Source organism: Syngnathoides biaculeatus, chromosome 13 (assembly GCF_019802595.1).
Source record: "Syngnathoides biaculeatus isolate LvHL_M chromosome 13, ASM1980259v1, whole genome shotgun sequence".
In the NCBI taxonomy this organism is placed as follows: domain Eukaryota; kingdom Metazoa; phylum Chordata; class Actinopteri; order Syngnathiformes; family Syngnathidae; genus Syngnathoides; species Syngnathoides biaculeatus.
Window position 1 is genome coordinate 20,215,234 of NC_084652.1, and position 288,358 is coordinate 20,503,591.

Sequence of the window (288,358 nt, forward strand, 5' to 3'; positions counted from 1 at the left end):
AGCTGGATGAGTGAAATCACTGTACACTGGTGACCAGAATATGTAAAATAAAAGAAAAAAGTCAGTATTTTGTAAAGCAATATATGAATAAAATTCCATAAAGAACACAACTACACCAGTTCTACAACGAAAGTGAGAAAGAGAGAGAGTAAACCTTAATAAAAAAAATTGTGTGGGGGGGAGTTTTTCCCTAAAATTTGTTATTCACAGTTTACAGATTGTTTTGCAATTTGGTTTCCTATTTGCATTTTGCCAATGGCCCTACTTTACCTAGTAAATCTTTCAACAACTTAATTGACTGTGCTGTAGAGCAATTGGCAGCCCATTCATTATGTTGTCGTTAAGGCCTATGAATGAACACGAAGCATGTGCAGCTAGTATAAAAATGCCACAAATGTGTTATTGTATAGTAAAATTGTTGTGTTAAATATGTTTACATGTTCCACTATAATAATAATAATATATATATATATATATATATATATATATATATATATTTCTTCCATGGAAACTCACTTCAGCTCAATGGCAAATATGCAACAATTTCTCCCTGGAAAGAGGAAGTTGAGTTCATAAGCCAGTGGCGGTCAAAGCGCAGTGCCAACACTCTGATCTATTTGCAGACATAACAACAACAACAACAAAGATTTCACCTACAGAAAGACCAAAGGTCAACCTGCACACATTCTGGGAGGCCCAAGATAAACTGAAATTTCCATTCGTCATTATTAACTTTGCAGAAGGGTATGACATGCTCCATGCGAAACCAAGAGCATCAGAGCTTAACCTGGTAAGCACAAGCCAACATTACAAGGCCTAATGGCCCAGTTTATTAAACTTTTAACCATTAAATGTTTCTGGATTCATCAAGTTCAACAATACATGAATTTGATTCTTCAATACTGAATGATGAAAGTCCATTCAAATTGATGACAATTGAGGAAAAGGTATGTGAATCCAAGAGGAAATAATTACATTAAAACATACCAAAACTAAAACACAGGTATACCATCTAGCTATGAGAAAATCTCCATGCAGGGGGAAAAAATGCTGAACTACTCATGTGACCTCAGGTCAAATGTGAAAACAGTACATACAGTACAACATTTCAAATAAGGGAGAATCTAGGGTTGAAAGTATTGGTGTGCTTGGTCCCCTCTAGACAGAAATCCCATAACATGCATTTTGTGTCCTAAAGAGGAGACTGAAGTGAGAAAACAAACCGATTATTTTATAAGCCCTAAACTGTATTTACAACGTCACAGTCAAAATCTATTTGAAGTCTGTATGAACATTTGGCTAACTTAAAATAATGCAGTCATTGAAGCTGTAGATAAGAAGCAGATTTAAATACCTGCAAATAAAAGCTGGACTGTTGATCATCCATCCAGCCATTTTCTGAGCTATTTATCCTCACAAGTGTCACGGGAGTGCTGGAGCCAATCCCAGCTGTCAACGGGCAGGAGGCAGGGTACACCCTGAACTGGTTGCCAGCCAATCACAGGGCACATGGAGACAGACAACAGTTCCATGGAGACAGACAACAGTTCCATTCACAATCACACCTAGGGGCAATTTAGAGTGTCCAATTAATGTTGCATGTTTTGGGGATGTGGGAGGAAACCGGAGTGCCCGAAGAAAACCCACGCAGGCACAGGGAGAACATGCAAACTCCACACAGGCGGGGTTGGGATTCAAACCCCGGTTCTCAGAACTTTGTGGCCAACGCTTTATAGGTGACTTGTCTCATATTCCTCCACTGATCATGCATTCAAGACTTGTCACAGATAAAGTACAACCTGCTTGGATTGAACTGCAGGATTGTGCGGACCGTTTAAACTACCTCCAGCTGAGTGTGTTCTCCACTAATTGCCAGGAACTGAGAGTCCCACCTGATCTTAACTGTGAAAAGACAGAAAGTGACTCCACCAAAAACTGTAGAATGCTAATTCACAGAACTTTAAATGGCTAGAGGCCCAGTTCATTGTTTGTTATTATATGTCTGTGATTTTGACAAACTTAAATGTCATTGCAAAAGGTGGATGCACATTGCTTGTCATGCTTTAACATTATTTATAAATTAATATATATATATAACTACACACATTAACAGTGTTTCTCAAACGTTTTGGAGCCGAGGCAACACATTTACTTTTGAAAAGCATGCACTTTTTTACATTTTATCATGTGTGCTTGCTTCATAACTGGTAAATGGTGGTCACACCAGATGATGATTGGCTTTCTGCACCCCACACAGTAAATATACTTACATGAATATTTCCATACGATACATTAAGAAGATAATGACACTACTTAGTAGACTGAAGTAATATTTGCCATTTTTGGCTGAGGATAAAGAATATAAGCTTGTGAGTAATGGCATACAGTCTGTCTATACGTACTGCTGCATTATTTGTGTTCAAATAGGAATTTAATTATTGCACAAGTAGTCTATGGCGTTTTGCATTTTGTATAAGATAATCCAGTAGTCTTTTGCAAGACAAAGATTTGTGGTTTTGTTGACTGTACACTACATGTAATTGTCTTTGTTTGGTCAGTATAAACACACATTTTGTGTCATTAACAGTCACATTCACACATGTTGACAATTTCGCCTTCACTTAACTTAACCAGTTTTTTGGAATGTGGACAGAGGCAGGAGTATGAAACAGAAACAATACTGTAGAATATTGTTCCAAAATAAATCAAATGAATTTTTTTTCAAAATTATACAGTTCCAAAATATGGAAATGTTGCAAAAAAGGTGAGGGAGTCAGCCCATTATTTTGGGAACATTGAACAACATCAGAAAAAAGTATAAATATGTATATAAAAGGTTTGAGTAAGTTGGTGGGGGGAAAAATGCACAAAATCAGTCCTGCAATTGGTCTTTTGAGATATTGCAGTTCGTTACTCTTTTGCTCCTGTTCAGACAAAAACCAGTTTGGACCTTTTTCAACAATTGTGATCTGACTGGAGATACAATACACCTCTAATCGTTTATCTGACCAAAACAATCTCATTGAGAAGGAGAAGCGGAGTGAAACCACAATAGGTGTCTCTCTGTATGTAAAGAATACAGTAATGTATGTATGTGATTCACTCTCCTGCACATAATTTCATTTAATTTGTTTATTTTGAAATATTTTAGTTGTGCGGCACGGTGGATCAGCTGGAAAGTGTTGGGCTCACAGTTCTGCGGTTCCAGGTTCAATACCGGACGTGCCTATGTGGAGTTTGCATATTCTCCCCGTGCCTGTGAGTTTTCTCCGGGCACTCCGGTTTACTCCCACATTCCAAAAACATGCAACATCAATTGGACACTCTAAATTGCGATTAGGTGTGATTGTGAGTGCGGCTGTTTGTCTCTATGTGCCCTGCGATTCGCGATTGGAAACCAGTTCAGGGTGTACCCCGCCTCCTGCCCATTGACAGCTGGGATAAGCTCCAGCATTTCCCACAACCCTTGTGAGGACAAACGGCAAAGAAAATTGATTGATGGATATTTCAGTTACATCCAATAAAAAATTCAATAACTGCACAGAGAGCAGACGACAACTAATTATTGTATATTTTCAGAATTATTTCGTCTCAATACAATAGATCCACTATTAGCAGGTGACAGGGACAGTGTCAATTAAGTACCCTTAAAGTGATTCTAAGTGCCTATGTTAATGTTTTAATTCAGTGATTCTCAAATAGTAGTACAAGCAAGGGTGTGGCTTTTGATATGGAGGAAAAGAGCAGTCACCCAGGGCACCCCAGGTGACAACTGGACCTAAAATTTATAGCTGCCCCTCATATTTATGGACTGTTGTTGATTGGCAAAAATGTAATGTTAGCCAAATTGTCATCTTCACCCCTCACACTCCAGGCATGACTAATAGACATGTACTTAATCCAACTGTCATTTGTATGTGATGACTACTACTCAGTCTAGCGTCCAGTATCGCAACAACAGGACGGATGAAAGAGCCAGGATAACATCTCGATATTGAATCAGAAAACTGGACCACTAACAACTCACCATAAGCAACCATCCTGTTACAAACTCTATTATGCCTCAGATAAAAACAAACGTGGCAACGTGTGCTCTGTTAACAACAGATGATCTACAGACAAATCAGGTGTCATGATAGACAATTACAGTAAGCGCTGTTGGTCAAGTATGATTTTTTTTTTAATCTATCGAGGGAGTTTTTGTCCTGCCTGGTCATGCTGGCTGTTTACATACCACCGCGGGCCGACAAGACTACAAGCACGACTGCATGACATCATATAAACATAATACAGTGACTCGTTGTGTGTTGCACTGAGTGATTTTTTTTAAAAAAAACGGTAAGTAGAGTACATACATAGTTAAAGACTGTACTGCAGACAGTACTTGAAAAAAGTACTTGAAAAGATACATATTTTCAGATTTTTTTTTTTGCCACATTACATAAAACCATTACATGAGTTTTTCTGCAAATAAAAGAGAATGGGTTCCCTACCAAAAATCCACAAATGGGCAAATTTGTGAATATTGAACAACAAATACAGCACATGTGTGTCCACTGTAAAGCAGAATTTTGGAGTTGATGATTCCATAGAACTGTAAAGGTATTCTTCATAATATTAAGATTAAGGTTCCTACTAAAGTAATGACTGCTTCTATACAAACAAACTATGAGATGAGTTTATACATCCTCCAAAAAGAAGAGTAAACACATTGTTCCTGTAAATGTTTAGTTTATTAACATAGTTAGCCCATATCTTTATAAACACAGACCTGCTTGTTGCCCATGAGTGGCAAAATCTCACTTTAACATATAATGATACAGAACATCGCTATATAAACACACAGTCACACTGAAGGCGACTGTGAGTGATAAGACATCAGAGAGAATTTTTGGTAATTGCTCAGCAAAAGGAAGTGTATCCATAGCATTGCTGAGATGCCACTGGTCAGATGCCATAAAGCAATTACAACTCTGCAAAGGATCATGGGCATACGATCACAGGCTAAAAAAATGTAAATTAAAAAAACAGCCATGCTCCTTAAGAATGCTAAAATAAATATTTTCCCATTTTGCGCAATTTTCATTTTTTTTTCTTTGGCAATCCTCCTGAGAATGGTCTAACGGCTGATTTCCTATCATCAGAAATGTATGCAAATCAAAAAGCAATACATCACTCTCTCTCACTGCTACAACTCATTCAAACTGGTTAGAGCAAGGTCGCTGGAATGAGATTAACGAGATGATAAATGTTCAAACTATCTACCACCCTTGCATTCAAGGTGCGGACTGATTAGAGATGATTCACGCACGGGCAGACTTGTGCAACACCAACAAGTTACATTGCACTTTTTCCTTTAACATATCTTTATCATCCCCAAATCTAAAACAAACACATTTGAAAATGTTGTGCAAGTGATGACTCTCTGTTTTCTTTTCTTTTTTTTTGTGACTTTGGATGCAACTGGAAGAGCTATGCTCAAAATGATGAAAGCCAGATGGATAAATAAAATGGTTTCCATTGTAATTATAGTAGGTAATAGTAAGTAAAATAAATAAGAGGTCTTTAAATCAATCAGAGCAGATGCTGATTTTTCTTTCCTTTTTTATAATGAAAACAGTCAAGCGGATTTGAAATTCAATGTGTGTAAATCTCTTAAAATGCCTTGATAAAATTTGGCTGCTGACGTGCAAGACCAAGTAAAGATGGAAGACTCAGAGATGACTGAACACAAATTTCAAAGTAATAAAGCAAGAGTTTCTATTATCAATTACATGTAAAACACATAAAACAAAAAAAAAATGCCACATTCATTGACACCTGAAGCAATTTTCACAATAAATCCCAAATCATATCTATAATTATAATTCATTCAAAAATTCATATAATTGCTTTCAATTGGATTGTTTGTTTTTCAATCACTTTTTTATAGCCTGTTGGTGGGTTTCCATTTTTTGCCATAAAAATATCAAATTATTGTCTATGCAAATTCCATTAAACAAACCTATTTTAAAAGCAATAAAAAGTGAAGTCATGCTCATCATTGACAAATAAAGATCTATTGGACTTATAAGTGAACAGTGAATACACAGCCTTGAGTGCACGATGTTATGTGCTATGTGCACTTCTGTGGCTCACCGAGTTGTCTAATGGGCCTCACAGCAAGGGTAACAATAATGGTCCACCCCCCTCTGACAGACGTCCTGCCTACCATAAAATCACAATCATCTGAAGCCTTACAATCTCGGGAGGTCCAGCTCGAGTTACGCTCAGGTATTTAAGACGGGAATGTGCTGTAAATATATACATAGTAGAGGTTGAACAATGCGTGTTTAATTAAACCCACCAAGATGTGGCGGGATCTGGGCTGGGGTGCTATTAGTTCCCCCCATGGGGCTGCATAGTGGGCTAACAGCAGGACTGCACTACCTGGCCAACACCTTTTCCTCTGGCCTCCCGCTCACTTGAAAGAATTGAAAGAAGATGACATTGGCCAAGATAGATGCACATTTACATGTGCTAAAAGAAGGGAAATAAAGAACGGAAATATAACAGTTTTCTTTTCTTGAAGTTGTAAATTCAATATTTTCATTAGGAAAACATTTTAGTGGGGAATGATCTACTGACAATCAGTTCAGGGTGTAGGCATTTTCACGTAGACATTTCTAGAATTAGAATACATTTAGTTTAAACATCAGTCTGGCTTGACAATAGAAGGATTTAGTGATTCAAAATGAAACAAAATGTCAATAATGTGCATGTTTTCAGGTTGAAAAGAAATTGCGTTGCATGTTTTATACTGTACCTTTCATTCAAAGGTGCGGCAAATTGGCCTCACAGCAGGGGCTAAAATAGCTTCCCACCCCCTTTCCTGGGCTGCCTCCAACCATAAAATTGCGATCTTTATTTATGGATGGCCTACAGCTCAATTTACTAGTGTTTGGGGTAAAGAGACTCTAAAATTCTGAAAGAACAATGGCAATATGACAGGTAAATGAAGGAGCCATTCTACCCATCGTGCCAAAGTGAGGTCCATCTTATGAGTTGTGACTCATGACCGATCCTTTCTCCCAAGCTTCCAATACCCCAAACTCTCGCCTTTGTTTGTAGTTAGTCTACAGCAAATGTAGCAAAGCAAATCTTCCTCTCCACCATTTATCATCCATAAAGGGAATGTTAGACAGATCTTCAAACATCAAAAGATCAACAAAGCGCCGGGCCCAGACTTTGTGTCCCCATCCTGCCTCAAGGTCTCCGCAGACCGACCTGCTCCTGTCTTTGCAAAGATCTTCAATAGGTCTCTAGAACTGTGTGGAGTACCAGCCTGCTTCAAACACTCCACCGTTATACCGACGCCCAAAAAAGCAGCAGTCTCAGGTCTTAATGACTACAGGCCTGTTGCCTTGACATCTGTGATCCTGAAGTCCTTTGAACGTCTTGTGCTGGACCAATTCAAGAGCGTGAAAGGTCCCCAGCTGGACCCACTGCAGTTTGCCTATTGCGGTAACAGGTCTTTGGATGATGCCGTCAACATGGGTCTGCACTTCATTCTTGAACATCTTCTCAATCTACATGAACGACTGCACCTTGCGGCATCTGAGTGTTAAACTCCTGACGTTCACAGTTGACACCACGGTCATCAGTCTCATCAAAGACGGTGATGAGCCTGCGTATCGACAGGAAGTGGCGAGACTGGAGCTTTGGTGTGGTCAACACAACCTGGCATTGAACACTCTAAAGCCTGTGGAGATGATTGTGGACTTTAGGAGGGATCCTTCACCACAGCTGCCCCGACACTGTCCAACTGTCTTGTGTCAACCATCGAGACCTTCAAGTTTCATGGGAATTACACTCTCAGAGGACCTGAACTGGGGGACAAACATCAACTCCATCCTCAAAAAAGTCCAGCAAATGATTCTTCTTGCGGCTTCTGAGGAAGCACCACCTGTCACAAGAGCTGCTGAGACAGTTCTACACAGCGGTTATCCAGTCAGTACTATGTGCCTTCATCACAGTCTGGTTTGGGGCCGCCACAAAATAGGTCAAATTTAGACTCCAACGGACAATCAAAACCGCTGACCGGATTGTCGGCACCCCGCGTCCCACTATCAAGGACTTGCACGTAACGCGAACTAGGTCCAGAGCAGGCAGAATCCTTTCGGACCCTCCACATCCTGGGCACCAACTCTTCCAGCTCCTTCCGTCGGGAAAGCGCTACAGATCAATGAAAGTTAAAACTAGCAGGGATTCAAACATTTTTTTTCTCTGTGGCAATGGAGTCATAAAATTCTTGATAAGCGAACCTACTATTTTTCTGCCTTGTGCCATGTTAGGACACTCACTCACATCCTGCTGGTCCAATCAGCTATATATATATATATATATATATATATATATAATTTATATTTTGTAGACTGCACGATTCATTACTTTAAACTGCTCCATTTGCACAATTGACACTGTTAACACACTTATCTATGTTTTTACACACTTGGCCATTAAAGCTGATTCTGATTCTGATTTAGTCCTACCCATGTTTCAAACCTATTCAGCACTGTATTGTGATCTACCGTATCTATCGTAAGCCACAGTGAGATCCAACAAGACACACCTTTCCCGAGTCAGGATTCAACCTTATATTATTTAGCACTTTGATACGAACAGATTCTGCCCTGTGTTGAGTTTGGAAACCTGATTGAAATGTCAAAAAGTCCATTTAAGTTCAGGAAATTGGTGAGTTGATTAAAAATAATTTGCTCAACAATCTTGGCTATGAAAGGGAGATTTGAGATGGGTCTATAGCTTGGGATGCTACTGTAACTATTTACATTTGTGGTATTTGTACTTACAGTTGTGAGGCAAATAGGCCATATTATTTTATATTCAATCATAAAGCGCTATCTGAATTTGGTGAGCAACAATAAACTATTGTTGACCTACACCAAGGGCATTATGTGTTCATCATTGTTTTTTTTTAGTGCGATTACACAAAAACTACAAGGGGTAGGGCTTGGCTTTTTGTTTGTTTTTAAACTAAAATGTTCAAAATAAAATCTACTATTCTTACTTTTTGAACAACTATTTAAAGTTAGGATATGCCTGAATTTCACATCTGTGTTTGTACACGCAAGAAATCGATGGAAATTCACATTTGTGTGGTGTGTGTGGTACTTGCAGAGGCATGCCTTGGGTGAATGCGTTCATGTATTGTTGTGGGAATCCGCACTGCAGTTGCACCATCCATCGCTCACCTGTCGTCCTACCAGTATCCTGCAGTGGGAGAGGCCTCACAGTGTGGAATGCCTGTTGCCACTTAAGCACCATTACTACCTGCTGCTGTCCTATTCTCCCTGGCCTCTATTGCCTGGGGTTCGTATTGGATAAGAGCCGTAAAGCCTTGCGTTTCACGGGGCTGCTTTGAATGTAATTGGAGGGAGGCAGGCCCCTCATTCCGAAGACGGTTGGGGGCTACAATCACTGGCTAGCCCTAGCCTTTGGGCTGCCCCAGCAGGTACTTAAGAGGGTCTGAAGAGGGCACCACAGGGGACCATATCAAACACCCCTATAGTCTTGGGATAACAGCACATAACACTGCAGGAGTGGGAACACACTCAGTCAGAAACACCGTCTGTCAAGACTTGTTGGTGGGAGTAAAAAAACAAAAAAAACAGGGGACAAGGAAAAATGAGAAAGTTTCAGAAATGCACAGTACTTGTCAATATCTGTTCAATTAAAATATGCACAATTATTTGATTTCACTGTTGTGTCAAGATGTCAAAGAGAAAAGAGGAAATTGTAATATTTTTATTTTTCTTATAACTTGTAATAACTTTCTCATTGTATTTATTTGCTTTTATATTACAATGCACCTCTGCATTTATTTATTAAATGAAAGAACGTTGCAGTTGTGCTCAAATGTTTGACAAGGGCAGAATATGTAAGATGTGTACAATTTTTTTTGTTATGCTCTCATATTATTATATTAGTGGCATATAAAACAACTCTATTGTTTATCATGAGAGTTTGGGGGAAAATATATTACTGTATTCCCAAAAATATGCTATTGTGGCTACCCTAAACACATAATTCAATACGAGAAGAAAGAGCAATGGAGAACAAAAATATCATAAAAACAGTACAAAACAGAGTAACGACTGCAATAAAAATCTGCAATAACAGCAACATAATAGAGGATTACTGTATCTGTATTCTGTGATGATAAATTGCAAGGACTCGTTCTTCCAGGGCCTCCATGACATGTGCATCCCAGTTCTCAAATGATCTCAAGTGTAAAATGATAACTGTACAACCTGAGGTCAAACTTGTCGACCCTCCCGATCTCAGATAAGACGTGACTTATTTACATTTGCCGATGACAACACAAAGGCTCTGACTCAGGATGTTCAAGCGAACATGAGCAGTAATCTCTCATGTGGGGATCAAAGTGTGTAAAGAAGTGCTGAACAGAAAGGTAAGTAAGCAAGTGTCAGTAGGGCAGAGTCTTATCTTTGTTGATATAACAAAGTATGGCTTATTTGTGTCTGTGTGTGTGTGTGTGTGTGTGTGTGTGTGTGTGTGTGTGTGCATCCATTTGTATCACGTACTGGACAGTATAGACATGTAGATGGAAGAAATCCTGTCCAAATCTTTATGCATACGTATGCTGAAATGGTCATGTATCCCCACTGTGTATTTACTCTGGGTTAGTTCTTTCACCTGGAAGCCATTGTGACAGAGCAAAGCTGAGCTCAGCTATTCAACGGGTCATGTTGGGTTTGCACTAACAGACCGATGAAAGCCTGAATCATGTCACCCACATGCAGTCTGGGTTGAGTGGAGGGCACACAAGACTGGACCTCGTGCTGCTGCAGTCACAAGTTTTGGGATCAAATTCTCATTTCAATGAGCATTCGCCCTGCTGCCCTTACTATAGGACAAAGTGCTAGACCACGGGTGTCAAATTCTGGGCCCCGGGGCCAGATCCATCCTGCCACATGTGGACACATCTGGCCCAAAAAGGCAAATCATGCGTCAATTTCCATGATTCTTGTGAAAATCTGTACCAAAATATCAAATGGTCATATATCATAAATGATAATGTTAAGACATAATACACATTTTGAGTCACTAAACATGAACAATGATTGAAAAAGCCATTATCGTTGATTGACCATACATAAATTTCATTTATAAATATGATGTTGAAGGGGCGTTAAAGAATTTTATGCTTTCACAATCATAAAGGCCCATAGAGGGTAACCTTAACTGCGATGTGGCAAAAAATGAGTTTGGCACCAGTGCGCTACATGTACGGATTTACTAGAGACATCGTTTCCAGGCATTGTGTAAGTGCTACAAGATATACAATGAAAATGTTACTGCAGTTTTGACTTGACTTACAAATTTAATTCATTCTGTGACCAAGTTTATAACTAGATTTACTAGTCCCCGTTGAAATGACCATAATTGAAATGCAAGTATTTCCGTTGCATGCTACAAAAAAATCCCCACTATCTTTTGTCACGTGTGAAAAAAGACAGAAAACCAGTGTGTTGTATATAAACACAGTATAAGATAATGTAAGGAGATGAAGTGGTTGCACAAACTGTAATTTTTGTTCATTGAGATAAAGTGAGCAACCAGAACAACTCTTGCATTTTATGTATGATTTCAAGGGGTGTGGCCTAGTGAGATGCCAGGAACACAGGGGTACTATTCCAGCCACCGGAGGCTTTAAGCAGATATATTTTTATGCTTCAAACATATAGGGTTCAGCATAAGAAAGATTTGTGATACAGTGTATTTGATTTAGAGTTGAGCTGGGTGCAGTTTCAGCCTTCAAGAGGGGAAGAAAACAGGTTGATTTTGCGTATTTTTAAAGCCCAAATTAGATTCACTTTGTAATTTTTCCATCCAAATTTGAAAGTATTGTTCATAATGTTGTTCTCTGTGGTGTTAAACAAAAAAATTACTTTTTTTTTCCACTTCACAGGAACTTTAAGACTGTACATCAACCGGTGCCTTTTTAGACAGGCTGTGCAGTTATCGTGTTTGAGAATATTTTCCAAGTGACCGTGGTACTGGTACTTGTAAGGATCGAGCGGTCCAGAAAATGGATGGATGAAGGGTAATGCTGCCTAAAACAGGCTTATGTACAGTAATTTAAAGATCTGTGGACAATAAAAGAAATGTGCAGAAGCTCAACTTGATTATATACTACTGAATATATAAAGAGGTTGAGATTCTGCTTTAAAGAGGTTGAGATTCTGCTTCTTGAGTTTATCTATTTCTATAATTCCATTCACAAAGTTGCTTTGTCATAGATTGTAGATTCAGCACCCACAATTTAAACATCCATCCATTTTCTGAGCCGCTTATCCTCACGAGGGGCGCAGGAGTGCTGGAGCCTATCCCAGCTATCATCGGGCTGGAGGTGGGGTGCACCCTGAACTGGTTGCCAGCCAATCACAAGGCACATGGAGACAGACAACAGTCGCACTCACGATCACACCAAGGGGCATTTTAGAGTTTCCAATGAATCCATGTTTTTGGGATGTGGGAGGAAACTGGAGTGCCCGGAGAAAAGCCGCATAGACACAGGGCGGGACACAGAACATGCAAACTCCACCCAGGCGGGGCTGTGATTGAACCCAGGACATCAGAACTCCGAGGCCAACGCTCTAACCATTTCCTTCACCGTCCCGCCACAATTTAAACAATTTCAAGTATTTTTGTTCATTGTTACATAATTTGGACTACCAGCTCATAAAACCTTAAAAATCAGGAATTCAAAAAATGTGAATAAGGACCAAGATTCTAAGATATGGAGTTTACCTGTTCTCCCTGTGCTGGGTTTTCTCCGGGCACTCCGGTTTCCTCCCACATCTCAAAAACATGCATGTTAAGTTAATTGAAGACTCCAAATTGGCTGTAGATGTGAATGTATGTGTGAATCTCCCATCGGATTGGCTGTTAACCAGTTCAGGCTGCGCCCCGCCTCCTGCCTGAAAATAGCTGGGATGGGTTTCAGCCTTCCCACAACATTGTGAGGATAAGCGGATGGAAAATGGATGGATTTTCCTGGGTGGGAAAGAACAACATCAGACTCAATATTGATCATGAGCATACAAACAGGCTCAACGACTGCAAACATGCTTCACTGGACACACACTAATGGCGCACACCAACACTTACCCATCGTTGCAGGACTTGTTTGGGGCACTTTGGAATGCATTGTTGGGAACAAGTAACTTTGCCAGCAGTCCTCAAAAATTCACAGAATATATTTTTTACATCCACTATATGAGCATATCTTGTTCATCAACAAGTTCGTCATTTGCCATATTCCTGCAACATCCTGGACTGTTTAAATATACTTTTGATGTTTTTTTTGGGGGGGGGGGCAATTGGTGCTTTCTTTTAATTTTCAACTTACAGATATTCTATTTAGAGTCCCAACTCTGACTTAACACATGGTTACTATATAGCTGTTTGTAGGATGGGGTCACTCCCATATCCCTATATCAAAGCTATAAGCAGAACTGTAGAATAATAACTCGACACATCATTTGATCTTGTTTGTGTCCAAAAAAATTTTGGTCCACTTCAACAATGTGTACTGTACATCAGTGTGTCGCTTGAACAGGAACTCAAGCATTTTGTCTTCATCTGATCAGGTGAAAGATCTGATCCCTTGATTCAGGAGTAATCACAAGTTCCCATGCAGTCCAGTCTCCACTGTTCACCTCAACCGTGCATGTGGGAAGTGGAGGGAAAGCCCCCTGAAATTCCTACAGTCTGTGTGGCCTGAGAACCCCAAAAATAAGAGGTTCACAAATCATTCATGGTGTTTGTGTAGGATCAACTTTGAATATGTGTAAGATGTATGAAATGTCAAATTGATCAAAAGTTGTGATTTTACCTGAGTGTGTAACTTTTGCAGCTGTTGTACAATTTCACAATTATTTTTTTATTTGTATCAATGTACTAGAAATCTCCAAAAACATTATAATCTTTTCATGTTCTATTGAACTCTTATTTTATTTTTAATCCCATTGTAAAAAGAGATTTCTTTGAGATAAATACAGTTCTGACAAACCAGCGACTAACCACAAGTGGGTCCCCCTTAATAATCAGGGGACTAACTAATGGAGACTCAAATGAAGGAAGCAGACTGAAGTGGGTCCATAGCAGGACTGCTATGGCACTGGGTAAATGTGTTCTACGCTTTCCTTCATGAAGGAAATGCTACCCAAACCCCCCGGGACTATTAGCTCATAGCCCATTAGTAGTGGAAAATAAAAACTCAACCGTTCTCGCTGGCAAGTGTGTCATAAAAAAATGTTACCTGAAAAGTGTGTTTGTTGTTTTCTTGTTGATGCCTTCTAGTAAAAGTAGTTAGCACAAGGAAATGCAGCATGATATGAAACATTGAATATACTTCTGGGATATATCAACTCCATTATCTGTCAATGGAATGCATCAACATGTATAACAGATTGCACTAGCTGCCTTTTTAATTAATATCAACTTCTTGTTAATGCAAATATTTCATCAGCCAACATAAAAATCAAATGCATTTCAACCATGGTTATTCTGGCAGTTGAATGCAGCAGATATTATCTATCCCAATGGGACCATTGTACATCATTCTGTCAAATTGGTTTCTTAAAACTCAATACGTTCACAGCACTCTAGATGATAATCTTGTATAGCAGCGTTGAGATGTCATGGATGTGCAGCCAACAGATCTTCTGAAGGATGCTTTAAGCACGTTGTTGAGGTAATGCCACGAGGAATGTTGAAAATTTTGAAGGTAAGAGATTCCAACCAGGAATTAGAAGTGATGTATCTATTACTGAAAATTGGCCATCTACAACTGAAATCAATCATCTTGGAAAGACTTGACCGAGTCAACCTAAAAAACAATGTTGAATATTACAGAATTTCATAAATGCACAGCAATCTCTACTGTGTGATAATCTAAAGCCCAAGTGTCATTCCTATAAACATTCTTAAATAGATATTGTAATGAAAAATACATATAACATTATTCACTTCAATGTCCATACGAAAAAATAAATATGAGCGGAGAGCGTGTCATCCATGCGCAAAGATGCAGAAGTGTCATTTTACGATATCCAAGTGGTCGCCATATTGGCTGCGTCCTCCGTCCGTGTTTGTCACCCGGACATTCGCAAATGAAAGCGGTGCACCCTCACTATGGGAGACAAACGCGCCCCTTCTGACACGGAAGCTCTTTTCGAAAAGGAGAACACCACACAACTGAGTGAAGTTACAGGGGCAATATTACACTATTGTTTCGAGCCATATTCAGATGATATGCGATCACGGCCAAAACGCATTCCCGTCCGATCCACTTCCGCGGCGGAGATGAGCCATCGGGGCTCATTGCAGCCGGGTGGTGTGGCTTATGATGGAGCCGAGCCGTACTGCTTTAGGGGGATATTCACAGACGCCTCAATACTGAACAACACAGTCGACCCGGGGCTCACGCGGCTGAGTGACGAATTCTCGGCTGGGTTCTTCAGAGCCGCCCCCGTCCGACGCGCAGTTTTCGCAGAAGCAGTGACCGCCGAACGCGGTGCCTCAGCCGGTGTGGCTGATTTTCTGCGCCGTGGTGCCATATAATGGAGCTGAGCCGTTTTGCTTTTAGGGGTATGTTTAAAGCCGACGCAGCACTTGTTGAACACCGTCGAGCCGGGGCGCATTACTGCCTACATTTTATTTGGAACCCACGAAGCTCTCGTCCTCTGCACACGTGCAATCCATTTTTCACAATGAACCGGGTTTCTTGCAAACTTATGAAGGCTAAATCCATTCTCCCAAGTGTTCATGCAATGTCAAGCAATGCAATGAGCCGGCATTTTGGCTAACATGAAGGAACAACGAGCGACCTTCCCGGAGGCAAAACTAATGGAAACAAACAAGTCCACTAGGGGGTGCCTCTGTCCTGTACGTCTCTTCCTGCTTCTTCTCGAAAACAAATCCCTGAGAGGATTTTCATGGGGGGAGTTACAAAAAGCTGTATACGTCAAAATCATGTTTTGTGGGGAAAAAACACATGGGCCCATATTGGCTGACGTTTTTTTTTATGAATAACATACTAAAAATCATCCATTTCATGACAGGAGCCCTTTAAAAAGAAAGAGAGATATAGAGGGTTAAAGAAGTGCTACACAATTTGTTTGGCACCCTTCCTGTACTCTGCCTTTTAGGATTATGGATAAACACAAACACAGAGAAAAAAAATGCACACGCATGGCTTAAGGCACGTATTGTTCATTCCCTTGAGAAAACAACCACAAACTGACTCTGTAATGCGCAAAGGAAGCATTGGGTCTCACCGCCGACAAACTTCAAAGCGCCCAGATTGACTGCTAATTGGCTTTTAGAGATTTTCTATTTAGATGCCATTGCAGCAGTGGCACCACAGCAAAGTCTCAATCGGAAGCCCCAAGTAGAATCCACTTCCGTTTTTTTTTTTTTTTTTTGGCATTCCATTCTCCCTAGTCTCCATTATTACTCACTAACTTATCACACACACACTTGTTGCACACAGGCGTCTTCCACGGCTGTAAATTAGCGATTGGGAGAGCTGTTCTTTTGAGTGTCCTGTTCATCTGATTTTTTTAAATTATTCAGTCACCAAATCTTTCAATGATGCGCCATTCAATTCAAATGTCAGCCCTGTGGTTCACATTTACTCTGTGAATCGGTCACTCGCTGAGAAACTGTGTTTTCGCTGACAATCATATGTCGTCATTCTGAAGAGACCCTGGCTTTACTGTCAGCAGTTGATAGAGTGGGCCGTCCAGTGACTCACGGGTTGCCTGTTCAAATCCAGGCTGTCGGAATGTCAAAGTGTCCTTGGGCAAGACACCAAACCCTGACTTGCTCTTAATAAGCTTGGCGGTGCCTTGGATGGCAGCTCACCAAGTGGTTCTATTCAATATGTCCACTCAAACAATTTGTTGATTTGATTGAATCATTCATAAACAAAACAACAGCGAATTTTCTGCAATGAGAAATAAGTCCATGCATGCTTGACTGGCGGCATGGTGGTGCAGCTGCAGAGCATTGGCCTCAGAGTTCTGAGGACCAGGGTTATAATCCCAGCGCTTTGTTTACATGTTTTCCCTGTGCCTGCGTGGATTTTCCCTGGGTGCTCCGGTTTCCTCCCAAATCCCAAAAACATGCATTAATTGGGGACAGTAAATTGCCCCGAGGTGTGATTGTCAGCGTAGCTGTTGTTTGTCTCCATGTACCCTGTGATTGGGTGGCAACTAGTTAAGAGTGTATCCCGTCTCCTGCCCAATAAACAGCTGGGATAGGCTCCAGCACTCCTGTGACCCTTGTGAGGATAAGCGGCTCAGAAAATGGATGGATGGATGAACGAAGGATTACGATGAAAAACTTTCATGACCCTATTGCAAGAATCAATTGATCATTATCACCCACTGTAAAGGCCAAACCATTTAGCCATTATCTAATTCCAAACTCATTATGCTGCTCTCATAACAGAATTGGCAGATAAGGACAAGGGGACGTGATAAGTTAATGTCCAACTTTCTCATTCACACACACACACACACCACACACACACACACACACACACACACACACACACACACGCATGCACACGTGCACGCGCTGTGCAAGACATGAAGAGTCACTGTGCTTGGAAAAAACTAAACTTTCAAAACCATTTGCACTGGAACATTTTGACAACAAATCATGTTGTTTTGCCTTCTTTTATATGAAAATGTTTTTTTTTCAGCCTGAACACTTTTTTAGTGTGTTGTATCTAGGCTGCTCATAGAAATAAACATCTTATGACTAATATTTTTTTTAACAAAAATGTGACCTGCATATTCTAAGATATTAACATCTGGAAATGGCTGTATGCTTAAACTGTATTCCATTATAATCCTTACATTCCTACAATCCAAACAGCAAAACTTTAATTAACTTAACATCAGGTGGTCAGGGCGTACATTTTAATGCCCTTTTATATTGCACTATGTTACATGAATATTCTGCATATTTAGAATTGCGCAGTTTTCATTCACATTAATTAAAAAGCAACTTTCACATTTCCTGCACACACATGCACACACACATGAAGGACACATGCATCAGACAAATGAAATAGATACAGTCCGTAAAAACACATCGGGCTATTCCTGATTTAATACACTGAAATGCTTCGTTATTACTTTTTCTTAATATAGGGCCGAATATGTTTTGTAACTTAATATAACAATAAAAGGTTATTTAAACACCGGTTGCATGGTGCAACAACTGTATAGCATTGGCCTCAGTGTTCTGAGGACCAGGGTTCAGATCCCGGCCCCACCTGTATGGAGTTTGCATGTTCTCACCATTCCTGCATGGGTTTTCTCCAGGCAACCCCCCCCCCCAATATCCCCAAAATTTGCATGCAGTCATAATATAGCATTTCATAACCTGAAGAAAGCCAGATATTTTATGTCTGTTTTTCAAAACAGTGGGGTGAAAACCTATTGGTTGAACCAGTCAACTGGGTTTGTCAATGGGCCAATTTACCATTAACCAAGTTGCAAGAAACTTGACCAAAGAGTCCCTGCTCCTACTGCCTGCTGTGGAAGTGTCATTGGGCAAGAACCTGAATCCACATGTCGGCACTGTAAATGAGAAACTGCTCTCCACTGCCTTACCTGGTTAAACAAAAAATAGAAACACTGCTACAAATTACATCAATCATTACAGCATTTGATCAATAAATCCACTTTGGACAATGTCAAAAATGACCTGTGATACAGCTATTGTGTTGGATCTGATTACTTTGCAAAGGTGAACCTTGTTATTCACTTGCAAAATCTTATCTTAAAATCTTGAAATTCCCATGCATCATTCTCGTAAGAAAAACTGTATAACATAAAATTAAAACATTTAATTAGTTTGGACATGAATCAGGTCTTTTCAGACTTGATACCCACAACATGTATGTGCTGACTGCATCTGTCTGGGTCAGCGATGTAAGCCTTTCACTGGAATCTCTTCCTCTTGAAGCCCAAAGTAATTTCCTGTACCTCTCAAATGTCTCGTCTATTTTTTTTCACAGAATTCCAGGATGGCAAACCCAATATTGACACTCTGAAATAATTCAGCAGATCAAGAGCAGTGTTAACATAGATTACTGGCTACTGATATTTCCCTTTACATTTAAAAGTCATTAGTGGTACAATTCCCATTTTGTTAGGTTTTGGTTTGGATTTTTTTGTAGTTTGGGATTTGCTGCAGCAGAGCATCTGTTCACTCATGTATTGTTACTTAGATGCATATTTTGCAATGACCAGCCACCCTGTGTCTTCAATGAGCTCTTGACTTGTACTTGCATCTTTTGATATCATATGAAGATGTCATAACACTGTGTATTGAGTTGGCGCTCTCTCGTCTTTGTCTAGTTGGCGGCATTTGTGGTAATTATGTAATCTGTGTTTTTTGTGTTGTTAGTTTCTCATGGTATCGTTTGTATTTGAGGTTTTTGCTTTCATTCAGTTTTTATTCAGGGTTTGAATGTATTTGTTTTCCATTTAACTTTTATTTATCCAGGTAAAGCAATCGAGAACAAATTTTCATTTGGAATGCCGGTCTGGCTGAAGACACCAGAATAAAACTAAGCAAAATGAAATCAAATACAAATAAATGAAATAAAACCAAAGAAATACATATTCAACAAACTGTACAGTGTGCTATAGTTACGTATTTATATACTACATCTTATCACTGCATATGAACTAAATATTATTTTAAGGGCACACAGCAGAATTCAGCATTTTGGACCAAACATAACTTCACATAGCACTGGTGCAATACGACATCGAAACTAAACCTAGACAGAAAGAAAACGTAATAAATGGAATCAAATTCTCTCTTGGGCATGGTCATTCTGAGCCTCGCGAACCCCTGCTCCTGGGCGCAGTCTCCCCACCTGTGCCTTGTCTGTGCTAATTATCATTGCATATATACCTCGTGTCTCATGCTGTTTACTGCGCCCTGTAGTCTCATTCCAGCATTCCTTGTTTAACGTCACTGACCCATAGTAAGATTAGACCCTGGTTTGTTTTTCAACCTTGCTTTTTGCCTCACGTTTCCAATACTATTGCCTTTTCGGACTGCCTAACCGTGTACTGACCTCTGCCCAAAATGAAACCTCTCTTTTTTAACCGCCCTTGTTTTAGAGTTGTGCATTTGGGTCCTACCTCATGTCCTGCTCGTGACAGAACCCGATGCATGATGCGGTACAAGCACAGGGGACACGTCGTGCAGCTGGAGGTACAACTTGCTGCCCCCTGCCTTCTGCTTAAGGAACTATCGAAGTATCAGACTATGATTATGGGACAGGTGGCTTTATTTTGACAAAGTCTTCAATGTGATTCAGAAGAAAGAACTAGCCAGCTCAATTACCATGTCACCACATGCCACCTCTACTGCTGTATGCCCACCACTCTCTTGACCTGAAAGATTCTCTGGAGACTTTGGAATATTAAGCCATTCATTACACAGTGCAAATTCCATATCGAGCTGCAGGCAGCTACATTCCCTACCAAGAGGGTGAAGATAGCTTTCGTCACTTCCCAACTGAATGACCGGGCGGAGGCGTGGGTTACTGCCGAGTGGCACCATGACTCAGTCACAATGTCATTCATGGACATTGCGAAAACTACGGAGCAGGTTTTTCAGTATTCTAAACCAGAGCGTTAGTCTATAAGATCCTTAATCGCATTGTAGCAAGCCAAATGCTGTTTGTCAGATTACTTGATCAGATTTCACATCCAAGCGGCTGAGAGTCACTGGAACAACAGGGCTCTTCTCGATGCATTTTTTAAAGGACTATCCCATCTCCTCAAAGATCACTAAGTGACCTTGACATGCTCATCACCCTCACTGTCAAGATCGACAAAGGGTCGTGAGCTGGACAGGGATCGACGGAAGGATGCATCACAATGCGCTGAGAGATTGAGCCTCCATTAACAGCTGAACAAAAACAAAAAACCTGATGCTAGCTTTGTTCCACTGGCCACCACCACCACGGTTGAACCCATGCAACTAGGCAGGATCCATCTCTCCCCTGAGGTACATCAACGGCGGCTGAGAGAAGGACAGTGCTTCTACTGCAAGAAAATCGGTCGTTACGCGCCTGCAGCTGCCTCCTGCTCAAGTGGTGCTTGATCTCCAACTGCCACCTCCCGTTCCAGCGGTGCAATATTTGTGGCCACCACCTGGTCCTGATTCAATGGCGCAGGCCCAGCGGCTGCCCCACGATCTTGTTTAGGGGTCCTTGACCAGTGGCCACCACCTGCTGCTATTTGGGCGGTGCTTGACCGCCGGCTGCCGCCCTTCGCATTAACTCCGGCAGCACTCAAGTAATGGCCGCCACAACTTACTAAGGCGGCGCTCAACCAACATTGGCGTTTGACCAGTGGATGCCTTTTGGCCTTGTTGCCTGGCTCCTGATTTGCCTTTGAGATTGTCTTCACTCTTCTTCTTCTTCTTCATCTGACTGGATGGCCCCAGTAAGAATCTGGTGCTCGGATTCACGGCCGACCTCCTGAACTGCCCAGCCAAGCGCCTCAGTTTTGGTAGCCTGAACAGCTGCCGGACGGACCCTGGTGGGTGCAACCCACCATTTAACTTGTTAGCTGGCTCAATGTTTCCGAAAACATATCTTGTTTACCTCAGCCAATTTCACTTGACTGAAATTTGGAGCAGTGTAGGCTGAGGTTCACTGCGGAGGGATCATGTCAGACTTCTACATATCATTAAAGGCTTTTTTGCTTTATGTAATCATATTCCAAGTGATGCACAGAGGCAATTGGTTGTATTTTTTAACATCGTTAAAGACACACTTTAGTTTGCTGTCGCTGTTGGGCATAACACGTCGTTGTGCGTGTTCTTATTTGTTTTTCACCACTTTCTTCTTAGAGGTCAATAGACTGTAGGCATCAAAATTAAGAATGTTAATCATAGTTATTGTTACTGTTGGGCAAAAAGCAGTAAAATCCGCTGGTACAGTGAACTTGTGAAGTGAAAGCAAATTAAGTATTTGGATAACTATCCTATATGAAATTATCATATTCTTAGCTTTGGTGACAGTGAAAATATTTTGTTCATGGACTTGCCAGACAAGGGCTGTTGTAGTTGACAGTGGTCTTCCTACTCCAAAAATCGGGGCGTTTCGCTCTAGTGAAAGCTCATAAACAGATAAATTATGTCATTATGAAGTTGTTTTTTAACCTCCCACTGTTCTATTTTGTTTATTGTGGTGTGCTCTGGAGAAGAGGCAAGAATACAAAAAAAAGGCCAATCATTTCAATACTATACAGATGAAACACCACTGGATTTTTGCAATGACGAAAACATTTGTCATTTAATTAATCTCTTTGATTTTGCTCTAATAAAAGATAATGGGCCTAAATGTATATGTAACATGGCTCATTATAATTATGGTCTTAAAAATAGTAGGTATTGAAATGCCATTGTAATTGAATGAGGAATTAGCAAGAAAATCCCAAACCTGCAGTATCAATGACACTTGAAGAGGCCATCACCCAGGTAAATCAATAACATGTGTTTGGCTTTACTTTCAGGAATACATGTTCAATGACATCAACCACATTTTGGAAGTTTTTATTTATTTATTTTTTAACAGCAGGAAGAGGACTTCCAGACAAGAGTTAAAATATGTCTTGTGTCAAGAAACCTCTGGCATATCTCTTTGAATTTCCATACTATTGACATTCGTGGTTAATTAAATGCTCAGGTCATAAACATGGTGGTGCAAAAACAGAACCCAATATTCAGGATGACGTTTCCTGATCAAGATCATTACTGCCATTCACGTCAATCCAATGTATAAACTGGCACATCCTCCAGATGCAAACTCATGCTTCCTCATGTCAGCTATAATTGAATTGTAATTGAAAAATCCATTTCACAGGGACCACACCTAAGAAATTCAACCAACAACTCGCATTGGGGCTACAACGCTCAACTTAAATAAAATTTAATTCATCTTTGAAAGGATATAACAATGAATGTCGTCAACATAACAGAGGGCCCATCATCATCATCATCATCAAAGCAACTTAACATTAAAATCTTAATCGACGATATGATATTATACTTCTAAAAGCTCTTTCATCCAGCAAAACAAAAGCTATTGTTTGCCATAATGCCAATGTCTTTCCTACGCAGAGAGACGATACACGTGAAAGGTATGGCTACTAGTATCAAATACACAGTTAATCCTGCATGTCAAGCCCTCAGTCATTGGATCCTGTGAGGCAATCACTAAATCACACCACAATAGGCATGGACTAGGCTCATTCACACAGCCCACATGAAAAGCGACTCAGAGAAAGAGGGAAGTCTGACTTCCACAGCTCAGGCCAGACAGACAAAAGACTCAGGATCAGCTCAGCCTCAGGACAAAATCATATGACACTAGCACACAGGAAATCACCCAAATTGTCCATTGTCTGTCTGGGACAACATCAAAATGCATGCAGGCACAGTGATGCAGGGTGGGTGAGAGCTGAGCGATAGACAGGTGAGGTCAAGAAAGTGGTTGATGTGAAAAGGGATGGGAGGGTATTTTTAGGTGTGTTGTACTTCATATTGAAGTACAAGTTGATATTTTTCTTACTCAAATTTGTAGTGTCCTCAATTTCCATCGGTAGTGATAAAAATACCATGTGAATTGATATCAGTCGCTGTTTTCCATTATACAATCCGCCTGTGTGGAGTCAGTCCCAGTCAAAGTACTAACAAAAGCTGACACTGTTTAGCTTCTGAGACCAGAAGAAATCGGGTATTCTCAGGATACTGCGCAGGGAAGATGTAGTACTAAGAAGTAAATTGGACCACCCATGCATTGCTTTTTCTCATTGCCTTACACCCCTAAAGCATTGGTGGAGATGTCGCTGAGACTGCAGAGAGTGATCACTCACGGTGAATCCAGGACCCAGAGATCAAAATGTTGCTTCCACTCGCACCAGAAAAATGTCTTGAAGAAGACAACAAGACAACCATTTCACATGTAAGTCATTGAAATAAGCATACATGTGGAGTCAAGGGCATACCATGCCAAGATCTTCAACCACCCCCCACCCCCACCCTGAAACCACCGTCCACTCAGATGCGAAGGGTTCTCTTCCTCCATTTTAGCTCTTTTGAATATTTCACGTTGAAGAACATTTAATGTTGAATGACCTCCCTCCACATATTAAGAGTCCTAATTCACACTCGAGGTCACTTCTTAGACCTGGTCATCTCTGAGTGTTTAAATTCTATCAGTTCACATTACGGATATGGCCATTTTTGTATATTTTTTAAAAGACAGATTCTTCCAAAAAATCCTGAATAAGAAAGCTCCAGAATGCGTAACAGCTGACGAAAGCAATTAGTTATCCTGTTATTTCTATAAAAAAATCCATCATATTAAATACCAGCACAAATCAGCAAAATGATACAATGATACTACATCTGAAGCCACCCAGGAAAAACTCTATTACCATGTCAGAATTTCATAGAGTTGACCAAAATACTGGAGAGAAAACGGTTCAGCAGTTGAAACTATCAATGAGGTGTCGCGACTCAATACCATCTGACTTTTTCAAAACTATTGTGAAGTGAGTGCGATCTGATTTGCAGCAAATAATCAATCGCTCACTTCAGTCCAGTGAGTTTCCTAAAGCTCTTAAAGTAGCAGCTGTTAAGCCTCTTCTAAAAAACAACTGAGCGCTGGACTCTTTCATGTGAGCAAGCCTGTATACGCTACCCTTGGTTCAAATTTTGCACAACTTTAGTTTTGATTAGTATAGCTATGTAGATGACATACAGTTATATTTATCAGTGTCTCCAAAGGACGACAGTTCAATTGCGATCTAAAACAAAGAAATTACTGGATGAGTCGAAAATTTCTTTAAAAAAAAAACACAACAAAACTGAGATAAATGTTTCTGAAAATAAAGAAAAAAATGATTGCTGTTCTTAAATACCTGGGTGCACTATCTATAAAATCCAAAGACCAAGTCCAAAACCTTGGTCTTCTGATAGATTCTGACCTAACTTTCAACAGTCATATCAAATCAATCACTAAAACTGCCTTTTACAATTTGAATAACATATGTAGAGTGAAGGCTTGTATGTGTCAAGCAGACCAGGAAAACCTCAACCATATTTTTATCTTAAGTAGACTTGACTATTGTAATGGTCTTCTGACTGGACTCCACAAAATGACCATTAAACAGCTGCAGCTCATTCAGAATACTGCAGCTCATTCAGAATACTGCAGTTTGGGTTCTGAATATGTGAAAAAAATGCTAATAGAATACAAACCCAATCGAGCTCTGAGATCAACTGATTCAGGTCAAATACTGGAGCGCAGAGTCCAAAGCAAACATGGTGAAGCAGCTTTTGGCTATTATGCTGCACACAAATGGAATAAGTTGCCAACAGCGGTTACGTCAGCCCAAGTGTGAATGTTTATTAATCCAGGTTGAAAACTCATTTTTTTTCTCATGCTTTTTAGAATATTTCAACTTCTTGCTTTGTACCCTGGATTTAATTGAACTTTTATTTTTCATTTTTATACATAGTTTTTGTTGTGATTTTCCCCCATTTAATTTTTTTTTTATTTCTTTGCATTCAAATGTTTTTAATCATGTAAAGCACACTGTGTATCTTCTTCTTCTGTTCCTTTCGGCTTGTCCTGTTGGGAGTCACCACAGGGTGTCTTTTTCCATTTTAGCCCATCTTGTGCATCTTCCTCTCTAACACCCACTGTCCTCATGTCTTCCCTCACAAGATCCATCAACCTTTTTCTTTGGTCTTCCTCTCACTCTTTTGCCTGACAGTTCCATCCTCAGCGCCCCCTTTTACCAATATAATCACTCTCTCGCCTCAAGACATGTCCAAAGCATCGAAGTCGGCTCTCTCGAACCTTGTCTCCAAAACATCCAACTTTGGCTGTGCCTGTAATTAGCTCATTTCTATTCCTATTCAACCAGCTCACTCCAAGCAAGAACCTCAACATCTTCATTTCTGCCACCTCCAGTTCTGCTTCCTGATGTTTCTTCAGTGCCACCGTCTCAAATCTGTACATCATGGCCAGCCTCACCACTGTTTTATAAACTTTGCCCTTCATCCTAGCAGAGACTCTTCTGTAACAGAACACACCAGAGACCTTCCGCCAGCTGTTCCAACCTGCTTGGATCCGTTTCTTCACTTTTTTACCACACTCACCATTGCTCTGGATTGTTGACCCCAAGTATTTGAAGTCATCCACGCTCGCTATCTCTTTTCCCTGTAGCCTCACACTTCCCCCTCCACCCCTCACATTCATGTACACATATTCTTTTTTACTTCGGCTGATCTTCATTCCTCTCATTTCCAGTGCGTGCCTCCATCTTTCTAACTGTTCCTCCGCCTGCTCCCTGCTTTAATGGCAGATCACAATATCATCTGCAAACATCATAGTCCAAGGGGATTCCAGTCTAACCTCATCTGTCAGCCTATCCATTACGACAGCAAACACGAAGGGATCCGAGCTGATCCCTGATGCAGTCCCACTTCTAACCCTTCTAAATCCTCACGGTCATCATTGTAGTCTTCTTCTTTATGGTCCAATGTAGGCCTCGCTAGCAGTAGTGCGTAGCTAGCATTAGCTCATGTCCATTTGTCCAGCGTCCTCTAAATCCGCTAAGCACTTTGTGTATGAAATGCGCTATATGCATAAATTTGCTTTGCTCTACAGAGTAGATATATTCTTTTACGTGTGTGTGCCTTTGTGTGCATGACGTGGGCATATATGCATTCATTTTGGTGACGAATGCTTGCCGTTTTGTGACATTGAACAAAGATAAGGTTTTCAATTTCGTGAGCATTTAACAGGAGTCGCCAAAATGTCTCCATTGAAATCAAATACCTTTGATTTATTTCACCGCGACTTCCTGGCAACCCAGCTAGTCTTCCAGGAGATGTCACAAACAAGTCTCTGCAACCTGCAAAGACTCAAATCACCATCGGGTTGCTAACTAATCTCTGGGCAGTAAGATCGAGGTTTTAGCCAAAAGTGTACTTTGGGTTGCAAGATTCAAGACTATGTACAACATGTAAAGAGAAACAAATACATTCTCTGAATTGACTCAGAGTACAGACATAAAGGCTAAATAAGGATATAACTTATAATTAACCCAATTTTGTGTAGTTTAATTGCGCAAAAGTACAGGAACAGCTACATTTACAACAAACTAAAGTGAAGAACACTTAAACCTTATCTTGAAAGTTGTACACCAACCTTGTGACTTTTTAACAGTAGGGAACTTTTGCGTTCATTTTACGTTTCAGATTTTTGTTTTGGTGGTGCCTCCCTGCATCTTCAACAGGGTTGAAATCAGGAGATTAACCTTGGCAGTGTAAAACCATATACTTCTAAATCTGAATCTGGATCACTTCTTTTCCCTCATGAAATAATGATTTTGCAGTAGTCTCTCTTTCTCCCTCAAGGATGAATAATCTGAAAAGGTTTGCAGAAAATATGTTTCATAGACTTTTAAGTTAATTTTAATGATGCCATCATGTTGTTGATCAATGATGATAAGCTAAACCTTGATTACAAACCAACCATCAACATTCAGGGCAATTTATTGATTGAATTTTACACTATTGGGCAACAAAACACAACTGTTAGACATATTCCCATACTTTTCCTCAGATGGAAAATGGGTGGATTTGAGTTACAACTTCTAAGCTTTGTATTAATTCCATTATTGCAGCAACTAACGTTTTCCAAAACCTCATCAATTCCATTTTAGATGATATGTGTAACAAGTTCTGTTTTGTTGACTTATGGTAGACGACATTCTGATTTCCTTTCGCAATAATTGGGAGGACCAGTCACAAGTCTGCCTGTTGTTACATCACTCTGTCCAAACAGATTATTTGTGAAAGTGTGAGTTTAGCTCCACTTCTGTTCTCTTTCTGAGGTTCATTGTGGGGAAGGGTCAACTTCAAGCTGATCCAGCCAATAACCAGGCTGTGGTCGTTTGGAGCACTCCAACATCAAGGAAGCTGTTGCAGAGGTGTTTGCTTATTTCCATCGGTGATTTATTCACAACTTCAGCAGGAAGGCGAAACCTTTAAGTTTACTTCTCTCGAATAATATCTGGATGGACCTAAAAAGCCACGAAGGTGCTCGTATATTTGAAGTATCTGTTCAATGGGTTAGTTAGTTTGTCCTGGTGACTTCATCATTCCTGGGTGAAATACGCCCACAACAATTTGGTTTATGCTATCCTCCAATTTTTGTGCAAATTGCGATACACATGTTCTTGTTTTCACAATGACTTTCTGTCATCGTTGTGGTTCATTTTGTCTCACACCTGTGTGTTGTTTTATGTCATACAAGTCTGTGCAATTGTTCTACATTTAGTTGTCTGCGTTTTACTTCAGCTTTCCGCCATCAGCCAAGCATTATAGCAGTGGTTCTTCACCTTGTTGGATTTACATAACCCCGCCAGTTTCATCTGGAGTTAACAGATCCCTTTATAATTTACAAACTAAAATATTATTTTAAATTGGGATCACGGTGGAACAGCTGTAAAGCATTGGCCTGACAGTTCTGAGGTCCCAGGTTCAATCCAGGACCCACCTGTATGGATTTTGCATGTACTCCGTGTGCCTGCGTGTGTTTTGTCCGGGCACTTAAGTTTCCTCCCACATCCAAAAAACAGGAACTTTAATTGGACACACTCTAAATTGCCCCAAGGCGTGAGTGCGGCTGTTTTTCTCAATGTGCCCTGCGATTGGCTGAGAACTAATTCAAGATGTACACCGCCTCCTGCCCGTTGACAGCTGGGACAGGCTCCAGCACTCCCGTGACCCTTGTGAGAATAAATGGCTAAGAAAATGGATGGATGGATTACTTTAAATTCCAAGGGGGCAGGGTGGAGCTGCTGGCAAGCGTTGGCCTCACAGTTCTGAGGACCCGGGTTCAATCCCAGCCCTCCCTGTGTAGAGTTTACATGTTCTCCCGTGCCTGTGTGGGTTTTCTCCACAGACTCCGGTTTACTCCCACATCCCAAAAACATGCAACATTAATTGGACACTCTAAATTGCCCCTAGGTGTGATTGTGAATGTGTCTGTTTGTCTCTGTGCCCTGCGATTGGCGGCCAACCAGTTCATGGTGTACTCTGCCTCCTGCCCGATGACAGCTAGAATTGACTTCAGCACTCCTGTGACCCTTGTGAGGATAAGCGGCTAAGAAAATGGATGGATGGAGGGATGGATTTAAATTCCAAATGGATGGAAAATCGTTCTATACTATCTTGTCTGTGTGGATTTCATCATCCAGGTGATGCTCAAAATGAACCACACAACAGTTCCACACAAAAATAACTGAAACGGAAAATCACAAAACCTGAATTTCATGCAAAAATTAAAATTTACCAGAAGTGAAAGGGAATTTTGCTGTTGTGATTCCCCTTGTTAAGTGCCATTGTCATGGCAGAAAAATGAAAATCTTTTTTTTCTTTATCTTATTTCTACATCCCTCGAAAAGGTTTCTTAGGGATGAATACTTTCTTGGGGGAGCGCTTTCTTATTATTGGATGTGCTGTATGCGGTGGATTAGCTGGTAAAAGTGTTGGCCTCACAGTTCTGAGGTCCCGGGTTCAATCCTAGACCCGCCTGTGTGGAGTTTGCATGGTCTCCCCATACCTGCATGGGTTTTCTCATGCAAACTCCACACAGGCGGGGGTGGGATTCAAACCCCGGTCCTCAGAACTGTGAGGCCAACGCTTGGCAGCAGCTTCACCTTGCCCCCCTGGAATTAGTAATCCAGTAAGTAATCCATCCATCCATTTTCTTAGCCACTTATCCTCATAAGGGTCATGGGAGTGCTGGAGCCTGTCTCAGCTGTCAACGGGCAGGAGGCGGGGTACATCCTGAATTAGTTGTCAGGCAATCGCAGGGCACATTGAGACAAACAGCCGCACTCACGCCTTGGGGCAATTTAGAGTGTCCAATTAAAGTTCCATGTTTTTGGGATGTGGGAGGAAACTGGAGAACCCGGAGAAAACCCACGCAGACCCTGTACCTCAAAACTGTGAGGCTAACGCATTACAGCTGTTCCATTGTGCCGTGCCGTTAAATAATCATAGTTTAGAAAAGAACAAAGCATTTGAACTCAACTCAAGGCTCATGTGACATGCAGATATGTGATTGTTCAACATTTGTAATCTTCAATCTTCAATGTAGCACTGTATTACCAAAAACACAATAATTCATACGAGTCTCTTCATACGTGATAACTTCAACTTACAACCAAAGCAGTTAGGTCTAATATTTGCAAAGCAAACAACTTCAAGAAGAACTGAGGAGAATTAGTTCAAGTGTGTTTACACTGACATGTTCCTAGCTTCTGATTTTTAAATGTTACGTCTCCTATTTGGAAAAAGAAAAGAGCAAATGTCAGTTCATTTAAAGCCAAAGTGTCATCCCTAGAAACATTCTAAAATCGATATTATAATGAAAAAAAACATAACATTTTTCACTTCAATGTCCATACGAAAAAATAAATATGAGCGGAGAGCGCTTCATCCATGTGTTAAGTTGCAGAAGTTTCATTCTACGACATCCAAGTGGTTGCCATATTGGCTGCATCCTCCGTCCGTGTCGTCACCCGGTCATTCGCAAATGAAAACGCGGTGCACCCTAACTATGGAAGATAAACGCGCCCCTTCTGACACAGAAGCTCTTTTTGAAAAGGAGAACACCACACAACCGAGTGAAGTTACCGGGGCAATATTACACTATTGTTTCGAGCCATATTCAGATGATATGCGATCACGGCCAAACTGCATCCCCGTCCGATCCACTTCTGCGGTGGAGATGAGCCATCGCGGCTCATTGCAGCCGGGTGGTATGTCTTATGACGGAGCCAAGCCGTACTGCTTTAGGGGGGTCTTCATACACGCCGCAGTATGATGAACAACACAGTCAACCGGGGCGCTTTACTTTGCTCACGCGGCTGAGTAACACATTCTCGGCTAGATTCTTCAGAGCCACCCCTGTCCGCAAAGCCCGATGCGTAGCCTTCGCAGAAGCTGTGTCCGCCGAACGCGGTGCCTCAGCTGGTGTGGCTGATTTTCGGCGCTGTGGTGGCATATAATGGACCGGAGGCGTGCTGCTTTTAGAGGGTTGTTCACAGCAACCGCAGTAAGCGATGAACACTGTCGAGCCGGGGCGCATTACTGCGCACGAGGCTGAGTGAGACATTCTTGGCTGCGTTCTTCAGATTCACCGCCGTCCACGCAGCAGCCCGACACTGTCCGACGTGCACATCGACATATTTCATACGCGGATCTTTTGTTATGTCATGAGAGACCGATTACATGGTCCGCCCCAAACTATTATTTTTTTTTAGTAGCTGAATACACACCTACCTGTGATTTGGAACCCACAAAGCTCTCGTCCTCTGCACCTGTGCAATCCATTTTTCACAACGAACCGGGTCTCTTTCAAACTTATGAAGGGTAATTCCATTCTCCCGAGTGTTCAAGCAATGTCAAGCAATGGAATGAGCCGGCATTTTGGCTAATACGAAGGAACAACGAGCTACCTTCCTGGAGGTAAAACTAATGGAAACAAACGAGTCCACTTGGGGGCGCCGCTGTCCTTTACGTCACTTCCTGCTTCTTCTCGAAAACAAATCCCTCGAGAGGATTTTCATGGCAGGAGTTACAAAAAGCTGTATATGTCAAAATCATGTTTTGTGGGGAAAAAACATGGGCCCATATTGGCTGACGTTTTTTTATTAATATACTGAAAATCATCAATTTCATGACACTTGACCTTTAAATATCAATTATTTTTTTACCTCCAGGTGCAATACAGATAATATACAGTACTGTATATTATGCCACAAAAACACGCAGACCCACGCACAATAGTTGAAAATCTGTGATATAGAGATAATATAAAAATATTTTAAAATGGATTTACTCCTACAACACATATGACTTCACTCAGACCCAGATTCAAGTTTGGGAGAAAATGTGATGAACACAACCTGGGTTATTATTAGTCATCCTAGCACAATGAAAGCCTGTAATGTGTCTATGGAACTTATTCATGAATCTACCGAGGAGTCAAGTCAAGAGAAATGTGAATCCTAAATATTTACTATGGTGACCAATATGTGTGTACCATGATCATGGGAGGTGGAGTGTTGTGCAATAAAACTGGGGAGACTGGTGCGGATGAGGTGACATGGTCACAGGGTGGTGATGATCCATAACTGTCAACCTCCCCACCCCAACCCGCCATCACCACCACAACACCAAGGTTAACCAGCTCCCGAAAGCATGTGCAAATGTATGTATATATTGTATGCATGTATGTACCTAGGTGTAGGTGTATGTATTAAAAACCTGCGTGGGAGAAGACATTGCAGCAGAGAGTAGGCCGGAGTGCCAGAACATAGGGCCGCGTGTCCTCCTAAACCCAGCACATATAAAAATATTTTTAAAAGGACGATACAAATAACAAAAATACTGAAAGAAAGGGTGGTACAGGTGGTGTACAATTTAAAAACAATGACTATTAAAAAAAAAAAAAAGCAGGACAGTGTATACAGTACATGTTTTGCGGTAATCATAATCAGAATCATCTTTATCTTGCCAGATATATAAAAAACACAAGGAATTCGTCTCCGATAACTGGAGCTGTGTTAGTACGACAAATTTGAGACATAAAGACATTGCGAGAACTGTCACAGAGTAATAGAAGGTTGTTAGTAATCTGGGAATGACACACATTTTTTTTTTTGGATGATGGTGTTGAGCGCAGAGCTGAAGTGCGCGTAGGCCCCACACTGTCAAGTTGTTCTAGAATGAAGTGCAGTCCCATAAGGACTGCATCAATCGCAGACCTGTTTGCTCGGTAAGCAAATTGAAAGGGGTCCAGCAGGTGATCTGTGATCCTCTTGAGGTGGTCCACCATAAGGGGGTCATGACCACGGACATCAGAGCGACAAGCCAGTAGTCACTCAGACCCGAGATTGCAGGTTTCTTGACGACTGGGATGATCGTGGAGTGTCTGAAGCAGGATGGTACTTCGCACAGTTCCAGAGACCTGTTGAAGAGCTCTGTGAAGACAGGAGAGAACTGGTCCATGCAGATTTTGAGGCAGGATCGGGATACAAGGTCTGGGCACGACGCTTTTTTCATCCTTTTTTGTTTGAACATGCATCTTACATCCTGTTGATAGATGGTCAATACAGAATTGAGAGTTTATGGTGGATGGTGGTGCGGCCGGGTGGGTGTTGGATGTGGAAGTGTCCCTTTCAAATCTGGAGAACCTTTCTTTCCTTTACGGTAGAGTTCCAATACCTTACTGTGATGCAGTTGGGATGTGATCCACTGTGCTTCTGATGAAATTACTGAGCAGTTTTGTGAGGAATCGTTTTCCTCAAGAAGTAGAATATCTGTTGAGCTTCCCGATCATGTTCTGTGTTTTCTGGGTCTCTCCATCTGTATTCGGTGATTGGTGATGTGGGTACTGTGGAGTTTGAAGGTTTTCAGGAGCAGTGTTAGTTGTTATTTCCTCCTCCTTGGGCTTATAATCATCATGTTCGTCGTTCAAGCATTTGAAAATTGTTTACATAGCACCAGGACACCAGCATGAAGGCATTTGAAGTTATTAAAACACAAATTTGAAATCTTGCCTCAATGCATGTTCATATTCACTAGCGATCAAGAGAGGGGAGAGTATCATACGACATCACTTTGAGGCAAGGCTGGAGTGGGTCACATTTTCAGTTATGGAGTTTTGTGGCTGGTTTTGACAAAGATTTTTATTTTACTCTTATTTGTGTATCAATCTAAAGTAGCTTCCAATCCATCCAAGATTGACATTCATATTGTATTTCATTCAATTCAAAATTACTACTGAATATGCTCACAAGGTCACCATCAGTTAATTTGAACAAGTATCAGCACATAAATACAACTATCAGAACATAAATATTTAATAGCTGTACGGTATTATGTTGTGCGTATATGTCAACTTCTGTCCATCTTTGTGTAATGACCAAATGATTAAATGACCACTGAAAGATTTGTGCCATTGCATACACTTTGATGGAAATGTATCAAAAAGTAATGTGATATCTCAACAAGTAGTAATATGAGTATACCGAGTGCACAAGGATTCCCCTGGAGCTACATACTCCAAAACAATGGTGGTGGGCAACACACACACTGCAAACATGCAAGAAAAGTCACATTCTTGACCCTTAAGATGCAAGATGTCCATTCATTTCAAGCATTTAGGAGGGTTAGAGTACAATTTAGTTTTTAATCAAATACAACAGAGATCATTTTGGCTTTTATTCAAATCACATGTCCCAGATGGCTGTAAATATAATCACAATATATTATCTTTCAGAAGAACTAAAACCTAATTTCAGGGGAAATTTGAAAAGGCTCACAAACACTGCAAGGGATCAACTAAATATCAAAAGCTACCAATTATTTTAGAATGAAAAATGTGTAAACTAGATATTAATAAGTTAGTAAGCTAGTTAGAGTAGAAGTAATAAAATAAGAAATGTACAATTTCATATATTTCAGAATTTTATTCTTATAATGTGCCATCTAGCCCATTTTATGTTCTGTACGTTTCGTTTTTCTTTTATGATTAAATATTTGGTACTTGGCGGCACAGTGGAGCAGCTGGAAAGCGTTGGTCTCACAGTTCTGAGGTCCCGGGTTGGTGGGTTGTCCCGGTTGTGGAGTTTGCATGTTCTCCCCGCGCCTGCGTGGGTTTTCTCCAGGCACTCCGGTTTCCTCCCACATCCCAAAAACATGCAACATTAATCGGACACAAATTGCCTCGTCAGTGTGATTGGGAGTGCGGCTGTTTGTCCCGATGTGCCCTGCGATTGGCTGGCAATCAATTCTGGGTGTATCCCGACTCCTGCCCGTGGACAGATGGGATAGCCTCCAGCACTACCCACAACCCTTGTGAGGATAAGCAACAAAGAATATGGATGGATTGTTTGGTACTTTGTTTTATCCACGTGGCCCTGTAAAGAATTTTAGCACTACAGTATTGTCGAGGAAATGTTCTACATGAATGAATAAATTTGACTTTGACATGTAAAACAGTTAGCGCTGCATGGTTTTGACTTTGGTCTGTATTTTTGCCATTGAATGGTTAGTGACTGAGTATAGGTGCGGTTATATTTACAACATTTTAAATGTCATTGCATTGTTCTAATTATTGGATTGTTCTAATTATTCATTGCTGATCATCCACCAACATCAGTTGGACGCAATTGTTGGAGTGTACAATGATCAAATCTTTAAGTTTAGATGTTGACTGTGACATTAGAGAGTAAAAGAAAATGTACTGCATCTTCAAGAGAAGTTGGGGGGAATGCTTCTAATAATGAGATTGATTGGCAAATAGGCAAAAAATACAAAACCAATTTCTCAGAAGCTTTGGAAAGCTCCTTCTCTTGGTGGGTGTGTGCCCAATGTACACAAACACTATAACAGCAGCACTACACTAAGTACACTTAGTCTCAACAAACAAAGCATTGTTTAAACGTTTGTAAAAATCTTAACAAAAACCACCACACTTGACTCTTCCCATTTGACAAACGTCGACTTTAACGATGGGATTACCTCATGCCAAATACAGTACACAGTCAAGCATTACTGGATGATTTAGAAAGGTTATCTACAGGCAGGAGCAGGGGTTATTATAAAATACTATGCAGTACATTATACGTGTTGAACCTGGCAGTATGGCATTTTATCAATGCGGACAGCCGCACATCCCACCTCCCACCCCCCTAAAAAAAATGTTCAAGGACCTGGAACAGTTTTCGGCCTTTGCACCTCCCCTTCATCACCACCAGTTCTGGTTACTCACCACCATGATTAACCACAACAATCTCTTAGTTGGACTGTAATTGCTTCATCAGTAATAATTCTCAGCAGCTTCTCCAGGCAACACGGCCAAGTCTCATAATATGTATAACACGTTTAGTTTGCAGTTGCTGCACATCGTTATATACTGTAACCCGTTGCTAGTGAGAGTTCTCTTACTACGCAAAATTAATATTTGTCAATGCAGCTTTAAGTCATCGATGGCTCAGATTTAAAAAGTTGAATTGAACTGTAATCTCAATTCAACTATTTATGCTATACAAAATCATTGTTGACTTAATAAACGTATTCGTACATATATTTGTACATATCAATCAGTATTATGTACAGTATATTATATGGTCAAAACCTTTTACTAAATGCAATCTATACAGACTGCACAGCACCACTTAAACAGAACTGCTGTAAAATTTCATAAAAGGTTTGAAAAGGTTCATTTCATTTCATGAAGATATTGCTGTTTTTGTCGGTCCAGTGTGTATATAATGTATAATGTGTGTGTATATATATATATATATATATATGAATAACTTCTATGTGCTTGCTGCCTGTGTTCACTCTTTGTTAATGTTGAGCTGTTTAGTATGATTACTTTACTGAGCACCTTTCAAAAAGATTAGCAGAACTTAACGTTAGCTCACAGTCAAGCTTTGAGAGGATTAGTTGCGTCAGCACAAAAGGCCTCTTACCGACTCCAGCACAATGGAAGAAAAATGACATTTTCCTGTGAATACATTTCAGTTCATTAATTTTCCGTACCACTCATATTCACTAGGGCCACAGGCGTGCTCAGTTACCTTCGGGCGAGATGCAGGGTACACCCGGAACTGGTCTCCAGCCAATTGACCCCTCCGTAGAAATTGCGTAGGCCGCGTCGCTGACGAATCAGAGGCCAGAGATGTGCCTAAACCACGCCCCGTGTTGTCGTCCGCCATAACTTCAGACAAAGTCGCATGGTCCAGTATAGCTTTTGTTGGCGTTTTATCACATATTTGGGTTCCTTAACAATAGATATGGTTAAGAGGTGTAGTCACAGCCTTTGTAATAGTGACGACAGGTATCCTGATAGGCTAGTTGGTGGAGTTCAATTTGTACCCTTTCCAAAACCGAAGACCGAGTACGAAAAGTGTCTTCGATGGATCAAACTTTTTGGAAGACCACATGATCAACTGAATCCATCTAAAATCAACCGGAACAGAAGACCGAGTACGAAAAATGTCTTCGATGGATCAAACTTTGTGGAAGACCGCATGATCAACTGAATCCATCTAAAATCAACCGTAACAGATATGTTTGCACGAAGGTAAGCCCTACTTTTGATTTTCAATACATGTCTCATATAAATGAATTAGCAGTTCTTCGCTTGCATAACATAGCTACGTGTGAATGATTGACACACTTGATCTGTGTTGAGCGATACTTTGCGATGATCTGACTGCACAAACGTGTCTCTTTGTTGGCGGCTAGCGAGCTACGCTAAACCGGACTAGCGAGTACTAAAAGCCTTCGACGTGCACCGAGACACCAAGACTGAAGGAAGGATGTTTGAGGACACTAAAGTAGTGATTGTCGTACTCGGTTGGGACTTACGTAGGTTCGGCACTAATTCAAGAATAATTATTGAGGGGAGCGTGTGACGTTACACAAAGAAAACGAGAGAAACAACTCGTAAATCAAGCCCCGCCTTCTTCTTTTCCTTCATACGGCGGTTCACAAATGGCTAAACAGATACACATACAGATTCTGCACACAAGTGTGATAGGTAACACGAAAATAGGAAACTGTCAATGACGAAATCGTCTTTGGGTTATAATATATTATATTATGTGGCTTCTCGGTCTTCCTCTGACTCTGGAAAGATCTCGCGCTAACATCAATGGTTTCTCCGTCGATATGCATGGAAATACCATTGAAATACCCCCCGCTGAAATACTTGAAGCCCTGCTGTCTGCTCTTCAACGATATTTCACTATTCGGTAAGAATGCGAGTGAAAAATCAGCTTTCGCTCTCTACTTTTCTTCCTGCGACGCCATTTTGCCTAATGTTTGTCTGAGGTTAGCAACAGTGGGATGACGTGACTTCAGGACGCGTGGTTAATTGCCCTGTACGGAGGGGTCAATTGCAAGGCACATAGAGTATAAACAACCAAGCATTCACACACACATTCACACTTATGGATGTCTACCATGCATGTTTTTTGTCAGTGGGAAGAAATCTGAATACCCGGAGAAAAGCCACGTAGGCACAGGGAAAACATGCAAACGGCACGCAGGTGAGCCGGATTTGAACCCTGGTCCTCAGGATTGTGAGGCAGATGTGCTTACCAGGCTTCCACCGTGCCACCCGTGAATATCGTACATGTATTTTTTCAAATTAATTTACTATATGAAATGAATAAAATGACATCCTACCCACCATGTCTGTAGCATCTTTTCCTTCCAGCATTTGAGCTGAATGACAGATCAAGTCATTGGAAATGATCATTGATTGTTGCCTTTGGTTTTCGACCAAAGATATTATTGTTGCAATGCCCGTTTCAAACATGCCACTGGTAACCAATTACTAATTTACACCTGTGTCTTTTTAATTCACTTGCATTCAATTTTGTGGTATTGAGTACAAGAGTGGTATCAAAAATGTGTACATACTGTACCTGCACAAAAAGAATAATGCTCACTATTGTGATCCTGTGCTTGGTGTTAATTCACACCAATCTTAAGTGTCAAGCAAAACATCTTCCTGAGCAAAGAGTTTTTGATCATTCTCTTGTGTTCGATATTTAACGGTGTCATGCAGTTGTACCTACCGTAATTTCTTGAGTATAATGCGTCCTGAAGTATAATGCGCTCCCCAAAGACCTAAAAAATTCAGGAAAACCATTCTACCAATGAACAATGCGCACCACCAATTTGCTATATAATTGAAATATTAAAATTAAAAATATTAAAATAAAACTCAAAATATTAGGAATGATGTGTATTTCTATTTTGCTTGGTTTGTACTTTTATTGTTTGTATTTTATTGTTTTTTTTTTTAAAAAGAAGGTCTGTACAACAAATATTAACAATAATCTTTGTGCATGTACTGATGCAGCAGTAATATATATCTTGGGACAGGCCACAGGACACACTTCTCCTGGTCCCTGCAATTGTCAGAACAGAATCCCTCAACCAACTCAAATAAACCCTCAATGATGGCATAACATTTAAATAAATAAGCTATTTAACACTGTTTAACTTAAACATTTTTTGCATTAAATATTTGTGAAAAAAAACGTATAGCATAGTGCAGTTTTATCCACTATATCACTCATCCTTGGCCAAGACTTCAAAAGAAGCATCTGACTCATCTCCAATCTGAAAAATACAGTGCCTTGTGAAAGTATTCACACCCCTTGAACTTTTCAGCTTTTCACCACATTTCAGGTTTCAAACATAAAGATGTAAAATTCATTTTTTGTCAAGAATCAACAACAAGTGGGACACAATCATGAAGTGGAACGAAATTTATTGCATACTTTCAACTTTTTTAACAAATATAAACCTGTAATGTAGGGCATGCAATATTATTGGGGCCCTTTGCATTAATACTTTGTAGCGCCAGCTTTTTCTGCAATTACAGGTGCAAGTCGCTTGGGGTGTGGCTCCATCAGTTTTGCATATTGAGAGACTGAAATTCTTGCCCATTCTTCCTTGCAAAACAGCCCGAGCTCAGTGAGGTTGGATGGGGAGCGTTTGTGAACAGGAGTCATCAGCTCTGCCCACAGATTCTCGATCGGATTCAGGTCTGGACTTTGACTTGGCCATTCTATCACGTGGTTACGTTTATTTGTGAACCATTCCATTGTAGATTTGACTTTGATCATTGTCCTGTTGGAAGATAAATCTCTGACCCAGTCTGGGGTCTTTTGCAGACTCCAACAGGTTTTCTTCCAGAATGGTCCTATATTTGGCTCCATTCATCTTCCCATCAATTTTTAACCACCTTCCCCTGTCCCTGCTAAAGAAAAGCAGGGCCAAACCATGAGGCTGCCACCACCATGTTTGACAGTGGGTATGGTGTGTTCAGGGTGATGAGCTGTCTGTCTTTTAAATCAAACATATCGTATTGCATTGTGGCAAAAAAATACGACTTTGGTTTCATCTGACCAGAGCACCTTCTTCCACATGTTTGGTGTGTCTCCCAGGTGGCTTGTGGCAAAGTTTAAATGAGACCATTTATGGATATCTTTGAGAAATGACTTCTTGCCACTCTTCCATAAATGACAGATTTGTGCAGTGTCCCCCTGATTGTTGTCCTATGGACAGACTCTCCCACCTCAGCTGTAGATCTCTGCAGTTCATCCAGATTGATCATGGGCCTCTTGGCTGCATCTCTGATCAGTCTTCTCCTTATTCGAGGTGAAGGTTTAGAGGGACGACCAGGTCTTGGTAGATTTGCAGTGGTCTGATACTCCTTCCATTTCAATATGATTGCTTGCACAGTGATCCTTGAAATGTTTAAAGCTTGGGGAATCTTTTTGTATCCAAATCTGGATTTAAACTTCTCTAGAACACTATCTCGGACCTGCCTGGTGTGTTCCTTGGTCTTCATGATGCTCTCTGCACGGAAACGGAACCCTGAGACTATCACAGAGCAGGTGCATTAATATGGAGACTTGATTATACACTCAGGTGGATTCTATTTATCATCATCATTCGACATTGGATCATTCAGAGATCCTCACTGAACTTCTGGAGTGAGTTTGCTGCACTAAAAGTAAAGGGACCGAATAATATTGATCGCCCCACTTTTCAGTTTTTTATTTGTTAAGATATTATAAAAGATCTAATACATTTTGTTCCACTCCACGATTGTGTCCAATTTGTTGTTAATTCTTGACAAGATATTAAAATGTTATATCTTTATGTTTGAAGCCTGAAATGTGGTGAAAGGTTGAAAAGTTCAAGGGGGCCGAATACTTTCACAAGGCATTGTATGTATAGTAGCTACCTTTATCATTGTCAAACTCATCATTGATGGATTGGTTCAGTTCTGGTGCCTCCTCTATTCATGAAAAGTGATCCCATCTTCCTCCCACAGCATGTCATCCTCTATGCCATCCATAGAGCTTGTGAGGAAACATTTTTGAATCCCAAGAATCTTGGTTCCCTTTATTTCTCATTATTGTCAGCGCTTTGAGGGGAAGGTCCACCATGCTAATGGCGCACCCGTTCAGCTACAATCTGTAGTAGCTCGTCATAGCGTCAGGCCGCGATCAAAACGAAAGGTCAAACTACATAGAAATGAGCGTACTGGGCACTTTTAACAAGGTGAGCATTTCAATTGTGTGCGCTATCCCTTTTTTTGTAATGATTGTACAATTGTACTACGTAGTTTCAGTTTACGTAGATTTGCTTCGGGTTTGGCAGCATCATCAGCCATACTGATGATGGTGCTGCGCAACTTGCCCTTGTTGTCAACATTTTTTGTTGTTTAAGTTAAAACAAACTCAGGGGCAGTCGTTTCTGATGTTTGGTGCAGTAGCAACAAATATGCTATGCTAATGATCGTAAAATGCAAAGCTCCCGCCCCAGGGATATGTTATAATATGTATAAATCTGTAACATAAGACATTGAATATCATATCAAAATTTAGATGTATACCATTTTTTTACAACTCTATGTACCTGTACACGAGTATACAATGTGATTGTATTTTTTATTTTTCATCCATACCTAAATATAATGCGCTCTATGGACTTTTTGAAAATATTTTTGGAAAAAATTGCACATTATTTTTGAGAAATTAGGGTAATATTGTGGTCACTTACATCCAGTAAATGCATGTAACCCACTGAAAGACACGAGTCACAGTGCCACCCACAGCCAGACCAGTTAGTTTGTTTTGTTCACTTAAAAGTGTATTCCCTAAAGGGAGAAGGCTTCTTTGATCTTTTAATTTATTTCAACGTTGGGGCCAACTTTCCGTGTTCCTGCTAGTCCTTACCCATGCAAACATCATTTGCATGCAAATTTCATTTTCAGTTAAACAAAATGCTTTGATGAACCTATGACCCTCTTGGGAATCAGTCATCTGACATCACCATGACTCTTCATCTTGCATACTATAATATGTATAGCACGTGTAGTGTACGAGTGTGTACTGCGGAAGTGCTGGGAGATTTGTGTGGCAATGCTAAATAGGTGGTAAGGGTACAAGCACAACTAAAACAGACTCACATCATTTATTTCATGTCATCTTCCTCTTTCAAGACATTGGAAACCTGTATAAGAACACCCCCTCCTCCCCTTTCATCCCAAAACACACATGTAGTCATAGCAGGCCAGTGTTCTCCCCTGGGGGCTGATCAAGATGAAAGGAATTGTAATGATGGCGAATGAACGAGCAGACATGACTTGAGCTCCTTGTTTTCTTTTTTCCTCCTCATGCACTCACAGGCGATCCTTGTCATAGAATAATTGATCGTTTTCACACCCCCCCCCCCAAAAAAAGAAAAAACACATCATATACAACAGGTCCATCACAACTCTTGTTTAGGAAGCGCAAATTATTAATGAACAATAAATCTGATGCAGGGCAATAATAATGAAATACAAAAATGAAATATTAATTAGTTAAATTAGTACTTTGCTGACAACGTAATAGGAAATGCTCATAGATTGTATGCGCACCAAATGAATTGTCAGATATTTCTCACACTTGATTATAGGGCGCTAACAACCCAATAAACCGACAGATGACAAAATGATACGAGACAAATGAGGCGGGTTGTCAAAACGCATCAAAATGAAAAAAAGTACACAAAGAATCAACATTTAGTGAACATTTAAAGTGTCATACAATGTTTGTTGTTGACTTAGAATTATTCTGTCTGAGTTTGGAAGGTTTGGTACATAGTGCCTCGAGCATTGAAATGATTTCACGACTGGAAGTGATGTTATTGTGCTAATATTGGCCAGACTTGTCAAAGGTAAGAAGACACAACATTGGAAAAAAAAGAGGGGAAATGTTTTTATTTGTGGCTGAGAGAGAGCAAAAGAGAGAGTACGTGTCTGACAAGCTTGTCTGATCCAACTCATTTAACTACAAAACGAGTATTTGAGCAGGAACAGATGACAGCCAGTTTGGAAAGCAACAGCGACTGAATAGTGTTGAAGTCAGCCGCTTTCGGCTTCATCTGCAAAGATGAGACTTTAGCTGGAACTACACCAGGTGACAGTGCAGCCACTAAGTCAAGAAGCATCATATATGTGCTGTAAACTTTTAAAAAGGCAGAAAGCTGGCTGGATTGTACATCCACAGTGACAAGCTAATTCATTGTCATTGACGTATTATGCCAAAAATAAATTTGCCATTTGTCTTTGGGCCTTCGGGAATTCACTTGTTTGCTGTTTTTTAATTATTTTACTAACCTATGCATTATCTGCTGAAAACACACCCATTTGCTGGCATCTTGATGTCAAGAAACTACAGTATTGTGTGTGTGTTTCTTTCGGCTTGTCCCTTTCGGGGTCGCCACAGCGTGTCATCTCAGACGAACGCACATATGTTTGGCACAATTTTTACGCCGGATGCCCTTCCTGACGCAACCCTTCTCAGGGAGTGGAGGCCCCAGTGGGATATGAACCCACAACCCCTGGTTGACGATCTTAATTTAGACAAAAGTAGTATTTTGCCACCACTGTTATAAACCTGCTTTTAAATGGGTGCTGCTACATTATATGTGTGTAAAATAAATAAATAAAAAGGTTAGATTTTAACTACAGCTGTCCAGAAAACTGACTCACAATAATTTGAAGCCAAAGCTATTGTTACTGTTTGCTCTGTGTCGAGAACTGTAACAAATTTTGGTTGAGAGGACAAATGTTCATAGTGAAATTTTCCATCTGTTTTCGACAGCAGATCCCATTCAGGGTTACGGGGGAGCTTTAGACTATTTCAACTGACTTGAGAATGTGGGGAACACTTTGGACTGCCACCAGTCAATCACAGGGCACATACTGACAACCTTTTCCAATCATATTAGGAACTGTAGTTAATTACAGTAAATATCTTCAAGTAAGCTAGTGTCAATGTTTATGTAATGTGGGGAAACTGGGTACCCGAAGAAAATCTCCCTCCAAGCAAGGGAATAACAGGCATGCTCCACATAGAAGGGTATGGACCTTTCAGACCTCTAGAACAGCAGGGTTAGGGACAGTCTTACCGTCAAGAGGTTCTGTGGTCGAATCTCGTCTTTGGCCTTCCTGTGTTGAGTTTGTACTTTAGTATTTCCCACACTCTCCCACTTTCAGACTGGAAGAGCGTGACTGGGAGGAATGGCCCCACCTAGTGGTATTCTGTTATTACATCATTTTTGCGCGCCACATATTGTGGACACTAACAGTGTGTCCATAGTGCCCTTAATTGGCACCACAGCACCAACCAGGCCTGCAGTCAACCATCACTACCTCTTGGTGTGCTGGTTCCAATGGTGGGGAAAGATGCTTGTCCCCATATGTTTTCAAGGGGGCGGCGGGAACGTCTCCTGTCAGGAGTTTTGTTTTCCACATCTGACAGAACTTTCACCATTTACTGGGAGTTGGGGGATCTGCAACCCTTGTTGAAGTAGCTGCAGTGGCCATGAGGTGGTCGGTGCCTGTCATGGCAGCAAAGTCTGTCAAGGATGCATTAGGTCACTTCAACTGGGGCATATTCTGCCACTTAATAAATGTTTGATATTATTAGTTTTCTATCAACAACTATTACGAGTCCCTTTCTTGTACTGTAGCAAAACAATCAACATCACACACATATTCAACATATACTACTCATCGGTATATACAGGCAAAAGACACATCAAAACATTACAAGGTACATCAAAAACATCACTTAGCTTTCGAATGGTTGGAGACGGAGACTGAGGGAGCCTATTTGCGCCGGTGTCCTTCCACGCGTTTAGGCCTTTTGGGATCAAGTCTGCCTGAAATGCCAGATGGTTTGAGGAGGGGAGCTCGTTTCCTGCCAGACATTGCCCTCATGTGGAAAATCTGAGTCAATGCTGGTAGAATAATTAGACTGAGTACGCTTGTCACCTGCCAACACCGTTTTTATTTTATTTTTAACAATCACATTACATTGTACAGGTGTACCCAATGATGTGGCTGCTGTGACCATTATTTAAAACTAGTGTGGCACCTGATCTTACATATTGATAACTGTTCCTAGATGCAAACACTCCACTCTAAAACGTGTAAAAAATGGCTGTTTTTAAATGATAAATTCACCCTTTTGCAACAATATAGCAAAACTTGCGTTGAGGTTCAGGGCAAGTGAGGCACTGATAGTGAGATTTTCCCATTTCTGAGCCAAACAAAGAAATGCATTTGCCATTAAACAACCAGCCAGGCTTTCAAAAAAGAAAAAAAGAAAAATGCACGTTTTTTTTCCAGCAAAATGAGAGACAGTCTTAGACATTGCAATGTATGAAGCTACCCTTGCAATTACTGTTTTGAAAATAATAATAATAATAATAATAATAATAATAATAATAATAATAATAAGAAGAGAAGAAGAAGAAGAAGAAGAAGAAGAAGAAGAAGAATGGCGGCACGGTGATTCAGCTGGTAAGGCGTTGGCCTCACAGTTCTGAGGTCCCGGGTTCGATCCCGGACTCGCCTGTGTGGAGTTTGCATTTTCTCCCCGTGCCTGCGTGGGTTTCTTACGGGTACTCCGATTTCTGGTGAGTGCGGCTGTTTGTCTCGATGTGCCCTGGGATTGGCTGGCAACCCCTCAGGATGTACCCTGCCTACTGGCCGTTGACAGCTGGGATAGGCTCCAGCATTCCTCGTGACCCCCGTGAGGATAAGATGCAAAAGAAAATGGATGGACGGACAATACTAATAATAATAATTTCTATAACAGAATACTTCCTTCAATTTTGAAAATATTATAATGCAGACTGTTTAACAAAAGATGAATAATAACAAAAGGATCAAACTGTGAATGAAAAATCTTCTTCTTTGCCTTTCGGCTTAAGCCGTTAGGGGTCACCACAGCGTCTCCTCTTTTTCCATCCAGAGCATCTTGTGCATCCTCCTCTCTAACACCCACTGTCCTCATGTCCTCCCTCACAACATCCATCAACCTTTTCTTTGGTCTTCCTCTCGCTCTTTTGCCTGGTAACTCCATCCTCAGCACCCTTCTACCGATATACTCACTCTCTCGCCTCTGAACATGTCCAAACCATCGAGGTCTGATCTCTCGAACATTGTCTCCAAAACATCCAACGTTGGCTGTACCTCTAAAGAGCTCATTTCTAATCCTATCCAACCTGCTCACTCCGAGCAAGAACCTCAAAATCTTCATTTCTGCTACCTCCAGTTCTGCTTTCTGTTGTCTCTTCAGCGCCACCGTCTCTAATCCATACATCATGGCCGGCCTCACTACTGTTTTATAAACTTTGCCCTTCAACCTAGCAGAGACTCTTCTGTCACATAGAACACCAGACACCTTCCACCAGCTGTTCCAACCAGCTTGGACCCATTTCTTCACTTCTTTACCACACTCGCCATTGCTCTGGATTGTTGACCCCAAGTATTTGAAGTCATCCACCCTCGCTATCTCTTCTCCCAGTACCCTCATATTTCCCCCTCCACCCCTCTCATTCACACACATATTATTTTTTACTTCGGCTAATCTTCATTCCTCTCCTTTCCTTTGCATGACTCCATCTTTCTATTTGTTCCACCACCTGCTCCCTGCTTTCACTGTATATCACAATGCCATCTGCGAATATTATGGTCCAAGGGGATTCCAGCCTATCCTTACCACAGCGAACAGGAATGGGGTCAGAGCTGATCCCTGATACAATCCCACCTTCACCATAAACTCTTCTGTTACGCCTACAGCACACCTCACCACTGTTCCGCTGCGCTCATACATGTCCTGTACTATTCTAACATATTTCTCCACCACGCCAGACTTGCGCATGCAAGACCACAGTTCCTCCCTTGGTACTGTGTCATAGGCTTTCTCTAGGTCTACAAAGATACAATGTAGCTACTTTTGACCTTCTCTGTACTTTTCCACGAGCATCCTCAAGACAAATAATGCATCTGTGGTACTCTTTCTAGGCATGAAACCATGCTGTTGCTCGCAGATACTGACTTCTGACCTGAGTCTAGCCTCTACTACTCTTTCCCATAACTTCATTGTGTGGCTCATCAACTTTATTCCTCTATAGTTGCCACAGCTCTGAACATCCCCTTTGTTCTTAAAAATGGGAACTAGCACACTTTTCCTCCATTCTTCAGGCATCTTCTCAGTATTCTGTTGAATAAATAGGCCAAAAACTCCACAGCCACCTCTTCCTCCTCTCACAGCGGTATGTCATCAGGACCAACTGCTTTTCCATTTTTCATCCTTTGTAGTGCTTTTCGTACTTTCCCCTTACTAATCATTGCCACTTCCTTCACACTTGCCTCTTGCACTCTTCCTTCTCTCTCATTTTATTCATTCATCAACTTCTCAAAGTATTCTTTCCATCTATTCGACACACTACTGGCACCAGTCAACACATTTCCATCTCTATCCTTAATCACCCTTACCTGCTGCATATCCTTCCCATCTCTATCCCTCTGTCTGGCCCACCTATAGAGATCCTTTTCTACTTTTTTCGTATCCAACATGTACATGTCATCATATGCCTCTTGTTTAGCCTTAGCCACCTCTACCGTTGCCCTACATCGCATCTCAATGTATTCCTTTCGCCTCCTCTCAATGCTCTCATTGTCCCACTTCTTTTTCGCCAATCTCTTTCTTTGAATGACTTCCTGTATTTTGCTGTTCCAGCACCGGGTTTCCTCCCCTTTCCTACCAGAAGACACACCAAGTACTCACCTGCCTGTCTCTCTGATCACCTTGCCTGTAGTCCAGTATTCCGGGAGCTCCTCTTGTCCATTGAGAGCCTGTCTCACCTCTGTCCGAAAGGCCGCACAGCATTCTTCCTTTCTCAACTTCCACCACCTGGCTCTCTGCTCTGTCTTTGTCTTCTTAAGTTTCCTACCCACCAACAGAGTCGTCCTACACACCACCATCCTGTGTTGTCGAGCTACACTCTCCCCTACCACTACTTTGCAGTCAGTGACCTCCTTCAGATTACATCGCCCGAACAGAATATAATCCATCTGCGTGCTTCTACCTCCGCTTTTGTAGGTCACTATATGTTCCTGCCTCTTCTGGAAAAAAGTGTTCATTACTGCCATTCCCATCCTTTTTGCAAAGTCCACCACCATCTGTCCCTCAAAGGTCCTTTCCTGGATGCCGTGCTTACCCCTCACTTCTTCATCGCCCCTGTTTCCTTCACCAACATGTCCATTACAATCTGCACTAATCACAACTCTCTCCATCTGGATGCTCAGAACTACTTCATCTAGTTCCTTCCAGAATTTCTCTTTCAATTCTCGGTCACATCCTACCTGTGGGGCATAGCCACTAATCATATTATCCATCCATCCATTTTCTTTGCCGCTTATCCTCACGAGGGTCACGGGGTGTGCTGGAGCCTACCCCAGCTGCCAACGGGCAGGAGGTAGGGTACACTGAACTGGTTGCCAGCCAATCGCAGGGCACATAGAGACAACAGCTGCACTCACAATCATACCTCGGGGAAATTTAGTCTCCAATTAATGTAGCATGTTTTTGGGATGTGGGGGCGAGATGGAGTGCCTGGAGAAAACCCATGCAGGCACGGGGGGGAACATGTAAACTCCACACAGGCGGGGCCGGGATGGAACCCGGGTCCTTAGAACTGCGAGGCCAACCCTTTAACAGCTGATCCACCGTGCCGCTAATCACATTATACATAATGAAAAATATTTTCACAATTATTCTAGACACATGTGGGGGTGGCCAACAGGGTCGTCACTATAACACCCCATGCCAGGTGACCCTCCAGTTTCAGTACTTAATATGAGCATGTTACAGTAATCGTCAGAGGTACTGTAATCCTGAATTCCAGTCCCTAAAGGCCCCTCATAGTCCTTTAAATGTGCAGTACTTACTCATTTTCAGGATAATAGTATGTGGTGTTTCAATGTGGAATGTTAATACAGTTTTATTAAAAAAATAAAAAAATCTTTTTTCTTTCTACTGCATCTTCAAAATACAGTTCTGTACTGTACTAATCATCATCAGGGTCCAACTAACAATGCAGTTTTTCGTTCATCCAAAGGCACACACAATCACACTAATATAAAGTATGTGGAAAACTGAATTTTTATTCGAGTGAATACGAATGTTTATGCAAATACTGTATTTCAAAAATGATTTACATTCTTTTCAGCATGGGCATTGTCACCAACGTACAAAAACTGCAAAAGAACAAAAAGTGCATATTTTGTTCCTCTTTCTTTCGTTTGCGCTTGAGCTCAAAATAGTGAGCTATAAAAATATTCCACACAGGCTTGACTTTATTCACAAGAGGCATTTGTGAGGTGATCGCACAGTGGCTACAATCAGCCTCATAATAATGACACATGCAGTGATCTAAGAAAAAAAGATTTCAGCATACCTAGTATGCACAGAGGATGATTCGAGATTTTACTATCAATTACATGTCGCATGCTTTAACCCAGGAGGTGTTCTCCCATCCCCTACAAAAAAAGATTTATATTTTTCCAGGGACCCCCTCATAATTCTGAAGCCAGTTAAACATAAATACCATGCGTTCTCCTATTTTTGTTTCCTGAAACAAAAACTTTTCAATGACTTCCTATTTTTTTTTGGAAAGAGTCTGTATATCAGATGGGCAAATCCCAAAGGACCCTTCAGAACCCTGCTGAATGCGTAGAGCTGCTCAACTGTGAATTGAGTGTTTTAAGTACCATTCCTAGTTGTCCCTACCGACTCACAACATCCAAGTCAAGGGCAGCACAGTGTGGATAGTGCACTACTTCCACCCGTCCAATGGTGGACCAGAATTTGCTAAAAGTTATTCTTGGTGACTTTACCAAACTCCTTAGGATTGGCTTTTTGCACCATTTACCACCAAAGCCGCATTACGCTTGCCGGTGCCAGTTAGCTGCCTCCCAAGTCCAGTCCAGTGAATCAGCCATAGGTGAACCCCAATACAGTGCGGAAATGCTGTTATTATAAATGAATTCACAAACTAATTGAAAAACAAACAATACATTGACTAGGACTTGGATTTTATTAACACAAATCTGGTAACAACTTCAGAATCTAGTAACTGATTAAAGATGTCAAAGCTTAAGAGACTGCTGAAGCGTGATCTTCAAGCTTTAATTTAAAATTGTTTGTGTCACTTATTTTCTTCTAAGATTTTTTTTTCGGTGTGTGTGGATTATTTAATTAGGGTTTGCCAAGACTCAAAGACTGGTCAGAACTAAAACAGATACCTGTAGTTTACCAGATTTTGATTTTTTTCTTTTTTTTTAACTGTGAGTGTGGTGACCTAACGTGCTCTCCAAAGCTAAAAAACGAAAAAATAGGAACAAAATATAATTAAGCATTATCAAGCAAAGGGAACGAGACACAAGAAGACCCAAATAGGTAAAGTGAGATTTACAATCATTTAATTAATGTCAAACGTAGTTTACAAATGGGAAAGACACGTACCATTTCCAAGAATATACAAGACACAAAATAATTGTGACGAAAGTCATCTTGTGCAAGTTGTCATCTTTAGGGCAGGTTCGAATCAACGTGAAAGCCAAGAATGGCACATTGGATCTGGTTCACTGGTTATTGTTTAAAAAGGTTGAGAGCTACAGGGGAAAATAATAATAATAATGTTAATATCACCAGTGGGGATGAACTCATCACAGGAAATCCGCTCATGCGGCACTTGGCCCAGATGGAGTGGTTATCTGAGGCAAAGGTGTGTTTACATGTTTGGAGAGCGGATTCATCAGTTTTGCCAAAACAAGCTGCCTTAAAGCCTATTAAAATGTGCACAACCAGAAATTGTCCCTTATGCCTATGACCATCTTCATAAAGAGTTTTTTCTTTATATTTGACGACCCAGGATTTGTGAACAGGACCACCCGTGTGATTTAAGAATGTTTTATTTTCTTTTTTTTTTCTCATCATTTTTAACAACAATACAGACGCCACAGAATACATAGTTTTACAAACACAAAGCACACCACCACCTCAGCTGCTGCTGCCAAAAGATAGGGGGAGGGGGGTAAGTTGCAGGTTGCTGCCAGTTTCAGCATGGGCCATTCCTCTTTACCAGACTTTGTAATTTAGCTAGAAAATGTCTGGGACCCTCATGTTGTCTTTTTTGACTATTGCAGCAAAGCAGGATGAGAATGATGGAAAATCACCTTGTTGAGAATCATTTTTGGATATAAACCTATTTCCAAGTGAAAAGATTCAGAGTATTTGGAGCAAAAAGCAGCAGCTCAGTTCCATCGCTCTGCTTGCTTGGCATGAAGTTTTGGGAGTTCGGAATCTCTCCCATCCATTAAAACAAAAAAAAAAAGAAAAAAATGAAAAAGATCGTCACTTGCTTCTTTTTTAGCGCTACACTCAATTAGATACTCTGCAGTACCCCTAAATCTTTGACCATTTAGTCTTGAGTAGTTTTTTTCTGTACAGTGAGCATTTTCAAACAATATTTTTTGTGAAAAAAACATAAGGCTTCTTTAATTCCAGCCATTTTTTCCTCCAAATTCTTCTTACTAAAACAGAACTTAAATATTGTACACTCATGTGTCTGCTAAGAAAACGGTATGCATTTAACAGTGTATGTTTGCCAAATTTTAAATTCTAACTTTGTAAACATACACAAACTTAATGACGTCCTTAGATTGCAACTTGAATGTGAGGATACATTTTTCCTTAACACACCCAGGTTATCAAGAAAAATTGGTGGAGCAGAGGGGACGTTCAAAAAGAGTCAGGGCACATGGTTGGAGTCTGGGAGTTGGGTGTTTCAGAAGTTGCTAACAAGTCCAGCTCCATTTGAGCAAAAAGTTCTCAGCAGGGCTAATGTGGGTGACTCAAGTGTCAGGATGTCTGCTAAATAAAAGTCCATGGAGATATGACACCCAATAATTAATATCAGTGAGGTGGGGGAACAGCCGGTCTCCCTATGTTGCTGTGGGAAGGTGGGTGGGGTCGGCAACAGACTGAGCGCTGCTCATGTCATCCATTCAAGCCAGCTCAACTCCCAGGACTCTCTCTTTTGGAAGGTTTGGCGCCAACAACCTGGTCTACAGAGTTGAGAGGGGTGGAATCAAAATAACAACAGAAATTAAATCCATGGTGGTGGCCAATACACGGAGGTGCTCTCTTTACAAGTAGACACGCCGCAAGTCCCCGGGTGAAGTAATGGTGTTGCACTGAGGGCAAAGTTTCTTGTTCCCCTGCGGACAAAAGATGAAAGAGAGTTCAACTTTAGTGCATTGGCTCTCATGTAGAGTTACTACTCTGCCAAGTTACGTCACTGAGTGCTAAGCTATTTTTGAGCTGAACAAATGCTGCTTTCACACAGATGGAAGACCGATTCAAAGTACTCTTGACAATTTAGTAGCTCTTAACAGGTGGAGAAAAATTTCTTCCGCTTTTGCTTTCAGTTAGCACTCATGTTGTGCCATCTGCGGTAACATAGCATGGGATGCATCGCCATTTCAGTGAAGAGGAATCCACACAAATCATGCTTCCAGACAGCTTTATCATCAATACAGTGTATGAATGTTCAGTTACAATTAAAACCATTAGAAAGGTATTACAGTAAACCCTCTATACTTCACAGATCACCTTTTCAGTGATTCAGTGCATCACGGCTTTCTGAGCCCCACCAAAACAAACAAACAAACAAACGGAGTGCTACGTACTAATGCGCCATCCCTAGTGCATAAACAAAAAAAATATATATCTTACTAACGACAGCAATATTAAAAAGAGTGAAACATACGAATGAATATTTTCTGTACCCTGTACCTTCTGTGTGTATTTGAATGGAAACATGATTTTTCTGCAAAAGGGACTATGATGAGTGATCTGTGTAAAGGAATGACAGCATGTGACTTGTATTGTGAGATATTGAGTGAAAACCCCTTGAAAGGGCATTGAAGATGAAACATGGGTGGGCCTTTCAGCATGCTAATGAATGAGTATGTTCGACCTCTGTCATTGCCAACAAAGGGTGTATAACAAAGTACCGAGATAAATCTTTGTTATTGTGCAAATACACATTTTCCACCATCATTTGCAAATGAATTCTTAAAAATCTGACAATGTGAGTTTCTGGATTTCTTTCTCATTTTGCCTCTCATAGGTAAGCTAAAACAGCTTCAACTCCTATGGGAAGGATAATGGGAATTCTCCCATGAGTATATTTGTGAGTTCATATATAGACGTTTGACAAGCAGGCCTAGCTCACTGTCCTATTGGGTTAAAGGCAGGAAGGAAGGACTCTGTGCATGGCAGTCAAGTTCATCCATACCAAATTCTCTCGTCCGTTTCCTTCTGGATCTTCCTTTGTGCATCAGTCCACAGACATGATGGAAGAGGAAAGGGTAGTCCCCAAATACATCTACGTCACATGTTTTGTTATTTTGGCAACGTGTCTTCCCGTCAGGAACCCATGGACTTTACTTTATGGGGGAGCAGCGAAATGGATGAGATTTGCCGTCCATGGACCACCAGCAACGTATAGAGAAGCCGATGACAATGTTAGTAACGCAAGCATCAGAGCCTCTTTTCCACCTCCTCCTCATGCCAGGGGGACTAGACTGCATCACATGTCTTTTGTGGAAAATGGAAGAAGCTAAAGGAGGTGATAGCTTGCATGGAGCTCCACTGCGATTGAGATTGACCGTCATTGTTAGGTTCTTCCATTTTCTAATGATTGCTCCAACAGTGGACCTTTTTTCACCCAGCTGCTAGGCAATTTCTTCGTAGCCCTTTGCAGCCGTGTGGAGTTGTACAATTTTGTCTCTGGTGTCTTTGGAGAACTCTTTAGTCTTGGCCATGTTACAAGTTTGAGTCTGACTGATTGTATGGGGTGGACAGGTGTCTTTATGCAGCTAACGACCTCACACAGGGGCATCTGATTCAGAATAATATATGGAGTGGAGGTGGACTTTTAAAGGTGGACTAACAGGTCTTTGAGGGTCAGAATTCTAGCTGATAGGCAGGTGTTCAAATACATAATTTGCAGCTCTATCACACAAATCGTTACAAAAATCATACATTGTGATTCCTGGATTTTTCTTTTTAGATTATCTCTCACAGTGGACATGCACCTATGATAAAAATTTCAAACCCCTCCATGATTCTAAGTGGGAGAAATTGCAATATAGCAGGGTGTTCAAATACCTATATTCTTCACTGTACATTTTTGCTGAGCTGTGTTGGTGGCTGAGAATTTTAGTAGCGATGGCGCTCCGGAGACATGGTTGCAAACTTCCATCAAAAAAATTTACATGTTGCGAGGTTGGCAGCTTGAAAAGTAGATCCTGGGGCAAAAATGTTTGGGCACCCCTGATACAAAGCTTTATGAAAAAGCTGTACACATTCATTCTAGTATGGCAACCCCACCAAGACATGAAAAAGGAGTATGCTACACTTTCTTTCCAATATGACAGGGTATATATGACTGCATATGTACAGATGTGCTCATAAGTTTACAAACCCAGTCAGAACTTGTGAAATGTTTTTTTTTAAAATATGAAATATGAATAGAACAACCACAAATTTCTTCATGATTGTTTTGTTTAATTGAGCTTTTCTGAAATGCTTGACTGTTTAATTAAAAAAATATTTAACCTGGACCTTCATGTTTTTTTCAGCAAGTAGTGCATTTCATACATAAGAAACAAGAAAAGAAAAAAACGCTGCACTCTATCAACTATAAAATAGTTTAAATGAATGCAAATAACAGTGATATTATAAATGTTAAGCATACTTATATAGTTTTGCATTTATAATATCCTCATCCGGGCTGAGGCAATAACCAATTAATTTCAGTTTTATATCGGATGTGCTTCCTGTGAGGCTGTTGTAATATTCTCTTTGGACACTTAATTTATCTGTTAACTTGCCATTTAGGTTGCTCTCCACTGTAATGCTGTTACAGCCAGAGTTATGTCAAAAGTGTACTTTAAACCTAATCCCTTATTGCTGGCATTTTGTGATTAGCATGTTATCTATTCTCACTTAAAGTGTTGCATGGTTAGCTACTTGTCTCAATAATGGAACATGTCAGTGTAACCAATTTGCCACCATGGAGGAGAGGATTAGTTATTTAAAAGAGATTCCATAACAGACGAAAGTGTGGCTTGTAGCTGGTGTGGAGTATGACTCAGACTTGGACATTTAGCTTAGCACACTACATAGCATCACCCCGACTCTTGCAAGCGGCTTGTAAAGGAGGGAGGATGCGTATCCAGGAACATTCAGTTTCGTAACAAAATACAGACATTCTGTAACAGTTAGAAGCTATAGAGCTGCAACTAGCTCTGACAATAGAGGGTGTCAATGTGAGTGTGGTCCCTTCTCTGGAGAACGGAGGAGTTTTGATTTCGGTCTTTTGCCTCTAATCCTGACTCCTCCTTCTGCCTGGGGTAAGGTGTGGCTATGAGCGTTCCTTAGTGCTGATAGCCCTTCATAATACTCTGTTCTCAACCAAGTTGTATTTTAATAATCGTTTTTACAAAGTCCTTTTGTATATGGGATCGGGGGGTGTCTTTATTTCGTATGAAGGATGCCAGACGAAGTATTAATTGCTTGATAACAACTTGTGTGCGTTTGTGAGGTACATACCAGAGTCCTGAGCCAGCATTCTTCACAGTGGACATGCCAACACTGTATGGAGGTGAGTGGCATCGCATAAGAGTCCTGCAGAGACAGAGATAAGAAGGGTTGACTCCACATTCATGGGACACAAGCATCGCAAGAATCTAAAAAAAAAAAACCAAAAAAAAAAAAAAAAAAAAAACAGAACAACACTGTACGACAAAGACCAACCCTGACCAATTAGGTGCATCACACCACTGACCATGACGTGACAGACCCGGCAGCCACTGAACCACTGAGCAAGGCAGCATGGAGGGGAGGTGTTTCAGCAGTGACCTGCAGGTCATTTATGCACACACACGCACAGACAATATCAGGCAAGCAACGAGCAGCGACGTGGGGGAAGCAGGCTCAGGGAGGACAAGATGAGGGAGACAGCCATGAATGAATCCAATTTTATTGGTGGTTGTTTGTTTTTGTCTCAAAAAGGATTGAGAAATGAGGGAGGACGTGGTCAAGGGAGGGCGGGAGTGCCTTACCCTCCGTAGAGGCTGTGGGAGGAGCCTCTTAATGCTGCTGCTGTAGCCACCAATCACAAGGCCCCTGTACAGGTAGTACAAGCCAAGGGGGAGGGACTTAGGCTGCCTCTCTCTGACCTCACTGGCCAAAGCCCGGGACCCTGGCCATGCCCCTACTCTCTTGATTTCCACACCTGCCTGGATAGCAGGCTTCCTCTGCGGAAGGGAGGGATGGGGGTGTTGGGGGAGGAAAGGGTGCAGCACAGAGGCGGCTTGTCGTGATTGCACTCGCATTCACTCACAGTGCAGTATGGATTCAAAAGACGAAAGGCTCATACAGATGAGAGCGTGTAACGGTGAGAGCCACCCAGTGAGGACAGAGGAATGACAATTTTAACATCCTCTATGGCCACCAAAGGTTTCATAGATTAATGAGAGTAAAGCTATCACTTAATTTTGCTCAAAATTAAATCTGTTGATTTAGTAGAATATGCATCACTAACTAAACTCAAAACTAAATTGGACTTGATCTAATAAATCGCATGTCACATGAAACAAAGCATGTAATGTAAAAGATGGAACAAATATAGTGCGTTTACAATCATAAAATAAAAGCTTTAATTTACTACTTTCTCACTTTGTTTCATATTACACCAGAAAAATGAACGAATATTTGATTGAAGCCAGTAATCAAGACAACTGATTAACATGAACAGAGCCAGCTATCATAGACCCACAAGGGCTGCTTTATTTCAAAATATGGATTTTGACATAATTAACATTATTTTTCCACAACTGTTTAAAGACAACACACAAACAAACATGTTTTAATGGAACTTTAAATGAAATTAAGCAGTAGCTCAGGATAGACTCCTTCTGTTGACATACACCATCCATCCATTTTCTTGGCTGCTTATTCTCACAAAGGTCGCGGGTGTGCTGGAGCCTATGCCAACTGACATTAGGCAGGAGGCGGAGTACACTCTGAACTGGTTGCCAGCCAATCACAGGGCACATCGAGACGAACAGCCGCACTCACAATAACACCTAGGGGCAATTTAGTGCGTCCAATTAATATTGCATGTTTTTGGGAAGTGGGAGGAAACCGGAGTGCCTGGAGAAAACCCACACAGGCACGGGGAGAACATGCAAACTCCACACAGGGAGGGCTGGGTCTGAACCTGGGTCATCAGAACTGAGACCAACGCTTTATAGAGAAATAAAGATGAGCCACACAATGAAGTTATGGGAAAGAGTAATGGAGGCTAGACTCGGGACAGAAGTATCTGCGAGCAAGAATATTTTTCATGCCTAGAAAGAGTACCACAGATGCATTTGCCTTGAGGATGCTCGTGGAAAGGTATAGAGAAGGTTAGAAGGAGCTACAGTGTGTCTTAGTAGACCTAGAGAAAGCCTATGACAGAGTACCAAGAGAGGAACTGTGGTACTGCATGCGTAAGTCTGGTGTGGCAGGGAAGTATGTTAAAATAGTACAGGACATGTATGATGGTAGCAGAACAATGGTGAGGTGTGCCTTAGGTGTGACAGAGGAATTTAAGGTGGAGGTGGGACTGCATCAGGGATCAGCTCTGAGCCCCTTCCTGTTTGCAGTGGTAATGGATAGGCTGACAGATGAGGTTAGACTGGAATCCCCCTGGACTATGATTTTTGCAGATGATATTGTGATCTGCCGTGAAAGCAGGGAGCAGGCGGAGGAACAATTAGAAAGATGGAGGCACGCACTGGAAAAAAGAGGAATGAGGATCAGCTGAAGTAAAACAGAATATATGTAAATGAATGTGAGGGGTGGAGGGGGAAATGTGAGGCTACAGGGAGAAGAGATTCAAATACTTGGGGTCAACAATCCAGAGCCATGGTGAGTGTGGTAAAAAAGTGAAGAAACGGATCCAAGCAGGTTGGAACAGCTGATGGAAGGTCTCTGGTGTGTTATGATACAGAAGAGTCTCTGCTAGGATGAAGGGCAAAGTTTATAAAACAGTGGTGAGGCCGGCCATGATGTACAGAAGAAACAACACGAAGCAGAACTCGAGGTAGCAGAAATGAAGATGTTGAGGTTCTCCCTTGGAGAGCTGGTTGGATAGGATTAGAAATGAGCTAATTACAGGCACAGCCAAAGTTGGATGTTTTGGAGACAGGGTTCGAGAGAGCAGACTTCGATGGTCTTGAGGCGAGAGATTGAGTATATTGGTAGAAGGGTGCTGAGGATGGAGCTGACAAGCAAAAGAGCGAGAGGAAGACCAAAGAAAAGGTTGATGGATGTTGTGAGGGAGATGAGATGAGGAAAGTGGGTGTTAGAGAAGAGGATGCACGAGATAGGCTTGGATGGAAAAAGATGACACGCTGTGGTGTCCCCTAACGGGACAAACCGAAATGAAAAGAAGAAGATTCTCTTCCCGAAGTGGAAATCCTTTGTACTATAGTGGAACCTTGGTTGACAAGCTTAATTAGCTCTGACAGTATTTGCGAAAAGAAGGAATTTTTCCTCAATAAAATGAATAACTAAAATTAATATATTTGAGCCGCTGAAGAGCGCGCCTGAGAAAACCTACACAAGCACAGAGACAAAGCAAGCTCAACACAGGAAGACCGGAGCCTGGATTCAAACTCCCAACCTCAGAAATGTAAGGTAGATGTGGTGACCACCTCTGCCTCAGAAGAAACAATTGAATTGAATAAAAACAAAATGAGAGCTCATTGGACCCTACTGCATCCACAATAATTTCTAGGGCTTCCTCATAGCATAATTACTTTTTTAAATTTTAGTTTAATGGGAAACATACTGGGGGGTAATTTAGAACTGCCCGGATCCTCCATAAAGATCTCATATACGTGACGCACAAAGTAAATGACATTCAAACTCCGTGTACTGTGGCTGCTGTGAGTGTTTCCAGGCTAAAACAAAGTTTGTGAAATTAATATTTGTGCAAAAACGTTTGGAAACTAATATCTTTTTGAACTGTTTGTGTTCTCGCAGAGCCGAGCAAAAGATGGATTGACAGTGAAAAAGCAGCTGGCACTGGTAATAGCAGTGATGGAGATGCTTCAAGCTCCATCTATCCATTTTCTGAGCCGCATATCCTCAACAGGGTGGCTGGAGTGGTGTAGCCAATCTAGCTGTAACCCTGAACTGGTTGCCAACCAATTGCAGGGCACATAGAGACAGACAACAGTCACACTCAAAATCACACCCAGGGCAAATTTAGAGTGTCCTATGAATCCATGTTTTTGCGATGTGGGAAGAAACCGGAGTGCCCGGAGAAAACCAACGCAGACAGGGAGAACATACAAACACCGAACAGGTGGGGTCGGGATTTGAAACCTGGTCCTCAGAACTGTGAGGCCAAAGCTCCATAGCTGTGCACCATGCCGCCAGGCTTCAAGATGTGAGTGTAAATATAGTTCAGGTACAATGGAAATAAATGGATATACTATGTTATGTGCTGCAAGAAAATTAGACTTCTAAAAAAAAATCTAATCAAAACTTTACACAATTAACATGACTTATAACCTGAAAAGGTCATGCAACAAACTAATGTCGTGCTTTCAAACCAATAGTCTATTTCAACACCTTCCTTTTACAGCACTCAGTCTTATTGGGTAGGATTCTATCAGTGTGGTACATGTTGATGTGACAATACTTGTCCACTCTTTTTCGCCAAAAATCTACAAATCTGTCCGATTGTTAGGGCATTTCGTATGTACAGCCCTCTTCAGATCTTCATCCTTTTGTGTGATTGTATTTTGGTCTCTACTCTGGCTTTTGTTGACTTGGATGTGAGTCATTGTCATGCTGAGCTATGAAGTTGTTCGGCTTTCTTGCAGGACCCTAAAGGCTTTTGTGGATATGATCATTATTACCTCCACCTTGAACAAGACCCCAGTTTTGGCTGAAGAAAAACACTATTCCACCACCATGCTTCACCGTGGGTCTGATTCTCTTTTTGTCGTCAAGCCGTAAAAGTAAGGTTCTTTCTGGCTGTCCCGTTCGGGGTCGCCACAGCGTGGCATCTCAGAGCCGTATTGGTGCAAAATATAACCTTTGGAATTATGACCAAAAAGTTAAAACTTGGTTTGCTGGAATTTTGGGAACATAGTGCTCACATGCATCTGGGAGATCTGAAGTGTGTATTTGCAGAATGCAGCCAATCTTAGGTGTTTTTCTTTGTAAGAAAAGGCTTTTGTCTTGTCACCCAACAGAACCCAGACACATGAAGACCACGCCAGATTGTCGTCGCATGCACTAAACAGTATTTCCCAGAAATGTTGCACTTCCTTCAATGTTGTTGTTGACCAACTAGAGGTCCTCCCTGAACATTTCTTTTTCTCATCTTTTTCATCAATTTCTGATGGGCATCCAGTTTTTGGTATTGGTATTCTCCACTTGATGGGCCTCATACTGTCACCCTTGAAAAATAAGATACCCGTGATGCTGCAGACGCTTTCGGCGGACCATGGCTTGTTCTTTCAATACTTGACTCCAAAAATCTCAGCAAATGCCTATCAGAACAGCTGAACTCTATTTCAGGTTAATCGGAGAGTTTAAATGGTAGAAGATGTGTGTTGACTCCCATTTAACATTTGTTTGCATGAGATTGGTTGGTTCTGAACACTGTCACATCTCCAGTTAGAAGAGGCTGTGTACAGTGCTCACGTGTGCAACCACATTATCTCACTTGTTTATTTTTACTTCCACTAAAATATTTTTGCGGGGGGTCCAATTTAGTTCTACAGGTCATATTAATGATAAAAAAATGTTTAAATAATCTATCTGGGCCTTATTTATTTATGTCAAAAGAATCTCATATGAACAAGGATGGGAAAACTGCTTGTATGTAGAAGCACCAAAAATTAAAACTCCTGACCGAAACTGAGGAACCAGAGGCTGAAAACTGGAAGCCGATACGCCCATAAATTAATCATTCAAGTTTTGTGTAAATTCTTTTCATACAAAAAAAAAAGAAACACAAACAACATTACATTAAATATAAATCAAATTCCACAATTATTAGTAAAACTGCATTCATGAGTATGACCACAGAGCAGCCTAGCCTATAGAAATTCACTTCAAGAACAATTTACCCGGATTTAAACGTTTCAAATTATGTTAAGAATATTACCAAAAGCAGTTGTTTATTACAGAATAGGATAAAACTAAAACTGAATACATTTATTTTCATTATATTATGACTGTTATTGTTAATAAATTATGGCTTCAATATTTATTTTAATTAATTCAATCAAACTTGTAATGCTGGACGCATTCGGAGCCAAATGTCTTCTCTCGCATGGTCTTCTTTGTCTATATTTCCTGTATCCATTACTGCTGATGGAATGTTACAAATCCTCCAATTACAGGACTAATCAAGGTTATCTTAAATGTGTTGTTAAGAAACTCATGATTCATTTTTGATTGTTTAGGTTACTTTAAACATTTACATTTAAATATTCCGATATTGTTTCAGTAAAGAGTAAAATGCAGTAGAGTAAGTTGTTCTTGCATCTATTTTAGTTATTTTGTCCCACTTAATATTGTTGGGACATTACGTTGAAGGGCTTTCTTGATTGAAGAAGTGTGGAGGTAATCAGGCTTGGGCCTGACAAGAGAAAATTAACCACAAATTCTGATTAGCTACAATTAGTTTAGGATTGAACAAGGAGGTAACTACTGTCTGATATGGAGCCACGATACTTTGAAAAGCTTTTTCCAATCAATAAAATCATCATGTAAAAATATCATTTTAAGTTAACTTGGATTACGTTTGTCTGATATTTAATTTTTTCAGATCTAAAACAAAGTGGAGAAACGATGCAAAAATATATTAATTTCAGAAGGATACAAATACTTTTTCATGACACTGCATGTCGGATGTAATTTATGTCTTTTTTTTCATTGAAAAAGTCTTGCGGTTCGAATAAAAAAAAATGCACTTTTGGGCTATTTTGGGCTGGCTCAAATTTCAGTGCATCATTACTCGTATCCACTGTACATGTTTTTATGTGTGATGAAATCTATGGGAGTGATGAAAGATAATGATAAATGATAAGCAGTGTGGAGCAATGTGTCCACAGGGCAGTGAGTAATCAATCACTATGGCCTCTGTATCACCTTGGGGGCTGGGAAACCTTTAGGAAGTGCAATCATCTATGATTACTCATGTACACACACAAGCACAAGATGCGGCCGCTGCACTGTTCCGACACATAAAGGATGACAGACTGGGTCCTTGACACAAATGGGAGCACATAAACTTAAAAACTAAAATTAAAAAACCCCTGCGGTAGGGGGGTATCATCAGATATTCAACATCCAATTAACAACGATACTGGCAATGTGTATATGATATTGCTATTGATGATGTAGCTCTTATTGATCTGTGAGGCTAATCAATCCTGACTACAAACATGAGTCATCTTTTTACCTGACAGCACAATTTCACCAACCTCCACCAATTCAGGGTATCGATGTATGCTGACCACAGTAATTCAATGTTTACATACCTTAAAGCCCAAGTGTCATTCCTATAAACATTCTAAAACAGATATTATAATGAAAAATACATATAACATTATTCACTTCAATGTCTATACGAAAAAATAAATGTGAGCGGAGAGCGCGTCATCCATGCGCAAAGTTGCAAAAGTGTCATTCTACGATATCCAAGTGGTTGCCATATTGGCTGCATCCTCCGTCCGTGTCGTCACCCGGACATTCGCAAATGAAAACGCGGTGCACCCTAACTATGGAAGATAAACGCGCCCCTTCTGACACGGAAGCTCTTTTCGAAAAGGAGAACACCACACAACCGAGTGAAGCTACCGGGGCAATATTACACTATTGTTTCGAGCCCTCGGGGCAATATTGCACTATTGTTTCGAGCCATATTCAGATAATATGCGATCACGGCCAAACCGCATCCCCGTCCGATCCACTTCCGCGGCGGAGATGAGCCATCGTGGCTCATCGCAGCCGGCCAGTGTGGCTTATAACGGAGCCAAGCTGTGCTGCTTCAGGGGGTTGTTCACATACACCGCAGTACGCGATGAGCAACACAGTCGAGTCGGGGCGCTTTACTGCGTGCACGCGGCTGAGTAAGTCATTCTCGGCTGGGTTCTTAAGAGCCACCCCCGTTCACAAAGCCCTACCCGCAGCCATCCCAGAAGCTGTGACCGCCGACCGCAGCGCCTCAGCCGGTGTGGCTGATTTTCGGCGCCGTGGTGGCATATAATGGAGCCAAACCGTGCTGCTTTTAGGGGGTTCATAGCCGCCGCAGTACTCGATGAACACCGTCGAGCCTGGGTGCATTACTGCGCGCACGCGGCTGAGTGAGGCATTCTTGGCTGGGTTCTTCAGATTTTCCACTGTCCGCGGAGCAGCCCGACGCTGTCCGACGCACACATCGACATATTTCGTACGCGGGTCTTTTGTTATGTTATGAGAGACTGATTATGTGGTCCGCCCCAAACTATTATTTTTTTTTAGTAGCTGTATACACACCTACCTGTCGTTCGGAACCCACAAAGCTCTCATCCTCTGCACCTGTGCAATCGATTTTTCACAACGAACCGGGTCTCTTTCAAACTTATGAAGGGTAATTCCATTCTCCCGAGTGTTCAAGCAATGTCAAGCAATGCAATGAGCCGGCATTTTGGCTAACACGAAGGAACAACGAGCTACCTTCCTGGAGGTAAAACTAATGGAAACAAACGAGTCCACTAGGGGGCGCCGCTGTCCTTTATGTCACTTCCTGCTTCTTCGAGAAAACAAATCCCTTGAGAGGATTTTCATGGCGGGAGTTACAAAAAGCTGCATACATCAAAATCATGTTTTGTGGTGAAAAAACACATGGGCCCATATTGGCTGACGTTATTTCATTAATAACATACTAAAAAAAAATCATCCATTTCATGACAGTAGCCCTTTAACGACTCTACACTCAATGGTAATACTCTGCAATATCTTTTACGGCATGTGTGCGACTTGATGAAAGGCTCAAAGAATGTTGTGTAGCTGAAAAAAGTTTCATAAATACAGATTTGCTAATGTAGCTTAGAATTTATGATATGATTTTTTCATTTAGTACGAGCATTATTGTTTTTAGTGATGCACCATAATTACAGCAGGTGAAATGTGCATCATTGGTTTCAGAAAGATTTTTTACAAACCAAAATAAAACGGTCAAAATAACACTGTTCATTGCCACTAGCGTTTAGCTTTGCCGCCGCCAACACATGAGCGCATCGATCGAATTTCTAAGAAAGATTTATTTTTAACATGCAATGCCAGTAGGGCTTCGCTCATTATCCAGTTCAAGTGACTCGCCGATCTCTATATTAGACATAACCCACAGCCACGGTTTGACAATGATGTGTGCACCATAAATCAAACAAATTCAACAGTTCAATAGGGCACACATTCACCAAGCTAGTGGTAACAAACATTAACAACCAAAATTTACTTTTTTTATTGCTGCAATTATTAAAATTTACATGTTGCAAAGAATTGTGGGCAGAAGAGAAGAAGAGAAATACAGTAAGGCCTTGCTAGTCTCTAAACTATCCTAATATGATGTCATAAAACCAAAAAAAAACAAAATGAGTTATTGGGTGGTACAATACACTTGTCAAAAAGGTAAATGGATATCAGCCAACTTTGAAGTGGAAACAAGCAGAAAAATTAGGACGTGTTTAAAGAGGGCAATATTGTAACATACGATACTAGAACGAGAAATTAATTATTACATTACTGCAGGTGTGTCACATCAGAAAATGGACCTATAAATTTAAAAGTACATGAATAAATATTTGTTTATATATATTTTTCTGTGTACTGATGATCAGCACTAGAAATACTAATATTAAGCCTAGGTCTTCTGAGAAGGCATGGTACAGATAAGGCAATGCTCCTCGAAAGGTAATAATCTTAACCTGGTGTGCTTTCTAGTAGTTAGAGCAGCTTTCAGCCACACCGGCAATCCTGTCTCATTGACTCCAGGTTGGTTCACACCATACTCTAACTAGCTCTTGGAGAATCTGTAGCCCAGAGGGTGACTGACTTTTTCCACCCAGTTATGTGAATGTTTCCATGTAAGTTTTAAATATGAAAACATATACAGTGGAACCTCAGTGTTTGAACATACTTAGTTCGTGTGAAGTGTTCAAAGTCCAACTTGTTCGACCTCCAAAACATTTTTCTGTCGGAAAATATTATATGAGTTTTATCCGTTTCCAACCTTCAAATAGGAAATTCCAATTTTAATTCCTATTAATGTAAAAACATGTAAATCCTTGTATTTAAACAAAAATTTAAAAAAATCACAAATTCAAAACAAATATTTACCATTTTCCAGTCCAATTTGTACGACCCCTGAGTCGTTCGAAGTCTGAGGTTCCACTGTAATTATTTGCGTGGTATTAGTTTAAGCAGGCTGTTCTTTAGATGAAGATTATACCACATTTTAAGACTAATTCATGCAGAAATGTAGGAAATTTCCATACATGTACTGTTTCCACACACACACTAACACAGACACAAATATACACATCACCTCCCTTAAAATCATTTTGGGAGAGGTACGAAGTTTTCTGTCGGTTTTGAGTTACAATTGAGCCTAAGAGGACTTGACAAATTGTTCTGCTCTTGTGCTCTTCTATATCCTTTCATGCTCATAGTACAACATCCAAGGAGACTTGAACTGCAAAATGCACCCTCAGACAAAAGGCAGGATGGCACCATTCATGAGCAATTTCCATCTATATTCTATACTCACCATGCAAATGAGACACTTGTATCGATCTCCTCTCAGTATTTGTTTCTCCAGCTCTCTTATCCGAGCCTTCAGAGCCTCCATGGTGGTAGCTGTGGACTCATCCTCTGTTACTCTGAGGAGGGTCAAGACAAAAGAAGAGAACAACGTTAACTAATTCAACTACAAGACGTACACCAACACATACACACCACATAATTTCTCAATAACTTAATAAATATTTGAGAATATTTTTAATTTATATTAAAATTATATTATAATAAATATGATTTAATTTTAATAACTTCCATAAAACGTCAAGCCTCAGACAATCAGGAGAAATCTGCATGAAAGTTGCAAGGTCCAAAATCAACATTTAATGCCTGTGCCATTCATTCCTTCAGCACCACTGCATATAAAAGGAAAAAAATAAAAACTAAAAACAGCATCATTGTGCAAAGCAGTGATTTTCAACCTTTGTGGAGCTAAGGCACACATTTAATTGAATAATATATAATTGTACATCAATTACCATGTATTTCCTGCCATCAAATACAAAGTCAATTCCAGTGAAGTTGGGAAGTTGTGTTGAATAAAAACAGAATACAATGATTTGCAAATCATGTTCAAGGTGTATTTAAATGATCATACTACAAAGACTGAATATATAATGTTAAATTTGATCATTAACATATATTTATGGCTACAAAACCTTCTAAAAAAGCTGTGATGCAATCATGTTTACCGCTGTTTTATGTCACTTTTTCTTTTAACATTCAATAAACCTTTGGAAACTGAGTACACTCATAGTTGAAGCTTTGTAGGTGGAATTCTTTCTCATTCTTGCTTGATGTACACCTTCATTTTTCAATAGTCTGGAGTTGCCTTTGTCGTATTTTATGCATCATAATGCGCCGCCACATAATTTCAATGGGAGACAGATCTGGACTGCAGGCAGGCCAGTCTAGAACCTAACCTACACTCTTTTACTTCGAAACCACGCTGGTTTTAGCACGTGCAGAATCTGGTTTCACATTGTCTTGCTGAAGTGAGCAGGGGCATCCATGAAAAAAACCTTACTTGGATGGCAGCATATGTTTCTCTAAACCCTGTATGTACCTTTCAGCAATAATTATGCCTTCACAAATGTGTAAGTTATCCATGCCAAATCATCAGAGATGTTGACTTTTGAACATTGCGACCTTAACAGTCCGGATGGTTCTTTTCTTTTTTAGCTTTGATGTTGTGCCAAACAGTATTTACTGACATTCATTTTCTGAAGTGTTACTGAGCCCAAGAGGTGATATTGTTTACAAATTGATGTCGATTGCCACCTTAAGGGTTGAAGTTCACAGGTGTTCAATGCTACTTTTCGGCCTTGCTACTCGCTTACATGCAGTGATTTCTCCATATTCTATGAACCTTTTGACATTATGGACTGCATAAGTTAAAATCCCTAGAAATTCCTTCCAATTTTACATTGAGGAACATTGTCCTTAAACTGTTCAACTATTTTCTCAAGTACTTGTTCACAGAGGTGAATCTTGTCCCTTCTTTGCTTGTGATTGACTGAGCAGTTCAGGTAAGCAATCATAGAACTCAGGTGTTTGATGACATTCCGACACATGATTTTTTTTTGCAACATGTCCCATCTTTTTGTAAAGTGTTGCAGCCGTACAACTCTGTTTGGACATTAAATATCGCATCTTTGCAGTCTATTAAATTAAATGTGAGTTGAACATGATTTGAAAATCATTGTATTATGTTTTGTTTGTTTTACACAACATCCCAATTTCAATGGAAATGGGTTTGTAGAAGACATTTATTTATTTGTACTGTCTGTCACGTATTAAATTAAATGTGTGTTGAACATGATTTGTAAATCATTGTATTGTGTTTTGTTTGTTTTACACAACATCCTAACTTCAATGGAAATGGGTTTGTAGAAGACATTTATTTATTTGTACTGTCTGTCACTATGGCTCACTTACCTAAAAAGATTAACAAAGATAGAATATTTCTTGTAAATATTTTTTGGGAGCAATTATGTAACTTTCTCTCTTTTTTTTTTTTTAAACAATTTTCCAGAGCACACATGAAGAGTGCTTAGGGGTCACTAATGTGACCTGGCACACTGTTTGATTACAGTGTGCTCTTGCCCATTAAGGGCCGCGCATATTTGTGGATTTTGCTATTTTTTTCCAATAATAGTGTATTTCCATAAACATGAGGTGCACTTACAAGTTTTGAATTGTCTCCTAAATAGACGGGGTGCCTTATAATTTGGTGCATCTTATGTGCATGCTGAGTTCCAAAATCTATTAAAGTTGTTGTGTGACTTGTCCAACAAAGTACACCTGAACATACTGGTTACATTGTTATCATGTGTGGTAGCATGTGTTTTAGCATTTTTGTAAGCTATCATATGATAGTGTTCACGAGGCAGTGAGGAACAATTGCAATTTTGCATTTGTAACCAGAAGCAGCTTACATTGCCCCGCACAATGACAATCCAGGCAAGTCATTATGTTTCCACTCAAGGGGTCGAATCGAAACTGAAATTATCACACCAAAGCAAACAGAATAGGATCAGTAGTAAATAATAAAATGACTGAGGTGGTCAGTCATTAGTAGGAAAAAAAAAAAAAAAAAAAAAAAAACCAAAAAAAAAAAACGCTCTACAATGGTAAAAGCACACATCAAAAAGATTATAGTCTCCAAGCCAAGCAGAGTTAGTGAATGGTGAGGGACCGTTCGTCTCGATTGTCCTATCCTAACCCCACCCCCCCTTCCTCCCACAAAAAAGGAAACGTAAAAGAGGATGCCCGGGTGTTCATGAGGAGAAAAAAAAACTTCCTCGACATGAAAGTGTGTGCGTATGTGCAGCCAAGTGCAAGAAGCTAAGTGAGCCGATGACCAGTCACAGAAAATTGAGTGACATTAATAGAATTAATAATTAATTTTTAATTTACAGCCTATAAGACGCGACTTTTTTTCCCACACGCTTTCAACCCTGCGACTTTTGCGGTGATGCAGCTAATTTGTGATTTTTTTCTAATGGCCGTAAGGGGTCACTCGAGCGGAAAAGGTAAGAGTGAGACTGGTGGAATATATGTGCTGAGGAAGTGACTTTTACCGGTACGTTTTTTTTTACCGTTCCTGTTAGCGCTGCACAAGCTTTAGCGCCGCGCTAGCGGTTATTTAGATATGTTTTTTTTAATCGGTCCCGTTAGTGCTGTGCTAGCGCGTTGCTACAGTGCAGCATACCCGGCTGTTTTTTTTTTTACCAGTATGTTTTTTTTTTTTTTAACCAGCACTGTTCGTGCTAGCGTGTTGTTGCTATGTTGGACTAAGCTAAGGTATTAAAACTTTGAAAACACTTTCTGCGTACCGTCTTTCTTTGTAAATATATCGTGTTTCAATGTGGGTTTCAATGTGGGCACCTGCGGCTTTTACACAGGTGCGGCTTATGTATGTACCAAATAGTATTTCCTTTCCAAAATGTATTGGGTGAGGCTTATAATCAGGTGCATTCTGTAGGCCTGAAATTACGGTTGTTCCAATGCCTATTGCCACCACAATGATGTAGAAACCTCAATGTAATGAAAAGCATTTTAAACACAATCATCCCACCCAATTTCTTCAAAAAAAAAAAAAAAAAAAAAAAAAACAGTGCAACATTTTCCGTCAGCTTGCAACTATGGAACCATTTGCCCCAAAATGCAAATACAAATATGACAGCATACGGCATATAATGCATGTGTTCATGTTCCATAAAAGATAGTGTTATATAGCCAATGTATTATTGTAATTGATGTAGCCATTTAACAAGTTGATAAAGGCTGCAGACTTTTGAAAAGAACCTTGCGGTGTCATCCCTATAAACATTCTAAAATAGATATTGTAATGAAAAATACATAACAGTATTCACTTTAATGTCTATATGGGAAAAAAAAGTGAGCAGAGAGCGCATCATCCATGCACAAAGTTGTGCAATTGAGTGTCCCTCGACATCCAAGTGGTCGCCATATTAATTGCGTCAACTGTCCTTGACGTCAGCGTCACTTCTGTCGTTGAAAACGCGCAGTGCCTGCTACTATGGAAGCCGAACAACAGAGATATTCACATTTTTCCGACGCCCCTTCTGACACCGAAGTTCTTTTCAAAAAGGACAACACCACACAACCGAGTGAAGTTACCGGGGCAATATTACATTATTGTTTCGAGCACTCAGGGCAATATTACTTTCGAAAAGTACAACACCACACAACCGAGTGAAGTTACTGGGGAAAACTTTCAAACTCATGAAGGGTAATCCATTCTCCCGAGTGTTCAAGCAATGTCCAGCAATGCAATGAGCCGGCATTTTGGCTAACACGAAGGAACAACAAGCTACCTTCCCGGAGGTAAAACTAATGGAAACAAACGAGTCCACTTAAGGGCAGTTCTGCCATGTACGTCACTTTCTGCTGCTTCTCGAAAACAAATCCCTCGAGAGGATTTCCATGGCGGGAGTTACAAAAAGCTGTATACGTCAAAATCATGTTTTGTGGTGAAAAAACACATGGGACCATATTGGCTGTGGGTTTTTCATTGATAATATACCAAAAATCATCCGTTTGCATGTGCAGCGCCCTTCTTCGCCTCAGAAACCTTACCACCCATTTCAGCCACCCAAGTGTCAATTGGTCTTCATACATCTCAGGTACACATCTTCAAAACAACATTATTAAAAAATCTCGAGCAAACATTGTACTGGCAAAGAAAGGACACAATTCTAAAACGTACAGTAAGGTCAGCTAAAATACAAACAAAAACCCATCAGAGCATTGCTCTCTGCCACAGCGAGTTAACAGATGCCTTAACTTCACTGTGATGAAACATTTAAGTCACTATTGATTTTTCCCCCAAATCTCTCCAATCTATTTCTCTGTATGCAGTTCTCAAACAGCAAGAACATCAATAAGATGGCTTATAAGTGCATGTGAAAAATTGAGGTAAAGGATAAGAAATGTGCATGGGAAAGGGGTGCTGAGAGGGAAAGATATGTCTGTGCAACAATAAGCTACAGATTGAAAGGGAAGAACATGAAGGTGACAAAAATGAAGAGAAGCCCACGAGCCAAAAGAAGGTGGGGGGTGAGCGGTGGGGGTTGTTGAAAGCCGGCTTCATCACTTCATAATTGGGGAGAGATTCAATTATTTGTAGAAACCACATGAAAATCTCTCAGCATTCTTCCAGCTGAAGCACCGGATTTAGTAGCCATCACATTGGTGGCATTGGAGGGGCCATTTATCTGGGAGGGCAAAGGGCATCTAAGGTATTCTGCGCATGTGTCTGTGTGTGTTCGTATGAGAGCTCATTTATCTTGCGGTGGAATGAGCAGGGGAACAAGGATGCCCACAGGAGGCCAACAGATCATTACCCATGTGGGATCAGAAAGAGGGAGAGATGGAAACAGGGGAGGGATCACAAAAGCTACTCTGTGAAATGACACACGCACACGCACACACACACACACACCACACACACACACACACACACACACACACACACACACACACACACACACACACACACACCACACACACACACACACGTACCCATGTAACCAAAGGAGACAAACCTCATTTTCATTTACAGATGGAGGAGCACAGGAGCTCCGTAAAGAAATGCATTGATAGAAACTAGTGAGGCAGGGAATGGTTAGAGGTAGACATGAATGGTTGATCCAATGCAGTAATTTACCTACCTGATGTAATTTAAACTACTGAGATTAAGATGTGTTCTACTTCAGCCACCTACAATGTAGTTAAATCTCTTGTAAAGAAGAATCTTGAGATTGGCAAATACCTAGGGGATAAACTAGGTATTAATTATTCTAATTGTCAACTGGTGTAAGTCTGGTACAGTTGAACATATATTTTTGTCAAGATAAGATAACTTGTGCTCAAAAATTGACGTTCCATACATTAAAAAAAAAAAAAAAAAAAAAAGATCAAGTCCTAAACATTTGAGTACTTATAGATGCAGCCCATTCGGAACTCTATAGGTCGGGTTCTAGCCAAAACAAAGTTCAGAGCATGTTGCTCCAATTCATGGGAGTAAAAAGTACGAATCCCTAAATAGCTTAGGTCCTGAATACACGAAACAAATGCTAATGAAACAAAAACAGAGTAGCGCTCTGCCATTTCTGGAGCGCAGAATCCAAAGCAAACATGGTATAGCAGTATTTATAGTGCCTAGTTAAAATATTCGGCCCCCTTGAACTTTTCAATTTTTTGCCAGATTTTAGGCCTCAAACATACAGTGAAGAAAATAAGTATTTGAACACCCTGCTATCTTGCAAGTTCTCCCACTTAGAAACCATGGAGGGGTCTGAAATGTTCATCATAGGTGCATGTCCACGGTGAGAGAGATAATCTAAAAAGAAAAATCCAGAACTCACAATGTATGATTTTTTTTAATGAGTTATTTGTGTGACACAGCTGCATATAAGTATTTGAACAAATTTGGATGGAGCTGAAACTCTGTTTCTCACCGACAGAGCAGAAACCTGTCTGATCTAGAGAAGATCTGTGTGGTGGAGTGGACCAAAATCCCTCCTGCAGAGTGTGCAAACCTGGTAAACAACTACAGGAAACATTTGACCTCTGTTATTGCAAACATAGGCTACTGTACCTAATATTAACATTGGTTTTCAGAGGTGTTCAAATACTTATTTGCAGCTGTGTCACACAAATAACTCATTAAAAAAAAAAAAATTAATACATTGTGATTTCTGGATTTTTCTTTTTAGATTATCTCTCTCACAGTGGACATGCACCTACGATGAAAATTTCAGACCCATGATTTCTAAGTGGGAGAACTTGCAATATAGCAGGGTGTTCAAATACTTATTTTCTTCACTGGAGCTGGGATACCCTCCAGCATGCCCGCAACACTAATGGGGATAAGCGGTACTGAAAATGGATGGATGGATGGACACCACACATGCAGATTCAACATATCAAGCAAATCTCTCTCAGCTCGTTTGCCCATCAGAATCTGTCACTCTTGGAATGAGATGACCTCTATTAACCAAGCAAGAGACAAGGTCTCTGCGTGTGTGTCGGTCTGACAGTTTGCTTTTGGGAGAATATAGATGAGGGGTGAAAATGACAGTATTACAAAGCACTGGTCTTAGGACACACACACACACAGTGTGTTCTAATGGATAGTTTCTCTCACTGCCTGCTTGCTGTGTGCCTTGATGAGTGTATGTGCATGCAGAAAAAAAGAAAAAGAGTGTACCCTTTGCTTACTAAAGCTAAACTAGCAGTCATCCATAATCCTTACCAGAGGACAACTACGGTGTGGGGGATATGTTATTCTATTCAAAATATAATCATGACTTCAATTTTCTAAAGTGAGCTCTCTGTACAATTTAAAATATAAATATTTACATCAAGTGCACGGATGAGAATAACCAATTGGGAAAAAGACTGAAAATGTCTGTCGATGGAGGGGGGTTGGGGGGTGGGGGGATTGGTGTTTGAGTTTCCTCCTGGATATTTTTTGCTCCTATCGGAACACAGAGTGCACAGCACTTTGCCGGGAAAGTCCACTTTTTGTATGTGTTCGGTTAGACATGTTGATACCGTTTTCGGTCCTATCTGCACGGTTACACTTTTTTCAAGCCATGCCTGTCTGAAACAGTTTTTGATTCCAGCATCCTTGGCAATTGCCCTCGCTCGATCTTCATCCTTTTTTTCTAACACTTTCGCCATCGTAAAACTTTGAACATACCGTCGCACAGTTCGCGCTAAGTCCCACGCGCCATTACTTGTTTAACAAGTTACACTGCGATTTCTGAGAACCGAGAACACATGTACATGGCTATGGTGAAACTCGATTAACCACAAACACGATTGGATAGTTATACTGTATAACTCTGTTGTCCAATCGAGTAATCTGCCGCAAACAAGTTTTAATGTTTATGTCGCAAAATGCAAATATTTACACTACCGACCATGTTAGAACAGCATATGATAGTCGTGCTTATGCTAGCACAAAGCTGAACTTGCAGCTCGGAGCCCACCACCGAGAGGCAGGCGCACGATACCCTACCCCCTGAAATTTTCTCAACGGACTTGCGCTTATCTCGAGAATGGTCATTTTGGTCTGAAAATCGGCGGAAAATTTTCATCCCTGCAAGTGAGATTTATATTCCACTTGCTTTAACTTGACCAGAAGACCAAAACTTACTTTTCAATATCGCTGTTTTTACAGGTGCGTGGGATGCAAGAGGAGGAAGGGGTGGAGGATGAGGGAGTGCTTGGGTCCATCTTGCAGCTCTCACCGTTGCTCGTTGAAGGCATCTCTGTGGACACACAACCAGCCATGGCGGAATGAGTTTTTGAATCAAAATATGGCCAATGACCAAAAGCCTGTTGTCTTCTACAATCCCAATTCCAATGAAGTTGGGTCGTTGTGTTAAGTAAAAACAGAATACAATGATTTGTAAATCATATTCAGCTTATATTGAATTGAATACATTACAAAGACAAGATATTTAATGTTCAACCTGAAAATAATCATTAACTTTGAATTTTATGGCTGGAACACGTTCCAAAAAAATCAGACAGGTTGGCAATAAAGACTGAAAAAGTATAGGAATGTTCATCAAACACCTGTTGGGAAGATCCCACAGGCGAACAGTTGGAACAAGTGGCAGCTATGATTGGGTATAAAAGGAGCTTCCCTGAATAGCTCATTCACAAGCAAAGAAGGGGCGAGGTTCACCTCTTTGTGAAAAACTGCATGAGAAAATAGTCAATGTTGCTCAACAAATAACTACAAGGAATTTTGGGATTCCATCATCTAAGCTCCATAATATCATCAAAAGGTTCAGAGTATCTGGAGAAATCACTGCATGCACATGGTAAGGCTGAAAACCAACACTGAATTTCAAACTGTTATTGGAAACTGTGGACATCGTGTCCTCCGGGCCAAAGAGGAAAGAACCATCTGGACTGTTATGGACACAAAGTTCAAAAGACAGCATCTGTGATGGCAGGGCACTCTGTTAGTGCCAATGGCCCATGGGTAACTTACACATCTGTGGTTTTGGAGAAACATATGCTGTCATCCAAACTACATCATTTTCATGGACATGACATGAACATAACCCTGTCCTAGCTTTTATAGAACGTGTTGCAACCATAAAATTCTACACTAATGATTATTTCCTTAAAAAGAAAAAAAAGGTCATCAGTTGTAAACATCCTGCAACATCAAAAACATCCTGTCTTTGTAGTGTATTCAATACATTGAACATGATGAGCAAATCATTGATTTCTTTTTATTTAACACAACATCCCAACTTCAGTGGATTTGGGGCTGTATAAATGTAATAATTGCTGCAATTTCATGTTTGTCTTCTCACCATCACTTCCCCATTTAGAGAACTCAGGCGTTATTCTGTTTGATGGCATTCCTCCGCTGAAACAGACAAATGGGTTTTTTTAAACGTTTTTTTTTTTCTACAGAAAATGATAAGGGTTTGCAAGTTTTACACCTACTTCAAAATTTCATTTACAAAACACTCAAAACAATTAACCAATAAATTCCTACTTAAAATGGCATTGAATTATTGCGATATAGCTTGATCCTGGGTTAAAATGCAAGAGCAATAAGGTTAATAAGGTTAATCAAACAGTCTACTCCAGCTAATGGAAAGGGGTGTTTGCATATTGATATGCTAAATATGCCAAGACAGAGATTTCATTGGAATTATATTATTTCTTTGTTTGCTGTCTCAAATGTATTAGTTAAAACAACCAGCATAACAATCTACTTTGATCAAATTTATTTCTTTGTTTGGTGATCTTTGAGTCATACTTGAGCACAGCTCCCCGTAGTGCCTCTCGCTCTCTAGCTTCTCCTTGGTCCTCTCCAGCTCCAGAGCATGGGATGATGTCAGCTTCAGTGTACTGGGCTTTACCGTACTCCAATGTGTCATCTCCATCTACATCAAGGTCGGCGTCGCTGTCTGCCCCATTCTCTTTGATATTACATGTGGCAAAACCAGTGGCTTGGGGAATCAAAGTGAGAGATTTTTAGATTTAAAATATGAAATAAAACAAATATAAATTGCTTCATTCATTCTGTTGTAGCAAATAAAAGTAATATAACAAATCCTTTAAAGTTCTACACTGTTGCAGATTTTCAACAGTCTGAAAAAAATAATCAAGGAAAGAATCACCATATAAAATTTCAGTTTCATAAACTGGTATAAAAGGAAATCTATTTTTCAGATTATAATAATGCTGACTAATGTTTGTCACAGTCTCGGCAGACTGCAGAAACCATAACAAATGTTAGTGTTCTCTTGGTGACCTGATGACGACTGGGACCTCAATAATCAATCTTGTTGAGAAAGAGCATGGCACGTAATCTGTGTATGTGGCACATCTATAAACCGAATGATAAACGACCAGTAAAAGCCTCACAGGTGCATTGAGTTCCAGTTAGTCGCAAAACCAATGTGTCTCCGTCATTTAAAGAAGTCTCCTCAGTGTTTGTTTTAGACTGTCTGTGTCTGTCACTTAAATCCTGTCTCCATGACTCCTTCAAGATTTGTGTCTACCTCTTATCCCAAAGGTAAGTGTGTGTGTGCGTATGTGTGTGTGCGTGTGTGTACTTGGGTCTAAGAGTGTGAATGAAACTCATACTGCCATTCCCCACACTTGAAGCTGTGTGTTTATGTGTGTGTGAATGGACTTAAGATGTGACCTGACAGGGTAGACAGCCATCTTATTTAAACTTCTCCCGGTTTCTACAAGCTCACAGTTGGACTATTGTGTGCTTTGTGTAAGAGACGTCCATGTAAGACAGTGTTGATACTTGACAGCCATCTCATTTAACCTGGACTCCCAGTGTGCAAGTCTCATTGTAACACAAGGTTTTTTTTTTTTTTTAAACGAACTACTTGTCTTAAGGACCTTGCAAGAATTTCAGGTTTTGATGCCTCAAATCCAAAGAAATATTCCAAAAGATGTGAGCATGGATGAAACAAAGCAATGTCTACAGTAATCCCTCTCTACTTGGCGCTTCACTCATTGCAGCTTAAGTGCATCAGGTTTTTTTTTCCACAGGCCCCACCTCCCAAAAATGAAAAGCCAGTAACGCTTTTGTGACGCCATTATGGTGTGAATGAATCAGCGAGGCGCTACATAAAGAATGAGGAGGTAAACATCTGTAAAACCGCTTCCATAAGTTTTAATAAGGAAGCAAAATGTGTGATGATGCAATGAGGGATTCACCCTCTCGAGGATGAGTCTTTTCGGCAAGCAAAGGTTGGTTTGAAAATTTCAAAAGCGTGGGACAATATGGTACGAGCTGTCGAGTTTAGCAATTGTGTTGACGGGGTTATATCCTTTTAAGGTGTGTTGAATTCAATGGATTCATTGTACATAAAGTTATCTCATATTTTCGCACCTGTTTTACTTTTAATGCACATTTGCTGTGCTTAATATGCTTATATACACTCGGGTTTGCTTACGGTTGCTTTGTTTATCAACTCACGATTGCTTTATTTATCACCTTTGCTGTGTTTGTTACATTTCAGACTGCCATAAGGAAATAAAAAAAAAAACAGGATTTGTAGAGATGTGGCCAGAACGGGCTGGAGATGGTGAGCGAGAGACATCCCACGTTCTCCTCACTATCAAAACTCCTCTTGTTGGGGAGGGGGTGCCACACCGGTGAAAAAAAAGGAGTATAACAGGGACACACCGGAAGTGACATCAAAACAGTGCATCGGAGACATTCGGGACTACACGAGAACACATAACGCGTTTGCTTTGTTTGTGACTTTCTGTAATGCAATAAAAACATTATTTTGTTATTAGCTAGACACTTGTATGGTTGTAATTTTTGTTTCAAGTATGCAAAGTATAAATGCTGTACTGTTGATTAATATTCTGGTACCCAAATGGCAGCCCCAGTCGAAATCTCCAAGTGATGAATGGTAACTTTCCAGTAATATAATACAACAAGTGTTTTATAATTTATACTTAAATTATACATTCATAATACTGTATTAAATTTATAAGGTTTTATAACCAAGTCTTTTTGTCCAAGTATCCAAAGTACAAATACTGTTTACATATTTTAAATGTTCTGGTACCCACATAAACATACATCCCCCACTACTTTGTGGTTTTTCGCTTTTCGTGGGTGGTTCTGGTGAAAAACAAAAGATTACTGTACCTTGTTTTTATTGTTGTGTAGTTAAAAATGTAAGATAAAAACATAACTACATGGAAAAAAAACTATGGTAGCTAGGAAAACACTGTGCAATGTCTTCATCTTTTCGCATACAGAACTATATGCTTTGGGAACTGCGTTGATTTGTGGGATGTGCCAGTCATTTTAGACTACCGTATTTTCTGGACTACAAGCAACTACATTTTTTCAGGGGCTATGAACCCTGCGATATATGTAAAACAGCTAAAATCTTGATTTTTTTTTTTTTTTTTTTGTCGCTAGCGGCTATAAATTTGAATGACAAAAACTTGTTCGAACCCAATGCTTATATGCTTGGCCATTACATATACAATACACTTGGGTTTCAGATGCCTATAATGTGTAGAAAAAGACCACTACCAGAAACGGTAACGTAAATAGAGTTTGCCTGTTATTTTACTGAAAAAAATACAATTCAATAGGTGAAATGTCAGCACAAATCAGAAAAATGATAAAATGATTCTATAGCCAAAGCCACCCAGGAAAAACTCTAAACTCTAATTTGATACAGTTGCCCAAAATAACTCGAGAAAACGGTTAAGCAATTCAAACAGTCAATGAGCTGTTTCGACTCAATACCATTTGACTGTTTCAAAATTATTGTGAAGTGGTAGCTGATTTGCAGCAAACAATAAATTGCTAACTTCAGTCTGACGAGTTTCCAAAAGCTCTTAAAGTAGCTCCTGTTAAAGGAAGACTCTCCCCAAAATTCACATGTACAATAAACCCTCCAATATGAAGTAATATTATTATTACATGTATTTTGGACATTAATTGAAAAAAAAAAATTGAAAATGAATATTTTTTAAATCCAAGCAAAATCTGGACGTGTCCCAGCCCAGAGCGACACTTTCTTTTTTTTTTTTTTTTGGGGGGGGGAGGGGGAACGCCAATCTTTACCCGTGATGCACTTCCTGTATATACGATACCGAATACATTGTCATACGCTTACGCACACTTGTTCTGTACGTCTTCGCGCATTTATTCATCTTTTTTCACCATGGGCCTCAAGAAACTGATGGCCAATGCCTATGACAAGAACGCAACAGTTGTGTTGTCAATCAAAACAAGTAATCGTCGAAAAATATGGAAAAGGATTGCGTGCATGCGGTCTCATACTTCTGCTGCTCGACAGGAACCTGAGGTTGAGGAAATTGTTTTGCTGGGAAAGGCTGAGGAGGATATCGACAAGTTGGTTCACCACAAGGTTCTTTCGACGGAAAAGCTAAAGGCTGGAGGCGATGCAACACACGGCAATGCAGGAGTAGTTTGGAGCGTAGCCTAACAGGCAGAGGATTAGGATATTTACACTTGTCGAGACTGAACTTTCTCAGGTTATGTCTCCACTGGGATAATCTACACTAATAACCTCCTGAAAAAAACACTGTTCAAACACTGGTAAACCCTAGCTTCATTGGTCAACAAGGCATTGCCAATGCTACCACTAAAACTGGGCCAAGTTCAACCTCTTTTGGTGGAGTAAACAGTCCCTGCCTGCAGCCAGTCCCTCCTTGAGCCTGCTAGTTAGCCGTTGCTAGCTAACAGCTCCTCCTTTCTCGAAGGAAGAGCTCTGGCAGGATCTCGAATTAGACACAGGTGCATCCACCGAGGATCGAGGATCTTTTCCACATGTCTCCTTGATTGTGTGCACTAGGACTTTCACTATTGAATCTTTTAAGAATTACATATTCATCCATTTTCCAAGCCACTTATCCTCACATCCTATAGATATTTAGTTGAGTAACCAACTAATAATAGCACCTCTCCCGGCTGAAAAAAAGTATTTTATGAGTGATTGAATTCTATTCTTTAAGTGCATATGTTGGAAATCTAGTGTTTGTTATAAATGGATTGTTGTTAATCTGAGTTGAAGTAAAAAATACTGAAATATTGGACTGACTTGTAATTTAACTACCCCAGACACACACATGACAGAGGTTTTAGTGATCAGTCCTGAGAGCAGGAGAGAGAAACTTTTACAACCTTAAGAATATCATGGTTGGGTCGTTTCGACCTCAGGCTAACATGAAAGTGGTGATTTATGCTTTTATCTCCTGTCATTTGGAATACTGAATGCCCTGCTCTCTGGTGTTCCCAAAAATAAAAGCTCCACATTACAAATACTCAGCCGTTCATGTGCTGACAAAGACCAAATGGAGTGCATTACACCAATGTTAAGATATTGGCTCCCTATGTGTTTCAGGGTGGATTTTTAGGTTCTTTGATCTTAGGCTATCATATCTACCAGATGTGCTTTTATTTTAATCAACCATCACAGGTCGTGAGGTGATCTGGTGACCTTTTAATAATTAAAAAAGAAATAGAAGAAAAAAACGTGGAGAAGCTCCATTCATTTAATATGGAAAAAGCATCTGAACAGCCTCAAAGACGGCTTCGGGAACACAGACCCTGTTTTTAAGGGCAGACACCTGTTTGGTTTAGCTTTTAACTGATTTACTCATTTTTGGCTTTCTCATTCCACTTATTTATTCATTTACCTCTTAAATAATTCAGCACTTTTCATATGCAAAGAATGCAACTCAAAGTGCTTCCAAGCGATAAAGACTGACAAAAAAGCAAAATGAATACAAAACCCCACCACTCCTTTCCCCACAGAAAAATGCACACATGAATACACATTTCCACACATAGCAACTGTTGACTAACAATAAAGAGAGATCATATGACTAATGGCAAGACACTGAGGCTCCAGGCTAGTAAAGACAACATATAGAGGCCCACATAGAGGTGCCACTGCTCACACCCACAGAAGATGCCGCCACAGAAATGATCCCAATCAGGTCTGACATTGTGGAGAGGTCCCCAGGCCATCCGCAGGATCATATCCATGCGGGCAGACTGAACACACCTCCAGGTGCGGAGACACCGCAGTAGAATTTAACAAGACTAAAAAATACCTGAACAGGATACAAAGTAAAAACTAAAGGACACTTAGATTTAGGCTTTATACTTTCTTTCCATACTGAAGGCTAATTCTGAGCAACAAAAAGATACTTACAATTTGTGACTCATGGAGTCAGTGATGATTACATTTCGGAAGAAAAAAAAAAAACAAAACAACTGAGCCAACCCCCGGCAATACAAATACGGTGAGTCAAAACTACAAGGTGAACTGGAGTTATTTTTCGTCCCAAATTTTGTTCGGAGAACCGGTTAGTCATAAAATACAGTTCCGCTCTATTTCAATCACAATGTCTAATTGCAATGACATAAACGTAAGATCCACTTACACAATTGGTGTAAATGTAAATAAATAAAAATCTCAATTAGCAAACATGCAGTTGTACTGGCAGTGTTTGTTCACTGTGGAGTGTGTGACCTATTTGGTATGTCTTTCCAATACTTCTATGTGTTCCTCTAAGCAGTTTTGGCAGGCCAATCTATTCTAGCCGGTTAAGGTCAGACCCATTCTAACTGCCTTTCACTCAAGTTAAGCACTGTCACCCTCACCCAATTTTATCTTACCTCTCATTTTCAATTCCTCGTAACAACCGATCGTAGCTCCTTTTCAAATGATAATCTCATCTTTCTCTGTTGTTTCTGCATTTTTCTTTGATTTAGTTTGCCGTCTTTGACCCATAATCTTCCCATCTCCCTATACAATATAATCCCACTTTTGCACTTACTTTCCTCCTACTGCTCGATAAACTGTTTTTATGAGTCAATGAATCAAACACAGCACCTTGTCTCATGAATATCCACAAACATTCAAGCACAAAAGACCTAGCAGTCCAATGAGTTAAAACAATATATGTCTATATTGAAAAAACAAATTGGGCCAATCCATCGGAATTGCAACATGCTGTTACCATAGCAATTATCAGGACCCACTCTTAAGACAGTTATAGATTGGGTGTCAAAGGTCATCACACAATCTTTATGCCCTTTACACGTTAGATGGAGTTGAGGCACAAAGATGAGACAGTCATTTTTGAAGTGAATTTACAAAGAAGAGATTTTGTCCGGATTCTGAAAGCATTCCTGACCCTTTCAATCGGAAATAATCCCCTTCTTCTCTTCTGTCTCACCAGACGGGCTGACATAAAATTTAAGGATTTGTCTGTCTTAGTTCCTCTTTGCACCACACATCAACGATATTTGTGGGTTGACATCTTTAAAAATTGGAGATAAGCAAGATGAAATTTGATTTCTGTATAGAAGATTTTGAGGGCCCTGACCTCAACCCCATATAAAATCTTTAGGATTAATTGCAACAGATTGTGAATGAAGCCTTCTTGTTTAGTATCAGTACTGTAGATGTCAAAAATGCTCTTCATGGTGCATTACAGACCCAAATCTTGTAGCAGCCAATAGACTTTACACTGGTCTGATCGGGTTGGTCGGTATCGGCTGATAATTAGTACTTGATCGGCAGATCGTTTTTAATGCCACAGTTCGCACTCAATGTTATTGATTGACTAAAGACATTTACTCAATCAATTACCTAATTGATCAATGATGTAATTGATTGACTAAAGACATTTACTCTGTCTCGAATGTGTACAGTACATTTGAAGCCAAAACCTTGTATATTTTTACCCTACTTTTTTTACGTATACTATCAATATCTGACAACCAATAGTTATTTTTAAAATATAAATGTCTGCAGTGTAGGACACAATACACATCTGTGGCAGACGACACATAATGCCTGGATCAGAAAAGAAGACAAGCTTGATCTTTCACAATTGCACTATGTCAGAAAACTGTGCTAAAATATTACATTCCAATCTTAACCCATCCCGTCGTTATTGGGTCAACTCAAACGCAACTGGATACACTTGCTAACATGGTGTTGACGAACATAACAATGGATCACGTCGGGCACATTAGCACAGGGAACATAACATAAGGAAAAACATTCACCTTCATAGGATGCATTCTTACTATATCTGAAACACCATCAAGGGCACAAACGGGTACAAGATCAGATTGACAGCAAATCCCTACATTTTAGGGTTTATGACTGATTAAGGTGTGCAAATGCCAGAATGAAGTCAACGGGAGAATTTGCAGAACCAAAACAGCGGGCAGCTGGTCACCTTTTCCCTCGAACAGAAACCGGAGAATATGGCACATAGTGAATACAGGGTTCCCTTGCCATTTCACACTTTGCGGCTTCCGCGCTATCAAAAAATAAACATGAAAAAATACAGACGGATCAGCAAACTGCAGAAAGAAGCATTGATATAGGGTGCATGATTGGTTCCCGTGGCGACACTGACCAATGAGCCCACGCGTGGCTTTATCGCATGAGTTGATTGGCTGCGCATTATTGGACCCTCACCCAACAACTTCCCTTATCCCACACATGTCCTTGTTTTGCAGATTGTCTCGCCCACGCTATAGACCGTCTTACATACGTACTGTATCTTAGTGTCATGTTTGCAATAACTTTTTTCGTTTAAGTGAAAACATTTTTTAATTACGTAGTTACACTGCCATTTAAGTGTGCCCCTGCGAAAGCTTCCTCCATAGCAACCAAGAGGTGGTAATGGCGGGAGCAAGGTTTTAACATGGACGAAACAGGCCTTTTTTGGAAGAGGAGGCCTTCAGATTTCTTCTTCAAGGACCGTGTTTACGATCATAATGTGTGGCAATACTGCAGGTGAGTTACCTTAAAGCCTCTACAAGCCTCCTCCACCACCAACACAAACCTCTTTGCCTCTCTCAAAAAGCGTGTGTGTGTGTGTGTGTGATGGGACTGCGCAGGTGTGTGAAGCAGTGAGGGTGAGAAAGGATGAAAACGCAGCGCGAGCAGTTGCTAGTGTGCAGTGAATGTTTAGCGATGGCAACCAGGGAGGGGTAGTGTTTAAGAGAGGACATCTTGATACTGAGTGTTTAAAGAAGCCAATAAAGCCTTCAGAGCAGCAAACCATACGATTCATACCATTAGTGTTCCCACTGCCAAGGCGTCTCCCTGCATATCCTGACAATGGTCAGGTGACCATTGCGAAAGGTTAACAAAGGTTTTATCGCCTAAAGAATTGAGTAAATATGTGTACTGTTTTAATTTTAGTCTCGAATATGTAAAGTATAAATACTGCTTACATATTTTAATCATTCTGGAACCCAAATACACAAAAATTCCTGGGGTGTGAGAGGGTGTGTGTGTGTGTGTGTGTGTGTGTGTGGGTGTGTGTGTGTGTGTGTGTGTGTGTGTGTGTGTGGGTGTGTGTGTGTGTGTGTCGGTGGGTGGGTGTGGGTATTCCCTACTTCACGGTTATTTACATTTCACGGGGTTTCTGGTCCCCATTAACTGTCAAAAACAAGTGATTACTATATTCTTCATAGCAAACTATAAAAGGTAGAATAAAATGTACTTCCTTTTTCAGAAACAAGACAGTTAGAAAGCAGATCTGTTGGTGCAAGGAGTGTCGCTTCAATATGGCTAAGCCCTTGGGGAGACACAAAGTCTTCAACTACAGAGAGATAAATCATAAACTGAGCTTGTTCGATTTCCTCCTGCCTGCCTCTCTCTCACTTTGAAAGGACAGAATGGCTGGTCAAAGGAACAGGCCCGCTCTTCATCTTGCCAGCTGAGGATTCTCCATGCAGCATCTCAATCCATGTACCCAGACGTTTTCCTCGAGAGAGTTATAGATTCTGTGCAGTCTCTTGGAACCACTGCATTGCTTTCATGACCAAATCCACCTTCTAAGCTTTTTCCCGTAAGTGTGTGTGTGTGTATGAGGGTGGGGGGGGGGGGGTGCTTTTCAAGTCCTCCCCAGGCCACATCAGTTATCTGTGCCACATCACAGGGTGCCCTATTAGAGTGCTGCAGAAGGGTCCACCAGCTACTCGTTTACCAACGCTCAAGAGAGAGACAGATGGAGGAGGGAGCATGAAGAAGATAGATGGCTGGGGGAGCCACCTCCAAACCCTTATGCTGCTCTTTAGTGCGGTTTAGCTGAGATTCATCATTGATCAGTCTTGTCTGCCTCCCATGGGTAGGAGACAGGTGAGGACTGGTTTGAGTGTGCTAAGAATGAATTTGAACAAGGAGAAAAGGGAGCAGGCAGGAGAAGTAACATGAAAGTGGGAACAGGGCCATGGGGTTGTGTACATAGCACTACCTTTAGTTTTAGAATCCAAACTGCAGTCGGAAGCATGGATCTGCACACTTACTGACAAGTTTGATTGATGCCTTGGTGGTGTTATAATCAATGACTGATAATATTATCCATTAATGTGCTATTTTTTACCATTTGTTGCTTTGGCTGAATGTTTTTTGCTAAAACACACACACACACACACACACACCACACACACACACACACACAACACACACACACACACACACACACGTCACTGACCATCCGTTTTTTCTAACACTTTCGCCATCGTAAAACTATGAACACACCGTCGCTCAGTTCGCGCTATCATTTGGCTAACTAACTAGTTACACTGCGATTTCTGAGAACCGAGAACACATGTACATGGTAATGGTGAAACTCGATTTACTATGACCACGATTGGATCGTTATACTGTATAACTGCGTTGTCCAATCTGCCGCAAACGAGTTTTGTTTATGCCACAAAATGAAAATATTTACACTACCGAGCAAGTTAGAACGGTATATGATAGTCGTGCTTGTGCTAGCCGAACGGCGGACAATTCTCATCCCTGTATATTTTCTGCAATACACTAATACAGGGTAGATGTATGCTACCATAAAAGTGGGGCTCACGAGACAGTGAGGAACAATCCCAATTATACATACTACCAGTCTGCTTTGTGGGACTTCTAAGGATTTAAATAGCGTTCAAAGAGCATGTTTTGTGTCAATTACTTCTTCATTAATTGTTTTATCATTTGCTAGTTATACTATTCTGTTTGATGTGGTGTGATAATTGGGTGTGAGCAAAATGTTGACTAATGACCTGCTTACACTGTCAGTGAGTCGGAGAACTTAATGTAAACTTCTTCTGCTTACAAATGTAAAACTGCAATTGTTCCTCACTGCCTTGTGAGCATCATCATATCTTAGCTTTCATGCATGCGGAAACACATGCTAGCATGCATGGTAAAGATATGATGTGCTTGTGTTAGGTTGTACTTCATTGGAGAAGTCACACAACAATGCTTACAGATTTTGGAACTTGGTGAACCGTGAATGGGGAAGGACATATTGTATTCTTCTTATTAATAAATACAAAAAATATTAAGTTTCGTGCCACAGTCAAAAAAGGAGGAGCTTCCCACACATGTGTATAGTTTGAATTGGCTAATATGTTAAAGGTCCCATATTTTACCAAACTCATTTTTTCTCGTATTTGGGATGTTATACTGGTGCCTCAGTAAGTGTAAAAATATGAATTCCATTCGCCCACGCATTGAGTTAAATTTTTATTTCTGCACAAAGGCCTGTCATCGGGTCATTTGATTTTCTCAACATTACCTAGATCACCAGCAAATATCTCCGCCTACATCTAGGCTAATGAGAAAGTGCTGTCCATATAAGAAAACGTGTGCTCTCAAGTTGTGAGGGTACTGTCGTACACACAAAGGCAACCAATCAGAGGAACGGGGGTGCAGTCTTAGCCAGATATGGAAAAAGTGGATACAAACTGGGTAAAAAAACAAAAAAAAAAACATGTACAGTGTGGCTTTCAGAGGGGCTTTATCTGGACACTCATAAGACAATTGAAAATGACACGAACAGTCAATTTTAAAGACTTGTCTATGGAGGTATAAATAGAAAAATTATGTGACTTTAAAGTGAATGGAAGGTCCCAAAGCAGCTTTTTGCCAATATTATACAGTTTTTTTATGCAGAATTCAAATCTGAAATCCATTATGAAGGAACCATTTTGATTTTTCGATTATCGGCAAAAAAATTATTCTTCTTCCTTGCTCATTTTAATAATGTACAGCTTTGTTTGTAGAAAAGCCCAGACAGTGTGTGTGTAAGTGCATACCTCTGAACCCACCCTCCAGTAGTGCAGTTGCTCTGATCCTTTTCTGTCCTGCCCATTCATACTCCTCAAAGCCACGCCCACTGTCACCGTCCAAATCTGCAGAGTCGTCATCACCTAGCACACCCTCACGCTGACAAATAAAAAGCCCTACGTTAATGAGATGTTAAAAGCACGAATGTTTGTCACACTTCAATTTTTTTTTCATGTTTAATGTTTGGTTTGCAACCATAAACTAAGTGCTGCCAGAATTTCAACATTTAAAACACTAAAGTGTAAAAGGGCGAGAAAAAGTAAAATTTTAAAAGTACAATTTTCAATTTTCTTGGGTCATTTTTCTTAAAGGTCCCATGCCATCAAAACTTTTTTTTTCTACTGTTGTATGCATAACATGGCAAAATCAGACAAGACTTGAGATGGTTTATATGTGTTTCGTTGAATGAATGAAAAAAGACAATTAATGCCACAAGGCTTGCAAAGTTAGTCAATTTGAAACTGCAGTCATTGTGACATCCATCCATTTTCCGTACCGCTTATCCTCATTAGGGTCGCGGGTGAGCTGGAGCCTATCCAAACTGACTCTGGGCGAGAGGCGGGATACACCCTGAACTGGTTGACAGCCAATCAATCGCAGGGCACATACAGCAGCTGAAATAAAAATTTAACACGTCACCATTTTTCTCACTAAATATATTTCCAAAGGTGCAATTGAAATGAAAATCACATGAGATGTTTGGAACAACCCAAGTAATACATATATACAGAGACAGTAGAACAATGTTATGTGTATAATGTATAATGTTATGTGTGAAATGACATAAGGAAACGGTATTGAACAAGGCAACTAGTACTTATTTAATACTTTGTACAAAAGCCTTTGTTTGCAATGATAGTTTCAAGACGCCTCGTGCATGGAAAAACTAGTTGCGTGCATTGCTCTGTTGTGATTTTGGCCCATTCCTCCATGGAAGCAGTCTTTTGTACATTCTTGTCTTCAATAGTTTTCCCTGTGTCATTTCACATTAATACACACAACTTAATTTCTGATCTTATTTGTTCTTTTTTCTTTGCATATATGGACTAATCGGGCCTTACAAAAATAAGGTGAAGATCTTGTCAATTGCACCTTTGAAAATATATTTAGAGAAGAATGGTGATGCGTTAAATACTTTGCAACAGTAAAGTTTGGAGGTGGGAACATGATGGTGTGGGGTGTTTTTCATAAAATGGTACTGATAAACTCAGAAGGATGAATCAGAAAATGTACTGAGATATTCTTGACAAAAATCTGTTATTTTCGAGGATGATGAAAATGAAACAAGGGTGGACATTTCAGTAGGATAATGATACAAAATATACTGTCAAGGAAACTCTCTACTGGGTAAAAAGAAAAAAAAAAACAAAGCTCCTACAATGGCCGAGTAAATCATCTGACTTAAATCCAATTGAAAATCTAATGAAAGAAATTAAACTCACGCTCAAAATCACACCAGAGCAATGCATACGACTCGTGTCTCCATACAAAAGGAGTCCTGAAGCTGTCATTGCAAACAAAGACTTTTGTACATATATTAAATAAACACCAGTTGGCGTGTTTAATAATTGTTCTCAGTGTCATTATTGCATAGAACTTAATTTCTAATCTTATTTGTTCTACTGTCTTTGTATGTGTGGATTAGTTGGGTTGTTCCGAAGACCTGACAAACTTTTCAGGTCAATCACACCTTTGGAAGTATGGCAAAATGGTGACGTGTTAAATAAATTTTTTCAGCAGCGGATGTTTTTCATCATAGGTATACCTCACCTAATGGAAAAAAAAAAAGAAATCCAAAAATCTTGTTTTTTTAGAATTTATGAGCAAATTATGGTGGAGAAGTATTTGATCACCTACAAACAAGCAAGGTTTGTGGCTCTCACACACCTGTAACTTCTTTAAGAGGCTCCTCTGGCCTCATTACCCATATTAATGGCACCAGTTTGAATTTATCAAAATAAATGACATGTCAACAATCTCAAACAGTCACACTCCAAATTCCTGTATGGGAAAGATAAAGAGCTGTCAAAGGACAATAGGAACAAACTCCGCTCTAGGCTGGGAAGACCGTATCTGCGATAAGTAAGCAGCGGCTTCATAAGAAGCATCTCAAGGTTGTGAAGTGGCTGAGCCAGTCTCCAGATCTCGGCTCCATAGAAAATCTTTGTAGGGAATTAAAAGTGTGTTACCAAATGGCAGTCACGAAACAGCGCTGCTCTCAAGGAGATCTGCTTGGAGGAATGGGAGAAAATGTGAGAAAATCTTGAGAAGACTTACAGAAAACATTAAACCTCTGATATTCCCAACCAAGGGTATATAACAAAGTATTGAGATGAGATTGTGTGAAAGCTCAAATAAGAAAAAAAAAAAAAGTGTGATTTTTAAAAAAATATTTTTCTCATTTTGTTTCATAGGTGAAGGACACCTATGATGAAATTTACACGCCTCCCATCTTTTTAAGTGGGAGAACTTGCATAATAGCTAAATACTTTTTTTACTTCACTGTATGACATAATTGGTGTTTGCTTAAAATGTTTTTAAGTTGCTAGATAGTGATATGGGTGGGTGAGTAGCACAGATATGTCATGATCCTGCCGCTCCAGCACGAGGTGTGCGGGTGTCCGCGCAGGTGCGCTGATTGGGGCGCACACCTGCGTCTCATGCGGACTGATTAGTCTGTGTATTTATACCACCCCGATGACGATTGGTCCCCGCCAGTTCGTTGAGCTTCATGTCCCGTTCCAGCACTCTGATCGACAACCCGTGTGTACCGACCTTTGCCTGTTCTCCGACCAACCTTGTAAGCCTGACTCCTTTGATACTTCTGCCTGCGTTGATTGTTCTCCCGTGTACCGACTCCTGCCTGCCCGCTCACCTACTCTCTTCGCCCGACGTCCCAACTACCGCTGCTGCACCGGACTGCCTGCTCGATCCCCTACCTGTAATGTTTAATGGATTTATAATTTTTTCCTTAAGTTACTTTATGGTTAGTCTCCTCCCTGTCTCTCCTGTAATAGTATAAGACCCTTTTGGCTCATCATTCATCCGTTTTCTTAAATGAAATAAAATGGAAAATAATTTATATACTATAAATATATATACATTACAATAGTGAGATGACACATTGTGTGACTGGTTTGAGCATCTGCACCAGAGTTCTAATCCGGCCCCGCCTGTGTGGAGTTTGCTTTTTCTTCTCATGCCCACGTGAATTTCCTCCAGGCAGTCCGGTTTCCTCATACATCCCCCAAAACATGCTTTGTAGGTTAATTGAAGAACTTAAATTGCCCATCGGTGTGAATGTGAGTGTAAATAATTGTTTCTACGTGCCCTGTGATTGGCCGGCAACCAGTTCAGGGTGCGCCGTACCTCCTGCCCAAAGAAAGCTGGGATAGGCTCCAGCACTTCCGAAATCCTTGTGAGAAGGCGCTCAGAAAACGGAGAGATGGATTACAATAATGATTTGTTCAAGACATTTTTTGCAAACCACTGTTTTGCAGTTGTAAATTAATCTAGTAAGTAAGTTTCTTTTAGCTTGTCTCATTAGGGGTCGCCACAGCGTGACCTGATGAACGCTATTTGTTTGTCACAGTTTTTGCACCGGATGCCCTTCTGGACGCAATCCCTCTCAGGGAGTGGAGGCCCCAATGGGATACGAACTTACAACCCTTGGTATATCAAACCAATGCTCTAACTACTGACCTATGGGGCTCCAACTAGTTGTAAGCCAATCTATTTTTTAAAAAAATGAAAGTTTTGTTTTTTAAGGAAAAAAATGACGAGAATATATAATCATTTATAATGCAACTATGGGTGAAATAACTTAGCCTGCGGTCAATGTTGCCAAAATGTGCACTAGTGGTGCAAATAATGAGCCTAACTCGAAAATATCCCCGTCTTATTTTTACACACACATCGCCTTTCAGCTCATGTTCCCTATTAATGGGCCGACAAGGATTTACCATACCTGTCAACTCGTACATTTTAGCCGTAGTTCATATGGATTGGTGAATCTTGCGTATCCGGCCGTATATCACAAATCATACGGATTCTGAAAATTTGGATGGATGCTGTGGTTTCGAGCCGAAGGGTTTAGAGTTGGTGAAGAAATTTACACATGAATATCACATTATAAATAATACTTTCAAAAAATTGATGGCATGGGACACTTTTAACTGAACACAAAGGAATGGTCGTACTGCCAATTATGGGTACAACCATCTGTTCATTCAATGACTGTAAACTGTGACTTGAATTTCCTGCGTGCTGTAAAAGAATGTTTAGCAAAGACCAGGTAAAGACAATGGGGGAAAAAAACAGCAGTCACATTCATAAGGAAGAGATACTGAATTTTGTTGATTTGAAGGTCAGGACAAGAGTTATTCACATATGATTCATATGTATTGCTCACAGTACAGTGTTAAGAGGTGCACTGTGTGGAAATGTGTTTTTCTCTAAAATTAAATTAATTATTGAGAGGTTAGCCATAGAGTGGTGAACAATCCATTAGCAAAAAGGTCTACAGGTTTGAATGGTTTGTTATAAAAGAGCAGGATGCCAATGGTTAAGATGCAAAAACATGATCAGGAACACAGAACAGAGAGAGAAATACAAATTCAATCTCAGAGAGTACTGAATTCCCCTGAACCACAAGAGACTTATCCCCATATGATGTGTATGAAAGTTGACCAATTCGGAATTAGGTCGATGAGTACAGAAACATCAAAGAGCTACTTGATCGATGCTTGCATTAATGTAGAGAAGTGAGGAAGTGAAGGACAGCTTCGACAAGAAGTCACGGAGGTGAGAGGCTGTCCAACTGGTAGTTAGGGAGGGCTTGTGGGCCTAGATTTTACTACCTGGATGAGGCATTGTTCCACATGTCTACTCATCTCCTCCTCGCTCCCAGCCAATGGGGCACTGCACAGCGGACATACCTGGCCCCCATCCTCAGGCTTCCTCCTCTTCATCTTCCCTATACGGGCTAGATCAAAGGAAAAGAAAAGAGATGGGCAATAAAATCAGTGTTGTTCAACACGCAAAGCCAACACTCCTGGAGACACAGGCACTGGCAGAAAGATTTAACAACTATCGTGTACATGCTCCTCTTTTTATTTCTTCCCAAATTAAATTTTCCCCTTTGGTGTGAAATGACATCAATAGGACAAGACAAAATTTTCTACCCCTCCCACAGTTAATTAGAAATTTAACAGAGCAGAACAGCCGTCATTGTGCCCAACGACGTTTTTCCATAACTGGAAATGGCATACAGGGAGAATTTTTAGCGAGCTGTTGGGAAAAAGAGGCCAAAAGAGACCACAGCAAGGGCGATCGGTGTCAGGGAGGGGCTGAGATGGTGAAAGGCAATATGCCATTACTGCAGGGGAGAAAATGTGAGGATGGGAGGGAACAAAACGTGATGCTAATTGCAGGGAGCGTTGTTAAATAGGGAAGGGAATGGGCTGCTAATTACGTTCAGGATCTGTGTCCTCCCTCCTAGCTATTAGGCCCAACATGAGAGTGATTCCGTGTTCCAGATGACAACACACAGAAGGAAATGGAAGGTGATACTTAATCTTTGTGCAATTGTCAGGGGCTTTAAAATATAATTATTTAAAAAAAATCTAAATTCCTGAGAGCACACTCGAAATCAGTCAAGTACACTGGTACCTCTACTTACGAACGTCTCTAGTTGTGAAAAATTTAGGTAACAAAACGCCTCCTCGGAAAAATATTGTCTCTAGTTACAAAGGAAATTCAGGATACAAAAGGAAAAAATAGACTCTGGATTCCCCAAATTCCACTGAACGTAAACATCTTGTATCTTGGTTGGTGTGGTGCGATAGAGCTGCTCTCCCATTGCCTATCACCGTAGGATCTTCCTAGCATCCTATTGGCTAAGAGGGATGTCAATCTGTATCCATGATGCACACCCTGTATCTTGGTTTGTGTGGCGCAATAGAGCCGCTCTCCCATTGGCTATCGCCTTAGCATCTTTCTGGCGGCATTCCATTGGTGAGGAGGGACGTCAGTCTTTACCCATGATGCTTTTTGATTCCCTTGGACACTTAACTGTCACCAAATCACGCTAGTGGTATCAAAAGATAACGCACATTGAAAAAGTACACACAAGTTTATTCATCTTTCTTCACCATGGGCCCTAAGAAACTTTAGCGGAATTAACTTGTGTGCATGCATACATTCGTACGTATGATTTCTCTGAGCTATCAAGGCTTGCCTCCTCCTTCGTTCCCCACGATGCCTATTGCTTGTCACTCACCCTTCTCTTTGCATAGCCGCTCAAAGCCAAACGTAAATGAACATTATTTTTTTAAATTATTCTTTAAATTATCTACTTTAAATGCTTATTTTTGGCGTGGCGGCTTTGAACAGATTATGCTATTTACATGGAAAATGCACTTCTACTTAACGCAATGTTAAATTCATGTTACAAAACTACTTCCGGAATGAATTAATATCGTAAGTGGAGGTACCACAGAATTTAAAACCTACTTCTTGGCATAAGAGACAGATGCACCCTGGTAAAGAGCTGAACTGCATCAGACACGAGCCAAACCCAATGAGAGCCAACACAAAATCAATCAAAACAAAAAATTGTAAAAATCCCCACTTTCATGTAGATGATAGTGATGGCCCAATAACCATTTTCAGCCCAACAACTCAGGGGTCGCACAAATGGACTTACAACCCAAAAAGATCAGCATTAAAAAAAGCTTCGGTGTTGAACCCAATTCTCGTTGTTCGAACACCCGACTAAAGATGAACCCATGCTTAACACGAAGCAAAGCAATGCTGAACGCACACAGGGTGGTGCAGAGACAAGCCACTGCCCACTTCTTGTCAAGCAGGGAATCATAGTGCAAGCACGTACAGTCGCAACTACGTCTCAAGAGTTTATAGTACATCTTTTAGACACCTCAATATCTAAATGTTTAATAATGAGCCCATGAAGCCACACAGTTAGTGGATACATGTAATACTGTCCTACCATTTTTTTTTTTTTGAGCAAGGTTGTGAGTCAGCAAATATGCTTTTATAAAACAAATTACAGACTTAAAACAAAAGGAGCTCGAGGACAGGTTTAACTTACCCTGTCTGGAATATTGTGTTTATTTTAATAATGTCTGTTTTATGTAATGTCCTATGCCATCATATTAAAGGGTTGATATTTTTCTTTGAAGAGCAGTTTTGCAAATAATTTCTTCACTTGGAGAACAACTTTCTAATTCTGAGAAGTAAAATATTACAGATACATCGTAGTAACACAAACAACGGCTTTATTAAATAATAAAAATACAAAAATATAATATAAAAATGGATCGATGAGTGGAATGTACAGTAGCTACTAGTTAAAATGTTCGTACTCAAGTATCCTACTGAAAATTGTCTATTTATACTTGGTTGGTATGAAATACATTCAGGACTTTCACTCAATAATCTATGCCTAATTGGTTTTCATTTTTATAAAACCAACAGTTTTTGTCCCTGAAATTTACATTATTTGGATGATAAGGCAGTATTATATTGCCTGAGCAGCTTTTCTGCATCTTAGCTGGCATTTTGTGACACAAAATGATGAGTTCCAAAAAATTGAATACTATGAAGAAGAAATTAATTTCTGTAAAAAATAAAAAAAAGGAAAAATGACCATCAAAATATTGTACTTTCAAAATTATATGTTAATCTTAAATACCTGGTTGGGAATCCCTTTACTTTAATCACTGCCTCAAAGTATGGAAGCCCAGATTTCTTCTTTGTTTGTGGGTCTGGTGTCTTGATAATACCCCACCTATTCTCAATGGGATTTAGATCCGGCGAGTTGGCTGGCCAGTCAAGTACTGTGATGGCATCGGCATCAAAACAGGTTTTGGTGCTTCTGGTGGTATGGGTAGGGACCAGGTCCTGCTGGAAGATGAATTCTGCATCTCCATACAGATCCTCACCAGTAGGAATAAAATAAAAGTACACCAAAATATTCTGGTGGACTGTTGCAGTTGGCCTTGGATTTAAGAAAGCAGAGTTTAACAACACCTGCAGTTGACATTACACCTCAAATCCTGACTGGCTTTGGATATTTCAAACTGGACCTCAAAACCTTCCTCCAAACTACCCTTGGACCTTGATTCTGGAATGGAAGGCACACTTTACTTTCATGCCCTGCGACTGACTGGACGCCAGTTCCACGTGTAGTCCGCCTTTCACCCAAAGTTAGCTGGGATAGACTCCAGCACCCCATCACTCTCAGCCGGATTAGCAGTGTTCAAAATGGATGGATGGATATATGGACTATTTCTACAAGAAAGGAGGACCTTGGACCACTGGAAAACAGTCCAGTCCTTCTTCTCCTCGGCCCAAGTGAGAGATGTCTTACATTGCTTCAGGTCTGTAGTCTTCCCCATATTGAACCCAACTGAGACAACTCAAGCAAAGTGGAGGAATTTATTTTTGTTTTCCAGTAGAAACCTCTGCCAGTGCTTAAGGGTTTAGTAGGACCACCCATAAAAATATTTTTGTTTCTGGTAACAAGAGTAAAAAAAGATTGTTAGGTAGGTCAGATTTTTTTTTATTTTATTTTTCTTTGCAACGGTCCATTCCATGATATTCTGCAAATATTTTGGCCTATATACTAACAATAAATATATTCAGTGTTGATGTAGCTTACGTTTTAGCTATAAATTATATAAACATTTATTTATTCGTATTTTCAACTTCCCAATAATGATTTAAAATCACTGTCCATACCTGGATAACATACAGTGAAGAAAATAAGTATTTGAACACCATGCTATATTGCAAGTTCTCCCACTTAGAAATCATGGAGGGGTCTGAAATTTTCATCGTAGGTGCATGTCCACTGCAAAAGAGATAATCTAAAAAGAAAAATCCAGAAATCACAATATATAACTGGAGGAAGACCAATGATGAGTTCCATCCCAAGAACACCATCCCTACTGTGAACCATGGGGGTGGGAACATCATGCTTTGGGGGTGTTTTTCTGCACAAGACGACTGCACTGTTTTAAGGAGAGGATGACTGCGGTCATGTATTGTGAGATTTTGGGGAACAACCGCTTTCCCTCACTCAGAGAAGGTGGGTCGTGGCTGGGTTTTTCAACATGACAATGACCCGAAGCAAACAGTCAGGAAAACCAAGGAGTGGCTCTGTGAGAAGCATATCAAGGTTTGGCGTGGCCTAGCTAGTCTTCAGACCTAAACCCAAATGAAAATCTTTGGAGGGAGCTGAAACTCTGGGTTTCTCAGCGACAGCCCAGAAACCTGTCTGATTTAGAGAAAATCTGTGTGGAGGAGTGGGCTGCAGTGTGAGCAAACCTGCTGAACAACTACAGGAAACGTTTGACCTTTGTTATTGCAAACAAAGGCTACTGTACCAAATATCAACATTGGTTTTCTCAGGTGTTAAAATACTTATTTGCAGCTGTATCATACAAATAAATTGTTAAAAAAAAATCATACATTGTGATTTATGGATTTTTTTTTAGATTACAGTGAAGAAAATAAGTATTTGAAAACCGTGCTATATTGCAAGTTCACCCACTTAGAAATCATGGAAGGGTCTGAAATTTTCATCATAGATGCATGTCCACCGTGAGAGAGATAATCTGAAGAAAAATCCAGAAATAACAATGTGTGATTTTTTTTTTTAATGAGTTATTTGTGTGACACAGCTGCAAATAAGTATTTGAACACCTCTGAAAACCAATGTTAATATTGGGTACAGTAGCCTATGTTTGCAATAACAGAGGTCAAATGTTTCCTGTAGTTGTTTACTACGTTGGCACACTCTGCAGGAGGGATTTTGGTCCACTCCACCACACAGATCTACCTAAAAAGAAAAATCCAGTGAACAACTGCAGGAAACGTTTGACCTCTGTAAATCCACAGAAAAGCTACTGTACCAAATATTAACATTGGTTTTCTCAGGTGTTCAAATACTTATTTGAAACTGTATCACACAAATTGTTAAAAAAACGTACATTGTGATTTCCGGATTTTTCTTTTTAGATTCTCTCTCTCACAGTGGTCATGCACCTATGATGAAAATTTTAGACCCCTCCATTATATTTAAGTGGGAGAACTTGCAATGTACCAGGATGTTCAAATACTTACTTTCTTCACTGTACGTACAGTGCCCTCCATAATTATTGGCACCCCCGGTTAAGATGCGTTAAAAGCCTTAAAATAAATGGTGTTTATTGCAGAAGAATACTGTCACACTGAAAATTTTAGGAAAATGTAACCTTCAACTCAAATGAATTGTAAAAAAAAAAAAAAAAAAAAAATCCCTGACTAAAAATAATTTTTCATTAAATCACCTGTTCCACAATTATTGGCACCTTTAACAATTCCCAGGAAATCAATATAATTGAAGCATTTCTGTCATTTCTACAGTAGTTTACAACATTTACTAGAATATGTAGGAACATTTAATTAGTAATTCATCACTTTCTGTTTCCCTGGGGTATATAAATATGACATGACACAGAGCCCATTTCTCTTATCCACTCTTAAACATGGGAAAGACAAAGGAACACAGCATACAAGTGAGGCAGATGTGCGTCGACCTTCACAGGTCAGGCAGAGACTACAAGAAGATTGCCACTCAACTGCAGCTGCCCATATCCACTGTGAGAGGAATAATTAAGAAGTTCAAAACAACTGGAACAGAGATAAACAAGCCTGGACGAGGACCCATGTTTATTTTGCCACCACGCAGTGAGGAGGATGGTAAGAGAAATCAAAAGATCTCCAAAGCTCACTGTTACAGAATTACAACAAATGGTAGCAACCTGGGGTCACAAAGTCTCCAAATCAACCATCAGGCGCTGTCTACACGCCAACAAGCTTATTTGGGAGGCATGCACCGAGAAAACGTTTCTTCACTCAAATCATAAATGCAATCGTCTGGAGTTCGCCAAGCGGTATTGGGGCTTCAACTGGGACCATGTGCTTTGGTCAGATGAGACCAAGATTGAGCTTTTTGGCAACAAACACTAAGTGGGTCTGGCGTGCCACGAAAGATGCACATGCTGAAAAGCACCTCATACCCACTGTGAAGCATGGGGGTGAGTCAGTGATGCTGTGGGGCTGTTTCTCTTCCAAAGGCCCTGGGAAACTTGTTAGGGTGCATGGCATCATGAATGCTTTGAAATACCAGGACATTTTAAATCACAATCTGTTGCCCTCTGCCCAAAAGCTGAAGATGGGTCGTCATTGGGTCTTTCAGTAAGACAATGACCCTAAACATATGGCCAAATCTACACAGAAATGGTTCACTAGACACAAAATCAAGCTCCTCCCATGACCATCTGGGTCCCTAGACCTCAACCTCATTGAAAACCTGTGGGGTGAGCTGAAGAGGAGAAGACCCAGGTCTCTGTATGATTTAGAGAGATTCTGCAAAAAGGAATGGCTGAAGATCCCTCTTTCTGTCTTTTCCCATCTTGTGAAATATTATAGGAGAAGATTAGGTGCTGTTTTGTTGGCAAAATGGGGTTGTACAAAGTAGTAACACCAGGGGTGCTAATAATTGTGACACATTATTTAATGTCAAATAATTATTTCTTTGAAGGTTGGATTTTTCTCTATTTTTCCATTAAGGTCCCATATTATTTAGAAGAAAAAAAATATTAGAAGCTAAAAAACACATCTTAACCATGGGTGCCAATAACTACGGAGGGCACTGTAGGTTCTTCTTTGGATACTGAACTTGGGAATGAGGTGCTGGGAATGACTTTGTCAAAAAGGCAGTGGTTTCCCAGATCATTTGTTTTTGTTTTTTTTTTTAACGGGAAGGAAAGGTCGTGACTTTTCCTTGGCAGCTGCCACCATAGTGACAAATGCATCCATTTTGGGCCATTCAGCAGTGGCATTTTTCCTCAAATGAAAAACAACTACCCTAAGATCCGGATCGAACTGTAATAATGTCTCAAAATCATGAGAAGATTCAAATTGGATGCCACTATGCATTTGCCCCAATCGCAGTGCTTTTATCTCAGACAGCATGTCATCTCCAAATTCTTCCAGGGCAATTTGTTTGAATGCATCCTGGAGTGTTAAATAAGGTCTCACCTTTTTCATCTTATTACTCACAATGTATTAGCCGTTTATTATAAGGGAGGAAGCAAACAGCAAGCCCTCCGCCATGATAGCGTGACGCAGATGGCGAAAAAATTAGCTCCTGATTGGTTAATATTTGAGACAGGACCTGGGTTACTGTTAGGAATGGTAGTGCCCACCCCCTACTCAATGGGTTGTTCCAGAGGTGTATGCGGTTATGTGCGGAGCGGTGTCTGAATACAAGCACTACTGAACATTCAAAGCTGTTTCGCGTCGTTTTTGTTGACACACACAGTTACTTCCCTTGTCCAGAATTAGGTCCCCTTTGCGTTAAAAAAAAAAAAAAAAAAAAAAAACCCGCCAACTTCGGCAATTTTATTTGCTTTTGAATACTTGCATTTGTTTGGGTTACCGGAAACCTAAATATTTTTATGGATGGCCCAGATGATTAGTGTCTGACACTCAGTTTAAACAATTATGGCCTGCAAAATTTGGCCTGATTTCTTCACAGTATTCTAATTTATTGAATTCCTCATTTCATGGGTTTTATGAGGTGAGTCCAATTTATATAAACATAAATAAATACTTGAAACTGTTTAAACTCTGGGCCCTGAATTTAAAGATAAGTTTAACTTTTTGAATGGAATTATGGAAAAGAAACGTTTTCATATTCATTTTTTTTTTTTTTTGTGGAAAAGTTCTGTAGTGTGTTCAGACAGATTTTGTTGCAAAAATCCCTAACAAAATCTGGCACTCGAAGGAAAAAGAACTTTTGTTAAAACACAGCTGATAGTCGGCAGAAATTGCATGCTCTCAATAACTTTAAGAAGGCAGAAATAAACTGTTCTGTTCACATTCTCCCAAATTATCAACTTGTTCCTAAGCCTTCACATGTCAGTACTCATAAATATCAGAAACGCTCGGTGGGGCAAACATTGTTGGTTAACTAACAGTAGCTAACAGACTCACGGTAATCTCACCGATTTAGAAAATGTTAATATCACATTGTCTCGGGTTCAACAATGAGGCATCTGCGACAGAGCGAAAGCTCTGTCACAATGAACAAGTACTCGCCTTGCATTTCACTATGCAATCCTACCACACTGCCATTTTTGTCCTTTTTACGTATTCTCTATGCAACATTGTCTCGGATCTTCACGCTCCTTCAACCTAATACCATCCCTATTCTACTTCCCATGGATCAGATGACATTGTCACCCAGGCTGCTCCAAAGATCCTGGTGGAAAAACTGATTTATTGTTTTTTTAGGTGCAAAATGCTAATTTTAACTAGCAAAATGACCACTTAATTTGAGCCTTGACATTTATTTCATGTTTTTATGTGTGCACATATGCGGCTAAATTTGAAGAGACCTCCACAATTCTTTCAGGTTTAACTAAGTGGCCCTTTTCAGAGTTTGCCCTCTCGTTGGGTTTTCATACTGTTTGTCCTTTCTGTGAAAAAAAAAAAAATCACTAATTTATTTAGCCAAAATGGTAAAATACTAACAATGCCTCCAAACATTTAGTTATATGATAAACATAGCGTTAAATTGATATTTATGAAGTCAGAATTTTCAACAGCTTGTGTGATGATGATGTCATAGAATGTACAAAAACAAAGCAAAGTTCAAGGCGTAACATCATGTAGAACACTGGGATCCCTGTTCTGAGTTTGAAATGTGTTCGTAACAATATTTACACGTGGACATGCAATAATAAAAAAATTACACTGCAAGCAAATCTGCTACCCTCCCATTGGAATTATGCTTCTTCCAAATAATGGATACAAATGTGCCATGGACGTATCACATATATACTCAATCAACCTCTCCTGAAGTCATTGAAATGCTCCTATCTGTAAAGTTTAAACACCCGCTCATGTCTGCAGAAACAACACATGGATAAAAAGAAAAAAATGAAATTTGTGATTGGAAATTCGGGCTTATGCACATGCTAGTTGTTTGAAATATGCATGGTAAAAATAAATTGGGGCATTGAGTCCAATTTCTGCAATTGGTTCTGCAGTGTAAATCCAGCCTAAAAACCATGTCTATAACTGCTTTTGAAAATCGAAGAACATGTTTCATCCAAGAAAATATACAATATAAACCAAGTTCAAATAAATGGTTTAAGGTGATTTTATTAGCCATAGTAATGATCAATGTTTGAAAGGGTATGTGTACGTACCATTCAGTCGTGTTTGTCTGTTTGCGCGAACTCGTAAAAATGTCTGCAAGTAGAGGAAATAATACAACGGGGAAAAATGCATTAGATAACAGGAAAACATTTGGATAAATCAACAAGGCGAAATGCGGCTGAATGAAGTGAGATTGCTGTGGATACGTAACGCTTGATTCCTCAAGTCAAGAGAGAACAAGTCTAAAACCTACTTCTCGCTTGTTTTCCACCTCCTCCATTCCAACCGGGCTCCGCTCAGAGCTTTGAGCACAGCTGCTAAAACTTACTGCGGGAACCCGGACGAGGCAGTTTCCCTATTCCGCACACGGAAGTCAACATCGTGCGGGGTCTATATTTTAAAACGGATGGGAAAGGATAGAAACTGGCGCCCGTTTTGCCTTCAAAAACGCACGCAAGACGCCATGTTAGAGTGTTGTGATCACGTGACATCCGCAAACGGAAGTCTGGAGGGTAGAACTGGTGGTATCCATTTTGGCCGCGAGAGGGAAGCAAAGGGCTTGATTCATTCGTGACCAACTCAGTCCAGCGCCTACAATATTCAGCTATTTTCATGCCTTAAGCAACTACTTAAACAATTAACCATTACAAGTTTAATTAACACATTTCAATATTAGCCTTTATACTCTGTGATAACAGATGTTCTCTTGCCTTCAATGTGTTTCTTATTGTCTTTCTTTTTTTTGTTTTCACTGTAGACCTAAAGGTGTTTGAGAATTCTTTGCAACAATGTCATATCTAACTAATTAAGGCTTTAGTTCTCTTATATACACGCACACACACACACACACACACACAAAGTATTTATTCTCAAATTGTTTTGTTTTTGTATAGTTTCCATCAATTCACTGTTTAAGCTAGCACATGTAAATATCAGCCAAATATATCTCAAGTGGGATTAAAATGCTCTTCATAAATGTTGATTTCATTTATTAAATAAAAAGAATATTGAAAGTTACCTGGTCCTGTGTGAAAAAGTGTGTGGGCTGTGTCTCCTTAAACCTAATAACTGGTTTGGCTATTCTGAGCATCAATAACTGGTAATGAGTCTTTCACATTTCTGGAGATATATTGATCCACTCTTCAGTGCAAAATATTTGGTTTCAGAAAAAAAATCGACAGATTTCAAGCATGCACAGGTCATGCCACTACGTTTGAAAACGATTCAAGTCTGGACTTTTGTCTAGGCCACACTAAAACCTCTTTATTTATTTATTCATTTATTTATTTATTTATTTATTTATTTATTTTCAAGGCATTCAGAAGTTCACTTGCTGCTGTGGTTTGGATTGTTGCCCTGCTGCAGAATCCAAGTGCTCTTCAGCTTGAGGTCACAAACTGATGACTGAACATTCATCTTCAGGATTTTCTATTCAAGAACAGAAAACACGGTTCCATCAATCACATCAATTTGTACAGGTCTTGAATTAGGAAAGCAGCCCAAGACCATAACACTACTACCACCATGTTAGAACCTTTAGGATGATGTTCTTATTCTAAAGTGCTATGCTAGATTTATGCCAGTTGAAATACCTTCCAAAAAGCGCAACTTTCATATCTTGTCTTTCTGTGTAATTTTCTCCCCACCAAATTAATTTGGGTTTGGAACTCTGCTGTGGAGGCCATTTTGCCCTGTTTCTTCCTTGTTGTGTCATAATCACTGACCTTAACTGAGGCAAGGGAGGCCTGCAGTTCCTTAGAAGATGTCCTGAGTTCCTTTGCGGCCTCCTGGATGAGGCGTTGCTGTTCTCCTGGGGTGCTGTAATCTTTGTAGGTTGGCCACTACTGGGAAGGTTCACCACTTTTCCATAATTTCCCCTTTCGAAGTTAATAGCTCTCTCAATGGTTCGCTGGAATCCTAAAGCTTTAGAAATTACTTTTTAAGTGGTTTCACACTGAGTGATGTTTTTTTTACTTTATTTCTTGATTGTTCTTGAATTTGTTTGGATCGTGTCATTTCGTTGCAGCTTTTTGAGATCTTTTCTCCTCCTCGATCTCTCAGACAGGTTCTGTTTAAGTGATTTTATGGTTGAACTTTTCTGCAGGTAATCAGGCTTGGGTGTGATCAGTGAAAATCAATTAAAACTTGTGATTAGCTACAATCAATTCATATTTTAACAAGGTAGGGGGGCGCTGGGTTGTAATTACCTTTTCACACAGGGCCAAGTAACTTTGAAGAGTCTTTTCCTTAGTAGATGAAATCTCCATATAAAACAGCATTTTAAGTTAATTTTTTAACTTAGGTAACTAAGTTAACTATTTGGCTGATATTAACATTTTTTTGATGGTCATAAACATTAAAGTTGGTATACATTATAGGTGTATATGTTTTTAAGATGACACTCCATTGCTGGTGGATGTAAAAATATGCACCTCAGGTCTCCTGAAATCAAATACCAAAGGTCTGAAATGCCAAAGTATCTGCTGACTCAAACACTGCCTCAGTCATGGGCTGGATGTCCTCTCTCTGACACTGCAACAGTCGGGAGGAGCTCAGATCACAAGACCATCGGACCACCATCCATCAGGAACCACTGACAACCTCCTTGTCTCAGGCGCCTTCCTACCATCACTTTAGGCTTCAGGGACAGGCTGACTCTTACTATTATGAAACACTTACTGAATGGTGGTGGACTGGTCTGTATTTTTTGTGTTGGTGGGGGTGGTGTGCTGAGGCAGACTGACAGCTACAGAGAAAGAAGGTGGCAAACTCTGGCACTATGCTTCATTTTCACAGTGTCCATTGACTTGATCATTTGTATAATATAAGGTGATTTCAGCAATTTCACTTAATGAGAAAATCTACTTTATAGCTGCAGTATAAGGCCTTTATGAGCAGTGTCATCTAGAACGTATGGATGTAACGTCTGCGGGGACTTAATCTTTCTTTTTTTATGGTCTACGAGGGGAATCACACTTGAACTAAAGATAGATCGTGGCCTGTAAAATAAATGGAACCAAATTTGATAAATACAAAAGATCAAACTAGTCACGGTGAATATAAAAGATAACATTTTAAGTTGGCAATTGCAACAGAAATTTGACATTATTCATGTATAAAACACGCTAAGTGCGTAGTTCTGTATATCCAAAGTAAAATTCCTAACTAAATCCTCAGTAAATGTTTAAATTGTAAAGTTTCTCCTTCTAAAGTATACAGTGAACACACATACTATAGACTTTGAGAGTTATACATTTGCCACTTTGTTTTGTGACATCTTGCTGGTTAATGCGACTCATCAACAACCTGAACAACCATACAGTAACATGTACAGTTTTTGCATGTTTGTTTGCGTTTGTGTGACCTGGTATCGATCGGAGTGGTGGGCGTCTTCAGATGACAATGGTGAGACCACGGGCGACTCTCCCTCACGCTTGATGTGCACTGATAACAGCATTGACTAGTAGGGGAGAGGGAGTCAAAGAAAAAAATCAACTGTTTTCTCTCAGAAAATTTTACTCTATTTTCAGCATATACGACAATTCACAGTACTTTGTAAATATTCAGGAAATATGTAAAACAAGGGACATAGTTTCACAGGAAACATAAATCATGATGAAAGAAAATCTCCACAATGGTAAATTAAAAATAATAATCTGTTGACATTTGCATTGTTTTGAATACATTTAGTTCCTCCAGTCACTTGTGTCTTGTCCAGGTGTGCATCATTGTCTCCTCACTTTGTATTTAGTTCTCTGCTTTTTTTCACTCTGTGTCAGTCCATTGTTACTTTTGCTTTCATCTTGTCTGGTCGAGTTTCCCTGGTGTTTTGTTTCCCCACATTTCTGTCTTACTTTAAAACTTGTTTTTTAGACTTTGTTTGCTTCCACGTGAATTCAAAGTTTCTTTGAAAATAAATCCCGTTTTAAGCATATCATCCACTTCTACCTACCTCCATGCTTCTCTGCATTCAAGTGTATGTCACGAACCAACAGTACGGGGGCGGACCCAAATGCAGGACTCCAAGACGAGGACATGATGTTCATTGGGTTTTATTATAAATGAAAGTTGTGCACGACAACACAGTGCAAGAAGGCAGGATCCAAAAAACAAGAAACAAGGTCTGCTAATTATGATTCAACTAAAGAGTACAACAAAAGCGTGACTGGGCTATAATGGCACAGTGGCAGAGTAACCCTGGATGTGGGAAAGCATACTCAATGAACTGGCAAATGCCAGTGACAAAACTTCAACTTAAATACATGGTCTCATTACAGTGCCTCATGTGAAACAGCTGTGATCGACGAGGTGGGCCCTTCTTGGCTGTGGTCCAGGCTTGCACATGACAGAACTCATCCTCAAGGTGCCGATCCCAGACCAAAAAAAAAAAAAACAGAACAGAAAGCATGACCAGGGGAGGGTAGAAGGGGGACCGGGGGAGGGCACCAACCCCCCAACCCCAGTTAGTCTGATTGCTGTCCAGGCCACCCAAAGCGAGGCGTCTGGCAAACAGGGCAGGAGGTGGGCCAGGAAGCCAAGTACCAGGGAACCGGACGGGAGCAGGCGACGGTTCCGGACGAAGACCTCCCAGGACATGGTCGTGAGGCAGCCGGGCATCGGTCGCCGCCGAGACTTGGTCTGGGAGCAGCTGAGGATCGGTTGTCGTCGTGCCATGGTTGTCAGATGACCGGGAATTGGTTGCCGCCGAGGCTTGGTCGTGAAGCGGCTGTGGATCGGTCACCGCCGAGGCTAGGTTGGGAGGCGACCGGTGATCAGTATGCCTTGAACCGTGGTCATCAGGCATCGGTCCCCATCGAAGCAGGAGAGGGAGGTGGCCGCCATGGAGACAGGGGCGTGAGGAGGTTGCGTTCCAGTTGTCGTCGAAACAGGAGCGTGAGCATTGGGCGGCCGAGGATTGGTCGAATTGGTGAATCGGTAGCGGCTCAGTCTCCATCGAGACAGGAGTGTAAGACGGCTGCAGGCCGGTCGCCGTCAAGACAGGAGCTTGAGGCAGCCGCGGGCCCGTCGCCATTGAGACAGGAATGAGGCGGTTGCGTGCCTGCCACCATCGAGACAGGAACGTGAAACGGTAGTACACCTGTCGCCGCCAAGACAGGAACAGGGATGGCCATGGACGGGTCGCTGCCAAGACAGGGACGTGAGACGGCCAAGGAGTCGTCGTCGCCGGGATGGATACAGGAACATGCGGCGGCTGACGAGCCGTCGCCACTGCCTGGACAGGAATGTGAGGCGGCCAGTGAGCCCTTCGCCGCCCACTGGACAGGAATGTGGTTCAAAGGAACATGGTTCACTTGGAAGTCTATCGCCACCACGACATGGGCTTGGCTTGGTAGCGAGTCGGTTGCAACCGCAACGTGTGCTTGGCTTGGTAGCGGGTCAGTTGCTACCTCGGCGTGAGCGTGGTTCACCAAGAAGTTAGTCGCCACAGCAACGTGGGCTTGGCTTGGTAGCAGGTCAGGTCATGTTATTGATAATGACTGTAAAATGCTTGTCTATGTGTATAAAACACCTTTCACTGACCAAAGTTCATGTTTATGGGATGTTAAGAGGAGTCAAGGAAGGATGAGAGTTTGAAGGAAAAAGATGAAGGTATAACTGGGTGAGGGTTAAACATCTAAAAAAAAAAAAGATCCAGTATAAGTGTCTGACACAGGAGATTCATGAAACCACTATTCACACAAGGACACATACAAAGTCATATCTTGTCATGAACCACTATGACAAAGATCCATCCATCCATTTTCTTCACCGCTTATCCGCACAAGTGTCGCAGGGAGTGCTGGAGCCTATTCCAGCTGCCAACGGGCAGAAGGCGGGGTACACTCTGAACCGGTTGCCAGCCAATCGCAGGGCACATGGAGACAAATATCCACACTCACAATCACACCTAGGGGCAATTTAGAGTGTCCAATTAATGTGGCATGTTTTTGGAATGTGGGCGGAAACCGGAGCACCCGGAGCAAACCCACGCAGGCACGGGAAGAACATGCAAACTCCACACAGGCGGTCCGGGATTGAACCCGGGACCTCAGAACTGTGAGGCCAACGCTTTACTGGGTGCCCCACCGTGCCACCTATGATAAACATAATTCATGTAATTCCTCAAGAAGGTAATAAAAAAGTATAAAAATTATGTCCGGAAAAAAGCAATCATCTGCATTTTTAGCAGGGAGTGTGCTTCTGTTTTTAATGTGTCCCTTTCTGTCTATAAAATATTTGTATTTACCATCATCTCCTATTAATCAAGTGGAAAGGGGCTCAAGGGCTCGACAGCACTAATCTATTAATAATATGTGAGAAATGACCAACCTGCAGTGCTGCTGGCTGCAGTAAATTGGACATTTTGCATGGTACATAAATGCCTCTGTGTGAATATATCATAATAAGTCCTATTATATGTTTCAGTAAGTTTTAATTGGTCAGAAATCATTAATCTTGGCAACTCTGATCATGTGTTGTAGTTTTATCATGAGAGTATTATTTAACAAAATTGTACCTAAGGAGGATTTTGCAATGAAATGTGTCTGAATACCAACAAATGAAATCAACATGCAACAGAGCATATGTTTCCATACCCAAAAACCAGAGTACTGTAAATTCTGTGATTACATTTGAGAAAAATCAATGCATATTTGGACCAGGATCTTTTGGTTCATGAATTTGGGATAGCAATTTGTGAATTTTTGACACACACATATGCATAGCATATGCATAGCTCAGACGATATGGTGGACATGTCTGCCTCAGTTCTGAGGCTCAGCCCCGGCCTGTGTGGAGTTTGCTAGTTCTCCCCGTGCCTGTGTGGGTTTTCATGCATGCTATGTCATTTGAAGACTCTAAATTGTCCAGAGGTGTAAATATGAGTGCAAATGGCTGTTTGTTTATTTATGCCCAAAGATTGGCTGGTGACTAGTTCAGGGTGTACCCTACCTCTCGTCCACATGCAGTTGGGATAGGCTCCATGGAATATTAATGTCTAGTCAGCTGGCTTCTAGTGCGACTGTAGAGATTCCCTATCCCCCAATACAATATGCGACCTCTCTAGCCTGGCGAAAATGCCTAAATTTCGCAGTAAAGCGCGGCTTGTTGTTATTGAATCTGCGAAAAGTTTTTGTTGGTACTCACACCTCACAGAAACTGACATACAGTGAAGAAAATAAGGATTTCAACACCCTGAAAAATTGCAAATTCTCACACTGAGAAATCATGGAGGGGTCTGAAATTTTAATCGTAGGTCCATGTCCACTGTGAGAGAAATCATCTAAAAAGGAAAATCCATAAATCACAATGTATGATTTTTTTTAACAATTTATTTGTGTGATACAGCTGCAAATAAGTATTTTAACACCTGAGAAAACCAATGTTGATATTTGGTACAGTAGCCTTTGTTTGCAATAACAAAGGTCAAACGTTTCCTGTAGTTGTTCAGCAGGTTTGCTCACACTGCAGCCCACTCCTCCACACAGATTTTCTCTAGATCAGACAGATTTCTGGGCTGTCGCTGAGAAACACGGAGTTTCAGCTCCATCCAAAGATTTTCTGTTAGGTTTAGGTCTGGAGACTGGCTAGGCCATGCCGGAAACTTGATACGCTTCTTACGGAGCCACTCCTTGGTTTTCCTGGCTGTGTGCTCCGAGTCATTGTTATGTTGAAAGAACCAGGCGCGACCCAGCTTCAATGCTCTGACTGAGGGAAAGCGGTTGTTCCCCAAAATCTCACAATACATGGCCACAGTCATCCTCTCCTTAATACAGTGCAGTCATTCTGTCCCATGTGCAGAAAAAAAAACCCCAAAGCATGATTCGACCATTAGACCATTCTACCACCCTCATGCTTCACAGTAGAGATGGTGTTGTTGGGATGGAACTCTTCATTCATCTTCCTCCAAACATGGTTCGTGGAATTATGACCAAAAAGTTCAATTTTGGTCCCATTGACCACAAACCTTTCGCCCATTGTGCCTCTGTATCATCCAAATGGTCATTGGCAAACTTAAGACGGGCCTTGACATGTGCTCGTTTAAGCAGGGGAACCTTCCGTGCCATGCTTGAATTCAAACCATGACATCTTAGTCTATTACCAACAGTTGCCTTGGAAATGGTGGTCCCAGCTCTTTTCAGGTCATTGACCAAGTCTTGTCGTGTAGTCGTGGGCTGATTCCTCACCTTTCTAAGGATCATTGAGACCCCACAAAGTGATATCTATCATGGGGCTCCACTCTGATTGAGATTGACTGTCATGTTTAGCTTTTTCCATTTTCGTATGATTGCTCCAACAGTGGACCTTTTTTCACCAAGCTGCTTCGAAATTTCTCCGTAGTCCTTTCCAGCTTTCCAACTGTGTGGAGTTGTACAATTTTGTCTCTGCTGTATTTGGACAGCTCTTTGGTCTTGGCCATGTTACAAGTTTGAGTCTAAATTGTTAAAAACTCATACATTGTGATTTCTGGACTTTTCTTTTTAGATTATCTCTCTCACGGTGAACGTGCACCTACGATGAAAATTTCAGACCCCTCCATGAGTTCTAAGTGGGAGAACTTGCAATATAGCACGGTGTTCAAACACTTATTTTCTTCACTGTGCGCTGTAACAGCATCTGTATATTCGTCTAGGCTGCTTGATTAATTTTCAAAGACAGACCAGTCTGTGCAGTCGAAACAGCTTTGAAGTTCTAATTTTGCCTTGTTGGTTCACTTTGTCACTGATTGTACCAAAGGCGTCATGCATGTTCTTGCCTGTATGTCATGAATGACATTAAAGGGTTTTGATTGATTGATTGATTGATTATTAGGTAGATCAAACAGTGATCAGTGATGGTGTTTGAATTTAGGGAGCTTGTCATTTAGTCTATCTTGATGGGGTGAGGGGTGAGTCTGGGTGCTTTTTTTCCTCAATTTCGTTTACCTGTTCGTCAGCAGTGTTGCATTCAGGCTAGCTTGAGGTGGAATATAGACACCGCTGTTACCACTGTTATGTGACGTTTGTACAATATTTCTCATTGATATAAAATATATCTCCCCACCCTTTGTTTTCCTTGCAAGCTCTGCAATGCGATCTTCCCGGTGAATATAGAGCTGTCCAGCTCCATGACTCTATAGCTATATGTTCGGAAAGCCAGGTCTCGGTGAAGCACAAGGTGGCAGAATGTCTGAAGTCTTTGCTGGTCCTCATCAGGAGATGAGGCTTGTCTTTTTTGTTGGGAAGGGATCTTAGATTCACAAACTGAATCGACGGGCGCGCCATTCTGTGTCCCTTCCTACGTGAGTTTCATTTGGATCCCAGCTTGTGTCCCCCTGCCTCCACGTTGTGTAGACCGCAGTCAGTGTTGCCATCACTGCTTCAATGAGTAACTCAAGAAAAGCACGGAGCGAAATTGCAAGAGTTTTGAAAAAAAAAAAAGTCATCGTAAGACTCCGTGATGGTAAGCAAGTCATCCCTTGTACACTTGAGAACAGAGATGACCAAAAAACAAAAGCAGAGACAATACTAAGGAGCGCCATACCGAGGCGACCACACAAGTACTTGCCATCTTAAATATATATGTACATATATACTGGTATAATATATTGGCACTTGGCCAGTAAAGCCGATTCTGATTCTGATAATAATACTAATGAAAAAATGTTGTTGATTATTTGTAATCTGTAATTTGTATGTTGATTATTTTGTGAACTGAATTACAATGACACGTAAACATTTTAAATCACATGAATGAAAATATTTTACCATGACAAAAAAATACAAGGCCCTATAATGTAATTTGATTCCAAATATTTTGCAGTTTTTGTGCATTGCACTATGAAGAAATTTTTTGGTAATATTTTTGGATTTGTAGATATGAGAGGTAGATTATGCATCATGTACTTATGTGACCATAGTGCATTGCATTAGAGCTTGTTAGATTAGTGGAATGGTACCTAGTGTTTAAGAACGTGTGTACATGGCATATTGTAGCCTTTACCCAACCAATGGAGGGTGACTGGATGAAAAAAAATACTTGCAATAAAGAATGCTGAGGTTAATCTCTGATCTAACGCTGGTTGGTGATTGCAGCAGATGGACCACATTGGCCCTCTACACAGCCTAACTGCTGAATACAAAACAACATCGAGGACATGCGAAGTCACGGCCCTCAGCCCCTCTGCTCTGCCTGCCATTCTCAAAAGCAAACCCACTCACAGTTTTGTGACTCCTAGTCTAAGCATAAGTTAGCACCTAAAGGGGCATGGGTCATGAAAAAGGTTAATAAACGTTTATGCAGGATCTTAAATGGCATTCCTGAGCATTTCAGGTTTTTTGTGACTCAAGCAGACTATTTTGAATTTCTAGTATATTCTAAATCCACCAGTGAAAGAAAATATGTGTACAGGAATTCCATGGATTATCTATGTCAAAGAGTGGTTAATGACAGGATATCTGTGTGTGTGTGTGTGTGTGTGTGCGTGTGTGTATGTGTGAGAGAGAGAGGGAGAGAGAGAGAGAGCTAGTGAGCAGCTTCCACACACAGGATATAAAAAGTATCAATTCTGTCTTGGTGCTAGCTAATCAATTGGACAGGTTATTGTTCATAAAGACGATGAATACGATAGTTATTCATTTTTGTAGTACTGCCCCTCCTGACGCAGCAAGATCCTGGCAGAATGCTGTTTGTTCCGTAGATGCACACAACTGGGACAAAGGGAAAGTTAACCATTTGTTACATTCACAACCCTGCAAGCTAATGTGCTAGCGAACTAAGGGCTGGAGCTAAAAAGCACATTCGATTATGGTCACATTGTTAAAATATCAGCGCTTGGAGTTATGTGTGCTCCCTGCATAACACAAATGGTGGAAAGTTAACCACATACAATGCATATACATTAAGGTTGCTAACTTTGAAAAAATCTAAGGGAAAAATTAGTCAAACTGGCTGACCCGATAACTTTCACCCTTGTTGGTGCCTTAAAATCTTTTTAGCTCTTTTTTTGTTTGTGTAAAGTGATTTTTTTCAATTATTTGGCCCAATGTGAGCCAACAGTGTTTCACTCACCAACTATTTTTTCATACATTAAGTATTTTTATGACGTACCGATAGTTTATTATTCAATGTTGACCAAAACATATAGATTCATGATGTCAAAAAAAAATCTCTGTGATTAAAAAAAACATTTTTATAATGTTAGAAATTATATTGTATCTTGGGACAATAGTTTTTTTATTGTTGTTGATTGAACCATACCATTATGATCATAGTGTTTCTGTCGTGCCACCATGTAGGGTGAGTATAAAGTACAACAGAAACTCATAGAGCTTCGTATTTGGGCTTGTTTGTCCAATCTATTTCTTATTCAGCAGGATAATTTCTGGTTCATGAAGATGACAAAAAGACAAAGGTGCCATTCTGGTTTGAGGTTTAGACAGTTCCATTCCATTGTGACAATCCAATCTTTCGCCATTTGAAAGGCATTTGCATTGTACATCAAAGATAGGAAGCTATGAAGTCCAATGCAAAGGGAAACCTGATTTCCTATTTGTTATTGAACAAATAAAAAAATGATTGATGTTCATGTATTTATGTTTAAACATAGTTGCATCATTAAAAATCCTAATGACTACCGATACATATCAATGTTACGACAACCATTTATTGTCTAGTCTCACCAAATGTGGATGTATTGGATTGTGCATTTTGTTTGTAGAATATTCCTTCTAACCTCTACTGACAATTGTTGTCAGTCTGCACTACCTTTTTCCTTTTGGCAAAATGTCTCAAATGTTCCGTCAAAACAAAAAAAAAAAAAGAAAGAAAAAAAGAAGGTACACTGGTCTCACCTTGGGGGTTCCCGGAGTGACAGCTCCGTGTTTGGGTGAAGGGATCTTACTGCTGTTGAAGAAAGAAGACATTTCCATTTAGTGATGGTGCACACGTAACAGATAAATCTCAACTTTAATTTTTTGCTCACATTTTTCCCTGAAATCATTATTTAGAAAAAACAAAACAACAACAACAGAGTACATGTTATGCATTCATTCAGTTCCACTCTCAACTCTTGAAATGCCATTTGTAATGCATTTTTGGTGTGCATCCCGGCACAGTGTGTGCACGTATTTGTTTTTGTGTATGTGTTGTGTATATGACAGGTTCACCTCTGCCAACAGAGAATAAACATAGGTGACATCGTCAAGCTGCCATGTAATGCGGGGAAATCAGCCAACAGTCCTGTCTCTACTTTTTTCAGTGTGTTTCTGCCACCTCTCTCCTCCCTCTTTCTCTATTTTATTCATTACCAGGACCCTCTGCAGAGGCATCAACTATAACAGCCACCTCTACCTGCTTGTTGACGGTGTCAAACAGCGACAAGACATGGAGGGGGGTGAGAAGGGATGAAGAGGGGGCAGTGGTTGAATGCCTGCTAGGATAGGAGAAAATTGCCACAATGAGAGAAGGGGGACTGAGAGAGATTAAAGTAGAGGGAAAAGGTGGGGGAAAGAAAGAGGGTCTAGATGAAATGTAAGGACAAAGAATACGGGAGAAAACCTAGCAATGTAAAAAGAGAGACACTAAGCAAAGGAAAAGATGAAAGATGACAGAAAAAAGAGCAAAAGACAGAGAAGGCAGAGTTGCCGGCGCTTCCTCTCTTGCGGTTGCACGCATGGGTTTGCCCGGTTCTATGAATTTTTGATGGCCAAGGGTTATGGGGCTGGGAAATTCTGACTGCTTGCAACGTTAAAGTAAGGAGAAGAGTGTAGAAATGAGGAATACACCGAAGTGAAAAAAACACGACTGACAGCAGGATGAGGGTGAGACGAATAAAAGGTGTAAGAAAATGAAATGTATTGTGCAGGGGTAATGAGATGTGGGGTATACATAAAAGGAGGCCTGAGGACATTAAGGTGCTTAAAATACAGTAACTAGTTTGAAGAACATCAGATGGATTAAAATCTATCATACATCTGGTCAGTTTTGTTTGAAATAACTACTATGTGGAGATACCAAAACAAGTAACTAAACCCCACCTCATAATCTAATGAACATGAAGATGTATTTAGAAATGTAAAAAACACTAGTGAGACAAGTGCGATATCAATTGTGAAATAGTTTGTGGTTTTCAGTGTCCACAGTATTTTCTCAAATGTGGAAAAAAAAAAGGTGGAAATAATTTCAAACTGGATCTGGTCTCATCTTCAAACCCAATTTCAATTAAGTAAGTAGAACAGAATAAAGTACATTGATTTGCAAATCATGTTCAACCTATATTTAAATGAATACACAACAAAGGCAAGATATTTAAAACTGGGCTTCAAGTCAGTGGCCAAGACCATACAGTTCTTTAACATGGCAAGTTTCACTCACAACAGGGCTCGCCATAGCCTACCCCAAAAATTTTGTTCATGCTAAGTATGAGTGCATAGATGCACGCATGAGTGCTATAGGCACTTGGGAACTACAGTTCATTGAAGAAAGCATGATTGACAAACATGACTCCGAACACATGTACAAGAAGAAAAAAGAAGCTGAAGGTGCAGGTGATAGACTGACAAAACATGTCTCCAAACCTAAACCCTATTGAGCATCTGTAGGGGAGCCTCAAAATGAGAGTGGAGCATCAGAAGGTCCCCAAAACCCACCATATTCATGATGTCATCATGGAGGAGTGAAAGAGAATTGCAGTGGCAAATTGTGACATGCTGGTGAAATCCATGCCAAAGAGGGTTAAACCAGTGCTGTAAAATAATGGTGACCACAAAAAATTGACACTTTTGGCCCAGTTTCGCAATTTCCACTTCGTTTACTCACTATTGTTCCTAATGATTTAGATATGAATGGCTGGAGTCTTTTAATTACAAAGAAGTCATAGCCAGATATTTTACAGACTTGAATGCCTATTCTTGAACTCACTGCTTAGAACTACTGTGTAGCGTACCATTTCTTCAATTTCCCCTAGAAGACTCTCCTTCACCCTGCCCCTGTCCTCTGTCACTGGCTGTTCTTTTTCGCGCTTTGTAGCTCCTCCACCTGTTTCTCAGTCACAGCAGACTCAGGATTGCAGGGAATGTTACAAGGTTGTGATGGCTGTCTCACGAACATGTCAGAGATTTTAGGGCTCTGGAAACTTGTCTATCTTTGGACTACATAGCAGTGTTCTTATCTTGTGTGTTCTGCGTGCTCGAGACTTCTTCCATAGTGCACTGGTTGTAGGCTGACAGGGAAAATTGAACCACAGACAATACTACGTATGTGGTTAAAACATCGAAGTGACATTATGATTGGGGCAACCGATAAAGCGTTGACCAATTAACTGTTGTATTTGGTTTGGGTTTTCTGCGTGATATTGGTTAAGTCTCTCTTTATTGTTGTGTTACATTATTTTAACAGCAAAAAAAAAAAAAAAATAATAATGCAGAGGACCAACAATGCCATATGGCATTGCGCAATATGCTGCCACTCACAGTTTAGTTAGGGTATTACGACAGACTTCTGGTTTGGGGGAAGAGATTGGAATGTTGGCAAAGAAATCGGTCATGTGAGTGGTGGTGTGCTGTATTTGGCAATCTTGAGTCGATCGCACACTATACGAGCGGGAAGAACACACACTGACTTTGTGTGTCGTATGGGGGTTCTCACATTGAAAAAAGTAAAAAAAAAAAATTAAAAATAGGAAACAGGTTTTAGTATGCGCTATAAACCTGACTCAATGTCATGACATTACTTCTGCATCCCTCTCAGGTATTTATTTCCAACTAGATGACACGACAGGAAAGGATGCGGTCATAGACGTAAGAATGGAGAATCCAAGCTAAAGTGCTGCTTCTGATTGTGTTTTATCATTCTGAAGCATTTACTAGCAAAGTGTGGCAGGCTCTAGTAAAGGCGAATTCATCATGAAAGAAGAGGAGGAAGGTGATGAGTACTGGGGCTGGGAAGAAGGCGGGATATGTAGATTACTTTGCCCCCTTGAGTCACCTCAGGTGTATAGGGCATGAAAGATTCCCATTTGCTCAACTGTGTGTGATATTCATGTCCAAAGATGAGAAGCTGCGGACCATGAAGAAGCAAAGACCTCAATGTCACAGACAAGATCTGCAATCTAACCCATGTGACATATGCAGATAGACATAAAGAAAAGAAAACGGAAAACACAGCAAAATACTTGTTTTCAGGAATAAAACTATACGAATCATATTCAACATGTACAGTACACACAGATACAGAAACACATGCACACTTTCGTTTCCATTAACACGAGTATTTCATTCCGCAAGCTCAGGTCTTCATTAAAGGAAAATTGACAGCAAATTGGACCAAATTTCCACTGTCACTTTTAATGTTGGCTGCAACCATGCAGAGAGACAGAGACAAATAGTGTGCAAGAAATGTAATATCAGGCGAGGTTTGTGGAAAAAGTGACAGACGCATATGGGAAGGTTTTTCTTTTCCAGTTATACTTAACATTTCTGTCTCATCTATTGTCCTTCTGTAATTTTTGTAATCATTTTATCTCCCAAAGATTGTAGGCAAATGTTTTTTTTTTATTAGTGCAATCACTTTGATCATTTTGTAGGATGAAATGGTAGCAGTTACTTATCCATCAATGTCTGTGGAGTCCATTGCTACAATCAATGGTCAGTTTTTAATAACCAAGGAGAGTATTCATTTATTCATTCATCTCCTGTTTTTCTCATCCTCACAAGGGTCCCGGGCAAAGAAGCGCAATCTCACAAAATCTTTATCATTGTGGGTGTAGTTTGCAATGTTTCAGAATCATCATACTGAGACCTATGTCTATTGTTACTACTAGGATGCTTGAGAAAAGCACATTTTCATTTATTAAGACATCATGCACAGCTGCCACAAAATATATACGCTACCAAGGAAAATGCTACAGCCAAATTCATCCATCCATTTTCTGAGCCGCTTATCCTTATTAGGGTCACGGGAGTGCTGGAGCCAATCCCAGCTGTCAACGGGCACGGGCAAGGTACAGCCTGAACTGGTTGGCAACCAATCACAGGGCACATACTGTAGAAACAAACACGCATCATACTCACAATCACACATACGGGCAATTTAGAGTCTTCAATTAACACACTTTTTTCGGATATGGGAGGAAACCGGAGTTCCCGTGAGAAAACACACACGGGCACGGCAAGAGCATACAAACTCAACACAAGCGGTGCCGGGATTGAACCCCGATCCTCAGAAATGTGAGGCTGCAATGTGTTTGCAGTTGCACCACATTGCCGCCCAGTGAAATTCAGTGAAAGAAAACTATAAAATTAACGATCATTACGCCATTAGTGAGTAATAGTAACGATAACATTTTTGAAAAAAATCTGACAATCTGCTTCAACAATTTGATGGCGTTTAAATTTAGAACATGTAATCTGTGCGTTATCAGTACATCCTTGTTTGATGTGAACTTCACATCTCTAAGATGGTATGCTACATGATGTTTTAGGGAGCTGGTGTAAACATGACAGTGAGAAGGTAGAAATAAAGATGGACAAAGGCATTGAAGTGGCAAAAGAATGGATGGAAAGGATCTCACAACAGAAAAGGATGGAAAAAAAACAGTGGAGAGAAAAGGAACAAAATGAGCAAGATTGGCATGTAATCATAACAGGCATAGAATGATTGGTTGGGTCTGTATGTACATGCATTCAGTGGATGAAATAAAGTATGGTCTTCATGTCAGATGACACTCTCTGTTACCCTATTTTTTCTGGGATAATGAAAACCATCATAAAGTTGATCTGCTTATGGGACACTTTAGTTGTGTGGCCTCCATTCCGTTTTTCCTTTTAAGTCAGGCTACTTTTTAGATGACAGTACATTTACCATGTAACATGTGAATGGGTATATACAGTATCTCCTCGATTAAGTTCCTAATTTGTGTTACCCCATATACCACCACCACAGCGGACATTGCCTGCACGACAAATATCACATCTGTTATCTGAAGTTTACACGTTTGAAGAGAAAGTGCTGTTAAATGGAGTGCATGTTCTGAAGCAAAAGCTGCTAAATAACATAGACTCAAAAGAATGGATATATGTCTGCTTACAAGAACATACATCTCTGTTGAAGTATTAACAAATCAAGCCTGCCTTGCTAAGAAGTGATTTGGCCCTGATAGACACCTTATATACCCTCGACAGTGGACTAAATGAATGTTCCTCCCGGAGGAATTAAGGTCCACCCACCCAAATAATTATTCATATACATGCAGTATAGTTCAGTGTTCAACAAATGGATTTGACTAGGTTCCGTTTGTATAGAGAAAATTTTTGGCCAACATAAAATTTGTAATGCAAAAATATTCTAATGATGATTAATTTCAACAACAGTCGATGCGAGTTTAAAAATGTGAATTCAGTGTGATATTCCTCATTCCTCTTTCATATTGAGTGTTCACTGAAAATAAAACTCTTTAAAGCCCCAATTGAAGTTGTATTGTCAAAATCACTTTTCAGCTGAATGTTGACATAAACTTTAACTTGTGTGTATATTTGCCCATATGATTGCAACACACGCGGAAGGTTCAACTCCTACCTAAGGCACATGTTGGCTAGCCTTTCTATCTCTGTTTCCATGTGTTCTTGTAGCTCGCCGGGCCTGAGCAGCACTTGGCAGATGGGACAGATTGGAGCTTGGCTGTCAAACAGTGAGATTTTCTTCTTACCTGGTGACAACAAAGAAAATGCGAGTTAAAAACAAGTGCATTTAATGCAGTTTAGATAAATACAGCCAGGGACGAAAACAACTGTAAAATGTATCTTTCATCTTCAGGACGACATTACAACCACAGGCCTAGTGGACAGCCTATGGGAACATAACATGCCTCTGGAGTCATAAATAGTTTAAATGGGTTCCAAGCCCAAGTAATTACGACTGAAACCAGAGAAATATCACATCAAAGGTTGGTGATCCATCTTGTGTCACAGAGTATAGAAGACCTAGAACCTTGTAACATGAAGCAATTTTACTCTTGATCGAATGTCAAAGCAGTGAAAAGGGAATTAAAGAAAGTGTCTGCCATTGATGAGATAATGGTGTAAAGACTGCCAACACAATCTTACTTCATTGTCCTTGATCGACAGGACTTACCTGTATCTGTGACAGCAAAGTAAATGCCGGCCAGCATTGTTTGTATTATGCAACGTGTGTGAACTAGTGGCAGAAACGTTGAATACAAAAAAGTTCTTAATTTGTCCCCTCCAACTGACTGGTGATCAGTTCAGGGTGTTGTCTGCCTTTTGCCTGAGGTCAGCTGGGATAGGGCCCAGCATCCCATGCCCCTAACCAGGATAAGTGCTGTAGAGACGGTTAAGTTTGAGAATATTTTCAGATACCCTATATTTAACCTATCAATTACAAGTTTTAGATTTAGAACAATAGGCTCTAACTCAGCCATCAGAACCTCTTTAGAGAGCTTGTTACCACAGCTACCAAAGGAGGGAGTAGTTGGACTGTTGTTTCTTTGCTAGAGGTGGCATGAACACCAACAAACACATAAACTTGAGTTGTTAGTTACACTGTATATTACATACACATAATACTGGCTCTGTTGTAAAAGTGTAATTCGACACTGTTGACAAGATGTTGTATTGTCTCCTACTGACAATTTTTTAAATTGTTAAATCATCTGAATTAAAAATCGAACAACAATGGGCTACAGGACTAGAAAAACTGTAATCAAATGTTGAGTTTTTGACTAACTTATTCAATAGAATAGAAGAAGAGAAGATGCCAGAAGAATGGAGGAAAGGTGTGCTAGTCCCCATTTTTAAGAACAAAGGCAAGTACTGTGGAAACTACAGATGAATAAAGATGATGAGCCAAACAATGAAGGTATGGGAAAGAGTAGTGTCAGCTAGACTCAGGACGGAAGTAAGTATCTCCGAGCAACTGTATGGTTTCATGCCTAAAAAGCGTACCACAGAGGCATTATTTGCCTTGAGCATGCTCGTGGAAAAGTACAGAGAAGGTCAGAAGGAGCTACATGGTATCTTTGTAGACATAGAGAAAGCCTATGACGGAGTACCAAGAGAGGAACTGTGGTACTGCGTGCGCAAGTCTGGTGTGGCGGAGAAATGTTAGAATAGTACAGGACATGTATGAGGGCAGCAAAACAGCGATGTGCCGAGGGGTGTCAGAAGAATTTAAGGTGGAGGTGGGACTGCATCAGGGTTCCGAGATGAGCTCCTTCCTGTTTTCGGTAGTAATCGATAGGCTGACAGACGACATTAGACTGGTATCCCCTTGGATCATGATGTTCGCAGATGATATTGTGATCTGCAGTGATAGCAGAGAGCAGGCGTAGGAACAATTAGAACGATGGAGGTATGCACTGAAAGGACGGGAATGAAGATTAGGAATGAAAGGGACGGAGGAGGAAGAGTTAAGCTCCAGAGAGAAGAGATGGCGAGGATGGACGACTTCAAATACTTGGGGTCAACAATACAGAGCAATGGTGAGTGCAATAAGGAAGGAAAGAAACTGGTCCAAGCGTGATGGAACAGTTGGCGCAAGGTGTCTGGTGTTCTATCTGACAGAAGAGTATCCGCTAGGAAGAAGGTCAAAGTTTATAAAAGAGTAGTGAGGCCGCCATGATGTATGGATTAGACATGGTGGCTATGAAGAAACAGCAGGAAGCAGAACTGGAGGTAGCAGAAATGAAGATGCTGATGTTCTCGCTTGGTGTGAACAGGCTAGATATGATTAGAAATGAGCTCATTAGCGGGACATCCATAGTTGGATGTTTTGGAGGCAAGGTTAGAGAGAGCAGACTTCGATGGTTTGGACATGTTCAGAGGTGAGAGAGTGAGTATATTGGTAGTAGGATGCTGAGGATGGCGCTCCCAGGCAAAAGAGCGAGAGGAAGACCAAAGAGAAGGTTTATGGATGTGGTGAGGGAAGACATGAGGCAGTTGGGGTTAGAGAGGAAGATGCAGGAGATAGGCTAAGATGGCAAAAGATGACACACTGTGGCGACCCCTAACGGGACAAGCCGAAAGGAAAAGAAGATGATGAGGTTCTACCATCAACTCCCCTTCCCTCACTCCCTGCCAGAAGATACAGCAAGTACTCTCCTGCCCGCCTCTCTGATCATCTTGGTTTTAGTAGTCCAGTCTTCTGGAAAGTTCTCCTGTCCACCGAGAGCCTGTCTGACCTCTTCCCGGAAAGCTTTAAAATATTCTTTCCTTCTCAGCTTCCACTACATGGTTCTCTGATCTACCTTTTGTCTTCTTAATCTTCCTCCCCACCATCAGACTCATTTTACACACCTATACTGTCTAGCCACACTCTTCCCTACCATACCTTTACAGACAGTAACTGCCTTCAGATTGCATCATCTGCACAAGATGTAATCTACTTGTGAATTTCTACCTCCGCTCTTATATGTCTCTCTATGTTCTTGTCTCTTCTGGAAAAAAGTGTTCACTAAAGCCATTTCTATCATTTCTAAAAGTCTACCATCATCTGTCCCTCCATGTTCCTTTCCTGGGTGCTGTACTTCCCATCACTCCTTCATCGCCCCTATTTCCTTCACCAATATGTGCATTACAATCTGCACCAATCACAACTCTCTCTGTCTGGGATGCTCACACCTACCTGGTCTAGCTCATTCCAGAATTTCTCTTTCATCTCTTGGTCACATTGTACCTTTGGGGCATAGTCACTAATCATATTATACATACTCTCAATTTCCAGTTTCACCCTCATCACTTGCACTCAATCTGATACTTTGTTCACCTCCAAGACATTCTTTGCTAACTCATCATTTAAAATAACCCATGCTCAATTTCTCTTCCCGTCTACACCATGAAAAAACAACTCAACCCTCCCCCCTAAACTTCTAGCCATGACCCCTTTCCACCTGGTCTCCTGTACACACAATATATCAACCTTTCTCCTAAATATCATGTCAACCAACTCCCGAGATTTTACTATCAGAGTCCAACATTAAAAGTCTCAACATTCAATTCTAGGGTCTGTTCTTATCTCTTCTTTTTCTGCCTAAGAACCTGCTTTCCACCTCTCCATCTTCAACTCAAAGTAGCTGAATCTCCACTGGTGATATCCTGGGAATTTCTGTTGTTCTTAACAAATAAATACCTTGTGTTTCTTCACCAGAAGTATACCTTTGAAACCAATCTCCATAATTATGGGATAAATAATGCTACTCCTGTTGCTGATTCAAATTCGAAATTAAGAAAAGATGATGGTGTCAGTAACCCTGTAAACCCAAGTACTTACCAGTCTTTGGTAGGAAGTTTGCTGTATGCTACAATGGCAGCATGGCAAGAGATACAACAGCACAAGCAGTGAGTGCTGTGTGAAAGTTGAACGCAAACCCAAATACTGCACATCTCACAGCTGACTTGAAGGGCACAGTGAACCTTGCTCTCAAACATGAATGCCCCGACTTGGGAGCTTTGATTTATTTCTCAGTTGCTGACTGGGCTGGAGATCAGGATGGTTGTGACTCAGCGGGGAGTAATGTGTTCTTATTGAGTGGAGGAGCAATGACTTGTTTCAGTAAAAAAACAGCCAACAGTCTCACTCTCGACCGCAGGAGCTGAGTGTGTTGCACTCAGCCATGCAGGTCAAGAATGTACATGGTTGAAGTGGTTACTATACTGACTAATGCTGGAATGAGTGATTTAGAAACAGCGATCCTGGTGGAGAATCAAGAAGCCATTGCAATCACAATTAATTCTGTGAATCATTTGAAAGTGAAACACATAGACATTCTCAACCACTCTTTTCGTGAGTGAAAAGAAAATGGACAAAGGAAGACCCTTTCTGAAAAATTTGAATTATCAGAAAATCATGGAAATCTTAATTTAGTTCAATAATTCCATTCTAAAACATAATATAAAAACTGTAGATTGATGCAAAGATACAGAAAGAAGGATATGAGAAGGAGTCATCTATCCATCCATTCATTTTCTTTGCTGCTTATCCTCACAAGGGTCATGGGGAGTGCTGGAGCCTATCCCAGCTGTCGACGGGCAGGAGGTAGGGTACACCCTGAAGAGGTTGCCAGCCAATCGCAGGGCACATCGAGACAAACAGCCACACTCACAATCACACCTAGGGGCAATTTAGAGTGTCCAATTAATGTTGCCTGTTTTTGGGATGTGGGAGGAAACCGGAGTGCCCGGAGAAAACCTACGCAGGCACGGGAAGAACATGCAAACGCCACACAGGCGGGTCTGGAACTGAACCAGGGACCTCAGAACTCTGAGGCCAACGCTTGACCAACTGAGCCATGGTGCCGCCTAGAAGGAGTCAAAATCTAAAAAACATCTTATCCAGGCTAGAACTGTCTTCCTTGGGTCAAGCCACTTCTGAACCTGAGCCAACATAGGAATGGGCCTAGGAGAAGAAGGACTCGACTATTTGCCAGTGGTCAAAAATCCTCTTTTCCAATTGAAAATAAAGTGTGCCTTCCATTTGGGAATCAAGGTCCAAGTGTTTGGAATAAGATGGGTGAATAACAGAACCCAAGCTGATTGCGGTCCATTGTGAAATACCCATAGTCACTCATGGTTTGTGGTGCAATGTTCAGTTTAGGAGTTGGTAAACTCTGCTTTTTAAATTCAAGATCACTGCAACAGTCAACCCAAATGTTTTAGATGACTTCATGATTCCTTCTAAAACTTTCAGCAGGACCTGGCCACTTCCCATACTGCCAGAAGTGCCTAAACCTGATTTGAATAGTACTTTTGAAAAGTTGCTTTTCTTTCATTTTCTATGCCTCTTGCATAGCATTTATAATTTTTTTCTATGTTCAAATGTGTTGAATTTCTGTTTTTCAATCCCTTGTTTCACTCATTTTCACACACACCCACTCTCTTCCTGTCTCTTTATTGCTTTGACAAGATGATTTGAGTCACGCTGAAGCTGTCACTTTTCAGGATGGAAAACAAACAAAGAATGATCCAAACCTTTTCCGCAGCTGATAGGGCTCATTTTCACAAACAAACATGCTGATGGCAACTCGCACTGGTCAGACTGTGTAAGCAGGCTATTTTTATCTTTTTTAATGTTTTAATTGCCCTTCAGACATTCCCCTTTATTGGGTAAAGTTTGAATCACCATCACCAGGATCATATCGAAATCTGTACAAAGTCACTGACTTGACTTTTCATGCTATTCTTGTGATCTGTTAAAAAACAACAAAAACAGAAGATCAGCAAACAGGTCTAAAACAGCATCTTTTATTATCAAATTTAATATGGAGCCATCTTCCCGGACCTCTTATTTCTTGTTTCTGTATACTGTACATGTGATATTTTTTTCTCTTCCTTTCCCCCCTTTTACATTTTCCCTATTTCTGTCAAATATTCCCTGAGGGATGTGAATGATTGTAGGAGGCAATGGACAGATAAATCCAGGGGAGGAGATGAAGCTGAGTGGAAAGGCTATGTGTGGGGGATGTTGAGGTACAGTGTGTGTATGTGTATGAGTGGGGGGGTGTTACACACCAGTCTTGTCGGTGGCTTAAAGATGATAGATGTTAGAACAGAACACACATGGAAACATCCACCTCCTTCCCACATGTCATACTCTGTACCCCAAAGTTCAGCAACTGGGTGCGTTTAATCTTGGGGAATGCAGGACCACCAAGGACCAAGTGGAAGGACAGCGAGAGAAATGAAGATGAGGAAGGGAGGAAGGTGAGAAGTGATGAGGATGGAAGGAGGAGAAGAGTGGGACAATAACACGGAAATAGGCCTGACAGGACTTTTTAGCGTGGAGATTCCTCAGAATGCCAAATGGTGTCTGGTGCAGCAAACAAAGGATGGATGAATGCATGGATGGAGGAGAGGGGCTACGATGTGCACACATCTCTGACAGCGATGATTGAGAGTAGGCTGAATTCCCCCTAATGTACACAGATGGATTGGCTCATCTTTCTTTTATTTCAATTGTCCCTCCACCAGCCGTCTTGAACCTCTATATATTCCCGACCCTTCGAGTTCACATTTTCCCAATTTCATCTTTTTGTTTCTAGTCTCTTTATCTAACCTCTCATCTTTCTTTCATCTTTTGCTACTTGTTCATCTGTCCTCTGATTTCATCTTTGTCAGATAGTCCAAGAACTCCTTGAATGTTTTTTCACTTTGTTGAACAATGTCATCCAACAATGACATGCCGAATAAGACAATAAGATAAACAGTTTTGTTGGATAACATCATGTACATCTGTCAATAAACTTAAACATAATAATGTCAACTTTTAACATGCTTTTAGTCTATATAATATCTCATTTGATCTTTTTCTCTTTCAGAGACTTATTCATGAAATGAGTCACAATCAAATCATATTTTCAAAATACAGAAACACACAGTCACACAATTTTATTATTTGAGCCAGTAAAATTATCTCTGGCCCTAAACACGTTTATAGTCACAAAGTATGACTGAAAAGGAGAAACATTCTTTAAACTTCCTTTCTTTTATACCGCGAGACTTTGTCTACACCCTGAGCCTAATGAGCTTTTAAAGAGTCCAGATGGTAAGGAGGCGGAGATGCATCATATGGAAGAATGGAGAGCAAAAAGAAATTGCTCCGTTTTCCATCTTTGTCCTTCACAATAATCTTAGTATTCTTCCTACGCTATTGTTTATCCCTTTAAACTTTCCTTATTACCTGTACTTTCATATTCTATGTTTCCTCCTTGCCCTGTACTATTTATTCTCCTGAACCGGTTCATCCTTAATACATTTGGACAAGCGTTATGCTTTATTTTTCAATCTCCTCTCTTCCTCTCTCTGTCTTCCCATCATGAAGCCCCGCTCGTCCATCCCTGTGTTGCTTTGGTCAGGATGAAGTGGGAATCAATAGATGCAAGATAGCACAGGCTCCCAGTCACAGACTACAATGGGCTGAGGTAAAAGGCCACCTCCAGAGAGGACAGGGATTGTCAGCTCAATACTCGCTTTCAATGGAACCGAAGATAAAAAACCATTTGGGGTGCCCTCATGGCTCAGTGGGCTAAGAGGCACACCATGTACTCACAACACGGATCCAAATCCCATTTAATGACCTGCATTGTGTGTCATCCCTTCACTTTTATCTCCCCTATCACAGCAGCATCTGAGAAAATACAGGGTTTCTGTCCATTGGACTTTCCCCAAGTTAAATTCCAGATGCTGCAATTGTACATATTGACTCAGAAAATGTAAATACATTTATATTCTTTCATGCAAAAAGTTCAACACAAAGAATGCTACACCTGCACGGAACTTGAGTGTTTGTCTTTTACGCCTTCTGACACAGATGGATTTTTCTTTTAAACTACAAAACCAATTAGCTAATGAGGTCTGGGTATGTTAACTGGATTTAAGTACAACAATAAGAGTGAGAAAAGGAAAGCGCCAGATTTATGAGTTGGCACATATACAGTACTGTCTTTACAGCTATGCACGCTGTCACACACTAACACAACGCAAAGCACACAAGCACTTTTCCCAAATGGAATTACAAACAGAGGCTGTTTTTGTACCCTTGAACAACTGTCTTCTCCTTGTGTGTGCGTGAACAAACACAAAGTCGCAATTCGGCTCTCCTTGTTGTTCGAATAAATGAGTTTTCTGACATGCATCAAGTGTTTACGCCTGCTTAGCCCTCTTTTCTGGCCTTACACTTCTCTGTTCCCTTTTACTCCTCCTCCCACTGCTATCCGGGCCAGTTAGCTGTAACACCCGCCAACATTGGTAAACAAGGAAATCTCTCAGCTGCAGCCCAGCGCGTAACAGCATTACAGAGCCCGATAACCTCTTCAAATAATGTGCGATAAGGGGAATTTGATTTGATTCACAGAAAAGGGAAAGAAGGCCACTTCTCTTTCCCCTCAATCACATCCTCTTACATTCTTTCTTTGTTCTTCTTTCTTTTCGTGTTGTCCCTCCTTTTACTACACAATTTTCAATTTTCTCCACACCTTCTCTTTATTTAGTCTAAAGGGTCCAGGCCTCATCTTGTCTCAAATGTGCCTCCCACCCACCTCTTCCCTCTCATCACAATGACAGCACTTCGCATCCACAATCAAATAAATACTGCCAATGTGTCAGCCTTCATTTTGACTCTGTCCTCTTTACTCACCGACAATAGAAGGTGAGGAGGGGGGCCTCTCCGAAGCCATCATCTCCATAATGGTAAATATGAGTCCAAAACTAGGGACAGTATTAACACAAATGGGTCTAGCAAGGTGTCTCCAAGAGAGATGATATGTTTTTTTCCTAAGTGAGCTGTGATTTAAACAGGCAAGACACTGGGGTGATTGTTGCTTCTGTGTGTGCTCATGTGCTAAATAGATGGGTCTAGGTGGCTCATTCAGAGGACGTTTGATGAAATGGAACTGGGGTCAACTTCAGTTTGCCACCCAGGCTGCGTTCCACTGGAGCATGTCTACGTGCACGTTTCCAGTGTCTCGTCTCATAGGTGTGTGTGAGTGCTTGTGTGAATGCACTTACATATTCACCCACACTGACAGTGATGCATGGCACTTTTAAATAGCACTCCTCCACGCCCAGCTCAAAACTCATCACCGGGCTCTTTCACTATACCGCCCTCGCCTCGCTCCCAGGGGCTGTCACTTTTAGAAAAGCAAATGAAATGTCGGCATACTTGGGAGGCGGGATCAGGAGATGGCTGGATAGAGGGATCAAAAGGGGACAGGTGTGTGTTTGTGTGTGTGTGTTTGTTTCTGCAAATCTCGTTTCCTTCTGTTCAAGTCAGGAGTGTCAAAAGCTCTGTCTATGCATGCATCTTTTACTTCTATGTGTGCGTGATACTGAAAATTGCAATCTAAAGTCACTGGATACTACATTAGTTACCAGTGTAATGAATGCTGACACAAAAAGGTAATTTGTATTCATAAAAATAATGATGTGCAATTTTGACTGGACAGTCAAGTATTTTCATTATTGTTATATACAATTGTGTAGAACTCGATTGCATACATTTTAAAGATATTTTGGTGAACTTATTCAGGAACAAATTCGAGTAAAATATAAGTTTTTTATTGAACACCACACGACACAAGCAACAACTACAGCGATGAAGATTATTTAGTGAATTCTCAGAGTGGCAAGTGAAATTAAAGATGCAACATTTTTGAGGCAATACTTGTAGTCATTACATTTTTCAAGATCATTGAATGAAGTGATGTTTGTTTCAAAGTGGAATGGGGAAAACAAATTTCAAGTAAGGGCAGATAAATTAGGACATTATAAATAATCAGTTGACTGATTTTGCTGGGCTCTACAGATAAATGATGATCTGATGATCTTCGTGCACGTGTGTTTTTGTGTGCATCAGCTTGTGTAATGTGGGTTTTACTCCTGGGACCTCGATACGCGTGTCTGTCTGAAAGACAGAGCAGTAGGATGCTGGAGAGGTTATCTCCAACCACTGACAGCTGTTTATTCAATCAATCACTATGTCAGCATGCTGGTGTGTGTGAGTGTGTATTTGTTTGTAATATAGTGAGAAAATTGTAAAGGAGGCAGAAGTAAATTAATGGAGCATGAACCACTCACTGACCCACAGAGCAAAGGGACATCCATCTACACTCTCTTTGTGATAAAAAGCTTGAATAATTACTAATAATGTATGAGCTGGGGAAAGGAGTTGTCGGAGGGAGTTACGACAGACGTTAAGTCAAAGACTGCACCTACACTGAACATAAACACCATTCCTTTGCTGTACCTTATATAGTAATATGAAGAGTGTCTGTTCATTTTATGTTTGTAAGCAGTACACAAAGTTTAACAGGAAAACCATCACTAAAATCTGTCATGTGAGTAATGTTAGGTGTCGCGTCTCCTCATCCAGGTTGCCACTGAGAGTGATGCTATTCCTTAGATTCCAAATCAGTGTGATTGCCCACTTTCAGTGAAGGGGGAATATAAGTCAGTTTTTCTTCTATTCAGCATTGGTATTCTTTTTCTAGCCTTGAAATACAAAATATATTCCACCTATTAAAAAGTGACAGAAAGAGCCATATTGAAACTCTCTCGGCTGACAGCCTCTGTTTTTTTTTTTTCTCCTTCCTCAGCTGGCGATAAGAGGAGGGCCACCTAACGAAGAGGTGTGGGCGTGAGCCCTGTTGGTGCTCATCTCCATGTCAAAGGGCCTACCAGGGAACGTGCTTAGTGCCAGTGGCAGCGGGAGTATCGGCAAGTAGGAAGCAGAAGCCTGGACTCAGCCTTAATCATTGCGTAAAACAGACACAGCTTGTGGCGTTTGAGCAGATGTCATCATGTCCTATCTTAACATTTCATCTTCATACCTTTAAAAAGTAGAATACATATAGCACATTTTGTGTGTGTATGTGTATATATATTAGGGATGCACCAGTACCAGTACTACTGTAGAGTAAAAATGCTCCGATGCTATGATAGCTATACCAATTCTCCAGCCTGAAATATACATCCATCCATCCATCCATTTTCTTAGCCGCTTATCCTCACAAGGGTCACGGTAGTGCTAGATCTGTCATCGGGCAGGAGGCAGGGTACACCCTGAACTGGCTGGTAGCCAATCGCAGAGCACATAGAGACGCACTCACAATCACACATAATTAGTTAGGTCCAATTAATGTTGCATGTTTTTGGGATGTGGGAGGAAACCGGCGTGCCCAGAGAAAACTCACGCAGGCACGGAGAGAACATGCAAACTCCACACAGGTGGGGCAGGGATTGAAACCTGGATCTCAGAACTGTGAGGCCAACACTTTACAGCTGCGCCACCATGCCACTCAAATGTACACTATCCTGGATTGCAAAATGTATAAACTCACCTGCCTTGAATTTAAGTTATATCTCATTGTTGATCCATAGTGTTTAATGTGACATCGGTCCACCCTCTGCAGTCAGAATATCTTAAACTCTTCTGGAAATGCTTTCCACGAGGTTTAGGAGTGTACTTATGGGAATTTCTGACCATTTTTCCAGCTCATTTCTGAGGATACACAAGAAGGCCTGGCTCTCAGTACATACTCTAATTTATCCAAAACTGTTTTTGGGGTGTTGAGGTGAGGATTGTCCAGGCTAGTCAAGTTCATCCACACAAAGCTCTCTCATCCGTGTCTTTATAAACCTAATGTTGGAGCAGGAAGGTGCCATCTCCAAACTGTTCCGACAAAGTTGGAAATAGCCACAATATTACATTCTGAGCTCCAATGAAAGGACCTCTAAATGTTTTGGAGCGTTAAATTTCCCCTTCTTGTTCCAACATGTCTCTGCAGCAGTACATAAAACAAGGTCCAGAAGACATACATGAGAGAATTTGGTATGAATGAACAGACTCGTGCCCTCAACTTAAGTGAACACCTTTTGGGCTTTTTGACCTCACGAATATGCTCCGGGAAGAATCCTCAAAAAAAATCCCATAATCATACTCCTGTTGAAAGCTTTTCAAGAAGAGGCAAATCTGTTATATCTGCAAAGGATAGACCAACATCATATTAAACCATAAGGAATAGGAATGGGATCACACTTAAAATCTTATGAGTCAAGGTAGCTGAGTAAATATTTTTGCCAATATAGTGTACCTTCCATAGTTCTTAAGTTAGAGTTGTATTGAATTTTTACTGGACTGAATCAATTATGATTCCTTTTTTAAGCATTTCCACATGTTATGTGGATAGAAAGTAACCCCTTTTGTTCAATAATTCAGTTTGGTACAATTTTATACTTATTTGGGAATGCCTTTTTCAGTTCGAACAAGACCACGCCTGCCACGCTGCAAATAAAACGTTCCACATAGGTGTGTTGGGAGACGTTTGATAGAAAAGAACTCACCCCCAAAAATTACCTTTTGAATGAACAATAACTGAAATTGTGTGAGTCTCAGTCCATACATTTAGACTAGCATGAAGAGACATACTGAATGCTGTACAGTCAACGGATTATTTGCTGTTAATTCTCCTTTTAGTTATATAGTATTTTTCTTTCATTGTTTCAACTTTGATATCATTTCTCATGTGATTCCATTGCTCCCCTTCTTCCCATTATCGCTCTCTCCCTCCTGCTTTCATATGGTCTAGCAGCTGAATTAATTACCAAAGCCAATTAACGGTAGATTGGCTGATGTTTTAACTAATTAGCCATAATGAGGGTTGTGGATGCCCGCTTGCTGTTAATTAAATCTTAAAACAGAGGGAGTGAGAGAAAGGGAGGAGGGACAGATGGATGGATAGCTTGATGGATCAAGGGTTTTACACACTTTAGACATGCATGTGCATGAGTGGTTATTGACGATATGGGAAGCACATTGTACAGCACCCAGCTTGTTGCAGAAATGTGTACTATTAACATTATTGCCCTTCATAACAGAACGCATTCTGTCTTAATTGAAATAAATATCAAGTTAATTTTAGGGTTCAGTATTATAACAGACACTTAATAGCGACGCATTATTCGGCTATGGCCTTATCCGTCACGTCATAACCTTCCATCGGAAGAATTTATTTTTAAAAAGCTGCATTGTGCATGTTTTTTATTGCACTACGTGCCCACGAAAGAGGAGCAGCAGATTACAATCTTAAATCAATGTCACACTGTCCTCTCAGTGCCAGATTAGCATCTGCATAATATACCTGAGCTCCATTGTCACCTGCCGTATATTGGCAGAGATGAGATGAAAAATGTATTGAATAATTTGCTTTAAAGAACTTTAAACAAATTGTCTTGAGCATCTAATTGGAGTGAATATTTATGTAAGCATAAAGTGGGTGAGATGCAGATTTGTGTACATTTTTTATTAATTGAATCATAAAAGTATTCGTTATTACTCATTTTGTTTTGGTTAATATTTAGATATTTTGAGATATATGTATATATATATATATATATATATATATATATATATATATATATATATATGTGTGTATATATATATATATATATATATATATATATATATATATATATAGTATTTAGATCATTTCATGAGAATGTCATTGAAGTGACATCACTGAAAGTCAATTCCAGTATGCTGTATATTTGAATGTCCTTACGTGTCACATCACGTAAAGTGTGTTCCACCATTTTGCCGAACGCCGACAGGCTGTAAGGTGGCCATAAAAATCTGCATGGCTGTGTAAAAGGCTTAATGATTTTAAAGTTACAAGAGAAAAGAGCCTGCAGTTTGTCTCATCTATCAAGTCTAGCACCGTCGCCGTCGCCAAATGGCCCTGCCACCTAACCTGACTCTTAGTGATGCACAGCCCAACACTCCCTCCCTCTCAGCCTGAATCGTGTGTGAACAGGCTAGTCCCGTTTTTAGTAATGCTACAGTGCATCAAGACTATTTCTGCTCAGTAGTATTTGTACTTATATGTATAGAAGGATCAATTCACTCAATCAAATAAACAAAAGGTGGCTGCCCAGATTTGCATTAGGGCATCTTTCCTTAAAAACTGAGATGCAATAGTGATGTCATATAGTAACAGAAGCCATACCACTTACTAAGCGTCCATCAGATAGATTCATATATGCATGATATCTTGGATTGCTCTGTTGCTGAGATGTTTTGACAACCTCAATTCATTCCTTTCATCTTACCTTCGCAGCATCTCTTCACATTCACTTGCAAATTTTAGAGGGAATTGCAATTTCTTGCTGGAAAATGCCCTCCTGAATTCAACAAAAGCATGCCCCCCCCCCCCCAAAAAAAAAGAAAAAACTCATCCCACCCTGAAAACCATCATCTGCAGCAAAAATTACACATGACAATCCTGGCAGGCAAATGAGATGTTTTTACACTGTTGGGCCGTGACCTTCTATTTCCTTTCAACAATGCTGAAAGAGTATTTTTTTTAGATGGCGATATGGAAAGGTAGGGCATTAGCACTCATGTTTCATACCTATTGGTGGGAAATAAAAGGTCTAAATTTGCACCAATAGAAAGTTGTGCACCACAATAGCCAAATGTAAATCAGATAAATACAAGGAATTGATACCATTTGGACAGCTCCAGTCTAAAATCGGGGGAGCGTTTTCACCAGCAGATGCCATTGTAGGCTTTTGTGTGTGTGTGTGTGTGTGTGCGCCCGCGCACAGGATTGTCAGCGACTGAGAAGAACCTATTTCCTCTTGCTGAATCCCTGGCTCTAAATGATGGATTGATATCTCTCTTGTCATGGATTATATGTGAATATGTGTGCGAGAGCATGAGCCCTCTCAGCCTCTTGCTGCCTCTCCTCTCAGGCCCTTATCAGCTCTTGTCACAAACAGAGGATAGGGGATAATCCTTCATACAAGAGTAGCAGTCTGGCTTTCCATCTATCTAACTGTCTGTCTGAGCAACGTCTGTTATATTACCCTTCTCTCCGACGTCCAGTTGGACTCAAAATAAAACACGCAGCAATCAAACTTCTTGCATTGGTATAGGGAGTGATAAATGAAAGTCACAGTTTTAAAGTGCCGGGTTTGGGCCAAAGGTATGATTTCTTTTCAATTAATCGTGAAAAAATTCAGAATGTTTAAGTAAAAAAAAAAGGTTTATGTTATTAATACTATACAGGCAAAACATAAAGCACACTTGACGAAAGTCTGCCTTGTATCAATGTCAAAGTTTTGAGGTATTAATACCTAATAATGCATGTGTAATATTGGAGATATAGTTTGTACCCTTCTTTTAAGGGTACAAACACTAACACTAAACCACAGTTAACCACAACTAACATTAATTAACTAACTAACTAATCAACATTTGCCTAAATTGTGATCCAGCTCTTAAAGTAGATCAAATGGAATGACCAAGTGTACCTATTGAAACGTCCTCTGTTTTACGGACGGCTGCTCAGAATGAATAAAAACAAATAATGACAACAAAATTAGATTGAAAATTAGTAAATTAAAAACTTCTAACTTGCTGAACAATATGATGCTAAGTTTAGACTTCTGCATTTGTGGCTTGTGTGTGTCCATGTGCCCAAGACAGTGGGTACTGTGGGTCACCCTGAGTTCTGACTTTAAGTCACACATTGTGTTTATGAGTTTTACATTATAAAAGTGGATTTTATATTAAATAAAAACCTCTAAAATAAAAGAGCCCAGACTATGTCCTGCATGCAACTGTTACTCTATCGAATGAGAAAAAAAAATCTTGTATCTGAATGGGATTATTGTATTTGGGTTTGAGTATAACAATAAAATGTGTATGTAGCACTATGAGTGGAGAAAACATAAGTACGGGAAATACATACGGGTACCTTTGAACAGATCTCGGATGCCTATTTACTGGAGTGGCATATTGCACAAGTCACACCTGAGGCTCTTCCATGCACGTCTGAAAGTGTGCGTGAATAGGGTTGTTGCTGTTTGTACACATGGGACAATCAAACATGTTGTGATTGCATCACAGTAGCAATTGGTTGTCATTTTGATCTTATCAGCACGCAATGTCAGCTCAATCACTTCCTCGCCATATCCCCACCTATCCTCGCTTGACAATAATGGTGCCGATAGAGGGCAATGTTTCACAACACTTGGTTTCTGTTCGGGGACTTGACTCAAATTTATAACCCTCAGAACTAGTGTAAATTACTCAGATTATATTAGTGATATTTATATATAGTCCCCACTTTTATATGAAATTCACATTTTTCTATTTATATTAAAGTTTTTTCATAGAAAAAAATGGTAAAATATGTTTCTTGGCATGTTTTTTCCAATAATACTATGACTAACATTGAAATATTTCTCTCTCCATGTGTATAGTATATAGTATTTTATTTTTTTTTTTGCTAAAAAAAATCAAGCAAATGGTTTGGCCTGATACACAGATTATTCTACAAGAAACAACCTGAAAGGACAAATATTGACAGCTCCAATCAATAAGGAACTAAAGGGAACGAAATGGCCTCAGCTCATATTTTAACATGCCTTTGGTTTACTCACTTTGCTTCTTTTGCATCTTGTGTATAGTATCATCCCCACTTTCTTTTTGTGTCTTATCCTTCCCTGATCGCCGATGCCCTTGACAAGTCCACTCTTACCCACAACTTGAGTGTGGGTTTTGGTGACAGAGAGCAGTGAAATGTTTTCTGTTTTTTAGTTTGTGCCTCCAAAACGATGAGGTGAGCCAAAGGAGGCCGAGATGGTTGGACTAAGTAATAGCGTGCAGATGACAGCGGCTTAGAATACTCTCTGGATGCACATGCACACACCCTGTCTGGGGACTCAAATCTCAGAGCAATTTTCAAGCCTGATGATTGGCAGCTTGCTGCGTATTCTTCCCTTACAAGACCTGATGACAACCTTAGCTATCCCATTCCGGGTTACCATGTCACCTTTTTTCTCTTTTTCTGCCACTCTTCATTTTTTTTTTTTTTAGTTGCTGTGTCTGCACCTTCTGACTGCCTATCATTCACCCTTTTTTCCACCCTTCCCCTCCCACTGTCTCTTTCTGGCCCTGTTGTGGACCTACTGCAACGACGTGGGTGATAAGAAGCATTTATCACATGTGCAGCGTTGCTGGAGTTGTTATTAAGGGAAAGTCCTCAATGTGTCAAGGGGAGAAATTACGCGCATGCAGATTCATGCATAGAGTTAGGGAATAAAGTTTTTAACATGGACATGCGACTGCAACAAACAATGGACAATAACTACTCATAGAGACAAACAAATAACCCTAATAACCTGCACATCCACATGCATATACACAGAATGCAACTATAAATAACACTTGTTTCTTCCCATTTTGTGTTTTGCAGTTACAATATTTCTCCATTACAAAAACAAACAAACAAACAAAAAAAAGAAAACCTGCTGTCTGAACCAAAGGCTCATGCCCTCAACACTTATTGAATATGTCAGCCTATTGGTAAAACCACATTTTTCTCCCTGATGTACGTGTGGTGAATTATGATAAGCATACATAGCAAAAGTGAAAATGAATTAAAGCACAACTGTCTCAACATAAACACAGCAATTCATGGCTAAAGCTGTAAAGAATCCAGAGTAAGCGTAAGACTTGGTCCAGAAGTGATAGGAGAGAGATGAAGTGTGAGACAAGTATAATGTATTTCTGATTAAATATTCTGTTTTTGTCCTTGCTTTGATAATGAGAAAAGCACGAATGCAGCCAGTCTTGCCCAACTTCACTGTCCACGATAGTCCAAAGTTTCCTGACATGAACAGCTTTTTTCATTATGTACAGTACATGTTTACAGTATGATCGTAAATGACAGTATAGTTTGCTGTACTTACCTACTACTTTTTTTAATCCATCCATTTTCTATACCACTTCTACTGACCAAGGTAACAACTGCCCAATGTATCATGTAATTATAAGTGAAATGTATCATATTATTACATACACATATTACAATACAAAGGGAAATTTATTACGTTTGAGTGGGAAATGTAACACATTGAAATGTGAACTTTATCATGTCATAATATCATATTGAACTTATTGCATTAGAACGTGAAATGTATTTAATTAAAACACAAAATGTATTCGGATTTATACAGACACTGAACATTTTATTCTGGTGTCGCAGCAGTATCCCTCCAAAAATGTATTATTATTGTTAGCTCCCTCAGCCAATCTTTTGTTTTCCTCTCTCCAAGGGGCAAGTTCGTGACCAGATGGGTATGAAGGGAAATATATATAGAGAGATAGGGTGATAGGATAACGTTCTACCTGTCTATTTGTCAGCCTGACTACTGAGTCCTCAATCATTCTCAGTATCTCTCTGATTTTCAGAGTGTCCATTTGACTGCTCTGACAGAATAATAGTTGACTTCATTGTGACCAAATAATGAACCTTTTGTTTGTCACATAATAAAGACACACAATCACACACACAAGGTCTTCTTTGTTTTTAAGCATCATGGTACAGTCACATCCACAGCTGGACCAGTGCAAGGCACTGACTGGGATAAGGATAGGGTGAGGGGGAGTAGTAGTAGGTAAGACATGGGAACATGGTGCAGGGGTGGAAATTTATTATATTTTGCAGAAATATAGTATTTATGAATCGGTGATGGTGTAGTGGTGCAATTGCTTGACTTTGGTGTGGGCAGTGTGGGTTCAGTTCCCAGTCAGTGATGGTGTGACTGTGAATTTGAATGGTTGTTTGTCTTTGAATGTGTCCTGCGACTGAGGACTGGGGACAAGTTAAGGGTGTAGTCCCCCTTTTGCCTGACATCAGCAGGGTCGGCCACATGACCCCAAACAGAACAAGGGTTTTGTGAATGGATGGATGGATGGATAGATGGATGTAGTATATTCACTTATTTTGTTGCAATTGTGACAAGCCTAAAATATTCTTAAAACCAACAGCATTAAGTACACCTTTACAATTGAATGTAAAGTGTTCCCTCACTGTACTGCGGTTCACCAACTGCGCAGTGGAATGAAGATACTCCAACATATATTTTGTAAGATTCATAATGCATTTAATTCGCCACATTGTGGGATTTTGAGTGCTGGTGATAAAATAAACACGTGCTTGCTTAAAACATGAAAACAAAACAAAAAAAAAGTCAGAAATGCATTAAAACATGCTAAAAGGAAAAGAAAGTACATAGTGTACTCCTCTGTATTACTGTGTGCACTTTACTGTACATACTATGTGGATTAAAAGGTGTTGAAGATTATACAAAGTGTTTATAAGAGTATGGTGGAGGTTAATAGGAGTGTGGGGAAGACTAAAAAGAGTCTTGGAGGTTTATACAGCTTTCAATAATGTATAAATAGTAATCAAACAAAAAAATAGCAATTTCACATATTTCACCTTTTGTGGTTGTGGTCCTGAATGCAACCCACATCATAAACAAGGGAATACAACCATACAATAGAGACATCAGACAATCCAAAAAGTTAACCTCTATTATTACACTGCAAAGAGATATTAATTTCTTTCAACATTTAGTTTGTGGTTTGATTCTCCCTGCTCACAATACCTGCTGCAGTACATTTTAAACATTATTTGGTGACCTATAACCTTTTGGAGCACATCCAAAATGAGCTGAGGTGGGTGGATTTTACAGCTTTAGAAAGAGATGCATCAAATAAAGGTTGGAAAAAAAAAACATGTTCGATCAAACACTGAAATTGCTATTAATCCGAAAGCTAAAAACATGATTTGATGTCTTTTCCCCCCAACTCCCTGGGTCGTGCACATTGAGCCACCTTCCTTCCTGCTATTTCCCATTTATCACGGCTGTAACAGCTCGCCAGCCTTGTACGTTACTGTACCCTGTCACACTGCTGTCTAAACAAACTGCTCCTTGATGTATGAGGGCCCACACCCCCCTTAAACATATTCACTTTTAACGAGCATGCTACAGGCTTGGCATTGCCAGACATCACCTTCAGTGAGTGTGTGCAACTCTATGTGTGTTTGTAATATGAAAACTGCTTGTGAGAAATCTACCCCCTGGGTACCACCTCATAACTCTTTTTCCTCTGTCCTTCCCTTCCTCCCAATCCATCTATCTTATTCCTCAACTTGGGCATTAGCCCTCTATTACCCATTAGAGTCTGTAAGTGTCTATGACAACAGATAAAATGGCTCTGTCTTACAAGGAGAAGGGCCAGAAGAAGAAATGAAAATCTTCCATGTATTATAAAACAAGGGTTGCTTTTTAATGCAATAGCTATATTTAAATGATTATAATAGATTTTCTGCAGACTATTTTTTCTGGTAGCTGCACAGTGCTGTGATATTGTAACCGATTTGGACAACAACAGGACGAGCAGTACTTGAAGTCTGTCTTATTGGTTGTGACGATAGAATATGTGAACATACAGTAATTGCCATAGCCTGCAAGTAACTGCACACAAACATTGTCACCACTCACATCAAATAAAACGAGGTTTTAAAGATACAATTGTACATCATGCAAACAAGTTAGTTCAATTGCAGTTGAACCAAATAGAACTTGTCAACAAATGTAGTTCGTGCAGTTTTGAAGTCAAATGATTGTATGAGTATATTTCAATTGTAAAACATCTAGAGCAGTGTAACACCACTCTAAAGTGTACCTATTTTTTTTTTTTAGCTCTAATTCAAATGTTTTTTTTTCTTTGATTTAGCACATCTGGATAAAATATGGTCATTTGGTCCATCATAAAGTCATTCATGTCATGATCCTGCCACTCCAGCACGAGCTGTGCGGGTGCCTGCGCGGGTGCGCTGATTGGGGCGCACACCTGTGTCTCATGCGGACTGATTAGTCTGTGTATTTATATCACCCCGATGACGATTGGTCCCCGCCAGTTCGTTGACCTTCATGTCGCGTTCCAGCACTCTCGTATCCCTGATCGACAACCCGTGTGTACCGACCTTCGCCTGTTCTCCGACCAACCTTGTAAGCCTGACTCCTTTGATACTTCTGCTTGCTTTGATCGTTCTCCTGTGTACCGACTCCTGCCTGTCCGCTCACCTGCTCTCTTCGCCCGACGTCCCAACTACCGCTGCTGCACCAGACTGCCTGCTCGATCCCCTACCTCTGCATATAATAAACGTTTCTCCTTGAACTACCTTGGATCGTCCGAGTCCTGCATTTGGGTCCTACTCTCGCCGGGACCGATGGAAGGTAGACCGTCTGCCGGAGGACCAAGCCTGTCCAATCCGGGTAGGCTCCCTGACGTCCCCCGCTTCTGTGTCTTACGCTCCACCAGCAAGGTATGAATACGTCCCGAACACGACCCGTCCGGCTCCTCATATTCTTCTGGACTCTGACTTTTCGGAATATGAGGAGGACCGTGATTTGTATGACCGGCTGCCTGAGTACGACTCCGATGACTTTGATTTTGAATCTCTTTGGCCGGCTTTTCATCCCAGTCAGTTTGTTCCACCTCCCCGCGTTCCCAGCACTCGAACGTCTTCGCCCGGTGGATACAAATACACCAATCCGTTTGAGGGAACCCGCTTGGCCATCTACCCGGGACCTCCGCGTGGCGGCCAGAGGAGACTCCCTGGCCGGGCGCTCCCTGGTGTCTCCCGCTGCGTGGCAACGAAGACACCGTCCTCCCACTCCTCGCCGCCAACGGTGAGACCGGCAGACCCGCAGCTGGTGGCGAAGCTTCCAGCCCCGAGGGAGGAGGAGCCGCCAAATCGCGATGCGTTCTACCGTGAAATGCGGGGGGCGATAGAGCGGCAGAGCGCCGAATTGGCGGCTCTCACGGCCCAGGTTCGGCAAGGATTGGCGAACCAGCCGAGCTACGCTGACGTCGCAACGGCGACGGACTCGCTGCTGACGCAGGTTCACGGGGCAGTTGGAACTGACCCGCTCCCGAGACACGCCTACGTGTCAGTTTCGACTGACTCTCTGCCTACTCTCGTTCACGTCGCCGTTGAAACAGACCCGCCCCCTCGCCAAGTGCACGTCGCAGTGGGAACGGACTCGCCACCTCGCCAAGTGCACGTCGCAGTGGGAACGGACTCGCAACCTCGCCAAGCACACGTAGCTGTGGAAACTGACCCGCCTCCTCGCCATTCCCACGTCCAGGTTTTGACTGTTCCGAGCAGAGTTCATGCGGCAGTTGGAACTGACCTGCTCCCGAGACACGCCCACGTGTCAGTTTCGACTGACTCTCTGCCGACTCTCGTTCACGTTTCCCTGGAAACGGATTCGCCACCACGCCACGCCCACGCTGCTGTCTCAATGAATGCACCGCAAGCTCACGTGGCAGTGGGGACCGACCTGATGCCGCCTCACGTTGCTGTCCATGAGGTGGCAACCTCTCCTCAGACGCTTCCCGTCCGTGCTCTGGAGTACCAGTGGCGACCGGCCCACGGATGCTCCCCGTTCTTGCTTCGTCGGCGACCGGCCCGCGGTCGCTCCGCGTTCCTGCTCTGTCGGCGACGGGCACTCCCATACGTTCCCGTCCAGGAGGTTGCGACGGTTCCCCAGCCGCCTCACGTTCCCACCCAGGAGGAGGTGGAGTTGGTGATGCTGCCTCTGCCTTCTCACGTTCCTGTCCAGGAGTACTAGCGGCGACCGGTCCGCGGCCGTCCCACGCCCTTGTCTCGATGGCGACAAGAGCTGGGGAGTTCTGATGAGCCACCCCGGAGCTGGAGACACTTCGGGATGGCTGTGATGGTAATGGTGGCGGTCATGGCTCTGGTCCTTCTCTCCATCATCCTATGCTCCTGATGGCTCCCAGCCGCTTCTGGACCTGGCCTTGTTGGCGACCAATCCACGGCTGCCTCTTGACCAAGCCTCGGTGACGACCAGTCCCTGGTCATCTCGCAACCACGGCGTGGGAGGTTCTTGTCCAGAGCAGTGTCCTGCCTCGGCCTGGTTCCTGCTTCGTCGTTTGGTTCCTCACAGAGGTCGTCCGCCCGACTCGCTCCGTGGGGACCCTGGTGCTTGGCGTCCGGGTCGTCCTCCTGACCTGTCCACCTGGACGCCTTGCGTTTGGTGGCCTGGATGGATGACCCCCTTCCGCCCACCCCTGCCTGTGTTAATTATTGTCTGTGTTTTTTCGTTTAGGCACGTCTGGGAGCCGTGCCTTTGAGGGGGGGTACTGTCATGATCCTGCCGCTCCAGCACGAGCTGTGCGGGTGCCTGCGCGGGTGCGCTTATTGGGGCGCACACCTGCGTCTCATGCTGGCTGATTAGTCTGTGTATTTATATCACCCCGATGACGATTGGTCCCCGCCAGTTCGTTGAGCTTCATGTCCCGTTCCAGCACTCTGATCGACAACCCGTGTGTACCGACCTTTGCCTGTTCTCCGACCAACCTAGTAAGCCTGACTCCTTTGATACTTCTGCCTGCTTTGATCGTTCTCCTGTGTACCGACTCCTACCTGTCCGCTCACCTGCTCTCTTCGCCCGACGTCCCAACTACCGCTGCTGCACCTAACTGCCTCCTCGATCCCCGACCTTGGGATATAATAAACATTTCTCCCTGAACTACCTTGCATCGTCCGAGTCCTGCATTTGGGTCCTACTCTCGTTCCGATGGGACGTGAAAATTCATGGGAAAGTGGTACAGTCTTCCATGTTGGCAGTGAGTATTCAATTTCCACTCAGTGATGGTCTGAGTGTGAACAGATATGTTTCTTTTTGTGCCCTGTGAATGACTTGTCACCCGATTCAGGGTGTAGTCTGCCTGTTCAACTCCCCGCGACCCCAAATGAACTAAGCACGACGGATGGATTGAGGGTCCATCATAATGTTCAAAGGGTTTTGAGACTTTGGCAATTTGCACCTTTGTTCGCATTCCCCTAAAGTGCTTTAATGTTTTATTGACGACAGTACACATGTATTTATTCTCTCCATCCAATCTAGTGTTTATTGAATAACGTACTAATCTGCCTGAACAAGATTAAAGATTAATTGATTGCTGCAGCATTCTCAATATATGCAACAAAAGCCATATGCACTCGGTCACATCCGCACTGGGGCCAAGCAAACATGCATGCACGCGCACACACACGCACACACACACTGGTCTTATCACAAACAGCCACTGATTCACAAGTGAGGAAATGTTAACTACATAGTTGTTCCAATGTTTTATGACTTTGTTACGTTGTAGTTACACAGGTCCTCTTCTTATCAAGCAATAAATTCATTAGTAGCTAACACACCTCACCCGGGCAGATCATTTAGTTCTGACAAATAAGATTAGAGGATGGAAAGGCCTAATTGTAAACTCTGGTAACTCTGAGTCATAGATATAGATGAATAAGATACACACTTGGTCTGCTCCTTGAATTGATATCCAGCTTTGTAGTACAGTTAATATATATATAGATATATATTGAGGAACAAATTCAGTATTTTCTGTGATCACACCTTCTAAACCCCAAATACAGCGTCTTATGTCTGCTCTTGTTAAATTAAATTGGCGAATATTACCTGCTGTGTCCAGAAGTAGATGAATTCCCCCCTCTCCTCACAACATACACACTCACTTGAGGCTGTTTTAATCTCAGATGAAAAGAATGACAGATACAGTCAAAAATCCAATCAAAGACAAGTTCATGTCATTAACAATTATCTTAGGCACACAGCCAAACTCACACACTGCAATGTGCGCCTGTGAAAATAAGTTCAGGAAGAATTATGAGTTGGGTAAATTAAATTGAAAAGAATATAGAGACTATGATGTGATTTGTTTTTTTATTTGTAATCTTGTCATAAATTTTTGGATGAGCGATCAGCACATAATCCTTACTCTTTTGAGGTTGGGAGTTCAAATCTGGGGATCAGGTGATCCTGTGTGAAGTTTGCATGTTCTTCCAAGTTCATTTTGGAATAGGATGGTTTCCTCCCACATACCACCTCAAAAAACATGCATGTAAAGTTCATTAAAGCCTACAGCTTGTCCTTAGAAGCAAATGTCGTATACATCTTACGACTGCCATTCACGGGGGGACATATCTTCGACGTCAGGCAGAATTCTTGGATCTCATAATCATCACTTGTAATGAAAAAAAGGATATTTGTTGAGTCATTGACATTGCAACAACAAAAAGAAAAAGCCATTATCGACATTTTAGATTGGTTAATAACTTGTAAATTAAAATAAAATAAAATAAAATAAAATCACTAATGGTTCTCTGCTCAACAGTGACTGTCTATAAATACACTGTACTGTGTGTGTGTGTGTATGTGCGTGTGTGCGTGAATGTCCTTGAAGTTCTCTCAAGAGAAACTATTAAAACATTGTTTCTTTGTTTCAAAGTGCCATAGTGCTGCGCACTGAAATAAACACTCTTGAAAATCAAGTCTTTAGGTTGTTGAAAACATGAGCAGCATTGCATCATTGGTACTATACTTCATCAGAGACATCTCACTTCCAGTCAAATGAGGCATTCGTGATTGAACGTACATTTTTTTAGGAGGTGATTTATCTATTCTGGTTGAGAATTGACACTGCCTGACTGTTAGTCCTTTTGAAACCGCAGACAAACAACACCCACCTTTTTCCGCTTCTGCAACGGCTCGGCAGGTGCTAGTCCTTGTAGAAGTGTAAGTTACAGGAAGTGTGTTACAACAGACTACAGCAGTGAAGGAAGGAAATTGAGATTGTCCACCAGAATAGACAGCTAGTCTGGTTATGTAAAAGTGTGTGACCATGACTGAGACCAATTTAACATGAACCGTGAAGTCACGTTACCCTGGTCTTAATGGAAATGTGCGTTGTAAGAGAACACAAATCAAAGTGGTCACACGAATGTGTGAATATGACAAAATATGTCATGCATTTTACTGTTAAACAATGAGCAACTGATTCTCTTCAGTTTCATTGTAGTCCGCTAAACATGTCAGCATGTATGATGCAAATACAAGGCGTGCAGCCACTTTACATTCATTTTAAAAAATCTCTCACCATTAAAATGAACACACACACACTTAACCATGGACATGTTCATCTTCTCTATAATAAGGCCATTACCATTAAAGTTGTCAAAGCTTTAGTGTTGAGTATTACTGCAGAGAATTTCTTCTCATTGACAAACTGTGACATGTGACACAGACATAAAACGCCCCACCCCCCACCCACCAATACACACGCACATACTGTATTGTGTTCTGTTTTGCTAATTCATTTCATGGTCTTGCAAATCATGCAGCAATAGAAAGAATTAAAAAAATGGGCAATGTGTTTTAAAACTTAAGAGGCAGTGGTCAGAATATTGTTACTAAAAGTGGGGAGGATGAGGACAGCAGGCAATAGCCACAGCCACACTCGGGTGCTGAACATACGTATGCTGAAGGAGGAAAACAATGGTGAAATTGCAACAATATGGGATTTCGCATGGAATCTTTATAAATCATTTTTATAATACAAGTGTAATGATTGCAATAGCTACTCTTTAATGAGCCCTATTTAATCTCAGCGATATTAGTATCTACAACGAGGAAATGATTTCCCCAGAGCGCCATTCTTCATGTTGAACTGTCTTGAGTAAGCTGAATAGTAAACATTATATTATGCTTTTGCAACAACAACAACAACAGCAACAGCAACCAAAGTTAGACCTCATTCACTAACCATTCAAATCCTTCTTAAAAACATATTGAATGCTGATTTCTGGAATACTGTATGATCAACTAAACTAAACTTTACTGTTTTTGCTTGCTATGTTTATACAGCTGTAGAATATTGAGATTTAAATTGTGATCACTTTGTTTAACTCAATGAGTTACAGAAACCTTCATGAATCCCACTTCTATTTTTTTCTTAACAACCTTTATGAATAAAAAAAAGAACAAATTCATGAACAAATTAGAATTAATATCAGCAAGCACAATGATGGTATGATATGATGATTCATTTGAGTATTTGGACATGAAAACTAGACTTTAAATTCACCATCTAATAACTTGACATTACATTTTGTCACGAACGAGGCTCGAGGGCGGACCCAAATGCACAACTCAAGAGGCAGGCAGGCAGTACAAAGTGGGTCTTTATTTGTTCCAAGGTCGGTTACCAGCAAGTCAGTCCTAGTCAGTACTAGTAGCGGCAGGCTTACAAAGGTGGTCAGGGGACAGGCGAGGGTCGGTACACAGAAGGCAGAAGTCAGGCAAACGGGAGTGCGGGAACGAGGCATCAAAGGCAACGATCTGGCGGCGGACTAGTCGTCCCCCGGGTCCTATATATACTGAGAGTCATTAGGGTTCATGAGGTGCAGGTGTGTGAGTGCTGATTGCCTGGCCCCGCCCAGCCTGGCTGGGCGCCAGGAGAATGACAGTACCCCCGCCCCCCCCTTAATGGCCGGCTCTGGATGACCCAGGAGCGTCTGAATGGGCTGCGTAAAAGTCCCTGATGAGAGAGGGGTCCACGATGAAACGAGAGGGGATCCAGGAACGCTCCTCCGGTCTATATCCCTCCCAGTCCACTAGATACTGGACCCCCCTTCCTCTGCGGCGAGAGGACAGCAACCGGCGCACCGTATACACCAGGCTGCCGTACACCATGCGGGGGGTCTTGGCCGGAGGAACCAGTGGAGATGGACTGGTTGGACGCAGTCTGCTGATGTGGAAAGTCGGGTCCACCCTCATCGACCTTGGTAATTTGAGCGACACGGCAACAGGGTTAACAATCTTGGTGATCGTAAACGGGCCAACGAACCTGGGAGCGAGTTTGCGCAATTCCATCTGCAGTGGCAGGTCCTTGGTGAAGAGCCACACCCGCTGTCCTACCTTGAGTTCTGGTGCAACTCTCCTCTTGCGGTCTGCTGTGGACTTGTAGACGCTCCCCATGTGCAGCACCGTCCTCCGAGCTGCCTCCCAGGTCCGTTCGCAGCGTCGTACCACCGCCAGGGCCGACGGGACTGCAGAGTTCGTGGCCAATGAAGGAAACAGAGTTGGAGGATATCCGTGTACGACGGGGAGTGGAGCCATACCTGTCGAAGCAGAGGGTAAAGAATTGTGGGCGTACTCTACCCATTTGAGGTGCTGGCTCCACGTGCTCTGGTCCCTGGATGCTAAGCATCGAAGTCCGGTTTCCAAGTCTTGATTGACCCTCTCTGTCTGGCCATTGGACTCCAGGTGATAGCCCGATGTTAGACTTGCCGAGGCGCCGATGAGGGTGCAGAATTCCTTCCAAAAACGGGCGACGATTTGTGGACCTCTGTCCGAGATGATGTCCCAGTGGAACCCGTGGTAGCGAACCACCTTGTCGAAAAACAGTTGGGCTGTCTGCTTGGCCGAAGGGATCTTCGGGACCGGCACGAAGTTGACCATCTTAGGGAACCGGTCCACTATAGACAGCACCACAGTGTTCCCTTGTGAGGGTGGTAGGCTGGTGACAAAGTCCAGTGCTATGTGCGACCATGGGCATGGACAGAGGCCGCAACTCTCCAACCGGCCGTAGGCGAGACGTCTTATTGGCCGCACACACCAGGCAGGCGTTGATGAATTCCCTCACGTCCTTACTAAGGTTGGGTCACCAGAATCTCTGTTTGACTACTGAACGAGTCTTTGCCATGCCCGGGTGGCAGACCGTCTTGTTGGTATGGGCCCAGGTGATGACGTCCCCCCGCAGCGACGGTTCGACAAAGAGGTGATCAGACGGACAACCCGCGGGAGGCGGCGTCTCCCTCAGGACCTCCTTCACCCGCGACTCGACCGCCCAGGTGAAGCCGGACACGAAGCATGCCTTTGGTAGGATGGAGGAGGCTGCCGATTCTGCGCGCTCCCCCTCGTGGATTCCGTGAGAGGGTGTCCGGCTTTCCGTTCTTGGAGCCTGGGTGGAAGGACAGAGTAAAATGGAAGCGGGTGAAGAATAAGGCCCACCTGGCCTGGCGGGCGTTCAGCCGCTTCGCGGTCCTCAGGTACTCGAGGATCTTGTGGTCGTTGAGTACTACAAATGGGACTTCCGAGCCCTCCAGCCAGTGACGCCACTCCTCCATTGCCGTCTTGACCGCCAACAGCTCTTGGTCTCCAATGTCGTAGTTTCATCGCCGTGGATCTCTCAGATAATTTTGCTATACGTTTGGATCATGATGTAAATGATGTTCACAAAACAATAGCTGAAGAAAAGTGTCTAAGAATATTATATGACATGTGAGTGCATACCAAAGGCATTTACGTTCATCTGTGCTTGGTGTCTACTGCAAAGTAGAAATGTATTTAATTCCTTGGCCCAGATGTGAGCTGTGGTTTTGTTGAATTGGATATATGACTCACAGTGCATGTTATTGGGCTTAAAAAGCAATGTTACCCATTTGGCGTGGATAAAGACTACCACAGTGACCACACCTTTGCATGTGGTGCTACACACAGAAAGGACTAATGACATGCTTTTACGAGTATGATCAATTCTGCTCTGAAACTAAACCCAAGTGAAAACGAACAATATGCAAGTAAATTAAGGACAGCTCGTTAATCTTTCAACAGATTTGACCGTGATGGGGTTTTGCATATTTACTTCAATAGGTGGAAAAACTATGATTATATCATTTTTTACAATGCATTGTTGGCACAAGATTTCAACATATTCAATTAAGGATGAATTGCAACCCGAACTGTTTACAGCAGGGGTGCTCAATGTGTTGATCGTGATCGACCAGGTAGTTTCGGTCGATCGTGACGGTGTGTTGAGAAGAAAAAAAAAGAAAAAGAAATCAGCCGTATTTTTTTTTTAAACAACGACACTATAGGAAAACATGGTGTCAGTGAGTTCCCCTCTATTTTAAGCTCTCGCTTAAGAAATCTTAACAAACATGTGTATGGATGCTGCGGTAAAGAAGACAAAAATGTATCACTTTCATACGAAATGGGAGGCAGACAATTTTCATTTGCCTTTCATGTCATTTTTGAAGTGTCTTCTGTGTGTCATCTGCCAGTGTAGTGAAATGTGGAGCGGCCTTTTCGAACTGTTTATGGGAAATACGACACCAACAGAAAAGTGACCGAACTAAAATCCCAGTTGGCCGCACAGCAGTCACTTTTCACACAATATAGTAGTGAAAGCCACCACAAAAGCATCTTTTGTGACATCATCGTTAAAAACAAGAAGACCTTCCAAGACAGAGAGATGGTAAAACTCATTGTTCCGACCTTTTAAAAATAATGCGGAAATATTATCTTTAATAAAATCTCTGCGGGCTGTAAACGAGTACAGTTACATGGCGCTGTGAAGTCATGGCTGGTGTGTGGGAGGACATTGGCGATTGTGAGTGACAGCCCATGTGTGCATTTTCATTGTCATCATTCAGTGTTTAGTGATCATCATCGTGAACTCAGATAGTTACAAAAGATGTTTATGGTTCAGTATGATGTGTTGTGCAATATTGGCTCATGCGGTTATGCAAGGCACACAAACATACATTTACACTAAAAGAATAAGCCATCACTCCCCCACCCCCTGTTGATCACGAGATGCTGGATGCTTGAGAAGTAGATCTTGGGGTAAAAAAATCTGGGCACCCCAGTTTACAGGTAATTACATAAGAAAAAAAAGGAATAATGGCCCTAAGTAAGCATTTTCAATGAAGTTATGCAATATTTTTTCCTCCTCATCTTTTTTTTTGGGGAACAAAATCTCAATTTGGCACAATTATCTGGCACCATAAAGAAAAAAAAGATGAGCCAAACACACAGATTTACAGCCACACATACACACGTGTCTGGAGTGAGTGCTGACGCATTTATCACATTAGTATTAGTCCTTTTCTCTGTCGCCACAATCCTAACAGCTGGTGTTGACATGCGCTCCCTGCACCCCTGCAGCACCCCCGAGGCCCAGTGTGTGCATCTCTGGAATGCGTGACAGGGATTCTTCCATTTCTGTGATGATTTCCGTCCACTTTAAAAGCTCATAAATGCAGAATAGAAGACAGCGAGGTTAAATGGAAATGCTATTTGAACAAAAAAACAAACAAACATAAAAACAGAGGAGGAATCGGAATCATTTAAGAGAATCTGAGGGGGAGCAAGTGACAAAGGACAGACAAGATTGGTGATGCCAGCTTCCATATGACAAGTGGCGACGTTATGAAGATGGACGGGGGGCTGAGACAGAGCGTCTGACCTTTCCCGAAATGCCACATGTCACCGTGTTTTTATGTCACTCTCTGCAAAACAATATGTCAGGGGCATAAAAAAAAATCACAACGTTCAGTCTGAGTTATGCCATTATGGCCCGCCACAAAAAATAATCATTAAGATGACATTATTCCACACTTAACTAGAAGGACGGGGGGAGGCACAGAGGCTCTTTGAATTTATGATTGGTAGTTTTTTCATGAGTAATGTAGGCACAGACAGCCGTTGTCTTTTTAGATGTATCGTTATGACTTTAATGCCTCGTCGTGAGACTTTGGGGAAAAGCTAAGCATGGCAATGATGAGAGCAGAGATTTCTTTTCACAGAGGAGCTGTACGCCAGTCAGTCTTCTCATGGCTCTATTAGTGGATTAGACATTTTTTTCCATCAAACTCAGCTGTATTAAAATCATTTTCCTGCTCCATAACATGGCCATTACTTTTTATATTTTAGCAAAATAAATGTTCAGCAGCAACCAAATTCAAATGAATGATGATTGATTTTTTTCTTTTTTCTTTTACTCTTTCTGGCAGATTACCACGATTTGACCCATTTACTTCATGGTAGTTAGGAATGACGTGTATCGTATGATTGTATTGGAAATATGACTACTTTATAGTAGTGTTCCATGCATCCATTTTTTTATTCCTCTCATTCTCTTCAGTCACAGAAAGCTGAACCCCATCAAATCAAACTAAACTCACACAACAAATGTCATATTCTTACATATGATGTACGCTATCCTTTATTCTTTGCTTGAAAACTATGTGTTAGGTTCATTTAGGTTCATTAAGAAGAAGAATTGCACATTAGATTTCAATAAAACGACCCACTACCTGAACCATAATAATGTGGTAAAAGCATCAGTTGAGGAATTAAAGAAAAAAAAAACTAACACCGTAGTCAACTATAAAATGCTCTCTTTTTTCTATTACTGTCACATCACATGTGTATATGTTACTTATGTAATTCAACTGCATATTTGCCATTTTGTCATGTCTGAAGGCCTGCTATGGTGCTGGTTGAGGCTGGCTGTGGAGCCAATGATGAAACGTGTTGGTCCTGCAGATGGAAAGTGGCTTTTGTCCAAGTGAACTATTGATCTGCGGGATCACACCCTGAGAGAGTTTGACATTTTCCTCCTATTTTTAGCCGGCAGATGTTCTGGCTTTAGACGTTTGCCCTATACAACCCTGAACATGACTGCACATGCCAACACAAACGGAGACATGCACATGTCGTGAATACATCTCGGCAAATGCACACTCACACACGGTGTACGTGTGCATGTGCATGCCGTCAGCTGTAATAGCTCCTGACATCAGCAGAATTGAGTTTGGAGTCAATGTGGATGTCCTCTATAAGTCAATCATCCAATCACTGCACTCTTGACTACAAGGGTCAAAGGGCGGTGTGATGTCATACTTTACTACAACATGACAAAATTCCAAGCGATTTAACACAGAAATCACGGCAAAATATCCTTCCTAAACATGTGGGTGAAACTAACGTACAGACAGGTGAACACCGGCTTAAACAGCAGAGACCTTCCATATTTCTCCCAATCTGGCAGCCAACAGTAAAGCACAATAAAGCAAACATTTATGACTTTCATAAACCAGAGTCAATGATTAATGCTAGCCCTCGTCTTTGGGACTTCAAATAAAGTATGACACATTTACAGTCTGGGTCAACGCAGCGGAAGCCCTATTAAACATCTTAGAAGATGGATGGGCATCCCACATACACAAAGACACGCAGACATAAAGGAAATGAATCAAATGACAGCTTTTTGCGATTCCTTGGGAGTCATAATGGTACATTATCCCTCATGTCTAGTTTGCAATGTCTTTCAGACCTCAGATGGAAGCTGATGCTTCGCAGCAAATGTCACTCTTCTGTGATTGTTCTGCCATCGTCTCACACTTGTACTTGTGTTTTAGACACATTTAACGAGTGAGGAAGGAGCCTTGTAAAAGTGTTGATATATCGCCAATGACACTGTCAAAAAAAACGGATAAAGACCTTCAAGGTTTTTTGTTTACCATGACCTATGAACAATAGATATTACTGACACTGACCAATCTTTGCATCAACGTTCTGATTTATTAGAGGCAGACAAAAAAAAAAAAAAACAACAATCTGCAGGACTGCTTTAATGTCCATCCATGGGAAATTGTGGTTCCTTCTAGCATCTGTTTCTTGTTTTCAAGAATCTGTATTGTTCATTCAAGTTTAGTCATTGTTCTCAACTCTAAGTGTGAGTCAAGTTCTGCTTTTAAAACAGAACACCAAACACCACCAATAGATTACATAAATTCCTCTCTTCCGTGTGTGCATGCGTCAGTTTGGCTACAAACCGTACAATGACTTCTCATCATTAATCGTTTCAATATAGAGAAAATTATTGAAGTGTAAATGAGAACATTTCAAAAAAGGGGAAAATGGGATCACCAATACCGCACAAACTTGCTTTCACCTTTGACCTCTACATTGATGCCAGGCTGAGGTGGCTGTTTAAATAAAATCGATTTTCCTTGTGGTTTCTGTTATTTTAGCGACCCAACTGATCATTACCAGCAGGAATGTCCTAATACATAATCATACAATTGCTTCTCATTATAGCCAACAATTACTAAAACTAAATTCCTTATTTCAAGACTGCACATTTATACATACAGGTATGTCTTGTAAACTCTACAATTGTATTTCTTAAATTCCATTGTCTGCATATGTGGACAGTTAGACACAAGTTGGAATGTTAAATAGAGCAAATTGAAGTTAATGAGACTGAGTTCTCACAGTCTTTTACTCCCCTTAGTACAAAAATGTTGAATTCTGTATAGCCAGTGATGTATTAAAATAGATGTTGCTAAAAAAACAAACCAGAAAAGAAAACAACAAAGAAATATATTGCCAATAGTCCTGTGAAAAAATATTGGTCCTCTTCTCAAACCCTCACACTTTTTAAGAGAAGCATTTTCCCCATATATTAATCAAATATAACCAAAGTGAACTTAAATTGCTATTTTTAAATGTTGAATTCTGTATAGCCAGTGATGTAGTAAAATAGATGTTGAATCTACCAAAATTTAATTTATTTTGACTTGGATATCTTACAAGGCGTAATGTGTCAGTTTTATTCTGGTGGGGATTCAAAGCATTTATTAATACAATATGAACAGTAGGGAAATGTGTTCCCTGTGCAATCACGTCGTTCTTACTTTACAATGACTACATGTGCAATGTCAGAGTATTTTTTTTTTTTGCTTTTGGTTTGGATTTTTTGATTTTTGAAGAACATGAAAAGAGTAGAAGAAACCAGACAGTGTACCGGAAGTACATCCTGAGTACCAGCTGTCACTTGTTATCAGTATATATATATATATATATATATATATATATATTATATATATATATATAATATATATATATATATATATATATAATTTTATTTTATTTTATTTTTTTACGAAGGAAATGCAATACTACAGGACATTGAAAAAAAAAACATATTGAAAAAAAAAACGTACTTGTTTTTCTCAATGCAATGAGTAACTTATTCATTACATTGAGTAACTTACTCATTGCAATGAGTAAGTGTCAAAAACGTGTACCTATGGGTCGTAGCTTATTGACCTGCTAGCTAGCGGTAGCTTCCTGAGTTTCGGTAGCCAGAGCAAATTGGAGCCCATAATGTGACATGGGAAAAAAGAAAAAAAAATGTGCTTGTTCTTGGAATAAATTTGAGTTCATTGCAAAACTTCCATGGGATTGGATTTTGTGAGGATTTTTTTTTCATGTCACTTCACTTTTGATATGCTTTTTGCTGTTTTTCTTGTAATCAATAACAGAGAGGAGAGCAAATGAATCACTCAAGTTCAGCGTCTGAGATGAACGACACAGAAGCCCTTCATCCTCTATCTTCTGTAGCTGTCGGACAGTCAGGAGGCATGCATGTTTTATGAGGGAGGCCAATTAATGACTGTGTCAAATGAAGATGGTGAACAATGGTTCGGTGAAATTTCCGATCCACCACTTGCCCTTGCCATAGAAGCATCCCCTGATGATGATGTACAGTTTGGACCAATTACTGGCGATGACAATGACCAAGACTCCACCCTTCCCTGGAATCCATATGAGGTAAACAGGATGCAGGTATAGTAGGTGTAGAATGAAGTCATAACATTGCTAAAAAAAAAAAAAAGAAATATATTCCCTATAGTGCTGTGAAAAAAATATTGGTCCTCTTCTCAAACCCTCACACTTTTTAAGAGAAGCATTTTCCCCATATATTAATCAAATATAACCAAAGTGAACTTAAATTGCTATTTTTAAATGCTGATTTCATGTATTAGATGAAAAAAAATCTTCAAAGACACTTGGACCTGTGTGACAAAGTAATGCCCTGTAAACTAACTAAAAACTAGTTGGGCCAACCTCAGCAGCAACAACTGAAATCAAGCATTTTCTATAACTGACAATGAGTATTTACATCTCTGTGAAGATATTTTTGTTCTATCTTGCAGAATTATCTTAGTTCAACATGAACAGCTTTTTGTAAGATCATGGCAATACATTTAATTTCCTTTTTTTTTTTTGCCATTCAAAAGTCGATTTGCTTATTTATTTTGGACCAATGTCCTGCTAGAGAACCCAAGTACGCTTCAACTTGAGATCACAAACTGATGGCTGAATATTCACCACCAGCCTTTTCTTGTAAAGAGTGGAATTCATGGTCCAATCAATCAGTACTCATTACAATGAGTAACTTACTCATTACAATGAGAAAACCAAAAACTTACTCATTACAATGAGAAAAACAAAAACTTAGTCATTACAATGAGAAACTTACTCATTGTAATGAGTAACTTACTCATTACAATGAGAAAAACAAGTAAGTTTTTTTCAATACTTATTTTTTCAATGTCCCTTTAGAGGCTCCGTACAATACATCAAAGATGGTATGTTTTATCAATTTGTGTAAAGCGATAAATGATTTTAACATTAGTCACTAAAAATAAGATTAAAATAGGTTTAAGAGACTGCTCATTATATTCAATGCATCAGTGTCAACTCTGCACGCATTTCCAAACATGGGAAGCAGAAGACAATTTGGCTTCATTGCAAACTGGCGTTGTAACAGAGGTAAGAAGAGCTCTAATGCATATCACGTGATTCAGTAATTGAAAAAAGAAGCTAATCTTGTTTTAGAAATGTTACTTTTTCACCACACTGTTACTTTTCATAGTCAGAGATGCAAAACTGTTCCGGGTTATGTTTGCTAGCTGTGAGAAGCCCATACGAGCGAGGAAACATTGGAAGGAGACAAATGTGGTAGTATGTGCCCGAGTGAGTGTTTGAAGGAAGGGAAAGGTTTAAAGGAGCTGGCCTGCCAAGCTCCCTGCTGGGCATCCTCTCATTGAAGTTGCTCTTTAACAGAGGACCATGCCGGGCAGACAGGGCCAAACCTGCCAGGGTATGAAAGCGAGACGGGGACTAGTTTAGTCAAGGATGCAACTGTTGCTATGTGGGGGGAAATACAGAAGTTGTTTTTGTCTGGTTTTGGGCACTTTGGGTTCTCCAAGTGAAAGTCAGTGTCAAACAAGAGAGTTGACATTTCTGAGCAAGTCCAACCCATTCTTACTGACTGTAATACAACTTACATAATAGAATTGAAAGATTTTCCTTGAGGCTGAACTCGATCACCAAATCTTCAGGGTTGCATGTGGCAGTGCAGAAGGTATAAAAGGTGGCCGTGGTTAGGGGGGTGACTCCGATTGGGAAATCCCGTTGGAGGGTAATTGGAATTCAATAGGAGTCATACATGTCTGCTGCCTCAGTTCCATTGAAGGGAAAGCTATTGGGGATTAGCGGTTGTTAGCCCATAGTGATGTGAAGTGGAAAGGAACAGCTGGCTCTCAGCTACCCACATGGTGTGTGTGTGTGCTCAATTTTTGTGTGGAAAAGAACAAAGATACCAAAGACTAGTGTCAGTTCCTTTTCTCTCGGCATCAGTTTGTCACTTCCAATGAATTGTCACTAAAATCTTGTTTAAATAAATTAGGTAGCTCTTCTGACGCACAGTGGACAAGTGGATTACCTCATCGGCCTCACAGTTATGAAATTGGGGCCGCAAAAGTGGTCTTAGCAATGTAAATAACGAGAATGTAGTTTATATAACAAAACAACTACAACTCATTTTACTTAAATGCATACCTATTAAAGGCAAAATTAGGGAGAGTCATACCTCCTGTTTTGCCATAGTTGTATAATCGTCTCAGCATATCATGCACAACAAATTGATGGGTACATCTTAAAATTAGATGTCCAGGAAAGGTTCAACTATGTTTTCATTTCATTTTAAAAAAGGGGTTTGGTAACAAAAATATGCAATGCCTCAATGTTACCAAAATTTAAGACAGTTTATGTTATGTTAATGTCCGTCCATATTTTCCAAGTACATGTGAAATAGATACCCGGCGGGCCACAAAAAATGATGTGCCAGACCAAAACTGGCCCTCTAGCTACAGTTTGACACCTTTTTAACTCCCTGAGAAGGGTTGCGTCAGGAAGGGCATCCGGCGTAAAAATTGTGCCAAACATATGTGCGTTCATCTGAGATGACACGCTGTGGCGACCCCGAAAGGGACAAGCCGAAAGAAACTTACTTTTAGGTATGAATGTAAGTGTGAACAGTTTTTTATATGTGGCCTGCAATACCTGGGGACCAATCCAGGGTGTACCCCCGCTCAATATCATGTGGGCTAGCTCCAGCTGACCTGTGACACTAATGGGGATAAGAAGTCGAAAAAATATGACAGATTGATGTTTTGAGCTCAGTTTTTTTACTTACTAGTCTGTGTGAACACAGGGGAAAAAGTTTCCGTGTATTCCATTCCATTGTATTCTATTCTTATTCACTCACTTTGGTTTCTTGTTTTCACCTTCACAATAAAGTTTCTAGACTGTGGGGAGTCTGCTAAACTGTCAGCCTTGCAGTGTTTTACAAGCTCTAAACACTTTGTTATTTTACACAAAAGCAGGCAGGCAAGTTTTCTAAATACTTTTGCCATTTTATGTGGGAGGATAAATGAAAGCGGGAGGGCGGGAGGGAGCCAAGGTATAAGGGGCCCATTAGTCTGCAAGGCTGAGGATCGAGTAGCGAGGTGGGCCTTTTATACTGCAGTGTGTAGCCAACACCTGCATGATAATGCCACATAATGGTGGAACGCGACCCCGAACCTGATGCATTTATGTGTCTCTGGGTTAGATTATGCTTTATGCTCCTTTTGATTTTGCTGACTTTAGGGTTTAAAGATTTAAATGTGTCCTGTGGTCCCACAGAAGCTGGACATTATTCCCAAGCCCACCCTTTTATGACTTCTTTTACTGGGAATCCTTATGCAGTTTCTGAAAGCTGACCTTAGACTTTCACTAATTCTCAGGCAGCAAAGTTCATATGCATTCATATATAATACAAGATAAAATAAATAAAAGATCAACTGCATCATAAGACACTACAGTGCAAGATCCATGATGTTAAAGGAGGTTAAGGTTTGTTCAAAACCGAGTCAATTGTTTTGCTTTGCACGTAACAGTGATAATAAAACCTTAAATTGGATTTAAGGCTTCCTTTGCAACACAAAGACAGACCAAAGCCTTTAAAAAGATGGTCCTAGCCTCATGAGAGACCTCAATTGAAACACGGTGTACTACTGTATATATGAGACCTTTGTCTCACCCTCCCAGGGTCAAAACTACAAGACCTGTTTCTCTCATCAATGTCAAGTTATATTTCTTTCTCCTTCTCTTTTCATCCTTCTATCAAGCCAGGTCAGACTATTAAATGGTAGAATACATTACAGAGAAGGCGAGCTAAGAGATTGGGATATTACAACCATACAATAATTTCATGAAAAAGTCAAGGAGGGATCATCGCTCTTATTAACTCCAAGAGAAATTGAGGCTGAAAAATGTTCAAATAGAAAATGTAAATGCCAAGCTATCCTACATGTAATTGTGCCGCCACCATTCTCCTTGTCGGCCCCATTCATGCCACTTTATTAGTGGTAATTGAGGATATGAATTATAAATGGAAGGGTTATATCTTTCCTCCTTCTCATTGAAAGTAAAGCGTAATGACCATTGCCATTGTTTAACCTTCATAATTGCGTGGTCTCAGTTCTAGGCTTTCTTTTTTCCTTCTTATTTTTGTCAAGCTTCTGTTCTGCACAATTTTGGACGCTGCCTGCAACACATAAATGGACTGGATTTCCCATGACCATACACTCAAATGCTGGGTTTTGGCAACGCTTTTAATGTGCTGTAACTGCATAACAAGCTTCAGCGATATTAACACAAACAGAAAAGGATCAAGAAAAAGAAAAAAAAAACGTTTTCTTGGCAGGATTTCTAAGAAGTTCCCGTTTTATTCAGGCATTTTAAAAATCATCAGCTCTTCACTTGAGTCTATTAGCTGAGTCCCAACATCATGACGAGGCTGCTGCTTGTTTTAATCATCAAACGTTTTACTTCATTAAATCACCTTTTTTTTTTTTTACTTTATCTCCATTTTTTACCTCCCCCCTCCAGCCAGCATTTTCTATTAGTTACCTTTAGTCGAAACGTGTTTTCTGAAACAAAAGAATGCATGCTGACTGCAGGATGGAACAGCCTTCTGATGCAGTCTGCTGTGGTTTTATAGGGGGGAAATAATTGGTAATTAGCAAAAAGTCTTTAACAAGAAACGGACATTGTGCTATATGTAACACTCAACCAATGTCTGTGAAATCTGGAGGGCTATTGCTCATATAATTTTTTAAGCTGAAAACTCCCAACCAAGTGGTGATGACTGGGTTGCTCTGTGAAGTGTGTGTTTTGTGTGTTTGTGTTTACATGTATGTGTGTGGATGTGCGTGTGGGCAAGTGTGCTTTTGCACACACTCATGTGTGTGGGCTGTGCAATGATCTCAACTAATGGGGTAGCTATAAAATAAAGAAAAACACATGTAACCGGCAAACTCCACAGAGTCAGAAAAACTCTTTGTATTTGTTGAGATAACATGACTTGTAACTGAAGTGTTTCCCACAAATGCTGCTTTTCCACTGGAGAGCAACAACTCACTTTACATTTTAAAAAGAAGAATTGTGCAGGATCAAAACAAAAAATAAGGAGAATGAAGACCTTCTGTTTGTACAACACCTGAGCAAGCTAAATGCAGTCTATTTTCATTTTCGTCATTTGGTGCTGCGTACCTTCATTTTTTACAATGACAAAACTGCTAAAAAATGAGCACACAGTGAATTCCATCGCTTCTTTGACATTTGATTAAGAAAGACGTTTCTTGGGTCAGATGTTTAAGGGTACTGAGCTCCTGGAAACTCTGTGAAGAGATGCAAGATTATTTAAATGTTGAGTTACACCAAAAAAAAAAAAAAAAAGAATGGATTGGATTTATAAAACCAACACATTATCCATCCATCCATCCATCCATTTTCTTTGCCGGTTATCCTCACGAGGGTTGCGGGGAGTGCTGGAGTGCAGCTGACAACGGGCAGGAGGAGGGGTAGACCCTGAACTGGTCGCCAGCCATTTGCAGGGTACATAGAGACAAACAGCCGGACTCCCAATCACACCGAGGGGCAATTTAGAGCGTCCAATTAATGTTGCATGTTTTTGGGATGGGGGAGGAAACCGGAGTGCCTGGAGAAAACCTACGCAGGAACGAGGAGAACATGCAAACTCCACACAGGCGGGGCCAGGATTGAACCCGGGTCCTCAGATCTGTGAGGCCGACGCTTTACCTGCTCACCCACCGTGCCACCTCCAACATATTATAACCATGCTAATGTTTGGGTTGAGTCACTTCATTTTGAAACAGCTTCACCTCGACATACATGAAAAATATGCATTTTTTGGGGGGAATAACCCTTGCTGTAGTGAGTACTAAAAATACCCAAAATGGACCTTGGACTCATTTGGGGAGTTTTACTTGTTATGAAATGTAATGTACAAGATCTTCAATACTAATAAATAATGTCTCAAATTGTAAGTGTGCTGAGATTCAATTTATAGGTGCTTGAACATCACCCAAAAGGTCTAGAAACACATATAGCAGGCATACTCACTTAAAACTTCATCTGATCAGGCACGACAATAAAAAAAAGTGTAAGTAGGAAGGAGCACTGTGCCGATACGATTAAGCACCATGAAGAGGAAATTGGGTGTACAATATTTTATTATGTTTTTTATTATGCTTTGTACTTTTGCTTGACATTTTATCTTAGGAAAATAAACAATTTGCTCTGTAGGGTAAATTGTACAATGTCTAAATGGGCAGAAATTGCCTTCTGTTGTCTACCTTTTTCTTAAAGTGCTTATTTTATTATCTTTTTTAATGGGACAAAATATGACTATGGCACTTGAATTCTTTACTGGTCTTTTAATACAATAAATTGCCACCGAGTCAAACGAGCTCCCGTCTTCCAGATACAGTATGCACAGTGCAGTGTTTAAAATCCCACTGAAGCCCAAATCTTTGACTCAGATTTTTTTATTTTCCTCCTCTATTGATTGAGACATTGATTCGATCTTGGTCCCTCATGTACTGCCACATCTGCAGCCTGTCCTGCTGTGTGAAGCAGGCGTCAGCTGTGTGAGCATATAAATGAAACCGGAGAAGAGTGAAAGCTAAACATTCTCCGAGATCAATATTCCAATATCTAACATCAGGGAACTCCAATAAGTACAACGCCTGGGACACTTCAAAGGCAACATCAAGGCAGAATGGTTTACACATACAGACAGACACACACATGCGAACGATTAGTGGGTTTCAGATAGTGATCAGGCAAGCGCCATAAAATCCATCCTATTTAGTCGGAAGGAATAATCCATTCTGGGGCAGTTTTCAATATGGTCCATACTAACCATGTCAGAGTGAAGCGCTCACGATAACAAAGGAGATAATTTGGAGTTGAGATACATTGGCAAATTTTGGAAGCAACGGAGCACGATCATGTTGCACAAAGCAAAATTAATAATCAATGTTCATCAGGGTGGTTAACCCAATCGGCCTCAGGCGAGCAAATGTGCCTGAATACCAGTGACCTGCTTAAGTCGACGATTGCCTCTGGGTGGTTGGATAAGTTGCTGTCATCTCAGTGTTCAAAATACAGGCAAGTATTTAAAAGTGGATAGAGACATTCAAAGCAGAGTAGGCAAACGATGAGGATAATTTGAAGAAAAGGTTGTCTTTCATTGGTTTCATTGATGCCTCGCTCACATTTTCAAATAGCTTTCATTTTTGTTGGACATCTTTGTTTAGACAACAGCCAATGAGGCTGAACTAATGACCCTTATTTTAATCACATCACACAAGAGAATGCAGTGAGGGCTCCTACACACAAGTGGCTTTTCTCCACTGTTGTTTATTAGTGCAAATCACCGACCCCTGTGACCAGTGGTCATCTAAGCCCTGACCACGACTGGTCGATACACTCTCCTCCCTATCAACCAATCCTTGCTCTTCACCGTATCTTCATCCTTCTCCTGCCTGCAAAGCCCATTCACAGCCCCAATCAATGTCGAATTATGGGTTATTTATTGAATAATCAAAACGCTATTATAGGTCTAGCAGGCTGACTAGTGCCTAGCAGTTGACAATAGGGTAATACAAGGTGCTGCTGTGGTGGGACTATTTATCAGCCGTGCTGCCATGCATGTGTTTGAAATTAGGGTAATCAGTTGTCATGTAAACAGTAGGCCGAGCAGCTGGCTGGCTGACAACGAGGCCATAACTCACATCCACTTATCATCATTGCTGCCTGAGCGTGTGTATTTACATACATGTATATGATGTTCAGAGGTTCTCCGCCTTCACGGTACGTCACTATCAGATCCTTTTTAAACAACAGGGTACATGCATTTATACATGAAGACTTATATTTTTTAATACCTTTACCATAAAATACAACCGTGTATCTTTCAGATTGTAGAACTCATATATTAAAGCAAATGTGTTTTTAAAAAGAAAGAAAAGAAAAGAAAACAAAACAAAAGAAATGTTGGCCTGAATGTTGGAAAAGATGAAAAAAAGATGATTCATAATCAATGGAAAAAAAAAAAAAAAAAAGAGTTTGGATTTCAAACCCACAGTGTCCGGGCCACTCATAAACTAATCTGCTAGGGTGGCTTTTGTGTTAGAGGTCAACTGACATCATTACAGCGGGTGTGCAGGGGGCAGAAGCGAGGGCAAGGCAGTGCATGTGTGTGTATGTTTGTGTGAAGGGCAGATGAGAGGGCAGGGTCGTTTACTAGATCAGCTTTCCCTCCAGAGCTTTGGCCTACATTCTGGAGTAGAAGTGAATTGATAACCCTGATATGGTGGGTTACAATGGGAGGACAAGGCCTAAATATGGATGTACTGCATGTACATTATGCTTGAGTGTAAGTTTTAGCATACTGAATGCTAGTTTCTGTTTTGTTTAGAGATGGGTAAGTTCATGCAACTGTTCGCATTATGTTAGTGAATCCTAAAATACACGGTACTGTAGCAAACTCATGTAATAAAACACAATTTCTGTCTATAAAGGAATAATCTACATAAATATTCCTCAGAGGACTTGTTATTCGACTCTACTGCCACTGCTTATTTTCCAGTCCCAAAGGCATAGATATTCTAAGACGGAGTCAAGTGTAAACGATAGAAACGCAATACTTTGGAGGTAGAACTCAAGTGAGTCCTATATGTGTGCCCATTCATTATGACTCGGTTTGATCAGTCTCATTAAATTATTTAAAATGGTTTCCATTTACTTTCCTAGAATATTTGGCCTAATTATCGACACCATTACTTAGAAATTAATTCCAATGCCTCAATAATGCTGTAGTTCAGGGCTCAGCAACCTTTTTGAGGCTGAGGGCTACTTCATGAGCACTGATTGTATGAAGGGCTATGTGACCTGTTTGCGGCAAATTTCAGACTAAGTTCATTACACATACATAAAATGTTTTTGTTTTAATTTATTGTAGTAAATGACATTACAGGTATTTTAAAATTTTATTTCACATAAGCAAGTCAAATTCAGAATTTAAAGCACAAATAATAGTAACAATTTGTGGCCCATCGTATTTTTAGAACATACCTCGCGGGCGCCTTATATGGTCCTCGCGGGACACCATTCGCCCGCGGGCAGCGCATTGGTTACTCCTGCTGTAGTTGATGCCACTGAGGGTACTAAAGTAAGAAATAAGGTAGCAGAATAATCTAAATACAGGTAAATGAGAAAGAAAGGGATTTTGAAAGGACTTTACTTTGATGGAAGGTGGTTTCAGAAGGCACAGTGGGGAAAATGTTCAGAGTGTTGGCCTCATAGTTCTGGGGACCAGGGTTAAAATCCCGGCCCCGCCTGTGTAGAGTTTGCATGTTCTCCCAGTGCCTCCGTGGGTTTTCTCCGGACAGTCCGGTTTCCTCCCACAGCCCAAAAATATTTACTAATCGGAGACCCTAAATTGCCCTTAGGTTTGATTGGGAATGTGAATGGTTGCTCATTTCTCTGTGCCCTGCGACTGGCTGGCAACCAGTTTAGGGTGTACCCCGCCTCCTGCCCGGATAGCTGGGATAAGCTCCAGCACACTCGTGACCCTTCTTAGGATAACCGGCTCAGAAAATAGAAATGGAACATGGTTTATCATATTAAATACAGGGAGGAAACAAGTGGATTGAGGAAGAGCTCTACATCAACCTACCTAATTTCCTTTCAATCTCTTGCTTTTCCAACCTTTACATACTTATTACATGTCACCACATTTTGGCCATAAAAAAGCATTACAATACACAATGTTTGGATGGGGTAAGTGAATTAGGATTGTTTTTTTTGTTCCTCCCCCGGCCACAGAGGAAGGTAATGTTACCCACAATAAGATCACACACAACGAGACCAATTGTATTTCCAATGCCATTCAAAACAAACAATGGGCACCTAATAGCCCTGCAGCATCTGTTGCCTTGTTCAGTCCAAAAACATGATGACCTGGTCGATAGACGTCGACAGCCACAGTAGATGAACGAGTTAAGTTGCACACTGGCAGGCATGAGCGATGCCTTTTTTTGTCTTTTCCCTGATAGTCGAAAGCTGCCTGGAACACCAGTTAGTGGTTGCTAGAAAAGTGGCCTGAGTGCATCTGAAGACAGCGATCATATCAGTGAAAAGAGGAGAATAGAGGTTTATCGACTCACAGAAGCTGACAGGCATGTAGAAAATGACGGAGCGGAACACAGAGTTGGCCTCAGTGGTCACGACTGGCCAGATACATATTGTATATGATCTACTCTAACAAGCAGTTTTTGAACATGGGTTTCTCCAGTACAATCTGGGATATTGATGTCCAAAATGATGTGTTGCATCTGTGTTGTGTAGACAGCTGTAACACATTTTCAGTTGCTCAGTTTCACCAACAAAGCAGAGGACAAAAAAAGTCTAGTACTGACTCTTAACTTTAAGTTCATGATCACATTATCTCAAATGCATCATTAGGTGTGTTACTCAATTGTAGATTCCTACAATTAACACATGGCAATGGTTTAAATGTAACTATTTTGATGCAAGAAAGGTGAGACGCATATAATAATAGATCCTAAGTCATAGCTGTAATGCATGAATTTTACATTTTAATATTTCCAAACTGTCAGGAAAACCAAACATTATTAATGCAAAAATGTTTTCAACAACCAAACGCTCAATTACATGGGACTCCATTATGCCCACTGCTGATTTCTCGGATTTATAATCATCTGATGAAGAAATAGCAGTATCGGTTGATCGGGAAGATGGAGGAATACTTCCATACATAGTTGGACCTGTGGCTGTAAATAATGCTACCGAGCGCCGGAGCCGTGAGCTTGCTCCCCCGCCGCTCGGCTGTAAATAATGTTGAATATTCGGATGGTTCTTTGGGCGGAATGACACGGAGTCCGACGAGCTTGCTCCGCCAAGCAGCGGAGCCGTGAGCTCGCTCCCCAGCCGCTCTGTATGGAAGTATTCCTCCGTCTTCCCAATCAACTGATACTGCTATTTTCTCAACAGATGAGGATAAATCCGAGAAATCAATGCTGGGTATAATGGATACATGGTTAATGCATAGCACTGGATTTCCCCTTTAAGAACCTTTGGTCAATGTTTTTAAATACTTTGATTGATGCATAAAAGCCACAGAGAAAATGAAAAGCAAGCACAGATTTCATCATCTTGAGCTGTCGTGAGGTTTTCTGAGGTCTCAAATGACTTAATCTACAAATATATGACAGGAGTTTGTGCAATTTTAGAGGTATGATTAGTGGACTTTCTAGCCCATTTTTAGGCGGATGGCCAGACTGGGTCTGAGGTTTTTTTGGGAAAAAAAATCCAACTGTCAATGAGGGGGTGCAGATCAAAAAATTTGACTGACTAGTCTGGTCACATCCTATCCATCAAGCCAATGGGGGTGAAGGGTGTGTCACTCATGAAGTGGGGACATAAGGGTGTGTGGGGAAAGACCAGTGTTAGGGTAGCTCTGGCCCCTCACGAGGACCGCCACTGACTGCAACAATGCAGGCAAATCCGGCAATGGCCGAGTGTCATGAGTGGAAGGTTCCCTCTCTTTTAATAATCTAAATACACCCATCTCTAGGGGACGGTGGGTCTCGGGATAGGGGGATTTGGCTGTTGGGCAGCAGAGTCTGGCAGCCCTGCTCACTTTCCTTGAATGCACCACACCACTGAGGCTAGGGTATTGCAATGGGGGCTTGCAAACTGTCATCCGGGACCGTTCTTGAAACATTCCCTGCAGCCTCTTCCAGGTGGCTGGTTTTCGTGGCTGGTGGACCACCGTGGGTCCCTCTGTATAGGATGTGTCCAATCTGCTGGGCCGGTCTCAGATGGACTCTGGGGCTTCCCACCTCTTGTTTGATTGGGTGGGGTACTCATCGTGCTGCAATGCAGGCACAGCAATTACAGGATGCTGGTGACTCACAGCCCTGGGATTTTTGACTGGGTGTGGGGCCACTCACTTATTGAGACAAATAACTCATGAATATGCAAATTGGTTGGGTATCCCCTCACTCATACTGTTGTTCAATAGACTTTTATAATTTCCTTAGTCACTCCCACCACACTTGAGTTGTATTGCTTGGTTCACGACCCTTGTCCTGCATGCTTCTTTTCCTGGTCTTGTCCTGTCCTATCTTGTCCCATCTTTCCCTCACAGGGTCCATCGGTACAGCCCCATACAACATGCATATTTAATGTTTCATTGTAAACAATGATTTACTTTTTGTCATCTTGTTTACAATTAGTGGTTTGTCTTTTGTCTTCTTTTCTGAGTCCATTCCATAAACTTTGTTCTGTTTGAGTGACTGACTGATTTTCAATAAATATCAATTACAGTACAAAGAAATTACAGCAGCAGCTGAAACACTCCACTTTGACACTATAAAACTGTTCCAGAATAAAAGGCATGGAGACCCATTGTATTGTACATGACAATGACCCATAACAATGTCAAAGAAGTGCTGCAATGACCAAGTCTCAGGAGTCCCCCAAACCTCCGTTATTGGCTCTTACTCTTTGGTGCAGAAGGAGGCACTTCCTTATTACTCATGACACACACACACACAAAAAAGGATAAATAAAGAAGAACAGTATCACCCCGCCAAAATTGATAATTGTAAGTAGGAGTGTGAATCATTGACGAGAAAAGTAGCAAAAAAAGTAGCAAAATTGTTTTTCCCCATTCTCACCAAGCATCAGAAAATTCTGTTGTACATTACAACAGCCTGGCAAGTATGCTTGCTGACATACAACTGTCGTGTGCAGCTTAGCAATGAACAGGTACTGTATATGTCAACAGCCATGGTTCAATTTCTTTATTAGAAGAAAAATGCATTTTTGGTCAAATGACACTAACCTGATTTCTGCTTGGTCTGTTCAAAGTGGTTGTAATTTGTTGTCAGAATACAAAGACTTTATAAATGTCGGAATTTCATGGTATAGGCTAAATATTAAGCAACCAGGTTTAACAAAATCTTAACACGAAGCACTGAAGTTGTTATACCACTTACAATGAAGAAATTAAGTATTTGAACACCCCACTACAGTGAAGAAAATATGTATTTGAACACCCTGCGAGATTGCAAGTTCTCCCACTTAGAAATCATGGAGAGGTCTGAAATTTTCATCGTAGGTACATGTCCACTGTGAGAGAGATAATCTAAAAAGAAAAATCCAGAAATCACAATGTATGATTTTTTAAACGATTTTTTGTGTTATACAGCTGCAAATAAGTATTTCAACACCTGAGAAAACTAATGTTAATATTTGGTACAGTAGCCTTTGTTTGCCTTTGTCAAATGTTTCCTGTAGTTGTTCACCAGGTTTGCACACTCTGCAGGAGGGATTTTGGTCCACTCCTCCACACAGATCTTCTTTAGATCAGACAGGTTTCTGGGCTGTCGCTGAGAAACACGGATTTTCATCTCTCTTTCTATTGGGTTTAGGTCTGGAGACTTGCTAGGCCACGCAGAACCTTGATATGCTTCTTACGGAGCCACTCATTGGTTTTCCTGGCTGTGTGGTTCGGGTCATTGTCATGTTGAAAGACCCAGCCACGACCCATCTTCAATGCTCTGAGTGAGGGAAAGAGGTTGTTCCCCAAAATCTCACAATACACGCCCGCGGTCATCCTCTCCTTAATACAGTGCAGTTGTCCTGTCCCATGTGCAGAAAAACACCCCCAAAGCATGATTCTACCATCCCATGCTTCACAGTAGGGATGGTGTTCTTGAGATGGAACTCATCATTCGTCTTCCTCCAAACACAGTTCGTGGAATTATGACCATTTTGGTCTCATCTGACCACAAAACTTTCTCCCATGACTCCTCTGTATCATCCAAATGGTCATTGGCAAACTGAAGACAGGCCTTGACATGTGCTGGCTTAATCAGGGAACCTTCTGTGCCATGCATGTTTTCAAACTACGATGTCTTAGTGTATTATGAACAGGCACCTTGGAAACGGTGGCTCCAGCTCTTTTCGGATCATTGACCAAATCCTGTTGTGTAGTCCTGGGCTGATTGGGGGTCATGGGGCTCCACTCCGATTGAGATTGACCATCATGTTTAGCTTCTTCCATTTTCTAATGATTGCTCCAACAGTGGACCTTTTTTCACCAAGCTGCTTGGCAAATTCTCCGTAGCCCTTACCAGCCGTGTGGACATGGAGAGGTCTTTGAGGGTCAGAATTCTAGCTGATAGACAGCTGTATCACACAAATAATAAAAAAATCATACATTGTGATTTCTGGAATTTTCGTTTTAGATTATCTTTCTCGCAGTGGACATGCACCTACAATGAAAATTTAAGACCCTTCCATGAATTCTTAGTGGGAGAACTTGCAATATAGCAGGGTGTTCAAATACTCATTTTCTTCACTGTAAATGTTGAGTGTTTGTGGCATGCACTTTTTTACATGTGTTAGCATATTTAAAGCAAGCTAAGCTAAAATAAATAATGTGTTTTCATTTTCCATCGGTTTTTTTGCCAAGTATTCAAATGTCTTTTCTGACAATAACAGCTAAAGTAGTAACTAACATCCAAGCGCCAATCCCTCCCAAATCATTATTTATTTTCAGTACTGTGTTATGTTTGATTTATGATGAAAAAAAGAAAACACCTGAGCATGCCTTCAGATTTAAACGTGACTGCTTAAATATAGGCCATAATTTGTATTAACCATGAAAATGTCTTGCTGGATTTTACAACGATGAGCCCGAGGGTTCACTGTATTTGAAGATGCTGCTTGACCTGCCATTGCCCTCCAATGATGACATTAGGGCAGACACGTTGAAGTTATAACAGGGTCACGCGCAGTGCACAAATGCTGTTACACATGCAGACCTGCAAACACACGTCACCAATGGTCACACGCACACAAACACAAATTCACACACAGACACATATATAACAACACCATACACAGACCAAAATTCTGATAATGTCTTGGGGTTGATCTGTAAAAGAAGGCTCCTCTCTAGTTACTTCGCATTATAGCCTTTTAGTAAAGTGTGTGCTGGTGTGTGCGTGTATGTGTTTGAGAGAGTGTGCAGGGTCATCCTTCACTGGCTAACAACTGGAGGAACAGAGTTAACATGAGAGACTCTGAAGGAGGGTGGGCTCCCTCCACCTGGCCCCCAAAACACACGCACACACCCTGGAGGTATTGGTTGCAACCACTGTTTCACCTTTGCCTCTATGACCTCCCAAACGATGTGTTTATTTACTGCCACAAATACACATTTGAAGCAAGCTTCCTGTCACACACTCATAAGGATCTAGTGGGTGAATAGGACGCTGTCTCAAATATTTAAAATAACTGCAACAATGAACTTATAAAGTAACTGAATATTAAACCAAATCATCAATCAGGTAGAGGATATAGGATGTGATTTAAGAAACAGCATCCCTTAATACCCCCCACCATAGCCTTGCTTGATGACTTCTCTTTATCAGTCTCAAAACATCTTCATCGTCATCCTTGCAACCAGGGCCAAAATCAGATTTTTACTCCATTGGAAAGCCGAAACAATATGATCACCAAAACATTAGCACAAAATGCTAATGGAACAAATCTGAGAAAGACTTATCATGTTAGGTACAATAAGAATATCAAATACAAAATATGATGCATTGCGGTATCGGTGACATAATGGTGACAGTGACACAGCTGGAAAGTGTTGGCCCCACAGTTCTGAGGTCCCAGGTTCGATCCCGGACCTGCCTCTGTGGAATTTATATGTTCTCCCCGTGCCTGTGTGGGTTTTCTCCGGACACTCCAGTTTCCTCCCACATCGCAAGAACATGCGACATTAATTGGACACTCTAAATTGCCCCTAGGTGTGACTGTGAGTGCGGCTGTTTGTCTCGATGTGTCCTGCAATATGCAACCAGTTCAGGGTGTACCCCGCTTCTTGGTCGATGACAGCTAGGATTGGTCCAGCACTCCTTTGACCCTTGTGATGATAAGTGGCTAAGAAAATGGATGGATGGATGGATGATACATTGCCTCGCAAAAGCATTCACGCATTCACTTTTTACCTATTTTGGTGCTTTCCAATACAGCTATAATATAGATATATTCTATATTAGGGGTGAATGGTTTGTTACGCACAACATCAAACACTTCGCATTTGCAATTTTGTATTTACTTTATCACCTTCGAATGATTAATGTCTGTTCTCGACTACGCTGTCATGCTGCATTTTGGAGCGCAGATCCACTAAACTGCCTCTCTCATATTCATGCAGACCAAGGAGCTTTCTTGCTCTGTCCATACATATTGTTAGTCCAGACTGTATTTTTATTCTACATTCTTTGCTATTCTACAATAATGACTGCGCAACACCCCTTAAAACAACGTCATCCACCACCCTTGGTCCCTCATTCTGTTTTTCCCATTGTCATGGCTTGTTTGTTTTTTCTGCAATTGGTCATTGTCCCATACTTTTCAGTCCTTGTCTCATTAGAACTGCAATGTGTGCATAGACATTCAAAAAAACAAAAAAAGACACCAATGTTGGGCAAATCATTTCTATGGCCGTAATCATTCAAACTTTTGCCTCTGACATTTCCGTTATCTTTTGAAACTTATCTAAAGGTCAAAAGGATTAAGTTTATCAGCATAAGGAAGTTGACATTCCACACGTTGCCTTCCAGCTCTTGCATTTCATTCCCCAGCCTGCTCCTCCTGATGACACCCCAGCTGATAACATTACCCCATAAGATGCAGGGGTCTTAAGGTACGCAATATAGACCTTTATAGGTCTGCCAAACCTTTGATGAACTTTACCAAGACTAACTCTGTTGTTATGTGGTACTTATGTGTTTGTGTTTCACTTATATTTCTCACATTTTTTTTCCAGAAAATTTGCTGGTTCATTTTGCATTCCAAAAATACTGAAATGTATACACTAGTGCTCAAGTCTCACGTTAGTTCCAATTAATTACCCTGAAAGCATCAAAGGTCATCTACAATTCCAACCAGACAATACTCTGAGCTCTTCTGTAATATATTAAAGACACTAACATGTAAACATGAAAATGTCTTAGAAATTCGACACAGCAGAGAGAAACATGTTAACAAACCTGCCATATTTGAATGAATTAAAATCAGACTTCAGAATGATGAAGAAAAGAGGCATTCTCTCACCTCTTACACATGCCTCCGTTGAAAGTGTTGTAAAAATGCTCAATAAACCTTAATCTCTCAATTAACTATATTTGTACATTTAGCAGAAATAATTTGGAGACTGTAATAATCTAAATAGAAACTAGAAAGTAATTTGCCATTGTCCCATATAGCCACTGATGGAATGAAGGCTGTAATACAGTAGTATCTCTGAATTCACTTAGAGTCTTTAACAATGCAAATGTGTTTCATATGTTGGTCTAGGTGGTCTCAAAACTTATTTAATTACATACAGCTTCAATTAATGAGCATTAAACAAAAGCACTTTTATAAGCAGCCAGCATGATGCATCCACAGAGAGCAGGAAATTCATGCATGATGAATCAGCGTCTTCTTTCTGCGGCCAAAGATTGGCATGATTAGATGCCAATGCACGGAGCAAAGCCCATAAAGGTATTTTTGGATGGATTTGCTGTGGAGGCACTCGAGAGCCCAGACCTCAACCTCACTAAACACCTTTAGGATGAAATACAGCAGAGATTTTTAACCGCACATGAATTTTCTTGGATTTTAAGCTCCTCAAGGTGCATTGGCCATGTGTCCCAATACATTTATATGTGGCGTGTCATGCACACTTTTCACGTTTGCATGCAGTATCGGCTTGGACGTGTGTTTCTGAGGCATCAGCCAGCTTGTAGCCGGGCAAGCCATCCATAGTGATTAGTAATAAAATTTTAATGAGGCCCCCATACATATGTCTAGCTGTCAGATTTACGAGGGCATTTATACAGGCGTGCTTCCCCGTGCCAGCCTGGACAGCCAGTACGCTGCTCTACACGCAAACACAGACACATAGAAGAAGAGAAAGACACACACCCAGACAGTGCATCTCATTCTGTCATGGTCTTGTTTAGCACTGCCACGGGGACCAGTACCGTCACAGCGCTGTCAGCTCGAGGTGCTTGGGGCCCTAAATGAAGGCATCAAGCGCTCTCATCCTCACCCGTAATAAAACCCAGTCAACAAGCCCCTGCTGCAGGCATCTCATAATGGGCTTTTTATTTCCGTTTGGGCGCCCCAGCCTAAAGAATTAAAGCCCAGTTTGGTGAATAGAGGACACAGTGGCCTCAAGGTCACTAGAAGAGCTACAGGGTAAAAGAGTAAGTATGTAAGGAAAGTGTAAAGGGGAACACAGCCGTCTTCATGTGCAGTTGTTAGTTGAATTGGAATTGTTTATTTTGAACTCATTTTAACTGCAAGCACACAGGACGTTTTTTTACCTAAATCTACGCGTATCCTCAAATAATATACAAAAAAACAAAATACATACTAGAGCAGACAACAAAACTTCCAAATAAATAATTACAATTGTCACAAACCCGCTAAACCAACTTGGAATGCGTATTGGTAGTATCGCTAAATATTAACAGTGACCCGAGTTATGTCCTTTGCCCCACCTTCACGTTTAAAAAGGAACAGGAAGCAAGACAAGAAGTCAAAGGTTAGTGATTGCTGCTATTTTAGAGAAAACTGACTAGTGACCTGGGTCAAAGGTATGTCGTGCACACGCATGCACGTGTGTGTGTGTGTATACATGAGTGTGCGTATGCATGCATGTGTGTGTATGTCTTCCATGTGTTGGCATTCAGTAATGAGAGGAAAAAATAGCAGGATGGACGACAGGTGTCTTTTTAGGTCACATAGTGTGCGTAGACACACACACACACGCATACACTGTCGCACTTGCATTGTACCATCTGGTTGGTAATTCTCAAGAGAAACATTTTGTGTTTTGTCTTGTCGCTGACATTCAACACGGTTAAATTCCAAATATAAACTATTAGACTCAATTAGACAAATAGCTCAGATTACAGGGGAAGTGAAAACAACGAGACACCACTGGACACCATAAATACTTGGATGCCTTAAAATGTATACAATATTGGTTGTTATATCAAGTAATTGTGAATAATTATAAAAATAATATCCTTACAGGCGTCATTGTGAACAACAGGTTGGCGCATCTGCCTCATAGTACTGGGGACCGTGGTTCTAATCCTGGCCCACCTGTGTGGAGTTTGTATGTTTTCCATGTGCCCGTGTGGCTTTTCTCCTGGCACACTGGTTTCCTCCCACATCCCAAATACATGCATGGTAGATTAATTGAAGACTCAAAATTCCCTGTATGTGTGAATCTCAATGCAAATGGTTGTTTGTGTATAAGTATCTGCCATGTCATGGTTGCCACTGGCAACCGGTTTAGGGTGTACCCCTCCTCCTGGCCAAAGATAGCTGGAATAGGCTGCAGCACACCGCCTAACCGTGCGAGGATAAGCTGCTCAGCTAATAGATGGATTGATATATTTAGATTTACATGATATATATTTACATTTTAGCCACAGCCAAACAGCTATTGTTATTGTTTTTGTCACAAATCAGTCATCATTTGTGACAAAACCAATAATCAGACTTCTATGAAATTGCCCATGTATCACAGTGGAATGTTACATTGTTCAAGCCTTTTCATTATATCTTCCAACGCATTTACATGAATGTTGGTATCAGACCATTCTTTCTTCTATACTCAAGGCATTCTTTGATGGTTTTAAGCCATCTGTCATTCTGCAGTGAATTAAACATCTGAGTTAAAATATATTGATATTTAGTATATATATAAATGAGAAAGTAAAATGTGTAAAAAACAACAGCAGTGATTTCTAACTAAAAAACAAATCAGTTGCTTTTGCATTTTATTTCAGTAACTTATACTTGAAAGTTGAGCGCCGTTGAGCTTCTACACTTTTGAATTTGGCCATACAATTTGGGAAAAATCCATTAATTCCCCACTGCTCAAGCTGTTCAGCCTGTTCATGGGTAAGCTGGAGCCGAGCCCAGTTTATACGTGAGGCTGGTACACCAATTCAAATTTTCAAGTCGGTGCAATTTAGAGTCTTCGGTTAACCTCAAATAAAAATTGTTGTACAATAATATGAATTAGCAACACATTGTTTCAAAGTGGTCTCACTGAGCATAGTGCGCCAGTTTGGTGCAGGGGGGTTGGATTGTCTGTCTCTGAATGTGTTTTGTGATTGAGTGGTGACCAGTCCAAGGTGTGGGCTACCTTTCACTCAAATGCAGCTGGGATAAGCTCCAGCTACTTTTCAGCCTGAACAAGATAAGCGGCGTAAAAAGTGGATTGATTGATAGATGTTTAAGGGTGAGGTCAACATATTGTAGTCCTGTATAGTGGAAGGGAGTGGAGGGATATTTTCAGTCATGCATTAAAAGAAGCCAAGAGAGTTCCTGTGAGAATAAGGCCAAGGCTAACTGTGCTTTTGCTGGAAGTAGCTAACCATCAGTGAAGTACTTAGTGAATGTCTCTTGATAACCTGAACCAAACTCCCTTTAAGGAGATACTTTATTTAATTGAGTGTGAAACCTTTGTCACTATCAAGATCGAGGGATGGATAAAGAGAAGATATTGGTGGTGTAGGATGAAGGAGAGGCCAGCACAGAGAGGCAGAAGAGGAGAGAAAAGTCAGAATATGGCACATGACGTGAATGAGTGTCGCTCAACAGATAGAGTGGTCATATAGGCAGGTACCCTCCAAATGAACCTCCACCCTTCCCTCCATATTAACCCCCATCTTTTGCACCCACAGTCGAGAGAACCCCACCACTTTGTCATGCTATTACCTCCCTGTCTCTTTCATTATCTGCTGTGAACTCTGAGTAACCTCATCGCGGCCATTCTTTATGTCACGGCTTGCAACGTGAGCTGTGATTTAGACCCATACAGTCCACCTAATTTGATTTCATCATCACGGGGCACAGCGCAAAGTATACGGGGGAGGTGAGTTGATGTGGTGGGAGTGGGGCTTGGGGGAGAGACAAGGAGGTGGCAGTGATGGTGGTGGAGTGTTTGGAGAAAAAGGAGATCTCGGGAGAGGGGTCACATTGGTAAGTGTAAGCCGAATGACTTGAAGAGCCTAATAAAGTAATCAAGGCCTTCGTTACATGGCCATCATATTCGCCCTAAAACACTATAACTATTAACGCTCACAGTCATTGGTCAACATTAATAGCTCTCTGCTCCTCTCTTCTAATGTTAAAAGGAAGAAGTTTGCTGGAGATATAGGGTTTAAGGAACCCTAACAATATAACTGCACTCTAAACCCCATTTTATGATCCAACCACAATTTTTTTTTTGATAGCAATGTTATCCTTAAAATATACAATCTAAAATAGCACTCTCTTGCCCTGAAAAGCACTCAGTTAAATACAGACGTCCCCCAAGGTAGAACTTTTAAAAAAAGCAAACGTGGAGAGTGGCAGTCTTGCAATCAGGTTTGTTTTGTGACAAATGCAAAGCAGGAGGTTAAACCACAAACAACTACATAAAACACAGATCTCTGCCCTGACACCTGCCATCAAATCATCTCAAACAACAATCTTGAATCATTAGCACAAACTCTTAATATGTGGTTTGTGGAGTATGACCATTTTTGATTATTCTCAACTGTGACTCAAATGGCGAAAAGACATTCAGATTCAGATTCATGGATCCATCCTCTGGATTTGCACCAATAGTGACTGAATTCTAATTCTTAATTGGATTGTGTCCTTTGCCTTGCATCTTATTGAGAATGCAGACTCAATTTATTTTTTTGGATGCTGAGTGCAAATTCTCTCCATGGACATCTCTCTGTTGGACAATTAGCCAATACAAAAAGATCAAATCAAGAAGCATATCTAACCCTTCTAAATTGCCCCTGGGTGTGAGTGTGTGACTGTTGTCTGTCTCCATGTGTCCTGTGATTGGCTTTCAACCAGTTCAGGGTGTACCCTGCCTCCTGCCTGATGACAGTTGGGAGTGGCTCCAGCACTCCAGCAATCCTGGTGAGGATAAGCAGCTCAGAAAATGGATGGATGGATGTCTAACCTACCTTTTTGCAGATTTATGCCGTGCGTCATACTGGATTGATGCCAGCAACGGAAATAGAAGGGAGATTATGTCTTTGTTTGACAGTTACATTGGTGAAGAAGGCTTCACAAATAGAGACAAGACAAAAGAGTAGAAAGATGTACAGATGTAGAAGGTTTTTTTTGTCCGAGCCACAGATGGCAACAGTCAACTTGTACGTTATTTGATTTTAGAACAGTTCAATACAAACATCTAATTAACAGTGCAGTCTTTCAAACAGAACATTAACAGCACAGAAAAGTGTACTGGTTGCCTCCGAGTCTATATGAAATCAGCTGTTTGAGCAGAAAACATCTGTCAGTCAGATATGAGGAGAGTGCCTCTTGTCAGAATAAAAACCGCCACATGCTCTCCGACAGAACTGGAGAGAAACTCTTACAAAAATAAGACTTGCTGATACTGATGGATAAATGGAGGCCTGAAATAGTGAGCCAATTGCGGGAAAAACAGTAGCCAACCGATCAGCCACTATTGAAAACAGTTGCCAAACCAGGTGCCACCCACGCAACACACTGAGCAACAGTTTCGTCAGGTTCGGCCACGGTCCAGCAGCCTTAAACTGTTTGAGAGCATTACACGGTATGAGATGAGAAATATTCTCATATGGAATAACTCGAGGTAGACACCCTTAAAGCCTTGTGTCAATTTCTTGGGTTGTAAACTCACCAGTACCTGTGGTTGGGGACAATGGGATGCCATTGTGTTTCTTTCATATTCAGCTCCCTCTTAATTCATTCTAATGTATTTTTTTTTAACAACAACAACAACAAAAATCCCGTTTTTTTTTTATCTTTCAGACTTCAAATAATAAAAGAAAAATAGGACTTACCTGTGAGAAGAAACCATTCAGGCCACATGCAAAAGAGAAAATGACAATATTAGAAATGGTGCAACTGATGGCACATAATTTTTGCATCCATCTATGTTTAAGAATGTAATAATCTTATAATACGAATAATTATAATAATAATCCACAAGATGACTGAATATAGACAGAGGTGGGTTGGGCAGCCAAATATTCTACTCAAGAGAGAGTACTCTTACCTTATAATAATATGACTCACCTAAAAGTAAAAAGTTGTCATTCAATGATTTACTTGAGTAAGAAAGTACTCAAGTAAATTTCAATAGCTTCTAATTTCATTACTATTTTTTTAACTCAAAACATGAATATCAAATAACATTTTAGCAAAAATTACGTGGCAGTGCTCATGAGGCAGTGAGGAACAATTGGACATTTATAAGCAGAATATAACTATAAGCTAATATCTTATCCCTCCTCACACAAAGACAAGTGCAGACAAGTCACTAGTCAACATGTCATTCACAGTCACGGTGTCACATTCTTAGTGCCACAAAACATCGTGGGAGTGCCTCCAGCCTCCCAGCAACGTCACACAGCCCCCATCTAGCCAGTTAGCTGACCTCAGCAACCGTTGCGTCCCATATAGAGCTTCTGCACCTACGTCATCAAATCACGTCACTGGCTGGAAGTGTCGGTCAAACAAACCATTGTTCAATGCTGAGACGATTGGAGGCGACGTGAAAATACATCTCATAGCATGACGCCCAGAGTTTTGTCCGATACTGTTAAACATTTAAGAAGGTGATAATAAATTAAGGTACGTGGAAAAATGAGAGACACATGGCATAGAGGACCCATATTTAATCCCGAAGTCGATGTTTTCGCCGATAAGAAATTGGACTGTTACCCCGCTTTCGCTTGCCTTGGACAACTGGTTCTACACATGTATCTAGTGAGTAAGTCGTTGAGATTTACTCAGAAGAGTCACTCCTGTCCTGTGGCATGGTGTTCCTGATCCCGAGTCTCTTGCAGACCTCTCCAAAGACCTTAGGTTCAGAGTTCCACCCCTGGCCGTTGTGTAATTCCTATGGAGAACCAAACTGGCAGAACAACCCTAACCCTGCTTATCGTCACAAGGGTCGCGGGATGGCTGGAGCCTATCCCAGCTGTCATCGGTAAGGAGGCGGGGTACACCCTGAAATGCTTGCCAGCCTAACAGTTGCACAGACAATATAATTAAGCCGGATCGGTGATGCAACTCTTTGGAGTGTTGGCCTCACAGTTCTCAGGAACACTGCTCAAACCCCACCCAGCCCGTGTGGAGTTTGCATCTTCTCTCTGTGCCTGTGTGGGTTTTCTCCGGGGGCTCAGGTTTCCTTCCACATCCCAGAAACATGCACTAATGGGGGACTCTATATTGCCCTCAGGTGTGATTGTGAGTGCAGCTGATGTCTGTCTCTATGTGACCGGCGTTTGGCTGGCAACCAGTGCAGGGTGTACTCCGCCTCCCGCCCGATGATAGCTGGGATATTCTCCAGCACTCTTCCAACCCTAGTGAGGATAAGCGGTTCTGAAAATTGATGGATGTATATATACTGTTTTGTGTGTGTGTGTGTGTTTGTGTTTGTGTGTTTTTGTTTGTGTTGTTCAGTTTGTATATGCCACACAGTCACATAGAGAGGGCTTGTTAAACTGAAGTCATGAACAGACGCTCCCTCCACGCGACCACAAAAGCCTCCCCCGACCTCCCCCTCTTTCCTTACTGTGGTGTAAACACAGATTGTTAGGTTAGGGGTTAAAAGTGTTGTGCTTAGATTCTCTCAGCACTAATCTGATTTCTCGTCTCTTTCCGCGTCTATATTTATTTGGTTTTGTCAACACTCAGGTCTCCCTCTCTCGTGGTCTATGTCTCTCTGGCTAGCTCTCCTCTGCCAGTGTATTGATCGCTGCTAATGGATTGGCTCTGATTCCGGAGACGTCTAACATGCTTTCCTATCCTCTTATTTTCACCCGGGGAAATCAATGGGGAAAGGCCTGCAAATTTAGACAGGATCAGGTTTTAAGGAATTTACAGTGAAACACAGCCCACCAGTGTTTTTGAGGGGAGATAGTGAATGCGTGTTTAGATGCACATAGGTGACCTCAAAAAGATACTGTGTGGTTAAATCCATGTTCGTATAAATTCTGTTGTGAACGATGAACGGTATTTTGTGATCATTGCCGGGTTGAGATATCGTTCTTTTCAGCTGCCCTATGTGATCAAGCCCCTTTTCACACATAAAATGCTATCATTGAAAACCACCATTGACATTGACAAACCATTGACACCTTTGACATTTTCATTGCCTTGGTTGTGAGGAATTGAAGAGATGAAAGCAAATATGAAAGGCAGGTAGGAAGTCATAGTAAATGGTTTGCTAGCTATTCCACACTGGAAGAGCACAAGAAGAGAGTTACGGAATTGTAACACGGAAGAGAGCCAAATTGCTGAAGTCTGTCAATGGGCTCGATATCCCACTGTCAGGTTCGACAACTCTCGATACTTTAGTAGGATAGTGGACATGCCATACCACCGTGGGAGTGTTTACAGCCAACTTCAGGCCCTGCCAATCAAAAAGGGCTGCACTCATTACCTTTAAATGTGGCACAAATTACATTTTCGACTCAGGAATGGCATCATCTGTGCCTACATTTTTACTCTTGTGTGCGAGGAACGCACTAACGTCATTGTTGCTCTCCCACATGTAGTTTGCATTTATACTCGAGCTCAACCCACGTGCGCAGTTTTGAAAATGTGCTGCTGTTTTTCTCCAAGTCAGAGGTGTCGCTATGGCTGGCATTGGTAAAACACGAAAAGGAACAACGCAACAACAATGGTGACCGTGGAACAGTGTATGCTTGAACAGATGTATGTAAATCACAAGATGATACATTTTATTATGATGCAAAATCAATAAAGAAGACGGCAGCAGATCTGGTATGTGGAGCCAGGAGGAACGGTGAGTACGTCATCACAGCATGTGGCCAAAACAGGCCAATCACGAGAGATGAGCACCGCAGCTTTCTCCACGCAGCAACAGCAAGCTATGCAGAGATGCAATGTTTAAGGTTATATGATGCAATGCAATGCAGGCATTGTTAACCGCACGAACGTGCAACGATAAAAAGCCCTCAAGGCTTCTTAGAACCAAGGTGTGTGGCGACAGGGCTGACGTCACTGCAGGTCTTCTGTTCATAGTTTGCCTTTCATACTCCAGCGCAACCCACATGCTCAGTTTTGAAAAAGTACTGCAGTTCTTCAAATCAGAGGTGTCACTACAGCTGGTATTGGCTTGGACACTACAGGGCAGAGTTTCCTCAGCACATGATGGTAATTTTCGTGAGCAGTTTTTACTTTTCTTTCTGTAACAAGGAACAAAACAACTACAATGGTGACCTCAGAAATGTGTCCTCTTGAACAAATGGACCTAAATGACCAGATGATACGTATGATTATGCTGGAAAATCAATCGAGAATCGGTGCTACGTGGAGCCGGGAGGAACGGTGAGTACGTCATTGGGCCAATCACAAGAGATGAGATGCACAGCAACATTTTTTTACGTGTCCGTGGCAGGCTACACAGAGGTGCTGCGCTGAGCAATGCGTAGGTGACGGGATGTAATGTGGGCGTTGTTAACCGCGTGACTGCCTTCAAGAGGACAATGCATAACTGCTGTGATCCAAGCTTGAATGGAGCATTGTCACTGCTCTGGTCATGTCGTGGAAACAGACAATGGAAATGAGTACCCTAATTATATACAGAATGAGCTGGTGATAGCTACTTGTAAAAACTTGAATATGTTCGCAGTATCTGTCTGCCAAAATTCAGTTCACCAAGTTCACCTTATGAACTAAGATGTAGTCTGAGCAGGCTTAACTCTAAATTGAATTTCTGCCCTATAATTGTCATCATGTTATCAGCCACATCTCCATGGGCACTACACCTGCTGTACCGCAGTGCCCAACTTGGTGCTGCCTGTTCTACCAAATTGGCAAACACTCAGTGAGTCATGTGAAAATCAAGATACACCAGTGATTGCATTTCATGATCAACACAAATGTAGTCCAACCCATTCTTTACTTGAAGATATAATACATGCACACCAACACAAACATGTGGGGGGGGGGGGGGGGATTTGGGTTGGGGTAGAGGTCCCTGCTGTTACTCAAACAATGGCTGGAGCAGTTTGGAATCCGAGAAGGTAATCAATGACCAAAGAGGAGTTTGGTGTGTGTTCGTGCGCATGCGTGTTCATGTGTGAGTTTTAAGACATGGCAGAAGAGTCCAGCAGGGTTGAAACTCTATCCTGCGGCCAGATCATTTAAAAATGGCAGGATATTGATGACTCCAGAGTGTGTGCAAGAGAAGGATTACAGCTCCCCCTTGAAGTGTGTGTTTGTAGGTGGGAAGATATCAATGTGCTCCCTGCCTCTTCACACAGCTGAGCAAATTGGAGAAGTTGTCAGCAGTCACAACACAAGGGGCCAGCCAGGCAGTAATGAAGGTTGCAGGCAGAATGGCGCTAAGATGAGTGCTCAACAGGAGAAAAGATGGCTTTTCTGTGGAGGGTTTCGACGAGGATGATAATTAGTACTGTATTATGTATCTACAGTAAGTCTTGATTACTTTTGTTGAGTTATGGGCAAAACCAATTGTCGATGTTTTCAAAGCCATTTCAGATTAGATGAATTCTTTTTTTTTAGAGAGCAATCCATTCCAAAACCAAATCAATCAAGATTCACTATCATTATCTTTGTCTAGGCATGTAGCACAATAATACTTAATGGCGGTGTGTTACCTAATAATGTAATACATTATTGCAGATAAATCTAATGCTTAGTATGGTGTATAGCATGTTGGATAGAAGCTCTATTTGCTGGTGCTCATTAAAATTACTCTTGTTGGGATCCTTCCAGTCAGCTGTTTAAATGTTATAATTTGATTGATTATCAACATTTAATCGACATATGCTTGGAGTAGATAACAAAACCTTTACATGAGGGACTCTATATGTCTAATTCAAATGATATAAAACTGGTTATTAATTATCTTGAATTCAATTTGGATGCATTTTTTTCAATACTTTGACAATATTATTTGGTTTTCGCATATTGTACTAAGCAACCAAATATGGATATTTGGTCTAAAAAAAAGTCTACCTATGTCTAAATGCTTCTTTTGTGTCTTGATTTTAACATCCCAACTGGACATGAGATTATATTATTATATATTATTATATTATATTTAAAACTAAATATTGTATCAGTACAAACTAGTAAAGGTTCCAGTAAGTGACCAGTGTCCATAACAGTCAGATGGTTGCCAATAGAAACCAGAATGGCACGCATATAATTGAAGCTTAGACCTCATTGAACACTTGAAAACAAATCAGACTATTTAGCATTAAATCATATGTGAGTAACCAAGACTGATTTGACATTATTACATTAACAATACACACTCAAGTAATGTAATAAGGACAATGGGACCCTTTTAGGGTAAGTAGTGGTCGGAATGGAGAAGATGGAGGTTTCTTCATGTCTACAGAGCTGCTTTCAACCTCACACCCCCACCCTTCACTCTCACTCTCCCACACAGCTACACAGTGGCTGCTGCTTTGTGCTGTTTCACAAACATTCCCACAGAAAAGAGGAAGAAAACCATTTACTTTCTCTCCTCCCACTAAATACTTACCCAACTTGCTACCCCCCTCAGCAGTTGGGTTAGAAAAGGGTGTCCCGCCTCATTTTCTCCCTCCTTGTCTTCTCTCCGATTTTCCTCCCCCAATTTCACACACACACACACACACACACACACACACACACACACACACACACACACACACACACACGCATACAAACATACACACACATACAAAATGAACCCACCCGGTCAACAGCTGTACATGAGGTGACAAATTGGTGTCTTTGTCCACTAAAAGGGCGGTTGGGGAACCCCTACTTTGTGCACACATACATTGAGCGGTCTGTCTATTGTAGACAAGTTCCACAGCTCGGCGGACAATGCAAGTTGCTGCTGATGTTTAAGAGGAGAAATATGGTGTTGCCTTTGTGGGAGGTAGAGGGCTTCACTTCATTGAAGGATTGATAGAGAGACAGCCCGATTAACAGGGCCAAAGACAGAGTTTTCATAGATTATAAGAGAAACAAGAGAGGAGGAAAGTAGCTCCAAAGCTATAGAAAGCTTAAAAAGAACAATGTAAATAAACTGAAATGTTCCCATAATCTATAAGTGCATGTTACATTTACTAACAAACAACTTGCTAAAAACAATAGTTCTTAAAGATCAAACACAAATTGTATTAAAAAAAATAAAAACAACTGAATTGTGCTTAACCAGTGATTCTTTTGGATATCACATGTGTAATCCCGAATACCACTAATGGTACAAGTACAACACTTTAAGAATAACTGTGGTATAGCACTAAAGTAGACTGCAGTAGGTGATCCAGCGTTGCCATCGTAACGGCTCACATTTCTTCGCGGTTTCAACAATTTCAATCAATTTGAAGTTGTTTCTTTATGGCAAAACCATACTTTAAAATGCTTTAAACTACGACACTCGCACCAACGTTTTGAATGAGCTAATTACATGGTAATGGGAATGAGGTAGCTGATGTTAGTAGACAGAATTCTACTACTCCCACCCAATTACTGAAGCAGACTTGGTCACAAATGAGTTTCGACCAACCTTGAAAAGAAGCCCAGAATAGGCCCACAGTCTCACCGCAGTCATTATTATGCCACTGGCTCGTCAGAATAAAAGCTCTTACTTCACACAAATAGTTGTGGATTGTGGAGTGCTATTTGCTAATTTGTTGATAGTAGTTAGATATTTCTCACACTAAACTTGTGTCTCTCTTTAGTTCTAAAACATTATGAACAGATAGTCTGATTCTTCCTCATGTCCTTTGTATCTGACATTTGTATTGCGATAGACTGCCTTTATAGTTGTACGATGTTTTTCTCTAATACTTTTTACATCAATGGTATAAGAATCACGGTAATTGATAAATCATCACTTTTTAATCGGTTATTGAACATCTCCGAATCCCTGAAAGAGGCTGTGCAATTCTTAAACTCAGCATGTTCCAACACACATATGCATGTGGTGGTGGGCTGACCCTCGGGGTGAAAGAGCCAAGCGTTTGACAGACTCCACCTCTTAACTTGTTAACTTGCTAATTAGACCTCACAGTCACTTCGGGGACTGGACAATAGAGAAATGGCTGAGAGCTGAGCATCGTGCACGCGGACACACACACGCACGCGCACTTACGTACTCACTCACATCTACACACACATTAACCCTAAAAGCTAACAACCCCCATATACACTCCACCAATATGACCACCTGCCCCCGTTTGTGCTCCAAAGGACAGTGTGTTCACTAAGTGCGTGTGTTTTTGTGTGCAGCACAAGTTGGTGATTTGAAGTCTGGTAGTTGTGTGTGGGGTCAGGTTGCTGCGGTAACAGGGCTAAAGAGGCAGGTTTGGTATATAAGATGAATGATGTTGTTCCCACTCTCTATATGCTTCTCTCTCTGTTCAGCTAAAGCTTCCAAAAATAATTAGTGCAGGCTTGTGTGTGTGTGTGTTAGCTGCATGTGTGCGTGTTTGCCTAGTGGTCTCCAGATCGGGGCTAAACGGGGTTAAACATCTATGTTAGAGTCCCTTTCTCTGAGTTCTGTCATTAGCCCACAGCTTAGAGAGCTATTACTGACACAGCTGCTGCTTGCTGGGTAAACACACACTCACACACACACATGCACTCTGAGGTATAGCAAGCTGCCCACCGGGATTGTGCGCGCTTCACTGTTTGTGGGACACCATTGCCAAATATCACAAGGCTAAAAATGGAGAATGTTCAACTGGCATCCTGTTGCTGCTTATGTGCATGTGTGTGTATGGGTATTTATGTGTGAACGAGCTCATGGGAAAAATCCACCAACTCCAACAATATAATGCCCTAGTATGTATTTTTTACATTGGCTTTATTGTAGCAAAGTGCATCACAGAGATTTCATTTAATTTAAATATAGTTAATTGTGGTTAAGAAATGCTCAAGTGCTCTAAATTGCCCTTAAGTGTGATTATGATTAGAAATGGTTTGTTTGTTTGTACGTGCCCTGCAATTGGCCGGGAACCAGTTCAGAGAGTACCCAATCTCTTCCACGAAGATAACTGGAATAGGCTCCAGCACTCCCGTGTCCCTTCTGAGGATAAGCAACATGGATAATGGATGGATAACTAACTCATCATGTACATCCTCAACCATGGCTGCGCTAGTTCTTGTTAACTTGCTGCTGTTAGACAAGTCAATTGATTTTGAAAGCGAGTGTACACCATGGTAATTTCTGTGAAACTGTCCAAGAGAGGCAGCACGGTGGTGCAGCTGAAGAGCATTGGCCTGACAGTTCTGAAGACCGGGGTTCAAACTCCGGGCCTCCCTGTGTGGAGTTTGCATGTTCTCCCTGTGCCTGCATGGGTTTTCTCTGGGCATTCCGGTTTTCTGCCCGATTCCAAAAACATGCAATATTAATTGGACACTCTAAATTTCCCCCAAGTGTGATTGTGAGTGCGACTGTGCCCTGTGATTGGCTGGTGTCATGGTCTGAGTGCTCCCCCGTGCTGAAAAGTATCCTTGTGATTAATGCACATGTGTTACTAACAGGGGAACTCTGGGTACGTAGCAGACGTTTACTGGGAAATCCCCCGGTCTCTTAGTTCTCCTTATTCTACAAAGAGGGAGCTAACAAACGTTATAACCTAACCGTAACCCTAACCTAACCTGAAAAGAAAAGTTGATAAAAAGATATACACATATACAGTGAAGAAAATATGTATTTGAACACCCTGCTATATTGCAAGTTCTCCCACTTAGAAATCGGGGAGGGGTCTGAAATGTTCATCATAGGTGCATGTCCACTGTGACAGAGAGAATCTAAAAAGAAAAATCCAGATATCACAATGGATGATTTTTTTTAACGATTTATTTGTGTGATACAGCTGCAAATAAGTATTTGAACACCTGTCTATAAGCAAGAATTCTGACCCTCAAAGACCTGTTAGTCTGCCTTTAAAGGACCACCTCCACTCCATGTATTATCCTGAATCAGATCCACTTGTGTGAGGTCATTAACTGCATACACCTGTCCACCCCATACAGTCAGTAAGATTCAAACTTGTAACATGGCCAAGACCAAAGAGTTCTCCAAAGACACCAGAGACAAAATTGTACAACTCCACACGGCTGCAAAGGGCTATGGAAAAATTGCCAAGCAGCTTGGTGAAAAAAGGTCCACTCTTGCGCAATCATTAGAAATTAGAAATAAATTGTTAAAAAAATCATACATTGTGATTTCTGGATTTTTCTTTTTAAAATCTCTCTAACAGTAGACATGCACCTATGATGAAAATTTCAGACCCCTCCATGATTCCTAAGTGGGAGAACTTGCAATATAGCAGGGTATTCAAAGACTTATTTTCTTCACTGTATGTAAGTTCGCTGTGTTCGTCTTTCTGAGACGTCCATCGTGAACATGAACACTCGGTGACAAGTTGTCGAATGACACAAGTTGAAGCATGGATGGGGATGTTTCAGACTGGCCAACAGTTTAAAAACTATACGCACATGCGCATCAATCACAAGGAGACTTTTCAGCACCGGGAGTGCTCAGACCGTCACACCAGCCACCAGTTCAGGGTGTAGCCCGCCTCTTGCCCAATAATACCTGGGATAGGCTCCAGCACTCCTGCGACCCTCGTGAGGAGAAGCGGCTCGGAAAATGCATGCATTGATGGATATCCAAGAGAGAGGATGTCATGAAACTCATCGGTGTCTTGATTTATTCATTACTATCCACCAATTTTCCATACTGCTTATCCTCACTAGTATCACAGAGATGTTGGCCCCTACCACAGCTGCCTCTGGGTGATAGGTGGGTTACACCCTGAACTGGTCACCAGACAATCACAAAGTTGGAGCAGGGAACCAAAAACAAACAGAAAAACAAGAATAAAAACTAAATTTATCCGGCAAACTGCCCCGGAGTTGGCCTCACATAATATGTTTATAACTCTTTAGCCTCATAGCATCTGGGATCACCATGGGTAGTCTGTGTGTTAAATAAATGAATGGCAAGTTTAGCCCATGTGCTAACCATGTTAGAATAACAAGAGCAGAGCTGGCCCCACTGGACCGCACTGAAGCCCAAGACAAGAATCTACCACAAGGTCGCTTCCCCCGGGTGAAGCCCAGGCTCAATTCGGGGGCTTGTATATTTTTCCCTGGCTGTTTCTTTATTTTCCCTTAGCTTAGATCAAAGTATTTCCTCATTCACATCTACCCACTCTGTTTTTTCATCAGAGCCACCAAGGTTGAGAGAAAAAAAATTAATGCTGTGGAAGGTGTAAAGTGTTTGTGTGTGAATCTGAAGCAACTGGCTACAGTTCTGAGGATTGTGGGATAAATGACAGCAGGGGGGTGGATGAGAAAAGATTGAGAGAAGAAGGGGACAAGATAAACAGGGTAAAAAGGGGAAAAATAGTTTTGTTTGAGAAGTTTTCCAGTAATTCAGTCAGATTTGATGACATGTGATGTGAACAAAGGCTCATACTGTCCAAACTGAACAACTTAAAATCTGAAGGATTTTTTTTTTTTTATAAAATTACAACAAGAATTCAGAATCTGATCTCCCTTGTATAATAGTTCTATTTACATTATCTCTGAGAGAAATGTCCATAATCTATGTAAACTCTATTTTTCTCAAGTAAAGTTGACTACTGTAATGGTCTTCTGACTGGACTCCTTAAAAAGAGCATCAAACAGCTGCAGCTCATTCAGAATGGTACAGCTCGGGTTCTGACCAGAACAAAGAGGTCAGGGCATACAACTCCAATTCTAAAGTCTTTACACTGGCTTCCAGTAAACTTTACAATAGGTTTTAAAGTTCTGCTACTGGTCTATAAATCACTAAATGGTTTAGGTCCTGAATACAAGAGAGAAATGCGTAACCTTAACAAACCCTGTAGATAACAGGTGTCAAACTGAAGGCCCAGGGTGAGATCTGGCCCACCGAATGATTTCATGCGGCCTGCGGAGGCAAATCATGTGTATCAACTTCCATGATATTTTGTTCTAATCTGTACCAAAATTTCAAATTGTCATTTAATAAATGACAACCTCGAGCTATTACAAGCATTTTTGTGTTACTAAACAACAGGAGTTACATTATTCTTGATTTATGATTCCAAAAGTAGTTCATAAATTTCATGTGTAAATATGATGAGGCGGTTAAAGATTTTTATCATTTCACAGCAATAATGGCCCTTTGAGGGAAACCGCAAGTACAATGTGGCCCGTGACAAAAATGAGTTGCTCTAGAGCTCTGAGATCAACAGACTCAGGTCAAATAGTGGAGCGCACAGTCCAAGGCAAACATGTTGAAGCAGCATTAAGCTATTCTGTTGCACATAAATGGAATTGCACACAAATGGAATAAGTTGTCACGACTTTCTCCACACGCTTTCAACCTTGCGATATATGCGGTGATGCGGCTAATTTATGCAAGGAGGCACTCGAGTAGAAAAGGTCAGAGTGAGACCACAATATATGTGCCGAGGAAGTGACTTTTACAGGCCATGTTAGTGCTGCATTAGTGTTAGCACGGTGCTAGCGTGTTGCTACTGTGTTATTGGCGTCTCGCGCTCAGTGATTTTTACCAGTAAGTTTTTTTTTAGCGGGCCTGTCAGCGCCGCACTAGCATTAGAGTTAGCGGCACAGTTGTGTTAGCGCCGCGCTAGCATTAAATGCTTTCTGTGTACCGTCTTTCTTTGTAAATATCTCGTGTTTTATTGTGGGTTTCAATGTGGGCACTTGCGGCCTTTATACAGCTGCGGCATACATATGTACCAAATGGTATTTCCTTTAAATGTACTGGGTGAGGCTTATAACCAGGTGCGCTCTGTAGGCAGGGAATGACGGTATATTTCTTGCACTGTATGCTGTTTTTAATAGTATTTTTATATTAATTTTTGTTTGTTTAGTTTTCCCACTTTAATTGTTTAGTTCTTTATATTGAAATGCTTTTAATCATGTAAAGTACCTTGTGTATGAAAGGAAGTGTTTTCACCTTTTTTGCCGAATGTAGAAGTTGGTTGCACATATATTCCGGATTGAAGTAAACTGCAATCAGGTTCCAACACTAATTAAACTTCAAGATTTTTTTCTGAGGTTTCAAAACCACTTTCACCTTTGTAAGAAGCCTTTATCAATTCTTCAAGTCCACCCAAAATGTGCCAGCTTGTTACCCCCTCTCATTAGCATGTATGCTTTTGTCAAACTGTGTGGCTGCCAAGCTTATGAGGCACCGCTTATTGCAGCAAGGCCCCGTTCCAACCACAACATGAGCCTGTATCATTTCTAATTACATTTTGGTCTACTGTGCAGCACTCAGTAAACAGATTTTTCCCATTGAAAGAAGCATCAGAGTGAACTGCTCATCCAGCTGTCCAAATACGTGATATCTCTCTATTGGTGGTGAACAACACACACGCCTCGAGGTGCATGTTTTGGTTTCTCTACCTTCTTCCCTCCACCTGCTTGTGTCAGTCACCCCTCATCTATCTCTCCCTCCTTTAGTCTTTACTGATTTTGGCTGGCATCTGTTGTGAGCTGCTGAAGAGAAAAAGAATATACACACATGCATGCGTGCGTGTGTGTGTGAGTGAATGTGTTGGTCTTGCTGGGTTGGATTTGAACAAGCCAATGCCTGTTCTGCCCCGGTGGCCTATGAAATGAGAAAGGCAGCCACTGTGTTGCAGACCTCCACTGATAAATCTACCAGGGTTACCCCTCCATGTGTGAATCGGTATGGGTGTCTGTGTGTGTTAACTACATATGCATATGTGCATGTATGTATCTTGTGTGTCTGCGCATGGTGATCATCTGTGTTTCCATCTTGAACTTTAACGCAAGAATAGCAATTTGGGGAGATTTGATTTGCACACTTCAAAGTTTGTGTGTTTGCGTGCGTGCTTGTGTGTGTCCATGCCCCATGTGGTGTAATCTCCTATCATTGCTTCAAATGCGTGACATTAAAACACAGCACAGTGGATTTCTTCTTTAGAAATTGGTTTTCATGCTTCTTCCTATTTTTTCTTATTTCCATCCATGTGCACATATTCGTCCCCGCAGTATTAGAGGTCATGTTACCGATCTATGGAGCATTCAAAGATAAGAACGTGGAGCTGAGTGCAACATCAAGTGGGCATGTACAAGACACGAAGGTCACATATGAAAGATATTAAGTGACTTATACTCACCATTTTGAGAGCTTTTACTTAGTGGTTGAACATAAAAAAAAATATTATAAATACTAAATATCTATGAGGGGCAGTCAAAAAGTAATGAGCCCAATTCAATTTAACCTCCTAATAATTGATTTCATCCCCCCCAAAAATTTTCGCAGTTTCTAGTTACTTGTTTGAAGGTTTATTTTTCAAAGGTTTTATTTAAGCCTGTCTTCCTGTCAGGCATTTTGGAAATGATGTCATCGTTGGACGCCGTCAGTACAATTTACTAAATTAGAGTTAAAACAAAAAAGGATGTATCAGTGGTTCATGTTGTGAGGGACAAATGTACAGACGAATGAAGCAAATTCCTTGTCAGTCACATTAACCTGCAGATGATGTAAGTCAGAGTGTAGTTGTTAACGTTGCTGGAGCAACTCCACTGCAGCATGAGGAATTCCACGACCGTAGTGACTTTCTCAGAGGGGGTCGTTTAACAAAGCAAATATTGTCATGTACACATGCAAACAAAGAAATAATACACAGTGGCACAGATCACATAGCCCTCTCATGGTCTCTTGTGCACATGGCAAAGGGAGGAGAAGGTAAGTGAGACGCTGTTTATGAGCAAGGGTCTTTTCCACGCCTGCCATAATTCACCTCTTAAATAACTGCGTGTGTGTGTGTGTGTGTGTGTGTGTGTGTGTGAACGTGTAAAAAAACAGACTCAGACATTATCTTCAAGCCATGACAGCTGTAATTGTGGAGCACAATAAAATGGCTGCAGGGTGACACCTCTAACCACCTTCTATTAACACACACTTACCCCATCCCCCATTGCCTCCTGAACTCGTGTCCATGCACGTGCACACACACGCTCACAAACACATTCACGGAAAGATGGTTTTACAGTGGTCAAACAGAAAGATGGCATCTCCAAGTGCATCAAAGCTGAGTGCTTTAAGGACGTTCTGTCTGACTAATGTGTATATGTTGATGTCTTGATTATTATGTGTCAATATATGCTTTTATTCTTCGACAGATACTAGATGTCTGCATGGTCAGGAAGAGGATAAGGGAAAAGAAACAAGTAAGACAAGGGAAGAAAAGCACAAAAATAAATCACAGAATGTAATATATATATATATATATATATATATATATATATATATATAGTGTGTGTGTGTGTGTGTGTTTCTTGTATTGGCTCTCTGAATCATGCAGGTGCACCTTAGAGTTTACAGACAGACAGGCAGACACACACGCATTAACGGTAGTGTCCATTCAATCTGCACTAATCTGTGTAGCCAATAAGAAAGGCAACGTCTTCAGGTGTGAACAAAGGGCAGCTTGGCTATTATAGATCTTTCCCCTCCTCTGTTCTCGCTAAATCACCTTTCCTTTCAGGATTACAAGCAAACAAAAATACACTCATGAACTCAGAGAATGCACATACACATTCAAACAGTCAACATTCAATTGGCCTCACTTCCTCCTTTCTCTGCCTAGGTCTCTGTGCCTCTCAGGGTATCTGTCACAAGACATGTCAGGCCTTAATGCTTTCCAATCTTCTGTCCAACACACACTGTCTCCTTTCATTTACAGGCCTGCTGACAGGGATGACCACCATCTGCACTCCTTCATCCTGCCCACTCTTCTCACACTAGCATCTGCCTCTCCTGTGCTCAAAGGTCATTAGCTCTCCTTCGGTCCGTTACATGAAGCATCTTTAGTGATTCCTCAAGATATGTATTGAGATCTGAATTTTTTCTTTCTTGGACATACAGTAGATTGATTTTTCCACTGTCCTATTTGATACACAAAAGAAATTCAACACTCTGTAGTCCGAATCTGCCCCATTGCTCGTTTGTCCCTCCCACTGTCTTCTCTCTAACAGCTTTCAATCTATTTGTCTCAGTGTCAGTGTTCAACACCTCACACCGCCACTTTAGCTTCTATCCCCATTGTGCTTTCCCAGCCTGCCACGCTGAGTTTGCAATTGCCCAACAAAAGTAAACACTAGTTACCCAGCATCAATCACACACACAAACAAGTATTCACACACGTATGCACACACACTTTGAGAGAGAAAGAGAGACAGAGAGAGAGAGAGAGAGAGAGAGAGAGGAGAGAGAGAGAGAGTGCAAGAACAGGAGATAGTGTGAGTCTCCAATTTCACTGTTGTTCCCCCAGCAATTTAATACAGAATAACAACCTAAAATGAGACAACAGCCTATGGGTGTAATTGTTCCTGATATCTAAGATACATTGATATACAATAAAACATATTAGAATGAGGAAACAAAACCTTTTGCACTTGACCAAGAATCAGGATGCAGCATCCCTCCAAATGCCAGTTGCAATTCATTTTACAACCATGACACTTGTATGCCAAATCCCAAGGTCTTTTAATGGCTTTCATAATGTATTCCCAATACCCGCAAATAAATCCACGTAATGTAAAAACCAAAGGAAGAAAAAAATGCTGTGTTTGCATGAGAACTGATGATAGTAAGATGGTAAAAAAAACAACAACAACAAAAAAACATAAGACGCCTCAACCGTACTGTGCATCAAACAAAAGGCGATGCAATGTTGTATCTTTCACTAACAGGGAGTAAAACACATTCATACTGATTCTGGTCTGAAGAGCACTTTCGAGAAGCCTTGTTAACACACCTAACCTGAGCAGCATAATAAGATGATTTTATATTGTGTAGTTCAGTCTCACCTGCTATGCCTCTATCTCTATATCACTAACAAAAACAGATAAAAAAAAGACATACAATAAGACATACAAGTGTTATTTATTTATTTCTCCCCTTCGGTGAGTGGAACATTATCCTATACCCAGGTCCATAAGCATATATTAGAATGTGTATGTGGGGATGAGACTGTTTCTCCCCTGCACATTAAATCAGCACTGTGCTAATTGGTAGGAACAACAGCAACACTTTGGCAGTATATAATGTTTTATGTCTGTTTCTTTATTAGTATATTTAATGTTTGTGGGCTTATGTGTGAGGTTGTCTTCGCAGCTTTATGTCTATGTTCTGCTCGAGTGTGTATATGTACTGCATTATGATCCTAATGAGACAACGTCAATGAGAGGGGACTGGAAATGCGCAAAGGAACAAGAGCATGATAAGCTTCTTAATGATGATCACTCAGTGTGTGTGTGTGTATGATTGGGATGTACGTGTGTGAAGTGAGCGTCTCCCTCTCTCACCTCTTCACAAGCGAAACACAATCAACACAGCTCTCATTTGCTATCAGTAATTAGAATGCTAATTAGCCCCTGGGAGCTAACAGGAACGAGTGTATTACAAGGGCTTGATTAGGATGGGGATATTCCTGTGGGAGGGATTTATACCTGCACGGTATTGGTTCAAACACCTGTCATTTAAGACCTCCATCCAGTTGGATGTGATTATGACAGATTAGACTGAATTAGTCAGTGGTATAAAATTTACCGAGCAACAGCTGAGATTTGACTCCCTATAAAAATGAGAGATATTTGATGTGTGTAAGTACTGTAAATACTTTATTTACAGGCCAAAGGACATCTCATAGACTAAATCCTTTCACCCTGAGTTGTTTTTTCCCCTCCCTTCCAATAACAATGTATCAATAATTGTCAGTCCTGTGCATTTAACCCATCACAGTCATGAGGCACACCTTGGAACGGGACTGACTTATAGTGCCCGGGAAGCAGTCGAGAGTTTGTGGTCCAGAAGGTATGTACTACAAGGTGTTTTCAGTTACTCATTTAAAAGTAATGAGAAATACAGTACACTGCCTGCTAAAAAGGAAAACAAATTGGAACAGTTTGATACTTTTCTATACAATACAAGAGCTCTATCAAAGGGTTCACCAATACAAAACAATAAATCTTTTTAACTCACATTGCTAAAGTTTATTCTTTTAACTGTACTGGTTAAGTTATTGATGTGAAAGTAGTTTGTTTCGGAAATTCATCGTATTAACTCTCCTGAAGCTAAGTAAGGTAAACAAAGTCACAAAAGATATAACAATATCTCATCTTCTCTACTATATCTCCAATTTATCGATTTCTTCTTGGCCATTTGTCTGTTAGTTACCAGGGTAACTGACCAATGACAAATTTCATGAAATTGGAATCAAGATAAGGGTAACATACTAAAGATAAAGCAAGCATTTTTGTTTCACATTTTTTGAGGTTGGAAAAGCAGTTAGCATATTTGCCTGCCAGCTCTGAGGACCCACGTTCAAATCAAGCCTCGCATATGTGGAGTTTGGACGTTCTCCCAATGCCTGTGTGGGTTTTGTCTAGGTATTCCATATTACTCCCATATTTCAAAAACATCCATGATTGGTTAAGTGGAGACTCTAGATTGACCGTATATGTGAGTGGTTGTTTAGATGTGTCTGGTGATTGGCTGGCGACCAGTTCAGGGTGCACTGACTCTTCTTGCCCAGAGTGGCTGTGATATGTTTCTGCACACCCACAACCCTAGTGAGAATAAGTTGTTCGAAAAATTGTTGTTTGGATGGATTTGTTTTGGTTGACTTTTTTTCCATTACCTGCATTTCAAAATGGAAAAGGAAATGGAAAGGTTTCAACCGAAGGAGACACAATTTTCCCCGCGTCTCCTAGCATGTGACAAAGCCCTGTTGAAAGAAGCCATTGAAAGGTCTTTTGACAGGGGACTGTGCAAGACATTGGGATCTACCGGGCCTGCCCGATATGCTCTCCCATCATTGGAGCCACCAAACCAACAGGCGGTGATCACTTGACAATTCTGCACCTCTCTTCACATGAGTCTCCAAGACATGTTGCTTGAAGTCTGATGACACTATCATAGCTGTGGAAGCATGGAAACAGTTTGGAGGTGGCTGTGGATTCAATCATTGAATTCCTGCCTTGAAGAGATGAAAAGCGGATTCTTTTGCAGAAGAAGAAGAGGAATGCATGTAGCCTAAAAATGAGTGTAGGGACTTTGAAAGGTGGGCCAGAAGTTTAGAGGTAGAGTTTAAATTTTACGATGGAGTTAATAGGAAGAGAAATGGAGTAGGGGTTATTTTAAAGGAAGCACTGGCTAAGAATGTTTTGGAGGTGAAAAGAGGATCAGATCAAGTGATGAGGCTGGAACTTCAAATTGAGGGTGTTATGTATAATGTGATTTGCGGCTATGCCCCACAGGTAGGATGTGACCTAGAGTTGAAAGAGAAACTCTGGAAGGAAGTAGATGAAGTAGTTCTGAGCATCCCAGACAGAGAGAGAGTTGTGATTGGTGCAGACTGTAAATGACATGTTGGTGAAGGAAACAGGGGTGATGAAGAAGTGATGGGTAAGTACGGCCTCCAGGAAAGGAAGTATGATGGTGTTGGACTTTGCAAAAAGGAGGGAAATGGCACTAGTGAACATTTTTTTCCAGAAGAGGCGGGAAGATAGGGTGACCAACAAGAGCGGTGGTAGAAGCACCCAGGCGGATTACATTTTGTGGAGACAATTTAATCTGAAGTAGGTTATTGACTGTAAGGTAATAGTAAGGATGGTCGTGTGTAGGATGATTCTAGTGGTGGGGAAGAAGATTAATATGACACAGGTAGAGCAGAGAACCATATGGTGGAAGCTGAGAAAGGAAGAACATTGTATGGCCTTTCGGAAAGAAGTGAGATAGGCTCTAGGTGGACAGAAGGTGCTCCCGGAAGACTGGACTATTACAGCCAGGGTGATCAGAGACACAGGGAGGAGAGTACTTGGTCTGTCTTCTGGTAGGAAAATGGAGAAGGAGACTTGGTGGTGGAACCCCAAAATACAGGAAGTCTTAAAAGGAAAGAGGTTAGGGAGGAGGAAGTGGGACACTGAGTGGACTGACAAGAGGCAAAAGGAATACATTGAAATACGAGATAGGGCAAAGGTAGATGTGGCCAAGGCTAAACAAGAGGCATATGATGACATGAACACCAGATTGGACACGAAAGAAGGAGAAAAGGATCTCTACAGGTTAGCCGGACAGAGGGATAGAGATGGCAGGGATGTGCAGCAGGTAAGAATGATTGAGGATAGAGATGGAAATTTATTGACTGGTGCCAGTAGTGTGCCAAATAGATGGAAAGAATACTTTGATAAGTTAATGAATGAAGGAAATGAGAGAGAAGAAGGAATAGAAGAGACAAGTGTGAAGACCAGGAATTAGCAATGATTAGAAGATAGAAACACAGAGAATGAAAAATGGAAAGGCAGCTGGTGCTGATGACATACCTGTGGAAGTATGGAAACAATTTGGAGGTGGCTGTGGAGATTTTGATCAACTTGTTCAACAGAATACTAGTGGTGAGAAGATGCCTGAAGAATGGAGTAAAAGTGTGCTAGTTCCCAATTTTAAGAACTAAGGCAATTTGCAGGGCTGTGGGAACTATAGAGGAATAAAGTTGATTAGGGATTAGTTCTGAGGTCCCTGGTTAAGTCCCAGACCCGCTTGTGTGGAGTTTGCATGTTCTTCCCATGCCTGCATAGGTTTTCTCCCGGCACTCTGGTTTCTTACCACATTCCAAAAACATGTAACATTAGACACTCTAAATTGTCCCAAGGTGCGATTGTGAGTGGGGCTGTTTGCCTCTATGTGCCCTGCGATTGGATGGCAACCAGTTCAGGGTGTACTGCGCCTCCTGCCTGTTGACAGCTGGGATAGGCTTCAGCACTCCCTCGTGAGGATAAGCGGCTTAGAAAATGGATGAATGGATGGATCGATGGATGGAAGTTGATTAGCCACACAATGAAGCTATGGGAAAGAGTAGTAGAGGCTAGACTCAAGACAGAAGTAAGTATCTGCGAGCAATTGGTATAGGATTAGAAATGAGCTCATTAAAGGGACAGCCAAAGTTGGATCTTTTGGAGACAAGGTTCAAGAGAGCAGAATTCGATGGTTTGAACATGTCCAGAGGAGAGAGAATGAGTATATTGGTAGAAGGGTGTTGAGAATGGAGCTGCCTGGCAAAAGAGTGAGAGGAAGACCAAAGAGAAGGTTGATGGATGTTCTGAGGAAAGATATGACCGCTGTAGGTATTTGAGAGGAAGATGCAGGAGATAGTTGCACATGGAAAATATGTCGTGCTGTGACAACTCCTAATGGGACAACCCAAAAGGAAAAGAAGAAGAAGAAGAACAAGAGGAAGAAGAAGAATGAAGATGGTAAGGAAATCTGTTTAATTATTGGTTATTAGATTGTTTTTTCAGTATGTTTTTAACTCGTCCTGTCAAGCCTGTTTTATGTCTGGTGGCTGTTTTGACCAGGACATGAAATTAAAAGATATTTAATCTAATTGAGGCTTTTCCTAACTAAAACTTTAAATGAAGTACAGTAAACACCTTTGACCACTGTGTCCATAATACAGTCAGTTAGGAGCGAAAAACTCCAAAGCACAGTACCACCCGGGTTCATATATGGTAGGGCCTTTTCATGCAAATCACCCTCTTCCTGGTCTCAGTGCCACTGCACATGTAAGCACAGAGTCCCACAGTACACTCCACCAACCCCTCCAAGGACTCCAAAAAGGATAAGTACTCTAAAATGCTGTGCATAAACAGAAACAAGAGTCAGGAATTTTCCTTCCACCAGAAGGTCCAGGGAGGCTGCCTACATTCCCTGGGGTAAACTCCAGCGCATAGGCACCGAGCCAAGGGGCAATATGAATGCTCACACCTCCTCGGCACCTTTCAGTGTCAAAAAACCTAGCCAGAACCTTTTGACCTTGCACACCAGCAAAGCCTCTTTTTCTCCCAGAGAGATTATGTACTCGAGGATGCCTGCCTTTGGCCGTTGCTTTGCAGCACCACTTTCAGCTACCACCGAGCTCACAATGCACCGACCCCCTTCGTTCCGCCCACAGATAGCGAGCCCATTGGAAGGGGCGAGGGACAGACTTTTTTTTTCAGGCTGCTCACAGGCACCAGCGGTTGTCATTTAGCCCCAACTCCAGACGTGCCTCCACAGAGAGGCCACAGAGACTCACATCCAGGCAAAGGAAATAATGTCCAAATATTTCAGAGTTGTGCTTTTTGTCTTGTATCTCCCAAGGACACATATGTCCTTCGTGATCGTACCAGGGGTAAAACTCCACCGACAATTCACCACCGATGGTTGGAACACACAAACCCCTCCACCACGGTGAAGTGACAACTCAGGTTTATATTTGCAAATGTGCTCTGTATCCTTTGTATATTGCATTTTGTGCCACATGTGGTTCCAAAAGTAAAAAAAAACTAACACAAAAAACATTAAGATGAATAATTTTCTCCTCCATTCATCCATCACCCTGAGATTATAATGATACACACCCAGCACAACTCACGCTTGAAGAAAACTGGCAGAGACACGCAAACTCTGCAGATGTGTCACCTTCAAGCGGAGTAACACATGTAAATGTGGTGTCATTACGGAGTGAATGAACAAAGTGCTAGGAGATGGAGAACAGAGTAAAAGTCAAATACAAAATCTGTGTGTTTTTGTCTTGAACATTTTTGTCTTCAGGCCAAACTATCTGAGCTCTGACACAACACTCTGTACATTGTACTGTAGATATTAACACATGGAAACACACTGGAAACACATTGGCTTTGCACCTGAAGTAAGACACATTCACACATTTATCACAGTCTGTCATCTATTCATTATGTGCCTCGGGACTCTTCAATATTCCATATCCTCCTAATTCCATTACTACTTTACTCAGAATAATGCAAGCATGCGTGTGCATATTTGTGTGTGTGTGTGTGCCCATGTGTGAGTGAATACATTTACTGCATTCAAGCACATGAACTCAGACTGCTGAAGATGTGAGAAGTGAAATCAATCTTAGCAGGGGTGAACTGAAAATGTGACAATAAATACCAGAGTGATAAAAAGCCTCAAGGTATGGTAAAGGAAAGTGGAAGACAAGAAAAAAGAAGTATATACCAAATTCTAAAAGGAAGCAGATAAAAGCAAGAGGAATGTGAAAGTACAGAGATAAAGAATAAAATATGGTGACAGTGTGCAAGAATCTGTAATTTCAAGTCAGGTTCGTAGACACTACTAGTGTGTAGATTCAAGTGTGGTATACACTGAGGTGGACCTGGACAGAATGGTGCCCGGTGTCACAGCCATTGTTTACCTGCCCTTGGCGGACTGGAGTCAGACTGCCGCTGTGGGGAGCTGCCCATATCGCCCATATCAAAAACCGCCCCTCCATGTACAGTAGAACTTCACTTAGTTGACATGTGTGATCTGTTTTTTCTCATTTTTTTCCCCTGAAATTAATTTTGTTCAAGCTTATGTTTGGCTAAATCAGTAAGGGTGAGGATCAGGGATGTTGAACAGGGGCAAAAGTGTACAACTGTAGGCCCTGAACATTAGCGGGGCATCTGACTGTCCGGTAACACCCTCATTCTTTGACAAAAATGCTTGGTAAGTAACTAAGCGATCGCAGCCCTGATGACTGTTTTTTTTTTTTTTTTTGGCAGAGGCACAACTTTATTATGGTTCTGTATAGGGCCCCTGATCTGGTGCTACACCCAGACTAGTTTGTTATTATTAGTTTATGCCTTGGCATCTCCTTGAATATCTAATCCTTTCCTGCATGGAAAGAGGCTTTTAGATAACATATTTTTAAACTACAGCAGGGTCACTTAAAAACAAGAAATGCTGGAAGTTGCGAAAGAAGCCCTAGTCGTTTAAAACTCCTTGTCTGTGGCTCTTTGGTATAATTCAACTACAATTATAACACCAGTGTTGCCCAACTCAACTTTGAACTGAACCATGACGAAGGTTCACACTAGTGATCATGTGAGTAAGAATGACTGTATGTGTGAGAAAGTGCTACCAAGAGCTCTTATAATTAAAGCTGAGTGTGAGGCTTTCAAGCCAGGCTGATCTTCTGTAACCAAACCCTATTGAGTGGCCTGGGACAATTTTAACAACCAGCCACACAAGTTGAGGCCATTTCTCAAAGTGACTTCATAAACGTCTGAATCCCCCTCAACCCTCTCTTTACCATTAAACTCCCTCTATTCACCTCCCTAGCTTCTGTGTGTATATCTTTGCATGTGTGTGTGTCAAAAGGAACCACTGATTTACCTAAAGGGTGATCGGACCTATGCGAAAGCAAAGACATAGTACTAAAGAGAGAAAGAAAAGGAGGCAAGCTCAACAAATAAGGCACACACACAATAATAAACAAGACATTTTAATGAATTCCTTTTTGCCTAGAAAAATAACTCACCATACGACTTTACTGTTCATCTTGGAATAGTTTGGATCCCTAAAGTGAAATGAAAAGCATTTATTCTCCGTAATATAAATGTCCATGTATTTGTCAAGAAAGACTTGGACACCGTAAGGGGGACACGCTACATAAATTATCTAAGCGTGAGTGACGTGACTTATGACAGCAGTGTGTGAAAAAATAATACGTGTTGGTTAAAAAGTGCAGCCTAGAACTGCTTAACTGCTCCTTGTGGACTAATAAAAAGCCAATGCTAGATGGAGTAATATAAAGGGAGAGAGCGAGGGGAGAAAAGACACCCAACAACTCATCAAGTGAGGCGGTACACAGATGGGAGAACAGGAAGAAAGCAGAGATGCACATTAGTAGATAATGAGAGGTGTGATTATACTGCTAACATACGAGACTTCCGGTGATGGAAAACGCTGTGTATGCCGACAAGGTTGTTTCCATTTGCCGGTGGAGGGCGCAGCCCTGGTGTGACTTGAGCACCAGAGGCCAACCCTTGCTAATAGCTCCTGGTTGGGTTGTAAATTTGCCTTCATAAACAGGAGAGATGGGAAGGGGTCTGTGAAGACATAGCGATGGCTGAAAAACAAGGTGCTGATTGATGGGTGCATTGTTGGTCTTGCTGGTCAGTGGGAACTAATGTGAGTTGTTAGGCAGGACTGATAGATCGGCAAGTTCTTGGGTTAAGAGGGTTGGGAGGTTTTTTTTTTTTGGGGTGGTCATGTGGTCAGGGAGATGGAATTGATGGACAAAGAAAAGAGACAGACAGACAGACAGATGCGCTGAAAGGTGAAAATCTTCGTGACCACTCTGTTTTGATCATTAGCAGCGGCTCTATGAGTCATTAGAGTGACAGGCCTCAGAGGGGCAGCCCGCAGAAGCAAGCGGTTTCATCTTTTTCTCAACCAATCACTTCCCCAGATGGCACTGGGTCAACCATCAAGAAGGAAGTCAGGGTCAGCCAATGAAAACGAGGTTTTGCTTTTCCCACTGACCTGTGACAACATCCTGCCATGGAAAACAGACAGAAGCCTGTGTGTCTATTTACAGAATGTGTTTGTGTGTCATGTTTTCCTTCTTGTGTGCTGAGTGTAGGATGCCAACAGTAATCTTTCTGCTGCAGACACACTAACATACACCTGCAAGGAATCGCTGCATGTTCTGCTCTCTCAAAGGTACTTTTGGCCTTTACACCTTGTTCTTTATGACCCAGAGAACCATCTTTGGAGCAGATTGACAAGCATGACTGAGACCATTTTTGATTCAGTGTGTCCTTTCAAAATAAACTGAGTTTAAAAAAATGAGTGTAAAATTAGCGTGAAGTAATCCCGAAAGTGCGTCATAAAATGGGGTATCAACTGCTACAAACTCAGACAAACTATGCTGTCTGTTCCTGTAAATTGATTCTCCTCATGTTTTCCTTCCATTTTCTTTCAGCCAGCATGAGCAGATCTCATAAAGTTGACTCACAGGATAACATCCCATTGACAAAATGAATGTGCCCCTAAAGGTACAGTGATTTCCTTTTTTTGCAAGGCCTGGTACACGGATAAGGATTTTTCAACTGTTAAAAGAATTTTTATCTGTGACAGACCCCACACATAGATTAAAAAAAAATCAACCTTTGAACAGATGTAAAACAAGTTCTTTGAGACAGAAAGCTCATGTGATCACACATAATCTGACAAAAAACAGCCCAGATGTTTGCCCAGTGTTGCCTAAGCGGGACTAAAGGCAGGGGTAGTGTAAAATGGCAATGTCATCAATGTCACAATTTACGGTGTCACGACTCACAGAGTGGTCGGCATATTCCCCATACACGAAGATTTTCGGTAGTAAATATTGAATACGTTCAAGATTTAAGATTGTTAGCCCTGACCCGTTTCAGAGGCTTTTATCTAAACAAAGACACTCTTAACACACCTCAAACCCAGGGATAATTTTACAAGATAATCCTATGACACAAAAAGATATTTTATGTTCTTGGTTGGGAAGGGTTATAATCGTAGCAAAACCAGACCATTTGTCTGTATGCATGCATGGAGTGTAAATATTCATGAGATCAGTGATTCCCAACCAAAGCTATCATCACACCCTAGAGTTCTGTGATAGATCATCAGGGTAATGCAAGAACTTATCTAGTTGCCCTCAATTATTCCATAAATTATTATTACTTACATACATATTGTTCATCTAACTATGCCAGTGACATGCAAGACAGTGACAGGCAGCCAAATACCTTAAATGCTCTTCCATTGGATAGCAGCAGGTACAATAAACCTGTGCATCACCAGTTGTCCTTCATATAATACAATAACTCATCTTTGTGTTGAATTAAACAGGCCCAAATTTCACACTGACTTTTTGGGAGGAAATTGGGACGAGATTAGGATTTCTGTATTTTTGTTTGGTGGTGTGCTGTATTTATTGATTTTTTTTACACTATGTAAAAAGATGCCTTGGCTCCCTCAAGGTTGGAAACACTGGTATACATTCATAGAATCTGTCCATATCTGAAATAGTTTCAGGTTAAGAATATCGCTTGTGCAATCTCTACAACCATCTGTGCTTTGAATGATTTGTCATCTTCAAGGCATCTGTAGCCACGTTCCTCCCTTCGCTCTATTTCAATCCGCCTTTGAGCCTGTTCTGACTGTCTCTTGAACCAAGATCAGAGGAGACATTTTTGGGGGGGCTCAAACGCATCATTTCTGTCTTCCCATTTACGTGGCTCTGTAGTTTTCATAGATTTTTTTTTTCTTGGAGGATTGCATGATTCTCGAATGGCTCCTTTTTCATTGAGAATATCTTGCATCAGACAAACAAAAACAATGCTTTTTTTTCCTAAAGAAAATTAAGAAAATGTCAATGATAAATGTATTCAAAGGTTAAAATGTTGTTCTCAACTATACATTACAGGGAATATTTGAAGTAAGACTTCTTCACAAAGGTACAAAGTTATTTACTGCTCTTCGGATTGAACCATAACATCAAAATGTGTACTAAGACTGAAATTTCATGACTGATAAAGATAAATGCTCATGTTTCTAAGTAAATCACTTAATGTAAAGTGAAATCACAATGATTTTCCCCTGGCAATTTTCGTCATTGCAGAATTGTCAGTTTTGACAATAGCAAGCCACTTGTACACAGAATAAATATAGTTGCACTGTGTGAGAGAAAACATTTTTTATAAAAGGCAAAGGATGGTCAATACCATGACAAGATGAATGAATGCACGAGTTGTTAAATTCCATTGAAAGGAATTACAATTCCATTTAAAAAGGCACAACTGTCATTTGTCAGTGTTTGTGTGGCTTAATTGTGTGTTTAAGAAAAATTAATGACGAAAAAAAAAAAACTGCTACCTTTTACACCTGACAGGAGCAAACACAATTGTCACATGCAAACTCACACAGACACATACTGTAATATGTACACATCAACACAAAAGATCGTGGGGCGAACAGGCAAGAGGTTACAAACAGGCGGTTCAACAACCTCATCGCAATTTTCTCTAAATTTCCCTACATAAAAACAAACAGTTTAAGGGACATCTATCTATCTATCTATCTATCTATCTATCTATCTATCTATCTATCTATCTATCTATCTATCTATCTATCTATCTCTATCTATCTATCTATCTATCTATCTATCTATCTATCTATCTATCTATCTATCTATCTATCTATCTATCTATCTATCTATCTATCTATCTATCTATCTATCTATCTATCTATCTATAAACACAGACAAGGTTGGTTATATCTATTGTGCAGCTATCATATAGTTGCTGTCAAGGCCCCCCACCAATTATGACCATTAGAAGTCCCATCATGTCACTAGTTGTCCCTGCTGTGGCACCCCACACACCTCCCTCTCGGAGACCAGAACCTATAATCCAACCTCACTTTGCTCCAATCACACGCAAACACACATGAACACTCAAAAGCTGCTTCATCTATCTGTCTCGCTTCCCATGTAATTTTTTGACACAGACAAATTGATGTTCTGAGGTATCGAATGATACAAAGTTTCTCTGTGTCTCAGCAAAGTGCCCAAAACAGCAAAGGTACAAATGGCTATAAGCTTCTCACTTATTAGTTTGTGCTTTACATTAACATACGTCAACTACCTGAATTATTTTTAAATACTATTTCTTCCCCTCTATCATTTCCATCAGCACCCATCTGTATAGTTCAAGCATTGTTTGCTCCTTTTGCATTGACAAAATGACTGTTTAAGCTAAAACACTGTGTTTGTATTAAATGGTACTCTTGCTCATTGAATATATTTCCTGTATGGCATCAGACAAAATAAAGCATGTATATTTTAGGGGGCACAGGAAGCTATTAGCTCTGTAGTCTATGGGCGGAGACGAGATCACCACCTGCTTCAGTTAACAAGTAGCTTTTAGTTTACAAGTTGGGGTTGTTGGTTTCCAATGGCGACAGACAACGCATGCTGGTATTCTGCTCCTGAGCTCTGCTTCCCACAGCTGTGTTGTCCCATCACACTGTTTGAACTAATTAATAGCACAGAAGCGAGGTGACTAAATACCAGTGGAGCAAAGTAGCATCGAAAAGCACTTAAATCCTGAAAATCCTCCCAGTTAACTATTAACTGCAAACATGACCTTGAAGTCCATTTGTGATATCTTGGAAAAGTATATTGCATCACAAAACTGGCACAGCTCCCTGTTGGGTGATGTCACTCTCTCTCTCACACACACACACGCGCACACGCACACATGCTTACACAGTTGTGCACATGTTCTTTGGCTGTTTTACTGCAGTGGTCTTAGCCACTTTGTTGGAAGCAGCCTGGTACCTCTGCAGTGCCAAGCTCCAACACTTCCCTGTGCTCAAGTATTTCCACAGACGGGACCCAAATTGGGGCTTGGCAATATTTAATTCGGCTCTTGAACGTTTCTTGGGTGTGTCAGTCGATCATGAAAAAAAAGATGGTAATAAAGCTTAAATGGTCTTGCCTTTAGGGGTTTGCCATTTTATCAGAAAAAAAAAAATAGTCCTCATTTTGGTAATAGTGTTTGGATGGTGAGGAAAGCATTTAACAGGACATGGATGACATTTATTTTAATTATTAAAAAAAAAAAGCTGTAAACTTCTAACAAACAAAGAAACCAACACACACACAAGTGCGGCACCATGCAAGGTTTCAGTGTGTGTTAATCGGCCCATAAGCGACACTCAGGAAGGATTAGATGACAGTTAAAGAAACAACTCATTCACACACAGAGACACAAAATACAACACACTCTGACAGCATACTACGCTGCTGGACACCTCAGATTGCTCATGTGTATATCATACTGTGAGCTCTGGGCGAAGATAGTGGTCCACTGAACCCGTTTCAGGTCACATCCATCACAATCAAACACGCACACTTACAGGTTTAGGCTTACACAGACGCACATGCAGTCCAAAAGTATGAATATTGCTTATAGCACACATAACATGCAGTTCATCCTATTCTAAGGAACAAAGATTTCTTTCATTGGTCTTTGTGAGAAAATAACCTTCTACATTTGCTCCTTTTATGTGCTTTGTTTGGTACAACATTACAAAAAAAAAAAAATATGTATATATATATATATATATATATATATATTCTGATTCCCAATTAAAGAAATTAAGAGAGCGAAGACCATTTTGAGTGATGGGGACCTGTAGATTGCAGGACAAAATATATAAATTCAAGTGAAAAGTGATTTCCAACTTTTTGTTGATGCTGCTTTGAATTCAACTACCCCAGATGGCTCTTTAAATACAGAAGAGGGCCGTCTCACAACGGGCATATGCACTGACAGCCTGTCTCTCTATTCATTCCTTGTTTTTGATTACACCTGCCGCGTGGGACATCACCGACCAGAGAGCTGCACGCACGGCGAGCGAAGGAGGAAACGAGGATGGCCGGATGGACGATTTGAATTGCAGCGACCGTCCGTCCAGTCAGCCAGTCAGTCACTCAATGGTTTGGAGAAGAAGCCAACACAAAAGAAGTTGATGTGGGTGGCTCTTTTCAAGAATGGTGTTTTGTGTGTTTGAGTTGGTGGTGTGTATGTGTGCAAGTCGGGCAACTACTCCCTTTTTTTTCAGCAGTAGGGGGAGGGTGCTGGTCAATGGGGTAGAAGGTTGGGTGCATTAAGCTCCCTTATAGAGAGCTGAGCACAGTCACCAAGCCAAAGACCTGGTCAATTGGCTGTTTTGCCTGAAGCCTTGGGTAACGGGGAGGGAGAGGGAAAACGGGTGTCTGTCTCTGACTCTGCCGGCGATTTCCTCTGTTGTTTTGATTCTCCAACTATTCTTTTGCTTCTCCAGAGTTTTTTTTTTTTTTTTAGAGCCCGCACCAGGGGCCGGGATGGGATGGGCTGGTCTGGCCTGGTGGAGGGGAGCGCTTTAAAGCCAAACCAAGCCCCTTCAACCCTGATGGCTTTCATTATCATCAAGACCTATTGGAGCAGTTCGACTGAGAGGAAAGAGAAGGGTTTTGTCAGAGTTCAAAGAGCGAACTAGAACTGAGCAAACTTCATGGCAGCAGATCATATCATGGTATTTCCTGAACCTTTTTTTTGTCTGGTTATTTAGTTTTCCTACCAGCACATCATGGGTTTAGTATTTCATGCCAGAAGATCCCCAAACGTGCTAGAAAGAAGACAGTAACTGGCCCTAATTGACTCCAAATTCAACAATAATCATCACTCGTTCGTGTTTAGTTAACCCCTTACTGGATACCTTGGGACTTATAAAAATTCACATTTAATGCAAGCATACTGTATGGAGCATGACTCCCTGAGAAGGGTTGCGTCAGGAAGGGCATCCGGCGTAAAAATTGTGCCAAACATATATATGCGTTCATCTGAGATGACACGCTGTGGCGACCCCGAAAGGGACAAGCCGAAAGAAACTTTTTTACTGTATGGAGCATGAATGAGAGAACAAGAAAAAAGGGAAAGCCAAAGGGATTGAAAAGGATAAAAGCTGTCTCCACTTGAAAGTGGATTAGGGGAACACAGCGCTGAAACAATAGGAGGTGAACAAAATCAAATTAGGCCTCCAGAAGCATCAAACAAGAAAGGCCAATGGCTGGGCTCCCTCTGTCGCTAATCTGTTGACTCCGTGCAAATAATAGTCGCCAGCATTCTGTTTCTCTTTGGTTCCAACTAGTTTTCACCAGTACGGTCTTTATAAAGTCTTTCTTGAAGGTTTTTGATGTCTCAGTGTCATTGTCACTCAGTATGAGAGCAAGGTCGTATATTTCATTCAGGTATGGTTTCATGGCCTTATAAGGTCATGGTTTGTTTCAGACTTAAATTATTACAGATATCACATGTAATAATCAAAATCAGGAAGTTGTTATGCTATGAGGCCCCGTAGCTCAGTGGTTAGAGCACTGGTTTGGTAAACCAGGGGTTGTGGGTTCGTATCTCACTGGGGCCTCCACTCCCTGAGAAGGGTTGCGTCAGGAAGGGCATCCGGCGTAAAAATTGTGCCAAACGTACATATGCGTTCATCTGAGATGACACGCTGTGGCGACCCCGAAAGGGACAAGCTGAAAGACACACACACAGGAAGTTGTTATGCTGCCTTTAATGCTGAAAAAGCCATGCCTGGTCTTATTTTCAAAAAGTTATTGATGAAATGAAATTTGGGCCATTCAAAGAAAACCCAAATCTTATTGAGAGAGCAAATGTTTTGCCCTTCAAACTTTGAGAAAATAACTGCATAAAAGGTCTAACTGCTTATTAAACTCATTACACTCACGTCTTTATGCAATCATAATAATGGTTAACACATGTAATTCTTTTTATACTTTCACAAAGCCATTTATTTTGTTGTCTCCTCTTGTGTGAATGCAAAACGGCTCCCTCTTCTTGGCATTTTAGCTCACAGATCCCTCTGGTGTTCTGCGACAACACAATGAGGCTCTCTCTGCAGTGGCATCAGCAATGAAAACAGCTCAAGTTACACAGAAGGATTGTTGGCAAAAGAACCAAAAACGAAAAAAAAAATGAAGAAACTTGTGTTATTTTTCATTGAAAAGGCTAATTAAGCCATAGGAGGAAATCCAGTATATCCCAAAATTTAATTAGTATCTTCATAAAACATGTTGAAAATCAATTAACTGCATTTCAGAGAACTAACTGTAAATACCATTTTGTACATTTTGGCATCAAAGTTTTGATAAACAATTCTAAATGGTCTTTCTTAGAAACAATAATGATGGATAATGTATGAGAACTGCCAAAAATTCAAACTCTTCTGTAAAATCTTTCAATAGGATATCAAGAGGGCCATGTTTAACCCGAGCTGATCAAATTATATATATGTTTGGTATGTTTTGAGACTGTAGATTTTCCTCACTGAATGACTTGATTCCCCTCCACACCCTCCCACAGTTCCCAGTAAAGGAGAAGGATACCCAAGTCGTGATGCATGTTCCATTGTTCACGCTCTGCCTCCAATTTGCTTTCCACATTCTGCGGCCTAGGCCGAGACGTTACGCCGGCTTAAGGGACAAATCGCAAACACAAAAAGGAAGAGAAAGGGGAGACAGCGGTGGGGAGGGGTGAGGGAAAAGAGATGGAGAGATGAGAGCAGAGGGTTTGGGGTGAGGTGGGGGTTCAACCCTCTTCACAGCAATGCAATTATGGTGCACATTTGAAGCGAGTGGGGTTTGCGGGAAGCCGCTCGCCTTCTTTCTCTCCCCGGCCCTCTCTGTACTTTAGCGGCGAAGCTAATAGCCATAGCCGCAGCAATTTCTACGGTACATGACATTAACATGGTAGTGTGTCACCGACAAAGGGCGGCTTTCAAAGGGACTTAGAAAAGAGCGGCGGTTTTGCCTGGTTAAGTAGGCCTCAACCTGCCAAGACGGGAAGACAGACAGACAGTTAGTGTGTTTATTACTAAGCCACCTAGGGAAAAGCAAGAGATGCCAGGACAAGCGTGCATGGGAGAGAGAAAAATAGACATAAACTACTACATTTATTACACGGTCCCTACTTACAAAGTTCAGCTGCCTTATGAAAGAATGAAACCTTAGACTCATGTCTAAAAAGAATGCTCAAATGAAGCTATAAAATAACTATATAAGTAAATGGAGGCTGGCCTGCCAAATAGGATTGGGTTTTATTTCACATAAAAATAAAGTTGACCATATAACTGCGACCACCGACTCGGCCAGCCGCAAGTAGTGGCAGAAAATTACAGAACACATTTAAAAATAGCCTTTGCTGAAAGATAATACGTCTGCATAGTCTTATGAAAGGTTCATGTAATTGATTGTTCAAGTGCATAGAAGAGAAACAATTGGACTTTTAAAATTAGTCATACAGAAGTTATTTTTTTTCTTCTTTTTTTAACGTGAAACCTTAGTCGGGCTTAACAACAATTTTTTTTCATGGGTCTTAAAATGAAAATACACGATCACACTCTGATAATGAAAGATAATCTCACATCAAAAGACATTTTTCATACTGCAACATTTCCTATCCATGCACGGATGTGCAAAAAAAAAAACAAATAGTAATTTATATGACTTGTGGTTTGAGTGTCTTTGCATCCGTGTGTAATTGTGTATGTGGCTGAGAGAGAGAGATTGAGGTGAAAACAGGGGCAGATGAGCAGAAGGCAGAAGTAGTCAGTTTGTGGGTTTGACACAAAAGCCATTTTAGAAAAGAGAAAAGTTGGGGGAAACAAAGAAAGAATGAAACGAAGAAGCAAAACGGCTGCCCGGACACAGGAGTGGGGGGCGGAGGGCGGACACGGAGAGCAGCCGAAAAGCAGGAGTAAACTCCCACATTCAGACACGCACACAACAAGGGAACCCCTGCTCCATTGTAAGGACCATCTGTGGCATGAAGAGTGTTTGGTGTGTGTGTGTGTGTGTGGGGGGGGGGGTAAAAAATTCTTTCATTTGTTTCAAATGTTTTCCTCAAGCAGGTGGAGCAAACATTTGTCGGGAGAACATATTTTATCAGTTCTTTTAAATATGGCACAGATTGTAATTAAACAGTTCAACCTGTGAACTCACTCTCACTGTGAGTGCATGTGTGTGTGTGTGTGTGTGTGTGTGTGTGTGTGTAGGTGTGTGTGTGTGTGTGTGTGTGTGTGCGTGCGTGCGTGCACGCGTGTGTTGGCGACACAAACCAAATTACACGCTGCTGGAGCTGGACAGACACAGTTATTTTGGAGACAAAACAAGTCTGCAATGTGCCATTAGTGACACCCACAGAGTGCTGAGCTGCGACAGACATTTAAAGACAATTTGGGAAATGCACCATATCCCACTTCTGGGCAAAATTCATGAGCAATCCTTTCAGAACCAAATGAATGGAAGAAAAAAATACAACAACGACACTGTAAAGATATATCATTAAGTCTCAGCTGAGTGTTTGTTTTTTTTCCCCCCATTTGTTGTATACCTTAAAATATGCCATTGTAAATGGGTTGTGATTGTAAGTACATAAATAGTATATGTTCAAATGTATTTGGCTTTGTTATACGCTATTTACAAATGTTGTGGATATAATGTGAATTATGGTTTCTCCAAACGGTAACAACAATTTAAGGAAGCGTAGGCTTGTATAAATTCTTTATTTTTTGGTTGTACCTATTTTTTTAGCCACCCCCTTCTGGCCACTCTGCTGTTGTCCCCCTCTCTCCAGATCGAGAGCCTCCAACATTCCCCCTGCTTCCCTCCATGTCATTTAATTAAGTGCACGCTTTTCTTTTGCCATGCTTGCCAATTAGCATGAGATAAATATGCATTAGTTGAATTATCTTGTCTTGTCAATTACCACCACCCTCCCCTCCAACCCTGTCCTGGTGTTAACGGTAATTTGCATCATGAGTGGGTTTAAATGTGTGTTAATTAGGACCTGGTATTAGGTTCTACCTTAATACGGAACCTGAAGAACGTGTTCAAGTGCTTTTTGTTCATGCAGAAGAATGTGGGCTATTTTAAATTTTAAAAAATAACACTTGGGTATATACCTAATTTTAATCCCCTTTTTTGCATTTAATTTGAATAAATAAATTACACAAACACATTAAAAAATATGGACAATAAAGTCTTTTATGAAGTTGAATGCATTCAGAAAATACAGGACCAAAAGAAATCCAAATGTATTTCACATCTGTATACTTATTTTTCTGGCATTGGAAAAAGTATTGAAACTTAAAAGCTTATAAAGAAATAAAATGCAAATAAATAAATAAATCGCAAAACTCTATTCAAAGAAGTATGTGTGTATGAAAGGGCAGTAGCTTTTAAACCGCCATTGATCAATATCATTGTTAGCATTGACATTATCCATATTTGAATCGATCTGTTCTCCACTAAGTCGAATGGCCTTCTGCAAACTTGCCGCAAGATAATCAAATAATGGGCCGAGAAGTCGATTTTCTCTAATAGGCACAGGGGCAATTCAAAAGATAGACTTCGTAGCATTACATCACTCATAGAGCACTCTGACAAGCCATTTACTGACAATGAATTACCTCACTGTCCATAAAAACTAAACTAATGTGAAATATCATATATTTTAATCAACTTGGAGGATGGCGGAAATGTATTGCGCTTCTTTAAAAATTTGGAACATGGCCGGACATTTCTGTGGCGAGCCTTAATTAAATGACCATAGGACCACGTTTGATTTGTGCCCATTAAATCCCTAAAAAGTATGATGTGAGGTTAACGACTTGTAGGAAAGTTCATTGCAAGTATTTTAATTACACGCGGGCAGTGTTTTATTGTCTAAAACTAAATCTAGTGAAGTGATTTTTCAACCGGTTCTTTGGGGTGTGTGGTGAGCTTAAATCATAAGAGCAGTCTGGTCTGAAGGAGACACGGTTTCATTTAGTGTTTCTGTCAGAAGACGTGCTGAGAGGAAGAAAAGGATGGATCTGGTGTCTGCACTTAATACATCCTCTCTCGCACATAGACACTGGCAGAATACAGAGCACTCCCGATGAAAACGTACTTTTTAAGGAATCAATTATCTCCGGGAAGCTAAATCGTTTTTCACAAAGTGAACCAATAATACAGGGAAATAATGATGTTTGCATTATTTTATAATAATGGAGGAGTTCTAAGAGGTGCCTGTGAGTATATAGTCTATTAAAAAAGCTCCATTAACTTTCTCTTTTAGTTGTACTTTCCCACCGTAGTGTTTATTTTGTGAAACCTTTGTGAAGTATTTACAACACTTTTGCCATTGCATCCTTTAGCGTACAATGTTGTTGTGTGCGCCTTTGAATTGCCAACCATTTTACAAAAGCTTTTCTTTTTATTTTTTAATTTTAAGTAAAGAGTATTATCTCCATTGCTACAACTGAGAGGGGATTCCCTCCAACATGTAGCTGGTTGTTGCCCACTTGGTGATGAGGAATGCATGCTCGAGGAAAGACAGAATTGGTTTTCTTTCTTTTTTTAAGTCTCTTTGGTGTAACAAAGGGGTTGTCAGTTGATTATGTATTTTTGGGTCAAAGATATAAAACATGATTAGATGCAACAGTAAGACTTGCCTCCAGAGCTCACACAGCAGCCATGGTGAATATGTCAAATTTCCAGGTCATGCGTTTGACGTAGGGACCAAAGTGATAATGACGCTATCTATTGCTTCCAGTACATAGAAGGCTGCCCAGAAGAAGACAGAAAGAGTAGCATAGCTGCAGTTTTAACTTGGAAGAATATGAAAGAAGTCTCTGGAGTCTGGAACAGGTTTTTTTTGGTACAGTAACCAACAAGCCATTCATCAGTGGCAATGGATTTGGAACTAAGAAGCACACTGAGTTTGCAGCTCAGGCGAGGAATCACAACCTCGATTTGCCCATGATTATGTCAACAATGTGTCCATCAAGCACACCAGGATGGTAAGTCTGAATAAAATTTAAAACCTTTCAAACATTTTCACATTTGTTTTTTTTTTAATTATTTAAAAAGGTTAACGTAATGTTAAAGTGCTCTACAAAGTGGAGTTAAGTAACTGAAGGAAACTACATAATCATTCAGATGCTAACTGAGTTGAAGTCACATGAGTTTTGCTGAAGTCAAGAGGATTTGCTGGTGTTGACAAAATCCCCCATCTGCCGTTTTTTGGAGACTGTATCTAACCTTGCAAAAAAAAATAAAAAATCCAATTCAACATGTGAATTTAATGGCATCCAGATAATCCACTGTGTTTGAGTCCCACTGTTTTCAGATTAAAAATTATCAACAACAAAAACAATCTTTACTTTATGTGATACACAATTCCGTCATCATATAGTAAAAATATTCCAAAAAAAAGAGTGAAAAAAACAAAACTGTTTATTTCCTGAAGCAAGAGTCATCATAATTTTCAGCAAATGCTGCCTGACACTTTTGGTACTGTAGTTATTTTTTTATGACATCAGGATGGCGCATGTGGGTTTGCATAAACCCCAATGCAAATGTTCACTAACACATAATACAGATTTACAACACTGGCTCCCAAGAGGAATAAATAGATCGGTATTGAGGCTGTGCAAAGAAATGAATTGTCACCGTTAGGGTTGTTTAATTCTTTGCAATCTATATCTTGTCGGGGGGAATGCAAATTTATTTTGTACACAGGGGAAAATGCATTCTCAGCTCCGATACAGAGCTGTAAATGATTGATTTAGATTTAATGGCACATGTTTGCTCTGTCCCAAGTTGGGGACCGCTTAACGACTTGCTGGTCAGTTGCACAGTAAATTCTCTCACGTTCCAAAGCTTGAATGGTCCGGGGAAGAACTGTCGTGCAGTGAATTTGCGTGTGTTTGTGTGTGAGTGTGTGCGTGTGTGCGCGTGTGTGTGGGTGTTTCTACGAGGCCTCTTGTTTCTTGACCTCTGAAGCCCTTCCTCTTATACATAAGATGACAGGACCCCCCATTTTCTCTCTCCTCCTCTCTATCAATTATCATTTGTCCAGATTGAGCATGCATCATCTGCCTAAACTTTAGGATACGCAGTCACTCAAAATGCAAATTTATAGTCAACCATTTTTCTTGATTCTTGACTTGTCACTTTGGTTTGTGTGCGTGCTGTGAAAACAAGGGGCATGTGTGGGCAATTCACATAAACAAAAGGAGTTGGTCAGCTTTTCTTTTTCAAAAAAAGAGGCTATTAGGTGACACAGGATATTGAGCCAATGATGTGGCACAGTTAGCGCCCCATTTGAGTGGCTTCAGCAATCATGATCGAACACCCCTCCCATATAAACGAATAAATCAAGTAAAAAGTCAACCACTCCTTTGGTTGAAGCATATTTTAAATCTAAATTTACGTTTATAAAAAAAGTGGGGCTACTGAGAACATTAATTTTGAAAAGTTACAAAAATAAATGGGGAACGTGCGGTATCCTGTGGACAAAGCAAGTGGATGTGTTAGCGTGTTACTGTGGGTGGGAGGTTTGCCTGATGGAAGTTGAATGCCACCACCCAGTAGGCCGTGAAATCAGAAACCCCTGCCAACAAGACAGCCACCGGCACACCCGCCATCGGTCATTGTGTGTGTGTGTGTGGTGTGTGTGTGTGTGTGTGTGTGCGTGCGTGCGTGCGTGCGTATGTGTTAGAGCCCCTCCAGGGAAAACTCAGTCATGCAAGGTATCATCCTGCACCTCCTCCTGCCATCTCCAGCCCTCCTCCTGCTCAATGTCCATCCTTCATCAGATAAAACACTAGCTACATTTACAGCTTTGTTACACTTCCACTATTTGTGATCACAGTTATAGTTCATTTCTAGAATCGTCTTATCTCACATGTAGAGTATTGAAATAGAATTCCATCCTTGATTGTATATCAGTAATTTTTCATATAATTTGATCAATATGTGTGAAGACATACCCCACTGAATTTCATGATTTGCAACATATTTTCTGAAGATGCTATTAAACATTTTGGGGTATATAGAGTGTTTTTCTTTGCAGAGTATCCCTTTACCGTGAAAACTAACGCAATGGAACGCACGGACAGAAACATTTCGAGTTGAACGGTAAGGTAGGGTATGGGTTTCTAGTTTCTTTTTAATTCAAACTACTGGAATGCCTTCTGATAGAAGAACAACCTCATTCATCAAATGTGAGATATCGCGGGGTTGTATCATAGCCTTCAATATATCGATGCTGGTGTTTTTCACCAGATATATTTATTTCACCAGAAAATACTTTTTTGAAAGTTGAAAGGTCACTGTCATTTTTTGTCTCACAAGATATTCTTCTTCCCCCCTAAATATATAGCGACCTTCCCTTCTGTGTTGCTTAAACCAACTTTTCATTATTTTCTTTCACTTAGCTGGCCTGTTTACCATGCCACCAGTGGCTTTCCCCCTCTTGCACCACTCTCACTCTTTCTTAAGGGTACTTAATAAAATTCAGTGTGTATCTGTGTGCGTGTGTGCGTTTGTGTGTGTGTGTGTGTGAGAGAGAGAGAGAGAGAGAGAGAGAGAGAGAGAGAGAGAGAGAGAAACTTGCCCTTGTTTAGTCTTTCTCTTCCTCTTGAAGGCTACTTAATGAATGAGTCCAAGGAGTTTTTTTTTTGTTTTGTTTTGGCAAAGACAGTCACAGAATTTGTTCAATGAAATACACACAAAACATGTAGAAATTTAGACTAAAATGTTTTACCAATGTCTCCCACTGCTTTATTCAATGTGTAAAATTTGCAACCACCTTAAAATGCAGACATTGTTGTCTGTTAACGGCACAGTGGCGTAGCTGTAGAGCGTTGGCCTCACAGTTCTGAGGGCCGGAATTAAAATCCCGGCCCTGGCTGTGTGGAGTTTGCATGTTCTCCCCGTGTCTGTCTGGGTTTTCTCCAGGCACTCTAGTTTCCTCCCACATCCCAAAAACATGCAACATTAATTGGACACCCTCATTGTCCCTAGGTGTAATTCTGAGTGCGGCTGTTTGTCTCGATGTGCCCTCCGATTGGCTGGCAACCAGTTCAATGCGTATCCTGCCTCCTGCCCGTTGACAGCTGGGATAGGCTCCAGCACTCCCGCGACCCTCATGAGGATAAGCAGCTAAGAAAATGGATGGATGGATGGATGTTGTCTGCTACAGTCATTGCCTTATAAACGGCAGCACACAGGAAGGCCTAGTTGCATAAATACAGCGGAATGCTTACTTTGTGACTCTTTCTCCTCCTGGAAGACTAATGACTTTAGTCCAAATGAAACTCTTCCTTTCCCTGGATCAGAAATTAATCAAGATAAAGATGGTGGATATTAAGAGTTTAACTGGGGTAAACTAATTAATAACCTATTCCGAAATCCTCTGATGAAGTAGTACTCATCTGCATTAAGATGTGCTCTTCCACTTCTGCTGTGTGAGTATCACACACTTGAACATACAGTGACTCTAAAAAGACAATTTGCTTTTTTTTCTCAAGTGACATGGAATCAAGCTAAACTTTTAGGTCAATTACTACTATCACAGTGATCTATATTTGGTGCTGAATGTCAGAACATTGAGAGGATGTTAATTTAGAAAAAAATATATATACGATATGTACGTGTATATTGGAAACCCTGGTGTAAAAGATGTGAAAGAGAGAAGCTATGTCAGTAAGAAAGAAGCAAAAGAACAGATGATTTTCTTTTTTTGTTCTTCTTTTGTAGAAGCTGTTACACTAAAAAGTTTGAATGGTGGCCAACTTGGGCAGCTCTGCGTTTGTATTCCACTTCGCAGTTTACCAATCATCTCATATTGTGTAATTTGATTAGATGACACGGTAGCGCAGCTGTAAAGTGTTTGCCTCATAGTTCTGAAGACCGGGGTTCAAATCCCGACACCGCCGGTTTGGAGTTTGCATGTTTTTCCCTGTGCCTGCATGGGTTTTCTCCAAGTGCACTGGTGTCCTCCCACAACCCAAAAACATGCAACATTAATTGGACACTCTAAATTGTCTGTAGATGAGGTTGTGAGTGCAAATGATTGGTTGTTCCTATGTGCCCTGCAATTAAATGGCAACCAGTTCAGGGTGTAACCTGCCTCCTGGCAGATGACAGTTGGGATAGGCTTCAGCACTCCTGCGACCCTTGTGAGGATAAGTGGCTAAGAAAATGGATGGATGTTTTCAACTAACTAAAATATACCATATAATTCATTGTGCTGGTGAAAACAATAATATGTGTAATATAGTAATGATGAAGAAATGGACAAATCACACAAGCGATCACTGGATGGATATGATATGGAGCATTTGAAAACCTTAGTCCCTCCTACTTTTCCTTTTCGTCCTTCCGTGCACTTCTCTTCCTCACTTTACCCTACACTGTTAAATTATTCAGGGCCACTTCTGCACCATGCTTGATTAAGTTTTCATTTCTGCAAATTACCATTTTGAAATGCGCCGCGCTACTGAATCAAATCTCCACTACAAACGGCATGACTGTTTACCTGCAGTTAAACAGAGAGAGGGCAAGACGCAAAGAGAGACGAAGGCAGCATAAATCATCACATTATACCTCATTTCCCTGTATTGTTGTGATCATTATGTATTGTAAACCACTTTGTCAACGCTGGTAATTCTCTGACATTCCAGTCAAGGATCTTCCAGCCAAGTGTAAATTAAAAAGCCAAAAGGAACAAGAGACAAAATGCTCCTTCTGCTGTTGTCTCTAATCTAGTGTACATACATAGTGATGTACTTTGATTGCAACATCAATAGGTCCCATTAGGAAGAACAATAGAAGCACCTAGGAACATTTTACTGCGGTTAGTGACACTGCAATGAAGTCACTTTGTAATTGTTTTAAGCTTCCGATGGCTGCAACCTTCATTCATGTTTTGATAAGTCACTCTCCTTGCTACCTGCATTACCAAAAATGGATACATTCATGTATAAGAGAAAAACAATTTAAAAAAAAAAGTCTAAACTTACTTAGATGCAACCAAAACGTTTTTTTTATTAAAACAAGCTTACATTATTTAACACTCATAATCATTATTTCTGTTACACATATAATGCAACACACAAAAGGCCTGTACAATATTCGAATCTGAGGGGAATCAGTTGAACATTTCAGGACTTTGAAGAGTTGTCCTCTTGAACTGCTGGCCTGTGGTGTGTCTTACAGGGCACACAGCTTGCCAAAAAGCTCATCATAACTATGATCCTCATCTTGGGCGTGTGTACCGGCTGATATAAGGGGCTCTCATGTAAATGATGGTGGTTACAGAGATAAACATGCATGCTTTCTACCTTGGAGTGGCAGTGGGGGGTGTGTGCATGCTGTGCAGATGCAATGGAAGTGGGGCACACATAGTTGTTTGCAGGAATATCATGTATTTAGGGAAGAACTTAATCCTGGTTGAGGTAGAGGCTGTGTGGCATGCACATGTTCACACTGTCAGAATGCCTGAATGTGTTGTGGTTATGACTGTGTGTAACACAGTAGTCTCTGAGGTCCTCTAAGGCAACAGGTACCCCCTGATTGTGAGCACTTTGTAATAAATTGCCCAGAAATGTTCAACTACTGTACATTGAAACAGAATCCGGTGATTATTAGGACACAAATAAGAATATGACCACTACACATCTCCACTCTGCCATTTCTCATGCCCCATTAGCTCCATTATTGCTTTTCCTCAGCAGATTTACAAGAGAAGTGTACAGACACATAATCAGCTGCAGACCGCAAAGGATCCCTCCGTGGCTACGAGATAGAGATAAGCATCGGAGCACATTTGCACACACAACAAACACCTGTAGCTCGCAGATAACACGGGTCCTTTCATGACAGAAACAAAAGATTCCAATTTACAACTTTGCTTAACTGTAGCAAAATGTCTACCGATTACGGACAGACGCACGCGAATAATACAGCGTTGATTTGTGTGCGTTCTCTGATTAAGGCAATTTGTCAGTGGGGCGGCAACACTTGTGTCAGACAGGATCTCGATGGCCTTCATCTGTGTGTATTGTGGACCTATTGTGAAAAGGTTGCGTGCTAGATTTACAGCTGTCTGCCATGGTAAACCAGCCAGCAGCCAAGTTCAGCGACTGACAATGGACGGCTTAGATTAACATCTGCCTTTAAGTCTTCCTCTTCCCTCTTCTCCACCATTTCTCTTAGCTTGTTCAAATGAGGCTGCTAATTAGTGCTCGCAGAACCTGGTGATAAATTATCCACTATCTTTCTTACACATTCTGAAGAATGGGAGACATTTATTTTCATGATATTTGGTCTTTCTTTTTTTTTTTACATCACCCGGACGACATCCGATTCCTTATATGTCCTTCTCTTTGGAATTTTTTTCTTCTTCATTTAACACCACAGAATTCTATGGTGGCACGTCTTTTACTAATGTGTAAGTACCAGCGTTAGCACAGCAACAATGCAGCCTTCTGTCCTACATCAGTTTGACTATTTTGTGTTAAATGCAGGGATTGCATAATCCATTGATAATCAGCGACACATATAACATGACCCCATGTTTTCTAAGAAAGCATCTATCCAAATGATGTCTATGCAGTTCTTACGCAACTTTGGAATTGTTTAAATGTTGAGATTCCTCTGTATGATCATAATACAGTTATGAGTGAGGACTAACAGGATACAGTACGCTTAAAACAAAGACTTTGGACTTACATGCAAATTAGGCTCGAATAAGGTTTGGCAAACCACAGCAGAAGAGACAGTATAAAGGGAAAATCAGCAGGCTATCGAAGCTGAGTCAGAAAAATCGCAGGACTGGCGTCACAAAAGATATATTTCTGATCCAAACTAGAAGCTATATTTTTTTTTTCCTTCAAAGTAATGTCTATGAACTATAACATAGTTTCCCAGCTTTCTCTGCCCTGTCTTCTTCCAGGATTCCCTTCAGCTCCATGGTGATGGTCATTTTGATGTCATCCAGGTCTTCAAAATGTGTCCCCTTGATAATCCCGTGAAGCTACTCAAGGAAGACAAAATCATATGGAACCAGGCTCTTTAAGTAGGGAAATTGTGTTTCACAGTCAAGAACTGTAGGATGCTTAGGCTAGTTGTTATGGTAACATGGCCACAGGTTGTCCTGCCACAACTCTGTCTCTTCTAATGTGCTGAACAAAGAAAACCCAGAAGGATCTCTATCTGGTTGTGCATGTTCATATTTGGGCCCACACTGATAGGGAAAACTTGTAGTTTGTGTTTGCGTCTGGCACGTCTGTTGTGACACTCCTCGTATACTGACTTCAATGGGTACACACAGTGCACCACATATTGAGTATAATATAATATAATGAATGAAAAAAAAAACAATATCAACTTGATTGAAAAAAAAGATTTTACCAAGATCAGTTCAGATTAACACTACCAGAGCGATAATGATGGAGTAATAACTTAAATATAGGTGTTAGTAATTTACATTGGTGAAGAATTCATTCTTATATTTTGTCACACGAACTCGCCAAATAAGCAAACTATTAGATAACATCTATCTTTCTATTAAGATTGGTCAATGTTAAAAATACTGTATGAGTATTTAAATAATTGGCAGTTGTTGGCATTCAAAATGAAGTAATTGTCTCTGAATTGTTGATACTTGATAATGTTATTTTTTTATTTTTTTTTTTTTACTGTTATATGTCCCAAATGGGCAACATGATGACTCAGCTGGTAAAGCGTTGGCCTCACAGTTCTCAGATCCCGGGTTCAATCCCAGACCCACCTGTGTGGAGTTTGCATGTTCTCGCCGTGCCTCCGTGGGTTTTCTCCGGGCACATCCCACATCCCAAAAACATGCAACATTAATTGGACACTCTATATTGACCCTAGGTGGGATTTTGAGTGTGGCTGTTTGTCTCCATGTGCCCTGCGATTGGCTGGCAACCAGTTCAGGGTGTACCCCGCCTCCTGCTCGTTGACAGCTGGGATAGGCTGCAGCACTTCCCTTGACCCTCGTGAGGATAAACGGCAAAGAAAATGGATGGAAGGATGTCCCAAATGATATGGGTGGATGGCAGGATAGATAGATAGATAGATAGATAGATAGATAGATAGATAGATAGATAGATAGATAGATAGATAGATAGATAGATAGATAGATAGATAGATAGATAGATAGATAGATAGATAGATAGATAGATAGATAGATAGATAGATAGATAGATAGATAGATAGATAGATAGCGCAACTAGGTCCTTTTAAATGTAGCATTTAACATTCTTAATATTACAAAAAAAGTGACACATGTTAAAGCCCGAGTGTCATCCCTATAAAAATTCTAAAATAGATATTGTAATGGAAAAACACATATAACATTATTCACTTTAATGTCTATACGAAAAAATAAATGTGAGCGGAGAGGGCATCATCCATGTGCAAAGTTGCAGAAGTGCCATTCTACGATATCTAAGTGATCGGCATATTGGCTGCGTCCTCCGTCCGTGACGTCACCCGGACATTCGCCAATGAAAACATGCGGTGCACCTTAACTATGAGAGACAAATGTGCCCCTTCTGACACGGAAGCTCTTTTTGAAAAGGAGAACACCACACAACCGAGTGAAGTTACCGCGGCAATATTACACTATTGTTTCGAGCCATATTCAGATGATATGCGATAACGGCTAAACCACATCCCCGTCCGATCCACTTCCGCGACGGAGATGAGCCATCGCGGCTCATCGCAGCTTATGATGGAATCGAGACGTGTTGCTTTAGAGGGTCATTCACAGAAGCCGCGGTACTGAGCAACACAGTCGAGCCGGGGCACTTTATGAGCGCACGTGGCTGAGTTAGGCATTCTCGGCTGGGTTCTTCAGAGCCGCCCCCGTCCGCAAAGCCCGACGCGTAGCCTTCGCAAAAGCAGTGACCGCTGAACGTGGCGCCTCTTCTAATGTGTGGCTGATTTTCGGCGCCATGGTGGCATATAATGGAGCTGAGCCGTGCTGCTTTTAGGGGGATGTTCAAAGCTGCCGCAGTACTTGTTGAACACCGTTGAGCCGAACGAAGGAACAACGAGCTACCTTCCTGGAGGTAAAACTAATGGAAACAAACGAGTCCACTTGGGGGCGCCACTGTCCTTTACGTCACTTCCTGCTTCGTCTCGAAAACAAATCCCTCGAGAGGATTTTCATGGCAGGAGTTACAAAAAGCTGTATATGTCAAAATCATGTTTTGTGGGGAAAAAACACATGGGCCCATATTGGCTGACGTTTTTTCACTAATAACATAATGAAAATCATCCATTTCATGACAGGAGCCCTTTAAATATTTATAGCGATAGTTGGACATACCCTAGGTCATTCTAGAACAAACTATTTCTGGAATAATCAAGTGCTCCTGATGTCATATTTTGATTTCTTAGAGCAAAAGTTTACTTTCCGCTTCATAAATTTTTGATTTCCATTCATTTCCTCCGGATTCATGTTATGATTTTTTTTTTTTTTTTGCAGGCCATTACAAGGCTTGTCGCCCGGGGCCGTGCTCCTCACTCGCCTCTCTTTCTGCCCTTCTGTTTCTCTCTCAGCGCCGAGGCCGTAGATCTCCGTAACAGGCACTATCTGCCGCCCTAAGCCCTAATGAGGCATCATAAGGGGAAGTGTTCGCAGCAGCAGCGCGCTGTCTTTTATTTGCTAAACCATATCTCTTCCTCTCGCTGTTCCCGACTGCCCTCTCCGCATATCTCAATTGCTCCATCAGTCTGCCCCGCTAGCCATATCTCTCTCTCTGTCTCTTTCCCATCCTCTCCCCTTCCCGCTTCCTTGTCGTATTGTGCTTTATCTCTCTTCTCATTCAGCCATTGAGCTCCCCTCTCCCCCTTCTCGGCCGCGTCGACTTGAATCATATCTGGCCGTCTACATATGCTAAAGCCTGTGTAATTACAGCCGCTCTTAAATAAAGACACGCTCCTAAAGCTGTCAACTGGAATCACAGCTAAACAAGGCAGGAGGGGCCTCCCGGCGGCTACAAAGCTGTCATACATAGCTACCAATTTATCACAGTCAAGGATGGGCAGAGAGGGAAGGAAGGTTGTGTTCACGGACTGGCTCAGATAAATCTACCTTTAATTTTCCCAGAAATGTGTGAGGAAAAACAACATTGATGGTGATGTGGGCTAAACTATGCCGGTAAAATTTTAAGGCCTGGTCGCACCAAATCTGGCGTTGTTCGACATGTTTAATTGAAAGGTTTGTATTTTTACAGATTAAAAACAGGAGACCTCTACTTAACGGCCACAAAGCCAGGGATTACACATTCCAATGTGATTGAAACTTGTCTGTACAAAAGTACAAATCTAATACAGATAATAGTTTGGATTGACTATGCAAGTAAAATACTGTAATTACTTACCTCAGTTTACAATGATCAACATAACAAGGGGAATTAAAAAATCTTGGAGTTCTCGGTTGCTTCAATATGATGAATATTGATTGAAAACTTTGTACATTTTGCAACTAAATCTATTTTCCAATGTTATTTGGAGTTCGTGTGTGCCTGCCTCTTGCCCCAAGTCAGCTGAGATAGGCCCGACCTCACAAGTGAATAATGTTAAGTCTTCTTGTGTATTTTTCAGATGTGCAGGAATTGTGAGTAGTACACGTTTATTCTGCTTTAAATACCAGATTATGGGTGAACTTTAATTAATTTCAGGCTTCCTTCAAAGTTTCATTCAATAATCCGTTTTTTAATCATGAAAGATTGCTATGACTCTTAATTAACACAGTATCACATTAGTCCTCATTTCATAATTATTTTTAAATTATTATTATCATGACTTTATGTTTCCCTTCAGTAGTTTCACATGCAAGTATATGAGTGTGTTATAATTCGGCAGCAGTTACAATATGGGAAGAAATAACTAAATGAAAAAGGTTGAAGATGGTTCACAAGATGAATTTTGTTCAAGTTTTGATAGTGTCCCTAAATCTTTCTCCCTTAATCTTACCCAACACTCTGTTCTATCTTACCAAGGCTCCGTTGGCCTTGTCGTCATTTTCTAAAATTGTACTCTGGATTCTTCACAAACATTTTATTTGACATTTGCAGTCCCCCATCTCGCTCCCTATCCTCCTCCAGTCTTCTACCATTTGCCCTCTCTCTTTGGGTCTTGACTTTTGTAATTCATCAGTGCAAGTATGGATTGATCAGCCTCTTATGGCTGAGCGCTATAAGCTGCTGATGTTGCAGGAACCTCCACTGAATAGTGAGCAGCGTGTGTGTGTGTCTAAGAAGCGCAGAGTGAAAGTGAAAAAGACATTTTTAAGATGTTTTAATCGTAGCAGTAACTGGGAAGCAATTGATTGAAGCAGGCCCTTTTTTTGGGAGATGGCAAGCATGTGATGAATGTGAGTGCATGCAGTGCACGCACAGATATACACAAAAACTTACATACACTCACACCGTTGCAAGGACTTAACACTTGTGCATCAAAAAGCTCATGCGGTGATTACAGCAATGCTCTCTAGTCATCAAAAAAACATCCGCAGATGCGCTCCACCTTTGGGGAAATACAAAGTACTTTGTCAGTAATCACTAAGCTCCCCCCATTTGTATTCATTGAGATAGCCTATGATTAATAGCTTTCCACTGCGTTTACGTACATTCGCACACATACATGTAGAAAAGTCGCATCTTCTGATGCGTCATCACTGCTTTACTTCCTGTTCACATTTATCTTTTGTGTTTAGGAAATTAAATATGTATTTTCTTGTTGTATATATTATTTCTATGAATCCCACTTGCATTTGCTCTGTACAGTAATTTATAAATTCATACCAAGATTTATGTCCTAATTACAAAATAAATAAAAGATATTGTATAAATAATTGATATCCTTTGATAATTCATGTACTGTATATGGGGGGGGTCATCAAATGCTCATTTTAAATTTAAGATGGTTGATGAGGATTTTGGAGGAGCTTAACAAAAATCAGTCTCGCCACATTCTGCATTTTTGTAACCCCACCCAACCACTAAAAGCTTTCGTCTTGCAGATGTAAAAAATGTAATTGGTTTTGAGAAGGTGAAACTTTGGTATTCAAGTGTAAGTCATGTGTGGTCAAGATGTTTGCAGGAACACATTGGAGATGACAGAAGAGGAGGTGGAGTGTGGAGGACATGAGGGGAGGGGCAGAAATCCGGGAGGGAAAAGGGGATGAAGGCAATGGAGGAGAGGAAAGAGAGGGTCTAGCGAGTGGAGGAGAGGTGACAAGGCTTTGGGGACAGACAGACATGAATAATTCACCAACACTTGTGATGGATAGATTAGGGGAAAAATGAAGAGGGACAGAGAGAGAGGCAGAAAGGGGGAAGAGGAAGTGGCGAATGAAAGGGGTGGAAGGGGAGGAATAAAATGGGAGAGAGAGAACGAAGAGAAGAAGAAAGCAAGTGAAGGGTGGAGGGGCCACACACTGGAGCTCTTTGATCCTAACAAACCTCTCTCACCCTGACACCAGCATGCCATCTGGGGCCCACACCACGTGCACGTGTGTGCGTGGATACTGAGAGGAAACAAAGAAATCAAGTGGAGATGCTGTGTCCTTTTCATCCAAATGAAGTTGAATTGCATACACGTTAGCGACAAAGAAGATTGCATTAACATTTTGCGCTCTTGTGTTCATTAAATTTGCATCATATCCCCTAATTTGCAAGAGTCGTTTTCTTAATATGCACATGTGACAACTCAATAATTTATTGTGTGTATCGCCATCGAGTGACGGCATCTAAGGTCATTCAAAAGCAAAAGTAAGATGGGGTGGTGTGCATTTGGTAATTTTGCAAACGAGCACAAGCCGCCATGGGAGTGAAGCTCCTAGCCGCTTCAGGACCTGGCCTCGTTGGTGACCAATCCACGGCTGCCTCCTGACCAAGCCTCGGTGGCGACGAGGCCCTGGTCGTCTCACAACCACGGCGTGGGAGGTTCTCGTCCGGAGCAGTTGCCTGCCTCGGCCTGGTTCCTGCTTCGTCGTTTGGTTCCTCACAGAGGTCGTCCACCCGAATTGCTCCGTGGGGACCCTGGTGCTTGGCGTCCGGGTTGTCCTCCTGACCTGTCCACCCGGACGTCTTGCGTTTGGTGGCCTGGATGGCCACCAGACTGGGGTTGGGGGGGGGGGGGCGTGCCCTCCTACGGACCCTCCTTCCGGCCACCCCTGCCTGTGTTAATTATTGTCTGTTTCTTTCATTTAGGCACGTCTGGGAGCCGTGCCTTTGAGGGGGGGGGTTACTGTCATGATCCTGCCGCTCCAGCACGAGCTGTGCGGGTGTCTGCGCAGGTGCGCTGATTGGGAGGTGCACACCTGCGCCTCATGCAGGCTGATTATGCTGTGTATTTATATGACCCCGATCACGACTGGCCGGCTCCAGTTCGTTGAGCTTCATGTCCCGTTCCAGCACTCGTATCCCTGATCGATAACCCGTGTGTACCGACCTTCGCCTGTTCTCTGACCAACCTTGTAAGCCTGACTCCTTTGATACTTCTGCCTCCCTTAATCGTTCTCCTGTGTACCAACTCCTGCCTGTCCGCTCACCTGCTCTCTTCGCCCGGCGTCCCAACTACCGCTGCTGCACCGGACTGCCTGCTCGATCCCCGACCTCGGCATACAATAAACGTTTCTCCTTGAACTACCTTGCGTCGTTCGAGTCCTGCATTTGGGTCCTACCCGCGTTCCGATGGGACGTGACAGTTGTGCAAGGTCAAGACCTTGAATTTTCACGTCTTGATGTGTTAGTCATGCCAAGACATGTGATCTTAAAAATGTAATTAGAACAAAATATTTGTCGATGAAATTTCCCTCAATTATTCAGTACCCATACATCTGACTCAAATTTAACTTGATCCTCATCAAGTGCATCCATCATCACAATCCCCCTTCATCTTTTTTTGACTTTCACATGTCCATTTTTATCCTCCCTCATTTTCTCTTCCTGCAATTGAACCTGACTTTCATTATCACAGCCAACACTTTTCAGCTTATCCCGAGCGCGTAAGTCAGCAGGAGCAGGGTCAGCATGCAGCCTGACCACATTATACTATGGCCCTGCCTTACCGTAGACAACAACCTCACCTTGTCAAAGTCCACCCCGCGCTCCCCCCTCTGACTTGCCCAACGCTCACAAACTGCCATTATCGGTTGGCCAGCGATGAGCTATTATCGGAGACCTTGCACCTGCCTGCCCGCGGTGGGTCCTAAGATGTGACCTGAACAGCATTTCTGACATTGATGCAGAGTCGGTATTATTTTTGTTCATTGCAATTGTTGCCCTTTATTCTAACTGTGTCATAAAATCTGCCCTGGATATTATTATTTAGCATTGTTATTACTTAGGGTCATGTAAAATACAGTATGTCTCCATTGTGGTGCTTTTATTCAAGTTTATGAGCAATTTTATTGTCATTTACCTCAATGTTTTATGCAGAAAAACGTCATTTTAGTTTGTCAATTGGCAGGTAATGGCTTTAAGAATTGGAGAAAAATATGTAGTTTTGCTGAAAGTTACAGCACTCTACAGCATATCTATAATGTCATTTAGCAACAAGATGTTAGACTGGGAACAGCACAGTTCGCAGTTCTCCCTAACATTTATACGACTTTCTAAGTGTTTTCTGTTGGCAGACAAAAATGAGTGGACCGTCTCACTTATTCAGATTGAAAACGTTAAAATTGTGGTACAGAATGCCTGAAACTGAATTGTCATACGTGACAGCGACATGAAAATGAGAAATGTGAAAGTGGTCAACTCTGTCACCTTGTGTTTTATGTTTTAAAAACTCTGATTCAGCATCGCTATTGCGTCAATATCTGAAAAACTATTTAATTGATTATACAATCAAGTATATTTTATCTCCTTTAACAATGTTTCATGAGAACGGATGTGGAGGAGACATCGGGCTGTGTTAAGCACTTGTGCACTTCCACACGCATGCACACACACACACACACAGCCTCCTCTGTTGGGTGTAGAGGAGAATCAATGTCTTTGAATGAGGGTCAGAAGGGTTGTCTGCCCAGGGAGAGCTGACAGATTTGCTCTCTTTTGCTCTGCTAAGCCCCTGCCTTCTTTTAACACCCCCTGACACACACTCGTAGACACAAATATGGCCATCCAGAAAGACACACATCCAGAGAGGGGGTAAATGCAAGTACACTACAAACACACACACACACAGATGTGACACATATCCCACAGGGGAGAATTCCTCGCATTTTGCCGGGGGTGTGTGATATTAGTCGCTCTACATCCAAATGAACCCTGCTGCACACCCTAGCGAACGTGTGTGTTTACCGGGCTAGTGGACTACTGAACAGAATCAATCAACTGGAACACACACAATCACACAAACTTGAAAGAATGAAAAGTGCCACAGGTTTATACCAAGGTGACATGTAACTAGTCTTCTTTCTCCCCCCATTTTTCTTTCCTTTGGTCTTCACTCATGCAACATGGACTCAGCGTAGCATCAGACGTGAGGGTCCGAGCAGAGGCAAACAATTGTTTGTTTCAAAGTATGTGTGTGTCTGTGTGTTCCATATATCCATGTGTTAACATACTAAAGCAGTAATTAGCATTCACTCAAGTATCGAATGACATCAATCAATGAGCTTTTAAAACCAGTCATTTAATAATTACAACCATCAGTGGTCACCTACTGATTCATTATTCCACGGCACCGTCTATCATCTTTTTCCTTCTGTACTATTATGAGTTAGGCCGCCCGATGGAATGACCAGTTAGAGCCTTTGCTTCACGGTTATGAGGCCCAGGGTTCAAATCCCGGCCCCGCCTGTGTGGAGTTTTAATGCTCTCTCCGTGCCTGCACTGATTAACCTTGTGTATGAAATGCACAATACAAAAACATTTGCCTTGCTTTGCTTTGCTTTGTGTGGATTTTCTGTTTCCTCCCAAATCCCAAAAACATGCAATAAGTGGAGACACTAAATTGCCCCAAGTTGTGAATGTGAGTGCGACTGTTGTCTGTCTCCATGTGCCTTGTGATTGGCTGGCAACCAGTTCAGGGTGCACCCTGCCTTATGCCCAATGACAATTGGGATTGGCTCCAGCAATCCCACGACGCTTGTGAGGATGAGAGGCTCAGAAAATGGATGGATGGATGTTATGAAGTAAGGCCCCACTGATCAAGATTTTTTTTATACTGATTTTGATATTTCACGTAGCAAATTTATGATCACTATTATTACTACTTATTGCTATTAATCGAAAGACTAATAAAAAAACACATATAATGAATACAATGAGTTAATTTGGGGCCTTTATTGCTCACAACAAAATATTAAATGAATTACTGGCAAAACATTTGACTATTTCAGAAATACTTTGCTCATTAATATCTCAATTTGTTTCACTCAACAATACTGAGGAATATTTGTAAAAATTGACTGCTTTCTTTTCAATTTTCTTTAATGTTGCATTGCAATTATGCCTAAATCCAAAACATAGGAAATAGGAATGTGTGTCGATGGCATCATACCATTGAGATTTGAGATGGGCAATGGTGGCGGTGCAGGAAACAAAAAAGAAGAGCTGGAATTAAGGTTAATGAAAAACAACTTCACAATTGAATACCTAATTTGAAAATAGGAATTAGGATCTGTGAACAACTGAAGTAAAATGGGATTTTTTTTTATCTGTTAGTCTCACTTTCTGCTTTGATGCTCAGATTTGAGAATTTAAACAGAAAACGTCTCTTTTTTTATTACAGATGTTAAGCAATAGTTAATCCAGATGATCAGTTTTACTGCAATAGTTACATACATAATGTTCAAACATTCATCATTTACTGTAGTATATTATTCCGTCATGTATTGTTTTTTCTTATCTGAGGTTGATTGTAATTATGTATAATTAGAATCAAAGAAAACACAGGAATGGGAAAAATGAAAATAAATAAAAAAAACAATTTGATAAATTAGGCTTTCAGTAAAGATGATAAATTCCAGTACATGATTACACTAGAATTCAGATTGAACATTTTACTTACATTTTGTCCTTGTTTAACAAATGGAAATGCAAAACCTGCACCTACCTTTGCTTTGATACTGTACAAACAAAAACAACAACAAGGGAAAGAAACCACAAAATGACCAAAAAAAACTCCCAGAAGCCTGTGCAGTCAGATTGTTTCTCATGACCTTGACTCTGCAATCACTTTCACTCAATGAAAATGAAGTCCAGCTAACAGCTACAGGATCTGAATATGAGCTAAGTTGCACATCATAAAGGTGCACTGGTGTGTTTTTGTGCATCCTGTATTGCCGAGCATGTGTGTGTGTGCATGCGTGCATGTGTGGCACGGATGCACAATTACCAAGCAGGCGCGAATCGATAGGTGCCTGCTGACAGATGGATTAGCACGGTAAACAGATGATACACACACCGCTAAATTATTCATCTGCTGAACGGTGGGCTGGGATTCCTCACACAGCCAGTGACGGGGGAGAAGAGGAGCAAGAGGAGGGGGGGGATGGAAGGATGGAGCAAGTTAGAAGAGTAAAAAAGGATGAGGGGATTGCTTTAGTCCTTTGAGATTTCCACAAACACTATGAAAGCTTGGACTCGACCCTGTGACTGTTTAAGGACCGTGTGTTTGCTACTGTTCCGCAGGCCCAAACTTCCCTCGGTTAGAAATTTTAGGTATGGCGCCCCACTACAAGGTCAACAATCACATGAGCAAACGGCGACACACTCATCCTCAAATTTATCCCTGTCTTTTCCTCAAGTGCGGGCAAATCCGTGATCATTGGCTGTTCACGCCTTTAACAATGCCTGCACCACGAATGCAATTTTACACGCGTACAAGTGCAACGAGAGAATCGGCTGGATAAACCTGACAATGCCGTGCAAACAATATTTTATTGAACATTTGTATTTTACACATAGGGAAGGTTTCAAATACAGCACTTACGATGCGATTTACATGAAAAACGTTGTGAAAATAACTTTGAGCTGCTCCATAAGATGAACATTGAAATGCAGAACAACTGTGGCAACTGCTACGGATAAGCAATGTAATATGGTGCATCATATTGGATAACCTTATGAATACCTTCCACGACTGAATGTTAACAATACAATTCATGGTTCATTCACTCAGAAAAAATAGTTTTTCAAAATGCCCCTCCTAATTTGAACGTAGCAGAGAATCCTGGATGCATATTCCCTCCACCTTTCATAGTTTGGTGAAATCCTGTTAACAAACAAAATAGTGCTGGAAACATAACGTAATAAACGTAGGGAAACTTTTTCAGTCTTTTTCTACTTAGTCTCATCCCCGCAGAGCACCAAACTACTTCAGATTCCTGTGCAAATCATTTCAGCAAGCACACATTCTAGCATGCATATGAAAGATTCAATATTGATTTCTTTCACCCTTTCAAAGGGGACTTTGGGGGTTTTATGCGGCACACGCTAATTAATATTGCAATTTTGAGTTCATGAGTAGACACATACATATTGCAGATTTATATTTTTTGAAATATACATTTCAATCCACATTTAAAATTTTGCATCCAAAAGCAACAGGTGCACTGGGTTTAGCAGTGCTTGTAATATATAAATGAGCAAAGCATGCATCTGTGTGTGAACTTATGGTCCACCGCAGCTTTGTGAACAGACCGTGCGGTAAGGAAAACTAAACAATCTTGAAACCACAGCTCCCTCCTCACTCACACACACACACACACACACACACACACATGCACACACAAACTGTTCACTCGCATCATGGCTACCATCAGCAGGAACCAATCAGATTTGATGAATAATTCAATATTAAAGAGGGTGTGACCAGGACAGGGAGGGGGAAGGCCCCTCTGCCAAGGCAGAGGGCCTTTTTGGAAACTGTATGTGTGTGTGTGTGTTTGTGTGTGCGTGAAAGTGACAGAAGAGGGGAAGAGAGGGGGGGATACGGTCACACTAGACTGCATCCACAAACTGGCTGCAGATTAGATTACTGAAAAAGAGAGGAGGGGAGTGGTGTGCAGAGGAAGTGAAAGGGATATAAGGACAAAAATGGAGGGAGGAGTGATGGAGAAAAATAAAAAGATGCACAAGAGGTGGGAAGGAAAAGCTGACAAAATGAAGGAATCTTTGAAATTATCTGCATATGGGGATCTGTGAATACCACAAGTCACTGCAGACCAGGAGTGTTTGCAAAAGAGGATCAATAACTTTTTTAGTACTTGTGAATCCGTTTTTTTTTTATTGGGAGAGGGATAATGTTGCAGTTGTGCAGTATGTTTGTGTGTGTTTGTGCTTTCTCTTACAAGGCGTGGTCCGGCTAAATTTGCATGTGAATTGTTAATGTAGCATCAGATCATTTTGATCAACACAAAATGGTTAGTGATTTTTTTTTATTTTACATTGACAATGGACAGTGGTACGTAGAGATACCAGTGACCTATCACACGAGGGGTTAAATGGTGGCAGTAAAGAGCATTTTTAGAAATGGTGAACATTCATTAAAAAAGAGAAGTTTCAAGCATTTATTGCTCCCAGTACAAGTTAATGATGAAACTAATAATCAAATGAAGACCATTACATAGTGTTCCAATCACAGCTTAATCTTGGGGAAGGACTAAACAAATGGAAAAAGCCATTTTCAGACAAACACCATCGACAATGTTGTTTTTTTCTAACCCTTTGCAAAACTGCTATTTGGTGCTATATGGTGGAAAAGGGATATATTCTTCATCCTTGGTAAAAAAAAAAAAAAGTAATGACATTACAGCAATTTACTGAGTGGGAGAACAGCAGAATAATAATTATGTTCTTCTTTGTATGTTTACAGACTGTATTATACAGAACTGGCTTCTACCCTATTTTTTTAGTAAGTACAATGGTATAAGATATTTTTTTCGCTCAAAAATAAAAAAATAAAAAAAAGAATGTTGTGGCCATTAATTTAAATGGGGGAAAGAAGAGTTGAGATGAATGTTTTGACTTAACGACATGGACAGAATGTCAAGGCACCACAGAGTGTGTGTATATTAGGACTAGGAAGAATTCACCGCCCCCCCCCCAAAAAATTGCATGGAATTCCAATTTTTGCATTAATTTGGAAGTGAATGAACTCATCTGTCTCATTCAGAGAGTAGCTGGAATGAACGAGGTCATCCACATCTATCTATAGTATAAACTAGTACTAAGATAGATAGATAGATAGATAGATAGATAGATAGATAGATAGATAGATAGATAGATAGATAGATAGATAGATAGATAGATAGATAGATAGATAGATAGATAGATAGATAGATAGATAGATAGATAGATAGATAGATAGATAGATAGATAGATAGATAGATAGATAGATAGATAGCAATATATGCTTTTAGACAATTTAATTTAGGAAAACAAGCACGTGCACATATACATGCATGTGCATCAATCACATATGTATACAAGTAAAAGACACACATGCGGTAGTTTTCTGTCTTCAAACAGAGTGGCCAGGACAACAAAAGAATCAACAGGAAGGGGCTAATCCTTAAGACAAACCATCATTGCAACGGTGACCACAGGACTCACAACAACTAACACACACATGAACACACACACTGACGTACACACTCTGTGGTGCTCTGCTATACTTGCTTGCACTTACCACACAGACAGAGCTCAAGGGAAGGATGGGTTGTTGTCAAGAACAATTGAAGGGCTATTGAGTGTACATCAGTTATTTTAAAGTGACCGAGTTTGCAGTGTTGATATTATGAGAGCACTGCCATCCATGCTATTGGACTAACATGAGACCCAAAACCACCACTATAAGTAGACCAGGTTGGGTGGGTATGGATGGATGTGTGTGGCACACAGTGGGGGACTGACAGGGAGGCAACAAGAGAGGACAAGGCTTTTAACATGTGGCTCAGGACTGTCAGGAAGACACACACACACGCTCACTCTCACACACTGCGGTAGGCAGGCGATTCCCAGTCCTAATTATTAGAACACTCTTACTTAACTTAACCCTGCCACTGGACCGTGACAGGCAGAGATAGAGGGGGAGGGCTGCCAAGGTGGAGGGTGACAGATTTTTGTGAAGACAAGAGGAAGGATGAGCATTTCTGTCTCCCTGAGAGATTTTTTTTAACCTATTATGCACCACAGCAAGGGAAAAAAAATAGAGGACAGATAAATACATGGAGCAAAAGTAGGAGAAAGTGTGAAAACTATAACATGTCTTGTTATTGAAATCACTAAATAAACATAAAAATTAACTTTAATTAACTTTTCATCATATACAAACTTTGTGCTTCAAGACTGCAAAAACCAAACCAACAACTGTTATCTGTGGACATGTAGAAACAAGAAAATAAACAAAGAAGCAATGAAACATAAAAGGCAAAGAGGAGAATGAAAAGTAGACCTTGTTCCACTTTGAACTGCATATGATGAGAGAATGTTTGTCACATGTTGATGGCAAAACGATGACACGTTTCAAGCAACACGCTGATGCGCCACAGTATATGATCAATATGACACTAGATCCAGCTAAATCCATCATTTCTGGATTGGATGTTCTGATATCTACCTTTGTATGTACTGTATGTACATCATTCTTTTTATTCAACAACCTAATAATTGATCCCTTTCATTTTGCCGCAGTGGTGGGAAACATTGGAGCATTCTTTTGCACCCTAATTTTCTCAGACCTGATTTTTTAAGTAATATGAGAAAGTGAAAAGATCAGTGAGCCAGGTTTTGCAGGGTCAATCAATTAGGTTCATTCTGCATCTAACTACCTTGTATGTGGTGAGCCAAGGAAAATGAAACTGATCAGACTTGGAACAATACATTGAGGAAAGATAGAGAGCTTGTAGAAGAGCCAAGATAAAACAAAGACGACAGCAAACGTTGAATACCGAGGCAATTGTCTCGTGCAACATGAATATGTACAAAAACACAATACTTGCTGCAAGAAAATGAATGTGCCAAGGTCGTCTCTGTTAACATTCCAGTAATTCCAATTGCATACAGGTCCTGTCACTTTTCTTAATTCTTTTTTTGATCCAATCCGATTTGCATTAAACCATTGAACTAAGTAAAGTAAGAGGACTTATATTAATATGATATGTTTTTGTCCTAAAAGACATGATGTGGCCTTTATGTGCAGGTTTAGTGGGTGATAGGTTCACAGGTTTATTTAACAGTCAACGTGTCTGCATGAGCATAGGGGGGATTTGGGAAGGCTTTGCATAGCACTGGCACATGTTCCCTGAAGAATTTTGCTCAGAGATGACAGACATGCATACAGAGAACGCTGAGATATACTACTTTTCAAGTTGTTGTATTAGAATATCTGGTTATCAGTAAAGAGGATTCCTCACATGCTTTGGATTATGTGTGATGAGAGATGATTCTTGCTATAATCACATTGAGGAATGAATGCAGGAGTGGAAATGAAGTAAACTGTTCCAATAAATCTTCAGTAATGCAAATTTAACATATTTTATTTCAGTTTTTTTCCCCATCGAGCACTGCAGTTTGATGATTCAGTATGATATGGTAGTATGGTACCAAACTTACTATTGTGTAGATTTTGAAAACACTTCCAATGGGTTCACAACCATCATGATATTGTGCTGATTGGGTAACAGAAAATTGATCCTTTGTCAAAGTAAACCAATATTTAGCTTGTTGTCTTGTAAGAAATTCCTAAAAGAAGGAACGTGAAATGTTTGGTGCTTCTTTTTTGTTCACCATGAGGCTACTTTATGTTGTATTGTTATGTTATGTTATGTAGCAGCAGACATTGCCTTCAAACTTTTATTTTACTGCTTCCAACCTCATGGGATTGTGCTGAAGCGTTGTTTGTTCCTTACGCGTCTATATGCGACGACCAGAACCAGTCAAGTAGAAGCCATGATTTTTTGCTGTGAGCAGAGCTTCCACACATCCAATTGCATTAGGAGCCTACAGTGAAGGTGGAGGCCACTTGTGCCAGGACTTAACCTGATTAGATTGGGATTCAGCCTTTCCAAAAGACAGCAAAAACAACATTTTCCACCGTACGAGATGCTCCAAATTTTCAGTGTTAATGTTGAACAGTATCACTTTTTTGCAAATGTACAGCAGATCTGCCTCTTATGGAACGTTAGACAAATGAATGCTCAAAAAAATAAGTGAAATCTGTCTGGTGGTTTTGTGCACTTTGCACCAGGTGAGGCATTTAGGTGTGATTTACTGAAAGCTGAACACTCATTCCTTCAGAGCTCTAGTTCCTGCCTAAATTTCCCTTGCATGGTTTGTTTTTATCGGATTAGCCTCAGGTCGTCCGTTTAGTCTGTCATTTATTAATTCAAGGATTCATCCCACTAAAACACGTCATCTTAACATCTGAGATGATGGTTGAGTGGAGGATGAAGATGAAGATTAAAAATAGCAAAATAAGCAATATCAGGACGAATATGAACAAGCAGTAATATGAGACGGATACAATGTGACCCGTAAAATTATTCACAATAACTACATCGACAACAGGTAATTTGCCTCAGAGATCCGATATAGCTTGTAGACGACAAGATGACTTCTTTGCCAAAGGCTGTTTGTGTTTTTGTGATTGGAACTCTTCCTTCTCTTTTCCATCACACTCACACATGCACCAACATGCACACACACGCGCACATATGCAGCATGCAGAGTGCAAGAGTTCCAAATGGCAGCCCCTCCCACAGAGAATGCTAATGTGACTAGTGGAGCTTGTGGGCTTGTGAAACAAGGATTGGATGAGCCAAGAGAGGCGATGACAAGAAAACATAGATGGGATTGTTTATTGGGGTGTGTGAAGCAAGTGTGTAAAATTCTATTGCAAGTTGCTCTTTTTAATTAAAGGTCCTGAAATGGATATGGTTACATGACTTTTTTTTTTTGGGGGGGGGGGATCAAAAGAGATCAAAAAGTCAAACCCTTCATCTGTTTTTGTTATCACTGTGTATGCTACAAAGGGATACAGAGGAGATATAAATGAGTACTTACAGTGCTCAATACGGTCCTCTGGGCTGGAGGAAGTCTCTCGGTCTGAAAGAAGGCCAGAGACAGCAAAGATCTTCTTTCCACTGTCTTCTACGGCCTTCAAGGCGCTGCTGGGTGAGCTCCCGGGTGGGATCTGGGCACCACCAAAGTCATATTCTTTGCCCTCAGCATCAGAGTAACGGAGGTGGGGAGACGCTTCTGCATCCATGCAGCCTTTGAGGCGCTTGGCTGGAGTGAAAGCAGACTGATAGCCACCTGGTGCTCCATCTCGATCCTCAGGAGGAGAAGCGAAAGGCCTGAAAGCCCCAACACCGCTGTGATTCAGCATGCTGATTGGTGAGCAGTCGAGGTTAGGTGGAGCAAACTGATGATGGAGGTGGAGGAGGGATGGAGGAAAGTCTCTGTTGGGAAAACCTGGTGGGACTGCACCTTGACGGTGGTACATTGATGCAAAGGTGTATGAACCATTGTTAAATGGCAAGTGAACATCTTTCTCAACAGACACTGGCACACCAAATGGGCGTGGTTGCTGACAAGGAATAGAAACATCACGAGAAGCTTCAGCAGTGGAGGCCAGGACCATGAGGGCTGGGGAGGCCAGGGGATTTGGCAAGTAGGAGGAGCTCTCCATCTTGAATGCAGCTCTGTGGAGGTCCATGTCTAAATTGATGTTATTTGTTGAGAAGATTTTAGGAGGAAGAGGAGGAACTGACTCCTCCTCAGAGAAACTGAACACAGGGTGTTTGAAAAGGGTCTCGAATAATAGTTGTGAGTTGTTCGCCAATTGCCTATCTGACTCAGATGGCGTTTTTAGTACATTTCTTTGCAGCAGTACTGAGGTTAAGAACAGATTTTCTGTGGCAGGGATGTTCTGCTCTTTGGTTTATTCTGTTCAGTTGAAACTGAAATTTCAGCCCCTTAAATGGAAAGTCTGTCGGACGAGTTCAGAAAGCCGAAGCGTTGTTGAAGGATGTTACAGTAGGTTCCTCATCTTCCTTTGATCAAACTGTAAAGAGACAAAATCAAAAAATGAAATCATAGCAATGTCCTGCCTACTCCATCAATGTAGTGTATCGTAAAAAAAAAATCATGGAAACTATCTACTGAAAGTACTCAATTTGCTTTTATTGTTAGCATTGTGTCCAAAAAGTGTCTTCCTTATGTCAGAGCCTGGAAACCCCAACACTAACTAATTGCTGCCGCCAGTTTTTGTCTCTTATTCCCACTCCCTTTAGAAAAAGTTAATACATCACATCTCTTTTCTTTGTTTCCCTCCAGCTCTTCCCAATTGCCTCCTCCTTGTCCTCTATTCAGCAGATCAATCCACCCCCCTTCTCAGAATCCTCATCTCCTCTCATCCTTCAAGCAGTATTTCTCCTCTCTCTGCCATCTTCGATCACAGTGTAAGCCGCTTATTTTTGCCATCTCACAGATCTTATTGGACCAGAACCACTTGTGTCAAGATAAGGGCACACGTATTTTTTTGCCCACCCACATACCCACACAAATATCTGATAAGAACATGAGGTTCAACGCACCAAAAAAAGTATATACCATAAACTTTCATGCTATTCGTCACTCTGTACCATCTTCTAATTTGACATATTTTTTTTGCTATGTGACCTCCCTTTTCCATTTGTCCTAGAATTCTCATCTCTTCCGATTGATCCTTCGCACCCTCTTTCCCTAACTCTCTTCTCCCTCGGGTGATTCAGATGGGTGATATCATATCAGACCCCTCCATCTGCCATCCATAAGCCAGAGGAAATCTGACTGAGTGAATAAATTAGCTGTACTTGACCCCACGACCCCAGCACCCGTGGCATCAGGCTAGAGTTCTTCCTCTCGGGGATTAGATCAGAGTGTGTGATTGGTCAAGTTGGCATTAGCAGAAAGACAGCCAATGAAACAATAAAAAAACATTTGAGATGTTTATCCCCAAAGGGGAAATTGAAGGCGCATAGTATGCTAAGCATCCACAATGCTAAGATATTACATTACAGGAAGACTTTGCAACTTTACAGGGATTCAAAGGTTATTTGCTAGGCAATCGAATACAAAACCTGATCTTGGCCTTGGCACACTTGCCTCCTTCAAACAAGAAGAAACATGCAGATGGCCAGGGTAAACAGAGAGGAAAGGCCAGTGTGTTACATTACCGCAAATGTAAAGAAAGCTGGTGAAGTGGTCAGAAAAGTTGACGCTAACACACCTTTGATTCGACTGATGCCATTTTGTCTCATTTTGCATATCCTTCCCCCACATTTCTAATTCATTTTAAATCACCATACTATAATTCGCACCTTTGTCAAACAAATAGCTCTCTCTATCACATTCCTATCAGTTTCCAACCTGTTTTCATTTTTTGTCAGGTGCACCCACGAGCTTACTGTGTAAACTTTAGAGTAGCAAGTGTTGATTAGAGGACAAACAAGATGGGTATTTAATCTTTATCATCATTTTACTACAGGGAGGAGTAATCATCAGAGATTTTTGCACCGACCATAACAGAAGCGGGGAAATGAAACGGAATTAAAAGCTTTGAGACGTTAGGAATCATTTTGCGGAAATACACCATATTTTAAAGGAGGTCAAACAAATATGTATATGTTCCTAGGTATGTTTCTTGTTAATGTTTTAAAACTCTATACACACTTAAGTGTTCCTGAACCCCTCACCGGTAAACAGTGATTATGATTACAAACACATATATGGTGCATTTCCTCAAAATCACAATTCAAGCACAATTACAGGCAACGCATGCACATAACGTCAGTCAGTGCCACTTACAATCCCATTTGCCACTGAGGGAATATCAGACACTCATTGTATGACACCAGCTATATGCATTTTATAATGGAAAATGTCACAGGGGAACATTTACCACACTTGCATAATTTGATTACTGTGTACAAGGATGATACAGCTGTTGCTGTGATATTCCACTCAGGGGGTGATGAGGGGGAGGCAATTTGTGTCAAACGTGTATTTAAAATGATATTTTACCAATGGAGAAATTGTTCTGTCAAGTTGATGCACTTTGACCTCATCAAAAGAAATTACAAACATCAAGTCAGAGAGGTAGCAGATAGTATTGGTGATACAACTTTGGTTATAAACATTTATACAATTACTTAAAATAATTGTACTGTAGAATGTTACTTGCTTGTTGAACATAGAAACACAAATTATGGATTTAGGCATACTTGTATGTTGCAACTCTTGATAGATACAACACGTTTTTGTTAGGGCTTTGCGCTTGGTTTTGATGAACGCAGTGAAAACACATTGATTCTTTACATCTTACCCTCTCAAAATGTGAAAGAACCACATATGATGATCGGAAAAAAAAACATTTATTATATCGTGTGGTGTAGTTGTTCTGACCAAAAACACAGCACAGCATATCTGTTTTGACAATTGCGAGGCTCCTCTCTGCAAACCAGAAGTCTGGAAGTCTATTTCAGTGTTGCATTAGATGAGAATTATGTCATACAACACACGACTTGGTTAAACTGGTCATTTGTCTATGTGAGAGAGCACACAATTTCATTTTTTTTCATTACTGGCCTGTGGTCTTGGTACTCTGTAGGACTTGATTTTTCTTGTTATCATGCTGGTGTTTGAATTTTACAATACATTTGGCTGAGCAAAGATATGTTTGTGAGGAGGGAATGATTTTCGTGTGTATGATGGGGTTCTTTGGCTCTTTGATGTGTCTTTGATGTGTATGATGTGCCTCTTTGATGAAACAAAGTTAAAAAAAGGTGGCTATTCATCTCTGACTGGTTGGCCACCCCTGTTTAGAAAATGCAAATCACTCACATATTTTGTAGAAAAAGATTTGACAGATATGACAAACTTGTGTTTGACACATTTGAAAGACATCAAAAAACTTGGAGACAGCATTTTCTATTTGGAAGACCTTGGAACAAAATGAATTTATTGTCCAAAAGCTATGAAAACAACTTTGCCTACTATTTTCCTTCTATAAGAACCTTGGCATCTCCCCTTTGGAGCATTCTACACAAATCAAACATACAATTTTTATGGTACGCTCAACCTCTTTAATGATTAAAATATCATGGTATACCAATCCAGATACTTTTGTGTGTACCGTTAATAAATTATCACTTCTGAGGTGCATTTCTTGAATACAAGTAGAGTGTCTTGTGAAAGTATTTGGCCCCCTTGAACTTTTCAACCTTTTGCCACATTTCAGGTTTCAAACATTAACATATAAAAATTTCATTTTTTGTCAAGAATCAACAAGTGGGACACAATCGTGAACTGGAACAAAATTCATTGGATATTTTAGACTTTTTTAACAAATAAAAAACTGAAAAGTGGGGCATGCAATATTATTCAACCCCTTTCCTTTCAGTGTTGCAAACTCACTCCAGAAGTTCAGTAAGGATCTCTGAATGATCCAATGTTGACTGATGATGATAAATAGACTCCACCTGTGTGTAATCAAGTCTCCGTATAAATGCACCTGCTCTGTGATAGGCTCAGGGTTCTGTTTAAACTGCAGAGAGCGTCATGAAGACCAAGGAACAAACCAGGCAGGTCCGAGATACTGCTGTGGAGAAGTTTAAAGCCGGATTTGGATAAAAAAAGATTTCCAAAGCTTTAAACATCTCGAGGAGCACTGTTCAAGCAATCATACTGAAATGGAAGGAGTATCAGACCCCTGCAAATCTACCAAGACCTGGCCGTCCCTCTCAACATTTACCTCGAACAAGAAGACGACTGATCAGAGATGGAGCCAAGAGGCCCATGATCACTCTGGATGAACTGCAGAGATTTATAGCTGAGGTGAGAGAGTCTGTCCGTAGGACAACAATCAGTCGTACACTGCACAAATCTGGCCTTAATGGAAGAGTGGCAAGAAGAAAGCCATTTCTCAAAGATATCCATAAAAAGTCTAGTTTAAAGTTTGCCACAAGCCACCTGGGAGACACACCAAACATGTGGAAGAAAGTGCTCTGGTCAGATGAAACCAAAGTCGTATTTTTTTGCCACAAAGCAAAACGATATGTTTGATTTAAAAGACACACAGCTCATCACCCTGAACACACCATCCTAACTGTCAAACATGGTGGTGGCAGCCTCATGGTTTGCGGCAGGGACAGGTAAGATGGTTCACATTGATGGGAAGATGAATGGAGCCAAAAACAGGACCAGTGTGGAAGAAAACCTGTTGGAGTCTGCAAAAGACCTGAGACTGCGACGGAGATTTATATTCCAACAGGACAATGATCCACAACATAAAGCCAAATCTACAATGTAATGGTTCACAAATAAACGTATCCAGCTGTTAGAATGGCCAAGTTAAAGTCCAGACCTGAATCCAATCGAGAATCTGTGGGCAGAGCTGAAGACTGCTGTTCACAAACGCTCTCCATCCAACGTCACTGAGCTCAAGCTGTTTTGCAAGGAATAATGGGCAAGGATTTCACTTTCTCGATGTGCAAAACTGACAGAGACATAAGCTGTAATTGCAACGAAAGGTGGCACTACAAAGTATTAATGCAAAGGGATAATATTGCACGCCCAACTTTGCAGGTTTTTATTTGTTAAAAAAGTTTAAAATTGCCAATAAATTTTATTCCATTTCACAATTGTGTCCCACTTCTTGTTGATTCTTGGAAAAAAATATATTTTATATCTTTATGTTTGTAGCCTGAAATGTGGCGAAAGGTTGAAAAGTTCAGGGGGCCCGAATACTTTCACAAGGCACTGTATCACATTTGGGGTACAATTTTTGAGTATAGTGTATCATTGTATGATTGACATAATTCATCACCCAGACTAACAATTGCTTTGACGTCCTCCGTGTAAGTTTTTCAAGAATTATCTCCCTTTGTTGTTTTGATAATTCAGTGACAATGTCAAATATTTGATGACCCCACTCGTTAGTGCCCATTAAATATTTTTGATGACATATGCAACCAAATATACATAGTGAGATTGTTTACTTTACTACGCAGTTTTCAAGCAGGTGCAAGCAGTTGAAGTCACTTGCAGATACACATACAATGGACAGTCAAAACCTAATAAACCCAATTAAATTTAACTGACTCTTTTTTCAGAAATTTCACAAGTTTGCAGTTGAAATACCTGTTTGGAGGTTGAAAAAATAGTTTAATTCTGTCCTTTCTGTCAGTCATTTTGAAAATGAAATCATTATCGGAGGTCTGTCAGAGGCAGAGAGCTGTGACTGAATTTCTACAACCTAAATATTTTCAAAAAGCTGTTAAATGTCCATGGGGAATCTGTAACAGCCTACGGCACAGTCAAAAAAAAAGTGGGTGTCCCAGATCAAAAGCAAAGAACCACATCCTAACCCTGGTCACGATAGTCTGCTGTTCCTTTGCTTGTCATGGAGGTCACTCAATGCTTGTTCTTATTCTGACTCATTCACTTTTCAAATGGATTTGGATAAGGCTTTCCTGAATTTCTCATTTATTAATTTAAGTATCTGCATGACGTGAAATTGCACCGCAATGTGTTGTAATGCACATCCTTGATGGTTTGCTGATGTCCATCCAAATCAGCAGTCAATACAGTCATTCTACGTACCTCTCACTTTCTCTCAGAATCAGAATCAGCTTTATTGGCCAAGTGTGTAAAAACACACAATAGTTTTTTTCTCCGGCAGTCGGACATTCAAACAAAGAGCAAAGAACAGCAAAGGAACAGCAACAATGAACAAGACATTTCTGTTTATAGGAACTATTCCTTATAAGAGTCGTGCAAGTAAATCTCTCATATTAATAACTGTTGTCTTCCTAATTCTTATCTTGCAACAAGCTGAACGGTGTTCTTGTTATCAGTCTCAGGTTGAATTTTTTTTCAGGCCTCTTTTTCCAAGCCTGATACGATATCAGTTACAGGTACAGTATATCCTTTTGTCAACAGTTGCCACAGTTAGCCAGAGGTATATGCATAGGCATCTATCCATCCATCCATTTTCTTATCCGTGTATCCTCACAAGGGTCACGGGGAGTGCTGGAGCCTATCCGAGCTGTCAACGGGAAGAGCCGGGTTATACCCTGAACTGGTTGCCAGCCAATCGCAGCTCACATCGAGACAAACACCCACACTCACAATCACACCGAGGGGCAAGTTTGAGTGTCCAATTAATGTTGCATGGCAATGAAAGTAAAATCACAGTAAGATTTGATAAGGAGACATGTGTACTATGAACCTGTGTGAGTTGTGTAATGACATTCTACTAGATGAATCAATACAGAACAAACCTAACAAGCTAACACACTCTGCAGTATGTGCCATGACTAAAACGTGAGAGCAGAAATAATACAACTAAAATGGTGAATTTTTTTTCATCGTCAGTCCCACCAATGTCAAATATAGAATAACACTGCAGTTAGAAAATAGGATTTAAAGACTAAGACTCTGGGGATATTTGGAGACTCTGTGTCATGGCCTGGGCCTCGGGCAAGGCTTTCTATTCATACCCAGTTCTTGGGACATGAATCACAAAGCGTTCAGTGGCAAATAAATCATTTCTCCTGGTCACTGTACAGAAGAATCAGTATGGCCCACAAGCGACAAGTCGCCCGCTGCAAACGACCCCGACAAGCTGACACATGACACCACCGTCTTTGTTGACTGACAGGTGAGCTCGCTATCTGCCCTTTAGTGCGTGCGGCACTGCGTCGCCCTGCGACAACTCTTTATTGCCGCGTTACGTCAGCGTGCACAGTAGCGGTCGCCAATCTCACATGCAGGCGGCTTGGCAGACAGGAGGCTCACTGTCTAGTGTGAACAACAAGCTACATCCAAGCCGATTAAGTCTAACAAGGCAAAACTGTCGGGATGAGTAAACACTCACACATTTCCCCCTAATTTTCCTCAATTGCAGAGTTTATCAGAATGATTACTACACTGCATGGCGTTGTGACCTCTTTTACGTGGAGGTCAAAGTTAAAAAGGAGACACACGTAGGAATCTGGAAGGGGGGAGGATGCTCTGCTATAACAGATAATAACAATTCTTGATTTGTTCATTGGGAGGCAGCCAAGTGTGCAATGTGAATATGATATTGAATATGCACATGCATGGAGGTGTTTGTGCATGTGTTGTAGGATCAGGCCCATTGTATCATCTCCGGTCTGGATGCCCAGTTGGGGTCCGGGAGAAAAATGCAAAGTAATCTGCACAGATTCCGGCTGCTTACCATCGATTATTGTATGTGCTTCAAAAGTGTGTGTGTGTGTGTGTGTGTGTGTGTGGGTGGGTGTATGAGTAATTGACACATGAACGAAGAAACCTGAGCGAGAGATGATGTGCTGGGGGTGGGGGCAAAGTAAGGGAAAAAGACACCCAACGATACACAAAGTATCTGACATCCGACACAAGTTCTTCCCCCTCATTAGACTGCTTGGCTGACTTTCTCTTATTGCCAGTGATATTCACCCGAGAACAGCACCACCAACAGCATTAGTAGTCCTTCCCTTCTCCAATGCAATCAAACCATTAGGCACAGACAGTGTGCATCACCTCCGTGGAGCGATTCCCTTCCAATAGAAAATGACTGAACCGGAGCTACTCCCTTTTCCCATCATCAGTAAAGATAAGAATTTGATTTCCAATAAACCTCCAGTAGATTTCACTCTCTTTTGTGGAAAATTGCCACAGAATGGGCTTATGTAGGGGAGATGGAAACAATTAAAATTGGCAAAATGTAAGCATATTTAAGCATATATTGGGAATATGACTGAAAACAATACCCTTTTAAGTTTAAATTCAGTAATGGACAAATCAAGACTCCATTAAAAAAAAGCAATTTGCAATTGTAGAAAGGCTCCAATTACTTGGGGAAAAATGGAAAAAAGTGGACTTGTGACAGCTTGCAACAGCCACTGTTAAATGAATGCACCAGGCTATAAGATAGTGATTGAAACCCCAATCAAATAAAATAAAAAGTTGTGGACTGGAGAAGGCATTTCCCTGCTGCTGCGTGTGTGTTCAAAAATTTGTTATTTATCCGCACGCCTCCACTGCAATTACACCCCCCTTGTCAAATTAGAGTGCGTGTGCTGCGTTTATTACTGGCAACGCAATAAAAAAAAATGTACGCTGGAGGGAGCGGGGGAGGGGCTGCCTCTTAGGGAAACGTGGTGAGCAGTTGCGAATTATAAAGATTGAAGAATTAGTGCATATTGATAAGACTTAATAGACTGGGGGAGGGAGGGGGTGTCATCAAACAAGTCTCGAGTAAGCGATCTCCGTTTAATTTACTGCGGTGTCATAATGGTTAATGTACGCAATTATGCATTAATTAATATATTCCCAAATATGACTGAACGGAAAAATTATTACGCTCATGTGGAATGTTGTATTTCGTATTTCTTTCAAACGGAAGTAAATCACCACAGACGCCTATTGTGAGTATACATTTTTTTGTTATATATTTATGCATCTATTGTTACACTTTTTCATTTTTTTTAATTACTAAAACATTCTTCGGCTACTGTATATTTAAATGGGTCTTGTTCAAATTTTGTGGAATTTACGCCCCAACCCCTTCGCCGAATGTTTTGTGTCCTGGGATACAAATTGAAATAAACTTCTCACTCAGCCGCCATCGACCCGGCATAGAGGTGTGAAATGGACATTAATTTTAGTTCACTTCTCGCTGCACAGAGCGGGGGATCCCCGCAGATCAATGGCGAGCAATAAAAACTGACTGCGAACGGGCATCGAAAATATATCATCATTTGCTGCTTTTGGGGATTTTTAAAAATTATTATTTTAATTCCCGTGTGAATGTGAAAGAAACAGGCCGAAATTGTGATAGGCTGAAGGCCCGCTCTTAATCAATACATTATCGTAGTACTACCAGTAAAAAAAGAGATGTAATTTTATTGAAAACTTCATAACTTATAGAAGGTCTGTTGATTTTTTTTTCTGGATATTGTGTATTTAAATGTTATTTTGCATTTATTAAATTCCAAAGCTTTAAGTCTTGGATTCTAGATCACACGTATGTATATTTAAAAAAGTACTTTTGACAATTGATTTGAACATTTGCAGAGGGCTACAAGACCACTAAAAGTGGAAGTCTGTTTGATTGTAAAGAAAGTCGTTGGTCCTTAAATCAACGCGGCTGGAAAAGTAAATGGGGAAATAATAACCCCCACCGATCCCAACAATGACACGCACACAGCCTGACATCATCAAGTGAACCAAAAAAATAAGTGGAAAATATTGCTTCTTAAATTGTTTTAGATGACACTTCAATCGTGCTTGCTTATTTAAATCATGATTAAGATGCAGCACAGTAATTATATAAAAGTAGTAAGCGTGATTGTGACCGACATTGAAAGCAGATTTTAACGCCTAATTGGAAGATGAATAGATAAAATGGATTACATGTCGTTAAATTTTAAAACTTGTATTTAGGATGTCGAAACGATTATTTTTGTTATTATCAACATGAGAAATTAATTATAGTTAATTTATTTCGTTTAATGAAGAGAATGTATTAACCGTCTCTGTTTAACAAAATAGCGGGCTTGCTGCAGTTTTCCACGTTAGTGTATTTTGAATTTATTCATGTTGCATTTAATTTAACAAAAAAAAAAGAAAGAAAGTCTTCCGTCAGCCGGTGACGGTTCCAGCGAAAGCAACCCAGCGCGCAATGTGATTCATAATCATAATTGCCTACTTATTGGCACACATTTCAAAGATAATATCGTCTATCTGGTGCATTTAGTTGGGCATTAAACAGGCTGTTCTGGTCGTTAGAAGTCAGGGTTGGTTGATCCGACGATCAATAAATCAATTTCAAGTCATTCATCATTGAAATCAAAGCAATGATCACTTGATGCGCAGCCGCTTTATCTTTTACTTTTTTTAACCAACCAACTAAACTTGAACATTGTTGATTGCCTGTTGCGTTTAATTTCCGCTGTCAGGGCGTATTTTCTTCCTGTTTTGGGGGCTTAATATTCCAATACGTGATTTTCGCATATCTCTTCTTTTTTTTTAATTGAATGACACACTTGCGGTGACGACACCAGCTTGTTGCGGTTGAAGAACAAACGTGAAATTATTTCCGACGTAGAAAGTTGCAAGTCCGAAGTGGAACATTTCTAAGAAAGAAAAAAAACAAGATCCATTATGTCCTTTTCTTATATAGGACTTTTAGATTTTCATGTCAAAAAAACAAAGCTTCAAGGTTTTCTGATGCGGCCGCTGTGATTTCTTTAACCGAAAGGAATCATAAATCCTACTAAAAGTCGCACAAATTCCACACGAAACGTGCAATTTAAATTTGAATCAAACATAAATAAACTCGTAAAAGTGATTGGGACAGAAGCTGGAGGTCGTAATCGTCAACGAATCTGGAACCCCCGCGGGGAGGCGGGGGTCTTCCTCTGGCTGGCCGTTGCTTCTTGAGAAGGGGGCTGTAAATTATAGCGCAGGCTCCCAGTTAACAGGTGTTTCCCTACTCACGGCCTGTATGAGCATGTGCGCGCGTGACAGATGCACACGCATGATTGTGATACGCCACTATTTGGAAATTAATGGGAGCCATACCCAAAACGAAACCAAATCATATATAGAATGGCGAATTTACGCGAAAAAAATGGGGGGGATGTTGAGATTCATTGTTGAAATCTGGTGATTTTGTTGTGAAAAATATTTTTATTTTATTTTTTCAAACAAAATGCATTTTTGTGTTCTAAAATCCCATCATGTGCTTAATTAAAAGCAGAGCATGCTACACGTTGCAGCCATATGTCGCCATTAAGAACAGTTTAATGCGCTGTAGCGCGAGTAACTTGTTGGTTGGAACAAAATGCGACCGCGAAGTAAGCTTGAAGGAAGCCCTGCTGTGAGCAAAAACGGGAAAATAAATTGAAGAAGCTTTAGTCTCACTTTTGGGGATTTTGTAAGAATAACTGAAAACTCAAAAAAATTTGAATAAGAAAGGAAAAAAAGAAGCCCGTGTGGAGAATTAAATTATTTGACGTTGTCTTAAAATAACAATTGTCGCAAATAATTCCCCGGCTTTCCCCAAAATACGCACTGTAAGGGAGTCACATAGGTAATATTGTTTATTAATGTATTGAAATGTATATAGCCTGCATGTATTAGTACATCTTGTTGATATTTGTAAGACGATAACGCACGCGCGCGGGCGCACGCTATAGTCCTGATCAAGTGTTTTGAGGAGTACCAAGTACTTGTTTGGGAACCTGACAAGTGCGTTAAGGCACGCGCGCACGCACCACAAACAAACAAACGCACACACCTAAAGCAACATTAGCGGACGTGAAAGCACACGCAGAAATGCGCGAGTTCGAAGGCGCCCTCGGAGTCACTTGGCGACCAGAGGAAAAACGGAAACCTCCCCAAAATCCGAGCGACAATTCCCCTCAAAACAGCCAACTTGGAACTAACTTTCTAAGTTCAAACACAGAAAGTGACGAAAAAAGTATTACTCACCTCTTCGTGACAGAATCCACTACGTCTGTGGAACCTTCCTCAGTTTCCGGCTTTTTTTTTCCCTTTTTTTTATCCTCACAACAAACCAAAAACTTTTTTTTTTTTGCCAAACGACGGTAGCGGTGGCTAGTGCGCTGCAGCAACGGAGATAACGTCAAGAAAAAAAAATCGTTCACACCTCACTGTTGGCTTGCTCAAGGAGGACAATGTGCGTGTGTAACAGGGAGAGAGAGAGGAGAGAGAGAGAGACAGAGAGAGAGAGAGAGAGAGAGAGAGAGAGAGAGAGAGAGAGAGAGAGAGTGAGAGAGAGAGAGAGAGAGAGAGAGACTGACTTTGCTCGTAGAGTGGAAAGTGGCGATCAGGAGCACGACGTGCGCGTGCAGCCCCTCAGTTGGAACACGGAGCGGAAAGGACAGTGCGAGCCGCCGAGGGAGCGCCAGACACGGTGGCAGGCAGTAGGGAGGGAGGTGGGGTTGTGCTGGGGCTGGTGCTGGTGGTGGCGGTGGTGCGCTCTCTCAACAGCCTGTGAGTGGGGGTGCACGGAGGGAGGAAGGAGGGAGGGAGGGCCGTCCCGGGTCCAAGAGCGCACTGGAGGCGCAGTGCTGCCACGCAGTGCTCGGGTCGCCCTAGAACGCGAAAAGGCAAGAACAGACACACGCACAAACACGTACACGCACACTTAGTTCAAAACAACTTGTCCCCTCTTGGTCATTGCAGGGCAAGATGTCTGCTCTTTGTGGGTGTAACACCATTGAGTCTTCAAAAATGGACCCGCATTCCACGACCAAAAACTCAACATTGAAAAATAATGACGACATGAAAAATATGTTGGATATATGATATACACGCATAATGCAATTTAGAACCGTGTTCAACGGAACAGAACATCGCTTTCAGACGTCTTTGGTTCTCATGCAATAATCATTTCATAATTTTCACACAGCCACTGTTGCTGAGAAATTAAACAAGTTTTCTGTTTTATGAAATTGCTTAACTTCAGTCATTGTGAACGCATGCAACCAACAAAATGCGGTATTATTGTTCGTAGTATTACTCAGAGGCAAAAAGAGTCATTAAAAATAATTTATAAAGACTACCCATACAAGGAAGTGGTCTACGGTGAATATATAATATTTCCAGGTATTCTTATAGCATCCATCAAAGATGAGTTTAATCCATCTTGTGTGTGTGTTTTTTTTTCTTTTCTTAATTGAAGACATTATTTGTACTCGTCTAACCCACAATGATACGGCCGTATAGGACCTCTCAGCAGCTCTGCGTCTGGTGTTTTGGTCCCCTGGGCCATTTCAACAGCTTTGTGCCCAAAGTGAATGAATTATCCCCCTCCCCGCTCTCTTTCTCACTCTCTCTTTCTTGTACTCTCGTGTTGGACGGACAGCTTGCCATAAAGCCAATGAAGTCCCCTCTCCTCAAGAGGTGGGTCTACCAGGCACTTCAAGAGTGCAGCTTTGAGGAAGTCCACTAGAGTTTCTGCTCATCGTTGACCGTTCGGTTGAAAAAGCGTCAGACTTCTGCAAAAATCGTCCTTTTGGTCATGCTGGATCAGGGAAGATATATCATGATTTCTTTAACCATCATATACCAAAAATTAATATATTTCTGAAGTGCTGTATTGGACCATCATCGTTGTTGTTATGGTTGTCTTGATTTTAGATCATAACAAAAACTATTATATGTTTGTGTGAGGAGGGTGTTACCGTAATTTGATAATTACACTGAACCAAATGCTCTTTTTGTGTGGAGGATAGGCAGTGAAGACTAAAAGAATTCTGCCTGTCCCGTTTTGTCAAATCTCTGTACTACACCTCCTGCTGGTCAGACGTGAGATTGAAAAGCTGACTGGTTAGCAATGTAAACGTTGTGTGATAAACATGACACTTGGTGTGTGAGTAAAAAGTTGTCATGGCCTGAAATGATTATACGTTTACACGTACAGCTTCAGCATGTAAAAAAGGCCATGGTTAAAATAATTGAAAAGAAAAGAAAAACTGCTTTAATTGTAATGAATATTTATATTTAGAATATGAACATGTAATTAACTTCTAGTCATGACAAACTTTGATGACCTGAAGTGAGTGTGGGAAAATGTCTAACAGAGAAAAACTGCCAGTACCTGATGTTAACGTGTGTCAGAAAAGTATATGGGTCATTTTCATTTGATTTCATCAATAATGGTAAAAATATAACCTACTAAATTTCCTTTTGAAATTAATTAGAATTCATTACTATCGAGCCATTCATTTATTTCCTGAACTGCTTATCCTCACGAGGGTCGTGGGACTGCTGGAGCCTGTCCCAGCTGTCATCAGGCAAGAGGCGGGGTACACCCTGAACTGGTTGCCAGGCAATCGCAGGGTACATAGAGACAGACAACACGCACTCACAATCACACCTAGGGGCAATTTAGAGTGTGCAATTAATGTTGGATGTTCTTGGGATGTTGAAGAAAACCGGAGTGCCTGAAGAAAACCCACGGAGGCACAGGCAGAACATGCAAACTCCACCCCCCAGGTCGGTGGGGTGGGGGTGGGGGTCAGGATTTGCATCCCGGTCCTCAGAACTATGAGGCCAACAATCTAACCAGTTGCCCCTCTGTGCTGGTTAATGAACTATTAATTAATTCACATTAATTAATTAATAATTATGACTTATTGGCAGTTATTATCCTCCGAATGGTAACAACTGTTGCTAAGAAGTACAAATATTGTAAAGCAATATTTTTCAAATATGCATATCTGCAGAATTTAAAGAGACACATATGTAAATTGTGCAAAGTCACACAATTTTTATGTAGTATTTTAGGCCTGACATTATACACTTTAGCATCTGTAGCGTGATGCAAGAAGTGTGTTTCAGTGAGCCGCCACCATTTGCTCACTAAATAAGAATTGTGTATGCAAACAAATGTAAAAAATATCATGTCTTCATAAAAATGTAAATGCTGATTAACTTTTTGAAAATGAGCGTCTGTTTCAGCAATGGAGACATTTACCTTTATCAAGCAAAAGTGTTGCTTAATTTTGATTAGTATTTTTGTAAACAAAAATGAAGGAAAGCAAATAGTTTTTATTACACATTTTGCACACAAAGTGCTTCAATGTGCTTTACATGATTAAAAGCATTTGAATACAAAGAAATAAAAGATTTAAAACAGGTTAAAAAAATCTAAAAAGAAAAAAATGTATCCCTTTCCTGTTATTGATCTAACTACTGTGTATGAAAATGAGCCATAGCACGCATTTACAGTCTATAGGGTGTTGGAACCACCCCCAGCACTTTGATCTAGTTTTACCATTTAATATACTGGTGTTTACGTATATAGCGTGGGAAAGGTGAAGAGTCTGTGTGTGTGTGTATGCTGGGTGGTCTCCATACACATAAGGGGCAGTAGTGGCAGTAGCAGTGCCATTAGTGGTTTGTTGTCTTGCTAATAGGCTCAGTTTGGAGTCAATGGCCTGACTGAGGAAGAGGACCATCCATGTATTAGATCCCTCTCTATTCAAAGTCTAATGCCACCCTTTAGTCCAACCCCCTGATGTTTTTAAATGCTGCTTCTGTGTGTATTGACAAGGAAGCACTTTGATAGCACCTGTTTCACTGCTGAGGTATCTGCACTGCTCCTGTCCTCCTCTCAAAAGCAAAAGTCATTTCAGAGTGACATACTCGCATTGAAAACGGATTCTGACTTTGGGATGCCTCCATTGTTTTTTCCCCCCAGATTGTACCTCAATGAAAACGTAGGAAATGAGATCTTATGAAACTTTACAGAGCGTAGGCATATTTAATTACCACATGCATCACATTTAAAATCATCACATTTAAATTTACCCTCAAGACTTCAACATGTCTTGTTTAAGTGTCATTAAACAGAAATCCATTTTGTTTCCAAATAAATGAAACATGTTTGAAGATACATGAAGTATTGAAAATATATGCAAAGACATAACGGTATTATTGCGATATAACTTAAGGATCATTTTCACCATTTGAATTTGCCTGACTATGTGGGTGCGGCTAAATCAAAGTGATGTCACGGGCTTGACAGTATACGGTACTTTTTCACACGAGTTCCCTACCCCACTGTATGCAGTATAAGGACGAAGTGTCGTTGTTTCGATTGCTTACCTGTCAACTTTTCTGAGCGGCAACCTGTATAAATTACCCAAAAAATGCTTATAGAGAGCAAAAAATCCTTATAACATACCAAAGCAAATTATATGTCAAAATAACGGATGAAAAAAAGTTTTTCAATAATTTTTATTGTAGATCTCCATAATGATAATTTCTGAAGTTAATGTCTAATTCTACAAAGCAGAATGATCAAAAAGATGGCTATTTATCAGCTATGCTACCATACCTCAGATATTTGTAAGAGAGATTCACCAAAGAGAATCAATGATGGGAAAAGAAAAATGTTTTGAAAGATTACATATCTACTAAATGCCGATGATCAATTCCTTATTTTTAGTGAATAAGAAAGGAGTTTATCTGTATGAGAAGACTAACAATAAGCTATAGATGAACTCACTGACATTAGCTATTGTTTCTATGAAGCCATTCTCATTCTTAATAAATGGAACGTCTATCTATACATATGACGCCCTTGTGGTGAAAACACAGCAGTCAATTATATTATTGTCAGCTGTTATAAAAACACGACCATGAGCTAGAATGCTAGCAAGAGCGCTACAATGTTAGCTACAATAATCCCATGCATTTGTAATGAGGCCTAGGCAGCTAACTAGCGAGCATGCACGCTACATTAGCTACGAGCTAAGTCAAATTAATTTGAGCCACAAATGATCAAAGTCAAGATAAAAATTGACACTTTTTGTTGCAGTCAAGTAATATCCCCGTATAGCTCCTATCTCGATAGGTCAGCATCACCAATAGCATACCGTTAACGATTTGATCGATTGTGACAGCTGGCCGAGAGCTGATCAGCATCTCCCTGGCTGCAGCCTCCACGTTTCCCGTGGTCAGGTGGTGCTCGATCCAGGCCAAGGATTTACTGGAAAGTTACCGGAAATGAAAGTATTTTGCTAATCTAAATCAATTTAATTTGCCACTGCGCTAAACATCATGCCTGCTGCGACAAAAATCTTTGATGTAGGCTATGTTTGGAATTCCCCAGTTTTGGGTTTTCCCCACAATAGAGTAGACTAGCGCCATTCTGGGCAAAAGCAAACGTAAATTTTCAGAATCCGTATGATTTGTGATATACAGCCGTATACGTAAGATTCACCACAAAATCCGTATGAACTACGGCTAAACCATAGGAGTTGACAGGTATGCGATTGGCTATCCTGCTCAATTTGAGTTAGCTGTGTTTAGCTTCCATAGCAAGGCCAAGATGCAGTTAGGAAGGTAACAGCAGCCCGAAAACGCATCTTCACTGCATGCCTTAATTTGCTTAACCCCTCGGTGAGGTTGTTAAAGATCTCAAACCATTGGGAAATAAAAAAGGAAAACAATGGATTGACTTTTTGAAGACAAACTCATTGGCATGCTAAAGCGGGCAGATTTTGATTTTCATACATGTGTTTGCCGGTTTGGAAGACCAGTCTGTATCAAGCTGGGTGTACTAGGACAATGATGAGGTATCCTTTAAAATGACTCTCGGCACAATGACAAATTGGTGGAAGAAAGTTGGTCTAAACCTAAGGCCACTTTATTCTACCATGGTCCTGCAGGTGGCAATGCCCCCATTGCATCCCGTGACCTATGCATTGCCCAGCACAGCACCTCTGTGCAACTTGTACATAGCCTGCAGTGCACACGTCAAAGAAAGTTGCTGCATGGAAAACCGTAGAGTTCCTCTCTCGTGATCGGCCCATTTAAGTCACATGGTGTGATGACGTATCTACTGTTCCTCCCAGTTCCACATACCTCCTACACAGCCATCTTCTCGACTAATTTTTCTGGATAATTAAATGTATCATCCGGTGATTTAGGTCCATTTGTTCAGGAAGACATGCTTCCATGGTCAACATTGTTGTTCCTTTGTTCCTTGATATGGAAAGGAAAGTAACAACGGTGACCGGAAATGAAATACATCTGTAGAAACTCCACTCCATGGCGTCGTAACCAATGCCAACCATTGGAACACCTCTGACTTGGAGAAAAACATTTTCAAAATTGCTCACGTGGGTTGCGCTGGATTATAAAGGCAAACTACTTGCAGGAGTGCCACAGTAATGTCAGCGCGCGTATAAAGATGCCTTTACGCTGGCTGGGACCAGTCTCTAAATCTAACACAATTTTGTTGAATTTGATTGGACCGCAAGCAGACAGATTCTGAGCTCTGCAGACATGTGCGGTGGATGTCAGACATATTCCATTTATAAATATGTGGAGAGCAACCATTAAAGGCTCTGAATCAATTTATATCATTATCATTATTACTATTAATATTAATAATAATAATAATAATAATAATAATAATGGGTTGGTGTTGTATTTGAAAATAAAAAAAAAAAAAGTAAGAAAAAAATCAAACATTACCGAAACGATCAGGGGTGGGAGAGCAGTCTCTCAGAAGTCACTTTACAGCACGAACATTTGTGATATCTTTAACGTTACCCCCTCAAGGAGGTCTGCTTCCAGTTCAGTATGGACGTATTTCGTGTGGTTCAACCTTCTGGACTTGAGCAAATCAGTTTCTCCGTTTCTCAAACTGTGGGTGATCTTCTTGTGTGCCACTTTGAATAGACAGGATTAGATTAGGCTTTGATCATGTTCACAGCAGTGTAGATGTCCTTATTTTGACATGCGCTGCAGTACATCAATCCATGAAATGTCTAATTCTGGGTCTAACCCACTTCTGTGTAGTGTTATGCCATACATTGTGCCGGATTTATACCAGTCATGAAAATCCATCCATCCATCCATCCATCCATCCATCCATCCATCCATCCATCCATCCATCCATCCATCCATCCATCCATCCATCCATCCATCCACTTTCTTTGCTGCTTATCCTCACGAGGGTCATGGGGAGCCTACACCAGCTGTCACTGGGCATGAGGCGGGGTACAGCCTGAACAGGTTGCCAGCTAATCACAGGGCACATATATAGAGACAGACCACGGTTGCACTCACAATCACACCAAGGGGCAATTTAGAATGTTCAATTAATGTTGCATGTTTTGGGATGTGGAAGGAAACCGGAGGGCTCAGAGGAAACCCACGCAGGCACGGGGAGAACATGCAAACTCCACATAGGGGGGTCTGGGATTGAACCCGGGACCTCAGAACTATGAGGCCAACGCTTTTTTACCAGCTGATCTACCATGCCGCCCAGTCATGGAAATAAAGCTTAGAAATTTAACCAGACAGCAGAGGTATGTTGGCCCTCCTCATGCTCTGATATTGTCTTTTACCATTTACACCCCTAAAGCAAATTGCACCTCTTCGGGTCTTAAACAAGGGGGCTGAGGAGTGGGCCAGTGAATTGTCGGAGGTAGTACACAAGCAAGTAGAAAATATGGCAGGAGATTGGGACTGTGCGCTAGTGATGAAATTCATGATTTCTGTATTTGTCTGGTGCAAACATGTATTGAGGTGTCTCCTCGGAGAAACTACCATCTGTTCCATGAGTTGTTCCAGTTAACCTTTATTCAAGTAGGACACGACCAACTGTCTGACTGATACCCTGCAAGGGGCTTCCACACATGGTCCTTAATTTGTTAAACAAATGTTTGAGTTGTGATTTACAGCTAATCTGGAGAGACAATGGTCATGTCTTTCATTCATTTTAATAATTTATGACAGGTAGAATTTATAGGTGTAGCTAGCTAGACGTGCATGCCGCCATATTCATATGTCTGTGATATAATGAGATTTTAGCACAGCAAGATTGTAAATTATGCTGTGATTTGCTCTCGCTATTTTGTCGGGCACATCCTTTGAGCATGTGTGAGTGTGCGTGTGTGTGTGTGAACAGGGAGGGGGTGGGGGTTAGCTTGGGGATATGGCTGGCATTTGGCTGCCACAGCGCTCTAATTGCTGACGTACACACAGATAGATGGGACCTGATGGTTGGTGTCCCCACTGGAGGGAGAGTGGAGGGGGCGATGGGAGAGGGTGGCTGGGGGGGACGAGAAGGAAGAAAGAGAATCGGGAGGAGGAGGACAGGGATGTGGGGGCATGGACGGATTGGTAAATAGATGGAGAGACAAGTGAGGAGAGATATTGTCTTGTGGCGGGAGAGCACCTGCCAGCGGCTACACGGCCAAGCGGTTAACCACACTGAAGGAGCCACATTTAGTAAAAGCAAAGTGGGGAGACAAGGGGAAAGACTGAATCCACATTCATCTAGCGCTCAGATCCGTTGCTCCAGGGAGCTGTTGGAAAATGAAGAATTACATGGCCCTGATCCGATTACATTACAAAACCAGTGATTACATGCATTTGACTCTTGTACCAACAGAGGGGAAAATAGATGAAGGTAGGGAAGAGGAAACATACATGATCAGATTAATTATGTAATTACGTGGTATTTGTTTCAGCTATGATACATGAGCAATATTTTGAGGGATGGTAGATGGGTAATTTCATCAGTGTTCCACTGACTGACATTGCAACCTGCCCTAATAATAATAATAATAATAATAATAATAATATAGCATTTTAGCCACGCTCAGACCAGACAAGCATCCGTCTTGTAAACGATCGCTTTATTCTGAAAAATGGCAACACAAGACAGTGCTTGAACTGTCAGAGTGGAACATAAAGTTAGATATTATTCATGTAACATCACTCCTTTATAATGTGATCCTTATTTTCTTTTCAGTTGTTCTAATACTTTCTATAATGAAAACAAAAACAGAACAACTCAAAATGAAGAACTCTTAAGTAATGCACTGTCTCAAAGAAACAGTCTTTCAATGTTCGATTTGTGGGTGAGTTGGAGGACATCTGAGGAGGTGGCACAACAAGATTTGTGTGAGTGGACTCGGGTAAAAAAAAAATGAAGGGCTCTATTTACGTAAACAGCAGATCTGCTGCAGAGCGCAAAAACTGCCATATCTCGATTCTTGTGCAAGCGCAAGGTTCACTATGCCCTTTTCCGACGCAACTCGGAGGGTTCCTTTGATATAAAGTGAAGAAAATGAGTATTTGGAAATCCTGCTATATTGCAAGTTCTTCCACTGAGAAATCATGGAGGGGTCTGAAATTTTCATCGTAGGTGCACGTCCACTGTGAGAGAGATAATCTAAAAAGAAAAATCCATAAATTGCAATGCATGATTTTTTAATGATTTATTTGTGTAATACAGCTCCAAATACGTATTTGAACACCTGTCTATCAGCTAGAAGTCTGACCCTCAACGACCTGTTAGTCTGACTTTAAAAATCCACCTCCACTCCATGTATTATCCTGAATCAGATGCACCTATGTGAGGTGGTTAGCTGCATAAAAACATCTGTCCACCCTATACAATCTGTCAGACTCAAACTTGTAACATGGCCGAGACCAAAGAGCTGTCCAAAGACACCCGAGACAAAATTGTACAACTCCAGGCGGCTGCAAAGGGCTAAGGAGAAATTGCCGAACAGCTTGGTGAAAAAAGGTCCATTGCAATCATTAGAAAATGGAAGAAGCTAAACAATGACGGTCAATCTCAATCGGAGTGGAGCCCCATGCAATATATTACCTTGTGGGGTCTCAATGATCCTTAGAAAGGTGAGGAATCAGCCCAGGACTACATGACAGGCCTTGTCAATGACCTGAAAGAGCTGGGACCACAGTTTCCAAGATGACTGTTGATAACACACAAGGACGTAATGGTTTGCAATCATGCATGGCACGGAATGGAAGGTTCTCCTGCTTAAACTAGCACATGTCAGGGCCCATCTTAAATTTGCCAATGACCATTTGGATGATACAGAGGAGTCATGGGAGAAAGTTTTGTGGTCAGATGAGACCAAAAAGGAACGTTTTGGTCATAATTCCACTAACCGTGATTGGAGGAAGACGAATAATGAGTTCCATCCCAAGAACACAATCCCAACTGTGAAGCATGGGGGGTGTTTTTCTGCACATGGGACAGGAAGACTGCACTGTATCAAGGAAAGGATGACCTCAGCCATGTATTGTGAGATTTTGGAGAACAACCTCTTTCCCTCAGTTACAGCATTGAAGATGGGTCGTGGCTGAGTCTTTCAACATTACAATGACCTGAAGCACACAGCCAGGAAAACTAAGGAGTGGCTCCATAAGAACCATATCAAGGTTCTGGCGTGGCCTAGCCAGCCTCCAGACCTAAACCCAATAGAAAATCTTTGGAGGGAGCTGAAACTCCGTATTTCTCAGCGAGAGCCCAAAAAACTGTCTGATTGAGAGAAGATCTGTGTGGAGGAGTGGGCCAAAATCCCTCCTGCAGTGTGTGCAAACCTGGTGAACAACTACTGGAAACGTTTGACCTCTGCAGTTCAAAACTGTACCAAAGATTAACATTAGTTATCTCTGGTGTTCAAATACTTATTTGCAGCTGCATCACACAAATAAATTGTTAAAAAAATCATACATTGTGATTTCTGGATTTTTCTTTTCTTTTTATCTTATCTCTCTCACAGTGGACATGCACCTACGATGAAAATTTCAGAACCGTCCATGATTACTAAGTGGAAGAACTTGCAATATAGCAGGGTGTTCAAATACTTATTTTCTTTACTATATGTCTGCTGCATGTGAGAATTTGGTGCCAAAAAGTAGATCTAAATATATGCCTGCTGATGCTACGGCCAACTTTTACCATAGTCGTTCTAACATGATTTTGTTTAATTTGTGCCCAGGCAGACAGATTCCTGAGCTCCCAAGACATATGTCGTGGATGTTAGTTTCATGTGCAAGCCTGGACAATGGCCAAGAAGGGTGTGGCCTTGCCACCGCTCGCTGCTGACCCAAGCTCATGTTGCGGTGGCAACAGATTTACTGGTGGACCACGCCCATGCCGCAGTTGCAACTGACCCACTACCGAGCCAAGTCCACATCGCGGTGGCAACTCAGATGCTGCCACGTCCACGTCATGGTAGCAACAGATCTGCTACCGAACCAAGCCCACATTGCGGTGGCAAATGACCCGCTCCCACTCCACATCCGCGTTGCAGTAGTGACAGACTGCTCGGCGAATCACGCTAATGCCGCAGTATCCACCGATCTGCTACCGAGCCAAGCCCACTTTGCAGTGGCAACTGACTTGCTGCCGTGCTACACCCACGTCGCGGTCGCAACATACTTCCAGGTGAACCACGCTCCTGTCCAGATGGCAGCCAAGGCTCGTCAGCCACCCCACATTCCTGTTTCGACGGCGCCCCGTCCATGGTCGTCTCACGTCCCTGTCTCAGCGGCAACCTGTCCACAGCCGTCTCACATCCCTGTCTCAGTGGCAACCCGTCCACGGTCGTCTCACGTCCCTGTCTCAGCGGCAACCCATCCACGGTCGTCTCACATCCCTGTCTCGGCGGCGACCTGTCCACGGCCGTCTCACGTCCCTGGCGGGCACAGCTATTTGGGGGGAGAGCATATGAAGGATGAGGGTTGGGGATTGACACATGAGGTATATTTTGGAAGTTGACAGAGGCTATCAACAGCTCATACAATATATAATAAAGGTACTCGCTTATGTACTCTATTCCATACCAGTCATGAGCAACAATAACACTGCACACACGCATGCACAAATCGCTTTGACTACACGTTGTCCTCTACCACATAGAGATATATCTCTATGTGAGATTTTGACCGTGTCATGACCAGAACACGAGGCTGAACCCAAAATGCACGACTCACAAGACCAGGTACAGTTCCGGAGATGTCTTTATTCAATCCACAGTTGGTACACGGGCAGGCAGTTCAATGAGGTAGAAGTAACAGAATCAGCGGGCGTAAAAGGAAGTCCGAGAATGAGGCAGGGTTCAGTACACGGAATAACAAGGACGTAGACAAAGGGTTGCGGGAACGTAACATGAGTCCAATGATCTGGCAAAGAGCATCCGGCACACGTGGCAATATATGTACACGTGAGCCGTAATCCCAGGTGCGTGCCTTTGCTGATTGGAGCAGGTGCGCGGTGCATTGGGGACAACACACCCAAGACAGAGTGCTTCTACAAAGTCACAAAAAATGTCTTGTAAATTTCACAGACCACAGAGAATAGTTTTGTTTACAAGTCTGAAAATGAATGAATACAACAATCACAAAGTACTGTATGTGAAATCAGGCTTCAAAATGTTCAAGAATTGAGACATCTTTTCTCTGCAGCTCTCAATGGCAGCAGAGAAGCAGCCTCTGAGCTCCGGCATAATGACCAGTGACAATCTTTCCTCTGTTGAAATTTAGCAGCCAATGCGCTTCTGTGACCACCAAAGGGTGCACACCATAAACGGCCACAGCAGTGGGTTGCACAGCAATCCTTCTGGATATTTTTTTTCCCTCTTCCTCTTCGCCCAGCGACATGTATCCACCAAATGTGTGGCTGATGACCCTGATGCTGTTGCGCCAGCTCTCTGTCTATGCAAGGCACGTGGGCACACTAGAGCCCAAATACTACATAACACATTGCACTTCAGGGAGGATGTATTTTGATGCTTTTTGACTTGTGATATGACTTGCCCAAATCCAGGCTACACTCGTCAATGCCACGAGGCCACCAAACGTGAGCCGTCCGGGTGGACAGGTCAGGAGGACGACCCGAATGCCAAGCACCAAGATCCCCACAGGGTGATTCGGGTGGACGACCGCGGTGAGGAACCAAACGGTGAAGCAGGAACCAGACCAAGGCAGGCAACTGCTCTGGCCGAGGACCATCCACGCTGTGGTTGCGAGACGACCAGGGATCACCACCTCCTCCTGGACAGAGACGTGAGAAGGCGGCGTCTGCAGAGTCCTCGCCACCTCCTCCAGGACAGCAACGTGAGAAGGCAGCGGCACCATCACCACCTCCTGGACGGCAACGTGAGGGGACGGCGACATCACAACCTCCTCTTGGACGGGAATGTGAGAAGGCAGCAGCGCCATCGCCACCTCCTCCTGGACGGCAACGTGAGGTGGCGGCGGCATCACCACCTCCTCCTGGACGGCAACGTGAGGCGGCAGCGGCATCGCCACCTCCTCCTGGACGGGAACGTGAGAAGGCGGCGCCAGCGCAACCATCGCCACTCCTCCTGGACAGCAACATGAGAAGGCGACGGCACCATCCTGGACAGGAACGTATGGGCGTGCCCGTCGCCGTCGGAGCAGGAACGGGGGGCGACCGCAGACCGGTCGCCAACGAAGCAGGAGCGTGGAGCGGCCGTGGACCGGTCGCCACCGGTACTCCTGAGCGCCCGGCTGGGGCATCTCCTCTGGCCGCCATGCGGAGGTCCCAGGTAGATGGCCAAGCGGGTTCCCACAAACGGGTTGGTGTACTCGGACCTACCGGGCTAAGACGCTCGGGTGCTGGAGACGCGGGGAGGTGAAACAAACTGGCCGGGATTGAAGATCGGGCGAAGAGATTCGTAATCAAAATAACCGGAGTCGTACTCAGGCAGCCGGTCATGCAAATCAAGGTCCTCCTCATAGTCCGAAAAGTCAGAGTCCTGAAGAATATGCGTTGCCGGACGGGTCGTGATTGGGACGTATTCGTAGCTCGCCGGCGGAGCATATGACACGGAAGCGGAGGACGCCATGGAGCCTACTTGGATCAGACAGGCTTGGTCCTCTGGCAGACGGTCTACCTTGCGTCGGTCCTGGCGACGCTGGGTCTTTCCTGCTGGGTCCTGTTTTGGGCAGATCGTTCTGTCACGACCCATCGGAACGGAGGAAGAATCCAAATGCAGGATTCGGTAGGTAGTTGGGATGTCGGGCGAAGAGAGCAGGTGAGCGGGCAGGCAGGAGTCGGTACACGGGAGATCGATCAAGGCAGGCAGAAGTCTCAAAGGAGTCAGGCTTATGGCGTCGGTCGGAGATAAGGCGAAGGTCGGTACACACGGGTTGACGATCAGGGATACGAGAGTGCTGGAATGGGACATGAACCTCAACGATCTGGCGGTGTAGCAGTCGTCATCGGGGTCCTATATATACATGGGATAATAAGCCCGCATGAGGCATAGGTGTGTGCCTCCCAATTAGCGCGAGTTATCCGTTATCATCAGTGGACTAGATTTTAGCCCTGCCCAAAAACTATCAGGCCAACTGAGATGGTGAATAACAGTTGAGGGATGAGAGGCGACACCGGCGCAGGCTGCCTCCCTTCAGATTTCCCGAGATGCAGTGGTCTACAAAATGACACAGGCCTAACACGCAAAGTCACATCGCCTGCTATGCCAGATTCACGCCAGTCACAAAAATATAGCCTCATGCTCTATAAACTTAGTAAAACTCACATCATCTTAAATAGGAGTGAGCACAAGATTACTGTCAAACGCAATGAATGTTAAAATAATTGTGAACACGTGTGTGGTAGGAAGTAAGACATTGGATTATGATTGGCCAGGATCAAGATAATAAAGTGTCAAATATGAATTGCAGTTTGATGATGCAACAAACTAAAGCCTCCTGCATCAACATACACTAACTCAATAACAGGAACTCAACACTCCAACAGCCAAGAATGTAGATGGATCACAATAAATGAACAGTTCGCCCTGTACCACAGATAACTGATTACTATATATGCATGATCATCATAATATTGTTAATTAATACATGTCCCACACAGGTACCATGTTTTGGGCATGACTACCAGCAGAATCTGGTGGTACGTGATCTCCTAGCTTTACAATTAATGACTGTGATTTTCTTCAGATGCAACATGTATTGCATGTCTTGCTTCCCAGAGCTGCTGCTGCAAAACGTCTTAATGATGTGGGTTGAGAATTTGGATAGAAAACATGTACGTTTTAGATAGGAGCCAAATGAACACCAGTGTAGATATTTTGCTTCTGTTCTTTTAGACCGAGGCTTTCAGTTGCTCCAATCAAAGTTTAAAACCAATTTGGAAGGGAGCGAGAGAGTCCTTGTCTTCATGGCGGTCAAAACATTAAATTTGGAAATACAGTTCTATGTTTTGGGGCACAATTAATAACACCTGACCTTTAGATATTATTTCCGTGAACAGATTGGAATGAGTTGGAATGTGTTTTTATATAAACCATAGCTATTGCTCGTAACGAAACAAAAATTCCAGAAATTCTGAAGAAAATGTAGTGCAACAATAGAGATTTAAAAAAAAAAGTGTCGACTTCAAGACAGGGAACATTCAGAGTACATTTCCTCCCTCGTCGCTCTGGTCCCTCCGTCATCTTCAAACATCCATAGGGAGTGACTTGTTATTTGCTCTGAGCTCTCTGCCTGGTTTGGCTTTTTGATTAGAGGGAGACAGGAAGAAAAAGAGAGGCAGACGAGAGGGAGTGAGCAGAGATAGTGAAGACAGAAGCAGCCTTGAGGCACATGTCAAGCAATGTCACAGATAATCACACATTGTCTTAAAATAGCTTTGAAAATCACAGTGTTGGGGGATGGATGGGGGGCATCACAGCACGCGTTCTTCAATTAAAAGACCAAAAGAAATTAATTTCTGACATTTCCTAAGGGAAAATTTATCAAGGGCAACATATAGAAAATGACAAGTATGTAAAAACAAAAAGAGGAAGCCCAGTTTGTCGACTCTTGCACAGTCCAAGTGTTGTATGCTCACGATACAGACGTACAAGCGAGTCGCTACAATCGTGTATTAGGTTAGCCGACAACAGTGTTGTAATAGACAGTTATTATAGGTTGAGAAATATTTAGACAATTGCAATGATGATTTTTCCCAATATTACTTTAATTGCAATGATGCCTGATGAATCTGTGGTGTGTCAAATGAGATAACAAGGACGCAACCCCACTCCATGTGTATTAAACAAGCCATTGATTTTATGCTGCATATTATTGTGCCATATTCTCCAAGACCTAATTTAATACATATATAGAAATATTAGCCATAGACATATAGGATACAGTTGTATGTTTTTTTTTTTTTTGTGATATTAAACACTTTGAACACGTTAAACCACACTAATTCATAAAATCCAAGTAAAGATTGTAACGATTGAAGCATATGTAGTATCAATTGAGCATTGGGTCAAACTGTATTATGCAGAAAAAATCTGCGACAAATAGTCTTAAAATCTAACTCTGGATGACGTATTCTAATGAGCAACTGTTCTAGAGTGGTGCATTACGCTGAACACTTCAACTAATAATAATTAAATTATTGTATTTATGAACATCTTTTACATTTCTGTCGATGAACTAGCACTCAAAGTATAGATGACCACAATTTTTATCGAGGGGTGTTTAGTTTATGACATTCTGACAAACAGCAAACAATGAAATAATTTTTGCCACTTTACTCTTTGAAAGTCATCATCCGGCTCAAAAGGCATGCTTACATTTAATACTATATTTACTGTTTTTCATCTGACTAGCTGGCTAGAAGTGTTTTTCAGTCTATCTATTCCCAATAATTTATTATTCTCATTTCATAGCATTTCTCTTGACTCGACAGCTTGTGGGCCATGTATGTGGATGTTAGAGTTTTGCGTCCAATTAGATTTCAGCCTCTTTGTGCTGCCGTGTTAATCTAATCTTCCCAGGCCTTCAGAATCAGTAGTGCTGGCCAAGAAAACATAAACTATATTAACCATTGGACAGTGTCTTTAACCAATCATAATTCACATTGTCATGAACTGCCCTGCAGTACCATTGTTGGAGCCTGGATGGCTCTTTTTCTCCCTCTCTCTCTTCCAGCACTTTCCTCAAACCATGCACCTGTCACCAATCAGCCATCGTCACCAGATGCATAAAAAAACCGCTTGTTCCTGGTAATACTCACCAAAGTATTGGAGGCTCTACAAGCGGTACCACGGGATTTCCCTTGTGGTCCTGATCTACATCATTCCTGCCACCCTGGCACCAAGCCAGCTGCCTGCCAACACACCTACCGTAGGAAAACTATCATTACCGTTCTTAATAAACTGTTCATCATAACTTATCTGCCTCGGCCTGCTCTTGGCTCCAGCTCCTCTGCATCTGGGACACAGTCTGTTTTGATAGCAGTTGTGTCAGACACTTTAGCTGAAGTAACTATGTAGCGCTGGGTGTTTGTTTTTCAGGTAGTATATTTAATTAGTAGGGATGAAGCGGTAGCTTTGGCCATGTGGTTAACGCTATAAAACCCGAGTGCCATTGTGTGGACCCCAGTTCAGGACACCAACCAACAGCAAGAGTTTGAGACGATACAGCAACAGACCATCCTCCCCCACGACCCCCCCGGCCCCCACTGCCTTGGTGGCCTTCAAGGAAGACTTTGTCGAAACTAATAGGAATGGGAGCACACATTAAAAATTTGTAGATGAGGGTTCAACGTTTCTTTTAATGCCAGAGTTATCCACAGATTTCACCAAGAAACATCTCTAAATTGGAAAAGTATTATCGAAATTCCTCTCTCGCTCAGACATTCCAATGAGCTGGGCTGGAAAACTGACATCCAATCAGCGTTTGCCACACCTGCAGTGCTTCCTGTTCTGACCCCCCATTGCTCGTGGATACATTTCACCGAATGGAGAACGTCCACTATCTGACATTTTGTGGATAATTTTTTGTGAAAAAATAATTACAAACAAACAAAACAAAAGTAGGATGACGTACAATATTGAAGTCTGGGCGCTTTAGCCAGAATTCACACATCCAACACTTGACGTGTTATAGAGGGGGCGTGGCACTAGCGATGAACAAGAACAGTCCTATTATATGGACCGAGGAGATTTGATGCTTTTCTGAGGAGTTGGTTTCGATATAGAGATTATACAGCAACCGTGGCCATACTTGTTTTTCCCCCCCAAATTGTACTTTTCAAGTAGTCAGCCTCTCGCGAATGACCGGCTTAGGGGTGTTGCATGCGCGGATCGCCATAAATAGTAACCAGGAACTGTTGTGTGCTCAGAGCCAACAAAGCGAGTATAACAATGAGTCGATGCTCCGTGCTATTACTACTCCCGCCACAAAACAAAAATAACAATGTTCAAGTGTTTGAGCTAGAATACACACACGCGGAAGTCGACGTGTTGGGAGGAGCGTGGTGTTGAAGACGAACAATAACAGTCCCATGATGACGCTTTTTGATCTGATGCTTTTCTGAGGAGTTGCTTTCGATGCAGAGAATATATAGCAGGTAGCCAGACCTTTTTTTTAACACCATGTTGTACTTTTCAAGCAGCAAAGCTTCTCGCGATCCACCGGCGGTGGGGGTGAGGGGAAGGGGATAGGGGGTTTGCAGTGTGCATCACCGTAAATACTAACCGGGACGTGTTGTGTGCTTACACGTATATATCCATCCATCCATTTTCTTAGCTGCACAATAGTCGCAGGAATGCTGGCGCCTATCCTAGCTGTAAATGGGCAGGAGGCACGTTCACACACACGCAGACACAGGGAGAACATGCAAACTCCACATACAGAAGTCCAGGATTGAACAGCTGCGCCACCGTGCCGCCTCATAAAATATGTTCTTGCCTAAACAGTATTAGCACAAGAGGCTATAACTAAAAAGCTTCTAACCATTAATGATTAGATGCGAGCAAATTTCCCCACTGATGAATGAGCCTCAACTCTGACAGCCATAGCTTGATCCTGTCAGGTTAACTCCAAGGGAGGTGAAAGAAGGAGAAATTTGGGTGCGTTTTCTCAGTTTTGTTGCACAACACGTTGGCATCTTGGCTTAGCTAGAACGAATGGTCTGTAATGCTAAGCACCTACGATGTCAGGGGCGGAGTCAAGAATGTTTCTTCCGCATTTGTCTGTGAAAGCTGACACACATCCATATTTTGCTTGGATTTCAAAAATATTATTTATTTTCAATTTTTTTTTCAATTAATGAAAATATATGTACTAATGATATTATTTCAGATTGGAGGGTTTATTGTACATATGAATTTTGGGGAGAGTCTTCCTTTAAGTGAGAAACAGGTACCCCGAACTACTCCCCGGGAGCTCATAGCTTTCAGTGTATTTTCTTCTTTTTCCTAAACGTGAACTAAACACAAAAAGCTCTATTTGCTAACATTAAATAAAAAATTCATTCGATACCAAAAAGCTGAAATGAATACTAATAATTTCCAATCATCTGATGGTGTTGTACTCTTTCATTTGAGATGCTTGGTGATTTAGCATGAAAACAAATTTTCGTTTAAAATTGACGTTTAACTACAGTTTTAAGATCATTCTGGTTTAAAAGGGACTCCAAGGAGAGCTTGTATATTGCGGCAGGCTTTACCTTCTGCTTTCTTTTTTCCACCTCAGTGTTAGTCATGATTCGGCACGTCTTTATATTGTGTTTGAAGGAAAAATGAGATCGCCTTTGACAGGTTCATCATGAAGGCCATTTTGCCTGACTTGGCAACCTGACAGTCGGTGACTCTATTAACCACCTGTTTTCATCCAAGCCACAACTGTGTGGTGCAGGTTTGCAAGCACATTGCACACACAGGCACTGCAGTCTTTATAAAGTGAACATTACACAGAGAAGTCAAGTGACAAATTCAAGTGGCCAGAAAAAATATGAATTCATTTAGGACGAGTGAGTAGCAAGCCAACTATCAGAGACAGTGGGGGAGAGGGGATCAAAAGGGCTTACCCATGAGCTGACAGATGCATTCAACGTGAGAGCAAGACAGTTTATTGTGTGGCAGTATTGGTGTTTATTTTTCACAATATTTCTCAAAGACTCCATCCATCCATCCATCCATCCATCCAGCCATCCATTTTCTGAGCCACTTATCCTTACGAGAGTCGAACCAATCGCAGCTGTCAACAGGCGGGAGGGAGACACTCTGAACTGGTTGTCAGCCAATCGCAAAGCACATGGAGACAAACAACAGTCGCACTCCCAATCACACCTAGGAGGAATTTAGAGACTCCGATCAAGGCAAGTTTCGGGGATGTGGGAGGAAATCGGAGTGCCCAGAAAAAACCCACGCAGTCACAGGGAGAACATGCAAACTCCACACAGGTGGGGCCGGGATTAGAACGGCAGTCCTCAGAAAAGTGAGGCCACCATGCTGCTCTTCCAAAGATTAATTTTATTTAATATTCTTCAAAATTTCTTTTAATCTAAAGAGATGGCCCTTCGTATAAGCCACAGGCAGTAAGTATTTAATGTGATACAAAACCAGGCAACATACAGAATAGCCAAATAGAAATTCACACTCATATTCACACCTATGTACAGTATAAGATAAGCGAGATAGGCTTAGATGGAAAAACATGACACGCTGTTGCGACCCCTAACGGGACAAGCCAAAAGAAAAAGAAGTACAGTAATAGGCTACATACTAGTTTAATGTCATCAGTGTGCCTTTGTCCTCACTAACGAGCATTTATGCATTTAATCAAATATATCTGTAAACTTGTCCATCTTTGCTTTCAACAACCCACAGTAATGTTAGATAATCACTGTTGATGTACATCAAATCAACGGTTTACAAGCCCTGCGAGGGACCATTGTGCCTCAACGTTGAAAGAGCTATGGCTGTTGTACCACATACGATCACTTAAAATGTAAGCTAACTTGCATTTGAGCTCATTCAATTTTCCATGTAGATTTCCCAACACTGCTCTCTCAATTCACTTGCATTTTCGTGTATGCTAAGCATACATGGCTGTTGATCTTTCCCATCTGTATGGCATTGATCAGGAATATGAATCAAGCCATTATCCAATGTTTTTAGAGCTTCAATTATATTTAACGTTTTACCATTTTTGAATTGTTGTACATGATAGCAGGTGACTAAAATAATGATACAAGAAACCTAGTTTTGCAGAAAATAGGAATGGTGCTGCTTATGGCTATATCACTATTCATGCTAAGATTGGCCCAATGGATTTCGAGCAACCATTGCTATTGTGGGGAAACTGCCACTGTGTGGTCAAACAAAAGGACTTGGATGAGTTTGTATATTTTGATTATGCTTTTTCAAGGTGATCCCAAGATATCTTTATGTGTCACTTCTTCCCACCTCCTCCTCCCCCATTTCTTTCATTTTTTCAATAAAAGGAAAAAAAAGGTGCAGATGTTGAAGAGTGCTGACATGTCCTTGTGGAGGGATTTCAACCATGATGTTAATAACAATAATTAGCACTAAGTGTTTGTGAAGGGGGTGGTTTGGACATGAATATTCTCCAATTCTGCTCATGCGTGTGTGTTTTCTGACAAATGACTTCCCATGCCTGTTTAAAGGACAAATTAACCATAATTGCTTGTTTAAGGGGTTTGCGAATGAAGGGAGCTTTCTGCTACTTCGTCACGCTTGTCTCAACTTCTCGACACGTAAACAAACAAGCACAGCAAAATAACAGAACATTTTAAGAGCAATGTAAAACACAACATAAGGAGTACCTGTCACACACCCATGTGCGTGTGTGTGCATGGACATGTACACACTCACACACACAGACATACTCAAATCAACTGCTTTCCAAGATATTTTTATTTGAGCGCAAAATAATAAAGGTTAAATTAATATATTTATGTCTTCTGTAATTGCTGTGCAAGGACCTCTAACCCCCAAAACAGAAAAATATCAAGGAGTTTATGCTATGTTTATGCTACAGTACGTGTGTGTGACATTTTACCAGAGAGTGTGCATCGGAAATAAATCCATACACCACTTTAACCTATTAAGGGGAGGACATTCTCTGATGTACAAAGACAGAATGTCCCATCAGCTTTGATTAGGGATACGGTCTGTCTTTACGAGCCATTAAATATTTGAGAAATTATTATTAATAACTAAATAATTTCCACAGATTAACCCCATTCAAGCTTTATTCATGATCGGTTGGCCTTTAGAAAATTGATCTGAGGAAAGATTGATGGGTGCCCAATAATTTTAAAACGTTTGTCCTTGCTTTGTTTTTTGTCCATTTTCTTTTTTACTTTTGTTGAGTGAAAGTAGATTCTCTTTAGTATTGCCCTCTTGTATCACTGAATGTCACATTGAAGCAAACTGAACTGAACTCAGGATTTCTACCACCACCATTACTCAAAAGCATGGTGTCAAAAAAAGAGCCTGTGGGGCAAAACCGGCCCATGAGGAGACGAGTTTTGCCTGCAGGATGAATTACAAATGAAAAAACACAAGACATTGTGATGGTGGGCACTCCAGATAATTTTGAGAATTATTATGATCTTGGGCAGCACAGTGTATTAGCTGAAAAGTGTTGGCCTCACAGTTCTGAGGTCCCGAGTTCAATCACGGACCTGCCTTTCTGGAGTTTGCATGATTCTCCCCGTGCCAGCATGGGTTTTCTCCAAGAACACTTCAGTTTCCTTACACATCCCAAAAACATGGAACATTAATTGGACTCTAAATTGGCCATAGGTGTGATTGTAAGTGTGACTGTTGTCTGTCTTCAACTGCCCTGTGATTGACTGGCAGGTTAAGGATAAAGTTTATTTAAATATAAAGTCCACCATATTTTACAGTTCTGAATATGTTGAGTTCATAAGTTTTGTCCTTTAAAATACAATCATTGTGATCTGTTATCATGTACACATTGCAGATGAAAAACAAGCAAAATATTATGATTGTAAAATGATTTACATTTCATTCAATACAAACTTTCCTAATGTAGTTGATTAGTTTTCTATTGAAACAAAGGGAAAAACCTATTGTTATTTATTATTATTTCAGGAATGGTAAGATATTTGTGGTCCTGCCCTTTAACATCAAATTAGGCTTTACGTGGTCCCTGAATTACAATGGCACAGCAAAAAATTCGACCAAAGAATGGCCTGTAAATCAGAAAAATACAGTAAGTTGGTACAGTTGTAAGTCAAGGTATAACTGTATATACTAGTTGTGTGGAGGAAGTGCATCAGTAGAACAAAAAAAAAAGCCATAGGCTCACGTGCACTGGCCTAATTTAGGCATGTTTTCGAAAATATTTTCTGTTCTTCTCTCTGCTACCTGATAACAACAAATGTCCCAATTCTCATATTTTAAAAAATGACTTAAATAATTGGATTCACACTGAAATTATATTACTTGAACAGATCAGCGGGAAATTATTCACCTGCCTCACTACACCGCATGTAGCATTCAAACAAAGGTTAAAGGTCAACACAGACCTCTTGACTTTAGCTTCTATTTATCAAATCAATGTGGCTCTACTCTCTCCCCCCACAACACTTTGTCCCTTTGTCACTTGGGCATACACTCACTGCTGAGTTCCAGTCCCAGTGGAGATGGAGCTAATATCGGCAAAATCAGTCATATGCTCCGGGCTGTGTGTGTGTGTGCGTGTGTGTTTTGCAAGGGCAAGAGTCAAATGTCAAGTCAGCTGCAGGGCTTCTTTACCATCATTTGAATATATAAGATGAGTAATAATTCTGTAGCGATTCAAATAAAAAATTGCATAAATAATCATAATATAAATAAGACTGTCCTTCCATCTATCCATTTTCTGAATCGCTTATCCTAACTAGGGTCATGGATCTGCTGGGACCTATCTCAGCTACCTTCAGGGGGCAGGCAAGAGTACACCCTGAACTGGTCGCCAGCAGAGGTGGGTAGGAATGTGTTACACATACTCCATTACGTTTACTCCAATATTATTTTGAATATCTGAATTTGGACAGTCTATCCATCTATTTTCTTAGCCGCTTATCCTCTCAATGGGTATGGGAGAGCTGGAGCTTATCCCAGTTGTAATAGGGGTTTTCTCCAGGCACTCCGGTTTTCATCCCACATCCCAAAAATATGCATCAACTGGAGTCTCTAAATTGCCGATTTGTAAAATAAATCATCACATATCCTAAACAATAACAATCCATGAGTTTTTTAATAAAAAAAGGACAACCATTTTACATTTTCCTTTTTTAATTTATTTCTTTTACTGTGATATCTCCATCGCTTGATCCTGTGGTCCACCGTCTTTCCTTCCTGCCCTCCAGTTAAGTCCTGTTTACTTGTTTGACCCCATTGCTCTACTGTTTAAAAATGCATGAACAATAAATAAGGATGGTCTCTTGCCTCCTCTCAATAACTTATTCCCTCTCCAATCCTCCAACTATCCATCAGTCTGCTCATGTTTGTGTAGAGCTCATTTGGGGGTCTTCAAGGAATGGAAATCTTCCTGAGTGACCCGGCTCTTACTGAGGTGACAAACTGATATCCTTCCAGTCAACATTTACCAGTATTTGGCCACAAAATAGAAACCTTGAAGGGACTCCAGCTATTTTTTTCACGATCAGACTGACCCTAAACCATTAGAAGGGATGCCTCCTATATCGAAGGAAACATATTTCAACATGAACGCATAGATTTAGTGTTCTCAAGTGACCTCATTTACACTCATTTGTAAAACAACAGTTTTATAAATAAAAATTGATTATTTAAATAGACTCACTGGTGTGAGTGTGTGTGTGCGCGGATAAAAACAAATTATGCAAATTCATGTTGAGTAAATGTGTTACTTTAACTTGAACAGACACTTTTTCAGTCTGGCAACTTTTGGAATGTACCAAAGATGGTGATTCAGCATCTGCTGGTTCGATGTCAACCTCTTGTGCAGAAGATACTTCCTGCAACATCTGTAATTTATATAGAAAAATAAGGTTCAAAGTTGATAAAATGAGAACAAATGTATGGATACAGCACAGGTTTATTTCATTCTATTTCATTATGCACAAATTATTTTTGATAAGTTGCCAACAGGTCTCCTATTCTGTGAGTGACAAGTATGTAATACTGCTTGTTTTAATTGCCACGTAGTCCATCCATCCATCCATCCATCCATTTTCTTTGCCGCTTATCCTCACGAGGGTCACGGGGAGTGCTGGAGCCAATGCCAGCTCTCAACGAACAGGAGGCGGGGTACACCCTGAACTGGTTGCCAGCCAATCGCAGGGCACATGGAGACAGTTACACTCACAATCACACCTAGATTTAGACCATTTAAAGTCTCCAATTAATGTTGGATATTTTTGGGATGTGCGAGGAAACCGGAGTGCCCAGAGAAAACCCACGAAGGAACGGAGAGAACATGCAAACTCCACAAAGGGAGGGCTGGGATTGAACATGGTTCCTCAGCACTGCGAGGCCAACAGTCTCCACCTGATTCACCGTGCTGCCATTTGTCCACAATATTATCCTGTTTTTCTCGTTGCGAATGGCCAAACGATTTGCAGTAATAAAATATTTTCGCTAAGAACGACGTGCTTATGTCATTTAACTATGTCAACAGTGTTCAAAGTTTTCAGGAACTAAAACATGATCAACATACTGCCGCAACTTATCTTTCAACAAAAACCATTTCACAGTTTTGGTACTTTCTGTGTCCAGATTCAGCGGCTGATCCAAGTTCGCGTTCGGGCTTTTCTACAATAATAATAAGTGGAGGAAAAGAAACTCTGGATTATGCCTTTAAGAGGGACAATGACATAACTGTTTTTCTTTCTCAAGCAAAGAAATCACTCTTGGTAGGAAATTTACAATTTCAAATGTTAGAATTTCTAATGTTAAAAAAGTGAGGGTATATTATAAAATTATTGAAGAGACAATTTGTCAATGGACAGTTTTGTTAATGTGAGCATAGCATGAATATTGCTGCAGCACTAATAGTGTTTTGGAGTTCCAGTATACAAATGTAAACATTGGCTTGATGGGGATATAAGTGCACCATAGTATGCAATTTGAAAATGTGTTTTTCACAAAAACCTGTGAAGATAGCGATAGGTTTATTGGTTCTCCTCCTTTAGCAACTTTGTCCCATTCTACCTTAAACCTTGCTGTCATCCTGTGAAATTTCCCATGATATCGAAATAATTATTGTACTGTGAGATTATTACTGCAATAAAAATGAATTGTGAGATATCCCATAATTTCTGATCTATAATGCACACCTATGTATAATACACATGGCCGCATATTTAACCTCAAAATTCTGCAAAACCCTTCTACCAATTGTAGCCTATATTGGTGTGGATGAAAACACAATTAATTTAGGAAAAAAGAATAACCTGAAGCTACACCTGTGGTACAGCATCATTTTAAAGTGCAACTGACACAAAAAAAAATTAAATTAGTATGTTTTTTACCCCCCCCAAAAAAAATATCCAGAATGGAATCATCCATTTGTTCACAGCATGTCAGAATGTTGCCGTATATAGACCTTTTCATCTTGCGCCATAAAAAATCTGTGGACTGTATGGGGTTGATGAAGTAGCCGGAAGTGATGTATGATGCAGACAACTTCAGCTGCAGAGTAAAATGTATTTATCTCTTGTACAGGTGAAAAATTAACTGTTTTTTCTGCGTTTTTGCCAATATGTCAGCTCGTTGTGTTGCTGGAATTTGCTTAAATACTCGGAAATATGGATTAATTTTTCACACGTTTCCAAAAGACCCAATTCATTGTGAAAAATTGATTGCACAGTTGCAAAGGACAACAGCTTTTTTGGGTTCCAAATGACATGTGAATAGAGCGAGTAAAAAAATAATAGTGGGGGAGACTAATTTATCTTACAGTTTATAGCAAATGTTACGTGTGAATTTAGAATAAATCCCCTTGGTCAAATCAGTAAAATACAACAAAGCACTTGTATTGCATTTAAGACAATTTCAATACAATACAACACAAAACAATAAAAAAAACTGACACAAAATAGAAGTACAAAGACAGTTTAGGAGTGTATAACATGAGCTAACTAGCCAAACGACGTATTGTCACCAAAGTCGAACGAATGTTCCAAATAGGCAAATGATATTTCCAGCGAATGTTCGAAGTAGGCCAATGTTCCAGAAATGTCCAAAAGACGAAAGAGAGAAAACAGTGTGGTCTCTGTGTACTTGTGTACTTGTCCAAAAGCAGCACTGGTAAGAAGAAGCTCCCGTCGACAGCCATCCTCCCGAACATTACAGACATCCACGTCCGATGACAAAATGGAGTTTTTCTCTTAGAACGTAACAAAAGACCCTCATCATTATAAACAAATTAAATAAATAAATACAAATCAATAAACAAAGTACGTAAGTAATAAAGTACGTGAGAAAGGAAAATAAAGATAAGAGTAAAGAATGAATAGCTAAAATAACAATATAGACACACATAACAAATAGCGCTAGATAAATTTCGATAACATCCATGATATTTACTTCGCCCGGCATGGGTCCTCCTGAGTATGCTACTTACACAAAACTTGTAAAAGGGTTAGGAGCTCGACATTCAGTCACTTAGAGTATTTCATCGGGTCCCTCCTCCTCATTGTCGTCCCACTCGTCTGTGTCTCTAGGGGAGTCTTGTGTCAGTGGACGCATATCGTCTAAATATGGCTCAAAACGATATGGTAAAAAGTCCGGTCGCTTCACTCGCTTCTGAGATGTATTGTTCCTCAAAAAGAGCTCCAGTCTCAGAAGAGGCATCAGAAAAATCTGAAAATTTCTATTGTTCATCTACCATTGCATTTGGCAAAGTGTGTTTTCAATGGCCGAGCTCCGGTGTGATGGCTGCACATGACATCACAGACAAATATGGCCGCAACTGTGATGCGCATTTCATCAAGTAAGACTGACGCAACTTTGCGCTTTTATAAACTGATCCCAGCTCAGTTTTCTTGACTGTTATTATCATTTATTAACAATATCTACTTTACATTTTGATTTTTGTGTCAGTGGCACATTAAGGTTCCAAATCAATGCTTAATCACGATGTCAGTGTAGGAAGCTTTGCAAGGACTTCAGCTCTGTGTTCAACACCAACATCCCTGAACTCCTCTCCTTCAAGCTTCTGCAGCTCAACGTCTCGCCTTCCATCTCCCAGTGGCTCTACAACTTCCCAACAATCAGGACAACACAGCTAAGGCTAAGGGGGGAAAGCAGCTAAGGCTATATGGGGACACCACCTAATCCATACGCAGCATCAGCACCAGGGGCAACCCAAAGTTCTGTCCTCTCTCCGCTGCTCTTCTCGCTCTCACAAACAACTGCACCTCAATGCTCCCGGCTGTCAAACTCTTGAAATTTAAAAATGACACCACAGTTATCAGGCTCATCAAAGACGGTGATGAGTTTGCATATCAACAGAAAGTGGAGAGGCAAAATATATATTTTGTGTTCGTGCATCTCCTGCTGCATTTTGCTTTGAGAGTACCAAAACCTAACGCAGTTTACTTTGTAGTTTTGTCTTCTTATACGCACGCTGGACGGAGCGACGGCTTCTTCTACGTGCATTTGAGGTAGATTCTTCTTCTTCAACGTGCACTGCAGATAAAATCTTTTTCTTCTACACAACAGAGATTTCTGCAGATGCCCAAACCCGAGCGCATTATAGTGAATGGCCATTTTTCAACAATTATGTTGAAACAAGTTTTTGTTGTAGGTTTATAAATTAGTGAAAAAAATCAATAATGATAATCAATGTTTTATATGCCTTGTTAAATATGTTGCAGGGTTCACACCACAGTAAAAAAGTAGTGCTTTGTTGTCCATAAAATACGGTACTTTTACTGAAGTATATATGTGAAGAAGGATTCCATTAAAATGACTGATATGCTGTTCGGTATTTTTATTCATCAATTCTTGTGTAGGCGTAAGTTTTTAGACTTCCACTTTCGGATAAGACGCCATTGCAGTTTTGGTTACAGGGTGGAGGTGTGGAACAGCCGGGAGTGTTTTTACTTTACAACAGCTTTGGCATGCACCTCTTAAGTTGTGAATGCCCAGACTTAGGTTATTTCAGCCCACCTCTAACTCAAGAAAACACCTTGTGGTTAGTTCCTGATGTTTCTATCATTGTTTTGACCAACCAAATAATGTTGCTGTAGGGGCAAATGTATGTGTTGTTTTTTTCGGCTGTTAAAAATGTAAATGGTGGCAGCTGTGTTGACACCAATATTTTATTTTCTTATTTTATGTGATGTTCTTGTTCTGATTTGAAAAAAAAATCCAGTTACTTACACGTTACTCTATACTTCAGTAGTTTATTTTTTATTGAGGACTTTCTTACTCTCAAGTAAATAGCGTCATAGTATTCTGTTACGGTACTTTTACTTGAGCACAATACTAGGGTACACTACCCACCTCTGTACTTGAGTAATGAATGCATATACTTTTAATACCTCGTGCGTGTGGTGCTCAGGAGGACAACAGCCTCTCTCTTCTTCTGAACATACCACACCATGTTCATGTCACTATGAAATCCAAATACTCAGTCGTGTGGGTTCATGGGTGTGGCATGCCTAGCTGTTTTTCCAAAGAGTCCAACAATGGTTGGATTCTTGTCTGGAAGCTTCTCACCCAGAGGGATACTTACATTTGAAATTGCATTATTTTTTTTGCAGAGAATTTAAAAAAAGAAAAAAAACCTCCCAAGTTACTTCAGACCATGTTGCACTTCAAAGGGTTAAAAAGCAAATGCCAATCAACCCGCGTGGAATTACTAAATCTCAACAGAACAGAGAAAATGTGAGCCCACGTGGCTTTGTCCATCTCCAAACCTCATCTCTGTTGCCATGGCAGTGAAGTGTGATTACAACTCGGCTAACCAACATGGCTGATGATATTGACTTCCTGTCTGGTTCATGCAAACAGGATGTGACAGATTTAATTTGTTTGTCAGCCCACCTTAATTTCAACAGAAGGCTAGAGGTGGGAGCGAGGCGCAGACGCAGCAAGGTGAAGAGTGAGCGGATGTGGCTTCTGATTGGCTTGCTTGCAATTAAGTTGAATGGGTTCTGTCAGGTTTAGGTTAGTGTCAGGTTTTTATGTGCAAGGTGGTTTTGCATGTACAATTACACATAACATGAATGAGTGTGTTGTCATGCCTTAACTTCTCAGTTTTTCACAACATTAATGGCGTACAGTATGTGGTCTTTAACAGTACAATGAATGGACATAAAAAATCATGAGGGACTGACACACCAGAAATCAAAATGAATCTGAGTCAAGAATGAGATTGTCGTGGAATGATCACAAAGAGGGATACATGAAAAGACAACATAAGTAAAACTGAGATGACACGATGCTGTGAATAAGAAAATCAGAGTGGACAAACACGTGAGGAAAAGTATATCAGACATACAAAAGAGGAATAATAATGGAGCGGCTAAAGAGAGGTATGAGGATGGTAATTTGAAGAGATGGAGCTTGCACCGGCTGGACATTCTCTTCTTGTCTTTGTCGGTGAGACAATTGTGATGGCAGCAAGGAGTGAGAGTGTGACAGTGAATACAGAAGGCTGTATTATTGTTTAAATCATTGATTGCTCCCTCTCTCTATCAATCTGTAGTTCCATCTTCACTGCCCTTTTTCTATTTCCAATTTTTGCCTTTTTCTTTTTAACCTAAGATGTTTCCTGTCAGTCATGCTTACATCTGTAACATTAGTGTTTACCCTTTTATTATTGCGACAATTTTTATTCTGATGTACGTGATTATCTTGATGCACACAAAAGCTGTGTCACTTTTTTTGCATCCCCCCCTTTCTGAAATATTTCAATAATAAGAATTACATTTCTCAAGTTACTATCTACAGTTAACAAATAGCATAAATTTGTAAGAACTGGACTCCAAGATAACCGTTTGTACGAATATATGAGTGTTTCCCAAGCTTTATTGAGCCAACGTAGATATTTAATACAAAACGTCACAGTACACAACCAAACAAAAGCATCAAAATAGTAGTTCTCAAGTAACAGCAATACGGTCACATTATACTCACACATTGACTTTGTCAGTATAAAATGTGAGTGTGTTTAGTTTAACGAATGGCTATTGTTTTGTTTTACAGTGAAGAAAATAATTATTTGAACACCTTACTATATTGCAAGTTCTTCCACTTAGAAATCATGGAGGTGCAAGTCCACTGTAACAGAGATAATATAAGAAAAATCCAGAAATCACAATGTATGATTTTTTTTAACAATTCATTTGTGTGATACAGCTGCGAATAAATATTTGAACACCTATCTATCAGCAAGAATTCTGACCCTCAAAGGCCTGTTAGTCCGCCTTTAAAAGTCCACCTCCATTCTATGTATTATCCTGAATCAGATGCACGTGTGGGGTCGTTAGCTGCATAAAAACACCTGTCCACCCCGTATAATCAGGAAGACTCAAACTTGTAACATGGCCAAGACCAAAGACCTGACCAAAGACACCAGAGACTAAATTGTACAACTCCACACGACTGGAAAGGGCTGTGGAGAAATTGCCAAGCAGCTTGGTGAAAAAAGGTCCACTATTGGAGCAATCATTAAAAAAATGGAAGAAGCTAAACATGACTGTCAATCTCAATCTCAATTGGAGTGGAGCCCCTTGCAATGATCCTTAGAATGGTGAGGAATCAGCCCAGGACTACACGACAGGACTTGGTCAATGACCTGAATAGAGCTGGGACCACCGTTTCCAAGGTGAGTGTTGGTAATACACTAAGACGTCATGGTTTGAAATCATGCATTGGCACAGAAGGTTCCCCTGCTCAAACCAGCACATGTCAAGGCCCGTCTTAAGTTTGCCACTGACCATTTTGATGATACAGAGGAGTCATGGCAGAAAGTTTTGTGGTCAGATGAGACCAAAATTGAACACTTTGGTCATAATTCCACAAACCATGTTTGGAGGAAGACGAATGATGAGTTCCATCCCAAGGACACCATCCCTACTGTAAAGCATGGGAGTGGTAGCATCATGGTTGGGGGTGTTTTTCCACACATGGGACAGGACGACTGCACTGTATTAAGAAGAGGATGACCATGGCCATATATTGTGAGATTTTGGGGAACAACCTCTTTCCCTCAGTCAGAGCATTGAAGATGGGTCGTAGCTGGGTCTTTCAACATGACAATGACCCAAAGCGCACAGCCAGGAAAACCAATGAGTGGCTCCGTAAGAAGCATATCAAGGTTCTGCGTGGCCTAGCAAGTCTCCAGACCTAAAGCCAATAGAAAATCTTTGGCGGGAGATGAAAATCCGTGTTTCTCAGCAACAGCCCAGAAACCTGTCTGGTCTAGAGAAGCTCTGTGTGGAGGAGTGGGCTAAAATCCCTCCTGCAGTGTGTGGAAACCTGTGAACAACTACAGAAAATGTTTGACCTCTGTCAAACAAAGTCTACTGTACCAAATATTAACATTGGTTTTCTCAGGTGTTCAAATACTTATTTGCAGCTGTATCACACAAATAAATCATAAAAAAATCATACATTGTGATTTCTGGATTTTTCTTTTTAGATCTCTCTCTCATTTCAGACACCTCCATAATTTCGAAGTGGGAGAACTTGCAATATCGCAGGGTGTTCAAATACTGTTGAAACTTTTTGTAACTTGTGTGACAATATGATTCTGAATGTTAACTTTTATACATTCCACAGACAAAAAGCAACAGGTACTGTATGTGCCCAAGATGTATAACTTTATACAAAGTCAATACTCAGAAGGTACCTATGCAGTGACAAACCATTGTCTCCTGAAAGACACAGTATAGAGTTTGCAATCCAGCATTTAAACACCTTAAAACTCCATACAGTTGGATGTCAACTAAACCCCCGACTCCTCAAAAAATAAATAAATACATTGAAAAACATGCCACTTTCATGGTTCAATTATCAATCTGGATATTTTGTAATATCCTGCAATACTTCAAATCAGTGAGAATCTACCACATTAAGTTCATAACTGTACCAGTGACGTAATGGGATGATGAACACCCATAGAATCAGAATTGGTTTGTCTCTCACAGAAATGGGTTACGTTCAGACTGGGTTGAACTGTATTTACCACACACTTTTCCGCACGTTGGTTTATAGAGTAGAATTTGTAACTTGAGGCTTACCAAAGTGCTGCTGATTCATCATTGCCATTCATGGCAGTGACAGAGACTTTCTTCCATCTTAAATGGAAGATTGAATTTGACGTATTTTCATCTAAACAGTTCTTTATCATGGCGACATGGTGGTTCAGCTTGTAAAGCACTGGCCTCACAGTTCTGAGGTCCCCGGTTCAATCCCGGACCCACCTGTGTGGAGTTTTCATGTTCTCCCCGTGCCTACATGAGTTTCCTCCAACATTCAAAAAACATGCAACATTAATTGGATACTTTAAATTGCCCCTAGGTGTGATTGTGAGTGCGGCTGTTTGTCTCAATGTGTCCTGCGATTGGCTGGCAACCAATTTAGGGTGTACACTGCCTCTTGCCCGTTGACAGCTGGGATAGGCTCCAGCACTCCCGCGACCCTCGTGAGGATAAGCAGTGAAGAAAATGGATAGATGGATAGATCTTTATAATATTGATCCATGAGTTGCCTGTCAAGTCATCAAGTGTGAAATTAAACAACCAAATAAATTGTTATTCGTCTATTTCTAAAAGTATGTCTGTGAGTGAGACATTATGCAATTGTGGGTCAAAGTTACATCATAAAGACAGGTAATTACTACACCGAGCCTCCCGTTAAGGAATTGGAAACTCGGCACACTAAAGATCCTCAGCCACTTTCAAGCAATGGTCAGAGTGTTTAAATTATGGATGAATGGTTGAGTTAGCCAATGGCAGCTTTGTGCAAACTATTCATTTGCAGTCTGAATGCAAAGGCGTGAAACACTACCTCAAAGCCAAAATGTAAGCAGAACTGCAGTGCTGTTTTATTAGCTGTACAGATAAGCGTTAGGATCTGATCAAATCTGCATACTTACTTTCTCTGTGAGGTTTTGTTGACATGGGTGGTATTTGTATTTGTCAATTTGCCTGCTGCTACATGCATAGTTTTACTCAGTAATTGATGTGTGTAATGGATAATAAATTTTTATGTATGGTTGCTTTTAAATCAGCCCTTGTGTCACAAGTTCAAAATAAAGAAAACTATGTATTTATTAAAAATAATGTATAGTAGTTTTTCTATTCTGTGGTGTTTCTAAATTGCTGATGAACTACTCACATTCCTGCTTGAATTAACTTAGGGGTTCCAAATCAATCACTTTTTAGCAGACTGTTACAAGGCTGTGGTCTTGGTTTGTTGTGGCAGCAATGCTTGTCTTGGCAGGAAAATGGCCAGTGCTGAGGTCGAGTGACAACCCATTGAGGAGACACACTCTTAGCTTAGCAGGCAGTTGGGGGAGGGAGGGTGAGTGTGTGTTTGAGATGGTGTGAAGCAGGAGAGGGTGACAGTGACGTGACACTGGTGAAATAATTATGAGTCCAAAACAGGGCTGACAGGGAGCAGCCCGTGCCCTTCAACTATCTGTCAAGTGTCATTAACACAGAGTGCTGATACACCACTGGAGGGGGAGGGGAAAAAAAACTGCACAAGGGGACACTGCATGCCAAAATCATCTATCGTGACTCATTTAAAGTCAACTTATTTAACATCAATTTAATCTGAAAGACCAACATTTCAAGACATTTGTTTGGCCTGACAGAGTTTATTTTGATTTTATTTGATTAAATTATGAACAAATCGTGGTCAAAGATGTGTGTCTTAGGAAACATGAGAAGACAGTTGGACACAACAAGCTCTCGAAATAAAGCAAATCATATCATGTAGTTACAGAGGGAAATAAAAAAAAGAAACGAACGACAGGATCAACCCTACTAGTTTAAGAACCTTTTCTCTACCAAGAATGTATCTCCTCTTCAGAATAAGAGGTCCCAGATGGCCTCTTGCAAAAGTATATTTAGAAATAAATCTCACGGGATGGCCTTTGAAACTTTTAAAAAGGAAATCTGAGGGAGAGGGTTGAAGATATATTCAACAAGGAACATCTAAGATGTTGATGTATGGGCAGGTCATTGCAAACGTTGATTGAAATAGCCAGCCACTGATTTACAGATGAAAACACGAGCAAAAAGTGATTTTTATGATGTAAATCAAAGGGAGAAATCCCTGGAAGACACTTGGACAGATTGTATTTGGTTGTGGCTTTGGGCTGAGCCACTACACATATTTCTGTTTTATGAACAGACTCAACAGCTAAGGCAGAAGCTAGTTCACAGAATCCTTTCACCTCGTTTTGATGGATGACTGAGAGGTACACACTAATGGCACTTCTGAGCTGAACACTCATTGTTGACACTTTTCCAATGATACAAGTGAGTACAAACAGGTGTAATGTGGTTCTTAGAAAGTTAGTAAGTAAAAATCAAGGTTCTAAGAATGCCTAACCAATACTACACATGGACACAATTGTTCCCTTTCTGGAAGAGAAATAAAAACACCATCATAATAAAACCACTGACTGCTAAAACATAAAATTTTGCATGTTTTTACCAAAAATAATAATTTGGAATCGACCCATGTTTTTTCACACCAAGTCAGAATGTTGCTGTATATTCTTTATTTTTTTTTCCGTCTCCCGCCAGGGAAAGTCTCTCTAAAATTTTGTGTTGAGGAAGAACCAGGAAGTGATGTTTTTTGCAGTAGTGGGGTCGAGTGTTTATTTTGGTTTATACCTATTGCACCGCCGAGACATTACCCGTTTTTTACAGCATGTTAGCCAAATTGCTCGCTCGTTGTATTGCTGGATTTTGCTCGAACACTTGGGAGGATTGATTCACTCTTCACTCTTTTCCAAAACACCAGGTTCGTCGTGAAAAGTTCATTGCACAGGTGCAAAGGAGGAGAATTTTGTGGATTCTAAATGAGAGATAGGTGTGTATAGAAATATTTTAAAAAATAATAGTTGGGGGTCTAATTTGTCTCATAGTTTATAGCATATGTAAACGTGATAATTTAGAATGAATTCCCTTGGCCAAACCGGCAATATATAATAAGGCACTAGAATTGTGTTTTAGACAATTTAATCACATACAATACAATACAACACAAAACAATAACAAACTAGAAGTACAAAGATAGTTTGATAGCATGTAACATGAGCTAACTAGCCAAATGATGTGTAGTCACCAAACTCCAACAACTTGTCCAAAAGCAGCAATAATCAATAGCTCCATCTGCGTTCGATGATGTAATCCTTCTCTCAGAACGTAACAAAAGACCTGCGTCATAATAACTTCACTACGTACGTAAGTACGTAAGTCATGGGTGCTAAATGTGTTGATGTGCGCGGGACGGCGTTGTTGTCGTTTGCCAATGGCCGGCGTTGTCGTTGTCATTCGCCGCCGGCCGGCATTAGCCCCGACGCAGAGGTGGATTTGGCGGGGAGGTGGTTTGGCCATCTTCAGGGAGGTGAAAGGAGCTCTCCCCCCCACCGGCCACCGGTGTCTGGGCACCCCTGAAGTATTTACTTAGCCCAGTATGGGTCCTCCTGAGTACGCTACACAAGGCTTGTAAAAGAGTTAGGAAATTTAAAAAATATACTGCTGTCATTTTTAATATTTCACCGGGTTCCTCATCCGTCTGTCGGGGACTCTGTTGTTAGTTAGAACTGATCCACATTTCCTCCAAATATGGCTCAAAACAATATTCCAATATAGCAATATTGCCCTGGTCACTTCACTCGATTCTGAGATGTTCTCTTCTTTGAAATGAGCTTCAGTTTCAGAAGGGGCGTGAGAAAAATCTGAAAAGCTCTCTTCTTCATCTCCCAAAACAGGTGGCACAGCTTGTTTTCAATGGTGACTGTTCCAGTGTGACTTGACGTTGCAGGCAATATGGCCGCAACTGGGATGTCGAATGAGACTTCAGCAACTTTGCACAATAATGACACACTCTCCGCTCATTTTTTTTTCATATGGACATTAAAGTGCTTAATATTATATGTAGTTTTTATAAGAATATCTATTTTAAAATGTATATTTGCCTGTCAGTGGCACGTTAATGGAATAACTAGAAACTGATTCAGTCATTTTCTGACACAATTACTGATGAAAATCATTCATTTGTGATCCAACAGAATTATTTTAAAAACTTTAAATAACAAAACTGTCGTGGAATAAAACAATAGTACCCTGAACCCCAAAGACTGAATCAGGACAACTAGGTTACTCATGTTTGTGTAAGAAATTTCACCTTTAATCCAAAAGGCTTCTTCATTTCTATATTGCTGGTGTGGAGTCTCGCTTTTTATCCCATTTATAAATATTTACACATGTGCTATAAATGGAGGGACTCAAACTGCAAATTTAGATCTGAAAAAGCCTTATGGATTAAAGGTGAAACATTTTCAACAAATACCAGCCTTATGACAAGTACAAATAACCTAAACCTAACCATTAACAGCAGTTCAGAGTACCCACCCTTCTTGGAGTCCTTAGAAGGAGTGCTGGAGAGCTCTTCCTTTTGTGCCTCCATCATTCTCCCGGGGGACTTCAATGCCCACGTAGGCAATGACAGTGAGACCTGTTTGTGCCAGTGATAGCGGCAAACCGCGAACACGTTGGTGGACGCCAACACTGAGGGATGCTGGCAAGTTGAAGAAGGAGTCCTATCAGGCATTTTTGGTCTGTGGGACTCCCGAGGCAGCTGGTAGGTAATGGCTAGCCAAGATGAATACAGCTTGGGTGGTCACTGAGGCAAAAACCCGGGTGTGAGAGGAGTTTGCTGAGGCCATGGAGAACGACTTCAAGACGACTTCAATGAAATTCTGGTTCACCATCCGGGGTCTCAGGAGGGGGAAGCAGTGCACCGTCAAAACTGTGTATAGTGGTGATGGGGCACTGCTGACTTCAACTCGGGATCTGGTGAGTCGGTGGGGAAAATACTTCGAAAACCTCCTCAATTCCACCAACACCCCTTCCCATGAGGAAGCTGAGTCTGGGCTCTCTGAGGCAGACTCTTCTATCTCTGAGGTTGAGGTCATTGAGGTAGTTAAAAAGCTCTTTGGTGGCAGGGGCCCCGGGGGTGGATGAGATTTGCCCAGAGTTCCTAAAGGCTCTGGATGTTGTCCTGGTTGACACGCCTCTGCATCATCGTGTGGAGATCGGGTACAGTGCCTCTGGATTGACAGACTTGGGTTTCTGGTCCCCCTGTTTAAGACTAGGGACTGGAGGGTGTGTTCCAACTATATGGGGATCACACTCCTCGGCCTCCCTGGTAAGGTCTATTCAAGGGTTCTTCAGAGGAGGGTCCACCAGGAAGTCGAATCTCAGATTCAGAAGGAGCAATGTCATTTTCATCCTTGTCATGGAACAGTGGACCAGCTCTTTACCCTTGGCAGGATCCTCGAGGGTGCATGGGAGTTTGGCCAACCCGACTACATGTGTTTTGTGTACTTAAAGAAGGAGTTCGACCA

At 41.0% G+C, this 288,358-nt stretch overlaps 1 protein-coding gene and 1 long non-coding RNA gene across 4 annotated transcripts; one reads left to right on the forward strand and one right to left on the reverse strand.

Annotated features, from left to right (window-relative positions):
• Positions 1–50,594: 50,594 nt before the first annotated feature.
• rnf220a (ring finger protein 220a) lies at positions 50,595–238,319 on the reverse strand. 3 transcript variants are annotated; one of them, XM_061839343.1, is made up of 13 exons: positions 237,650–238,319; positions 119,135–119,255; positions 113,404–113,452; positions 104,937–105,032; positions 101,623–101,665; positions 92,272–92,318; positions 87,304–87,433; positions 75,952–76,144; positions 75,497–75,552; positions 74,317–74,431; positions 66,094–66,205; positions 55,815–55,889; positions 50,595–52,411 (listed from the first exon to the last, which is right to left on the reverse strand). In XM_061839343.1, exons 1-13 carry the CDS (start codon positions 238,302–238,304, stop codon positions 52,340–52,342), a joined length of 1,764 nt encoding a protein of 587 aa, XP_061695327.1. In that variant the 5' UTR covers positions 238,305–238,319; the 3' UTR covers positions 50,595–52,339. The 3 variants fall into 3 exon arrangements, with proteins under 3 accessions (XP_061695327.1, XP_061695326.1, XP_061695325.1); XM_061839342.1 differs by having other exon boundaries at positions 92,194–92,318; XM_061839341.1 differs by having other exon boundaries at positions 92,194–92,318; positions 113,404–113,455; positions 119,126–119,255.
• A 28,714-nt stretch (positions 238,320–267,033) lies between these two features.
• LOC133510856 (uncharacterized) lies at positions 267,034–275,639 on the forward strand. The gene is made up of 3 exons (XR_009797725.1): positions 267,034–267,127; positions 273,669–273,748; positions 275,527–275,639. It is a non-coding gene; the product is annotated as an uncharacterized LOC133510856 (long non-coding RNA).
• The last annotated feature ends 12,719 nt before the right edge of the window (positions 275,640–288,358 follow it).

Coding starts and splice junctions, on each gene's coding strand:
- rnf220a (XM_061839341.1), bottom strand. CDS start 238,304: ATGGACCTCCACAGAGCTGCATTCAAGATGGAGAGCTCCTCCTACTTG. Junction 119,256..237,649: donor AGAGGACCGTATTGAGCACT/GTAAGTACTCAT, acceptor TGTTGTCACCAG/GTAAGAAGAAAATCTCACTG. Junction 76,145..87,303: donor ACTGGAGGGTGGGTTCAGAG/GTATGCACTTAC, acceptor TGATTCCCCAAG/CCACTGGTTTTGCCACATGT.